We start from the raw sequence: 252228 nt of genomic DNA, 5'->3' as shown, positions 1-252228 counted from the left end.
GCCATTAGCAATTGCCCCTAGTATAGGTAGGTGGTAGGGAAATATAGGGACAGGTGGGGATGTGGTAGGAATATGGAATTAGTGTAGGATTAGTATAAATGGGTGGTTGATGGTCGGCACAGACTCGGTGGGCCGAAGGGCCTGTTTCAGTGCTGTATCTCTAAACTAAACTAAACTAAACTAAATCTCCAGGACCTGATGGTCTACATCCTAGGGCTCTAAAAGAGATTGCTACAGAGATAGTGGATGCGCTAGCTATGATTTTCCAAAACTCCTTAGATTCGGGAACGGTCCCATCAGATTGGACGTTGGCAAATGTTACACCATTTTTCAAGGAAGTAGGGAGAGACAAAACAGGGAATTACAGGCCAGTTAGCCTAACATCAGTCATTGGGAAAATGCTGGTATCTATTATTAAGGAAGTCTTAACAATGCACTTAGAAAAGCACAGTATGATTAGAACAAGTCAACATAGTTTTACTGAAGGGAAATCCTGTTTGACAAATTTATTAGAGCTTTTTGAGGATGTAACTAGTTGGGTAGATGAAGGGGAACCAGTAGATGTAGTATATCTGGATTTTCAAAAGGCATTCAACAAGGTGCCACACAAAAGGTTAATAGGCAAAATAAGGGCTCATGGAATTGGAGGTAATATGTTAGCATGGATAGGGGATTGATTAACAGACAGGAAGCAAAGAGTGGGCATAAACGGGACATTTTCAAGTTGTCAGGCAGTAAATAGTGGCATGCCGCAAGGATCAGTGCTGGGGCCTCAGCTATTTACAATCTATGTCAATGACTTAGATGAAGAGACAGAGAGTAATGTATCAAAGTTTGCTGATGATACAAAGGTAGGTGGAAAGGTCAGCTGTCGGGAGGACACAGAAAGGCTGCAAAGAGATATAGACAGGTTAAGTGAGTGGGCAACAGGATGGCAGATGGCGTATAAGGTAGAGAAGTGTGAAGTTATTCACTTTTCTTTTTTAGAAATACAGCACTGAAACAGGCCCTTAGGCCCACCGAGTCTGTGCCGACCATCAACCACCCATATATACTAATCCTACACTAATCCCATATTCCTACCACATCCCCACCTGTCCCTATATTTCCCTACCACCTACCTATCATCTTTGGTCATAAGAATTGAAAAGCAGAATATTTTTTAAAAGGTGTGCAACTTGTAAGTGTTGATGTTAAAGGAGACTTGGGTGTACTTGTACAAGGAATGCAGAAAGTTAACATGCAAGTACAGCAAGCAATTAGGAAGGCAAATGGCATGTTGACCTTTATTGCAAGGGGATTGGAGTACAGGAATAAGGAGGTATTGCTACAATTGTACAGGGTTTTGGTGAGACCACATCTGGAATACTGTGTGCATTTTTGGTCTCCACATTTAAGAAAGGATATACTTGCATTGGAGGTAGTGCAGCAAAGGTTCACTAGATTGATCCCTGGAATGAGGGGGTTGTCCTATGATGAGAGACTAAGTAAATTTGGTCTGTATTCTCTGGAGTTTAGAAGAATGAGAGGTGATCTCATTGAAACATATATGATTCTAAAGGAGCTGGATAGGGTAGACACTGAGAGATTATTTCCGCTGTTGGGGAATCTAAAACACGGGGGCACAATCTCAGGATAAGGGGCCGATCATTAAGGACTAAGGTGAGGAGAAATTACTTCACTCAAAGGGTTGTGAATCTTTTGAAATCTCTACCCCAGAGGATTGTGGATGCTCCATCATTGACTACATTTAAGGCTGGGATAGACAGATATTTAGTCTCTCAGGGAATCACAGGGTATGGCAAGCAGGCGGGAAAGTGGAGTTGAATCCTAAGATCAGCCATGATCATTTTGAATGGCAGAGCAGGCTCGATGGGCTGTATGGTCTACTCCTGCACTTATTTCTTGTTTTCTTGTGTTCATGTCATGTCCTGTCAGACTGTTAATCAGCCTGTGAATTTTTCCATTATTTCATATTATTCCCCAAGGGGAAGGGTGTGAAGACGTGAAATAATGATGATAGCTTTTACATCTCTCAGTCGCTGCCTTTCAGACCATGAGTTTCTCTGGTCTTTCCTCATAATGAAACGTTAACTCTGCTTCTCTTTCCACAGATGCTGTCAGATCTGCTGAGTGATTCCAGCATTTCTTGTTTTTGTTTCAGATTTCCAGCATCCGCAGTATTTTGCTTTTACTCTTTAAGATAGGTTTTACAAGGATTGGTTTCGCCTATGTGGCTTCAGGTTTCAGTCCTAGCTGGGCTGTACGATGGCCTTGATGATGGCCCCATTCTGAGGAGATGAGGGTGGTTCACACTCCATTGTAATGGAGGTTATTCGGAGACAAGAAGTCTGAGAAAGGGCTTGTCTCATTATTTTTGAGTATAGCTCACATCTTTGGCCTCCTTATCTCGAGAGACAATGGGTAAGCGCCAGGAGGTGGTCAGTGGTGTGTGGAGCAGCGCCTGGAGTGGCTATAAAGGCCAATTCTAGAGTGACAGGCTCTTCCACAGGTGCTGCAGAAAAATTTGTTTGTCGGGGCTGTTACACAGTTGGCCTCTATCTTTTTTCCTGCCAACTGCTAAGTCTCTTCGACTCGCCACACTTTATCCCCGCCTTTATGGCTGCCCGCCAGCTCTGGCGAACGCTGGCAACTGACTCCCACGACTTGTGATCAATGTCGCAGGACTTCATGTTGCATTTGCAGACGTCTTTAAAGCGGAGACATGGACGGCCGGTGGGTCTGATGCCAGTGGCGAGCTCGCTGTACAATGTGTCTTTGGGGATCCTGCCATCTTCCATGCGGCTCACATGACCAAGCCATCTCAAGCGCTGCTGACTCAGTAGTGTGTATAAGCTGGAATGTTGGCCGCCTCGAGGACTTCTGTGTTGGAGATACGGTCCTGCCACCTGATGCCAAGTATTCTCTGGAGGCAGCGAAGATGGAATGAATTAAGACGTCACTCTTGGCTGACATATGTTGTCCAGGCCTCGCTGCCATAGAGCAAGGTACTGAGGACACAGGCTTGATACACTCGGACTTTTGTGTTCCGTGTCAGTGCGCCATTTTCCCACACTCTTGGCCAGTCTGGACATAGCAGTGGAAGCCTTTCCCATGCACTTGTTGATTTCACATCTAGGTGTAATTATCTATCGCATTTCCATGCAGACAGGGCTTAATTGGTTTTCAGCGTTAATAGGCACAGATGTGGATTTGAATGCATATGGATTTGTGTCTTGTCCTCCATTTTGCTGACAGCACATGTGTCAGTCTTTTAAAAATTCCAATTTTAAGAACTCTTCAGTTTGGTTCTATATTTTCATCACTGCACTTCTCGTGAGTGTGACAGTCTGTTGACATCTTTCTCCTGACTAAGAAACTGATACTTATTTTGTAAGAGGTTTGAATGATTTATTATGTTGTAGCAAGAGGGCACAGCTCTTCCCCACTTCAGAGTGTGCTGTCAATTAAATCTGAGTAAATCATAGTTAATGATGTGCTCTCCAACCCTTTTGTATTTTACATGTGCCTCCAGAACTTCTTTATTTTTCTCCAGTGCTTCAGCACTACATGGCTCTTGTCATAAATAAAATATTTTGTTCTAATATTTGTGTTTCAGAATGGCTGGTGTTTACTATGTTGTATGGGAATGAATGTTTTTAAAAATGCAATTTTGAATCAGTAACTTTTTTTTTCAAATTACTGACCCTTTGTCCCATGGAGCACTTCCAGAGCTATGAGCTTGAACATTAAGATAGATGGTGGGTGGAGGGGGAAGGGAGTATCATTTGCAATGAAATGCATTTGCACACTCAGACAGGGGCTTTATGAGGCTGTCAGAAGAAACGTGGCAAATTGGTCCGCTGCTCTCACTAGGATAGTACTGGTGAGCTCTGGGAGCTATTTGCAGTCCCAGAAGCAGCTCACCAGTTGCGTACAAAACTATTTCTTGTAAAAAGTAGTAAGGATATAACATAGCCTTTTGACTTGTTAATGTTAATTTCATAACCAGCTTGTACTGCTGTATCAGAGTGATCTCTTAGAGAATAAGACAATAGATGCCAGGCAGACGGCAAAAAGAAATAATGGAAAGTTGAAGTGGGAGAAGTAGGGGTGGGTAAAGTGGGTAAGGGTCTTTAGGAATCTTTTGAAAACAGTAGGGTGATGATAAGATGGCATCAGGGAAAACAGAGCTTCAGAGGACAGTGTTATGGTGGCTGAAAGATACCACAAATATTGAAGCAAAGGGAGCAGGAAAGCGAGAAAGAGGAGCAGATGCCTGCTCCACAACTCAATACCTGGCTTCCCATGTGATATCGGACCCCCACCCCAGCTTTCAATATGTCTCCAAGTTATTATCATGCCCATAGTGTCCTTAAAGAATTAATTGACAAAGTTCTTCAAAAGCATGACTGGAGTAAATTTATTATAAGGCAGTCTGCTTAGGAATCAAAATGTTGGACAGATTACAGAAGACATTTCCTAGTCCTCAGTGTAGTAAGAAGCATAAATGCATCAGTTAGGAACTGAAGTCCTGTTATTTTATAAAAGAAACAGCCATAAAACAGGACTTCGGAGTGAAGGTGGACTGTAGGAATATGGGAAATATTTTCTCAGCCAAAGCAGTTGGGGCTGAATTGATTAATTCCTTCAAAAAGAATCTGGATAAATATTTAGTTGGTAATGAGATTGGAAGTTATGTGATAAATAAAGTGAGATGATATGCCACAGGACACAATGGTTTCCAAGATGTTGGGCCCAATGAGGGTAGAGTTCAATATTATTTCCCAAGGACAGCAGGCTCAGGAGATTGGAAATTGTAATATTATTCATTCCTTTGTTGCGTGAACTATTGTAAGATTCACAGGAATACAAGTAATATTCAAAGAATACATGGGTTTTTGTTATAGCATATATACACTCAGCTACTACAGGAGCACACCTACACACCTCTTACTCTGTCGGGCAACACCCCACAACTCTCTGGTCATGTGTGACATGACATCACTTCCTCCAGTGAATCTTCACTTACAGCCTCTTAAAGTGACCCCACAACAGAAATGTGAGGAAGAATTAATATTCTGTTGTTTTACTGAACTGTCTGGAGATCAGAGAGTATATATGCAGAACTTTCACGGAAGAGATTAAAAAGATGTGTAGGTTCTATGATAGCTTAGATTGTACAAGGAAGAAATACGCTGTTTCTCATTCTATGCTTTCATATGTTCTTACTAACATATGAAAGACTTTCCTCTTTAACCATGTTATATTGGTTAATGTGCTGTTTGTGACCAAGAACACTGTTGTCTTTAAAAATATATCCCCAAAATGCTATACTACCAAATAACAAGCACATGCCATTTATCATTTATTTCCTGTTACTACCGAGGCAGGAGGAGTGCACTGTTAATTTAGTCCCACTTCTCCACAGGTCACAACATTTTTTTAAAATTTTCCCACTTATTGAAACAGTTAATCAGATACACTATTTTCCCCAGTAAAGAACACACTAACCAGGTTTATTTGCTGAACAACAAAATTAATAGTTTATTATAAAACAAGTCTTATCTGGTAATAAAGTAAAATAATATCACACAGATCAAATTTTTTAAAAATCCAACATTAACATTAAATTTTAAAAATCCCATTTCTACCTTAACCAAATGTTAAAGTCCCTTTATATATACATTGGTTAACCAAAAAAATATAAAGGGATTTTTGGATCCGAACTCTGTTACAGACAAAAGCATTTGGGGTAACTACTTGCTCGTTTTTGAAAGAAACAACAGATGAGATATTTTGTTCCAAACTGGCATACAGTCTAACTTCCGAGTACATGTCGCCAGGTCACTAGAATCTTCCAGACCAGTTCTCTTCAGGCGACATTGAGAATCATCTTCAGCAGGCTTTCTTCAAATACAGGAAACATGATGAATCGACACAGTGGACTTCACAGGGTCTTTTAGGGAATTTCTGGGAAGCGAGCTGGGTTGTGGTCTTCTGTCCTTTTTTGACACTTCAGCACACACACACTGACTGACAACCAAAAAGCTTGTCAGTTTTTCTGCCTATCCCAGGTGCTCCACTACTATTGGGCTTGTCCAATCAAAGGAGTGCTTGTCACTTTTCTGCCCTTGTTACCAGGGTTTCCGCTCCATCTCCAATCCGAGCCATGTGACAACCAGCAACACTGTTGCCAATTCGGCTCCCTCAGTGTCCTCTTGATGGCTTCCTTTTTGGAAAAAAAACCTGGTCCAATATTTATTAAGCTTAACCATGAATTCCTTTAAAAATATTTTTTAACAAACAAGAATCTCTTACGTAACATTCCACATAATCCATCTATCTAAAAAAAGATTGCTCTGAAAATTAAATGAACTGTTCTAAGAAATAATTTTATTGTTCCACGGATCTTGGATTCAGGTGAGTCCTTGTTTTACTTCCAGTGAAAGAATTGAATCATTACTTTGGATGTGAAACACATGCCGCCAGAGGCAGTCTTCTTAATGGAACATGCATTCTCAATGTGTTTATAATTCAGTAAAATGGAAACACATTACCCAATTGGGTTGTAATTGAGGATGGATAATTTGATTCAAGTATGAGTCCTCAAATCATTTCCTGCAATGAAGCTACCCGATCACAAATACAACATATGGCCATTGTGCAACAACTTCTTCATTATTTTTGTCTAGTCACCCCCATTGTGCATTTTTGTTTCCAATTATGAAACATTGGGTTGTATTTTAACACCCAAAAATGGGTGGATTGGGGTCAGGTCAGAGGTTAAAATTTTTTAAATCTCCGACATGAACCCAACCCATCTCCAACCCGTCCACTTCCAGGTTTAATGGAGGCTGGACAAGGGGCAGACGACCAACCTACTTCCAGGAGGTGGGTTGTCAATTTAAATATTTTAATGAGGTTGGCAGCCTCAGATTTAACCTGTTTTACAGGTACTTCTGGGATCTGTTGGGTTTCCCAGGCATCAGAAAACTGGCAGCTCAAGTGAGGTGAGAGCAGCTTTGGGGAGAAGGTAAGTGTCTTTACAGCACTCCTTGTGGGCCAAGAGGTGCAAGAGCACTTCCTTCTGACTTCCAAAGCTCTTGCGCATCAGACAACCCCTCCAAAAAAAGACCTCTGGGGTTGTGGATCGGACCCCTATTTTCATCTGTGATTTTAGACAATGCATTTAGGCAGTTTATTAGACCATAGAGGGCATCAGAGACAAACCCAAAACTGTCCTTTCCTGATGTCCACACACATGCTTCTTTCAGCTGGCATAATTGATAGTCATCAGGAATAAGATTATGATTTATTTCTTACCTTTCCCTGGTCCAGAAATGCTGAGGCGAGATTGTAGAACTCCTCTTACTACCTGGTTGCAATCAGTTAACTCAGCAGGGAATGGAGAGTTAATATGTGATCCTTCAGGCTCATATGTGTCTATTATACATTGAATAATTGAATAGTGGGTTTACCAACTAAGCTGAAGAATTGCCTCTTTTTGCCTCACAATCTAGTATGCATGAGCTGAGGAATAGATCCAAGTCCAGTTTCAGAACCTGTAAAATGAATCCGATTTATCAGAATTTCATGTATGCACATGTACAATGTTGATTACACATTTGCTGCGGTGTATTTCTGTGTCAAAGGTTACATTGCAAACTGACCAACAATTACTACCCTGGTGACATTGGCTATATTGTTGTACCAAAGCAAATTCCCATTCTAGGGCTTGCAAAATTGTAATTCTAACTGTTATTTATATTCAACTGCATTTGTTAGGTTTAAAATTTAACTATCAAATACACATGACATTGACAATTGTAATATGTGGACTTTTATCAAATGAAAGGGTTTTTTTGCCTCACAACCTTGTATGTATTATATAATTGTACATTTTACTAAATGTGCATTTTACTAAATGTGCTTTATAAAATTGTACTTCACTCCAATTTATTTCAAATATATTAAAATCAAATCCTATTTTAAACTTATTTGCCATAAACGTTATCATTGTTTCAATGTTATTTTAATGTTCCTTCACCATTAAAAAGGGATTAAACTATAAAGACAAGCATCTGCATGCTTCCTACCATGCTGCTGATTTGATGGTTCCCATTACTGAATTTAAAAAGAATCTGTCTGCATTAATGTTCATTAAAATAAAGAGATGCTTCTCTGTATCTGAACCACCCACACAACGTGGGTCCTGCACACACAAAAAAAAATCTTTCTGCATTGAAACACATTATCAGAAATCACTGGGGCACTGTAAGATTTGGTAATGTTTCAAATGTTATTGCCTATGAAAACCTTCATTTCTGTTAATCTGTACACTGTTCAATCCATGAAATTAAAACATGAAACAACAGAAATACACAGTAGATCCAGCAGTGCCTAGAAAGAGAAAAGACAAATTAATGCTTCCGATGTAGACCCTTTGTCAGAATGACTGTAATTCATTTTGTGCTTCATTTAATTCAGAATTTTATGAATTTAGATATATATTAAATGACAGTTATAAAGTAGAAAGCAAGAGACCTCAGGTGTATTACCAGCAGCCATCAATACTAGGACAATATATTATAAAAGTCATTTATTATATAAATCTGTAAATTTTACTCAAAAAATAAACTTTAAATAGCTCAGTCCCATCTCCCAAACTTATGATACAGATGAGAGGGTTGAATTGGAAGCCAACAGTGGGAGAGAGCTAATTTAAGATGTAGAGATGCAGTTAATTACTTCAATTCTCTCACAGTGCCAGGCTCGGTGTTATTATTTATTTTATTATTTAGAGATACAGCACTGAAACAGGCCCTTCGGCCCACCAAGTCTGTGCCGACCAACAACCACCCATTTATACTAATCCTACATTAATCCCATATTCTTTACCACATCCCCACCATTCTCCTACCACCTACCTACACCAGGGGCAATTTATAATGGCCAATTTACCTATCAACCTGCAAGTCTTTGGAGATGGGAGGAAACCGGAGCACCTGGCGGAAACCCACGCAGACACAGGGAGAACTTGCAAACTCTGCACAGGCAGTACCCAGAATTGAACCCGGGTCGCTGGAGCTGTGAGGCTGCAGTGTTAACCACTGCGCCACTGTGCCGCCACTGTTCCTTACAGTCAATTCCATTCTCTCCGCACGATGTCAACAGTGTTCCCTGTTTAAACAAAAATATTAAACAAACTGTACAGACAGCAAAAGGATTTTAACCATAATTCTTTTCAACTACTTTGGTCTCAATGTTCTGATTGTTTGGAGCATAGGAACATAGGAGCAGGAGTAGGCCATTCAGCCCATCAAGTCTGCCCCGCCATTCTATACGATCATGGCTGATCATCCACTTCAATGCCTTTTCCCACACTACCCTCATATCCCTTTATATCATTGGTATTTAGAAATCTGTCAATTTCTTCTTTAAACATACTCAATGACGATGCTTCCACAGCCCTCTGGGGTAGAGAATTCCAAAGATTCACAACCCTCTGAGTAAAGAAATTTCTTCTCATCTCTGTCCTAAGTGGCTTCCCCCTTATTTTGAAATTGTGTCCCCTGGTTCTAGACTCCCAACCAGGGGAAACATCTTACCTTCACCTACCCTGTCTAGCCCTTTAAGTGTTTTGTAGGTTTCAATGAGATCACCTCTCATTCTTCAAAACGCTAGAGAATACAGGCCCAGTTTCCCCAATCTGATGAACCTTTGTTGCACTCCCTCTATGGTAATAATATCCTTCCTACGGTTAGGGGAGCAAAACTGCACACAGTACTCCAGGTGCGGTCTAACTAAGATTCTGTACAATATAGCAAGACTTCACTACTCCTGTACTCAAATCCTCTTGCAATGAAAGCTGATGTATCATTTGCCTTCTTAATTGATTGCTGCACCTGCATGTTAACTTTCAGTGGCTTATTGACAAGGACACCCACGTCCCTTTGTACATCTACACTTTCTAATCTCTTACCATTTAAGAAATATTCTGCATATCTATTCCTCCTACCAAAGTGGATAATCTCACATTTTTCCACATTATATTCCATCTGCCACATTCTTGCCCATTCACTAAGTCTTTCCAAATCCCCTTGAAGCCGCTTTGCATCTTCCTCAGAACAAACATTTCCACCTAGTTTTTGTCATCCGTGAACTTGGAAATATTACATTTGATCCCCACATCCAAATCATTGATATATATTGTGAACAGCTGGAGCCCAAGCACTGTTCCCTGCGGCACCCCACGAGTCACAGCCTGCCAATGCGAGAATGACCTGTTTATTCCTACTTTCTGTTTTCTGCCTGTTAACCAATCCTTAATCCATGCCAGTATATTACCTCTTATCCCATGTGCTTTAATTTTGCTAACCAACCAACCTGGCTTGGTAAGGCATAAACCTGACAGATCTGTTTGAGGAGGGTTTGAGTTTGAGACACAGACAACATCTGTTTGAGTTTCACCTGAACATGCTCGAAATGAGGAAGGGTATAAGATATACCCATCCTAGCTAAACTGCAACCATGCAGGTGATGAAACATGGCCTGAATTCTCCTCCTGTTGCCAGGTCCTAATGTCCACCAATGTGAGACTACAAATAATTTGGCACAATTTCAACAACAATTTGTATTTATATAGCACCTATAATGTAGTAAAACCTCCCAAGGTGCATCACAGAAGCATTATAAAATTAAATTTGACATCAAGCCATATAAGTAAATATTAGGGCAGATGACCAAAAACTTGGTCAAAAAGGTAAATTTTAAGGAAGGTCTTGAAGGAAGAAAGAAAGGAAGAGAAGAGCAGAGATTTGGGAAGGGAATTCCAGAGCTTAGGGCCTAGGTAGCTGAAAGCACAGCCGCCAATGGCGGAACGATTAAAATCAGAAATGCGCAAGAGGCCAGAATTGGAGGAGCACAGAGATCTCAGAGGATTATGAGGCTGGAGGAGATTACAGAGATGGGTTGGAGGGGGGGTGGGGGGGGGTGGTGGTGGCGGTGGTTGGGGGAGATGGTGGGGGTGCGGGAAAGCCATGGAGGGATTTGAATACAAGGGTGAAAATTTTAAAATCAAGGCATTACTTAACCGGAGCCAATGTAGGTCAACAAGCACAGCTGTGATGGGTGAATGGGATTTGGTATGAGTTAGGAGACAGACAGATGAGTTTTAAATGGCCTCAAGGTTAAAAAGGATAAAACGTGGGAGGCCAGCCAGGTGTACATGGTAACAAAGGCATGGATGAGGGTTTCAGCAGCAGAATAATTGTGTCGGGGGCAGAGTCGAATGATGTAATGGAGGTGGAAATAGGTGGTCTTAATGATGGTGCAGATGTGTGATAGGAAGTTTATCTCAGGGTCAAGTATAACAACAAGGTTGTGAACAGTCTGGTTCAGCCTCAGACAGTTGCCAGGGAAAGGGATGGAGTCGGTGGTTAGGGAACCAACTTTATGGCAGGGACTCAAGGCAATGACTTTGGTCTTCCCAATATTTAGTTGGAGGAAATTTTTGCTCATTTAGTACTGGATGTCTAACAAGCAGGCTGACAACTTAGACACAGTGGTGAAGTCAGGAGAGGTGGTGGTGAGGTAGAGCTGGGTGTCATCAGTGTATTTGAGGCAACTGACGCTGTGTTTTCAGATGATGTTGGCAAGGGGCAGCATGTAGATGATAAATAGGAGGAGGCCAAGGATAGATCCTTAAGGGACACTGGAGATAACGGTGCGGGAGAGGGAAAATATGCCATTGCAGGTGTTTCTCTGGCTATGATTAGATAAGATGGGATGCAGAGTGGAGGTACAGTTGGGGGTGATGCGCAGTCAAAGATAGGAGAGAAACTAAGTCAGTCTGGAAGGCAGAGAAAATATAGACCTGTTAGGGCACAAGCGAATAACACAAGGTTGGATTGCATCTATTTTAACGCTATGGTTTCTTACAAGTAAGGCAGATGAATTGAGGGCATTGATTAACACATGGGAATATGATATTATTGCTATCACAGAGACATGGTTGAGGGAAGGGCAGTAAGGAGGGATGATATCTTCGAAGGTTCCTCAAATGAGGCCATATGGGTAGAACTTAAAAACAAAAAGGGGAAAATCACTTTGCTGGGAGTGTACTACAGGCCTCCAAACAGTCAGGGAGAGGTAGTGGAGCAGATATGTAGGCAAATCTCAGAGAGGCGTAAAAATAATAAGATAATAATAGTAGGGGATTTCAACTTCCCCAATATTAATTGGGATAATCTTAGTGCAAAAGGCTTAAAGGGGGTCGAATTCTTAAAGTGCATCCAGGAGAACTTTTTGAGCCATCACATAGAAAGTCCTACAAGAGAAGGGGCTGTACTGGACCTAATCTTAGGTAATGAAGCCGGACAAGTGATGAAGTGTCAGTGGGGGAGCATTTCGGGGATAGTGTCCATAACTCTGTAAGATTTAAGGTTATGGAAAAGGACAAAGATGGACCGGAAATAAAGGTGCCGAATTGGAGGAAGGCTGATTTCAATATGATAAAACAGGATCTGTCCAAAGTCGACTGGAAGCAGCTACTTGTAGGAAAGTCATTCAAAAAGGAAACAGTGAGAGTTCAGGGCCAACATGTTCCCATAAAAGTGAAGGGTAGAACCAATAAGTCCAAGGAACCCTGGATGACAAGAGATATAGAGGACTGGATAAGGAAAAAAAAGGAGGCTTAAGGAGGTATGATGTGTAAGTTCACAGATGACATGAAAATTGGTGGTGTCGTAAATAGTGAGGAAGATAGCCTTAGATTACAGGACGATATAGATGGGCTGATAAGATGGGCAGAGCAGTGGCAAATGGAATTTAATTCTGAGAAGTGTGAGGTGATGCATTTTGGGAGGAATAACAAGGCAAGGGAATATACAATGGATGGTAGGACCTAGGAATTACAAAGGGTCAGAGGGACCTTGGTGTACTTGTCCATAGATCACTGAAGGCAGCAGCACAGGTAGATAAGGTGGTTAGGAAGGCATATGGGATACTTGCCTTTATTAGCCGAGGCATAGAATATAAGAGCAGGGAAGTTATGATGGAGCTGTGTAAAACGCTAGTTCGGCCATAGCCATTCTATAGGAAGGATGTGATTGCACTGGAGAGGGCGCAGAGGAGATTCACTAGGATGTTGCCTGGGCGGAGCATTTCAGCTATGAAGAGAGACTGGATATGCTAATGTTGTTTTCCTTAGAGCAGAGAAGGCTGAAGGGGTCATGATTGAGGTATACAAAATTATGAGGGGCATAGATAGGGTAGATTGGAAGAAACTTTTTCCCTTAGCGGAGGTGTCAATAGCCAGGGGGCATAGATTTAAGGTAAGGGGCAGAAGGTTTAGCGGCAATTTGAGGTAAATTTTTTTCACCCAGAGGGTGGTTGGAATCTGGAACACACCGCCTGAAGGGGTGGTAGAGGCAGGATCCCTCACAACATTTAAGAAGTATTTAGATCAGCACTTGAAATGCCACAGCATACGAGGCTACGGGCCAAGTGCTGGAAAATGGGATTAGTATAGATAGCTTGATGGCCGGCGTGGACACGGTGGGCTGAAGGGCCTGTTTCTGTGCTGTATAACTCTATGACTCTACGACTCTAAGAAAGGAACCAGGTGAAGGCAGTCTCACTCAGCTGGATGACAGTGGAGAGGCATTGGAGGATGATGATGTTTTCAGTGTGTCAAAGACTCTAGGCAGGTCAAGAAGGACAAAGAGAGATAATTTCCATTTGTCACAGTTGCATAGAACATCATTTGTGACTTTGATAAGAGTCCTTTCAGCACTGTGACAAGAGCAGAAACCTGATCGGAGAGATTCAAACATGAAGGTCTGAGAAAGATGGGCATGGATTTGGGAGGTGACAGCATTTTCACAGACTTTGTAGAGGAAGGGAAATTGGAGATAGGGTGGTAAGTTGCAAGGACGGCAGGATCAAGGATTGTTTTTTTTGAGGAGATGAATGACGCTAGCAGATTGAAGGAAAGGGGAATAGAGCCTGAGGAGAGGGAACCAATAACAATATCAGCTAACGTTATCCAGGGAGGGAAATTGGATGGTCAGCAATTTAGTGGGATTAGGGTCTCATGGATAAGATGAGCTTGGAGAGGCACGACTGGTGATAGGAGAGAAACTAGAGAAAGATGCGAGTTCAGCATTAGGGTGTGGAGAACTTTAGGGGAAGTTTGGCCCAGTCGGCTAGGGGAACAGAGGGATGCGGCAGAGGCAGCTGATTGGTCTCAAAAAGACAAAAAGGTGCATGAGTTTCTTGCACTTATTGTTGGAGGTGAGGTGGAAAACACAGGGGAGAGGGATTCGAGAAGAGTGTTTGCAGTACAGGAAAGAAGTTGGGGGTTATCTTTGCATTTCAGGTGATCCTTGAATAGTGTGCTGTTTCAGCAGACAAGAGCAGGATCCAATAGTGATTTATGTGCTCCAGCCAGATTGTGCAGTGAATGACTAAATCAGTTGTCCAACATAACCATTCAAGTCTGTGCCCTTGGACTTAAAGGAGCAGAGATGAGGGCCATACCGGGGGAATGGCCAGGGTGAGAGGGAGCAATGGTTTTAATGGTGTTACATATGGAAAGGAACTTATAAAGAAAAGCAGACACCAAGGTGACCATAGCAAACGTTTAATGACATCATCACACATAGGAACACATTACACTGCTTCCCCCTTTTAATTTTTTTTATAAACTATTTACAAGTGCACTAACTATACAACTTCAACAACAGAAAGTCTGTGAGAAGATGTACACTTTTTCTTTCAAAGATTAATCAAGTCGAACAACTTGAATACAAAGTCTTCCTGATTTTCTCACAGGTTTTGGCATAGAGTCAGGTTTTGGACTGTCTGGTTTCAGTTCAGGACTGACAGAAGATCTTATTTCTTTTCCTGAAACTGGTACTTCATGTTGTATGATCGCTTTAAGGGTGATGTCCCTTTAAAAACTCAGTATGCTAATGAGCTAAGCACCAGGATGTAGTCATATGACTAGAAACCAACCACCCTGGACAAAGGTTCTGTGTATAGTTTGTTCCATGTTGTATGTATTAGTTTTAGCTGTTAAGAAACCTTCTAGGAATCTTCAAGAAATTGGAATCCACATACTGCATTGTGTTGCTTAAGATAACACAAAAAAACACATGACATGGAAGCAATGGTGGGATACAGTAGTGACTGTTTGAAGATCACAGGTGAAGCAGCAAACAAGATTTAAAAACAGTACCAAAAGTTAGAAGTCCCGTAGTACAGAAATCTTACTCCACAAATTGTGAGTCTATTTGACCTGGGCAAATCCGAGCAAGCAGCCAGCTGAGTCGGGAGTCCCACACTGAACAAATAAAAAACATGCCAAAATTCAAACAATGAAAAGCAAACAGCGGGCTGTAATTGGGACCAGCGCTAAGTCAATAGAACAAGTTTTAAAACAAATTTTAAGTCACAAATAGAAAAGTCATAATAAGTACAGTGCTGAAGGCACACACAGACCTGAACAAAGTGAAATATAAAGCAGAAAGCACAGGAGATACACTGCTGGAGGCACATACGGAGTAAGTTTATAGTAACAGGATTACTGAAACATCTTTGCATATCCATAGTGTCAAAAAGGCAAAAGAACCGCAGAAGGATGGATATCAAATTTCCCAGCATGAACTGGAAGGCCATTGATATCCTATCCATGTTCAAACTTTTTAAACAAAGAATGCCATTATGCTTCATAGACCAAGCTGTTGCAGAACCAGGGAAGCAGGCTGTGAAAATACTGAAAGCAGTCGGAAATGAGGGGTTATACAGAATCAATACCTCTGGTCTATCTGAAGAGGACCAGAAAGATCCCGCAAAGATATGGAAAGTGCTAGAAGATCAGCTTCGGGTAAGAGTGAATTTTAGAATTTATCGCCTGGAATTGATGTCCTACAGGCAACAGCCACAGGAATAATAGATCAATTTGTCAGTAGATGCCATAGTAAGGGCAATAAATGTGAGTTTTCAGAAACTGAGCTGTCGAAGCGTATAATGGAGCTGATGATTGTCTCAATACCATTGAAGCATTTCAAAAAGATCTCTTGGGAAAAAAGGAAAGATCACAGCATTGATGCGCTGCTAGAAGATGGCAGGAAATACAAAACCACTGTAGCTGTACAACAGCGTCTGCAAATACTAAGTGCAGCTGACAGTATCGGCACAGTAACCAGGTTACAAAAAGCAAGTAAGCTGTGTGGTAAGTGTGGTATGTCCCAACCACCGCAAAGTTCAAGGCCTGCAATGCAAAAGGACACAGGGCCTGCCAATGCAAGAAATCTGGCTCCAAAGATGCAGCCAGAAGTCACAATAGGATACAAACAAACAGAAGACAGGCACAGCAACATGGCAACAGCAGCAAGGAGAGTGCCAGAGATCTGCGTAAAAACAAGCCAACACTAAGTCCAGAGCAAAAGAGACCTGAGACTAGACTCAGAGTGGACAGAATCTCAGCCAGAAGACGAGCAGGCATTTCACATTGTGAACCTGACATATTGTGTTGATGAAGTCAAACAACTGGAAGCTTTTGCTACTATTAATAACATGTGCCCAAAGAAAGTTGGCAAACATACACTCAGGATTAAGATTGACACCGGAGCTAGTGTAAATATCATACCAATCTGAATCCTGAAGGATATGTACCGAGGTCATTGGAAATTAATGATACAATCGACAACTGCAAAGTTAACTACATACAATGGGTCACCATCCCTTGCAGTGGCACACTAACAATGCAATTGTAGCTATGGCAAGTTGGCATGGAAAACACAAATATTTTACCTGGTATACATGAGTGGACCAGCAGTGGCAGGACTACCAGCGTGTTCAGACCTCAACATCGTGACTGTCCACGAGATCACCAAGGTATCCATTGTAGCAGAAGAGACCAAGTGTACCCACATTGAGGCACTCCAGGATTTACAACAAATGTACCAGGATAGGTTCAACGCCATAGGAGATTTCAAAGGCGATGCCATACTGCACATCAGAGAGGATGCACTTCCTCTGTCCAGCCCCCTGATGTCTGAGATTGAATCACAGTACTTCCAGGATCTCAGTAGCTCTGGGTTGGAGAGTATCAGCCCCTTCTCAGAGACACACGACCAATAGAATGAAGATCCAAATTCAGATAATGTAAGTTCTTTGTCAACACACAGTGTTTCTTCAGGCTCTAGTGACTCAGAAGAAGAGATTGATATTGTAACCAATGAGAAGCAAAGGCTGGCTTTAGGGAGCATTGCCAAAGGGAAATCTCCAAGGACCAGAACCCGCTCACAGACTCTGGCCAGCATCAAATGGTGCAGTGTGGAAATCCAGCACCAGCTCTCTAGGGGCGGCACAGTGGCGCAGTGGTTAGCACTGCAGCCTCACAGCTCCAGGGACCCGGGTTCAATTTTGGGTACTGCCTGTGTGGAGTTTGCAAGTTCTCCCTGTGACCGTGTGGGTTTTTGCCGGGTGCTCCAGTTTCCTCCCACAGCCAAAGACTTGCAGGTAATAGGTAAATTGGCCATTGTAAATTGCCCCTAGTGTAGGTAGGTGGTAGGGAATATGGGATTACTGTAGGGTTAGTATAAATGGGTGGTTATTGGTCGGCACAGACTCGGTGGGCCGAAGGGCCTGTTTCAGTGCTGTATCTCTAAATAAAAAATAGAGAACCGCCAGTACCAAAACGAGCCAGAACAGACAGGTACTTCCATGAGGCCAAGTACTGCTACCCCAACAAGTCCACGACATTGAACCCAGGCCCTCAGGCGCAGAGGATGAGGAAAGGCGAAGAACACACATGTCCCAGAGAGGCAGAGGCTCTTCGAGATGAGGTGCCCAAACTTCCCAAGAATGACAAGGCCTCAAAAGTGGTCATCCTGAGAAAACAAGAGAGTATGTTAGCAGGCTGAAGGCAGAGCAACAGAAACTGAATGCAGAGAGGGAGAAACTTCAGAAAAAACAGTAACAGCTTAGATGCAAATTCTCCGAGATGCAGGAGGCACTGCTCAAAAAACAAGGGAGAGTGAAGAAGCTGCATGGCCAACATGCAGGAGTGGAACTACCTCAACTACACCTAGGACAAAAGGTCAGGATCATACACTCCACAATGAGAACATGGTTACCCGCAGAGGTATCCAAAGTATGCAGTGAGCCTCGGTCTTACGAGGTTAGAACATCTAATGGAGCAGTGTTGAGGAGGAACCGAAGCCAATTAAGAGAAGTGTGCAATACTCCAATTGCGCCCAGTGGACTCGAAAGAACACACTCCAATGATGAGGTTGTGACGGGAAAACAACCAACACAGTGACAACAGGTCTGCAAACCAAAAACAGCCAAGGGTGAAATCCATATCCACAGAAGGTTATACCATAACAAGATCTGGAAGAGTTGTCGAACCACCAAAATCATATATGGACTCTTAAGCTTCTGCACTCGTAAATTTCACAATTCCTATCTTTATACTTGTAAATTTTGTAATTTCTATCCCTGTATAACTAATTTTGATGTTATCCAATTTTATATGTTTTTACTTGTAACGTTCACCAACACTTTCTTCCAGAGCAGACATCACCACATGGTATCATGGCACCACCCAAGGTATGGATATTGGCACTAACTAGACCTGGTCATCATGAGGAGGCCTGATCTGTCCAGTGTTCTCCACACCCACACCTACCATAGCGCAGACTGTGACATCGACCACTCTCTTGTCAGCAACAAAGATGCACCCCTGAAAGTTCCACAGCTGCAAACACGACAGCCCACCACGCATCAACATCCCTTGCATTCTATATAATTATATTTGCATATTTCAACCAGGGAATTAGAAAGTGTGGATTTGGCAAAAAATCTAAATTATTTTACTGTTATTCTACAATTTGGATCCGGTAAAAGAAAATGTGAATTAACAACAAGCTATATCGGTTTTGGAAATGCACAAATTAATGACTGACAATACCTGTAACAACTTATGTAAAGGGTACACCGTCACCATGTCAAAACAATTAGCCATAGACTTACTGCTATCTAACCCATTGTGGATGAATATGACAGTTTGACACTAACATTGATTGTTAATACTGTATGGGCAAGAAGAAAACTGGGAAGGAAAAGCAGGCGGAGGTTAGGAAGATACCGTGCTGCATTTTCAATCCACTGAGTATTTTTAGTAACATGTTTGTTAAAATAATTATTTCTGGTACAGTAACAATTTTTATTTACATAGCACCTCTAATGTGGAAAAAAAAGTCCCAAATAAGGAGGGGTGACCAAAGGTTTGGTCAAAGGAGGAAGGTAGAGAGACAGGGGGTTTTAAAGAGGGATTTCCAGAGTATGGGGCAGCTGATGGCATGGCCAGTAATGGTGGGATAATAAGAGGGGGACTGCACAAGAGGCCAAAGTCAGAGGAATGGAAAGTTTGGAAGTTGGATAATAGCAGAGAACTGTACATTTTTGTCTTATGAAGAAAATAGGAAGAAATCTTTGACAATGAGGGAACTTGTAAGCATGTGGGAGAGAAAAAAACAGGTGTGATATGACTTTACTTCGTAAGATGACAGGTATCATATAACCATAAACTAACAAGGAAATCACCACTTTTATGGCCAAAAAGGAGGGAAAATAATTATAAAACAAAGTGAAAAAAGCAACCTAAACCAGTGGATTGTTTTAATGCAGAGCTTACTTGTAAGCTCATTACTTTAATTTGTAGAACAATTCCAGTTAGATACCATGATGGCCAATCAATCCAAGGTGTAATAACTTTGCAGGTATGCTAAAGTGCATTTACCATAATGCAAGAATAACATTTAATTGCATGTAGTTTATTTGTTTGCAATTTACTTTCTGAAGACAATTGGTACTGTTGTATTTATGCCTGAAGAAACGTTTGAGTGAATGGATGTCATCTGAATTTGGAGTATCTGCCATGTACAATTCCATAGCCCCAGGTTTCCGCTCCAATTAGTTGACAAAATGTCAAAGAGAATTATATGTACTTTATTCAAAAAATAATTTCTTGATATATGTGTGCCAAAAATAGACTTTTGTTCTGCAATATGTGCATGTCTTCCTTATGTATCATTTTAAACTAAGATGTACCCCAAGCACTCTACTGAAAATCTGCAATGGCTGCTTGGGGCAATTTGACAGCTTCAGACCTCAGTAAGTTTTGACCCAGAATTAAGGATTGGCTTTTCAGACAAGACTCTGTTTTCAACCGGTGTACCCACAATGTTAGCAAAGGTCGAATGTCCTAATGCCTGCAAATTAACTGCTAAATGCAGACAGCCCTTTGTTCCCATCATTACCAAGCAATTAAAGATTTATTGCAAGGTGTGGTTTAGGGTTGGTAGCATTGTCACAAGACAAGTCACCAGTACTGGGTGGATAAGTAATGTAACCAAACTGAGTATCAATGGATTTGCTTGAATTTCAAAAAAAAGTATAAAATATAGAGGGGGTGATTTTAGTCTCTCTATTGCTCCACCTTTTGGTGGAAACAGAGTAGTAACAAGACTGAAATTGCTAAACATGATTCTCTGTCATCTACTTGCCCAAAATGTCCATGCTAGAGGCTCAGAAAAAGGGGAACAAATGCTTTTGGAAGCAGGAGGAGCATGATTACTCTTCCCATGCCTCCGCGAATATCCTCATAACTGTTACATTGTTTTCCTTAGCTCTTCCCTGAATTGCTCTGGCCCTTCCTTTCAATGATCTTCTGCTAGTTTGCCTGCATGGATGGGCTGTTGGATTTCCTGGCCCTTCCCGATCAGGGAGCTGTGTATCAATACTTGTTTGCACTGGCAGCTTGCTGTGTTCATTTAAATGAGGCCTAACTATAAAAATGGATGTGATGGGCTGAATGGCCTCCTCTGCGCCGTAAATGACTCTAAATGACCCTTGCAAGCTCCATTTAGTATACATTGGGGTCACTGTGCCCACCAATTCTCTGATGCTCCACATCAAAATCACTCCCAATTTAGGTTTCAGTGCTCTTTAGTTAAATTGAAAGCATTGATTCCTGTGAACACGTGTGACTCACATATTCTATGTACAACATTACCTCCTTAAAGACGACTGATTGAATACCAAGGATAAAGGAAGCTCATCTGCTTTGTTCAAAAGAACAGTCACGTCCCAAGGGACTGCAAAAAAGACAACTTTTGAAAAGTGCATATTAAGCTTTTGTAGCTTATTCCTGTCCTCATTATTATTATGCTGTTATGTATTTTGCTTATGTCTTTCGGCTTCTGTGTATTATTTTATCTGCAAATAAATCTGTTTAATAGTTTTAATGCACAATATAATGGTCCTGCGGCATGACAGTTTCAGATTCCTGATGTGGTAGAACATATAAAATTCTTAGAGGGCTTGACAGGGTCGATGCTGAGAGCCTGCTTCCCCTGACTGAGGAGTCTAATCTCAAGATAAAGAGTCAGTCTTTTAGGACTGAGATGAGTAGAACTTTCTTCAATTAGAGAACTGTCTTTGGAATTCTCCACCCCAGAGAACTGTGGATGCTCAGTCATTCAGTATATTCAAGAATGAAATCAACAGATTTTTAGACACTAAGAAATGAAGGCATATGGGGATAGGACGGGAAAGTGCAGTTGAGGTAAAAGATCAGTCACAATCTTATTGAATAGTGGAGCAGGCTCAAGGGGCGGTATGACCTACTCCTATATCTTATGCAATAGGCACTCAATGTATTCTTTTGTAAGCAATTTGCCATGATTGAAGTTAATTGTTAGATCTTTTACAGATAATATTCTGAGACAAAATTAATTGTCACTTGGAAAAATAGGTGCCAATAAATGAGAGCCGGCATGTATTTTTAAAGGCAAATCACATTTGACTAACAATTGTTTTTTTTAATGAAGAGGGTTGATGAGGGTAGTAGGGCTGATGTTGTGAACATGGACTTTTAAAAGATGTTGGATGAAGCACCATATCCACACTTGTTACCAAAATTGATGCCCATGGGATTAAAGGGGCAGTGGCTGTGTAGATACTAAATTGACTCAGGATCAGAAAGCAGAGTAGTGGAGAATGGTTGTTTTTTCAGACTGGAGGACGGTCTAACATGATGTCCCCCCATGGACCACTGCTCCTTTTGCTATATATAAATGACCTGGAATTGGGAATACAGGACATAATTTCAAGCTTTGCAGATGATACAAAACTCAGAAATCTAGCAAACAGCGAAGAGGACAGTAATTGATTTCAGGAGGCCACAGACAGACTGGTGAAATGGGAAGACACGTGGCAGATGAAATTTAATGAAGTGTGAATTGATGAATTTTGATAGAAAGAAAGGAGAGGCAATATAAACAAATGGTACAATTTTAAATAGGGTACAGGAGCAAATCTTTGAAGTTGGCAAATTGAGAAGGCTGTTAAAATAGGCATTACTGGCTTTATAAAAAGGGCATAGCATACAAAAGCAAGGAAGTTATGCTAAACTTTTATTAATCACTGGGTAGACTCCAGCTAGAGTATTGTGTTCAATTCTGGGAATCACACTTTAGGAAGGATATCAAGGGTTATCAAAGGTGCAAAGGAAATTTACTGAATGGTACCCAGGCTATGGGACTTCAGTTCAAAATTATTAAGGGTTTTGATAGAATAAAGTGGCAGAAGGAGCAGAAACCTAAGGACACTGATTTAAGGTAATTGGCAAAGGAACCTGAAGTGAGATGAAATTTTTTTTTTAATGTACTGAATTATGATCTGGAATGCACTGCCTAAAAAGATGGTGGAAGCATATTCAATAACTTTCAAAAGCAAATTGGATAAATAGTTGAAGAACAATTTGCAGGGCTATGGAGAAAGAGCAGGTGTGGGACTAATAGATAAAACTTTGCTGGGACAGGAACAACGGGCAGAATGACCTGCTTCTGTGCTGTACCATTCTATGATTGTATGATAATGTGCTTATATATTGCTTTATCTGACATGAGGAAACAGTGTGTATCTGCCTGATGTCTTCACTGAACACTGCAGTAGTGATGTCAGTTGGTACATTCCAATTGATTTTCTATGGACAGATATATTATATGATTTGCACATATTTAATCATAACTGGCACCAATCAGCATGTCTCTGGCCACATCATCCTAGGAATAGAAACAGGAGTTTAAGTACAAACAATGCGGCATGATATCTTTACAAGTGAATAGCGGAGACAGGCAACCAGAAGCCGATATCTTAATGTATGATGCATCTTAATTTTTCAGCCACTTGCGTAGCCAACACAGAAAAACTGTACTGTCATGTGTAGGATGAGAAAGGGAATGTGTGTCATAGACTGTACAACAGCTGTGGTACTGTGCATTTAAATCTTACGAAAATTAATAGGGAATCATATGATTTTTCACACCATGAATGCAGTGCATTAATCTCCCCCCTTTCAAAAGTGTATTAAAGGACAATTAATTGTCAGGATCTGGACAAAAACTACAGTCATTTTCATTTCCTACTACACAGCTGCAAGCTATGCTTTCAGTGCACCATTCTCACTGTATTTAATGGAGAAGGATAAACATAAGAACATAAGAAATAGAAGCAGAAGTAGCCTTTGGACCATCAAATCTAGTCCACCATTCGTTAAGATCATGAATTATCCTCTACCTCAGCTACACCTTCTTACATCATCCCCATATCCCTTGATTTCCTTTGTATCCAAAAATGTATCAATCGCAGCCTTGAATATACTCAACAACTGAGCATCCACAGTCTCTGCGGGAGAGAATTCCAAAGGTTCACAATCCTTTGAGCAAAGAAATCTCTCAACTCAGTCCTAAATGACTGATCCTTTATTCTGTGTGAAGAACAATAAAGGGATGCCGAGGATAGCAGATGGCACCAAAGCGAAACTGGCCACATTGGCCAATATTAACACTGCTATCTACAGGTTAAACACAGTGACCTAGAGTTTTCACGAGGGGTGTAATTGGGAAAATGTTTTCAAAATGTGCTAGAAATTGTGCCAGTTTTGCCGAGTGTTGTATGTTGGTTTGGTATGCTGCCACCTTACTTAGTGTCGCTGATTGAGATACTTCAGTCTGGTTTAGTTAGGACACTGACATTTATATGAGAACTATATACATCTTCACACTAGTCTGTGTGACTCCACCAAAAGCCACGCTGCAACCAGCTTCAAGTCTCTCACATGATCTCTTACATCATCATGGTAGGAGGTATTCTTTACACACACTCAAGATTAACCCTTTGAGACCTTTACACTGCATCTCCCCCCAAGTCTTTATCCAAATATATATTTACATACATTCACTTTTTATTTACAGACTACCCATCTCCCCCAAGTCTCTGACTGCATAGTTTCAATCTGTCAGGAGGCTTCACAACTCTCCCTGATCTTGTTGTCGTCAGATGTCGAAGATTGGTAATCTTTCTCTGAACTCTTGTCTCTTGACTTGGATGGCCTTCATTGAGGTTTGTAGTATCCTGAGTTTTCTGAATTTTCGGCTCAAATGTATGACCGATTGACTTTTTTTAGGAAAGGAATAAGATTCCTTCTATTTCTTCCTATAGTACCTTCTGAAGTTCTTAGTATATAAGATCGCTGTTGATTCTCCTCTCTCTGGAGAATAACTCCTTCTCTGTTTTGATCCCGTACCCATACCTTTTGCCCTTCTAACAACTTCGGTAGGTTCCTGGTACGGAGTTTCCTGTTATAATTATGAGTTTGTTTCTTCCTGCAAGACTTTTCTCTGTCTTTAACTCTCTGATTACCCTCGATTTGTATCCCTGGTAGTAATTTCTTAGGTAAAATTGGAAGTTGGGTTTTAAGTTTTCTTCCCATTAACATCTCCAATGGCGCTAATCTGCATAACAACTGAGTAGTTCTGTAATTCAGAAGTGTTGATTGGAATTCCTGATTCTTCTTTCACAGTGCTTTAATAGTTCTGACAGCTTGCTCAGCTTCTCCATTGGATTGTGTATACCTAGGGGAACTTATATGCATAAATCCACTTATTTCCGCAAAGGTTTTGAAGTACTCATTTGCAAATTGTGGTCCATTGTCGGACACTATCTGATCAGGTATACCATGAGTTGTAAAGATTTCCTGTAATACTGGAATGACTCCTTCAGTTGTGGTTGTGTACATACGTTCAACCTCAATCCATTTTAAAAACTAACCTACTACAATTAGACAAGAGTTTCCATCGAAGATGAATAGATCCATCACCATCCGTTCCAATGGTCTGTTTGGGAATTGAGTTGAGATAAGAGGTTCTCTTTGACCCTTTTTTGTGAATTGCACACACGTGACAATTTGAAACCATTTCTTCAATATCCTTTGATATTCTTGGCCACCACACGGATGTCTGAGCCTGTGTTCGACACTTAGTTATGCCCAGATGACCTTGGTGTATTTTCTCCAAGATCTCTACCCAGAGTGGCTCTAGAATCTCCCATCATATATCAGCAAATCATCCACTATGGTAAAATGTCTTCTGTGTTCAAAGAATATTTTCATCCTCTTACCACAAGGACTCCGTTGTGGACAACCTTGCTTGCAATATTGGCACACATTAATGCACTCTTCATCTTGCATCTGCACCTGATTAATTTGTTGGCGTTTATTTGAACTTGCCGGCCATTGTGATGCAGTGAACTGTGAGTAGGACTCAAATTCGTCAATGAAGTTGACATCCTGTTGATTAGGACGGTTGACCGTCACTGTGGACAATGCATCTGCTGTCATTTGTTGCTTGCCCTGTACGTATACTGTATCATATGTGAATCTCATGAGCCTCAACCAGACTTACTGGATCCGCAGTGGCATCCTAGTGAGTTCCTTTTCATTGTGTAAGGAAACTAGGGGTTTGTGGTTTATCTCTATGACAACCTTTAAGCCTATAATGCAGTCCGAAAACTTCTCAAGCACAGATGACTGCGAGAGCTTCTTTCTCTATCATGGCGTATCTCGTCTCCATGTTGAACAATGTTCATGACGCATAATAAACAGGTCTTCGACTACCATCTGGCTGTTCTTGGAAAAGGACTGCCCCATCCCCGTAGAGGAGGCATCTGCCGCAATTGTTGTTGCAAGTGATGGACTATAATGAGCTAAGACATCCGTCAAAATCAGCATCTCCTTGAACCTTTGAAATGCTTGTTGTTGATGTGCATCCCAGCACCATGCTTGAGCTTTTCTTAACAGTTGTCATAAAGGTTCAGTAAATTGTGCTAAATTAGGTAGGAATTTTGCCAACTGATTCACCATGCCAAGAAACCGTTGAGGATCACGAATCGAAGTGGGAAGTGGAAATTCGGTAATGGCTCTCGTCTTTTGCGGATCTGCCATTAAGCCGTTACTGCTGTCAATGTGTCCTAAAAAAATGAATGGATGCTTTTGAAAATTCGTTTCTCATTGAGTGTTAGGCCATCATCCTGCAGATGTTTTTAAACTGCCCTAATCTTTAGGTTATGTACACCTATGGACTCTCCATGAATTAAAATGTCATCTATATGGCATATTACACCTTCAAGGCCCTGTAGAATATTTGAAATAGTTCTCCAGAATATTTCCAGTGTTGACGTGATATCAAATGGTAGACAGTTAAAACAAAATCTTCCAAAGGGATTAGTGAAGGCCATCAATAACACTGACTTCTTATAGAATGGAACTTGTCAAAAGCCACTATTCGTGCCAAGTTTTGTGAACACTGAACTTTTGGATAACTTTGCCAAACTTTCAACCACTGAGGACATCAGATGGACTTCTCGTGCCACAGCCTTATTAAGGTAAGTATACACAAATGCGAAGATCACCGTTAGGTTTAGGAATTGGAACCATTCCCAAACACCACACTGTAGGTTCAGTAACAGGAGAAATGACTTCCTTCCTGGTCATGTCTTCTAGTTGATGTTGGACTTGTTTCATTAATGGGGTGGAATCTTCTGAGGCATAAAAAGACATACTGGTTTAGTATCTTTCGCAATGTAATACTAGTTTCGGTCTTCAGTCTCCCTAGACCAGTAAACAATTATTGAAATTCCTCTTGGAAGTAACTCCTGGATTCTCATTGCTTAACTTCTTCTATTTTCTTTATAAGATAAAGGTCAACACAAGCTCTTCGACTTAAATGAGAGAACTCTTGGTTCTTTAGGACAAACAAAGTTTATAATATTTACTTTCCCTTGCACTGGAGTGCTGCCTGTAGCTTCCCCCTTACTTTGAGTTCAACCCCTCCTGGGCCATCTAATTAGGTTTCTGCCGGTTGCAGAAAATGTGTTGATAACCATGGCTCTTTGTCTGATAAGACCATTGCACTTGCTCTGGTGTCGACTTTAAAATTAGTGATATATCCTTATATCTGCAGACCAAAATGCCTGATGAGGATCATTGATCTCTCCAAGAAGATGTATTCGTTGCTCTTCTGAAAAAGGTTGTTTAATTTAGTTGACCACTCTTTTCTTGAATGATTTTTCTTTTGCACGTGTGAGAGTAGATATTGTCTGACACATTTTACCAAAATGCCCTATCTTCTTAGAGAAGCATTCTGCTTTGTTTGCAGGACACTGTTCACAATTGTGGTTACTTTTGGCACCACATTGCTGGTAGGGTTTAATGGCGTTCTTCACTTCTTGCCCCCACACACCACTACCCCCCCCCCTCCCCCACTGTCCCCCAAGCTGTACCTTTATTCCTGGTGCATCTTCCATAGCCCTCTGGTTAAGGAAATGTACAGTTGCTGGAGGTTTCCTGAACCAAGGTCATTTTTCACCTCCCAGGACTGATCTGTTGTTTTTCCTGACCTTTGCTTGTCTCACCAGCTGAATAGCTTTGTCCAGGATTAGGTCTTCTTTAGACTGCAATAGATCTGATAGGGACTCATCAGCAATGCAACAACAATACAATCCCTTATCAATTCTGCTTTAAGGTCTCTGTATTCACATCCCTCTGCGAGCCTTTATAGGTCATTGATGAAATAATCAACTGTTTTGCCAACTTTGTGGAACCTTCTGTTGAACCTTGCTCTTTTAAAAATCTTATTGCTCTGCAAATTAAAATAAGAATCAAAAGCTTTTAAAACTTCTTCGAATTTGGCAGATGTTTCGTTAATACCTTGTCTTGAAATTATATCACCAGCTACAGCCCCAGTTGAATATAATAAAGTGTTAACTTGTTCTGCCTCAGACTGGCTGTCCAATTGAGAAGCTATTCTGTATCTGAGGGACCTTTTATGCCAGAGTGACCAATTTTGGGTTTTATTTCATCCTTCCGTGTCTCCAAATCTCTCTGGAATTGAGAATCTAATCTCCATTGCTTCAATGAGTTTTACTTTTATTTTTGTGTTTTTCCCTCCAGTAGCAGAAGTTTTCCATGCTTTTTCTCAACTCTGTGCTGCTTCCCGCTATGGCCAGTGCAGCTTTCAAAATCTTGCCACTAGACTAAGGATTCTCTTTCCTTATTTTCAACTCCATTATATAGCGTTACCGCTATCTCTTTTAACTCTGTTCTCATACAGAATCAAGTATTTGCAGCCTCATTGCTTGATTTTTTTTCCCTCTGGATGCCACCTGTAATGGCACCGACCTTGGATCAGACCTTCACGACGGACTTTCCCGGTGCTGCCTGCCTAGTACCATTATGGACAGATTTTTTTTTACCCTCCTTCAGGGTCGCTCACCAGATCCTCGACTTTGCTTGGTTCTCCAACTTGAAGCCTGCGCTCACATGACCGTACTTCTACCACCAATTCCCCCACTCTCCGTGTCTGCAGCTTTTCTACAGCCTCCTCAAGTCCTGCAGTTTTGTCCTTCTTCTTCAGGACAGTTTCTTTAACTTCTTTCAAATTCTTCCGAATGTAGACTGGAAGGAATCCTAGTTAGTCTTGATCTTACCGTTGATCACCATATTGTATGTTAGTTTGATACACTGCCACCATACTTAGTCTAGCTGATTGAGATACTTCAGTCTGGGTTAGTTAGAACACTGATATTTATTATATTAGAACTATATACATATTCACACCAGTCTATGACTCCACCAAAAGCCACGCTGCATTCAGCTTCAATTCTCTCTCACATGATCTCTTACATCATCATGGTATGAGGTATTTACATATTCTCAAGATTAACCCTTTCAGACCCTTAGACTATGCTGAGATGAAGTTATGCCCAAGTTTCCACTCAAATCATTTGCATACGCTCAAACTCAAAATCAAAATTTCCAATGAATCAGCACAATTGAGCTGTGTTATCGATCATAACTGATTATTGCCTGGAACATGGCCAATGAAGTTTCAAGATTATTGAATTAAACTAATTTAACCTGAAAAATTGTTCAAATAATTGCAGCTTAAAAAACAGGCCAATCAATGGTTTCAATTGATTGCTGGTCACAGGTCTAATGTCTCACTGAACTTGATCTCATTTAAACTGACTTTAAAGTAATTGTGGCATCAGTATGAGAAAGACATGTGTGAGGCTTCATTTGACTGTTGGTCACAGTAATTGAAGGTCATTAACAATGGATTATTAAAACCATGCATGCTTGTGAACCCAAAATTTTGAGCGCAATGTGGTGAAACTCCCCGAACAGCCGCAATCGGTGGAAACTTGCTATGCCAAACTGGGGGCTCGGCCAGTTTTGTGGGCGGGAATTGCCTCGGGCAAATTGACGTTTGAACCAGTGTAAAAGATTGCGGAAGCTCGAGCGTCACTGATTATGGGCCTAACTCACTTGTGTTTTCAATTCCACAATCTTTTGTGCTATTTCAGTTCATTCCGCCCAGATTGCACTTTTATTTGGGCGGAAACTCCAGGCTGCCAAGTTGCAGCCTTTGCTGCCATCAGTCACTTCCCAGTTTACGTCTGATTCTACTAGATGTAGAGTGAAGATGCCTCTGCTATTCCACAAGCAAGCGCCCCCTCTAGTGTCAGGCCCATTGCAGTCAGCTGCAGTACAATCGTAGCTATTTGGTGCTGTTATCCTGAGAAGCTTCCTCTAGATGACAACTAAATAGGCCTTTGTATGCCGTACATTTTAAAAACAAAATGAATCTACTGAGTGTTTAAAAATACAAGCAGAACACTCATTTTAGTAAATGGAGGCCAATTTTGTCCTGAAGTCAAACAAAATCTGAGCTGATTATAAATCACCTGAAAGGTACATTATATATGATCCCACAAAACAGTAACATTTTCCTCTTCTTGATCGCTGTTCAGACCCCTGCAGGAACGTATGACCATGAGGAAAGGATCAGGCTTGGGATTGATGCCCATTCTCATATAACAGCTCATTGATACTCAAAGAGCAATTTCTCTTCCCAGTTGGTGGGTAAAGAACAGGGAAGCAGTTAAAATGGGATGGCTCCATTTCCTGTTGCTCCCATGATTCCTCCTTTTACCATCACTGGCTCTGGTGGCAGATGAGGCTCCCGCTGGAATTGAACAAGAGCCTCATTAATAAATACACATTGGAGTCAGGTGATGCACTCGAGAAGCCAGCAAAGCCCTCTACGGTAAGTTGAGAAAAACTTGGTGCGAGCAATAGGTGCAGGACTGCTCCTTTAGCCCCCACAAAGAAAATCAGGGCCTCCGCTGGTCTATGATCCATCCCTTCTCCCCCCATGAAAATCCTAGCAGGGGAGAGACCAGGATCTGTGGGCTTTAATCCTGCAGATGCTGTTTTTGGGGGTTTCAGTGCTGTTTCTATGGCTTTTCGCCCTTTGGGATTGGAGATCTACCATGGTTGTTGCTTTCCTGTTGGTTGGGGTTTTAGTGCCTGTCCCAGGAAGGCTTCAAGCAAAGAATGGCTGCAACCAACACCAGAGCTCCAGGCTAGGGGGTGCACAACACTGTTAGTGTGGTGGTGAAAGATAGCGAAGGAGGTGCATCCATCAACTGCGCCTTTTTCATTAAGAAAATCCTGATCGAATGCTGTGGATTCCAAACTGTGGACATCTCATGCCTGCAGGACTTCCCGAGCAATGGCTATTTCGATGTGATGCTCAAGAATGTGGCGGGATGCATCAAGTTCCTGAAGGTGATCGAGGAGAGAGGAAACCAGGTGCCACTGTCGATCCTTATGGTGGAGCCGCTCTTCATGCTGCCGTTGCAATGGAACTAGGTGGTGACAATTCACCTCTATCATCCCCATGTTCCTGTCGTGGAAGTGCTCACTTTCCTTGCCAGGTACGTCGAGGTGGCCGGGAGCAGCACCGAGGTCAAGGACCTGCTTAGGATTTGGACCAGCAAGTGGCAGATCAAGATCACCTTGAAGATGGATACCAATGGAGCCATCATCCATCCTCCCTCCAGCTTCGCTATCGGGAGAAGTTGAGGCTTCTTGGCCTACACGGAGAAGCCCAGAGTTTGTCGGACCTGTGGCAAATCTGGTCATGTGATGGCCAACTGCAGCACAGTTGTCTGCTAGAACTGCAAACAGGAAGGCCATCAGACCAAGGACTGTAAGCAGAGTAAGTGCTGCAACCTGTGTGGTGGGACAAGCCATCGCTACAAGACCTGCCCCAAGCACTGCCTCAGTTACACACAGGCGGCAAGGTCCAAGGAAAGGCCGGGAGAAGGAACAGTGAACGTGCCTCGTGCTGCAAAGGAGACCAGCAACCCTCCCCGCAGTGAGGAAAATCCATCTTAGAAGGAGAGGAAAGGGGAGGCAGCTGCAACTAGTGACCCAACACCTACCCCGTGCCCAGAAACTCCCCTGAACACAAAGAATCCATGGAGGAGGAGGCAGCAGTGGGACAACCGGATGAGTGGCAAGTAGTCAAAGAAGCCGCCCAAATAAAAAGGACTAGCTCACCACCCAAACCAGTGGCAAGAGAAGGCTACTGTCTGAGACGGACGACGGCAGCTGCTCCCCATCGGACGAGGAAGGGCCGGAAAGGCAGCACATGCAAAAGAAGCGACAGAATGCAAAGGAGCTGGAAGAGAAAGCCCCCCAGCTCTGTGGCACTGGAAGCAGTGATGGGCCCAGCACACCCCAACCCCAAAGTGCTGAACCCAGTGAGATGCCCAGTACACCCCAGCTCCAGGACACAGAGTAGTGAAGTGTCCAGTGCACTCTGGCTCTGGGAAGCCAGGAGTAGTAACGTCCTCGAGGAGGAACAGAGGGGAAAGACACCACCAGCAGAGGACAGTCCAAACCTTGCTGCCTACAAGAGCACCCCGATGTCACCCCAGCGGAACAAACTCCCTGCGAATGACCAGAAGGGTTTTCTGAGCCCAACGTATGTGCAACAACTTGTGCACACTATGGGTATGCAGGAACATACCCAAGGACTAGGACTAGTAAGGACACCTGGTATGGTAAGCAACATCTAGTTTTAAATGGGTATAAAGATTGCTTCCATTAACGTGCATAGCATTAAATCCGCTACGCGATGTGTTTCAACCTTGGGCTACCTTGCCAAGGTCAAAGCCAACCTATTGTTTCTGCAGGTGTGTGGGATATCGCACCTCAGCACTTACAGGCAATGGTTGTGATGGTGGTCCCACGGGCCATCGATCTGGTCAGGAGGAAATGATTCCCGTTCTTCTGGCTTGGGTATTCTGCTGTGGGGAGGCAACTTCACCATCTCTGAAGTTAAGGAGGTGGTGGGTGGTCACCTGCTCATTGCAGACGTAATGTACAACAATGCTCAGCTCCAGTTAACCAACGTGTACACCCCTGTTCAATACAGCGAGCGGCTGGCCATCCTCCAGCAGCTCCCACTGCTGCTGCTAATGTCCACGTTAGTCATTCTAGGCGGTGACGTCAACTGCATCATTGATGCAGCTGGATGTTCCGGCAGTGACGACAGCAAACTGGACGCTATGTCCAGATTCCTAATGGAAACAGTAAAAGATGCCAAGCTGCACGACATCTTCAGCAAACCTGCAGATGGAGCGCAGCATAGATGCATACAGTCAAGACCGGACGGGTCTGTCCGTTCCAGGATTGACTTCCTGTTTGTACCCTATGCTTTCATGGTCAGATCCACCAACACCAAGCCAGTGTTCTTCTCTGACCACTGCCTCTTACTGGCCGACTGTCACTTACAGGACAACCAGCGGGACTGTCACTTACAGGATAACCAGCGGGTTGGCGGGGGGACACGGAAGCTGAACATAAAGCTGCTGACCGCACAGAATATTGAGGAACTCAAAAAGGATTACAAAGGTTGGAGAACTGTGAAACCCCTCTGAGTCTCGGGTGCACTGGTGGGAGGCGATCAAGGCGAACATCAAGAGGTTCTTTATCCTCAAAGATGTGCAGAAGGTGAGAGAGAGACTGAAGGAAATGTCCCAACTCCAGAAAAGAATGCAGAATCTGTTCCGGCCGCAGTCGATAGGGGTCGAGGTCAAGGAGGATCGCCAAGAGGTAAAGAGCCTTGCTCTTTGCCATAGAAGCCTCCAAGATCATCTTCCGGTGCAGAGTCCGCTCTGTTGAGCAGAATGAGACATGCTTGCGTTTATTCTTCCAAAAGGTACACACAGAGAGCTCTGTGATCAGCAGCCTGAAGGAAGAGGACTGCTCGGTAACATGATCACAGATGACATACTAAGGATTAACAAATCCTTTTATGCTGGGCTGTACAACGTCAAGCCCACGGACAGCGTGGCTTCCCAGTCCTTCCTGTCATCTATCACGGAGGTCTTAGATGACAGTACGCAGGAGAGTCTGGACAAAGCGTTAACTCTGGACAAGCTGACAAAGGCGTCAGGTCCTTCGAGATGAGTAAAACTCCTGGAAGCGACGGCTTACCGGTTGAGTTGTATTTGACTCTGTGGGACTGGATTGGCCCAGCCCTGCTGGAAGTGTACGAGGGTATGCTTCCAGCCGGCAGCATGTCAGAATCCATGAGGAAAGGCATCAGCACCCTCATCTACAAGCGGAAGGGGAAGAGGGCGAAATCGGCAGCACATCACACTGCTTAATGTAGACTACAAGATTCTGTCCAAAGTCATCGCCAGTCGGGTCAAGTCTGCTCTGGAGTTGGTGATTCACCCTGACCAGGCCTGCACCGTACCCTGCAGGAAGATCTCGGATAGCCTCGCACTACTCAGGGATACGATCGCCCATGTACGGGACAGGGGGGTGGACACTTGCCTCATCAGCTTGGACCAGAAGGCGGCTTTTGACAAAATATCACACGCATACATGATGGACGTGCTCTCCAAAATGGGGTTTGGGGAGGGAATCCGCAATTGGATCCAACTGCTCTACACAAACATCAGTAGCGTAGTCTCAATCAATGTGTGGGAATCAGAAAGTTTCCTGATCAAATCTGGAGTCAGACAGGGCTGTCCTCGCTCCCCTGTCTTGTTTGTTTGCTGTATCGAGCCTTTTGCTGACTCCATTAGGAAGGATGCAGGCATAAGAGGGGTGAGAATCCCAGGCAGCAGAGGTACTCGGGTCAAAGCCCCCCTGTATATGGATGACATCGCCGTCTTCTGCTCGGATCTGCTGTCCGTTTGCAGACTGATGAGCATCTGCGACCAGTTCAAACTGGCCTTGGGAGCCAAAGTAAATCGCGGAAAGAGTGAGGCCATGTTCTTTGGGAACTGGGCTGACCGATCCTTTGTCCCCTTTACCATCAGGTCAGATTACCTGAAGGTGCTGGGGATATGGTTTCAGAGGGGCTGGGGCATGCGCCAAAACCTGAAAGGAGCGAGTAGCCATGGTAAACCATAAACTGAACATATGGGAGTAGTGTTCTCTCTCCATTTGGGATAAGAACCTGGTCATCAGGTGTGAGGCGCTCACGTTGTTACTGTACATGGCGCTTGTCTGGCCCATACCCCACTCCTGTGCCGTGGCGGTTACCTGAGCCATCTTCCGCTTTATCTGGAGATCCAAAGTGGACCACGTCCAGAGGGATACCATGTTGAAACCTCTGAATAAAGGGGGGAAAAATGTACCCAATATTGACCTCCCCCTGATGGCCACCTTCATGTGTGGCTGCATCAAACTATATGTAGAACCACAGTACGCAAACACCAAGTGTCACTACGTGCTGAAGTTCTATCTGTCCCTGGTGTTGTGAAGGATGGGCCTGGCCACATTGCCGCGGAACACTCCATCCAGTTGGACCGTGCCATACCACCTATCCTTCGTGGAAAAGTTGATGCAGAAAAACACCTTTGACCACTAATGCATCAGGCAATGGTCTGCACAGAATGTCCTCAAGGCCCTACGGGAAAAGGAGATGGTTGATCCTGTCAGATGGTTCCCTGAGCAGACTGCCAAAGTCATTTGGCAGAATGCATCACCAGAACTTTCAAACAGGCACTAAGACGTAGCTTGGCTGGTGGTGAGAAGGGCCCTCCCTGTCAGATCCTTCCTGCACACCTGGAATCTCACCACCCTCCGCACACTGCCCTCGAGGTGGCTGTGGTGGGGAAGAGGCTGTTGCCCACCTCCTTTTGGAATGTGCCTTTGCAAAGCAGGTGTGCAAAGAGATGCAGTGTTTTTTGTCGCGGTTCATCCCGAGCAGCTCGGTAACACAGGAGTCTGTGCTCTACGGTCTGTTCCCAGGGATGTACGACGAGATAAACATCAACTGCTCTGGAGGACCATTAACCTGGTGAAACGCTCTTTGTTCTTCCCAAAACTTGCTGGTCTTCCAGTGCAAAGAGTTGTCCACGACCGAGTGTTGCAGACTGGCACATTCCAAGGTCCAGGACTATGTGCTGAGGGATGCACTAAAGCTTGGGGCAGATGCCGCAAAGGCTCAATGGGGAAAGGCCATGGTGTAAGGTCCTCCCGCCATAGTGAAATGAGGGGCTGGAACCTGTGTAAAGCCCCTCAGGCTATTTGCGCTAAATATGATTTTGCTGTGTAATGCAAATGTACATTGCATGTAAAATGGAATGGAAGGGTTCTGAAGCAACTCACGTTCTGTGTTGACGAAAACTGATTTCTTTTGCACTTTCTAGAATGTCAACTTGGAACTGTTCTGTAATTTTTTTTTTTACAGCTTTTTATGAATAAAGTATATTTTTGGAAAAAAAAGTCCCGCAACATCCTTCCTCCTGGACTTACTTGTACTTCCAGTAGCTTTCTCTCAGGACTGGCAGCCTGCAGGTGGCCACACCCATCCCCCACCTCCCCAAACTGGTCAGTTTTCGTATTCTGCTCAAAATGGTATATCGTTAGAAATTATTGGAAAGCCCTTAAAATGTGGGCATCACTGACAAGGCTAGCATTCACATCTAGTAGGCCACTTCAGAGTGCAGTTAAGAGTTAACCACATTGGTGTGAAACTGGAGCCACATACAGATCAGGTAAGGATGGCATGTTTTCTTTCCTAAAACACATCAATGAACTAGTTGGATTTTTAGGACAATCTGATACTTGTGTGGTCACTTTTACTGATACCATATTTTTCTTTTAAAAACTAAACTCAAACTTTTAAATTGCCATGGTGAGATCAGAACTTAACGTTCTCTAAATTATCAAGGACTGTTGCAACCAAAAGGGATGGGAATTACATCTAACCTCTTACAGCTGCAGTAATTCCTGGTAACTGCCTCGCATAGAAAATTCAAAGTGGGTAACTTGTGGCAGCCTGTTATATTTCACAGAACGAACACATTTTTAAAAACTAAGCATTTATTAAACCACATTTACACGAGCTGCTGAGCAGATGTTTGTACTACAGAACAATCCCAATAAATGCCAAAAAAGACTCATTTATGTGGTTCATGGTATAAATTTGAATATTGTGGGATGGGAAGGTACAATCTTTTGATGTGTTTGGATCAGATGTACATTTCTTTCAATTCTGTGTGCCAGCTTTCATTAGCCTAATATGACTTTATATGGTGCAATATTAAATGAAATTTGGAAGCCCTTGCGTGAATCCTAGACAACCATCAGAACAGCCCTCTCTCGTATCTTTCTCTTTCTTTTCCTCTCTTTGAATCGCTCAGTTGCATCAGCAAAAAAGGTCACATCTTCTTTAGCTTCTATCTCCCGTTGTAAAAACTGTAGTCCAGCCATATTGAAACCAATGACATCCTGTTACAGAAGAGAAATAGTACAGAAACACAGTGAAGAGAGAATCTCAAATATATTCATAAAATATCCATGCTATTGTCAATTTTCTTCAATAAGTGGAACTAGTGATGAATTTCCAATTTTTTTCAATGCCTTGCAGCATATTCTAAAAACATAATATATGCATTAGACCAAGTGCATCATCACTTGTGTGATTGAACCTGCAATCCAAAAGGTGCAATGCAACAATATGCAGGTGTATTACCCTTACGCCATAAGTAAAATATTAGTTTTAGGATGTCCCTCTACAAAGTCTAAGCAACAAATGAAAACTATAGTTTTGTAAGCAACAGGATAATATTCCGAACAGAATCGGTTCCAGAATTCCAAATATTCAATGTCCTCTCTTTCCTCAGCTATCTCTTTAAGGCCCATTTGGTGTCAAATGGAAGTCCTGTCATTAACTTGCTTTTCAGGCATTGAAAATATTCTGAGCGCCTTCTTCCTCAGAACTCATGAGCCCAGAATATATATATTTTTAAATATGCTCCATTGGTCAGTCCTGGGTGGTCTAACCCAAGCATTTGATATCTTCTTCCTGCAGCTACTTGGTCTGTTTCCTGCAAGTTTATTTTATACTGTGCTTCATCTTTTCCTCATTTGTTGTGTTGCTCAATTTTAAATACTTCGGTTTTGCCTGAGCACCAACTCTTTCTGCAGTAAATCCTAAATGGTCTCGGAAGGAATGCACTTCTGTGTTTCCCCTCTCTTTAACTTGACGGTATGAATAATCGAATAAGTTACTATCTATAATAATGTTCACAAAACACTAGCCTAGTACGTGAATGATTAAGATGCCCCTTTCACAGTCCAAAATGTACCAATAATACTTATTCAGGATTTTTAATACATCGTTCACAACAATGCCATGCTTCTGTAGACTTATTAAAAATACTTAGTTAAAATAATTAAACAGTTTTGTTAAAAATGTATTAAGATTGTTTATTTGTAACACTTTCAAACTTGACATAATCACCAAGTGAAACAAATCCTTCCAGGAGCATAATGTGACTTCTTTATGACACTTTCCAACATAAGATTGTTCAAAGTTCCTCATGAATAGAAAATATTATTGAAAATGCCTCTATAACATTGCATGCTTTTATAATGAGTTTTCTGCATGGCTCCTAAAAACAGCCCGATAAAAAAGGTTCCTGTTAAAAACATCTCATTATACCTTTGTTCTTATGTGAAATTAGTATTACCATTGTAGAACTTGTTAGTTTTCTTTAGGGACGTCTTCGCCATCAGCAGGTTCATTGCTACTCCCTTACTTTGCAGATGCTCATTAACCTCTTAAAGACGTCTGCAAACGTGACATGAAATCCTGTGACATTGATCACAAGTCGTGGGAGTCAGTTGCCAGCGTTCGCCAGAGCTGGCGGACAGCCATAAAGGCGGGGCTAAAGTGTGGCGAGTCGAAGAGACTTAGCAGTTGGCGGGAAAAAAGACAGAGGCGCAAGGGAAGAGCCAACTGTGTAACAGCCCCGACAATCAAATTTTTCTGCAGCACCTGCGGAAGAGCCTGTCACTCTAGAATTGGCCTTTATAGCCACTCCAGGCGCTGCTCCACACACCACTGACCTCCTCCAGGCGCTTACCCATTGTCTCTCGAGATAAGGAGGCCAAAGAACAAAAAAATAGCTACTGAAAAATAGCAACCTTACCTTCATTTCATTGATCTTTCCTATTGTGTTTTTTTTCAGACTGTCAATAACTGTAAGGAGCATCTGATTACTTGTGATCTGTCCAAAATGAATCCTGATTTAAAAAAAGTAGAATTACACTGTCAATTACAATTTGTACTGCTTATGACCAGTTTTATTTTTATACCCCGTTTCAAAGTTTTGCACCAAAAGAACAGTCAACCTGCTTCCAGGTTCCTGTCAATAATAGGAATGGTCGAAGGTGACTCATTCTGATTTTCGTTTCCTCCTTCATTGGGGAGAAGTAGACAACCTCCACTCTACTTCTCAATGACATGACTGAGATTACAAAATTCCTGTGGCAAAGTTTTTTTTAAAAATTCTTTCATGGGATGTGGACGTGGCTGGCAAGGCCAGCATTTGCTGCCCATCCCTAATTGCCCTTGACAACTGAGTGCCTTGCTAGGCTATTTCAGAGGGCAATTAAGAGTTAACCACATTGCTGTGGGTCTGGAGCCACATGTAGTCACATTTCCTCCCCTAAAGGACATAAGAGAACCAGATGGGTTTTTACGACAATTGTTGATAGTTTCGTGACACCATTACTGAGACTAGCTTTCAATTCCAGATTTTACTAATTAATTGAATTGAAATCCCATCAGCTGCCATGGTGGGATTCAAACCTGTGTCCCCAGGGCATTAAGCCTGGGCCTCTGGATTACTAGTTCAGTGGCATTACCACTACACCAATGTCACCTACACAACTGTCGAAGAAGAAAGTTAATTTGGCCTAACAGTCAGTACCTTAGCTCCAGCCTCAAAATGTTATCTTTAACTGACTAGTATCAATTTTTCTACATTGTACATCTCTTATTTTTGCACCCCTCTCTGACCATGGCTGCCAATCGCTGACAAGTTATGGGCAGGAGTCACACCCACTACAAGCAATGGTTGAAATTGTGCATACTTATTTCATTTACAAATATTATAGCCAGAGATTTTTCCACCTCAGCCATCTCCACTAAATTCAAATCTAGTTTCAGAGATAAAAGGATAGCATTCTCCACCTTGTAATTGAATTTGTATGCCCATCCTGGATGTAGTTTTGAATCTGATAACCAAACCTAGATTAAGGGTTGGATTGAGTCATACAACACAGAAACAGGCCCTCTGGCCCATCATGTCTGTGCCGGCCATCAAACACCTAACTATTCTAATCCCATCTTCCAGCACTTGACCCGTAGCCTTGTATTTTGCGGTATTTCAAGTGCTCATCTAAACACTTCTTAAATGTTGTGAGGGTTCCTGCCTCTACCACCCCTTCAGGCAGTGCGTTCCAGATTCCAACCACCCTCTGGGTGAAAATATTTTCCCTCAAATCCCCTCTAAACTTCCTGCCCCTTACCTTAAATCTATGCCCTCTGGTTATTGACCCCCTCCGCTAAGGCAAAAAGTTTCTTCCTATCTAACCTATCAATGCCCCTCATAATTTTGGATTGAATAATAAGTAAACTCTGTCTCTGGAAGAAGAAAATTGCTTGCACCAATAATAACTCCTCATTGAAAGACAATTCAACAACACGTGTTATTCAAGCCAATCCATTCCTTTTACCTGCTAAAAGAGTCTAAAGGAACAAAGTGATTAACTTCTGATAGTGGGAGAAAGGGAATCAAAATGTTTTTGTCTGAATACCTACCTCAGTAGAAAGAAAAGGCAGCGGCAAATGAGTTCAACCTCTAGAGAAAGTTGAATGTACTCATTAAATAGAGTAAGCAGGTCGGGAATGTAGGAAAATGGTAGAACGAGTAAGGATTCCTCCATCTCACTAGAAAAGACCCAAGACAAATAAGTGATCAAAAATTTTTCACATTTCAAATTGCAAGTGTGCACAATTCAAAATGTATTTCCTATTTTTCCTTAATTTTATGATGATCCAGTCTCCATTAGTTCAATGTACTCGTGAATATTTACTAACATAGTCATTTCCTTGATACTAGAATGTTTAAGTATCCACTATAAAAATAAATCTCCGGAAAAGGACTAAAGTGGACCATAATCATCATATATGGGTCCTAAATGTTCAATAAAATAAACCAACAAATCTCCCAGTCCAGTAGCAGTTTTACAAGTTCAAGTCTATAATGAATAATAATTCACTCTAGGGCAGTAAGCTATATCACAGTAATTCAATTGCTAAGCCAACAGAGAGAGAAAACCATCTGGGGTGACAGAGTGTGGAGTTGAGGCACCTCCTGCTATTGTGTTGCATTTGGGACTAGAATTTCTCTGGATTTGGCTGGTCAAGAACAGAACATGCTGATTTGTTATCCTTCATCCCTACCAGAAAAGAAATATACTCACTACAAACTTTTAACAGGATCAATTAAAAAAAGTCTACTTGTAGCACAAACTGGGATACGACCACATGTGTACTGGATTTGGAGCAAGGAATTGAAATAACTCAATGAACATTAGGTATCCTGCAGTTTTGGGTTATGGAAGCAGTGACAGTACTGGCTATATACTGTTCAGACTAAATTAAAGAAAATCGAACTTGCAATTATATTGGGGTTTTTATGAAGTCAGAATATCCCAAAGTGTATCACAATCAATGGGACAAGTGACCAGGTAATATGTTTTATGTAATATTGATTGAGGGATAAATATTGGCCAGGACACCAGCAGAACTCCTCGGAGTGCCATAGGATCTTTTACATTCACTTGAGAAGGCAGGTAAGCCTTCAGTGTAATGTCTCATCCAAAGGATAGCACCTCTGACAATGTAGTTCTCCCTCAGTACTGCACTGGAGTTTTAGTCTAACTTACGCGCTCAGGTATCTGGCATGGAACTTGAACACACAAACTTCTGAGTCAGAGGCAAACGTTTATCTGCTTCAGAAGTTTGTAGGTTTTAATTTGCTACAAATGTGAATGTCCATATTAAATTATTACTCACCTTGATTTGACTTTTCGAATAATATCCAACACATAACGGGACGGCTGAGAAAAATGTAAGAAATTACTTAAATACTAAAACCAGCCAACACATAAAATTATTCACTATAACACCAACTGAGTTCTACCTGCTTCAAGCATTGTAATTGAATTGGCTTTTTTTTTACATGAGTAATTTAAATTGCTTTAAAATTACTTTTCCCATTGGCAAAGACAACATAAACAACAAAGTAATTTGGAACTGACCATTTCCTTTCAGGCCTTAACAACTGCTACAGCCTTGAAACAAATTATTTTGGTAAAGTAGTACTGATTCAAATATGCAAAGTAAAGAAAATATCCTTTCCTAAAAATTGGGGTAACAAGAACTATATCTGGAGTACACTTGAACCAGCTATAGTAGTACCTTGATGTAATATTCCCCCAAAGAGGTATAAAAATGAATGTAAAAAATACTTTAAAAAAGTAACAAAACAAAATGCTAACCATAAGGCATTCACAAGCACCTATCTTTTAAGAGAGATTGCAGTCAGTGCTAAGAGCTTTCCAGCCCCATCTGCCAGATTATAACAATTTGGGCTCAGAAATCTGCGCTCCCCACCCTCCTCAACCCCCTTTTCCAGAGGGTGAACCCAATGCATGCCTGCAAAGGGCAGTGCAAATGACACGCCAATGAGGGAAATGCAGCCTCTGCTGGCAATTTCTGTCACTTGCTCAGTTTAACTGATGGCTGTAGCAGGTGCCTGTTAGACCCCAGTGTGCAACATTCAATGGTTACAGTGGCCACCTCGAAGGAATAATTGGCATGGGGTCTCAGCGCATAATCATGCAGAGACTCCAGCTGCATCATGCAAACCTTGGGGAGAAAAATGTTTTCAGACTATGCTGCTTCTTCCTCCTGCTGCAGCAGACACCTGACTTCTGAAAAAGGGGCAGACTGAGACATGGTGGAGTGTATCCTTGGGCATATCTCCATCCCTGTTCACCTCAGGTTAGGGGATATTCTGCCCCCTCAAAGCTGCTACCTGCCCCAAAATTGAAAAGCCTTTTATTGACTATATTCTGATCTTGCATGAAAATTAAGTCTACAAAATAACTCAAATTCATGATGTAGACTGTTAAAAAGCACAGTGTTTACAACTGGAGCAAAAATGATAATTAACCAGGAAGAAGTAGAACTACTTACTGAGATGTTTCCATATACGGCCAGTATAGGGTTAGTAGGTGGTGGCAGCTGGGAAAAAAAGATTATACAATGTTATTTTCCATGTATTACAAACATAACCAATGCTAACAAGCTGACCTAATCCAAATCCAATTGTCAAATCTGATGATCAGCGGTCAGCTGTCAGGCCAAAGCATTCAGTGAGAACTGCAAGGCTGCTAAACTAGGGATATTATATTCTTCAGTAACATAATACAAGGAGAGATTATCATTCCCGATCTCGGATAAAGTTCCAATGAAGGGTTATACCTGAAAAGTTAACTCTTTCCTTTTTTTGTAAATACTGCCTAACCTGCTGAGCGTTTCCCGCATTTTCTGTTTTTTTTTCAGATTTCCTGTATCTGCAGGGTTTTTTATTCCCTATCTCTGATTTGAGGAAGTCATCACACATATTGTCCTGTACATAAATTATACTTAATTTCCATTAAGCTTCACCAAAAGCTATCCTAGGAAAAATCTGTATAATCCATTTCTTGAAAATGAAGGCACTGTATCCCTTTTACACCACTGGATGCACAAAATCATCCAATGATTCACTTTAAGGAAAAGAATTAAAATGCTGAAAATTTGAAATAAGAGCAGTGAAATGCTGGAAGTGACCAGGAGGCCAGACAAGTCTGCCAAGAGGAAAACAAAATAATGTAGAAATTTTGGGTGTGGACTCTTCATCAGAACTGGAGCCTAAGAATATCTAGTTCAGTTTGAAAATAAACCAGAGGGAGATAAGGGGGCGGTGAAGAAGTAGCAGATAAACCAGAGAGAGATTGTTGATGCACTGAATGACCTGCTTAATAGAAATCTTTTATATCATCTAATCGTTTATCAGTGAGGTGATGAAAAGAAACTGAAGGAAAAAAATTATATGCAAATAGTTAATTGGGAGAAAAGACATAGCACAGTGCCACACAAAACCTGACAAAATGTGTTTTTGTACTTTTTCGATCTTGCATTTGAAAATGTCCCTCTGTTGCTAACATTTCTGCCCAGTTAATGTGGGCCAGTTCCCCTTTCAACTTGCTGAATTTTGCCATTTTCCAGTCCAGCACTCATCCTTTTTTCTTACATTGAACATAGCAATGTCCTGGTCACTATTTCCTAATAGTCCTCCTACTCTCACATTAGCTATTTTGCTCCACTTCATTTCACAAAATTAAAGACAAGTGTAGCTCCATTAAAAAAAATGCAAGTTATTGTTTAAAATTGAGGATGAGACAGAAGATCTGATAAACCCTATAACACCATTACATGGCAACAGGGGGAATGTCTACTTAGATTCAAGCTATCTAACTATAGAACTGTATTTTTGGTTCTAAGTGGTTGATAGGATATCCAAATCCAACTGTCAAATCAGATGATCAGCAGTCAGCTGTCAGGCCAAAGTGTTCAGGAAACCAAGAGAGGTGGGTACTGCTTAGGCAGAAAGGAGAGCATGAGGGTGCTTCGAAATGGAGGGATCCTTGGTAGCTTGCATAAAATTTCAAAAATGAGGAGGGACAAAGCCAGTGGGCCCATCAGAGTGGAGGAGAAACCCCTCAGGAAGATTTGTTTGGACCGTGAGTGTGGCCTTTCCTACCTGTGCCTCCATCATTGGGCTATGGAGCCTAGTGGCCACCCAGCCAGCCACCAGGAGGCCGTCGCCACAGAATTGCCGGAGCTTGGCACTGAGTGGGAATCCGCTCTGATGCCTGGAAAATCCCGCAGAGTCCTACTTGTCCCCCTCATTAGGCCCTTAATTGATCAATATTGGCTGCCAGGTGGGTAGCTGCTGCCATTGTTCAATCTCCTCCAGCAAGATCACCCAGAGGCAGGAACATATTGGCCTGCAGACCCACTGCCCTAATGTCCAAATTTGCTCCCGGTCCTGCTTTCATACCCACCTCCGTGAGACCAGGAAGATTCCACCCTATACGTATATTCCAGAATGGCTATTCACTGAGCTGGTGGACATGCACGCTACATTTCTTTGGCAAATAGTTGTCCTAGTAAGGAATTATGTAATCACTATATGAACAAAGTCCAACCTTTTTGCCTGCAAGTTTACAAGCATGTCTGTATTCCTCTAGTTTCTTGGTCTCTTCCCTGTACAGTTCAATGGCTTCCATGATACGCTCAGCCTGCGAAGAACAGAAAACAACTGAATACAGTGGGGCTCACAGTTCTCATTTTAGAAGGTACAAGAATATTAAGTCAATTTTGTAATACATTATTCTGTTCTACACACTTACAGCTTTAACTGTTTCTATAGTCTTCTTCCCAGCTAAGCCTGCTTCCCCGTCTTTCTCTCCAGGAACCTGTAAAGTGAAAGATAATTTCAGTGAAAACTCCTTTGTTGTATTCTTTCATAAACAATAGGTTGACAGGCCCTACAATTGCTATCCAGACCTCAGTCAGATAAGTGGATAACAGACTGAAAAAGTGGTGAAATGGCATGAATCTTCCAGCGAAAGAAAAGGCTTTCATATACACCTTGAATTTAATTCTGCAATTCTAGTTATGGAACATAAGGTTTCAGAGAAGCAATATAAAAATCTTCCACTTGTATTTAACAGTTAACACAGTCACCAAGTTCAGTAAACCATCAGGACAGCACTTCCAAGAATCAAATCCAGTAAGCAGGATGGACATCCATCAGAGTTCACCTGTTAGTATCATTTTGTTCAAAGTTGTTAGCCAGACTTCCAATGTAATATTGTAAAAAAACAGGTACTTCATAATAAGTCACACATATAAAATCTATCAAAAGAATTATGTAGTACTGATTGATCTCCCATGATGTTGCATGTAGCCTTCAGGTAATATAGGGTTTCAAGCAGGGGATAACTGGACTGGGGTACAGAAACAGAGATTTTAACATATTGTAGATGGAAAAGCTCACAGATTTGCTTCAACTCTGACAATGCAACTGACTGCGATTTCCATTCGAATATTATAAAAAGGCGCATTATGAGACTGAAATAAAAGCAAAATACTGTGGCAGCATCTGTGGAGAGAGAAGCAGAGTTAACGTTTCAAGTCTGTGACCTTTCATCAGTTCTGAAATGTTAACTCTGTTTCTCTCTCCACAAATGCTGCCAGACTTGCTGAGTATTTCCAGCACTTCATTTTTATTTATTTATTATACATTATGAGACTGCATCATTTGTAAGACACTCACCACTGGTTCATCACCTTTTGCCACACTCTCTTCAAATTCTGTTTCCCTTTGCTGTGGGAAAAAGAGTTTAAGAGTTAATTTGCGCAATGCAAAAATTCTAGACCAAATGACATGCTCAATACACAAATGGCAGCTCAATTTTCCATATAGCTAGCAGAGAAATCTTGATGGGTCTGTCTTAAGTTTTAGAATAGTTATTGCAGTATACTTAGGGCCAGATCGCCATCTTCCTACTCCTACAGTGTTGGGTGGGACTTTCACCACAGTTTCAATCTTGCCAGTATTCCAGCTCAGTTTCCTGCTCCTCACATAGAATTGCATTGCATATATGGCACAGAAACAGGCTATTCAGCCCAACCAGTCCATGCTGGTATTTATGCTCCACTCAAGCCTCCTCTTGTCTTTCCTCAGCTATATCTATCATCATAACCCCCTATTCCTTCTCCCCCATATGCTTGTCTAGCTTTCCCTTACATGCATCTATACTATTCATTTCAACCAATTTCTGTGGTAGCGAGTTACACATTCTCACCACTCTTTGGGTAAAGAAGTTTCTTCTGAATTCCTTTGATTTCTTAGTGACTATCTTATATTGATGGCCTCTAGTTATCTTCTCTCCCACAAATGGAAACATTCTCTCTGTATCCATTCCATCAAAACCTTTCATAAAGTCCTCCACCAGGTCACAGCACAGCTTTTATTCCAAGAGAAAAGAGACCCAGCCTGTTCATCCTTTCCTGAAATGTATAGTCTCACAGTTCTGCTATCATCTTTGTAAATCCTCTCTGCAACCTTCTCCAGTGCCTCTATATCCTTTTCATAATATGGCAACCAGAACTGCATGCAGTGCTCTTAAGTATAGTCTAACCAAGGTTCGATACAGGTTTAGCATAACTTCCCTATTTTTCAATTCTGTCCCTCTAGCAATGAACCCTAGCATCTGGTTTGCTTTTTATGGCCTTGCTAATCTGTGGGCAACTTTCAGAGATTCCTCGTGTTCCTCTGCCCCACCTAGATTCACACCTTCCAAGTAATAGGTGACCTCCCTATTCTTCCTACTAAAATGTACAACCTCACATTTATCTGTGCTGATTTGCCAATAATTTTGCACATTCTGCAAGTTTATTAATGTCCTCCTGTAATTTGTTGCAGTCCTCCTCGGTATTGACTATCCACCCCACATCACCCCCCAAAAAAATTTGATGTAATTTGCAAATTTAGAAATCATGCTTTTGTTTCTAAAGTTCAAATGGTTAATGTAACTTGTGAACTGCAGTAGTGGTCCCAGCACTGATCCTTGCAGAACACCACTTTCCACCTTGTGCCACTGTGAATATTACCCTTTACTCCCACTCTCTGCTTTGACTTGAGGCCAGCTAGCAATCCACCCCTGACTCCACATTCTCTGGTCTTATTCTTGGACCATTATGGGGGCACCTTATCGAAGGCCTTTTGAAAATCCAGATATATTACATCTACTGCATAACCATTGTCTACTCTGTTACCTCCTTAAAAAATTCAATGAGGTTGGTCAAGCAAGCTTTTCCCTTTTGAAATCCATGCTATTTATTAGTATACCTTTCTTTTCTATATGTTCTTCAGTTTTCTTCAATTAGTAGGATTTCCTTATTTTTCCTAGTACCGATGTTAAGCTATATTTCCCTAGGCATGTTCTGTCCACCTTCTTAAATACAGGAATTATGTTAGCTATCCACCTTTCCTCTGGCACTATACCTTTTTCTAACAAATTATTAAATGTGTGTTGCAATGCATCTGCTATTTCTTCCCTAGATTCTTTTAAAATGATTTGTTACAGCCACGTGGTGTGATGTGGGTGGTTCCCACTGTTGAAATCCGCACCTGACCGCAGCAAACACCCCTTGGTGTTTAATTTTTCAAATAAACAGACAGCGACAGGTTTTCTTGTAGGTTAAAAAAAAAACAATTGTTTATTGATCAATGCGCCTTATCCTGAAATTGTTGCAACTGCATCCATAGAGTCACAGAGTCATAGAGTTATACAGCACAGAAACAGGCCCTTCGGCCCATCGTGTCCGTGCCAGCCATCAAGCACCTAACTATTCTAATCCCATTTTCCAGCACTTGGCCCGTAGCCATGTATGCTATGGCGTTTCAAGTGCTCATCGAAATACTTCTTACGCATTTGCTCGCACACGTGCATGCATGCACGCAAACACACAAGAAGAAACAGACAGAGAAGGAAAAAAGGAAGGTGGCTTTCAGTTGGGAGAAAAGTTACAGAAAACATGTTAAATTCTCTTGGGAATCAAGTTCTAGATGAATGCAGGCCTGAGACGATTGTAGATTTCTCTCTTGATTGAAGGCTCTGTTGAAGCCAGTGGATTACTTCTAGCTCTCACTGCTGTATAATGTAGATGTCAGATTTTTTCACTAGGGCATGTGCTTTCTGGCTTGCTGGAAATGCAAGCTGTTTGATGTTGCTCTATCCTGCGTGAGTCTCTCTCTCTCCGGCTTTTTTTAAAAAGAAAAGCTGCTATCTCTCACCTTCTGTGAGGAGACACTCTGGTTTCTTCTCTGTGGTGATTGCACAATGTCTCAAGACGTGGCTACTTCACACCTCCTTTGTTTCAGAAGAAGACACTCAATTCTGGAATGTTTTTGGATAGGTGTAAGATGGCTTCCATTAACCTTTTGGCTTTGAAGATGTGCCCTTTGACTTGTCAGACAGTTTGAATACACAAAAGGCCAATCCCCTTTTCTTTGGTGGCCATTTTGGGCCATTGTTTACTTTTTAAAATAAAGGTTCATTTTTTAAAAACAAAGTCCATTTTTCGTAACTCTTCAGAGTTAGTCCACGATTGTTGTACCATCGCACTTCCAGTGTGGATGCAGTCCATCTGGGCAGGGGTTTTATCCTCTGAGTTTGATTAGTTTATTCCATTTTTTATTCTAAATGCACTTATCTCATTGGTCATCTCATCGTTCAATGTCATGTCTACCTGCTCTACCTCCCAAGTAAATACCGAAGCAAAATGATCATTTAATATTTCTGCCATCTATCGTTACCTGCAGTATTATCCTGTCTATCCCTTAATGGACCTATTCCCATCCCAGCCTTTTTTTAATTGATGTGCTTGTGAAATATTTTACTATTTTGTTTTATGTTCCTTGATAATTTAATTTCATAGTTCCTAGTTGCCTTCTCTCCTAATCACTTTGTATTCTCTATCAAGCACTCCTCTGCGATCTATGTACTTAATGTATGCCTCTTTCCTAACCCTCAGTTGTTCCCTTATTTTTTCATTCATCCATGGAGTTCACTAGTGTTTAGTTTGTTTGTTCCTTTTAGTGGAATATATTTTTCCTGCACTCTGTTGAACACCATTTTAAATGTTTGCTGTTGTTCTACATCGTTGTTTGCCAATATTGTTGCCCATTTTATTTTCTCAAGTTCAATTCTCAGCCCCTCAAAATCATCTTTTCTCCAATTTATTAACCTGCTTTTTGTAATACTTATGTCCTTATCTATTATCTTCTTAAAGTATGGTCACTATTGCCTAGATGATCCCCTTTTTCTCTTATCTGTTCTGGGTCATTCCCCATTACTAGATCCAATAGCAAATCTTCCCTTGTTGGGCTTTTTACATCTTGAATTAGAAAGGAGTCCTGTACACTTTGTAGGAACTCCATTATCTTATCCCCTTTATCTACCTCTTCTGTCCAATTAATATTGGGGTAGTTAAAATCCCCCATGATTATTATTCTGTGTCTTTTTCCTCAATTCCCTAACATGTCTGCACATTTTTTCCTTCATTTCCCTTCCACTGTTAGGTGGTCTGTAAACTACACCTATTAGTGTCATTGATCCTTTGTTATCTTTTATCTCTATCTATATGGATTCTCTTTTGTCTTGCTGATAGCCGTGACCCTATTTTCTATTGCCATTGTTATCCCACGTACAGCTCAACCACCTCCCCTTTTTCCCTCGTTATCTGTTCTAAATATTGTCATGTCCCCACCTGCCAAGAATGCGGCGCATTAATTTCGCCACATGGACATTAAACTTCAAATTTTTTCTTGGAAGAAGAGTAGGCCTAATACAAGGAATTGCCAGGCATGGCCGGAAGGACATTTTTTTCATTGTAGCAGACACTGCTTGGAACAAAGGACCAGTTCCTGCTCCTAATACACAGAAAAGACTTGGTCAAACCAGTTCGGTCACGTGACCACCCTGCTGGCCAACCTGGGGAGCTTTAAATTGGAGAAACAGTGTTTGAAGACAGAAAGCTCTTGGCTCCTGGACTGAAGCAGACCTCCTCTCCTCCTATATGCTCTCATCTCTTTCTCACCAGCTTCAGAAATCCACTGAAGACACATGAACCCCAAGAGAGAAAGGTCTCCTCCAGTGAACAAGGTTGAAGAAGAATACTGGGCCCCAACGAAAAGCAAGAATTACCTACAAGCAAGGACTCTACAGTGAGCTCGAAGAACCGTAACAAACTCTTCAGATACTGCCTCAAACCTCTCCACTATATCTTTCTTCTGCTCTTTTCTGTCTCTATTTGCATGTATTGCATATGCATGCTAGTGTGGGCGCGTCGTGTATCCGTAGGCATCAACAGAATTAGAGTTTAAGTTTAAGTTTTAATAAATTTCACTTTTCTTCTTTAAACCTAAGAAAGCCTGTTTGTGCTTATTTCTTTGCCTTATAATTGGAAAGCGGTGAACAAGGATTCACCAAGGGGGAGCTAAAAACACTGTGTGTTTAAAATACAACCCTGTTACAGTAAGACCAGGTGAAGGCTGAAAGGGACCCCTAGACACCTTACTCACCTTGTCGTAACAATATGTTATACCCTGCAATGTTTAATTCTTAGTCCTGATTTTTCTGCAGCTATGTCTTAGTAATCCCTACTATGTCACATTCTTCCCAATACACAATTGCCTCCAGCTCCCCTGTTTTATTAAGGACACTGTGTGCATTGCTGTACAGACATTTTAACTCATTTCTAATAGGATTTCCTCTCACTACGTTCAACCATCTATCTAGACTCATGTTCTATAACACTATTTATTCCCTTGCCATTAATATTCTCCCTTACTTTATTCTTTCCTTTGCTGTCCTTCCCTGTTGTGTTTACATTTAGGCTGCTGACATTTCTTGTAGATCCCTCCCCCCATATTACGACACTAAAGCCTTTGCCACCTCATTATTTAGTCAACGACACCCAACTCTACCTCACAAGAACCTCTCTCAACCCCTCCACTGTCTGATTTGTCATGATACTTGCCTGACTTTCAGTACTGGATCAGCATATATTTTCTCCGGTTAAATAGTGGGAAGATCAAAGCCATTGTCTTTGGTACCTGCCACAAACTCTTAACCTAGCCACTGATGCCACCCCTCTCCCTGGCAACTATCTTGATGCTGAACCCGACTGTTCGCAACGTTGGTATCATATTTGACCCTAAGATGATCTTCTGACCACATTTCCCTTCCATCACGAAGAGCGCCCACTTCCACTCCACCCTAGCTCACTCATCTGCTGCTGAAATGCTCATCCATGCTTTTGTTACCTCTGGACTCGACTATTCCAATGTTCTCTTGACTGACCTCCCACCTTGCACCCTCCGTAAACATAAGCTCATCCAAAACTCTGCTGCCTGCATCCGAACTCGCACCAAGTCCCATTCATCCATCACCTGTGCTCTCTGACTTATATTGGCTCTTTTTAGATTAGATTAGATTAGAGATACAGCACTGAAACAGGCCCTTCGGCCCACCGAGTCTGTGCCGAACATCAACCACCCATTTATACTAATCCTACACTAATCCCATATTCCTACCACATCCCCACCTGTCCCTATATTTCTCTACCACCTACCTATACTAGTGACAATTTATAATGGCCAATTTACTTATCAACCTGCAAGTCTTTTGGCTTGGGGGAGGAAACCGGAGCACCCGGAGAAAACCCACGCAGACACAGGGAGAACTTGCAAACTCCACACAGGCAGTACCCGGAATCGAACCAGGGTCCCTGGAGCTGTGAGGCTGCGGTGCTAACCACTGCGCCACTGTGCCGCCCTTGTGCGGCTCTTGGTTCGGTAATTCCTTGATTTTAAAATTCTCATCCTTGCTTTGAAATCGCTCCATGGCTTCACCTCACCCTGCGTTTCCCCTACCCCACCTCTGTACTCTCCTCAGCCCTAGAACCCTCCAATATGTCAACACTCCTCTAATTCTGGCCCCTTCTGCATCCCTGATTTGAATCCTTCCACCATTGGCAGTGACATCTTCAGCTGCCTAGGCCCTATAGCTCTGGAATTTCCTCCCTAAACCTCTCTACCACTCTCTTCTCTTTTAAGACATTATTGAAAGCCTATCTCTCTGACCAAGCTTTTGGTCACCTGTTTTAATATCTCATGATGTGGCTCAGTGCCAAATTTTGCTTGATAACACTCTTGTGAAGTGCTTTGGGACTAAGTCAATGGTTTTCTATAAATGCAGTGGTTCAAGAAGGCAGCTCATCACCACCTTCTCAAGGGCAATTAGGGATGGGCAATAAATACTGGTCTAGTCAGTGACGCCCACATCCCATGAAATAATTTTTAAAAGTTGTTGTTTTATGAACCTGTTCCCAAACGGAATGGCGCTGAAACATGGATGAACTGAATTTGAGCAGTCTCAAGACAGATTCTCAATTGCACAAGTTCACAGACAACAAACGACACTTCCATCCCATTAGCCTGGCTATATCTGAATCCAGGTTCCAGAGATTAATGGCTAATGGTTTCTCCATTGCACATCCAAATTTTTCTTGAGAATTAGGTAGCTTGAGAATACACTTGTACCCACATGGTCTGCCATTAATCTGATCCTTCACAGACCTATTTATATTAAATCACAATAGCTTGCTTCTTCTTCTAACAACAGTAAAAGAGACATTACCATTTCTCTCTCTTCCTCCAGGATGATTGGCTCTCTTGTTCGCTCCCACAGCCGTAGAGACCTATCATGAGAGGAAGAAACTATGTGATGTCCATTAGGGCTGATGGCCAGACACCAGACCTCTCCATGATGTCCCTGTGTGAACAAAAAAATAGTAGCCAAACCTGAGCAGGCAGGTTTTACAAATCTACAAAAGATGTGAAAAGCAGTTATAAGTTGTAAACAATTGCCAGGAGTATACACATCTAAAGAGGCAGATAGTATATTGTATAAACTAATTCATGTGAAAACAGCATTATTGTAAATATAGTTTGATGTTTTAGACCTCCTTAATTAGGTTTGTACTAGTCAGATTCTAGGGAAGCAGTTCAACATTAAAAGGTTGACATTTACAATTACAATATTAAGGTCCTGGACTGTAGAACTTTTCACCCAAGTAAAACAATTACTTTATGATATCAGAAACTTCCACAGAATGGAATATAGAAAACTTTGGCTCTAAAGCTGGTGGGCAGTCTAATTATTAGTGAAGAACTTTCAAAACAATCTTATAATTTCAGTGAGTTATTTCTAAAATCCATATATTAGAAAGTCATTTTCTTTAAGTTTACAGTTTTCAGCATTTCCATCCTTTAAGGATGTCATTGTTGTCTCATGGCTTTACTTCTTCTTTGAATTGGGTCACTCCTTTCAATGCTCTTATCACTCAAAGCAAATTCTGTTGGAATAGCCCTTATTTTCAACATTACCCTTCCCCTTTAAGGTGAGCCACTCCACTTCTACAAAATATTCTGCAAACTGGTTCATTCAAAACCGAATAAACTCACATTAAGTTATTTTCCTTTTGCAAATGTTTATGTTTTTTCCTTTTGCCATCTTCCTCTCTTCACTCTCCCAAGCCTGTGCTGATACTGGTCTGCAAACAACTAAAAGTGTAAGAGGTCCTATTGATATCCCCTTTGGCCCTGTGGGAGATGCCTGGTCTCCAGTAGTATCTTTCCATGACAATGAGCGAGATCAAGGCGGACCCTCGAGGGGACAAGCACCGGCAAGCGGGAGTTCCAGCAGCTTAAAAGAGGTTGCAAGAGGCCTGGGAAAGAGTGAGACCGAGGCAGACCTGCGAGGGGACAAGCACCAGCGAGCGGGAGTCCCAGCGGCTGAAAACAGGCTGCAAGAGGCCTGGGAAGGAGTGAGACCGAGGCAGACCTGCGAGGGGACAAGCACCAGCGAGCGGGAGTCCCAGCGGCTGAAAACAGGCTGCAAGAGGCCTGGGAAGGAGTGAGACCGAGGCGGACCAGCAAGGGGATCAACATATAGATTGGGCAAACCAAATTAGCAATAATACTGTAGAGGAGGAATTCCTGGAGTGCGTACATGATGGTTTTTTGGACCAATACATTGAGGAATCAACTAGAGAACAGGCCATCCTAGACTGGGTATTGTGTAATGAGAAAGGATTAGTTAACAATATTGTTGTGCAGGGTCCCTTGGGGAAAAGCGACCATAAAATGATAGAATTCTTCATTAAGATGGAGAATGAGAAAGTTGATTCCGAGACTAGGGTCCTGAATCTAAATAAAGGAAACTATGAAGGTATGAGGCGCAAGTTGGCTATGATAGATTGGGGAACGTTACTTAAAGGGTTGACAGTGGATAGGCAATGGCTAGCATTTAAAGAGCGCATGGATGAATTACAACAATTGTTCATTCCTGTCTGGTACAAAAATAAAACAGGAAGGGTGGCTCAACCGTGGCTTACAAAAGAAATTAGGGATGGTATTAGATCCAAGGAGGAGAAATATAAAATGGCCAGAACAAGCAGCAAACCTGAGGATTGGGAGCAGTTAGAATTCAGCAAAGGAGGACAAAGGGATTGATTAAGAAGGGGAAAATAGAGTATGAGAGTAAGCTTGAAGAGAACATAAAAACTGACTGTAAAAGCTTCTATAGATATGTGAAGAGAAAAAGATTAGTGAAGACAAATGTGGGTCCCTTACAGTCAGAAATGGGGGAATTTATAATGGGGAACAAAGAAATGGCAGACCAATTAATTTGGTTCTGTCTTCACAAAGGAGGTCACAAATTACCTCCCAGAAATGTTGGGGAACATAGGGTCTAGTGAGAAGGAGGAACTGTATGAAATCAGTATTAATAGGGAAATGGTGTTAGGGAAATTGATGGGATTGAATGCCGATAAATCCCAAGGGCCTGATAATCCACATCCCAGAGTACTTAAGGAAGTGGCCCTAGAAATAGTAGAAATAATAGCTGGTAATTTTTCAAAATTCAATAGACTCTGGAACAGTTCCAATAGTTTGGAGGGTAGCTAATGTAAGCCCACTATTTAAAAAAGGTAGAGAGAAAACAGGCCGGTTAGCCTGACATCAGTAGTGGGGAAATGCTAGAGTCCATTATAAAAGATGTAATAGCAGAGCATTTGGAAAATAGTGACAGGATCGGACAAAGTCAACATGGATTTACGAAAGGGAAATCATGCTTGACAAATATATTGGAATTTTTTGAGGATGCAACTAGTAGACTAGATAAGGGAGAACCAGTGGATGTGGTGTATTTGGACTTTCATAAGGCTTTGGATAAGGTCCCACATTAGAGATTGGCGTGCAAAATTAAAGCAGTGGGATTGAGGGTAAGGTACTGACATGGATAGAAAACTGGTTGGCAGACAGAAAACAAAGAGTAGGAATAAACGGGTCTTTTTCCGAGTGGCAGGCAGTGACTAGTGGGGTACCACAGGGATCAGTGCTAGGACCCCAGCCATTCACAATATATATTAATGATATAGATGAGGGAATTAAATGTAATATATCCAAAGCTGGGTGGGTGTGTGAGCAGTGAGGAGGATGCAGAGAAGCTCTTGTGTGATTTGGACAGGTTGAGTGAGTGGGCAAATACATGGCAGATGCAGTATAATGTGGATAAATGTGAGGTTATCCACTTTGGTGGCAAAAACAGAAAGGCAGATTATTATCTGAATGACGACAGATTGGGAAAGGGGGAGGTGCAGCGAGACCTGGATGTCCTTGTGCACCAGAAAGCATGCAGGTGCAGCAGGCAGTTAGAAAGGCAAATGGTATGTTGGCCTTCATAGCGAGAGGATTCGAGTACAGGAGCAGGGATGTCTTGTTGCAATTATACAAGGCCTTGGTGAGACCGCACCTTGAGTATTGTGCGCAGTTTTGGTCTCCTTATCTGAGGAAGGATCTTCTTGCTATGGAGGGAGTGCAGCGAAGGTTCACCAGACTGATTCCTGGGATGTCAGGACTGACATATGAAGAGAGATTGGGTTGACTAGGCTTGTATTCACTAGAGTAGAGAAGAATGAGAGGGGATCTCATAGAAACCTACAAAATTCTAACAGGACTGGACAGACTACATACAGGAAGGATGTTCCTGATGGCGGGGGAGTCCAAGACCAGGGGTCACAGTCTAAGGATAAGGGGTAAGCCATTTAGGACTGAAATGAGGAGAGATTTCTTCACCCAGAGAGTGGTGAACCTGTGGAATTCTTTACCACGGAAAGCAGTTGAGGCCAAATCATTAAATATATTCAAGAAAGAGTTAGATATAGTTTTTAGGGCTAAAGGGATCAAGGGATATGGGGAGAAAGCAGGAACCGGGTAGTGAGTTTGGATGATCAGCCATGATCGTATTGAATGGTGGAGCAGGCTTGAAGGGCCGAATGGCCTACTCCTGCTCCTATTTTTTCTATAAAGCCAAGACTGGCAAATATTGTAACGTTATGACGTGATGATCTGTTATCCCAACCCCAAGCCTCATTCAAATCAGAAAAATTATTTTTAAAATGTAAAATAAAACACTTTAAAACATTTGCTGTATAATAAGAACAACAGGCCAGTTCGTAGGATTACAAGACAGGTAGGTTTTAAGGAGCAAAGATGGCAATAGACTAAGTGCAAATTTACAGCCTTTCCATTACATTAGTGACAAACATCTCGGATATTGAGGATGCAATGTCATTGAATAGAAGAGTGAATAACAATACTGCATATCTGATGGGTGCAACCAGTTTAACAGGAAAACAGAAGTTTGATCAATGCTCCAAAATGAATGAATATAGAAAAATGACTAAAATAGGTAGATTTTAATGTGTTTTATACTGCAGTTTACCTGTTAACTATTTTGTTACTTGATAACTAGCTTTCAAAGCAAGAATTTCTCTTCTTGCTGTAGTCATTTAAATGGTGATGGTACTCTGTGTAATTATTAGAACAAATATATAGAAAAGGTACAACCACCATTCATAGATGGAAAACAACTTAACTCCCACGTGAAGATCAAACTCTTGACTGTTTGTATAGGCTAATGTTTCATTAGCTGAAGATATACTCACTTCCAGTGTCTGAATGTGCTCAAACTTGTCAGCATCCCATTGTTTCATCTTTCGATCTTTCCCAGCGGTAAAGAAGAGGTGAGTTTTTGGTACAAATTTCAAATACATTACACTGCAGGGAAACAAGCCGGAAAAAGAAATCATCAGGTTCTCGATTTTGCTAAGAAATTGTCTTTTTTTTAGCAGTGATCTTGAATTTACCTATATTTATTTTGTACATGTAATATTAAAATTGTACATATGACTGCAGAGTTCTGCAAGTGCTGTGTTTAATGTGTGCTGACTACATGAGGGCTAAGATCACATGCTTGATACAAACCAGATTCAGAGAATAAATTCCATAAAATGCACAAGGAAGCCATCTTACTGCTTTGGATCAGATATGTTGTCTTTAAAGCTCTTTTACACAGCTTTATGCATATTTTGCTACACTTCTTAACCTATGTTGCATTAATTTTTTATCATCTCTTCTTCTAGTCCTAGTGTCGCCCTCATCACCTATTCCTGCTTTTCCTCCCTGTGTCCCTTTTGTCACCTGATTACACTCTATCCCACAGTGTACAAAAAGAAAGCAACTTCAACAATAACTTGTATTTATATAGCAGCTTTAACTGATAAAACGTTCTAAGGTGCTTCACAGGAGTGTTACAAAGCAAAATTTGATGCCAAGCCACATAAACACATATTCGGGCAGACGACCAAAAGTTTGGTCAAAAAGGTAGGTTTTAAGGAGCATCTTAAAGAGGAAAGACAGGTAGAGAGGAAGAGAGATTTAGGAAAGGTATACCAGAGTATAGGGCCTTGGCAGTTAAAGACATGGCCACCAATTAAAATTGGGGTAGTCAAGATGCCAGAATTAGAGCAGCATGGATATCTGAGATAAAAGCAAAATACTGTGGATGCTGGAAATCTGAAATAAAAGCAAGAAATGCTGGAACCACTCAGCAGGTCTGGCAGCATCTGTGGAAAGAGAAGCAGAGTTAACATTTCGGGTCAGTGACCCTTCTTCGGAATCTGAGAGTTGTGGAGCTGGAGGAGATTAGAGAGATAAGGAGCAACGAGGCCATGAAGGAATTTAAAACAAGGATGAGAATGTTAAAAATTGAGCTGTTGTTTAACCGGGAACCAATATAAGTCAGCGAGCACAGTGGTGATGGTGAATGAAACTTGGTGCTATTAAGGACACAGGCTCTAGAGCTTTGGATAACCTTGAGTTTACAGAGGGTAGAATGTGGGAGGCCAGTCAGGACTGCATTGGAATAGTCAAGCTGAAAGGTAACAAAGGCATGGATGAGTGATTCAGCCGCAAATGAGCTGAGGCAGAGCTGGAATTGGGCCATGTCATGGAGGTGGAAATAGGATGTCTTAGTGATGATGCGGATATATGGTCAGAAGCTCATCTCTGGCACAAATATGACACCAAGGTTGCGAAGATTCTAGTTCAGCCTGAGACAGTTGCAAGGAAGAGGGATGGAGTCAGTGGCTAGGGAACGGAGTTTGTGGCGGGGACCGAAGACAGTGGCTTTGGTCTTCCCAATATTTAATTGGAGGAAATTAAAACATACTCCTGTTGTATATTAAATGCATTTCAATTCTAAAATGCGTACCACTTTTTCGACAAGTATATTCTATTTTTAAAATAAATGTGCCACATTTGCATGTTAAACATGATTCAATTATTAATGGGTTCCAATTGTACGTTAAGTACAATCCAGCTGTATATTAAATGCATTCCAGTTCTATATGTTCATTGCAAATTAAACATGGACCAGTTCATTAACTATGTTCCAATTGTCTTTCAACACACTCCTTCAAACTGAAATTTTAAAAATCGTGTTATTCAACATGTTCACAGTAGACTGATTATTCTCCCTTTACTTCCCCCTAAACTCCACTGCAGAATTAGCTCCATTACATCTCTAACTTTGTCCTTTTGGTCCCGTTCTGAACTTGTAACATTTTCAGCTGAAATTTAAATTTGTAACCATTTTAAAAGTTAAAGCAACTGAAACCATTTAAGTATTCATTCACACTGAAAGTTTAAACAACTTCTAGTAGAACTCTAAAATTTCAATTCCAGTAATTATAACCATTTGAAACATTCCAAACAGTCCTTTCTTTATATCCTATTCAGCACTTTTAATTCCTCAGGTCTCCTGTACTATCAAGTATTTCTTTTGATGCTTTTTATCATACATTTCCCAGTACTCATAAATTTAAAAGATATTCTTTTACAAAATGTTCTGAAATCTTTTTACACAAATGGATTAATAACTTTTATTGGAATATTTATCATACAATTTACTTTTACCAGATATCAATTCTAGCATTTCATCCTCTTCACCTCACCAAACATCATCTACTTCTCCATAATACACAATCAGAAACAAAATAGCAAGGCTAATGTAGAGTAACCCCAACTGCTGCCCAACAAATGTAGATCTAAGCTTAGCCTGAAAAGAGTAATACCAACACAACACTTAATTTCTCTATTGCAAATAAGCTGTGCACCACATTTCACAATGTCCACAACATGGGTACAAATGATATCCATTCAAACGACAACACTGACAACAATGCGCCCATTGTAACAATCATGTCCAGGGTTTGAATTTAATCCAAAGTTATGAATTTTGAAATTGTTGTCTTTATACTGAGTATCACATGAATGAGCTGGCACAAGACTTTGACACAATTTCCCACCACAATCTGGTGCAGCAACAATCATAACGGTTACCAAAATCATTCTTTTAGATGCGACTTCAGTTGGTTTTTGAGACAATTAGCTGCTGTTCCTCCCACGATCCCATGAAGGTGATATTGGCAGCCGTGCACTTATATCTATTGGAAGATTAAAACGTACCTGTCATCATGAGCAAAGAGAGACTTGTGACAGTCACCGAATTCCAATCCCCAAATCTTCACGTTCCTGTCAGCTGAACCAGTTGCTATCAGAGTGCTGTCCTACAAATATTAAAAATAACTGTGATATGAAAACAAAGCAGCAAAGATTATGAGAAGAATCGAGAAATAGAAAATGTTCATATCGATAAAGAAATTGGTTGGCAATCTTCTCAAATCATTGAGCTAAACCAAGAAGATGCCTTCCATCAAAAACACAAGGAATTAGGGGGCCAGGTCAATTACATCTGTCTCAAACAATAAATGCCAAGCCCATTATTATATATACACTTACAGATAAGGTGACCCACATATAAGATGTCAATAGAGTTTTCTAACTCTTTTATGTTTTATGATTTTCAATGGCAGAAGCTCATCTTCAGACAGCATGAGATTCAAATTCCCTGCGTTCTGGAGAGCTGTCCTATCCATCGTTCACTATACGCCTCCCAGTATAGGAAATTCCACTGCACAAGACTGGCATTGTAGAAAATGGAGTAAGAGACAGGTGGAGTAGGAGACGGATGAAGCAGAACAAAATACACAGCTGCTCTTGGAGGTGTGCAAATATTGTGTATAGAAAGCTCCTCCCCCAGATACACTTTCCTTCTTTATTGGGACACTTAATAAAAATTACTGCTTGAAGAGAATGCAGGTCAAACAGTTAGGCTGCAGTACTGTGGCTCAATCTCTGATCTGCACTCCCTTCAAGATCAATCCCTGCTGGGGTCACAAAATAACAAATTTACCCCAACGTCTCCAGTAGACTTGATAAATAAATGGAGATGCGACATTTGCCCAATGATGCTCACATATACTTGCTATCCCTTTATTTTGCAACATACACTAATATTTAACAGATAGCACAAAGATGCACAAACTTACATAACAGATATCCATACAGAGCACAGGTAGCTTGTGTCCATAAAGAGACAGGAAAAACTGCAGAGATAAAATAAAAAGAATAAATAGTATAACTGGCTATCTTTTTAGATCTTATTATATACTTTTTTTTTTAACCATGAGTGTGAAAGACTAATCTAAAAAAAAGTGAGGTTACATAAGTTTAAAATTTTCTGCACCAAGCAACTGGAAACATTTACAAACATTTTCCAACGCTGCCTGGTTTCTGCAGCATTTGAGCCACATCTAAAACAACACAATAAATTTGATTTTTTATTTTTCTTCAACCATAGAATCTACACAGTTTATTTATCATCCCATATTGTGCTATTATTTCTGATCAGATCTGCATCATGTATTTACACAATAACATTTTGAGCAACCCACAGTATGGAATACTGACCTGCTTCTCAGGATTTAAAGGCTTTAGATAATTCCAAATTTGTCACTGATGCAGAGATTTATTTAGGACACATTTACACTGCAAGTTTAGTAGTGGTGCAAAGTGTTTTTGATTTTGCAGTGACACGAAACTCCTGGATTAGGTGTCAAAGCCCAAATTGACTCTGAATTGAAGTGGAGTGACACTACCTTCTCCAGAGTCTCAGCTTGCCTTGTTCCATGGTAGGCTGGGCTCTGAATCTGTAGGTCATATTACATAAGGGTGATATGCTTCCTTTCCTAAAAGGACATTAGTGAACCAATTGGATTTTTCTGACAAACCAGAAGCTTTCATGTTTATTATTTTTATGTTAGTTTTCAAATTACCAAATTTACTGAATTTGATTCACAATTTTTCATGATAGGATTTGAACTTACAGTTTGTTAATCTGGTATAATAACTAATGTGCTGCCATACCCACTTATCTTTCTGTAATAACACAAAATAAAGAACAGGTCACGCTATCCCAGATCAGGGAATTACCTCATCTTTAGATTAGAGATACAGCACTGAAACAGGCCCTTCGGCCCACCGAGTCTGTGCCTTCTTTGGAGGAAGCAATTGTGGAAGCAGATTCAATCGTAACTTTCAAAAAGAATTGAATAAATACTTAAGGAAAACATTTACAGGTCTAATGGGAAAGAGCACAGGACTGGGACCAATTGAATAGTTCTACCACAGTGGGTTAAATGGCCTCTTTCTGTATCATGTATCATAGTACGGGGGGAAGCACTGGGTTAAAAAAAACATTTTGCTTCAAAGTACATTTAAAAAATAAATACTGCCCCTCAAAATAGCTGTCTGATCTTAAACATTTGCCTGTTTCAGAGAAGCAGGTTACAACCTTTGTTTAGCATGGGAAGACTTCTTTTCCAGATGCATTTCAAGAGGTTTACATGAGTCCCTATAGCAATCTTTTACCTTCAGTGTGTCCGTGTAGAATACCTTAACAGTACAATCGAGTAATGATACTGCTAGCAGCCTCTGATTAGGGCTGTAACATACAGACAGGATGTCTTCATCCAGCTGCAGAGTGCGAATATGATTCAAAGAGAGTCTACAATTAAGGAGAAACAGAACATAGGTTAAAATCAGTCAGTCCAAACATTATATGCATATCAATTATATGGGAAAACAGTGGGAAAACTTGGGCTATTCAGCCTTGTAGGCCCTGAAAAGTTGGTAAGTAACGCTTTATACCCAGCATGCTCTAAGGCAGCTAAAGATAAGCGCAGAACTTGCTGAAGTAAGCTAACAGTCGAAGCTTGTGGTTAGGATGCTTGTGACCATTAGACTATAGAGTGTTGAACAAGAATAGATAAAAGAGGAACAGATATAGGGGAACAAATGGTGGTTATTATAAACAAGTCTGGACTTCTGTCCAGGTAGCTAAATGGCATATGCTTGCCAAAGATGAGATAATGCTTGAAGATTTGTGCAAAACAAGATCATGTGAGTCATGGGTTGTGCAAGGAGCCTTCAAAGAATATATAAGGGTTAACACTTGAGGGTATTCTCGACGAGAACCCGGGAACAACTCTCGAAGGCAGGACCCTGAGTCTGGAGGCTCAGTGATCAACCGTGACAAGAGACTGATCACTCTGTTGACGGGTAGTATCTTGTACAAGAAGTGATATTTGTACTTATTTGGTGTCTAAATAAAACTGTTGTAAGCATTTGTATGCTTTAAGTGATTTTAGTACTAATAAAGTGCAGTTATACGAGACTTTGATTTTAGTGTATCTTTGTTTGTCACGTCAGTTGATACCCTACAGAGAAAAAGGGTCAACAGCCTCAAAAGGAAACAGTTGAGAAAGAAGTATTTCTAATAGTAAATGGGATGGAGACAGTAGATTTAGAACACTTCTTCAAACTAAACCATGACAGCAGAACAAGGAAGCACAGGTTCAAATTACCAAAAGTAAAATTTAGGAATGGTGTCAGGACATTCTTCACACACTGGGACCAACATGTAAAATAAACATCAGGATAGGGTAATGGAGTTTAAAAACCCACAATCCTTGAAGGAACTGATAGTTTTGTGGGTAGACTGTTGGGTTGTAGTTTTATATTTTTGGCCTCTCCCGTTTTTTCTCTTCTCCCTTTCCCCTCACTTGGCCCTGCTACTTTTCATCTCTCCCTTTATCAAGTCCTTTGCTTCTTCTAATTCCTACCCTAACTTATCACTGGTCTACAGTTTTTGTTTTCTCCTGCTGCTGCCACAGTCTTGAACCACCAACCCTTCTGCTTGAACACACATTATCCTCCATGCCTCTTCTGCTATTGTTTGACTGGCTCACGACATGCTTCAGACCAGTCCGAATTCACTGCTGTCTAATCTTCACTAAAGCTCTCCCTCCATATAAACTATCCTACCCATATTCAAGGCAACTCTCAATCTCGTCATCTCCTGTGGTCTCTCTACTCCCACAGACTTGCTCATCAACAGAGCCATCTAAGATCGTTTACTTGGATTCCTCAACACTCTCATCCACCTGGACTCTTCCAATCCCACTTACTGCATCGATGCCTGGTAAAAACTCTACCCCAAGTCACTTACAAGTGCATTCTTTAACTTCCAAATGCCTAGCTTGTCCAGCCATTTGCTATAGTATCGCAGTAACAGTTAACTTGTTCAGTTAATCCCTCAACTTCATCTTTGATGCCCTCTTCCCCAGTAAAAAAAAACTTTTACTGTCTTACTGTTACTCTTGGTACAGCCCCCATCTTTGCTTCCTCAAGTACAAGAACCGCAAGCCTAAAAGCACCCAGCATTGACAAAGCACTGCAACACCAGATCCGGTTCAACCACATCCAGTTCTAACTGGCCTCACCCAGAGCTGATTTTCTGTAGCCTTACCCCTCCATCTCCTCTTCCACTCATTAGTCTGTTCATGATTTTGCTGTTTCCAGACTCAAGTTAATCCAATGCTCTCTTGGCCAGTCTCTCATCCTCCACTTTCCATAAACTACAGCTAATGCAAAACTCTGCAGCCTATATCCTATCCCATACCAAGTCCTGCTTACACATTATCCCTATCCTCTCTGAAATACATTAACTCTCAGACTGCCAATACCACCAATTTACAATTCTCATCCTTGTTTAAATTCCTCCATGGCCTAAGCTTTCTTTACCTGTGTAACCTTCTCCAACTCCATTCTTACTACATTCCCCCAACCCCCCCAAAATTTCCATTCCTCTTGCTCCAAACTCTTTTATTACACCCCCTTCCTTTTCCTCAGCACTAGAGATTGTGTTTCGAGTCAATGAATTCCCTCCCAAAATCCCTCCCCCTCTCCACTTTCTTTTCTTCCTAAAAACCCACTTCTTTGGCCAAACTTTTGGTCACCCCTCCTGATGAGTCTTTCCTTGGCTCAGTGCTCATTTTTTCATGCCTCTATGAAGCACTGTGGGATTTTTTCCCGTGCTAATGGTGCTATATAAATGCAAGTTTTTGTCGTTAAGTAGGATAAGTATATGCTAATAGGCAATCTGACTGCAAGTGGCATCGTAGTCGAGCTGATCCTATCTTCGCCCAATATCTACACACACACTTTCATAAATTATCAATCACACATTTCTGGTCATAAATAAGCTAATAATGATGCTTTGTATTATTCTAGTCCAGTATTGCCACAGTAGCGATCACAAGAACATAAGATCTAGGAGCAGGAGTAGGCAATTCAGCCCCTTGAGCCTGCTCCGCCATTCAATGCGATCATGGCTGATTTCATGTCGGCCTCAACTCCACTTTCCTGCCCATTCTCCATAACCCTTCAATCCATTACTAATTAAAAATCTGTCTATCTCCTCTTTAAATTTACTCAATGTCGCGGCATCCGCCACACTCTGGGGTAGTGAATTCTACAGACTCACGACCCTTTGAGTGAAGTAATTTCTCCTCATCTCTGTTTTAAATCTGCTACCCCTTATCCTAAAACTATGACCTCTCATTCTAGATTGCCCCACCAGAGGAAGCATCTTCTCTACGTCTACTTTGTCAATCCCCTTAATCATCTTATATACCTCAATTAGATCTCCTCTCATTCTTCTAAACTCTAGACAGTAAAGGCCTAAACTGCTCAATGTCTCTTCATAAGACAAACCCCTCATCTCTGGAATCAATCTAGTGAACTTCCTCTGAACTACCTCCAATGCCGACATCCCTCCTCAAGTAAGGGGACCAAAGCTGTACACAATACCCCAGGTGCGGTCTCACTAATGCCTTGTACAGTTGCAGCAACACTACCCTACTTTTATCCTCTATTCCTTTAGCAATAAATGCCAAAATTCCACTTGCCTTCCTTATTACCTGCTGCACCTGCATACTAGTTTTCTGCAATTCATGCATGAGGACACCCTTTTACCTCTGCACCGAAGCACTCTGAAGTTTCTCTTCATTTAGATAATAATTTGCCTTTCTATTCTTCCAACCAAAATGGATAACCTCACATTTAGCAACGTTAAACTCTGTCTGCCAAATTTTGGCCCATTCACCTAACCTATCCATATCCATTTGTAAATTTCTTATTTCTTTATTGCAACATACTATCCCACCTATTGTAGTGTCATCTGTAAATTTGGCTATAGTACCTCCTATCCCTGCATCCAAGTCATTTATAAAGATTGTAAATAGTTGGGACCCGAGGACCGAACCCTGTGGCACCCCACTGGTTACTTCTTGCCAACGAGAAAAGAACCCATTTATCCTGACTCTCTGTATTCTGTTGGTTAGTCAATCCTCTATCCAAGCTAATAAATTGCCCCTAACCCCATGTGATCTTACCTTTTGTGCGGCACCTTATCAAATGCCTTCTAGAAGTCCAGATATACGACATCTACAGGATCCTCATCATCCACTTTACTTGTTACATCTTTGAAGAACTCTAGCAAATTATTCAAACACCATTTACCCTTCATAAAACCATGCTGATTCATATGAATTGCGTTTTGACTTTCTAAATGTCCTGTTATTACTTCCTTAATAATGGATTCTAACAATTTCCCAACGACAGATGTTAAACTAACTAGTCTATAGTTTCCTACTTTCTGCCTCCCTCCCTTTTTGAATAAGGGCATTATATTAGCATTTTTCCAATCCACTGGAACTTTCCTCGCATCCAGGGAATTTTGGAATATTATAACCAATGGATCCACTATCTCCGCTGCCACTTCCTTTAAGACCTAGGATGTAGGCCATCAGGCCCTGGGGACCTGTCTGCCTTCAATCCCAATAGTTTGCTCAGTACTTTTTCCCTAGTGATGATGATTGTTCTAAGTTCCTCCCTTTTCATAACCTCCTTTATAACCTGTTACTATTGGGATGGTGTCCTCCAACTTGAAAACTGAGGCAAAATACTGATTTAGTGTCTCCGCCATTTCTGTGTTCCCCACTATTAACTCCCCAGTCACATCCTCCAAGAGGCCAACATTCACTTTAGCTACTCTCTTCCCTTTTATATACTTATAGAAACTTTTGCTATCTGTTTTTATATTTTGCACTAGTTTTCTTTCATAATTTACCTTTGCTCTTTTTAATTACTTTTTTAGTTACCCTTTGTTCATCTTTAAAAGTTTCCTAATCTTCCAGCCTGCCACTGGCCTTTGCAATATGGTATGCCTTAGTTTTTGTCTTTATGTTATCCTTAACTTCCTTGCTTAGCCATGGATGTTTTTTCTCCCTCTTACAATCTTTCTTCCTCTCTGGAATATATTTTAGTCGGAAGGATTTAAATATCTCCTTAAACATCTGCTTAAACAAGTGGAAACTCTGGCTGATTTTCCTGTCCTTAAACTAAGAGTGCTGAGATCAGTAACTCAGCACAGACTGATGGTCAGATCTGAGCCCTTCCTGGATGGCTTGGCTACTCAGTGCTTAGCTATCATGGGAGCCCAATCAGCCATTAGCTCTTATTTGCTGCTAAATTAAGCAGCTTGATTTATTTTTTCCCTCATTGCTCACCTTGTCTGGGCAGAATTTTCATCGTTCACCAACTCAAATTCCCAAAATTTCACCATCTTGTCAGCACTTCCAGTAACAAAACCACGCTAGAACAAAGAAGGTTGAACATTTAGAAACGTTCATAAAATATTTGTTAAGGGATTGGGTGGTTCAATGGATAACATTGTCTTTTCACTTGAGATTTCAATTTCAATTTAACCCAGAGATGATGACGGTTTCTTCTTTTGATTAACATATTTTGCATTTACTGGGAGGAGATGGGGAAAGATGAGATGAAATACCTCACCATCATAATTTATTTTCCTAATGCTTCTGAAAAACAATTTATTAAAAATCAGTTTCCAAGGCACTGCAGTATTATTGGATACCTGTTTGAAATTGAAAAAGTTAAAATGTTATGGGAAAGGGGACGGGAAGATGGACTTTTTAAAAATATATTCATTCATGGAATGTGGGCATTATTACCCATCTTAATTGATCTTGAGAAGGTGGTGGTGAGCCACCTTTTTGACCTGCTGCAGTCCAAGTAGTGAAGGTTGTTACTGCCATTTGCATACTACTGTTTTTGACTTGTACCAGTAGTGCTGAGACCCTCAAAACTATCTAACATGGTCTGACTGCATTTACTCAGGTAGCAGCTAGCTTTAGTGCTCCCTCCTCACACAGAATATGACACACTGACATATTAAATTATACATTAGCTCCTCTGATGTAAGGTTAAGATAATTCCTGCACTTAAAAACCATATCCAATTTTACACATATCCTTACCTGCTGACAAAAGAGTAGCCTCATTTTCAACAGGCTAATTTTTAAATAGTACATTTACTAGATTATGGCTCTGTGGGTGAGTAATTACAGCTTGCATGTATGGATCACAAGGAAATTTGAGTAAGGGTAATGCAAGGGTAATTTTCATACCTCACTTAAAAATAAATTATACAGCTAAAATCTTGCAGAATGCATTACCTGGTCTGGTGCCAGTGAAATGGACCACACTGCTCCATCATGGGCATCAAATGTTTCCAACAAATTTCCAGAAGCTAAATCAAAGAGCTGTAGCTTTCCAGACTAGAGAGAAAAAGCAGTAAACTTGACGAGTTTAAATATAATCTAATTCAGCTGTGTGCTAATAGTCAGAGCTGTAACCCACATAGACTAATGTCTTTTATTTTCGATCATGAAGAAACATCTGTTGATGATTAAAGACCTTTTCAGAGTTGTGTTTTTTAAAAAACATTAAACACTTAAATTTTCTCTCTCTCTTTCACTGACCAACTCATTTACAATCAGAAAGTTGATCAGGTCCTCACACATATATGTACGAATTCCCTAGTTCAATAAGCTCCTAGAGGATTCAATGGAGGCATTTACATAAACTCAAGTTAAATTCAATCTGGAACTAATTGAAGCAACATTCCCTTCACAAACAGAAATGTATTAAATTCAGTGGAACAGAGATTCAGGTTACCATTTTTAACATGCTTGATACATGAGGGAAGGACAAAATTTCACTTCAATAGGAGTCTTCTCTTTGTCTGAGAACAACCAACGACAACCAAGTAATGTAACATTTCTAAGCAACAGCGACTAGTTTTGTGGAGATTTTCAATGCATTGTTACTTGCATTTGCATCAGACTGGAATGCCCAGAAAATGAGATTACGAGTGTGCCCCCTTGCTTTAATTCTATTCACAGTCAAGAACTAAAATGATTAGACTCATTTTCAAAATGAAGATGACCTATTTAAAAGGTCAGAAATTGGGACTGCCAAGATTAGCGATGACATGAACTGTGATTTATACTCACTATACACATTTTCTTTCTGCTGCCACTGTGTACTTCAAATACGGAAAAGCTGGTTCTAAGCAGCAGATATTAATGTCATTCTCATGTGGGCAATTAAAGAGCATCTGTATTGGATCTCATTTGATGACCCACTTGGTAAATGCACTGCTCAGTGTTTCAGAGCAATACAAACCCAGATCATAATGCTCTTGGAGTTATACCCCAGTATGAGTTGATGCCTGCAGAAGGGGAATTTTTTTTTTAAAGGCTTCCTTATAGTCAAGATTGTGTATCCAATTTATTCTAATTCGTCACAATAGGTGATATATTGCTGTGTAATGCCCAATTATCTTAGAGACTGTTCAAATTAACTAACTTTGAATTGGAAATGCTGTCACAACAGCAGCTCTAAAGTTTTGCAAACAGAAGCCTTAGTTCCTTACCTTAGTTCCCAAGATAATTTGTCTATCCCCAGGAACAAAGAGAGAGCAGAGAGAGTATTCACAAGCCATGGTCCTGATACACTGCAGAGTAGACCTGTGGATTAGCAAAACACAACTCTCAGGGTCTACTCGACAAACAGTGCACATCTTTTATGTGTATAGAACTAATTTACTACTTGAAGTATGCACTTCAAAATTGTGCTAAAACAGAGTACTTTCAATCAAAAAGGTCATCTAGACTAGGACAAAGAAACCACAGGAATTGAATCTACATATATGCAAGGATGCTATTAGCAAATCTACACATTTGCTGCCTCATAAAAGTTGACACACTTTTAATGAAAATCCTAAAGTTACCATTACACAGCTGCTAGTGGCAGACATGTAATAGCACTATGCATTCTGGTTGATTGCACATAAGGGACTGGATTATATTTTCCCGCCACCTTTGGGGGACGGTGGGTGAAAAAAAATAGTTTCAATATTTAAAGTCAGGTCCCATCACTGAGCGACGGTGGCGGAGTGTGGGGCCGCCACAGAGCCTTGCTGCCGCCTGGAAGATCGGGCCTGGCAATCCCGGCGTCGGGCTCCATGGCATGCCGCTGCGATCTTACAGCGCCACCAGCACCCCACCCCCCCCAACACAGCCCGACATCAGGAGCTCAACAAAATTCAGTCCAAGAAATTTTTACTATACGAGTGCCATGCTACTCAACTATTTCCTGAAACTGCAGGAATGCATAAAATGACATTCCCACCTATTAGTCACGATTAAGGTTACCTATATCGACATTTGATACTCAGTTCAGCACTGAATTATCCTTTCTCTTAGGTTATTTGATCTCCTGTGGCATTGCTCACGTGAAGTCAAGAACAAAGGGCTGATTTTAACCCAGCACAGCTTTTCAGCGGGCAGGGCAAGTGCAGAACATGGAAGTTTCAGGCCCCGAATATTTTAACTGCCTGGCCTAATTTAAACACCACTGGTTAACTTCCCACCCAGAAAGGTGGTGAAGTTGGAGGAGGGGGCTGTTGGGAAATGGTGGGTGAAGGACAAACAGCTGTTGCTGACAGGCGAAGATCAGATCAGGCCGGTATCTAAGCAAGTAGCACGGGAGGCCACAACTTTCCTTATGGGGCCTGGAGAAGCACTCCTGCTTGTCCTGGTCACGCAAAGGTCATTTTTTGACTTACCTGAAGGCCCTCTTCGTCATTCTCACCAGCTTCCCATTTGCTTTAGCCTGGTGGGAAAGCCATGGCACCTTCCCTGCTCAGAATGCTATTAGGTCCTTTTGACATAATAGGACTGCGATTTGCATGAATGAACACACTCCATCTATCCTGCATGCTGGCCCCTTCACATTGCCTAAAATCAAACCATGAGCAGGACAATAGCAGACAAGGTAATACAACAGTGGAGCAGCCCAGAGGGCAAGAAATTATAAGTGCTTTTAGTATTTAAAAATGTAAAAGGACAGCAAGGCTTAAAACTTAGCAATGTTCAGGGAAATAGTCACTTTTATTTATTTAGAGATACAGCACTGAAACAGGCCCTTCGGCCCACCAAGTCTGTGCCGACCAACAACCACCCATTTATACTAACCCTGCAGTAATCCCATATTCCCTACTACCTACCTACACTAGGGGCAATTTACAATGGCCAATTTACCTATCACCTGCAAGTCTTTGGCAGGAAACCGGAGCACCCGGCGAAAACCCACGCGGTCACAGGGAGAACTTGCAAACTCCGCACAGGCAGTACCCAGAATCGTACCTGGGTCCCTGGAGCTGTGAGGCTGCTGTGCTAACCACTGTGCCACTGTGCTGTGACTTAACAAAGTCTTTTAGACAAAGCATACTATTTTGTCCTTAAGACCCTGTCTGGCCTCAGAGTACTGTGTCCACTTTTGGTCTCCTCACAGGGTGGGTGATATTAAGGCTTTAAAAAGGATGCAGAGGGAAATCACAAGATTCATTTCCAGTTTAAAGCAGCTTAGGTCCAAAATAGGCCCAAAGAGCTGGGTCTCCATATTTTAGAGAAACTTAGGCTTAGAGGTAATGTGAACAAGGTATACAAGATGATGAAGGGAATAGATTATGTTTGTCATGAGACTTTTTCAATTGAATGGGTTAGGGATGTTCAGGAGTCATAATCGTAAATCATGCCAGGCCAAAACTAGGATAGATGTCCCTTCGAGGGAATAGTGGACCTCTACAGCAGGCTGCAGATGTGTGCAGTGAACACTGATTCTCTGAATTCCTTCAAGCAAGAGCTGGACCTGTTTCTAGATGGGGTGGAGATTAACTCATACAAAAGTTAGGTACTATATAACATCAATCAGGGACACAGTGATCTCCTGGACTAGTGTTGATCACCTAAAGGGGTCAGAGAGGAACTTCCTAGTTTCTTTTCCCCTTAATTGGCTTGGGCTTTTAACCTCTCCCAGCAGATTACATGCCATGCGGGTCGGGTGGGGAGTGTATATATTGTAATCTAACGAATGGTGTGCCACAGGGATCAGTGGTGAGGCCTGAATTTTTTACAATTTACATTATTGACTTGGATGAAGGGACTGAAGGTATGGTTGCTAAATTTGCTGATGACACAAAGATAGGTAGGAAAGTAACTTGTGAAGAGGACATAAGGAGGCTACAAAGGGATATAGATAAGTTAAATGAGTGGGCAAAGATCTGGCAAATGGAGTATAATGTGGGAAAATGTGAAATTGTTCATTTTGGCAGGAAGAATAAAGAAGAAGCATATTATCTAAATGGTGAGAGATTGCAGAGCTCTGAGATGCAGAGGGATCTGGGTGTCCTAGTGCATGAATCCCAAAAGGTTAGTATGCAGGTACAGCAAGTAATTAGGAAAGTGTTATGAAAGTGCTTCTTTTAAAAACAATTTTTTGAGGATTCATATTTTAGAATCACGGACATTGGTTTATTTGGGAAAACTAAAAAGACACCATGGATTTATTTTTTTTACAAGTTCACTGAAAGTACACTGAGATGTTGTGTTTGAAAACAATCATTATTGGATATCACATGCCTTAAGATAAATAAACAACAGAAACCTTTGTGACTTGGGGGAGATGTTTACAGTGAAGTGATATGTTACAAATTATGAGGGTCAGGAGTGGGTTTTGCATCTGAGATGTTGTTTCTGTTCTATTCTATTGGGGTGTGGACTGTTGTTGACAGCATTGGAGATCAATCTGCCAACAGAGAAGCACCCAGCTTGCCTCCTTCCTCCTGTCTCTGTAAAACGCTGCTTATTGAGTGTGTGGGAGCTAAAACCCCTGATGCTGCCTTTCTCTGAGGAGCTCCTGGAAAGCCTGCCAGTTTAACTCTCGACGCCGTCTGCAAAGAACTGCTCCAGAAAAGATCCCAGTGGGCCATCTACATGTACTTGGACTGCATGCCATTTTTTGGACACAACATATATCATCTGTTTTTCAATAATTAACAAGTATTTGGCCAAAGTACTTTTTTTCGTTTTTTTTAAATAAAGGATCTCTGCAGAGGGAATTTCATTTTTTATGTAACCTGTGTGTGTGTATGTGCGCACATGCGGGTTGGGTATTTAAAAAGGGAACATTCAAATTTCAATTAGTATGTTAATGCTTTGCTTCTTTACGGGAAAAGCCTTGTTTTATAATAAATTGATAATTTTGTTGTTTATTAAAGAAACCTGGTTGGTCTATTTTATTCTGGGATAAAGAGTAGAGTATATGATTAACCGTATCGGTAACAGGGTAAACATTTAAATATACGTTGTGACCTGTGGAGAAGTGGAACCAGAAAAGACAGTGCACTCCTCCTGCTTCGGTTGTAACAAAAGCTAATATAATGTTATCATTTATTGCGAGGGGAATTGAATACAAAGGTAGGGAGGTTATGCTTCAGTTATACAGGGCATTGGTGAGACTGCATCTGGAGTACTGTGTACAGTATTGTTCTCCTTATTTAAGGAAGGATGTAAATGCATCGGAAGCAGTTCAGAGAAGGTTTACTAGACGAACACCTGGAATGGGCGAACATACATACAAATTAGGAGTAGGCGAGTTGCCTTACAAGGAAAGGTTGGACAGGCTGGGCTTGTATCCACTGGAGTTTAGAACAGTAAGAGGTGATTCGATTGAAACATACAAGATCCTGAGGGGTCTTGACAGGGTGGATGTGGAAAGGATGTTTCCTCTGTGGAAGAATCTAGAACTAGGAGTCACTGTTTAAAAATAAGGGATCACCCATTTAAGACAGAGTTGAGGAGAAATGTTGTCTCTCAGAGGGTCGTGAGTCTTTGGAACGCTTTTCCTCAAAAGTCAGTGGAAGCAGAGTCTTTGAATATTTTTAAGACAGAGGTAGATAGATTCTTGATAAGCTAGGGGATGAAAGGTTATCGGGGGTAGGTGGGAATGTGGAGTTGACGTTACAATCAGATCAGCCATGAATGGCTTGTTGAATGGTGGAGCAGGCTCAAGGGGCTGAGTGGCCTACTCCTGCTCCTAATTCGTATGTTCGTATGCGCAAGAAATTGCAGTTCTATGGGATAGCCTAGATGCAGCCTATAGTAAGGAATGGAAGGACTACCTGAATCCTGAAGATGGAAAATGTAAAACTATTAAGAGATCAAATGAATAATTTGAAAATTTAAAACCAGATCAAATCTTCAATTGAAAAGTTGAAAATGAAGGATAACAGTAATTTACCCCCCAAAAAATCACTGTGAGAAAACCAAGGTGACAGCCAATCTGCTAGACAGTTCAGTCATTCTTGACTGCGTTTGCTCCTTTTTGCTAACAAGTTTACATAGGTAAAATCCACATTGAATGCTGACATAAGAATTTAAAATGGACAAAGAAGTGGCAACGTGAAGTCAAGTGACAGAGACACGAAGCGCGTGTAGTTGCAAGATTATATCACACACACACACACACACACACACACACACACACACACACACACACACACACACACACACACACTTTCAAACCTGTTCCATATTTTGACCGTCTCAGCCGAAGCAGACAGTACTGCAATGTTGTCAGAACTGAAGGCGAGGGTTCTTGCATCTGTCCTGTGACCTGCAATTGTTATTCTGGCCATCTTTGTGCACTCTGGCATTTTCACTGTTAAGTTCAGGCTGTAAGCCTCAACAGTGTTGTTTTGCAGCAGCATCACAACCTTTAGCTCCCCATTTGGGACTAAAAGAAAATTGAATGATCTACAAAAAAAAGTGAATCAGGATCAAAAGGTCAAAGTTGCAATAAGTTATAATTTAAGGTTGAACACACTAAGCTAGAATTCATTCATGTTAGTCGAGTGATGTGTATAAATTCAAGATTAAAATACATCCCTAAAGCTGGAGGCAATAAAGACCGTTCAGCAAAACTCAATTTTATTCCTAGCTTGAGACAATAGAGCTATAACAGTGAGTTGCCAAACTTTGTGTAAAAAAGAACTATTTATCTGAATTTTTACTTAATTTTTGAAAAATGCAACCCAATCTCTGTGAATGGGTGCTTTCTTAGCACTGACTAGAGAGTTCCGTTTAATGGCTTGAATAAATTATATCACAGGTAATTCTTTCTCTTTGGTTGGCCACACAATTAAGTCTCACCTGATTTTTCCTGAGGCTTTGATATTTGTGACTCTCTCAATCTCATCCTTTAGAGTTTTTTCCACTGCAGGCTCCAAGCCAATGTCAGATTCCCCTGACTCAGCCTTGCGCCTGTTAAATAATCCACAACAATATATTCCATTTTAGTAAATACAGTAAAACAAAATAAATTAATTCCATGTGCAAAGCATTCCTATTTACTATAGTCAGGATTAATGAGAGCACAGATGCCTTTTTTTCAGACCACAATTTCAACTCAGGATCATTAGAGGTCAAATTCCTCTATCCTCCCATTTCTATAATGACATTCACAGATTCGCTTTAATACCTTTACTTACCTGAATACTAGTGTTTAGCCCAATTTTCATTATACAAGCAAACAGATGTTAGATATAAACAGTAGATTCCGACAGCACATGGTTCAATGAGCCATGGTGCTCCACTATGGAGTGATGGTACATAATTTCACACCTTCACTACCACTTCTCCAAACATTTAGACCTTAATTTTAGGCTGATCATAAGGAGGAAAGTACCAGGAAGCACTGGAAAGGAAACAAACATTGATTCGCAGGTCAGCTTAGAGGTTTTTGGGAAGGAAAGACCAACAATACCAGATGGACAGAGTAACAGAATGAATAAAGTGTGCCATTATGATTGAGACTGATTTGTGAAGAAGTAGATGCAGTACCCTATTTTTCCCAGATGTCTGTAGTGTATCCCATCACTTTTCTCCATTACTAGATTTAGAAAGTAACGGGCTAATACATTGTAATTAATCAGTAGTTCACGACTGCCTATTTCCACCTCCATAACACTGTCAGACTCTGTCCCTGTCTCAGCTCATCTGCTGCTGAATCCTCATCCGTGCCTTTGTTACCTCTAGACTCGACTATTCCAACCCATTCCAGGCCAGCCTCCCAAATTATACCCTCCGTAAACTTGAGGTCATCCAAAACTCTGCTGCCCATGTCCTAACTTGCATCAAATCTTGTTCACCCATCATACCTGTGCTCGTTGACCTACATTGGCTCCGAGTTAAGAAGCACCTTGATTTTAAAATTCTTAAATTCCTCCATGGCCTCACCCCACCCTATTTCTATAACCTCCTCGAGCCTGACAACCCTCTGAGATCTCTGTGCTCCTCTAATTCTGGCCTCTTGAGCATTCCTAATTTTAATAGCTCCACCTTTGGAGCCATGCCTTCAACTGCCAAGACCCAAAGTTCTGCAGTTTCCTTCCTAAACCTCTCAACCTCTCTATCCTACTTTAAGATGCTCCTTAACCCAGCCTTTCTTAATAAGCTTTTGGTCATCTACCCTAATATCGCATTCAGTGGCTCGGTGTCAAATTTTGTCTTATATCACTCCTGTGAAGCACCTTGGGACGTTTCACTACATTAAAAGTGTTATATAAATATATGTTGTTGTTTTGGCCATTACTATAAATACAAGGAATGCGTGTAATGTCAATGCTCTGTTTGCAACTTAGCTACAATCTTAAAGGAGCTTTTGATCAGTGAATATCAAGGGGTAGAAATATAACTGTTACACTCCCCAGCCCACATTGTTTTCACCCATTATCTTTAGTGTGGAGAAAATTGTGGCCTGCTCGGCGCAGAAACAAAATTTCTATTCCCTAACTTAGACGTAAACAGAAACTCATCCAACATCATTTTCCATCTGCTGCCCTGTATTTACTCATATGAACTTGTTGATTTTTTAGAAATTAATATATTGAGCAACTCTAAGCAGCTGAACATATTTTCTATTAACACATATTTATGATGTCTACCCATTATGAAGTGTTTTAAATTTAAATGAAGCTTTAAAAATAAATAAAATAGCTGCCCTGTGTATTACAGGCACATAGATGGCGGTATTGCACAGTGGCATAATTTTCTTTGGACTACCAATGTCATGACAGTGCTATAACAGCGACAGGATTCGAGTACAGGAGCAGGGATGTCTTGCTGCAATTATACAGGGCCTTGGTGAGGCCATAATTGGAATATTGTGTGCAGTTTTGGTCTCCTTATCTGAGGAAGGATGTTCTTGCTATAGAGAGAGTGCAGCGAAGGTTTACCAGACTGATTCCTGGGATGATGGGTCTGATGTATGAGGAGAGATTGAGTCAGTTAGGATTATATTCACTGGAGTTCAGAAGAGTGAGGGGGGATCTCATAGAAACCTATAAAATTCTAACAGGACTTGACAGGGTAGATGGAGTCCAGAACCAGGGGTCATAGTCTAAGGATACAGGGTAAACCCTTCAGGACTGAGATGAGGAGAAATTTCTTCACCCAGAGAGTGGTGAGCCTGTGGAATTCACTACCACAGAAAGCAGTTGAGGCCAAAACATTGTATGTTTTCAAGAAGGAGTTATATATAGCTCTTGGGTCTAAAGGGATCAAAGGATATGGGACGAAAGCGGGAACTGGTTACTGAGTTGGATGATCAGCCATAATCATAATGAGTAATGGAGCAGGCTCTAAGGGCCGAATGGCCTACTTGCGGGAACAGAATTTTCGAGAACAGAATAATATGAGGACATTTAAGGTGAAATAATTAATCAATCAAGTACTACTAATAAACTAACTTCGGAGCTGCAGGGAGGGACAGCTTATCAGAAATGACTTCATAGCTTCAGGGCTGCACAGACAGCTTATCAGAAGGAGTAGACTAACAAGAGAAAACTAACAGGACAACTGTAAGCTGCTTCATAATAGCCTATTGTATAGCAATCAGCCTAACGTTCCAAGGAGATAGAGGAATAAGAAACTGCTTGAGGAGAGGGTGACAAGGCAGTACCCCAATCAGGCCCTGACACCAAGAAACTACAAAGTTTGTAAACCAATTGGGAACATAAAGGGGGTGTCACTGATGCATATGAAGAACTATAAGAAAGGCTTGTTTTCCCTGCTCAAGCAGGAGGAGACAAGGGAGAGAAAAGGAGAGAAGAGCCCAGGTGTTGTTGCTGCTTGCTTTGCTGATGATGTAACCAAGAAGTACTGCAATAAAGTTTCTTAAAGCTACAGTCGGACTTCGTCTTTCTTTGTGTAACTAATGGGATCCAACACTACTCCTGGTCCTATTTTCTATGTTTCTTTTTTTAAAGTTTTTTTTGAGGACTCATGTATTTTAGAATTATGGACATTGTTTTATTTGGGAAAACTGAAAAGGATTCCATGGATTTTTTTTTCACTGGAGTCATTGAAATGACACAGAGGTCTTGTTTGAAAACAACATTTACTGGAAGTCACCTGTCTTCAGATAAATACCCAGCAGGGGCTTTTTGACTTGGGGGAGATGTTTACTGAGAAGTGACAGGTCAGGATTTACAGCGGTCAGTAGGCTTGACTCTTGAGATATTGTCTTTGGTTTAACTTTGGACAGTATGTTGGGGTGTGGACATTTTGAAAGCAGTTGGAGAAAACCAGCCAAGAGAACAGTCACCATCAGCACCCTCTTCCATCTCTGAGAACTTCCTGAGAATTGTGTAAGAAATAGAGAAACTGATGCTGCATTTCTCCTGAAAAGCCTGCCAGAAACCTCTGTTGTTGCATTTCTGGAGAGCCTGCCAAACTGATCTTCAACGTCACCTGAAAAGAACTGTTCTAGAAAGAGCCCAGTGACAGCTGTCTATGCGTATTTGGGATGCCAAACCAAAAAGGGACAAGTGACATCTTTCCATATCTCCTCTTCCTTTCTTCAAGAATTAGCAAGTATTTGGCCAAAGTATTCTTTTTTGACTTTTTTGTAACAGAGCTCTAAAGAAAAAAATCTCTATTTTTGCAGTTAACCGGTGTGTGGGTGTGAGGGGCTAAGGTAAAAGGGAACTTTCATATTTCGCTCTGTGTGTTATTGCTTTGCTTTGTTACTGGTTATGTCTTGATGATAATTTTGTTACTTATTAAAGAAACCTGGTTAGTATATTTTTTCTGGGATAGGGAGTAGAATATATGATTGACATTATAGGTAACTGGGTAAACATTAAAATATATGTTGTGCCTTTTGGAGAAGTGGAAATAGAAAAGACAGTGCACTCCTCCCATCTTGGTCATAACAGTAAACACAAGGAATTTGTTGTATTTGAGAAGTTGTGACAAAATATCTGGCTGATGTAATTGTAGTTAACCTTTCATAAAAATACTTCTTAAAAAAGAAAACCAGGCAATACAATAAAAGACAAAGAACTATGCTTTGATATATGTTTTTCACATTATAATTGATTTATTTGCAATTATTTTTTATTGAATTGTTTATCTTGAACATTTATTTGAAATGATCTGACTTCTGAGAGCCTTGAAAGGAGTGGGGAGAAGCCTGGAACAGGGGAGCCTAAACTTTCCTTAAGGGGCCAGATTGAGCACAAGGAAAGCAATAACAGCTTGCCTTAAATGGTCTCTTTTGGTCCAAGATCCTCTTCCCTCTGCTTTACCTGATGGGAAAGCTTTAACAGCTTTCCTAATCAAGCCAGAGTTAAAACTGTAGTCGGGGCTCAATGGTGTCATCAGACCCAAGTCTATTAAAATCACCCTTACAGCATCTGCAGTTCTTCCTGAAGCAGGTAACAACACTGAAACTGCCTCCCTATAAACCTCAGCCTCCACATTCTTCAGTCACTGCCAGGTGAATGCAGGTGGGTCTATAGAGGCAATGAGTACATAACGGCGGACTTAACTGTCCAGCTTTGGTACTAACTGGCACTTTTTCTCTGCTCCTGCTTCTCCACTAAGTCAATTACAAAAGAAGCAATGAAAGGAACCTTTAGTGTAATAAACTTCCATTGAAATTCAGTGAAACAGAAGTTCCTTACAGAATCCAGACAGGTAGGAATCTAGCCCAGCTACCACATTGCAGAATAAAATGTATGAGCTTCTCCCTTGACCAGCAATTATCCAGGAAACAAGCAGAACAAGGATAATGCACACCTTAGGTGCAAAAGTATATAATGCCTTAAACTCTTAGGCAGTTATTTCAGGCCAGACAGAAACTGGCTGGAATTGTGTATTTCATTCAACTCTCCATATTCCTGGCCACTATTGCACATTTGCTGCCAATATGAATGTCTGTATCGCCCCCAGTTACTAGTTCAAGTAACAATAAATTTCTTTTGTTATAAATGTGTCCGAGAGAGTAGCTAACAAAAGTATTTTTAGATTTTAATGCCACTTTCCTAGCAATGCTTACTGACAAAAAAAAACTTGAAAAATTATCAAAAGTGGTTTGGCTGATTTATGTTTTAAGTTGTATGAAAGCAAACATAAAATACCTATACAGAGCTATTTGGGAGTCCTCCAAATACAGTGTGGCAGCAGAACATTAGGGAGTCTGCCAAGAACTGAATGTTCCTTACTGCTTCACTTTAAAACACTACAATTTACTTGATGACGATTCTGTCACCATTTCGTGTGTTGTTGCTTCATAAACATTACCACTATATTTCCTCTATATTCTAGTGCTGGAATGCAGTTTTTCGATTTTACTTTCTGGCCTTGCTTGTTAGTCCTGAAAGTGGCAACTGGGGCATGTTTCCATGGAGAGTAGTGACTCTCTAAGTGCTTTGGCTGTGTGCCTAAACAGCGAGTGCTTTTCAAGCCATCAGCACCAACACAGCCAAACTTGACATGATTTGTCAACTTTCCATGCACACTTCTAGAAGGTGTTGTACAACAGTGATCAGGGGTAGGCATCCTGGCCAACCTTGTCTCTCCTGAACTCAGAATCACTGAGATCAACTGTAGTTACTTATCCAGAATCTGGGGAATTAGCTCATTTAGCATATGCCAAGAATCAAACCCAAAACCTCTTGATTCAGCGCCACACCATACAGTGTACTTAGCCATGAGACACTAGTTGAGAAATGGGAAAGATTTCACACTGGACACTTAAAAAAAAAGATTTTTCAAAACACCAGTCTCAAATTAGAATAATGTGCTGGAAGTCACAAGAAAAAAATTCTCTAATTCCTGTTAGTCAACTTTTCTGCCTACAGTATCCCTCAAAGCCAAATAAGTTTATAAATAGAGCAGACCAAAATGTAGTGTCTAGTGCAGTTAAAGTTCCAGCTCAACATTATAGACCGTATTAACTCACAAGATAGCTCTGGATGTGAAAGATCACAAGGCCAATCTTAGCTCATCCATTCAGAAAGAAGCTACAATTCCCCAATTAGCATGCAAGTGATTACAGGTTTTATGCCTCCACATTTCCCTGAACTCCACTCCAAATGCTGACCACCCTTTGTATGAAGAACTTCCTGACATACGTTCTAACATTGTCATTTTCCACTTTTAACCTAAACTCCCTTTTCCTATTGTTAGGGCTTAATTTGATGCAACATTCCAGAGTTACCTAATTTGTAGGCTTTGCTATTGTAAAGGCTGTTATGAAGCACCCTATAAGATGCCTCTTTCCTTGACTGATAAGCCCAAGTTTTCAAGCCTTTCATAAGCTCTCAGGGTCAATCTTGTTTTCTCTTCTGCTCCACCTCAAAGGCTCGAATGTTTGCCTTGTGAACCTGTGACAAAACTGGATAAGGTACTTGAGATGCAGTCTGAACACAGCAATGTGCAATTTAAGCATGACTTCCACATGCACTCTACTGTTTTGATGATGTAGTCAAAGATGCTACTCGCTTTGTTCCAGTGATGGTACATGTTAAGTAATCAACTTAACTAACCTGCTACGTTAATGTTGTTAATCTGTTAATTGTGTATCAATTGTTTGATTATATGCAGGTGGAGTGTGTTAATTGGGGCTTGAACACATATAAGCAGGCAAAAAGACTGGTGAAGGGTTTAAGTGAGGAGCCACATGTTTGTAATCCTTTTACTCTGCACAATAAATATGAAACTGAGTAAAGATGGGCTTGAGCATGATCCTTCCATAACAAGCTTTCTGGAGTTTAACATGGTAGCAGAGGATAGTTGCCTAAAGCTAAAGGTTGGAAATTAGGAATTTTTTTTTTTACATAGAAAACTAAAATTTCATGGGCTACTGTGGAATATGTGGCAGAAAGCAAGTGTAAGTTGTCAGGGTAAGATTACCTTCCGATGTTCTGAGTCTGAACCTTATGAACAGTGGAAGAATGAAGTGGATATGTGGACGCGGATTGCATCTCTACCAAAGAGGAAACAAGGTATGGCACTGACACTTCCTACCAAAAGTAAAATCAGATGTAAAGTGTTTTGTGAACTGGATGCTCATCAGTTGGATACTGAAGGGTTGGATCTTCTGTTAGAATTCTTGGATGAAGTCGACAAGAAAGATGACCTATTGAATGCATTTGAGGCATGGTCAGACTTTGACAGATTTCAGAAAACAGATGGTTATTCAATGGAGGAATATGGCTGCGTTTGCTGACACTGGCACATGCGCAAATACCGCCTGTTCCACTAAACCCTCACAGTCGGCAACGTTCAGGCAGCTGCCAGGACTAAAAATAGTGCTGCTCAAATAATCACACAAAGGCAACGTAAACCCATGGCAGCATACAATGGCGAGAGAGAGCGGGCGGTCGAGAGAGAGAGAGCGGTCCAGAGAGAGAGAGCGGGCGGGGGGCGGTCCAGAGAGAGAGCAGGCGGGGGGAGGGGGGGTCCAGAGAGAGAGAGAGAGCGGGCGGGGCGGCGGTCCAGAGAGAGCAGACGGTGGGGGGGGGGGGAGGGGGCCGGAGAGAGTAGGCGAGGCGGGGTGGGGGGGGGGGGGGGGCAGAGGGCGCGGAGAGAAAACGGGCGGGAGTGGGGGATGAGGAGAGTGCACCCACCGCCACCACCAAAGTCTTCGGCTGCTCTCTTGCCGCTTCCCCGCGTTACATGATGATATCATCTGCGCATGCGACAACCAGTCCTGGCAATGCGGAACGCAGCGCACACGCAGAGTGCAGGAGACCATTTGCGCATGTGTGCAATTTGGCGCAGTCTGATGACATCAGCAGCTGGCCACGTTGTCAAGAATCACTTTGGAGGAATAGATCATGGACTTTAACAGACTGTATTATAAAACAGAGGGTAATAGGGAATAAAAGGGCCCTGGTAAGATAATCGGTCATGATGGTAAGACAGTAGTTATCAAGCACGGAAATCAAACTGTTAAGGTTCATTCCTCACAATTGATTACAAAATCTCAGAATCTGAGCAGTTGATGGAGGGAAATGATGTACCTTGTACTTCAAATGCGCATGTGTTTTGTGATGAATGTCCCAAGGAACAGAATGAGGTAGATCAAGATTTGGATAATGTGAGGGATCATGAAACCCAAGAAAGAGCTATTGCATTCAAAGGACCATTGCCCCAAGTAGGTACTCGGGTAACATAGTCCAGAGAGGACTAAAAGATGGAGGGATGCAACAATTGTGGGATGTTCAGGAAAATCTACAGGCAAGTTTAAATATTAGTTAAATGTTCAAGATGATGGCCAAGAAGCAAGGTTCATGGACTGGCAAAATGGGCTGAAAGAGTGGAGGATAAGAATGCACAGTGCAAGTACTAATAGTGGGTCTGGAAGTGACTCTTGCATGAAGAAGCAATCACTTACTGGAGAAAGAGTCTCTGATAAAGCGTGAGGGAGATCTTCTAGCAGTCGTCCCAAAAAACATGAAAGTGCTATTCGAGGCCGTAGTTTGAGCAGATTTCACAATAAACAAAGGCTAAAGAGCAGTCTCGGAATAGAACTAGAACTAGAAACAGAAGTCCTCATGACTGTGAAGTTTTAGTGGCTGCCAATAAACTTGAGGATAAGAAGAAGCAAAACATAAGGAATTAGAAAGCTGGAGAGCGTTTGGAGTTTATTCTGAGGTACCAGATAGGGGATAGCCAGCCCTGTCACATAGATGGATTTGTACTGAAAAAGTCCTTCCCGATGAAACTTATAAGGCTAAAGCGAGGCTCATTGCAAGGGGTTTTGAAGAGTGACTGGGGGATACCGATGTTAGAGTGGACTCTCCTACAGCTGGAAAAGTAATTTTGAAAATCTTTCTTTTTCGGTCTTTTGGCCACATCTTCATGGGAGTGTAGACCCATTGACATAAAAGCTACAGTTCTGCAGGGTGATACTTTTCAGAGAGAAGTGTTTCTGAAACCACCCAGAGAAGCATCAGATGCAGAAGGAAAACTATGGAAACTGAACAAATGGATCTATGGCCTTACTGATGCTTCCAGGGTGTGGTATTTCTCCGAGATCTGTTTTGTTGAAAATTGGTTGTGTTCAACTAAAAGCAGATCCTGTAATGTTTTATTGGTATCAAAGGGAAACTTTCAGGCATCTTCATGATGCATGTAGATGATTGCTTATGGAGTGGTACTGTGGATTTTGAGAAATATGTTAAGATTTGCTAGTGCTCTTCGGGGGGGTTTAAACTAATTCAGCAGGGGAATGGGAACCTAAATTGTAGTTCCAGTGTACAGGATGTTGAGAGTAGTGAGGTCAGGGATAAGGTTACAAGGACGCAAGAGGGCACTGGCAAGCAAGAACTTGGTTTAAAGTGTGTCTACTTCAACGCCAGGAGCATCCGGAATAAGGTGGGTGAGCTTGCAGCATGGGTTGGTACCTGGGATCTCGATGTAGTGGCCATTTCGGAGACATGGGTAGAGCAGGGGCAGGAATGGATGTTGCAGGTTCCGGGATTTAGATGTTTCAGTAAGAACAGAGAAGATGGTAAAAGAGGAGGGGGTGTGGCATTTTTAATCAAGGAGAGTATTACAGCGGCAGAAAGGACGTTTGAGGACTCGTCCACTGAGGTAGTATGGGCCGAGGTTAGAAACAGGAGAGGAGAGGTCACCCTGTTGGGAGTCTTCTATAGACCTCCGAATAGTTCCAGAGATGTAGAGGAAAGGATAGCGAAGATGATTCTCGACAGGGGCGAGAGTAACAGGGTAGTTGTTATGGGGGACTTTAACTTTCCAAATATTGACTGGAAATACTATAGTTCGAGTACTTTAGATGGGTCAGTTTTTGTCCAGTGTGTGCAGGAGGGTTTTCTGACACAGTATGTAGACAGGCCAACCAGGGGCGATGCCACATTGGATTTGGTACTGGGTAATGAACCCAGCCAGGTGTTAGATTTAGATGTAGGTGAGCACTTTGGTGATAGTGATCACAATTCGGTTAGGTTTACCTTAGCGATGGGCAGGGACAGGTATATACCGCAGGGCAAGAATTATAGCTGGGGGAAAGGAAATTATGATGCGATTAGGCAAGATTTAGGATGCGTAGGATGGGGAAGGAAACTGCAGGGGATGGGCACAATCGAAATGTGGAGCTTATTCAAGGAGCAGCTACTGCGTGTCCTTGATAAGTATGTACCTGTCAGGCAGGGAGGAAGTTGTCGAGCGAGGGAGCCGTGGTTTACCAAAGAAGTTGAAGCGCTTGTCAAGAGGAAGAAGGCGGCTTATGTTAGGATGAGACGTGAAGGCTCAGTTAGGGCGCTTGAGAGTTACAAACTAGCCAGGAAGGATCTAAAGGGAGAGCTAAGAAGAGCAAGGAGAGGACACGAGAAGTCATTGGCGGATAGGATCAAGGAAAACCCTAAGGCTTTCTATAGGTATATCAGGAATAAAAGAATGACTAGAGTTAGATTAGGGCCAATCAAGGATAGTAGTGGGAAGTTCTGTGTGGAATTAGAGGAGATAGGGAAGCGTTAAATGAATATTTTTCGTCAGTATTTACAGTAGAGAAAGAAAATGTTGTCGAGGAGAATACTGAGATTCAGACTACTAGGCTAGATGGGATTGAGGTTCACAAGGAGGAGGTGTTAGCAATTTTGGAAAGTGTGAAAATAGATAAGTCCCCTGGGCCAGATGGGATTTATCCTAGGATTCTCTGGGAAGCCAGGGAGGAGATTGCAGAGCCTTTGTCCTTGATCTTTATGTCGTCATTGTCGACAGGAATAGTGCCGGAAGACTGGAGGATAGCAAATGTTGTCCCCTTGTTCAAGAAGGGGAGTAGAGACAGCCCTGGTAATTATAGACCTGTGAGCCTTACTTCGGTTGTGGGTAAATTGTTGGAAAAGGTTATGAGACAGGATTTATAATCATCTTGAAAAGAATAAGTTCATTAGCGATAGTCAGCACGGTTTTGTGAAGGGTAGGTCGTGCCTCACAAACCTTATTGAGTTTTTCGAGAAGGTGACCAAACAGGTGGATGAGGGTAAAGTAGTGGATGTGGTGTATATGGATTTCAGTAAGGCGTTTGATAAGGTTCCCCACGGTAGGCTATTGCAGAAAATACGGAAGTATGGGGTTGAAGGTGATTTAGAGCTTTGGATCAGAAATTGGCTAGCTGAAAGAAGACAGAGGGTGGTGGTTGATGGCAAATGTTCATCCTGGAGTTTAGTTACTAGTGGTGTATCGCAAGGATCTGTTTTGGGGCCACTGCTGTTTGTCATTTTTATAAATGACCTGGAAGAGGGTGTAGAAGGGTGGGTTAGTAAATTTGCGGATGACACGAAGGTCGGTGGAGTTGTGGATAGTGCCGAAGGATGTTGTAGGGTACAGAGGGACATAGATAAGCTGCAGAGCTGGGCTGAGAGATGGCAAATGGAGTTTAATGCGGAAAAGTGTGAGGTGATTCACTTTGGAAGGAGTAACAGGAATGCAGAGTACTGGGCTAATGGGAAGATTCTTGGTAGTGTAGATGAACAGAGAGATCTTGGTGTCCAGGTACATAAATCCCTGAAAGTTGCTACCCAGGTTAATAGGGCTGTTAAGAAGGCATATGGTGTGTTAGCTTTTATTAGTAGGAGGATCGAGTTTCGGAGCCACGAGGTCATGCTGCAGCTGTACAAAACTCTGGTGAGACCGCACCTGGAGTATTGCATGCAGTTCTGGTCACCGCATTATAGGAAGGATGTGGAAGCTTTGGAAAGGGTGCAGAGGAGATTTACTAGGATGTTGCCTGGTATGGAGGGAAGGTCTTACGAGGAAAGGCTGAGGGACTTGAGGTTGTTTTCGTTGGAGAGAAGGAGGAGGAGAGGTGACTTAATAGAGACATATAAGATAATCAGAGGGTTAGATAGGGTGGATAGTGAGAGTCTTTTTCCTCGGATGGTGATGGCAAACATGAGGGGACATAGCTTCAAGTTGAGGGGTGATAGATATAGGACAGATGTTAGAGGTAGTTTCTTTACTCAGAGTAGTAGGGGCGTGGAACGCCCTGCCTGCAACAGTAGTAGACTCTCCAACTTTAAGGGCATTTAAGTGGTCATTGGATAGACATAGGGATGAAAATGGAATAGTGTAGGTCAGATGGTTTCACAGGTCGGCGCAACATCGAGGGCCGAAGGGCCTGTACTGCGCTGTAATGTTCTAATTCTAATTAGGGCAGAATTTAAGATTGGGAGTTAGGCTTGTGGGGCCTTTAAATATATTGGCTTAGATATTAAGCAGACTAAGTCTGGAATAACTTTAAATCAACAATCCTATTTAGAGAGTGTTACTCCCATCTTGGTTAATCATGTAAGGTTATCACAAAAAGATGATGTATCTAAAGCAGAGACTGAGCAATTGCAAAGCTTGATTGGTCAATTAAACTGGTTGTGCTCTCAGACTAGGCCTGATGCTAGTTTTTGATGTGCTGGAGTTGAGCACGATGATGAAACATCTGAAAGTTAAGAATGTTTTAAGGGCAAATAAAACAGTAAGAAACTAAATCTGGAGAAATTAACATGAAGCTAATTTTTTTTATTGATGCTTCACACACTAATCTTGCTGATGAGTATTCGGGTGCAGCTGGTTTCATAATATTTCTGATGGGTGAAAATGGGAAATGTTGTCCTTTTAGCTTGGGAGGCTAAGAAAATAAAACAGGTCATTAAAAACACTTTAGCTGCAGAAACACTGGGGGCTGAATTTTACCAGCCCCTCGATGCTGCAGGTTGCGGTCTGGTAAAATGCTGCGGGGAGAGGCTCGCCTCGACCTGCGACGTCAAAGAGCCCGCTGCATATTACCGGCAGGACCTTGGTGCGGTCCCCCCCACCCGCTGCACAGCGGCGGCACAATTAGCATATGGTAAACAGTACTTACCTTTGCTGATTATGCAGCCCACTGTCTCTCCATGGACAGTTCCTGATTTTTCGATGAACGGTGGCCGTCACGTGCCATCCCGTTCACGACTGGAAAAGCCAGTGGGTCCACAGAGGCAAAAGGTTTCGCGGCAGAAGGTAAGTTTCTTTTCGGGGGTCTCATTCTGCATATTTAGAGGGAGGGAGGCATTACAGGGGTTTCACTCTGCATTCTTAAAGGAAGGAGGGAGGGGGCATACACAGGGGTCTCACACTGCATTCTTAAAGGGAAGGGGTCTGAGATTATTGGTGGGAAAGCTCTGCTGGCATTAAGGGAGGTACTGTGTACCATCTCTCTGTTAAGAGTGTATGCTCTGTGTTTGTTTGTTTGTTTGTGTTTGTGAGGGAGCAATGGCACACTAGGCACCCTATGTGCGGGGAGGGTGCCAGAAAGGGCAGGAGCATTAAGCGTATGGATGGTGGGAGCAATCGATTCAGCTGGTAAGATCTTGATGTGGTCATGCTGTGCCACTCAGTGTTGGCCAAGATGGGCAATGCCATGCCATGCCACATAGTTGATCCAGGAAAGCAGCTGATGAACCTGTCAACACCAATCCCCGCCCTGTTCGGAACCTTCGAATACATGAAGGGATCAACTTTATTTTATCACATGGAAATAGGTATGGCTCATCCTACATTGTGTGATCCTCTGCTCCTGAGGATCCGTATGTGCCAGAAGCAATATCAACAGACAGGTGTGAGCCACGAAAAGGCCCCCGGTCGTAAGCAGAATTCCCCAAGGGGAGCTTGCCATTACGTTTTCTGTGCATCTACAGGCCCCACATGACATGCCATCGGATGTCAGAACACCAGTGTCAGAAGCGATTGCGCCTTTAGAGAGGGTGGTGACACGTCTCTGTGTCCTGCTCAAGGATGACTGCAGCCCATGGGCTCCGGTGGACATCCCATCCCTTTGTTCCTCATAGTGGCAGCAGTTCTCAAGCCTGATGCCTCTGCAGCCTAATAGGGGCCCACCAGAGACCTTTGTGGGGTCACACAGTGAGCAGTACACCGCTGCATCAGGGAGGTCACCAATGCCCTGCACCGGAAGGTCAGTGAGAATGTCCACTTCAGGACAGACTCTCACAGCCAGGCCCAGAGGGCCATTGGTTCCGGCACCATTGCCGGAGAACCACAGGTTGTAATGTTCATAGACTGCACTCATGTGGCCATCAGGCCTCCTGCCAGGCTACCACCTGCAGACGTCACCATTAAAGGTGCCCTCTCAATCTAGGATCACCGCAGATGCTTGCTGCGAATGTGTGACCATTTCTCAGGCACCTGGGTCTTGCATCAGTCCCGGCTGCCACCGATGTTCACTAAGCTGGCTCAGACGGAGGTGTGGTTTTTGGAGATAAGGGCTATCCTTTGCAGACATGGCTCCTGACACCAGTGAGAGACCCCACCACTGTTGAAGAAGAGAGATACAATGCCAGCCACTGAGCTACAAGAGCCACCATTGAACAGGAGATCGGCATGCTGAAAGAGAGCCTCCAATTACAGGCCAGCTACCCAACCTGGACCCAACAACATGTGTCTGGTTTGGCCCATCTTCAGGCTTCGGCTTTCTGGCTGGGGTCGGGTCGGGCCGAGTACAAGTAGAGTCGGGTCGGGCCAGACACGCAGGGTCAGTGCTGTGCCGGTACGTATTAAAAATAAACTTACCTGAGCTGAGAGTCTGGGATGAAACTGAGTCTGCGCAGTGAGCGAGTGACGTCACCATGACGTGATCATGCATCTGCGGCAGCTTCACGGAGGTTCCGAGTCGGGAGGTAAGTAAACGGATGGCCGGGTCAGGTCAAGTCGGGGCAGGCTCAGGTCAAGTCAGGCTTGGGGCAAAAGCGTAGGGACTCTGGCCGGGATGGGCTCGGGCCCACGGTGGTTCAGTCGGGTTCGGGTCCGGTTCGTTTTCCTGACATAAAGTAGGCCTCTACCTCCAAAGCCTGTATGGATAGGGTGATGCCCTGTACAACGGGCCGAAAAGGCCAGCTCCTTTCTTTGCTGCTCTGCACAACTACACACTCAATTGGGACCAGGCCTGACATGATGAGGACAGACATCAACAGGATTCCTCCTCGGACTATGAGGATGCTGAGGACCTACAACATGAAAAACGCATGGGAGGGCAGATGGCACCCAGGCTCTGACACACAGGGCTAGCAGTGAGCTAGGGGCGTACAGAAGTGGCTTATCAGACAAAGGCTGTCTGCTCCATAGGAGCCGACATGAGCTCTGCAAGCCACACATCACACTCCCGCACCTGCTGTGCACCAGTCCACATCTGCAGCATCCCTGTGTAAACCATTAGTGGCTCAGTCAGCTGCTGCCTCTGCCTATGTTACTGCATCCATGGAGATACTCATGAGTAATGGTGGCATGGCAATGATATTGCATACGTTGGCTCTCCTGAAAGCCAACGGTGCAAAGAGATGTGACTTTGGCGCTACATGCTGGCACACATCATTCACACAGAGAAATGGATACACATGTTGGCGAGGAACATTTGGTGAAAGACATATTTATATTGCTGTGATACCCGTGCATTTCCAAACCTCTAATACCTTTTTATGGTCTATTTAAGTCTCACGTCCTGGAATGTGCAAATTTACAATTATTCACCCAGGTGTGGCACGCCTACAAAAAGGAATGTTACACTTGAGTGGGAAGATGATTCCAACTTCACAGGACACTGGGACACAGCAGGGTAAGTATGTGGCGGCAAAGCAGAAAGGGCTGGGGTCACTCAGCAGGTCAGGCAGCATCTGTGGAGGGAGAAGCAGAGTTAACTTTTAGGTCTGTGAACTTAGACAAGTTAACTCTGCTTCTCTCTCCACAGATGCTGCCTGAACTGCTGGATGTCTGCAGTGCTTTTTGCTTTGCTGCCAGATTGACAGCAGCCCCACTCTTCAGCAGTCAGGTAAGTATTCGTCGACAGCTGTCAAGAAGCAGGTGCTGTGGCGCTTAACTTTTGCACAACTGTCAAAAACTCTCGCCGTGCCGTATGTCCCACTTCTCCCCACATAATATTGTGTGGGGGGGGCGACGCGCAGCCTCTATGGAAATCATATTAATCGCGGGGGCTCGGTGGCAGCTGGCGAATGCGGGTGTGCTGCCGCGTTCAAAGGGCACCACCGCAGAGTGTGGCGCCCCAATAAAATTCAGCCCCGAGTCTTGTGGAAGTAATGGATATGGGATTCTATTAGTCAAATATTTTGGATGAAATTCTGAACAAGGGACATACTGAAGATCGGATGCCCATTGAATGTTATGTGGATAATCGTTCTTTGTGGGACAATGTACACTCTACAAAAAGTGTGAGTAAGAAAAGACTACGTATTGACCTTGCTGGATTGAAACAAATGCTGAAGAGAAAGGAAATCTGAAAATTTATATAGGTAGGTGCAAGTCATCAGCTATCCAATTATTTCACAAAAAGAAATGCCAGTACAATGAAATTATTAGGGGTACTAGAGGAGGGGTGTCTCTCAATGTATTACTTTGTACCAATCTGGAATTTACTTTGATTTTATTTTGAAATGTTGTCTGAGCATGTTAATCCACGTTGTATTATAAAAAAAGGAAAGGAATCTGTTAATTGTGAATCAGTTGTTCGATTATATGCAGGTGGAGGGTGTTAACTGTGGTCTGACTTGGGCACTTGTAAGCAGACACTTACTGAGACTGGCGAAGGGTCTGAGTGAGGAGCTACATGTTTGTAATCCTTTTACACTGTGCATTAAATGTGAAACTGAGAAAAGATAGGCTCCAGCATTATCCTTCCATTACAAGCTTTCTGAAGTTTAACAGATGTGATTATTTGTGCTACTCACAAAATTTCACTTTCAAACATTGGTCCTAACATTTCAACTTTTCCAACAAAGCTTATCCCAGATAGTACAACTAAAAACAAGGAGCTTGTGACATGACATATCTCTCACTCTTCAATTGTGGAACATGAGCAGGAAAACTAAATAAACCATTCTCTTTGCCAATATAAGTGTAGATCTAACATAAATATTTATGGTGCCTGAATTCTAATTGTTCTTAACACTACAACTGAGAGCATCAGAATGAGCTATCGATGAAGCTGCAAGTAATAACTTCTGTTTTACTTGATGCAAGCACCCACTGTAAGACATCAGCTCACACACTTTAAAGAAATACCCTCCTGTGAGATGTTTGAATTTAGATGAAGCAGCTTACTCGAGATTTGTTAGTGGGGGGAAAATTCCAACAAAAGAGACTTTCCCTCGAACGTTATTCGTGGAGTCAAATCAAATATACTTTCACTCACTTTGCCTTTTTCTTTGCTTTCTTTTGTTTCTTTACCATCTTTTTATTCACTTCCTCTTCACTTAGGATCTTAAAAACTTCAAGAACACCATCTGTGCCCTGAAAAGCAATTGTAAAACACAGGATGAACACATGTTGTTAACAAGACAGTTTTGCACTGCAAGCCCAGTTTTACTCCATTTAAGATTTAGCATGATCGATAAAATTAGAAATTTGTAATTATCTTTTAACCTAATTTACGGTCAACTCTCCCTTCTGTAAAAACAATTAGTCCTCCGTGAAATGACTACCAAGATGATTCAAATCTTTGTAACTGCAGTTTAAAGGGTTATTTTATGACAATTTTGATTATTTAAAGGAGTGATATGTGTAAGAGTTGTGGTTAATATTTAAATTCAATGAAGAATATATTTATTCTACAGTCACAATGGACTATTGTCCAATTAGGTTCTCTGGATGTGTATATTTTATTTTAGTCTACTTATCGAATAAGCATGCATCTATATATTAAATTCAGACTGGGGGCATTCCTATTTCAACCTTTATGGAGAAATCATAATCGTATTCACATCGCATTGCAACACCTGTTACATCTATAGGTGACACTTAAGATTTTAAATGTTAGATGTTTCAAAAATCACTGAAAATGCTTTCTGAAAAAAAAATCACAATTTCTAATTGTTACGGACAGGTGAAAAATGATAGGGATGGTTCCCCCTTTTTCATCTCGAGTGACTGAAGACAGCATTTTTTTTTTAAAGAAGTATTTTTTAACCCGAGTGCTTTAATTGTCAAGAACAGACAAATTGCAGGTTTTATCATAAGTTTAAAAGAAAATGTTTATTATACAACACCTGAAATATATGCAAAACCCACTGTCAAAATCATACAGATATACACACACATGAAAATATAGAGATTATAAAGATAACATGCATTATATCTGATTTAAGAGAGTCCTCTGTTGAACTTGCTTTTCCCCAGGGTGAAGGCTTGAAACTGTGCAGGCCTGTAATCTTTTCCCTTGTTCACTGAAGAACATCTTGGGAGGTTCAGAAAGACAGATGACCTGCTGCAGATTGCTCCTGTTATTTTATTTAGAGATACAGCACTGAAACAGGCCCTTCGGCCCACCGAGTCCGTGCCGACCAAGAACTACCCATTTATACTAACCCTACAGTAAGCCCATATTCCCTACCACCTACCTACACTAGGGGCAATTTACAATGGCCAATTTACCTATCACCTGCAAGTCTTTGGCGGTGGGAGGAAACCGGAGCACCCGGCGAAAACCCACGCGGTCACAGGGAGAACTTGCAAACTCCGTGCAGGCAGTACCCAGAATTGAACCCGGGTCCCTGGAGCTGTGAGGCTGCGGTGCTAACCACTGCGCCGCCCTTATATTCCAGCCAAAAGTCAACGGTGAAGTCCTGGTATGATTTCTCAAGTAGGGAGTTCAAGGCCAACTCCAGTCACTGCCTACATGTTGTTCAAAACTGGGAATCTTAGGCAGGGTCTCTTCTCTTTGATGTTATACGTGGATTTCCTTTGCCCAGAATATGCCTTTATTAAAACTGCTTATCAGAACCCTAGTTTGTGTCATGGGGCTACAACTTCTCTTTCCATTGTTCTCATAGTTTCTGATGGCGAGGCTGTTGTTATACAATGGAGTCCGGCTGTCATTCACCCTCATCTCACCTTGATAAAGTAAGGCTTTTCACACCCATTCTTTGGAATTTGAGTATGGAGTTGAAAAAGTCTGCAACAGTATTGTTACCCCAATCAGTTGGAGAGAAGCAAACACTACTACACACAGGGTCATTTGCATTTTAATAATTTCTCAGGAATGTGTCCAGAAAGGTTATTTGTATTTTAATGACTTCTCCAAGACTTTTCCAGACATGAATATTAGCTGAGTTCTTGTAGTTTTATGTCTACCGGCAGGAAAGGAAAGGTCACCTGACCTCTTACTCCATTTTATTTACAAAAAAAGCATCTGTTTCAGATTTACTTCTTAAGTCCATTTTAGAGTTCATAAGTTCAAATTGCGTGGCCGTGGCATAATGTCCAAAAATGAGTTCAAACAAAATTGTAACAAAAAATAACAAGGACATAATTACATTCATTAATTGAATTGTCTTGTGTATTTTAATATAGTCATTAAAATCTTTACAAAACCCTGGCCTTTGAGCTGATATTTGTTCCTAGCTCTGTAATGCTGAGTGCTCAATTTCAATTGTATAGTGTACCTAACTTACCACAATGTGTCAGCCATCAGCTGTATTGAAAGAATATTTCTCGAGTATCTAGCAGCTTCTGCCCAGTAGTTTGCCTTCAAATAATTTTGAAAAACAGGAGGACGAATTTCAAAGACATTTTTGAATAGTTTTTAAAGAGGCAATGCGTGAGAGATAGGAAGAAATGACAGTGTTCTGATTACATGTGTGCTGTTATTTTTCTGTTCTATAAGCTTCAGAAAGATTATTGAGTTGAGGGGAGAGACAGAGCAAGAGAGAGTATGCGTGAGTGAGAGAGTGAGTTTTTCATCTGGCAAATGTTTAGTCTTTAAAAAAAAAAAGAATTTTTTTTAAAAAGTTGAATTTTGAAGCCAATGAATTATCTACACCTGTGAACAGAAAAAGACGCAAAGGCTGACAGTCTTTTCTCATTCTTTCGATTTAAAAAAAATAAGCAAACAAAATCCCTTTGAAGGAAACTGAAAAGGGGGTGGGGGGGGGGAAAAAGGTAAGAGGGAAACCAGCTTAAGGTGAGGGCTTTGCACTACCTACCCTTGGAGAGAGCAAGTGGGAGTGATGGGTGAGGTAGATAGTGGATTAAGGGTGAGGTGTGTGGCAGCAGAGAGATGGGGACACAATGATATGAAGTTGAGTGGGTGATTTAAAGGGAAAGAAGTAATGGGAGCGAGAGGTTGGCAGGAAGGGTGTGCGGCAGGGGAGATGAATGGGTAAAGGGACATGATGCACTTTAGGTTTATTTTCAGTTACTGTTTGAGAGTCATCTAATTTCACACAGCTGATTAAGAACAATGAGCTGTTTAATAACTAAAATCTGAATCTCGTAAGGGTTCTTGATCAGAATCTTTCCTGAGCCCTACTACTGATATAGAAAGAAATACTTGCATTTATATAGCACTTTTCATATCATTGGGATATCTCAAAGCACTTCAAAACCAACTTATTACTTTTTGAAATGTAGTTATTACTATTTTTGTAGGCAAAGGCTGTAGTCAATTTGTGCAAATAATGGTGATGTTGGTTGATCTAGGACTTATTTCAGAATTCTTTAATCAGATGTGTGGTAAATTTGAGCACTTAGGTTCCTGTATGCAAGTTTAGCCTGACACTACTCATAAAAAGATGTCAAACAATATGTAAAATAATTTGCCAAAGTAAATCAACAGATTACTTTAAATAGTTTGGGCCTAGCTCCTGGGCACATTTATAAACATAATGATACTTACATGACAGGCAACAATTTTGTTACTGAGATCTGTTGCTAAGGAAACAACACGATCTCTGCCCTCCCGAAATACAGAGCCGATCTTCCAACAGGTCAGTAGACCCTGTAAAGAAAATAGAAAAAGATTACAATCATAACTAGCTTTTAACTAGGAGCTACACTAGTATAATATGTCTCAGCTAATCACTCAATCAAAATGGATCTTGGCACAGCTCCACAAAAAGTAACCAATTGGCCTTTCACCGACCACTTACATTTCAAATTGCTATTTATTTCAGCATTTCTAATGTTTTTTTTCAATCAACTTCAATTTTACCCATGATTTTTTCTTTTTTTTTCTCAAAAGAGTTTCTCATTCCCATATCCTAATCTTCAGAAAGCAATGGCTGGATCACATACTTCTCCATAATTTGATCGCTGAATTCCCCACCATCAGTATCCTGGTGGTTACCATTGACCAGAAACTTAACTGGACCAGCCACATATACACTGACTACAAGAGCAGGTCAAAGGCTAGGAATTTTAACTCACCTCCTGACTCTCATACCCTGGCCACCACCTACAAGGCAAAAGTCAGGAGTGTGATGGAATATTCGCCAGTCGCCTGGAAAAGTGCAGCTCCAACAACATTCAAGAAGCTCGACATCATCCAGGACTTACTGGCACCCCATCCACCACCTTAAACATTCACTCTCTCCATTACTGACACATGATGGCAGTAGTGTGCTTTATCTACAAGATACACTGCAGCAACTTGCAAAGGCGCCTCAACAGCACCTCCCAAACTAGCTGCCTCTACCACCTAGAGGCCAACCATAACAGATGCATGGGAACACCATCACCTGCAAGTTCCCTCTAAATCACACCATCCTGACAATGGAAATATAATTTCTGTTCCTTCCCTATGGTTGGGTCAAAAACCTGGAACTCCCTCCTTAACAACACTGTTTTTGTACCTGCACCACATGAACTGCACTGGTTTAAGGCAGCAGCTCATCACCACCTTCTCAAGGGCAATTACGGATGGGCAATAAATGCTGGCCTAGCCATCCCATGAACAAATAAAAATAAAAATATGCTTGCTAGTTCAGATGAAGGTTGAAGGAGTTAAACTATTTGTTCTACTCAAGCTTGTATAAGATTGCAATGCAGGCTGTATTTTAAGAATATAAGCAATTCTGTTCAAACTAAGGATGTGATTACTAAGGAACAGAAGACTACAGTTACAGAAGTAAGATTCACCGCTTCTGGATTTTCATTCAGTTCCTCTTCAGTTACTTCAGTGTTTTCTAAAGGACTCTTTGTCTTTTTCATATCTGGTTCTCCAGCTTCTTTCTGCTGAAAAATAATCACAACACAGGATATGTATAAGGTAAATAAAGTCTGCTTGCTTTCTGTTTTTGGGCACAGACAACTTGTCAAAGATAAACCTGACTGGCCATTTCAGAATTAATGCAGTCTCAACTGTGTCTCACAGAAGAAATCTGAAGAAGAATTTTCTTCCTTGCAAAATCAATACCACCAGTCCAGGAGCAGCATAGCCTGTCCTTACTCAAGTTCCCGAATTGCCATACCCCAGCAAACTGACTTCAAGATCCTTATCTTCATTTTGGGGTCCATCCAAGGCCTTGCTCCAAATTTCCTCAGTGATCTTAAGGGAAATTCATGCATCCTCCAGACCTTTGATGGTCCTTGTTCTTTTCTCTCTCCATTAGTGGCTACTTTCAGCCATTATATCTCTGCCCTCTGCTACTGCCTCCTTCAAATAACTCTGCTTTTCTACCACACTCCCATTCAAAAGCTTCCTAAATACTGTCCTTGAAGAAAACAAATTTAAGAAATTCACAGAAGTATACTTCTTAAACTTTAATCACTTTAATTCTCTTTATTTATTCTTCCTTAAACAAAGGGGAACAAATACAGCAGTGAGAATAGCTGTTGCAGTCTTGATAGTTTGTGTTTTTACATTATATTTCAATCCCTCCTGCTCAGTGTTTTCCAGCATCCTGTAAAGCACTTCCTGTACATGGGAAGCGCTACAGAAATGTATGTTGAGTTGAAATTTTCCATAAACACTGGTATGAACAGCCTATCTATAGCAACCAGCTAAAGACAGTCCCATCAACAAGTAGAATAACCAAATATTTTTACACCAAATCATTTACACTTTGAAATGCATCCTGAATGAGGCCATTATGCACAGATGCCGCTGTAATAATCCAGATGGGACTTTGCTGGAAGTAGAATTTAAGCGTACCATAAATGCAACACGTTGAATTTTTCCAAGGAGCTTTCTAAATCCTTTAAAAGGGGAAATGCAAATATCACCCAATCTGTCTCTAAAGACAATAGAGAATTTAAACCTCTTTATTTGTATACCATTAAGTCAACGACTGTGCTGATTTTCTTCCGACGGGAAAATTGGGACTGTATTTGCACTCAAATGATGCAGTCTGTAATAATTATTTTATTTCAAAAATTTCATGTTTAAGTTATCAAAAGATCAAACAGAACTGATAAAATTTTCACATCAGTTGATGAGAAACAGATATTTATAGTACAGGTTGCATCATTCGGCTGATGACATTAAACCTCTTGAGGGTTACTTTTAATCTCTGGGCTCAGACAGCCAACAAAACACAAACTTCAATACTGCAGTTTACATCATCCAAACCCTTTATTATTAAGCTTCATGTAGCCTCAGGATTGTGGCAATATTATTCAACAGTGGCTTCTCAATCCTCAGTTTAACTGTTGGACTGCAGTGCCATCTATAGCAGACAGACAGATTATCTCAGATTAAAAGTAGAGACAAGGGGTGACATTTGCAAGGCAATGACTATAAATTAGAGGGAATCAATAAACAGAGATGGTGCCAATAGACTGAAAACAAGCTACCATGGATCTCATTTATAGTAAGAGTTTCAAAGTAGATGCAGATCTTACTTCAATACCTGGCAAAATAATGAGGAATTGATCATCAAGAGTAAACAGGAGGATTGTATGTAAAATAACAGAAGTACAGAGCAACATGGACTCAGAAGGGAGAGATCCTACTGGAGGAACCTCTTTGACCTTTTGAGGAAGTGATATTACAAAAGGATAGTGTAACTAGACTTCCAAAAAGAATTCAGAGTTTCACATGAGAGGCTACAAATTAAGCTCAAATCTGTATGATTCAGGGTAAACTTTGGAAATGAATGAGAGATTGGAAAGGGAAAAGCACTGGATACTTGTTACACCAGTTATGTGATGAGGTTGGGGGAAGGAAAAGAGTGCTAAATTAGTGCCTAAGAATTTGTATTGGATCTACTACTGTTTTTAATTTACAGTAATGACTTTGATTCAGAAACCCAATGCATTGGTCAGATGTGAAGATGATACCAAACCAGGAGGGTGTGTTGCTTCTCAACAAACTGTCAGTTGGCAAAACAAGAGCAGATAAAATTTAATACAGACAAGAGTAAAGTACTGCACTTATGCAGAAAAACGGGTAACATACTTCATGGAAAATGTTAAAATATTTAAGAGAGGAACTGAAAGAGATCTAGACATCGAATTAGACTCCGCATATCAAATCATTGAAAACAGGGCCACAATCAACAAAGCAAATAGTAGTCAAGTCAAAGGAAGTCATGCCCCAACTATTACATTTTCTACTCAGACCACACCTTGAGTACTGTAGATACTTTTGATCAGAGGCACAGAAGAGAAATTCAAGCCCTGAAGGCAGCACAAGGAAGTGCCACAAAGTTGATTTGTAGTGCTAAAGGTCTGAGTTATGAGAAGACACTGGAAAAACTTTTACTTTTCAGCCTTGAGAAGTAACTTTATAGATATTAAACTGTGTGGAAAAGGTAAATCCAGAATAATACTTCAGACGGGGGACATAGGTCCAAACTAATAAAAGGCAAATTGAGGACTAATGTCAAAATGTTGTTCTTACGAATAGTGATCAATACAGGAAATTGCCATCCAGCTGAAGTAAGGTGGGCAAAAATCCTGGATCATTTGAAGAAAGAAAAATTAAATGTAGTAATGGGAAAATTGTAGGCCCTTTCTAGAATGACAAACTGAGATGGGCTGAATGTCCTTTACCCATACAAATTAATCTTGCTATATCAATTATCCAGAACATGTAGTGTTACATGTGACGGTATTCTTCTATAATAGGAGTGCGTAATATATTTATATTTAATAGCAACATAATTCACAGATGAAACAAAATAAGTATCAAATAGACCAGTTACAATTGATATTTTTGTCTGTGAATTGTATCAATTTTTTACCTCATCCAGATAATGGATGTCCCACACCCTCAGTTCGCTGTCGGATGATCCAGTCATTATTCTCTTTTCATCTGCAAACAGCACAAAACCCCACACCTACAGCAAATATAGAAAGCAACAGAATAACTATATTTAACAGTTTATTTAACAGAAAATGAAAATATTCTATCCTGGTTCAAACAATCTGCAAGTGGTACAGAATTACATTTGAATTTAAGGAAATAATTTACAATATTTGTCAAGCAGTCACATATATTCAATGAAGGACATAATCTGAAATAAAAACACAAAATGCAAGAAATAATCAGGTCAGGCAGTAGAGAAACAGGATTAACGTTTCAGGTTCATCAGAACTGGAAAAAGTTAGATGTAAAAAATTTTAAGAAAGCACAGAAGCAGGGAAAGTGGTGGGAAGAAGAAAAGGAAAGGTCTATGATACGGTGGAAGGCATAAGAACATACGAATTAGGAGCAGGAGTAGGCCACTCAGCCCCTCGAGCCTGCTCTGCTATTCATTAAGATCATGGCTGATCTGATTGTAACTCAACTCAACATTCCTACCTACCCCCAATAACCTTTCACCCCCTTGCTTATCAAGAATCTATCTACCCCAGCCTTAAAAATATTCAAAGACTCTGCTCCCACTGCCTTTTGAGGAAGAGAGTTCCAAAGACTCACAACCCTCAAAGAACAAATTTCTCATCTCTGCCTTAAATGGGCGACCCCTTATTTTTAAACAGTGACCCCTAGTTCTAAATTCTCCCACAAGGGGAAACATCCTTTCCACGTCCACACTGTCAAGACCCCTCAGAATCTTATGTTTCAATCAAGTTGCCTCTTGCTCTTCTAAACTCCAGCGGATACAAGCCTAGCTTGTCCAACCTTTCCTCATAAGTCTACCTGCCCATTCCAGGTATTAGTCTAGTAAACCTTCTCTGAACTGCTTCCAATGCATTTATATCCTTCCTTAAATAAGACGACCAATATTGTACACAGTACTCCAGATGTGGTCTCACCAATGCCCTGCATAACTGAAGCATAACCTCCCTACTTTTATATTCAATTCTCCTCGCAATAAATGATGACATTCAATTAGCTTTCCTAATTACTTTGCTGTACCTGCATACAAACCTTTTGTGATTCATGCACGAGGACACCCAGATCCCTCTGCATCTCCGAGCTCTGCAATCTCTCACCATTTAGATAATATGCTGCTTTTTTATACTTCCTGCCAAAATGGACAATTTCACATTTTCCCACAATATACTCCATTTGCCAGATCTTTGCCCACTCACTTAACCTATCTATATCCCTTTGTAGACTCCTTATGTCCTCTTCACAATTTACTTTCCTACGTATCTTTGTGTCATCAGCAAATTTAGCAACCATACCTTTGGTCCCTTTATCCAATTCATTTATATAAATTGTAAAAGGTTAAGGCCCCAGCACTGATCCCTGTGGCACACCACTCATTATATCTTGCCAACCAGAAAATGACCCATTTATGCGTACTCTCCGTTTCCTGTTAGCTAGCCAATCTTCTATCCATGCCAAAATATTACCTGCTACACCATGAGCTTTTATTTTCCACAATAATCTTTGATGTTGCATCTTAACAAATGCCTTCTGGAAATCAAAGTACAGTACATCCATTGGTTCCCCATTATCCACAGTGCATGTTACTTCAAAGAAATCCAATAGGGAAATCATATTTAACCAATCACAAAACCATGTTGTCTCTGTCTGATTACCTTAAATTTTTCTAAGTGTCCTGCTATAACATCTTTAATAATAGCTTCTAATGTTTTCCCTAGGACAGATGTTAAGCTAACTGGCCTGTAGTTTCCTGCTTTCTGTCTCCCTCTCTTTTTTTTTAATAAAGATGTTACATTCACTATTTTCCAATCTAATGAAACCTTTCCTGAATCTAGGGAATTTTGGAAAATCAAAACCAACGCATCAACTATCTTGCTAGCCACTTCTTTCAAGACCCTAGGATGTAGTCCATCAGGACCTGTGGAATTGTCAGCCCGCAGCTCCAACAATTTGCTCAGTACCACTTCCCTGGTGATTGTAATTTTCTTGAGTTCCTCCCTCCCTTCCATTTCCTGATTTACAGCTATTTCTGGGATGTTACTTCTATCCTCTGTGGTGAAGACCCTTGCAAAATACCTGTTCAATTCATCTGCCATCATATTTTCCCTTATTAATTCCCCAGACTCACTTTCTATAGGACCAACATTCACTTTGTTAACTCTTTTTTAAAATATCTATAGAAACTCTTACTATCTGTCTACATTTCTTGCCAGCTTTCTCCCGTACTCTTAATTTTTCCCTCCTTCTTAACCTTTGACATTCTTTGCTTTTTATATTCTGTCCAATCTTCTGACCTGCCACTCATCCTTGCACTCATATGCTTTTTCTTTAAGTTTGATACTATCTTTAACTTTTTTAGTTAACCACAGATGCTGGGTCCTCCCCTTGGAATTTTTCTTTTTCATTGGAATGTAACTATTCTGTGTATTCTGAAATATCCCCTTAAATGTCTGTCACTGCATCTCTATTGACCTATCCCATAACCTACTTTGCCAGTTCACTTTTGCTAGCTTTGCTTTCATGCCCTCATAATTGCCCTTATTTAAGTTTAAAATACTAATCATCAGAACCAGTTCCGAAGAAGGATCACTGACCCGAAACGTTAACTCTGCTTCTCTTTCCACAGATGCTGCCAGACCTGCTGAGTGGTTCCAGCATTTCTTGTTTTTATTTCAGATTTCCAGCATCTGCAGTATTTTGCTTTTACATTAATTAATTAATCAATCCTATCTCCTAAAGCAGGAGAGATTAATTGACAAAAGGGACAATGAACAGCAAAAGGTAACAAGTAAAGAAACAAAAGACAACTCCAGAGGAGGTGTAAATGGGACAGCAGAACAATTACCAACAGTTGCTGTTCTTTTTTTAAAAAAAAAAAAATGGGAGCAGAAAGTATGACCCCAAATTGTTGAACTCAGTGTTGGGTCTGGAAGACTGTAAAGTACCTAAGTGAAAGATGAGGTGCTATTTCTCGAACTTATGTTGAGCTTCATTAGGACAGTATAGCAGGCTGAGGACAGAGAGCTCAGAGTGGGAGTGGGGCAGGCGAGAAATGACATCCGCAGTATTCTGCTTTTATAAAACCATAACCTGAATGTGCCGGAATTTGTACATCATCCCAACTTCTTGTTGTTGAAGAGACTGAAGAAAGCAACATGACCCGGCTTCAATTCTGGGTACTGCCTGTGCAGAGTTTGCAAGTTCTCCCTGTGACTGCGTGGGTTTTCGCCGGGTGCTCCGGTTTCCTCCCACCGCCAAAGACTTGCAGGTTGATAGGTAAATTGGCCATTATAAATTGCCCCTAGTATAGGTAGGTGGTAGGGAAATTGAGGGAAGGGGGGGGGGATGTGTTAGGAATATGGGATTAATGTTCTTTTGGGCCTCCTTATCTCGAGAGACAATGGATACGCACCTGGAGGTGGTCAGTGGTTTGTGAAGCAGCGCCTGGAGTGGCTATAAAGGCCAATTCTAGAGTGACCGGCTTTTCCACAGGTGCTGCAGAGAGATTTGTTTGTCGGGGCTGTTGCACAGTTGGCTCTCCCCTTGCGCCTCTGTCTTTTTTCCTGCCAACTACTGCCCGCCATAATTTAATGTAGGATTAGTATAAATGGGTGGTTGATGGTCGGCACAGACCTGGTGGGCCAAAGGGCCTGTTTCAGTGCTGTATCTCAAAATAAAAATAAAATAAAAAAACAAGTGCTGATTTAAAACACTCCTAATTGAAATAAATACAGGAATTGCACATTTCACTTCACTTTTTACTGGATGAGAGGGCTACACCAGCATACATTACAATAATCTATGAGACCACTGAGATAATCTCTCCTTGAAGGCAAACTCAAAAGGAGGCAGTATAACCTGTTCAGACATCCAAGTAATTGTCAAATCTATTGCAAGACCCATAATGACAGCAATACCAAGGTGCCTGTAACAAACAGAAATGATTAAAACAATGTTGCTGACCTCGCTGCGATGACCAACCATGGTCTGGAAGCAATGCTGCGTATCCAAGTCCCACCACTTAACAAATGTGTCCTTGGAGCTGAAAGAAAAACAGAAAGAAATACAGGTGAAAACTACAATGGTGTAGAATAATTAATTGACTGTAGTACCGGGATTTTCAGTCAGCCACTGATATGATCCAAATTTGACACTCACTACCTCACTTTACATTGTATTAGCACAACAGCATCAAAATTTCCTCTGCTCATCTATCGTTTTAGTCTTTATAATACAACCAGGTAAAATAAAGGAAAATTCCATTCAATCCACCTATCTTGTCCTTGTCATTTCAATCTAGACAAGATCTGCTTGGACTATCTTAATCCCTCAAATTTTTCTTATGCTACACACCATTCCCTGGTCAATACTTTTTTTATTCTTTCATGGGATGTGAGTATCGCTGGCAATACCAGTATTTGTTACCCATCCCTAATTGCCCTTAAGTTGATACAATGTTTCATGCAATAATGGTAACATGTTACTCAAGAATCTTCAAATTAATGAGCACAAATACACCAAGAGGAAAGCTACAATCTGTTGGAGGATTTCCCCTTTCCATCAATGTAGTAAACTGCCATCAATTTGCAGAAACGATACTTCAGTGAGCGAGTGGCCAATCTAAGGAGCAAACTTCCCAAGGAGATGGTGAAACAGGTTAGCACTGATTCATTAAAATACAAATGAGATCGATTTTCTTTTCAAAAAGTAACATTTTGGGATACAGTATGCAACTGTAATTTGAGACATAACATGTGTTAAGTGAGGCAAGCTTCTGAGGAAAAAGGTGGCTTCACTACTCTGGTTTTTCTCCTGTTATATTGGAGTCTGTTGTCGACTAATTGATATCATGGATTGCTATGATTAGTCAACAACTCTGTTGACTACTGTATCCTGCGACTACCAAGACGGTAGAAGGCAAACCAGAAAGACCTTGACTTTTCTTTGTCTAGTGATTCTTGTGTTAAAGCCTGAAGCATCGAATTTCCAGCTTCACCCACCTCCACTGCAACCTTTCCCATTTCTTTTTTATCAATATTATTATGGCTAGTGTTCTTGTGAACATTCCTTTTCTTTGCATCCTCACTGTTTAAATTAAGACTCATTCCATAGCCTATGAATTCAAAATAATGAAATTCCATACCTCACTGTCTTTTTTTGTTACAACCTTCAAGTTTTTAAAAACACAAGCTTAGCTCTGTCAATCACTTTGTTTTATCTTGCTTTTATTCTCTTTCCGTCCTTGCTGGTGTGCCATAGGATGTTGGTCCACCAAAATAATTTCTCAATTTAAAAGGAAAAGGTGGCGCGGTGGTTAGCACCGCAGCCTCACAGCTCCAGCGACCCGGGTTTGATTCTGGGTACTGCCTGTGCAGAGTTTGCAAGTTCTCCCTGTGACCGCGTGGGTTTTCGCCGGGTGCTCCGGTTTCCTCCCACGGCCAAAGACTTGCAGGTTGACAGGTAAATTGGTCATTATAAATTGCCCCAAGTATAGGTAGGTGGTAGGGGAATTGAGGGAAGGTGGGGATGTGGTAGGAATATGGGATTAATATAGGATTAGTATAAATGGGTGGTTGATGGTTGGCACAGACTCGGTGGGCTGAAGGGCCTGTTTCAGTGCTGTATCTCTAAATAAATAAAAGTTTATGTCTCTTTCTCTCCATATTACCTTGAGACCAGAAAATTCCTGCCTTTGAGAAACACAGCATGTGTAATGGCATCTTTGTGTCCTTTCAGTCTGTATAATCCACTCTCATTGATAACATCCCAGATGATGATTTCTGTGTCCTGAGAGATAAAAAATGCAGAGGCTTCCCTTCAATCGAGTCACTTTCAATGATGATTTGATTAACACTAAAGCAGCTTCAACACATGCAACAAAACTACATGTTGAGATCAAAGGGTTCACATTTAACAAACCTGCATGTGGATTGCAGAAAATATCAAACTAACGTCCCACAAATTGGCATGCAACAAGTGCATGTCAGGCTGGATTTTCCTTGTTGTTTGGGGATAAAGGATTGCTCGGACCGAGAGCACAACACCTGCGCAATGGAGCCTCACCCAAGTTTCCTCTGCGCACTACAGTCAGGCAGTTTTTTATGCCTAATTTAAGCAAGAGGAATATTCACCCCCTCATTATCATCCTGTAGTCTATTACAACAATGTAATGTTGCATGAACCACCACATTTTGTCACAGAAACAAAATGCTTGCAGTCATCTTGGAGTGAAGGTGATACTGGAGGAAACAGCACTCCAGCCTATGGTAGAGTATGCCCAACCATGTTTAACAGTCACTCAGTGCAAAATCTCATCAGCTCATCTTTCAATTGAATAAAAACACATATTCCTTGCCTCCAAAATAAAGTGTGAAAAGAGTATACCTTACCTTTGACCCCGAAACTAGTCGTGCTCCAAGGCTATCATAGCTGAGAATTGTCACTGATGCTTTGTGTCCATTAAAGGTGACATTACTCTCCCCAGTCAGGATATTGAAGATACGTATTGACCCGTCTTCATATCCAACCGCCAGGTGATGGCCATCAGGGGCGGCGCACAAGTAGGTTACCTCATGTTTAATGCCCTGAAGAATCAATATCTGTGGATACAATGCACATCAGAATGTTAAAATAAAACATATCATTTCAATCCTTCTCTGAAGTAACCTTTTGTAAACTCAAGCAAACAGAATTTGTACAAAGACCCAAATAACATCCTTTTCCTTGTAGCTGACAGTAGTTTGGCACTACAAGTAATCACTCAGTTTGATCACATACATGCACAAAAACACCCTGGAAGCTGGTGGGTTTAAACTAACCTTTTCTCCTTTTCGAATATCCCAAATAAACACATGCTCGCAGGCAGCAACTGCCACGTACCGACCTCTCTCTCCTCGCAGCTGTACAAAAGTAATGTTTGCTTTTTGACTTGCAATTACTCCAAAAACTGCACTGGCAATGTAGCGTAGATACTGCTTTGTCAGGCCCATGGCAAGGGGCTAAGCTTAGCACAGCAGTAAAAAGATCTGATGAAATAAAAACAAACAGAACATTAATGAAACTCAATACTTCGGTAACATCTGAGTTTTCCAACTAACAGCAAAGGAAATTGTGGTAACTATATAGCTGAGAAATAAATGCAATTGGATGACTAATGTAACCTTGGCCTTTCACCATTTGTTAACTTTTCATCTTTCTCTCAGCCACACAACTCGTCCAATAGCCATGGTGTTCTCCAGTCAAATGTTACCTGCCACTTGTCAGCCTGGATGTTGTCTACATCCAACTATCGCTGAGCTCCACTATTAGAGGAGCTGGGAATGCAGCAGACCACGCTAGTCATCATGGTACAGGACCATTTCAAACTATAATAATGCAGAGATGGTGATTAAATGAAAGAGTTGAAAATGATTAGGTAGAGTATATTGTACCGAGGGACTTTAACAACAGCACCAAGGGCTGTGATGATTGACTTCAAACAACTCTTGACTGTTTTCCTCTCTGTCAGATATAGCTCCAGCCACAAAAACCTGTACAAAAAGACATGTACTGAAGTGAGACCTACTCATCCCACAGACCTATCAACAATCATAAACTGTTAGCTCCTTGGTCCACATGATGACTCTTCATCAATAGCATCTGAGCTCTAAGTGGAAGGAGAGCACCAACTGTGAGACACATGGTGTTCCCATTCCCTCGTTTCTTCCCCAACTCCCCATTCCCTCGTTTCTTCCCCCCCAACTCCCCATTCCCTCGTTTCTTCCCCCCCAACTCCCCATTCCCTCGTTTCTTCCCCCCTCAACTCCCCATTCCCTCGTTTCTTCCTCCCCCAACTCCCCATTCCCTCGTTTCTTCCCCCCCAACTCCCCATTCCCTCGTTTCTTCCCCCCTCAACTCCCCATTCCCTCGTTTCTTCCTCCAACTCCCCATTCCCTCGTTTCTTCCCCCCCAACTCCCCATTCCCTCGTTTCTTCCCCCCCAACTTCCCATTCCCTCGTTTCTTCCCCCCCCAACTCCCCATTCCCTCGTTTCACCCCGCCCCCAATATTCCCCTCCACTCCCCATGCCCTCTTATTTCCCCCCTCCACTCCCCATGCCCTCTTATTTCCCCCCTCCACTCCCCATGCCCTCTTATTTCCCCCCTCCACTCCCCATGCCCTCTTATTCCCCCCCTCCACTCCCCATGCCCTCTTATTCCCCCCTCCACTCCCCATGCCCTCTTATTCCCCCCCTCCACTCCCCATGCCCTCTTATTCCCCCCCTCCACTCCCCATGCCCTCTTATTCCCCCCCTCCACTCCCCATGCCCTCTTATTTCCCCCCTCCACTCCCCATGCCCTCTTGTTTCCCCCCTCCACTCCCCATGCCCTCTTGTTTCCCCCCTCCACTCCCCATGCCCTCTTGTTTCCCCCCTCCACTCCCCATGCCCTCTTGTTCCCCCCCTCCACTCCCCATGCCCTCTTGTTCCCCCCTCCACTCCCCATGCCCTCTTGTTCCCCCCCTCCACTCCCATGCCCTCTTATTTCCCCCCCTCCACTCCCCATGCCCTCTTATTTCCCCCCCCTCCACTCCCCATGCCCTCTTATTTCCCCCCCTCCACTCCCCATGCCCTCTTATTTCCCCCCCCTCCACTCCCCATGCCCTCTTATTTCCCCCCTCCACTCCCCATGCCCTTATTCCCCCCCTCCACTCCCCATGCCCTCTTATTCCCCCCTCCACTCACCATACCCTCTTATTCCCCCCCACCCATACCCTCTTATTCCTCCCCCCCCCATACCCTCTTATTCCTCCCCCCCCCATACCCTCTTATTCCTCCCCCCCATACCCTCTTATTCCTCCCCCCCCATACCCTCTTATTCCTCCCCCCCCCATACCCTCTTATTCCTCCCCCCCCCATACCCTCTTATTCCTCCCCCCCCCCATACCCTCTTATTCCTCCCCCCCCCCATACCCTCTTATTCCTCCCCCCCCCCATACCCTCTTATTCCCTCCCCCCCCCCCCATACCCTCTTATTCCCTCCCCCCCCCCCCATACCCTCTTATTCCCTCCCCCCCCCCCCATACCCTCTTATTCCCTCCCCCCCCCCCCATACCCTCTTATTCCCTCCCCCCCCCCATACCCTCTTATTCCCTCCCCCCCCCCATACCCTCTTATTCCCCCCCCCCATACCCTCTTATTCACCCCCCCATACCCTCTTATTCCCTCCCCCCCCCCATACCCTCTTATTCCCTCCCCCCCCCCATACCCTCTTATTCCCTCCCCCCCCCATACCCTCTTATTCCCTCCCCCCCCCCCCCATACCCTCTTATTCCCTCCCCCCCCCCCATACCCTCTTATTCCCTCCCCCCCCCCCCCATACCCTCTTATTCCCTCCCCCCCCCCCCCCCATACCCTCTTATTCCCTCCCCCCCCCCCATACCCTCTTATTCCCTCCCCCCCCCCCATACCCTCTTATTCCCTCCCCCCCCCCCATACCCTCTTATTCCCTCCCCCCCCCCCATACCCTCTTATTCCCTCCCCCCCCCCATACCCTCTTATTCCCCCATCTCCAGATCTCCCTATTTCCCTACCTCACGCCGCTGCTGCTGCCTTTGGTCTCCAGGGCTTCGCGGAAACAGATGCAGCAGGCTCGATCACTCGATGATAGAGTCAGTGAGTAGTTGTCCTACTGTTTTGTTTCTCAGTCTATTCCTGGTCGATGTACGTTATTGATATAATCAGCTCCATACATTTAAACAGATTTTGTAATTTTATCTTTCTGGATCACAGTGTATTTGCAGTACCTTAGCTCCACATATAAAAATAGATGAAAGTTTCTGATTTTAAATGCTTAATTCCTGAAAAGTTATTATCTTCAAACTATTTATACACGTCAGTGATTCGTATTTACCTAATCCCTCCAGAGAGTACATCCCACAAAATATTACCGATTAATGTGGTTCAAATGAGAATGTACAGATTAACCTAAAACAATTATCACATTTGTAACACAAAAACAAAATACTGCGGATGCTGGAAATCTGAAATTATTCCAGCATTTCCTATTTTTCTGTCTCACGTGTAAAATTATTAATCAATTAATTCCATCCTTGTAAAAATGCGAAGATTATGCAATTTTTGTCGTAAAAGATTAATTGTACCACTGAAAAGCGGTAGTACAAATGTCTAGTATGAAGAATTTAATGCGTTGCTCTTCCAGAACAAATTCTGTTACACCGATATATTAAGGCATAAAAATAAAACAAGCTAATATATTCCAGCATCACTGATGTGTGGATGATCCAACAATAATAAATGCGGAGACAGCTTTCAGCTGCAGACTAATCGATGCACGAGGTGCTAGCTGCTCCTCTGATCGAGTCTGAACAAGAATGCAGGCCCCGCCCCCCCCCTCCGCCGAGAGGAAGTGACGTATTCGAGCTGGTGGCCCCTTCCGGCTGCGGTGGCTGAGCGAGTTCGTTATGGGGTTTTGAGTTCATCCAGATCCGGGAGCTGGAGTCCGTTTCATCCGATTGGACAGGGTCGGGGGAGCCAGAGGTGATTGCCGCCAGTGGTCGAGGACGCTCCCCGAATCGCCGCCTGCAACTGAGAGGGGGAGTGGTGGTGACTCGGTTCCCCCGCGGGTGGAGGGGCCGCAGCCGACGGTGACCGGGCCTGAGTGGACTCCTCGCCGCTTTCATTGCCCCCGGAGTCTGTCAAACTTCCCCTGAGCAGGTGCACTCAGCGCTGGATCGTCTTTGGGGGGCGGGGGGTGGAATACAGCTTGAAGCTTTGAAACGGGCTCTCCTTCCTCGCTGGAAAGTGGCCTTGCTTCTTCTCTGTCCGGTGTTTGCGATATGGATCCTCTGGGAGCCCGTTCTTCTATCGTGGACATTCAGACTCTACCCTGTTGGGCTAATAGTTCAGAGAAGGTGGAGACTGGAATCAGTAATGAGGTGTATCCAGACAGTTCCATCTCTTCACCTTTCCCTTACAGGAAAGATATTAACAACAAAGTTATTTTATGGTACGTACTGCGGATTTCTGCTTTACATCCACACCAAACGGTGTCGCAAGGGACTTAACGGATTCTGTTCAACATAAGTCTCGCAGATTTTAATATTTTTAGTGCTTGTAACCAGCATTCGTGTACTCTCAATTTTTTCCTCGTCTGAAAGTGTTCACTGTTGGAATTAAATTTGTTCGATCCTGGTAACTCTTCAGATACATTCTTCTATATAAAACAAAGTGATGGAAATACTCAGCAGCTCAGGCAGTATCTGTGAAGAGAGTTAACGTTTCAGGTCGATGACCTTTCATGAGAACTGTTCATGAGTTCTGATGAAAGGTCATCGACCTGAAACGTTAATTATTTTTTCCTCCACAGATACTGCCTGAGTTGCTGAGTACTTCCAGCACTTTTTATTTTAGATTTCCAGCATGCACAGTATTTTGCATTTATTCTGACTATACTTGACTCCTTGTGCCATATACACAAGACACTGGATAACACTGGGGGAATGGGAGCTCCCTTTTTCTGAATCTGGAAGCCCCGGACGGTTGCACCATCTCTCAAGCGTGTTAAATTATTGATTCATTTGAGTTATCATAGAATGATTGCAGCACAGAAGGAGGCCATTCGGCCCATCATGTATGCTGGTTCATTGCAAGAGCTATAGTATATATGGCATCTTGTAATACTGCAAATAAACACTGGTGTCCAAATGTTCATTATAATTCTGTATGACAAGGTGCTATTATTTTGACTTGAAACATCTCACCCTTGCTTTTTCAGTCCCTTGTGCTGCCACATTTAGTTTCTGCATTACTGCTGATAAAGCTTTTTCAAATGATAGGCATTTGACAGGCAGTTTCTGCTGTTGTCTCTGTTGCAGATAATGGAGCAATAAAAGATGTTGCAAGTCTAATAATTTGTTCCATTGTCTCTTCCTCTTTCTCACTTCTGTACTTGTACCCCACCCCACCATATAGCAGTTTACTGCCTAGCACTCCTCCATCTTGTAGGGTCAAAAATTGGCAGTTAAAATCTGTTAATTTCATTCATTTGGAGCTTGGGTTTAAGCTTCAATCTGTTGGTTCTGTCTGTATTGTTCCTGGACCGTTACTTGAGCTGATATGAATGGTTCTTTTTCTCAGGCATTGATTTCCCCTCCCTTTCAAAACAGCCATCATGACACTTTCCACAAATTTACTCTCAACTCCCTCTGCCCTTGTAAACTATTTTACAAGTCTTTGAATATGTTGTTACCTTCCAAATCAGTGCTCCTGTGTCCTGCAGCTACCCATTTTGAGTCTGTGGGTTTCCATCCTTCCCACAGCATTAACCAAGGTCATAAATGATATTCTGTAAGTATCCTGATCCCTTCTCAGCAATGTTAACCACTTTGCAGCCTTTGGCACGATCAGCGGTTTCATTTGTAATGGCCCTTGTAGTCAAAGAGCACTCATTGTCAGGGCTGGCATTTGAATGGTGGCTACTTAAATGGAAGAGAAACCGTTGATGCCCATGGTGTCTTGCCCTAACAAAAAGTTAATGGCTGGCCCAGATTTTGCAGCAGTAATGACAGCAAAACTGGGGCTTCACCATCATTACTTCACTGAAACTGACAGCAACTGTGGGAATCTGTACACGCACAAAATCACACGTAAATCAATAAGTTGCTATCAGTGAGTCTACGCTCCTTCAGTGGGTGTGATGTTGAGGACCCTCCCAGAGTGCATTCCCTTATCAATCGCTGAATTGGTGAAAACTTGTACTTTTACGCTGTTGGTCTTGCAGTAAAAACTCTTGAAAAAAGTACACCTTGTTGAATGAGGTATAAATGCGTTTTTAATGGTATACGAAGTTCATAATTATCTTCACTGACCCTGAAATACTAACTTTATATTTGTGGCATGTCCAATTTCTCCATTATGATTAAAAAGCTCCATGTATTTTTTAAATCAAGTTTGTTTATTTTAGCTTCTATCTTAATCCAATCATAATTATTTATTTTGCTATCTGAAAATTTAAAAGTGAAGGATAAAGTACTTTTAACTTCCTGGTTTGCTGGCTGTGAGAATACTTCAAGTTGATTGGCTGCTTACCCTCCTTATTGGCATCACTGCTGCTGGATGCTTGGAGATCCCCTTGACCTGGTGTCACATTTAAACTGCCATTCGTGAAGAGGAAAACCACGTCACAGAGATCACTAGATCTTTTGTGGATAGCTTTCTTCGAGGTTGGCGGCGAGTGTCATTGCTTCACGCTGATTACAAAATCCAGCCCAATGCCTCCAGAACATGGGAAAATTGACAGTGGGAGTAAGAATAAAGATGTATAAAATCAGATCTTTAAAATAGTCTGGTCTTTATATTATAATAGTTAGAAGTCTTAAAAATTTCCCATTTTTGAAATTCACTTTGGTGTGTATGAATGGTAGAAAGTCCTACATAGTGCATAATGCTGCAGCAGGTGCTTTACTTCTTGTAGTTTCCAGCTGGTGTGCCCATTGTTCTTGTTTACTGACAACATTTTTGGTAGTGTGGGCAGTTCAGTCTGACATTACGTGAAAAATAGCTAAAATGCAAGCCGTCCAATACATATATGCAGTTCAATGCACAAATGATGATGGTTAACCATCTCAGATAGCTATTACTTCATCTGATGCCCAAAGAACAAATAGAGGTAAACCAACTTAAGTGTATCACATTCCTACATTTAAATTGTGTAACCAATTTCTGTGTGATTGGTTGCAAACATAATCCCAGCAAAATAGTAAAAATTTGATTTGAGAATTTTCTATTTCCACTCAGGCCTTGTCACAGGTCTATCTTTGATTTTTTTCTTACCTTTCCTTCCTGGACTTCTCTATCTTAGTCTCTAGCTTTCCACAGATCTCTATTATTAACTTAGTGTCTCCTACAACTGCCTGGATTATACTTCTCAATAGCTTAGTTTCTCTATCTCCTTTGGATTTGCTGTAGAGTCATAGAGTGATACAGCACTGAAACAGGCCCTTCGGCCCACCGAGTCTGTGCCGACCATCAACCACCCATTTAGCACCGCAGCCTCACAACTCCAGAGACCCGGGTTCAATTCTGGGTACTGCCTGTGCAGAGTTTGCAGGTTCTCCCTGTGACCGTGTGGGTTTTCGCCGGGTGCTCCGGTTTCCTCCCAAAGCCAAAGACTTGCAGGTTGATAGGGAAATTGGCGATTACAAATTGCCCCTAGTGTAGGTAGGTGGTAGGGACTATGGGATTACTGCAGGGTTAGTATAAATGGGTGGTTGTTGGTCGGCACAGACTAGGTGGGCCGAAGGGCCTGTTTCAGTGCTGTATCTCTAAATAAATAAATATACTAATCCTACATTAATCCCATAGTCCCTACCACATCCCCACAATTCTCCTACCACCTACCTACACTAGGGGCAATTTACAATGGCCAATTTACCTATCAGCCTGCAAGTCTTTGGCTGTGGGAGGAAACCGGAGCACCCAGTGGAAACCCACGTGGCCACAGGGAGAACTTACAAACTCCACACAGGCAGTACCCAGAACCGAAACTGGGCCGCTGGAGCTGTGAGGCTGCGGTGCTAACCGCTGTGCCACTCAGTTGTAATGATTCCGCTTTCCACACCAGAGCCTCAGCTGGAGTTTCCCTACCATGCTGATCAGTGGGTCCCATGATCATGTCTTGGATTCTTGTTCTCACCCCCATTTTCTCTACAGCATGGTTGCCCATGTCCCTGCATCCACCTCATCAGCTTCTGCTTTTACCAGGCTATCTTTTGCCATTTCTGCCACCTGCAATGATTCTATCATCAATCACATCTTCCTTTCCCTTCCCCCCCCCCCCCACGCACCACCCCCCCTCCCCCAAACCTCTTGCAGGACTGCACACAGCCCAGATACCCTTTTTTACATTTCCACTATCCTCCCTTCCAGATTCCTTTCCTGTTCAATAGCAACTGATGTCATCCGGTCATTTACCTCTTTTGACTTTTCAGGCCACAAACACTCCTTCCACGTGAGACAGCAACGTGCATGTTCTTTTTCTAATCTTGTATATTTGCTTCTGGTTTGGTCTCCAAACACTTTGCTGAAATCCTCCATTCTGTCTTGAAGTATGATCCTGTCCTACCTGTGGCTTTAATGCCCTCTCCCATTTGTACTCAGACTGCCGCATCCTTGGCCGCCTATGCAATTCAACCAGACTTGGTACAAGTGACATTTTTTTTATTCATTCATGGGATGTGGGCATCTCTGGCTAGGCCAGCATTTATTGCCCGTCCCTAATTGCCTTTGAGAAGGTGATGGTGAGCTGCCTTCTTGAAACACTGAAGTCCATGTGAAGTAGGTACATCCACAGTGCTGTTAGGAAAAGAGTTCCAGGATTTTGACCCAGCGACAGTGAAGGAACAGCGATCTAGTTCCAAGTCAGGATGGTGTGTGACTTGGGGGAGAACTTGCAGGTTGTGGTGTTTCCATGCATCTACTGCCCTTGTCCTTCTAGTTGGTAGAGGTCGCAGGTTTGGCAGGTGCTGTCTAAGGAGCCTTGGTGTGTTGCTGCAGTCCATCTTGCAGAAGGTACATACTGTTGCCACTGCATCGGTGGTGGTGGGAGTGAATGTTTGTGGATGGGGTGCCAATCAAGTGGGCTGCTTTGTCCTGGATGGTGGCAAGCTTCTTGAGTGTTGTTGGTGCTGCACCCATCCAGGCAAGTGGAGAGTATTTCATCACACTCCTGACCTGTGCCTTGTAGATGGTGGACAGGCTTTGGGGAATCAGGAGGTGAGTTACTCGCCACAGGATTCCTAGCCTCTGACCTCCTCTTGTAGCCACGGTATTTATATGGCTACTCCAGTTCAGTTTCTGGTCAATGGTAACCCCTAAGATAGTAGTGGGGGGATTCAACGATCGTAATACCGATGAATGTCATGGGGAGATGGTTAGATTCTCTCTTGTTGGAAATGGTCATTGCCTGGCACTTGTGTGGCGTGACTGTTACTTGCCACTTACCAGCCCAAGCTGGATATTGTCCAGGTCTTGCTGCATTTCTACACGGACTGCTTCAGTATCTGAGCAGTCGCGACTGGTGCTGAACATTGTGCAATCATCAGCGAACATCCCCACTTCTGACCTAATGATTGAAGGAAGGTCATTGAAGAAGCAACTGAAGATGATTGGGCCTAGGACACTACTCTGAGGAACTCTGCAGTGATGTCCTGAAGCTGAGATGATTGACCTCCAACAACCACAACATCTTCCTTTGTGTTAGCTATGACTCCAACCAGTGGAGAGTTTTTCCCCTGATTCCCATTGACTTCAGTTTTGCTAGGGCTCCTTGATGCCACACTCGATCAAATGCTGCCTTGATGTCAAGGGCAGTCACTCTCACCTCACCTCTTAAATTCAGCTCTTTTGTCCATGTTTGACCCAAGGCTGTAATGATGTCAGGAGCTGAGTGGCCGTGACGGAACCCAAACTGAGCGTCAGTGAGCAGGTTATTGCTAAGCAAGTGCCGCTTGATAGCACTTGATGATACCTTCCATCATTTTACTGATGATTGTGAGTAGACTGATGGGGCGGTAATTGGCCAGGTTATACTTGTTCTGCTCTTTGTGTACAGGATATACCTGGGCAATTTTCCACATTGCTGTGTAAATGCCAGTGTTATAGCTCTACTGGGACAGCTTGGTTAGGGGCGCAGCAAGTTCTGGAGCACAGGTCTTCAGTACTATTGCCGGAATTTTGTTAGGGCCCATAGCCTTTGCATTATCCAGTGCCGTCTGTTGTTTCTTGTTATCTGGAGTGAATTGAATCGGCTGAAGTCTGGCATCTGTGATGCTGGGGACTTCAGGAAGAGGCCGAGATGGATCATCAACTCGGCATTTCTGGCTGAAGATTGTTGCACATGCTTCATCTTTATCTTTTGCACTGATGTGCTGGGCTCCCCCATCATTGAGGATGGGGATATTTGTGGAGCCACCTCCTCCAGTTAGTTGTTTAATTGTCCACCACCATTCATGGCTGGATGTGGCAGGACTGCAGATCTTGCGTCTGATCTGTTGGCTATGGGATCGCTTAGCTCTGTATATCGCGTGCTGCTTATGGTGTTTGGCGCGCAAGTAGTCCTGTGTTGTAGCTTCCCAAGGTTGACACCTCATTTTGAGGTATGCCTGGTGCTGCTCCTGGCATGCCCTCCTGCACTCTTCTTTGAGCCAGGGTTGGTGGTCGAGCTTGATGGTAATGGTAGAGTGGGGGATATGCCGGGCCATGAGGTTACAGATTGTGGTTGAGTAGAATTCTGCTGCTGCTGTTGGCTCACAACACCTCATGGATGCCCAGTTTTGCATTGCTAGATTTGTTTAAAATCTATCCCATTTAGCATGATGGTAGTGCCACACAACACGACAGCGAGTATCCTCAGTATGAAGGTGGGACTTCATCTCCACAAGGGCTAAGCGGTGGTCACTGCTACCAATACTGTCGTGGACAGATGCATCTGCGGCTGGCAGATTGGTGAGGATGAGGTCAAGTATGTTTTTCCCTCTTGTTGGTTCCCTCACTACTGCCGCATACCCAGTCTAGCAGCTATGTTCTTTAGGATTCGGCCAGCTCGGTCAGTAGTGTTGCTATCGAGCCAGTCTTGGTAATGGACATTTAAGTCCCCCAACCAGAGTACATTCTGCACCCATGCCACCCTCAGTGCTTCCTCCAAGGGGTGTTCAACATGGAGGGATACTGCCTCATCAGCTGAGGGAGGGTGGTAGGTGATAATCAGTAGGAGGTTTCCTTGTCCATGTTTGACCTGATGCCATGAGACTTCATGGGGTCAGGAGTCGATGTTGAGGACTCCCAGGGCAACTCCCTCCCGACTGTATACCACTAAGTCACCACCTCTGCTGGGTCTGTCCTGCCGGTGGGACAGGACATATCCGGGGATGGTGATGCCAGTATCTGGGACATTGTAAGGTATGATTCCGTGAGTATGACTATGTCAGGCTGTTGCTTGACTAGTCTGTGGGACAGCTCTCCCAACTTTGGCACAAGCCCCCAGATGTTAGTAAGGAGGACTTTGCAGGGTTGACAGGGCTGGGTTTGTTATCGTTTCTGGACAGGAACAGTATTTCATTCTTCTGGGCTCTCTGCAGTCCTTAGTTTGCATGTTTAACTGCACCCCACTGTTTCCTTTACAACAGGGGAATTGGCGATTTGGATGGGCTGGTTGATGGCAGGAGAGGCAGTTTGTCCTTTCAAGTGCAGATCCTTCGTCCAAACACAATGCGAAGAACAGGAAGAGTATGAAATGTCTGCAAGTTGTTTATTTCCCCCTCTTTTGAGAATTACTTGACTTGTTGCATTTTGCTGGCCTTTTCCATTACAATTTTAGACAGCTACTTTTTCTTTGTATTTCTTCACATTTTACTGTATGTGTCTCTTCACTCTCAATTATCTGCATATTTAAATTTCTTTCTGTTGTGTCATTAATCATGTGCATATGACCAAAGTTCCCTCTAATTATTTTTTGTACTCAGCTTGTTTGTTGCACTGTGCAGTCTCTGCCATTGCTGTGCGGTCCCACATGTGCACATCTTAAAGGGAACATTGGTTGTATGTGGCTTGTTCCATTGCGCAATATGTTCTGGATTGCACACCAATGCAGCTTAGAGGCAACGTTGAATGTGACTACAGTTTGCAGGTCATTCAATCTATTAACTACCCCTCTGTGATTGGGAAATCTGTTGTTTCTCCTGGCTTCCTTATTTCCTCTTTTTAAATCTTACGAAATGCTTGCTTGTCTTTGCTTTCATTTCTGATGGGCTCCATCTGTAAAGCTGTTTTTCTTTACAGATGCAAACTGGCTGCATGTTTCCAACTTTGTTTTCATTTCAAATTTCTAGCATTTGCAGTCTTATCTGAACCTGATGACTGCATGCTTAAATCATAAAAGCGATATAAAAAGCTCCTTTTTATTGAACAAACTGCAGTAAAACTAAAATTGACAAAAGATTTATTTGAACTCTCTAGTTATTTCAGCACCCTAGGTCTGTGTAGTGCTATTAAATTATCTAAATAATTGCGGCAAGAAGTGACACCAAATGAGGACTTACTTTTGTAGTAAAGCATACTGGTATTGTGATTATGCATGAGCTGAATCTAGATCAGTGCTTTTATCCTGGAGACAATTGACGGATGGAAAAATCCATTTTTAAGGCAGAGGTAGATAAATTCTTGATGAGTAAGGGGATGAAAGGTTACTGGGAGTAGGTGGGAATGTGGAGTTGAGGTTACAATCAGATCAGAATGGCAGAGCAGGCCTGAGGGGCCAAGTGGCCTACTCCTGCTCCTCATTCTTATGTTTGTATGTATTGGTAAGCTGTTGCCAGTACACAAGATTCATGTGTTAAGGGCAGATGGTATTGCCTCTGTATAAAAGCAGTGTTAGATCAGTTGCTGTGTTGAATTTGAACAAATTTAGATGAAATTATCTGTATTTTTTTTCATTTAAATACATTGGCGTTTTCAGCTGCCTTTGCACTGATGGGGTTGCACTGATGGGGTCTTTTAAGTGTTAAGATATCTTCATTGCTATTCAGTGATTTACCTCTTGCATGCAAAAGTAAAAAAGCTGTGTATCCTGATCATAAGTTTGAATGACTGAACAGAGTTTGACTATAATGAGAAATTATGGTGTACAAATGATTACATGTGGCTTTCTAAATATAACTCTACATCCGTACCATTATGCTGCTTGAGAAATGAGCAATGTTTTGATTGTGGGGTGAAATTATTTTTTAAAAAATCATGTTCGTAGGAATGTTTTTAAACACTTGCATAATTGTAGCAAGTTACAGCATAGGACCAGGCCATCTGGGACTTTAAGTTGGAGCCAGTAATTTTCTCCACAAAAGCAGCATGATCCAATCTCATTCATTTATTCACTTCTCACCCTTTTTAGTATTCCTCTTTCAAGCAACTTTCTAATTCTTTTATAAGAATCTATGGACACTGTAGCAAGATGGTTTGTGGCAGAGAATTACATATTCTAACCATCCTCGCGAAAGATAATTTTTCTGAACCCTTTAAATCTGTTTTTTTTTTTTATAAAATTGTATCCCCTTGTTGCAATCTTGCTGACCATAGGAAAAGATTGCTCTATTTACCTGCAGACCTCAATCAGGTTACTTCTAAAACTTTTTGTGTTCTAATGAAAAAACAGCCCTAGCTTCTTGGGCCTCACTTCACAACCATAATCTATGATCCCTGGTAGAATCCTACTAAACCTATGCTGCATCACTTCCATTACATTTTTCCTTCCTATAATGGAGTGCCCAAAAGAATATCCAGTATTCCAATTGCAGACTAACCTAAGGATTTGTGCACGTTACCTCCTTACTTTTGTATTCTATTACTCCAGATACAAAACCATGGATTCTATTTGCCTTTTTGTAGCATTTACTTTTACTATTCCTTATTTGCATTTTTTTATCACTGAATTGCATCTGCCACCTATCTACCCAACCTGCTAGTTTTATCTGTGACCTTCTGCATTCACAATTTTTCAACCCACCCTGAATTTAGTGTCATTAGCAAATATAAATATTGCTCTCTGTTAATAAGTCCAGGTGATTAATAAAAGAATATAGCTAATAACTGAAGCACAGACACAGACTCTTGTGAGCAAGTAGTTCTGTTCTGAGGAACTTCTTTTACTTCTTGCCCTTCAATTGTCTCTGTATCCATGTGGCTGCATTTCCCTTCCCTCCAAATACGGCAACAAAAACTTGCATTTAACCTAGAAAAACATCCCAAGGCACTGGAGTAGTGTTGTATCCATTTTAATCAAGTATAACTTTTCTGGCAAGGCAGTTGAACTCAATTTAGGATTCAACTGAATTGATTTAGTTTATTTATCAAATAGTATTCTAGCAGCATGTTCTATAAATGCAACCCTCTGTCATTTGTGATTATGCCTACTTTTTATTTTGTAAATGGTTTCATACATGGTTACTTGTTCACTTTCTGTGGTTATATAAATAGCCCTGTTTCACCTGGACCCGGCAAGAATTTGGCAGTGAATTAAAATGGCATGGTATGCTGTTTTTACTGTCATTTGAGAGGTGGAGAAAGCTTTGTACATTAACAAACTCTGCCTCTGTTTCTGTCCTCTTGTGTTCCTCCTTCCTCTTGTGCCACTATTGATGGAAGTGCCCAGATCCCATTGTTTGGTATTCCCTCCTTAAACGTCTCCACTTCCCTACCCTCTTTTGACTATTTTAAAACCCACTTCTTTGACTCCAATTTTGGTCATTTCTCCAAGCATCTTGTTTGTTTTTTTAAAAAATTTGTTTATGGGATGTGAGCATTGCTGTCAAGGCCAGCATTAGTTGACCTTGAGAAGGTGATGGTGAGCCACCCTCTTGAACTGCTGCCATCCATGTGGTGTAGGTACACCCACAGTGCTGTTGGGAAGGGAGTTCCAGGATTTTGACCCAGTGATGAAGGAGCAGCGATGTAGTTCAAAGTCAGGATGGTGTGACTTGGAGGGGAACTTGCAGGTGATAGTGTTCCCATGCGTCTGCTGCCCTTGTCCTTCTAGGTGGCAGAGGTTGTGAGGTCGTGGCAGTGGGTTTGAAAGGTGCTGCAGAAGGAGGCTTGGCAAGTTGCTGCTGGGCATTTTGTAGATGGTACACACTGCTGCCACTGGGCACTAATAGTAGAGAGAGTGAATGTTGAAGGTGGTGGATGGGGTGCCAATCAAGTGGGCTGCTTTGTCTTGGATGGTGTTGAACTGATTGAGTGTTGTTGGAGCTGCACTCATCCAGGCAAGTGGATAGTATTCCATCACGCTCCTGACTTGTGCCTTTATAGATGGTGGACAGTCTTTGGGGAGTCAGGAGGTGAGTTATTTGCCACAGAATTCCCAGCCTTTGACTTACTCTTTTAGCCACAGTATTTATGAGGCTGGTCCAGTTCAGTTTCTGGTCAATAGTAACCCCCAGGGTGTTGATAGTGGGAGATTGAGTGATGGTAATGCCATTGAATGTCGAGGGCAGAGATGGTTAGGTTCTCTCTTATTGGAGATGGTTATTGTCTGGCACTTGTGTAGTATGAATGTTACTTGCCACTTATCAACCCAAGTTTGAATGTTGCCCAGGCTTTGCTGCATGCAGGCAGGAACTGCTTCAGTATCTGAGGAGTGAGTTGTGAATGGTACTGAACACTGTGCAATCATAACTGAACATTCCCACTTCTGACCTTATTTTGGAGGAGAGGCCATTGATAAAGTAGCTGAAGCAGGTTGGGCCCTGAGGAACTACTGCAGCGATGTCCTGGGGCTGAGATGTTTAGCCTCCAACAACCACAACCATCTTCCTTTATGCAAGGTATTATTACGATCGAGGCGGGAGAAGTACACCGCTTATTCTAGTTCCACTCCTCCACGTGTCACAACATATATTTAAATTTTTTCCCACTTACTGATACGGTCAATTATTGGCTCTATTTTTATCCCAGATTGAAACACACCAACCAGGATTCTTTAATAAACAACAAAATTATCAGTTGATCATAAAGGAAGTCTTAACCGAAAATGAAGTAAAATATACATACACAAATTGAAATATTAAAACGCCTTATTTATCTTGGCCCCTCTCTCGCGCGCGCGCTCTCTCACTCTCGCGCGCTCATATATGCTGGGAAAATAAATGTGATTTTTGTTTAGCAGCGTTGCAAAGACAACAGAAAGAAAGCCACTTAGGCTGTGTGCCCTTGCGTTTTGCTTTGGAATCCCAAATGCGTATAGATGGCTGTCACTGGGACCTTCCCAGAACAGTTCTTTCCAGGTGATGTTGAAGATCAGTTTGAGTAGGCTTTTCAAGAAATGCAGCTACAGAGGTTTCAGATAGGTCTTACAGCAATAATGCAGCAAGGGTTTCAGTTCTGACACATTTGATATGCAGGGTTTCTTCAAATACAGGAGGAAATTAGAAGCTGATACTCTGTATGCAGGATTTCTTTGAGAGAGAGCTGGGTCTTCTTTGGCAGGCAAAAACAACTGTCTTTTTGTCACAATTCAATGAAACTAAATACATTTCAGAAGTCAAGCCTCCTAAATCTTATAAATCTTGACCTGTCACTTCCTTGTTGGGTGATTAACCACAGACAGATACCTTCCAGTAAAACTTGTTTACAAGCCAAATTCAGAAACCTTCTGGTGATTTAAAAAAAAACACGAAGTTCAGCATCTCTTCAAGTTACCAGATGAATCACTGTCCATAATTCAACTATAAGTCCTTAAAACATATTTTACAAAAAAAAATATAGAAACACTCTTGTATGACTCAATTCATTGGAAAGTTTCCCCTGATTCCCCATTGACTTCAATTTTGCTCAGACTGCATGATGCCATGCTCAGTCAACTGCTGTCTTGATATTAAGGGCGGCCACTCGCACCTCACCTCTGAAATTCAGAAAGAAACTTTTCCTTTCTCGCACTTTATAAAATGTTCACTTATGTGCTTTTGACGCATTAGATAGGCCCATGTGATGCATCACAAGGAAAAAGAGGAACCAAATTCCAGCCTTTCTGTGGGGGTGGGTGGGTGGTTGGTGGATTGAAAACATGATTGAATAGCTTGATTTTCACCAGGGTTTTAAAGAACATGAGGTAGAGTGAGAGAGATGGAGAAGCAGAAGTGTTTGAAACAAAGACCTAACAGCGGAAGGCCCTGGTAGCAAAAGTGGAGTTGATGGAAGGAAAGTTGCAATGAATATCTGAGTCTGAGGACTGATGAACAGGGGACATAAGACTGGAGAAGGTTGGAACTGGACTGTGGATTGAAGTTTCTTATAGATAGAGGATTTTAAATATGATGCATTGGGAACGAGGGGGTCTAATTTGGCAAGGATGGTCTAATGGGCAGTCAGAACTCAGAACAGGATGCACTCTGGTCAATCTTAGACAAATGGAGTTTGGGAGACAAGCGAGTAGGATCTCGGAGCACCTCTAAATGCTCCTAAAGACTGGATCAGGACTTTTGCAGCACCTGAACAAACAATCAGGAAAGGAAATAGAGTTGATTGGAATTGCTTTTATCTTTTTGGTCTGCTAACGTAAGGTGAAAAAGGAAATAAATTACTGGTGAGTGGCCAGGTGAGCTGGAGCAGTATAAATTTGATGGCTCCAATACAACAGAAGGCAGAAATTTCAAATGCTGAGCAGTGATTTTTGGGTCCTACGCTCAGTATGAATATACCAAGTCAAAAGTAGGGTTCAAGTTCCTGTGTTTAGAACTGTGAGTTGGAATGGAATTTATGATGTGGTATATCAGAATGGTAGGATGTTGGTTTTGCCTACAATGCCCCAAAAAGTGAGTTTTGGTCTCTCCCAGTAAAGTAGCAGGCACATCAACCAGGTACTGTTCTGTGATGAAGCATGCCACTATTAAGGAGGAGAAGTATTAAATATTAGTTGGTAAAAGAACCAGAGAGTTTATGATTTTTATGTCCATAGTTTCAAACTGCCAATAACTACAAACTAGTTTAAGTTGAATATAGTGTGAGATCCCAGTTTGGTAACTTAAAAGAATTTATCGAGAGGACCAAAATGGAGTAATATGACTGGATATAAGCTTGGCTCCTAGAGCTTGGTTCTCACAATACATACGATTGATATTTTCTCGGGAATAAATTCACATGCTGTTTAGTTGTCCTAAAATTATTTGTTATTCAGAAATGGGAATGCAGGGAGTACTGTTGCTGAACTGAAAACAGTTGGTATAGGTCTGTTATTTTCTACTGTTGCATGCCTTTCGTCAGGAGATTAATGTATTTTGTATTCGGATTTTAATTTAAACTGGGCTAATTTAAGTTAAATTGTAATTGTTTCACAGGGCCAGTTTCTTCTTTCCTTGCCTAATTATAGTCTGCTGTCTGGCAGTAGCCTGCCCTTTGTTAGAGAGCTCTACTACTTAAACAGATCAGAAGAAACAGTGGTTTCTGTGGGACACCATTCTGAAAATTAAGTGATGCTGCTGTTGGTCTTTACAGTAATATAGCTGGCTTCACTAATCTGGCACTGCATGTTCATGCAATCAAAAATAATCAACAATCATCCCTGTGTTATCTGCACTCCTATTGTTGAATTTTTCATCAGCCACAAGCTGGACTTCCAATTTTAGTCTTATGAAACTGTTAATTCTCAGAGCAAAGATCAAAGTTAATCTTATTGAAGGTTTGCAGATACTTTCTAACCACAGCAGATGTGTTGAAAAGCAGAGTTTTACTATATTAACTGAAATCTTCAGGTTGACAGCAGCCTGTTGTCTTTACTGGCTGAGTTTCCAACTCAGTGCTGCTTCCAGTTCAACATTGAAAAAAATGAAAGCAATCATTATTGGCCTCTGCAAATAAAGTCTGCTCCCTTGCCAGTGCTTTTCCATTTTCAACTCTGTTTCCCACCACCACCCTCTTTCTCTCCCCCCCCCCCCCCCCCCCGCCACATGTCCCTCTCCAAACAATAAACGACTTGAACTACATCTTTGCATCCTGTCCAGATCTCGTATCCCCTCCTTACAAAGACCACTTTATTTAACATAAGTTGACTTTCTGGCCCCTTCTTGCCCCCGCCACTCCACTTCTCCATGTTGTAAGTTGTAGATCTTTATAAATTCCCCCATGAACTCTTCGCACGCATTATCGCTGTCCCACAGCGTTATCTCTGGAGCCACCTAATGACCTATCCTTTATCCCTTCCTCTTTCTTAGCTCCATGCTGGCACTTGACCACCTCAACCAACACTTGGGGTCAGGTTCAACATGTACATAGCGACGGCTCCTGACTCCTGACGGCTAGCTCTATCCCTTAATCACCTCTCTTGACCCTTGCTCTGCATTTTTGGTGACAGCTAGTCCTGGATGAGTTGTAATTTTCATTAGACAGATATTCGGAAGGCTAGAGCCTGCATCCTTGGTTCCTTAGACACACATTGTACCCTCTCCACTTATTCCATTCCCCTCCTCAGCTGCTGCTCAGGTTGAACCAGACTGTTGGCAATTTTTTTTTAAATTCATTCATTCATTCATGGAATATGGGCGTTGCTGGCTAGGCCAGCATTTATTGCCTATCCCTAATTGCCCTTGAGAAGATGGTGGTGAGCTGCCTTCTTGAACCGTTGCAGTCCATGTGGAGTAGGTACACCCACAGTGCTGTTAGGAAGGGAGTTCCAGGATTTTGGCCCACCAACAGTGAAGGAATGGTGATCTAGTTCCGAGTCAGGATGGTGTGTGGCTTGGGGAACTTGCAGGCAATGGTGCTCCCATGCATCTGCTGCCCTTGTCCTTCTAGGTGGTAGAAGTCGTGAGTTTGGAAGGTGCTGTTTAGTTTAGTTTAGTTTAGAGATGCAGCACTGAAACAGGCCCTTCGGCCCACCGAGTCTGTGCGTGCTGTCAAAGGAGCCTTGGTGTATTGTTGCAGTGCATTTTGTAGATGGTGTACACTGCTGCCACTGCATCGGTGGTGGTGGGAGTGAATGTTTGTGGGTGGGCTGCTTTGTCCTGGATGGTATCGAACTTCTTGAGTGCTGTTGGAGCTGCACCCATCCAGGCAAGTGGAGAGTATTTCATCACAGTCCTAATTGTGCCTTGTGGATGGTGGACAGGCTTTGGGGAGTCAGGAGCCGAGTTACTCACGGCAGGATTCCTAACTTCTGATCTGCTCTTGTAGACGTGGTGTTTATATGGCTACTCCAGTTCAGTTTCTGGTCAGTGGTAACCCCCAGGATGTTGAGAGTGGGGGGATTCAGCGATCGTAATGCCATTAAATGTCAAGGGGAGATGGTTAGATTCTCTCTCGTTGGAGATGGTCATTGCCTGGCACTTGTGTGGCGCGAATGTTACTTGCCACTTATCAGCCCAAGCTTAGATATTGTCCAGGTCTTGCTGCATTTCTACACAGATTGCTTCAGTATCTGAGCAGTCGCGAATGGTGCTCAACATTCTGCAATCATCAGCAAACATCCCCACTTCTGACCTTATGATTGGAGGAAGGTTATTGATGCAGCAGCTGAAGATGGTTGGGTCTAGGACACTGCCCTGAGGAACTCCTGCAGTGATGTTCTGGAGCTGAGGTGATTGACCTCCAACAACGACAGCCATCTTCCTTTGCGCTAGGTACGACTTGAGCTGAGATTCTGCCCCCAAATGCTGTCTATCACAAAGACTGCATACTTCCATCTCTGTAACCCAGCCTGTCTTGCCACTGCCTCAGCTCATTTGCTGCTCAAATCCTTAGCCATGCCTTTGTATCCTCCATACTCGACTATTCAAGTGCTCTCCTGGCTTCTCCCCCATTTGCCACCTTTCATAAATTTCAACCCTCATCTAAAACTCTGCTGCCCATTATTCTGTACTGCACAAAGTCGTCTTTATCCATGCTTGCTGACCTGCATTGGCTCTTGGTTTCTGATATGCCTCAAATTTAAACTTTGCATCCACGTGGTTAAATCCCTTGATGACCTCGCTGCTCCCTATCGGTAACCTTCTCCAGCCCTACAACCCTCTGAGAGCTCTGAATTCCATTTGTGTCCCTCTCCATGCTCCTTTACCCCACCATTAGCAGCAGTGTCTTCAACTATCTCGGCTTTGAGGTCTGGAATTCCTTTCTCCCTCTCTTCTTTCAAGAGCCTCTTAAAATATATTTCTCTCAATGCTTTCAGTCACTCCTCCTACTATCTTGTCCTTTGGCTTGGTGCAGTTTTGTTGCCTGATTACCCATTTGTGATGTACCAATGTTAAAGGTGCTATCTAACTTAAAGTTGTTGTACCTCTCCAATCATCCCCATTCCAAATATGCCAAATATTCTGTTCCTCTTACTTTGGACATTCGTGCATCCACCACTTTTATTTGCACCACTTTGGTCGCTGCAACTTCAGTATCTTGGGTTCTAATTTGGAATTCTGTTCCAACCCCTTTTATCACTCTCCCTCAAAAGTCTTCTCAACATTCATTCCTTCAAGCATGCTTTTGACTACCTCTCTTAATTTCTTCCTCTCTGGCTCAGCAGCTGTTTTCCTTATGCCTTGAGATATTTTTACATTTAAGGTTCTATATAACTCAAAGTTGTTTGCAATCTTGTGGTCTGTTGGGATTCTTATTTTTCTGATACCAAGCAACATGATGTCGACTTAAATTTGTCACAATCTATGTATGCTGATATACCTTTTGTAAATGCATTTGAATGCACTATAGTATGATAAGAATAGTGTCCAATTGTTAATATTGTGTGCTTTTTTTAGGAAGGGGGATGTAGTCTTGCTAAACTGCACAGCCATTGTGAACACAAGTAATGAAACACTATCAGACAAGAATGCTATTAGTGAAAGTATCCACTTGCATGCAGGACCAGAACTTAGGGATGAATTACAGAAATTGAAAGGTAAGATCCAATGTCCTTTTACCACTATTGCCTCAAAAGTCTTAATATTCATTTCTTCAAGCAAGCTTTGACCACCTCTCAAGAAACTAAAGGTGCAACTGCAAAGGGATTACTGAGACCCAGAATTAATCCTGAACCTGAGTAATTGGATTTTGTTTCCCAACAAATGTATCCCATCTTTTCAGAAGTATTTTATCTCTTATCCAGTTTAGTGCTCAGTATGCAATTGCTTTTTTGCTTAAAAAGTTACTTACTCATTTCATTTTTCTAATTACTTAATTAGCCTAAAGCCTTGAGAACATTAGTGAGTTTTGAAACCATGTTAGATTTTTCAAAGTTTCATAATTGAGCCATTTTTCCTCCACAAAGTAACAAGATACATACAGATGCCAAAAGCCATTTGATCCACTTTGGCCCATCCATTTAGGGAAAATCTTCTGCTTTCTGTGACCTTTATTGTAGTATTCTTTTGTTAAATGATTCCAAGGTTTTTATCTCCATTATCCTAATCTTATGCTGATTCCATTCCAAATGTTCATCAGTCATTGCAGCAGAAGAATTTCCTGGTATCAATCCTAAATTTGTCATTCATCAGATTGAACCTTGTAACTCTCTCGACATACAGTAAGTTTATTTTGTAGTGTTCTAGATTTACATCTTCTACATTGTTTATTATCTTGTATACCTTTAATGTCCCATCTAAACTACTTTCTTTCAGCGTGAAAGCCCAAGTTTCTCCAAATTCCTTCGTAAATGTTTCTTTCACAGCTCAGTTCTGTGACACCAAGGATCAGCTTCATGACTCTTCTGCAGTAGCTCGAGGGTTTGAATGTTTTCTCTTCTGTCTCCATGGCCAAAACTGGGCACAGTACTTATGATGTAGTCTGACTAGTTTCTACACTTTCATGATATCCTCTGTCTTGCACCCAATCAATTTATTGTAAGATGGCCACATAATCAGTTAAGGCTGAATCAACAAATTGTGTTTGTTTGCTTTTAACTTTCTGCCATTATGCCACACTCTCCTCAAAATGGTTGAGTCCTGGAAGGAGGGGTGTAAGCAGCAAAGTAAAAATTTTATATATTGTTTCAAGTACTACTTTCCCATGCTCACTGGTATACACATGTCTAGAGGTGTTGGGGCATGCTCCCCAGAATTTGAAGTTTTACTTTAAAAATGATGCATTCTGGTCACTTTTACCTGACAATTTCACAGTTGAGGGTGTTGAATCTATTCTTAAAACAAAAAAAATGCAACATTGGATTTTTCTATGTTCAGCTCAGCCTGACCATTGTTTCTTCAAAGTCTCTTAATGATCCCTCCCTCTTTCCCTCTCTTGCCTAAATCACAATCATACTTAACGTCTTTGATGCCCTCGTGCAGCTCCAACTTGAAGGTCCTGCTTTATTCAGAGATCAGACTCTGCTGAAGATGAGACTTTCTGATTTATTACTTGACTAGGAATTTGCACTTGCAGCACAATGGTAGGTCCTGGAATGAAGCAGCAGTCAGTTCCAGTAACATGCATGCCAATCTAGAATAGAAGTATAGGTTGACCAACAGTTTTAAATTTTAAAAAATTCCAGAACCTCAAAATAAAAAAAAAAAATGCCAATTCAAAAATATCCCTAAATGCAGAAAATCTATTAAACTGAGTCCAGTGTGGGCAGAGGTGTGTCACAACTTGTGCAAGGCACAATAATATGAGCAGCATCAAAGATTATAGTGTCACTTGTAAAAGATATTTTGCTTCCTACTCGGACCATATTTTTTTCTGCCTCTATCCACTACCTAACCTCAGTTTCTGACTGGGACTGGCTATGTTGAGCTAGCTCTGATTTGTTTCTGCTGATTTCCCATCCTGCTCCAGATGTTGCTGAATGATCTCTGATTTATTGCTAAGTGCTTGTTTCCTTTAGCTGCTGATTCTGCTCTGCTCAACTCATCCTTCAGACTAGTTCCATTGCCTTTTGCTACCTTAGGTTAGATTGGCTCCTCCTGCTACTTCCAGTCTTAACACTATTTGCTGCCCAACAGCAATTCCTCAGACCAGCTCTCAATCTGCACTGATTCTATGGATTTACCCTTCACCCTCCACCAGCTCCCTGGAAATTGGATTGTGTGTGCTCCAAGCTGAGTCCATGCTGTGTACATTCAACTTCACCCCATCATGGCACCTGAAGATGTTAACTTTGGACTGTTTCATATTGTCTCCTTCCTATTCTGTGTCTGTATGTCTCTCATAACCTATGCCAAGCCTGCATAACCTGGATTCCCTTTGTGTGTATTTGGCTGCTGCTCTAGAATATTGCCCCTTACATTTTTTTCCACTTAGCCCTCAAAAGGCCCTTTCCTGTCACCCAGCTATATTGCCTGTCTTTTCTCCTCTCTAGGGTACTATGCTTCCCCTTCTCCATCCATATTCCACCCCATCATTACTTTGCCTTCCTATTCTTCTTCTGTTATCCCAGGAATGAATTGTCTTTGAGGTAAGTTCATGGCCATATGTCAAAGATATTGAGGTATCTGTTGCTACCTCAGAAGCCGCTTCTCCCCAGCCCCCTTTCTTCGCCCCCCCCCCCCCCCCCCGCCCCCCAACCAGACTTACCCAGCGACTCCACGGGGTGAATTACACCAACCTTCTTTCCCTCTTGCTCACCCTACCCATCATTGTACTCTTGGGTTCTGGTAGATTAATAACATTGCTTCTTTGCATTTCCTTCCAGAATGCCCATTCACTTGCAAATGAGGCCCTTACTTTCCTCAATTTTATTGTGGATGATTATATTTATATTTTGAGTTTGTCTATTACTGAAGGCTCCCTGTCTCTGTATCTCTTCTACAACTTGCCCGACCCAAGTTGCTGTGGTCATCAATCAAGTTAGAACTTTATCTTTCCTCCTACTCCTCTGGCACCTTCTCCTTCAAGCATCTCACTCTGCCTCAGCGCTAACACCTCTCCTTTCAAATTCTAATTTTCTACCATTCCACCTCCCCACCCTGACTTCCTGTCTTAGATATTTTTCTTTCCTCCCTCAGCCTCTTTGCTGAGTGGCTGCTCATCTTATGGAATTTCATCTAATGCTCCCCCTTTCCCTTTCGTCTGAATTCATTGCTCAGCTGTCCTCCCTAAACTCTCCCTCTATATAAATACTCACACCATTATTCATTTCATGATCATTCCCTTGGACCCCTCTACTCCTGTGATCTTGATCACTAAGGCTATCTCTGACTGATTCCTTGAATTCTTCACTGCCCACATCTCACCTACCAGCATTCTTTTGTGTTTGCTTGTGGTTGGGGTCTCAAAATAAATAAACTAATTTTCACCAATAGCTGAGAATATACATCACCTGTGTCATCTAATGCATGAAAGGTTGTTAAAAGTCAAGTTTGCTGATGCCTTCTGGTCGTGTTAATGATCACTGCATAAGCTCTTATGTTTCTATAATCTGAAATACAGAACCACTTTTATTTTAAGGTTGCCGCACAGGGGAAGCGAAAATGACCAAAGGCTTTAATTTGGCTGCAAGATTTATTATCCACACAGTAGGACCACGATACAATGCGAAGTACAGAACTGCTGCTGAGAGCTCCTTGTATAGCTGCTACAGAAGCGTACTTCTATTGGCCAGGTAAAAAGTCTTGCATGATACTTGGTTTCATAGCTACAGAAGCAGAGAAAAAAGGAAGGTAGTCTCATAGTTGTCATGCAAGATCTTTGTTTCATTTCCCTTTATTGGTCAGCAGCATATGAGCATGGGCTGAATTTTCTATTTTTCTGGAAACCTACTCAGAACTAAAGGATTTTTTTCATTTCCTGGGAAGCATCTATTTGAAATAGATACCAAAATAAATCAGTAAAACTTCTAAAGCAGTGTTTTGAGCCTTCTTTATTTTGCTTCTGATTTCAAAGGGACTTTCTCTCAATTCCAGAATTCAGTTGTTGCCATGAGTTCCATGTGCTCTCCAAATGTTGATGTGGGCTGATGCGCGACTTAATTGTTTTCATTCTATCTCGAGATTTTTTTTTTTAAACTGTCCCAGGAAAGGACAGCAGAATGATTTAATGGGTGTGGAGGTCCTGAAATTCATGTGCAAAGGCTGACTGTTATTCAAAATCAATGCTTTGATATCAAAGTGAACTAGGCAAGGACAAGGATATACAGTAGAAATGTACACCTGCTCTGAAATGTGTTCCAGATAAAATATTGCGGGAGTCCATTATTCTAAGAGTCGGACTGGGTTTACAATGTAGTATTGTACGCTGTCTTATAACAGTATTGCCCTGTTTTATATACGTTCAAAGTGAAATTGGCCCTACACATTCTGCAAATGATGGAAGGGGAAAGTGTTGAACCATTCTGATTTGTTTCTTTTGACCTGTTGTAGGGAGCATTCAATGTCCTCAATAGGACTGCCTGTCATCAATACACCAAAAAGAGGCTACCCTTTGGAAGATGCTACCAACATTGCTCTGAGTATGTGTTGCTTGTTGTATGTGATAACTTTGTGATGAGGATATTGAGAGAAACCTTTCAGTCCTTTTGCCATTTTCAAAGTAATGCCTGCTTTCTGCCATACAATCTCGATTTTAAAAAATAGCCCTGGAAATGAATGCAGGAAAGTTTTAATCAAACCGGCAAACCTCTTGATTGTAGTCAGTGCACCAATTGTACATACTACAGTAGTCTTTCAAATTACAGACCTTCATTTGGATCTCAGTGGCTTCAGATCACCAAGAGTCACAAGGATTGCCATTGCTGTATTAGCATTTTGTCACATTACGAGGTCCAAATCTACTTAGGATGTGGGACTTAGGAGCAGGGATAGGCCATTTGGCCCTTCAAGCCTGCTCCGTCGTTTGATAAGATAATAGCTGATCTGATTGTGGTCTCAACTCCACTTTCCTGTCTGCTCCCCATAACCCTTGCCTACTGTCTTTCAAAAATCTATCTAACTCAGCCTTGAATACATTCAATGACCCAGCCTCCAATGCTTTCTGGGGAAGAAAATTCCACAGACTGACGACCATTTGAGGAAAAAAATTCTTCTCATCTCCTGCATAAAAGGGGGACCTCTTATTCTTAAACTGTGTCCCCTAGTTCTAGTCTCCCCCACAAGAGGAAACATCCCCCCGGTATCCACCCTATCAAGTCCCCTCAGGATCTTATATATTTCAATCAGATCACCTCTCATTCTTCTAAACTCCAATGGGAATAGGCCCAACCTATTCAACCTTTCTTCATAAGGTGAGCTCTTCGTCCCCAGAGTTAGTCGCGTGAACTTTCTCTGAACTGCTTCTAATGTAATTATATCCTTTTACAAAAAAGTAGACCAAAAAGATGTGGTCTCACCTGTACAGCTGCAGTAAAACTTTCCTACTTTTGTACCCGATTCCCCTTGCAATAAATGGCAACATTCCATTTGCCTTCCTAATCACTTGCCGTACTTATGTACTAACCTTTTGTGATTCATGTACCGGGGGACACTCGGATCCCTCCGAGCCACCAAGTTCTGCAATGTCTCTCCATTTAATTAGTATACAGCTTTTCTGTTCTTCCTGCCAAAGTGGACAAGTTCACACTTTCCCACATTATATTCCATCTGCCAAATTTTTGTCCACTCACTTAACCTATCTATATTCTTTTGTAGACTCTTTACATCATCTTGACAACTTACTTTCTTTCCTATCTTGGTGTCATAGGCAAATTTAACTACCATACATTCGGTCCCTTCATTCAAGTCATTGTTATGAATTGTAAATAGTTGAGGCCCCAGTACTGATCCCTGTGGCACTCCACTAGTTACAGCTTGCCAACCCGAAAAAACCCCATTTAAACCCACTCTCTGCTTCCTGTTGGCTAACCAGTCCTTTTATCTGTGCTAATATGTTACCCCCTACACCCTGTGCTCTTATCTTGTGTAGTAACCTTTGATGTGGCTCCTTATCAAATGCCTTTTGGAAATCTAGGTATAGCACATCTACAGGTTCCCCTTATCCTCCTTGCTTATTACTTCCTCAAAGAACTCTAATAAATTAGTTAAACACAATTTCCCTTTCACAAAACCATGTTGACTCTGTATGATAATAAAAGCAAAATACTGCGGATGCTGGAAATCTGAAACAAAAACAAGAAATGCTGGATTCACTCAGCAGGTCTGGCAGCATCTGTGGAAAGAGAAGCAGAGTTAACGTTTCGGGTCAGTGACCCTTCTTCGGAACTGACAAATATTAGAAAAGTCACAGATTATAAACAAGTGAGGTGGGGGTTGGGCAAGAGATAACAAAGGAGAAGGTGCAGATTGGACCAGGCCACATAGCTGACCAAAAGGTCACGGAGCAAAGGCAAACAATATGTTAATGGTGTGTTGAAAGACAAAGCATTAGTACAGATTAGGTGTGAATATACTGAATATTGAACATCAAGTGCAAACCTGAAGAAAAACAACCTGAAAAAAACAGTGGGTAAGCAAACTGAACAATATTGAAAGACAAAGCATTAGTACAGATTAGGTGTGAATATACTGAATATTGAACATCAGCAAGTGCAAACCCTGTATCTCTGACACTTCCCTTCCCTTCCTCGACTTCTCTGTCTCCATCTCTGGGGATAGGTTGTCTACCAATATCCATTATAAGCCCACTGACTCCCACAGCTACCTCGACTACACTTCTTCACACCCTACCTCCTGTAAGGACTCCATTCCATTCTCCCAGTTTCTCCGTCTCTGACGCATCTGCTCTGATGATGCTACCTTCCATGACGGTGCTTCTGATATGACCTCCTTTTTCCTCAACCGAGGATTTCCCCCCACTGTGGTTGACAGGGCCCTCAACCGTGTCCGACCCATTCCCCGCACCTCTACCCTCACCCCTTCCCCTCCCTCCCAGAACCGTGACAGGGTTCCCCTTGTCCTCACTTTTCATCCCACCAGCCTCCATATCCAAAGGATCATCCTCCGCCATTTTTGCCACCTCCAGCGTGATGCCACTACCAGTCGCATCTTCCCCTCCCTTCCCCTGTCAGCAGTCCGAAGGGATCGTTCCCTCCGCGACACCCTGGTCCACTCCTCCATTACCCCCACCACCTCGTCCCCGTCCCAGGGCACCTTCCCTTGCAATCGCAGGAGGTGTAATACCTGCCCATTTACCTCCTCTCTCCTCACTATCCCAGGCCCCAAACACTCCTTTCAGGTGAAGCAGCGATTTACTTGTACTTCTTTCAATGTAGTGTACTGTATTCGCTGCTCACAGTGTGGTCTCCTTTACATTGGGGAGACCAAGCGCAGACTGGGTGACCGCTTTGCGGAACATCTCCGCTCAGTCCGCAAGCAGGACCCTGAGCTTCCGGTTGCTTGCCATTTCAACACTCCCCCCTGCTCTCATGCTCACATCTCTGTCCTGGGATTGCTGCAGTGTTCCCGTGAACATCAACGCAAGCTCGAGGAACAGCATCTCATCTACCGATTAGGCACACTACAGCCTGCCGGACTGAACATTGAGTTCAATAATTTCAGAGCATGACAGCCCCCCACTTTACTTTCATTTTTAGTCATTTTTAGTTATTTTTTCTTCCTTTTTTTTTTGCATTCCTTTTTACATTTTTTACAATCTTTTTTTGCATTTATTTCATTTCATCTTAGTTTGTTCAGTTTGCTTACCCACTGTTTTTTTCAGGTTGTTTTTCTTCAGGTTTGCACTTGCTGATGTTCAATATTCAGTATATTCACACCTAATCTGTACTAATGCTTTGTCTTTCAACACACCATTAACATATTGTTTGCCTTTGCTCCGTGACCTTTTGGTCAGCTATGTGGCCTGGTCCAATCTGCACCTTCTCCTTTGTTATCTCTTGCCCAACCCCCACCTCACTTGTTTATAATCTGTGACTTTTCTAATATTTGTCAGTTCCGAAGAAGGGTCACTGACCCGAAACGTTAACTCTGCTTCTCTTTCCACAGATGCTGCCAGACCTGCTGAGTGAATCCAGCATTTCTTGTTTTTGACTCTGTATGATCCCATTATGATTTTCTAAATAGCCTGCTATAACCTCTTTACTAATGGATTCTAATAATTTCCCTATGACATGTTAGGCTAACTGGCCTACAGTGTCCTGCTTTCTGTCTCCCTCCTTTCTTGAATAAAGATGCTACATATGAAAATTGTATTGATTTAAAGATTTTCAAAAATTTTTAGTGATCTTATTAATTTGTGATTTCTTTAACAAATTAACTTTTATGCTTGCAGATTGCCCATTTTTAGTGTCACTCAGGTCATTCTATAAAATATCTCCCTCCCACTCACCATTCCCATCTGTTTTTCATAAAAGCTGCAGAACCATGGAATTTCAGAAAATTCGAAAAGATTCTGAACTTTGTTAGATTGATAAGGACCTTTCCTTCATTACTATTATAAAGACATTGAAGGAAGGCCTTGGTGAAGGTACAAAGGAGGCTAATTTGGATGATACTAGGGATGAGGGACTTCAGTTATGCGGTGAGATTGCAGAAGTTGGGATTGTTTGCCTTGAAGCAGAGAATTTTAAGGCAAGACCTAATAGAAGTGTTCAGAATTTTAAGGGGTTTTGATAGAGCAAGTAGAGCGAAACTGTTTCCTCTGGTCAGTAATCAGAGATCATGGATTTAAATTCACTGGCAAAAGAACTAGAGGGAAATGTTTTCTCACAGAGGATGGCTAAGATCTAAAATGTACTACCCCGAACGGGGGGTGGAAGCAGAATCCATAGGAACTTTCAAAAGGAATTTGGACATATACTTGAAATGGGACCAATTTGCAGGGGTATGGGGAAAAAGCTGGTGTGTAAGACTAAATTGGATAGCTCTTTCAAAGAGCTGGCACAGGCACAACAAGCTGAATGGTCTCCCTCTGTGCGATAAGATTCTATAAATGGCAACTCCCTAACCCTTTTTAAACAAATATATATTTTTAAATAGTAATATTGCTATTGCGGGTTCAGCAATCCTTTACAGTTCGCCAAGTAGCATGAGGAAGCTAATAAATATATATGGTTGAAATTGCAAAATTGCTGAAGGTGTTTGTAGTAACTATTGATAAATGTCTCTTGTTAATGTCCGTTTTCCTGTGTACTGTTCAAATTGTAAAATAGTCTACTCCTAATGACTGCCATTTTTGCACTAAAATTCAAATTATCCAATAATTCAAATTAAGCAAAATAAATGACTGTGAATTTAGTGCTTAAAAATAGATAAAATTAAAAATAGACAGTATTTCAGTGTAGATTAAGACTCGTGTTATAAATACAATCCAATATTTTAATATATTTATCTTTAGTTTGAACCCCTGATTAATTGCCTACACAAGCAAAATCTGACACTTTTTGATCACACTGTTCGCAGACGAGCTATAAAATTTAGAGGGAGGCAAAATTAATACCTTCTGTTTTTTCCCTCCTAAGGAAGGTGGATATCCATTAAAAGTTTATAATCTGCATAATTGTTTCCTATATTTTAATCTTCAGGAACGGTTAGACGATTTTTGGAGAAACATGGAGACACTATTGAGACTGTTGTTTTTGCAGTTACAGATCTAGAAGAGGTAAATGATCCATTATTTTAGTTGAGGTCTTAAACTTTATATGTTGAAGCTTAAGCAAATGGAATATCTTCAGTCATTGTTTCTGGGTGGGATTTTTCAGTGTTGGAGGGGCTATTTATTTAAAGTGACTGTCATTTACTTGTGCTGATATGTACAGAAAGACTGTTGATGAACATCTGTTATTGTCAAAGCAACAAAGTAAACATTGGTGCTGGCAGAGGCAGTGTTGGCTTACAACTCAACAGCACTTCCTCCTGCATTTATTTGCTGCTTATGATCGCTTTTGTTTTGGCCATGGTTTATGCCAGCCCTATACAAGCAGTGAAGAAGTTTCATTTCAGCTGGCCTTTATGGACTGTCCCTATCACTAGGTGAGGTAATGGGCTCTGCCAAAATGTCAGTAGGCTTTAAAGTACACTAAGGATTTTCAAACAAGTGTAGAACATGTGTGCAATTTCTATGGCATCTACGCTGAGGCCATATTGCAGGATAATGTCCTGAATGGGTTTTGCAACGTAAATTTATTAAAGATGGTAAAACCTTATAATTTTCTTCTGCATGTCATAACCATCTTGGTTATACAATAAAGATTCTTCTAAGTCTTTAACAATGCTTTCACATATTTTAGATGAGAGAAATGTAAAGAAAATTGCACATCACTGCAATAGAAGGCAATTTATGTTGTGGTTGGAATTAAAAATTGCTATCTTGTTAGAGAATTATCTTAAGAATAACTCAACGCCAATTAGTTGAAAATTCCAAACTTTTATTTGAAAGAGAGCCTACTAATATAGTGGCTGGCCATTCTAGTGGGACCACGAACACATAACTTTTCCTTACTGAGCCTCGGCTCCCCACACCAACATAAAGAAACTGTTTTAGCATGCCTTGGAAGAACAAGAATTTTGTGATCCCAATCATAAGGGCAGCTACTACAGAGTAAACTTGTTTTGTTTCTAATCGAGGTATTGGGAGGAGGTACCTTGGAGTATTTGTTCAAGGCACATTTGTTATGGGTGCAGATTAAATTGAGGTTTATTTATGATGGATCCATGCTATACCTAACCTTTGACTATTTTGTCCAAACAGCATGCGTCCTTTCTTCAATGCTAACATACCTTGCTTTAGAACACAAATATTCATAAACTGAAGAAGAAAAGGGGAGTAATAGCTCTTGACGTAAAAGACTATGGAATGTTGTACTTTTGTATTTTAGCATCTCTATCAACACTGCCTTGTAATTGCATATTTATTGTTACAATCCTGTAAGATACCAGTAACTTTTAAAAAGAAGTTTGAACTCCCAATTATTACTGGAAGAGTTATGCCACAAGATTTTACGTTTTAAACACAAAAATTACTGCACAAGAGTTAAACAAAATAAACACTACTAATATAGTACTGCAATTTGAACTCTCATACTTTAAACTCTAAATCTCAGCAGAACATTCAGTTTGACTTTTACTTTCACCACAAGAGTTCCCCTATACTTTACAGGACCTTGGCAGTTTATTCACTTCTCCTGGGACGAATCTAAAGTGTATCGCAGCTCTTGGGAATTCAGTTCGATTTTCCTTAGTTTCTCAGCCATGTTCCGAGCTATGAAATCTCCTGGGAATTCTCCCTCTAGCATCCAGCTTGCAACTCTCCAGCTCTCTTTCAACACCTCACAAATCTGGTTTTCCCAGCATGAGCCTGGGCCTTAGTTAAATCAGAAATACCCCTGGTTCCTGATGTCCTTCCTGCTCCTGAGTCCAGCTGCTTTCAAAACCAATTGCTTTCCAAAAACCAACTGACTTTCTGTGAGCCAGCACAGAGATAAAACCACCTGATCAACAAGCATCCTCCTGTATCATCTATCTCCATAGCCATATGGTACACATCCCAGATTGCAACTCCAACTCCAAAACATCTCTTTGCTTTCTGATGCCCACATGAATAATTGATATTGCTAACAATGACAAATCAGTTCCTTCCAGGCTTTCTGGCTACAGTTCCCCAACTCTCTAACTTTGTCCTGTAAGTACACATGGAAGGATGGAAAGAACTTCGAAATAAAATTTCTTGGGAGGTCCTGCAACCTTTTTAAATTCTGGAATTTCAATTATCTTACAGCTACGTATTTAATTTTCCCAAAAATAAAAATGCCCTCTCAAATATTAATACAAACCATGAACTGGATGATCGTCACATCATATACTTAGTTTAATTTAGTTTAGAGATACAGCACTGAAACAGGCCCTTCGGCCCACCGAGTCTGTGCCGACCATCAACCACCCATTTATGCTAATCCTACACTAATTCCATATTCCTACCACATCCCCACCTGACCCTATATTTCCCTACCACCTACCTATACTAGGGGCAATTTATAATGGCCAATTAACCTATCAACCTGCAAGTCTTTGGCATGTGGGAGGAAACCGGAGCACCCGGAGGAAACCCACGCAGACACAGGGAGAACTTGCAAACTCCACACAGGCAGTACCCAGAATTGAACCTGGGTCGCTGGAGCTGTGAGGCTGCAGTGCTAACCACTGCGTCACTGTGTATGTTGTACTGTAAGTCGTCATTTTCTCCCACCAAAACAAGCTTGTAAAATGTTAGTTGTGATCAGCAGTACACATCTTTGTTCCAATATGATGTAATCATAATGTAATGGTGAAGACTCAATATTTCCTAAAACCACAGGTAGAACTACAGGGTTTAAATTAGTGCAGTATTAAATTTCAGTGATATTGAAAGAAGATAAAGGTCAGAATATACTACCAGACAAGGTTGTAGGGAAAAACTTATAAGGATTATTCAAGGTGCATTTGGATGCGAGGCTGTGGGACTTGGCGCTCAAGTCTAGTTTGATGGCATAGGCCATTCTTGTGTATCTTTTTCCAGTAGTATTTCAAAAGAAGCAGAAGCGGTTGCAGGTTAAACTTCTTCCTTGGGGGGGGAAAAAAAACTCCAGCTTTAACAATTGATATAACTTCCCACAGGCTACATATACAAAGTTGATGCCTCTTTATTTTCCACGATCCTTGGTGGAAGAGAGGAGGTGTCTGCCAATTCTCCCTGCTGATGTAGGGAATGCTGAAGGAGAGCCAGTCGTTGCAGAACGTAAAATCCGAATATTGGACAAACCAGGCATTCCACATTGTGAGTGTTACTACATATTTTTTCCAAGACTTCTTTTGAGGCAGTAATATCCTTGTTTAAGGGCAGGTGCTTAGGTATTGTACTTTATCCTACTGGATGATCAGAAAAGGCAGTTGCTTCTTTAGGCTGGCTCAGAAGGTATTTTATTAAACCCTAATCTTCAGGGTTCCACCCCCCCCAAACCAGGTTAATCATGCTGTGCTGGACTCTACCTGGTGAAGTACTCTTGCATCCTCTATTACATTGTGGCTCTTAGCTAGAAAAGTGACTTTTTTAAATGATAAAATATTAGTGTTTTGTTTCCTTCCCTTCCCCTGCCAAGGAACATAATATTTGAGTCTCGGCTTCAAATGTTGCCTCAGTGTAGAACACTGTTTTCTTAATTTTCTTTTTGTTTTGTTACGACCCAGTGAGAAAGGGATCCAGGGTTCTCTTTCAGCCTTCACCTGATCTTGCCATAACTGGGTTTAATTTGAAACCGTGTTTTTTAGCTCCCCCTTGGTGAATCCTTGTTCACCGCTTTCCAATTATAAGGCAAAGAAATGAGCACAAACCGGTCGTCTTAGGTTTAAAGAAGAAAGATTAAAATTTATTAAACTTAAACTCTAATTCGGTTGACGCCGAGGGATACATGATGCTCCCACGCTAGCATACGTATGCGATACACATGCAAATAGAGACAGAAAAGAGCAGAAGAAAAAATTAAAGTGAAAAGTTTGAGGCAATATCTGAAGAGTTTTTGTTACAGTTCTTCGAGCTCACTGTAGAGTCCTTGATTGTAGGTAGTTCTTGCTTTTCATTGGGGCCCAGTATTATTCTTAAACCTTGTTCGCTGTAGGAGACTTTCCTCTCTTGGGGTTCATGTGTCTTCAGTGGATTCAGAGGCTTCTGAGAAAACGATGGTAGCAGACAGGAGAGATCATCAGTCCAGGAGCAAACAGACACTCTCAATTCAAACTGTTAGTACAATTCAGAAAACCCCAGGTTGCCAAGCAGGTTAGTCATGTGACTAACTGGTCTGACCACGTCTTGGATTTTATCACCTTAGCAGATTTTGAAATGCTCCTCTTACACACAATACCTGGTGATCAAGGTCTGTTGTGGGTTGAATGTTTTTTTAAAATTCATTCATGTGATGTGGGCGTCACTGGCCCATCCCTAATTGCCCTTGTGAAGGTGGTGGTGAGCTGCCTTCTTGAACCGCTGCAGTCCATTTGGGGTAGGTATACCCACAGTGCTGTTAGGAAGAGAGTTCCAGGATTCTGACCCAGTGACAGTGAAGGAACGGTGATATAGTTCCAAGTCAGGATGGTGTGTGACTTGGATGGGAACTTTCAGGTGGTGGTGCTCCCATGTATTTGCTGCCCTTGTCCTTCTAGTTGGTAGAGGTCGCGGGTTTGGAAGCTGCTGTCTAAGGAGCCTTGGTGCATTGCTGCAGTGCATCTTGTAGATGGTACACACTGCTGCCACTGTGCGTCGGTGGTGAAGGGAGTGAATGTTTGTAGATGGGGTGCCAATCAAGTGGGCTGCTTTGTCCTGGATTGTGTCGAGCTTCTTGAGTGTTGTTGGAGCTGCACCCATCCAGGCAAGTGGAGAGTATTCCATCACACTCCTGACTTGTGCTTTGTAGATGGTGGACAGGCTTTGGGGAGTCAGGAGGTGAGTTACTCGCATCAGGATTCCTAGCCTCTGACCTGCTCTTGTAGCCACGGTATTTATATGGCTACTCCAGTTCAGTTTCTGGTCAATGGTAGCCCCCCTAGGATGTTGATAGTGGGGGATTCAGCAATGGTAATGCCGTTGAATGTCAAGGGGAGATGGTTAGATTCTCTCTTGTTGGAGATGGTTGTTGCCTGGCACTTGTGTGGCATGAATGTTACTTGCCACTTATCAGCCCAAGCCTGGATATTGTCCAGGTCTTGCTGCATTTCTACGCAGACTGCTTCAGTATCTCAGGAGTCAGGAGCTGAACATTGTGCAATCATCAGCGAACATCCCCACTTCTAACCTTATGATTGAAGGAAGGTCATTGATGAAGCAGCTGAAGATGGTTGGCCTGAGGACACTACCCTGAGGAACTCCTGCAGTGATGTCCTGGATCTCCAATGATTAACCTCCAACAACCACAAGCATCTTCCTTTGGGCTAGATATGATTCCAGCCAGCGGAGGGTTTTCCCCCTGATTCCCATTGACTTCAGTTTTGCTAGGGCTCCTTGATGCCATACTCGGTCAAATGCTGCCTTGATGTCAAGGGCAGTCACTCTCACCTCACCTCTTGAGTTCAGCCCTTTTGTCCATGTTTGAACCAAGGCTGTAATGAGGTCAGGAGCTGAGTGGCCCTGGCGGAACCCAAACTGAGCGTCACTGAGCAGGTTATTGCTAAGCAAGTGCCGCTTGATGGCACTGTTGATGACACCTTCCATCACTTTACTGATGATTGAGAGTAGGCTGATAGGGCGGTAATTGGCCAGGTTGGACTTGTCCTGCTTTTTGTGTACAGGACATACCTGGGCAGTTTTCCACATTGCAGGATAGATGCCAATGTTGTAGCTGTACTGGAACAGCTTGGCTAAGGGCGCGGCAAGTTCTGGAGCACAGGTATTCAGTACTATTGCTGGAATGTTGTCAGGGCACATAGGTTTTGCAGTATCCAGTGCCTTCAGTCGTTGCTTGATGTCACGCGAAGTGAATCGAATTGGCTGAAGTCTGGCATCTGTGATGCTGGGGACTTCAGGAGGAGGCCGAGATGGATCATCAACTCGGCACTTCTGGCTGAAGATTGTTGCAAATGTTTCAGCCTTATCTTCCGCACTGATGTGCTGGGCTCCCCCATCATTGAGGATGGGGATATTTGTGGAGCCACCTCCTCCAGTTAGTTGTTTAATTGTCCACCACCGTTCATGGCTGGATGTGGTAGGACTGCAGAGCTTAGGACTGATCCGTTGGTTATGGGATCGCTTAGCTCTGTCTATCGCATGCTGCTTACGCAGTTTGGCATGGAAGTAGTCCTGTGTTGTAGCTTCACCAGGTTGACACCTCATTTTGAGGTATGCCTGGTGCTGCTCCTGGCATGCCCTCCTGCACTCTTCATTGAACCAGGGTTGGTCTCCTGGCTTGATGGTAATGGTAGAGTGGGGGATATGCCGGGCCATGAAGTTACAGATTGTGGTTGAGTAGAATTCTGCTGCTGCTGATGGCCCACAGCGCCTCATACATGCCTAGTTTTGCATTGCTAGATCTTTTCAAAATCTATCCCATTTAGCATGGTGATAGTGCCACACAACACGATGGACGGTATCCTCAATGTGAAGGCGGGACTTCGTCTCCACAAGGACTGTGCGGTGGTCACTCCTACCAATACGGTCATGGACAGAAGCATCTGTGGCAGGCAGATTGGTGAGGACGAGGTCAAGCATGTTTTTCCCTCGTGTTGGTTCCCCAACCACCTGCCGCAGACCCAGTCGAGCAGCTATGTCCTTTAGGACTCGGCCAGCTCGGTCAGTAGTGGTGCTACCGAGCCACTCTTGGTGATGGACATTGAAGTCCCCCACCCAGAGTACATTTTGTGCCCCTGCCACCCTCAGTGCTTCCTCCATGTGGTGTTCAACATGGAGGAGTACTGAGTCATCAGCTGAGGGAGGGCGGTAGGTGGTAATCAGTAGGAGGTTACCTAGCCCATGTTTGACCTGATGCCATGAGACTTCATGGGGTCCGGAGTCGATGTTGAGGACTCCCAGGGCAACTCCCTTCCTACTGTATACCACTGTGCCAGCACCTCTGGTGGGTCTGTCCTGCCGGTGGGACAGGACATACCCAGGGATGGTGATGGTAGTGTCTGGGACATTGTCTGTGAGGTATGATTCTGTGAGTATGACTGTCAGGCTGTTGCTTGACTAGTCTGTGGGACAGCTCTCCCAACTTTGGCACAAGCCCCCAGATGTTAGTAAGGAGGACTTTGCAGGGTCGACAGGGCTGGGTTTGCCGTTGTCGTTTCCGGTGCCGAGGTCGATGCCGGGTGGTACGTCCGGTTTCATTCCTTTTTATTGACTTTGTAGTGGTTAGGTACAACTGAGCGGCTTGCTAGGCCATTTCAGAGGGCATTTAAGAGTTAACCACATTGCTGTGGGTCTGGAGTCGCAGACTCCAGACGGGATGTCGGAATGGTCCTTTGTCCTTCCAATCACCGTCTGTTAATATGCAAATGTATTTTCCAGCCACAGCTGATCTGGTTAATAAGTCCTTTCTTCACTCCAGTAACAGTTTAAGGTCAATGTTCATGACAAAGTTAATGTGCCTTATTCTTGGCAGGTAGGGGTCTATCATGACCGTTTGCTTTGATTTGGTCAATTAATTAAAGGGACGTTTAAGCGGCTAAAAGTCATGTATTGCTGAAGTGTCCAAGGAAGATTGGCAAACTCTGTATAAGCCAGAAATATAGATGTTGTTTGGAACCCAGTCCTTAAACCTAGTTGGATACGCAAGAGGTATCTTATTTAGTTAGCATTTAATATTTATAGTAGGAATCTAGCACTAGGGACCATATAGTTATAACCATTTAGTAAGGATTCAATAAGTATTTATTAATCTTAAATTAATTTATTAATTAGTGCTAGAAATGTCAGTTAGAGGGGTGAAGTGCTTCACCTGTGAGATGTGGGAGGTCCGTGACGCTTCCAGCGTTCCGGACGACTACATCTGCCGGAAGTGTACCCAGTTGCAGCTCCTCACAGACCGCATGGATCGTTTGGAGCGGCAACTGCATGCACTTAGGAGCATGCAGGTGGCAGAGCGCGTCATAGACAGGAGTTTTAGAGTAGTGGTTACACCCAAGGTGCAGGCAGATAGATGGGTGACCGCTAGAAGGGGCAGGCAGTTAGTGCAGGAATCCCCTGTGGCTATCCCCCTCTCTAACAAGTATACCGTTTTGGATACTGTTGGGGGGGATGGCCTATCAGGGGAAAACAGCAGCAGCCAGAGCAGTGGCACCATGGCTGGCACTGTTGTTCAGGGAGGGACAAAGCGCAGAAGAGCAATAGTTATAGGGAACTCTATAGTCAGGGTCACAGATCGGCACTTCTGTGGACGTGAAAGAGACTCCAGGATGGTATGTTGCCTCCCTGGTGCCAGGGTCAAGGATGTCTCTGAGCAGACAGGGGGCATTCTGAAGGGGGAGGGTGAACAGCCAGACATGGTACACATCGGTACCAATGACATAGTCAGGAAGAGTGACTAGGTCCTGCAGGGGGAGTTTAGGGAGTTAAGTAGAAAGTTGAAATACAGAACCTCTAGGATTGTAATCTCGGGATTACTCCATGTGCCACGTGCCAGTGAGGCTAGAAATAGGAAGATAGTGCCGCTAAACACGTGTAGAAGGGAGGGTTTCAGATATCTGGACCATTGGGATCTCTGCAGGGACAGATGGGACCTGTACAAGAAGGACGGGTTGCATCTAAACTGGAGGGGCACAAATATCCTGGCTGCGAGGTTTGCTAGCGTTACTCGGGAGGGTTTAAACTAGTGCGGCGGGGGGTGGGAACCAGAGCAGTAGGGCAGCAAGTGAAATAAATGAGGGGGGACTAGTAAATAAGGCCAGTAAGACTAAGGGGAAGAGCAGGCAGGGAGATGTTGTGGAACACAGCGGGACTGGTGGTCTGAAGTGCATTTGTTTCAATGCGAGAAGTATAACAGGTAAGGCAGATGAACTTAGAGCTTGGATTAGTACTTGGGACTATGATGTTGTTGCTATTACAGAGACTTGGTTGAGGGAAGGATAGGATTGGCAGATAAATGTTCCAGGATTTAGAAGCTTCAGGCGGGATAGAGAGGGATGTAAAAGGGGTGGGGGAGTTGCATTACTAGTTAAGGAGAATATCACAGCTGTACTGCGGAAGGACACCTCGGAGGGGTCGTGCAGTGAGGCAATATGGGTGGAGCTCAGGAATAGGAAGGGTGCAGTCACGATGTTGGGGGTTTTCTCCAGGCCTCCCAACAGCCAGCAGGAGGTAGAGGAGCAGGTATGTAGACAGATTTTGGAAAGATGTGAAGGTAACAGGGTTGTAGTGGTGGGTGATTTTAACTTCCCCTATATTGACTGGGACACTCACTTAGTGCGAGGGGCTTAGATGGGGCAGAATTTGTAAGAAGCATCCAGGAGGGCTTCTTGAAACAATATGTAGATAGTCCAACTAGGGATGGGGCCGTACTGGACCTGGTATTGGGGAATGAGCCCAGCCAGGTGGTCGAAGTTTCAGTCGGGGAGCATTTCGGTAACAGTGACCATAATTCCGTAAGTTTTAAGGTACTTGTGGATAAGGATAAGAGTAGTCCTCGGGTGAAGATGCTAAATTGGGGGAAGGCTAATTATAACAATATTAGGCAGGAACTGAAGAATTTAGATTGGGGGCAGCTGTTAGAGGGTAAATCAACATCTGACATGTGGGAGTCTTTCAAACGTCAGTTGATTAGAATCCAGGGCCAGCATGCTCCTGTGAGGAAGAAGGATAAGTTTGGCAAGTTTCAGGAACCTTGGATAACGCGGGATATTGTGAGCCTAGTCAAAAAGAAAAATGAAGCATTCGTAAGGGCTGGAAGGCTAGGAACAGATGAATCCCTTGAGGAATATAAAGACAGTAGGAAGGAACTTAAGCAAGGAGTCAGGAGGGCTAAAAGGGGTCATGAAAAGTCATTGGCAAACAGGATTAAGGATCATCCCAAGGCTTTTTATGCATATATAAAGAGCAAGAGGGTAACTAGGGAAAGGGTTGGCCCGCTCAAGGACAGAGAAGGGAATATATGTGTGGAGCCAGAGGAAATGGGCGAGGTACTAAATGAGTACTTTGCATCAGTATTCACTAAAGAGAAGGACTTGGTGGATGATGAGCTTTGGGAAGGGAGTGCAGATAGTCTCCGTCATCTCATTATCAAAAAGGAGGAGGTGTTGGGTGTCTTACAAAGCATTAAGGTAGATAAGTCCCCAGGGCCTGATGGGATCTACCCCAGAATACTAAGGGAGGCAAGGGAAGAAATTGCTGGGGCCTTGACAGAAATCTTTGCATGTTCATTGGCTACAGGTGAGGTCCCAGAGGACTGGAGAATAGCCAATGTTGTGCCTTTGTTTAAGAAGGGTGGCAAGGATAATCCAGGAAATTATAGGCTGGTGAGCCTTACGTCAGTGGTAGGGAAACTACTAGAGAGGATTATTCGGGACAGGATTTACTCCCATTTGGAAACAAACGAACTTATTAGCGAGAGACAGCATGGTTTTGTGAAGGGGAGGTCGTGTCTTACAAATTTGATTGAGTTTTTTGAGGAAGTGACGAAGATGATTGATGAAGGAAGGGCAGTGGATGTTATCTATATGGACTTCAGTTAAGCCTTTGACAAGGTCCCGCATGGCAGACTGGTACAAAAGGTGAAGTCACACGGGATCAGAGGTGCTTTTCTGAATGGAGGGATGTGACTAGTGGTGTTCCGCAGGGATCAGTGCTGGGACCTTTGCTGTTTGTAGTATATATAAATGATTTGGAGGAAAATGTAGCTGGTCTGATTAGTAAGTTTGCGGACGACACAAAGGTTGGTGGAGTTGCAGACAGTGATGAGGATTGTCAGAGGATACAGCAGGATATAGATTGATTGGAGACTTGGGCGGAGAAATGGCAGATGGAGTTTAATCCGGACAAATGTGAGGTAATGCATTTTGGAAGATCTAATGGAGGTGGGAAGTATACAGTAAATGGCAGAACCCTTAGGAGTATTGACAGGCAGAGAGATCTGGGCGTACAGGTCCACAGGTTCCAAAGTGGCAACGCAGGTGGATAAGGTAGTCAAGAAGGCATACGGCATGCTTGCCTTCATCGGTCGGGGCATAGCGTATAAAAATTGGCAAGCCATGCTGCAGCTGTACAGAACTTTAGTTAGGCCACACTTAGAATATTGCGTGCAATTCTGGTCGTCACACTACCAGAAGGACGTGGAGGCTTTGGAGAGGGTACAGAAGAGGTTTACCAGGATGTTGCCTGGTCTGGAGGGCATTAGCTATGAGGAGAGGTTGGATAAACTCTGTTTTCACTGCAACGACGGAGGTGGAGGGGTGACATGATAGAGGTTTACAAAGTTATGAGAGGCATGGACAGAGTGGATAGTCAGAAGCTTTTTCTCAGGGTGGAAGAGTCAGTTACTGGGGGACATAGGTTTAAGGTGAGAGGGGCAAAGTTTAGAGGAGATGTGCGAGGCAAGCTCTTTACACAGAGGGTGGTGAGTGCCTGGAACCTGCTGCCGGGGGAGGTGGTGGAAGCAGGTACGATAATGACGTTTAAGAGGCATCTTGACAAATACATGAATAGGATAGGAATAGAGGGATACGGACCCAGGAAGTGCAGAAGGTTTTAGTTTAGGCAGGCATCAAGATTGGCACAGGCTTGGAGGGCCGAATGGCCTGTTCCTGTGCTGTCCTGTTCTTTTTCTTTGTATCAAAGGCTTTGCATCTGATTTGATTGATGATCCCTCCCTCTGGAAATAAGATTACCTGCAAGCTATCTGCATTGGCATAGATGAAGCAATAAGATGAAATAGTAAGAGAAGACCTATTTAACAACAGCAATTTACCTTTATATAGTGCCTTTAATGTAGTAAAACATTCGAAAGGGCTTCACAGAATAATAACCTACACCCAACCCCTTCCCCATCACCCCACCTGTACCCTGCGGCTGGCCCTTCACCTCCTCTGTCCTGTCCACCTAGCACCTCCCCTGTCCGTTGTAGGGAGAGAATTCCAGACTTTGGGGCCTAGTAGCTGAAGGCACAGCCGCCATTGGTAGAGTTATGAAACATCAGGGAAAGACAGACGGAAAGTCCTTTCTTCCCCGAGGGTTATCTATGCTACAATCTGTGACAGAAGCAGCTGTTGTACAAATTAACGTTGCAGATTCTATTGAAGACAGTGTTCTTTGCTTCTGCAGATCTAGCTGAGAAATCATTTCAAGATTTCATTCAAATAATCATCTATGTTGGGTACACTGAACTGGAAGGAATGGGGAAATTCAGTGCTTGGTTATATAATCTTTGTACACAGCTTTTCCACACATCCTAAGCCCCTTTTATGATGCTGGCAATTACTAAATCCTTCAAAAAGACATGGTTTTGAAATTACTGGTTCACCAGTTCTAAGATCTCTGTGCTGTATCTCAGATATTTGAGGTTCAGGTTGGGTCGAAAGTTTAAATTTAGCTTTGAAACGTCACTGTGATTACGCCTGGGCGTTGCTTAAAGTTAAGCTAATGTCTATTTTACACTTTTGCTTCATAGCAACCATGTGACCATGCAAGAAGTTATCTGATTGTATGACTTTTGTGAAGGTCTTTATCTATCTTTTCTCACAATTTATGGTTATGTGTTGATGTTGGCCTAAAGTGGGTGGTTCAGTTACAAAAGCTAGAGCATTTGGCATCTGTTCCCTTGGTTTCTGAAAGAAATAAGCTTCATCTTCAATGAGTTGGCTTGCTATATTCAAAACTGCTAATAACTTTTTTTGATGGTTTGATAGGCTGCCTTGTAGCATATACTGATTTGGCCACCTTAAGCTGCTCACTGAGCAGGGAGTGTCACTTCTAATTTCTTCCTCATCTGCTCTGCCCCTCTCATTCCTTTCTACCTTTCTATAACAGTACAGTTTAGATTGCAAATTCAGCAGCATGGTAGTTAAATCTGTGACCCACCACTCTGTTGTGCTGATCTGCTCTTTTAAAATTCTTCTGGAATATGTGAGCAAATGCTAAGGAGTTCATTACTTGATCTGTTAGTTGTTGCTGTTGCTAATGTGACTGATCAGATTTTGTGAAGCAGTGCCAAAAATTCTAGCTGTATGAGTGAAAATTGTTGACTTTGAGAGCTGCTGTTGCCTTAAGGAATGTTGCTTCATTTATCATTATTGTAGATGAAGATGAATCTGATGAGGAGCACCTTGAGCTTGAGTACATTGGGATGCATGCATTTGCTAAGATGGAAGGAGATATCGATAAACAGAGGCGGCTGATTCTTCAAGGGCAAATGTCTGAAGCAGCAGTTCAAAAAGCCCATCAGAGAAAGTGAGTTGGGATTGTGTGTGTGTATGTGTATATAATGTAATACGTGAAAAAAAATACTTTTCTGTATACTGTCAATTAAGCAGTGACTATTCCATATTCTTCTTTCCTGATATCAGTTGATTTGAATATATACCTATATACAGCATAGTACCCCCTGCAAAAGGTTGTCAAACAAATATCTACCACTCGCACACAACAGTCTCACCACGCTGAAAGTCATTGCCATACACAATTCTGTGATGTTTCAGATTTTCATGCCAGAAAATGTGCCATAGATAATGGACTTCATGCTTTCACCGTCCGATTCATGTTTTTTTAAAACTAACCACAAACTGTTTTTTGATATTTCTTGTGCAATTCATTTTGTCTGCTGGGGAGAAAAAGCAAGCATCTTTTTGACAGCTGAGGTTCAGAGCTTCACAAGGGGAGTTGAAGCATGAATCAGCATTAGTCTGAGCCATTTCACTGACTTCATTCTCATAGGCCTTTCTATGGCACATTTGTCTCATCAGTGCTAGTTTTCTCATTACTGGCTTGTTAGCATAATTAGCCCCTTTGTTACTTTATTTGGGATTGCACTGCATTTATGATAGGTTCCAAGGATCCATATTACAAAATCATGTTTACTAACCATATGTCATATTTCTATTGTTTTCTAAATATTATTCACAGGATAATACTTTTTCCTTTTAGCTATAACCGTTGGCTGTGCAGAGCTCGAGCAGATGACTTGTCGGGTGTTGCTTCATTAAAAGCATTATATCAGACTGGTAAGTGAGTGATTTAAGACTTTAAACAAGAAAAGCCAAGTGTGCCAAACTGGTTATTCCTAACAGACCTTCTATAGTTTGTTATAACATGGAGGGATTTGTCCAGTTATGCTACAAGAAGGTACAGAAGAAAATGAGTCAGAAACTTAGAGGCTTAATTTGCACTTGCTCACACACTCCCCTCTTATTCCCAAATCCTCCTCCTCCATCCCCTTCCATGCACTTGCTTTTTTCCCCCTTCCAGCCGCCTTTTTCCCCCTCTTCCCAGAATGGCGACGAGGTGATTAGATTTTGTTTTTGTTTTTTTAAAAAGTATGAGGTGGCTCAGGTGTCAGTAGGGAAAACATTTAGGGGACTGAAAGTATCATAAGGTTAAGGTTGGCTATGGAAAAGAACAAAGAATAATTACTTGGGGGAGGGCCAACTTCAATGGGGTGAGAACAGATCTGGCCCAAAATAATTGGAATCAAAGATTGGCAGGCAAAACTGTAACAGAACAATGGGCTGCCTTTAAAGAGGCGATAGTTCGGGTACAGTCAAGGTACATACAAAAGATAGGGCAAACAAATCCAGAGCTCCCTGGATGATAGAGAATAAGATGAAGCAGAAAGAGGATGCAAATGGCAGATGGCAGGTAGATAATATAACTGAAAACCAAGCTCAATAGAGAAAGTTCAGAGGGTAGGTGAAAAAACAGAGAAGCAAATAAAGAGTGGCAGCTAATGTAGAAGGGAATGCAAAAGTCTTTTACAGGCATATAAATCGTAAAAGGGTGTTAAAAAGAAGAGTGGGGCCAATTTGGGACCTAGAGGGGATTTATGCATGGAGGCAGGGGGCATGGCTGAGGTACTAAATGTGTACTTTGCATTTGTCTTACTAAGGAAGAAGATACTGCCCAAGTCATGGTGAAAGAGGTGGTAGTTGAGACAATGAATGGGCTAAAAATTGATCGAAAGAAGGTATTAGAAAGGCTGGTTGTACTTAAAGTTGAAAAGTGACCAGGACCTAATGGGATGCATCTGAGGATATGAGGGAAGTAGGGGTGGAAATTGCAGAGACACTGGCCATAATTTTCCATTCCTCCTTAGATACAGGCGTGGTGCCAGAAGTTTGGAGAATTGTAAATGTTAATTCAAAAAAGGACGTAAGGACAAGCAACTACAGGCCAGTCAGTTTAACCTCAGTGGTGTGAAAGTTTTTAGAAACGATAATTCGGGACAAAATTAACAGTCAGATGTATAAGTGTGGTTTAATTAAGGAAAGCTAACATGGGTTTGTTGAGGGCAAATCATGTTTAACAAATTTGAGTATTTTGATGAGATAACAGGGTGGTTGAGGGTAATGCAGTTCATGTGGTGTACATGGACTTCCAAAAGGCATTTGATAAAGTGCCATATACGCGCATAGGAATTAGGAGCAGGAGTAGGCCACTCGGCCCTTCGAACTTGTTCCGACATTCAGTAAGTTCATGGCTGAACTGATTGCTCCACATTTCCACCTACCCCAGATAACCTTCCACCTCCTTGCTTATCAAGAATCTATCTACCACTGCCTTAAAAATATTCCCAGACTCTACTTCCACCGCCTTTTTCAGGAAGAGAATTCCAGACTCACGACCCTCAGAGAAAACATTTCTCCTCATCTCTGTCTTAAATGGGCGACCCCTTATTTTTAAACAGTGACCCTTGGTTCTAGATTCTCCCACAAGGGGAAACATCCTTTCCACATCCATCCTGTCAAGACCCCTCTGGATCTTATATGTTTCAATCAAGTCGCCTCTTACTCTTCTAAACTCCAGTGGATACAAGCCCAGCCTGTCCAATCTTTCCTCATGAGACAGCCTGCCTATTCCAGGTATTAGTCTAGTAAACCTTCTCTGTACTGCCTCCAATGTATTTATATCCTTCCTTAAATAAGGAGACCAGTACTGTACACAGTACTCCAGATGTGGTCTCACCAGTGCCCTGTATAACTGAAGCATAACTTCCCTACTTTTGTATTCCGTTCCCCTCGCGATAAACAATAACATTCTATTAGCTTTCCTAATTACTTGCTGTACCTGTATACTAACCTTTTGCAATTCATGCGCTAGGACACCCGGATTCCTCTACGTCTCAAAGCTCTGTAATCTCTCACCATTTAGATAATATGCTTTTTTATTATTCCTGCCAAAGAGGACAATTTCACACTTTCCCACATTGTACTCCACTTGCCAGGTCTTGACCCACTCACTTAACCTATTTATGTCCCTTTGTAGCCACATTATGTCCTCTTCACAAGTTACTTTCCTATCTATCTTTGAGTCATCAGCAAATTTAGCAACCATACCTTCGGTCCCTTCATCTAAGTCATTTACGTAAATTGTAAAAAGTTGAGGCCCCAGCACAGATCCCTGTGGCACACCACTCGTTACATCTTGCCAACCAGAAAATTACCCATTTACTCTCTGTTTCCTGTTAGCTAGCCAATCTTCTATCCATGCCGATATGTTATCCCCTACACCATGAATTTTTATTTTCTGCAGTAACCTTTGATGTGGCACTTTATCAAATGCCATCTGGAAATCTAAGTACAATACATCCACTGGCTCCCCTTTATCCACAGCACATGTAACTCCCTCAAAGAACTCCAATAAATTGATTAAACATGATTTCCCTTTCACAAAACCATGTTGACTCTGCCTGATTACCTTGAATTTTTCTAAATGCCTTGCTATAACGGCTTTAATAATAGCTTTTAACATTTTCCCTAAGATAGATGTTAAGCTAACTGGCCTGTAGTTTCCTGCTTTCTGTCTCCCTCCCTTTTTGAATAAAGGAGTTGCATTCGCTATTTTCCCATCTAACGGAACCTTCCCTGAATCGAGGGAATTTTGGAAAATTAAAACTAATGCATCAACTATCTCACTAGCCACTTCTTTTAACATGACAGCTTGTGAGCAAAGTTAGAGTTCATGGAATAAAAGGGACAGTAGCAGGATGGATACGAAATTGGCTGAGTGACAGGAAATAGAGAATAATAGTGAACGATTATTTTTCAAACTGGAGCAAGGTTTATAGTGGGGTTCCCCTGGGGTCGATGTTAGGCCCCTTGCTTTTCTTGATCTGTATTAATGACCTAAACTTGGATGTACAGCACACAATTTCAAAATTTGCAGATGACACAAATCTTGGAAATATTGTGAACTGGCAGGAGGATAATAGACTTCAAGAGGGCATAGACAGGCCTGTGGAATGGGCAGACAAGGGGCAGATGAAATTTAATGCAGAGAATTGTGAAGTGATTCATTTTGGTAGGAAAAGCGTCCAGCTACAATATAAATGGATATAGGGAGTTAGGATGTAAATGAAAATGTAGGACCTCAAAGGTAGTAATCTCAGGATTACTACCAGTGCAACATGCTAGCAAGAACAGAAATAGTAAGATATATCAAATTAATACGTGGCTGGAGCAATGGTGTAGGGGGAGGGGATTCAAATTCCTGGGACATTGGGACCGGTTCTGGGGAAGGTGGGACCAATACAAGCTGGACGAGTTGCATCTGGGCAGGACCGGGACAAGTTTCCTCGGAGGTTTGTTTGCTAGTGCTGTCGGGGAGAGTTTAAACTCGAATGGCAAGGGGATGGGAATCTGAGCAGGGAGACGAGGATAGAAATGAAAGACAAAAAGATAAGAAGCAAAAGTGGAAGGCAGAGAAAACAAGGGCGAGAAACAAATGGGGCCATAGTGCAAAATAAAGCTAACATGACTAACCATGTTTAAAAAAACAAGTCTAAAGGCATTGTGTCTTAATGCGCACAGCATTCGCAATATGATAGATGAATTAACAGTGCAAATAGATATAAACAGTTATGATATAATTACGATTATAGAGATATGGCTGCAGGGGACCAAGGATGGGAACTGAACATCCAGGGGTATTCAATATTTAGGAAGGACAGGCAAAAAGGTGAAGGAAGTGGGATAACGTTGTTAGTAAAGGAGGAAATCAATGCAATAGTGAGGAAGGATATTGGCTCGGAAAATCACGATGTGGAATTTGTATGGGTGGAGCTAAGAAACACCAAGGGGCAGAAAACGGTGGGGGTTGTCTATAGGCCCCCAAACAGTAGTGGAGATGTAAAGGATTGCATTAAACAGGAAATTAGAGACACATGCAGTAAGGGTACAACTGTAATCATGGGTGATTTTAATCTACATATAGATTGCTCAAACCAAATTAGCAATAATACTGTGGTGGAGAATTTCCTGGAGTGTGTACGTGACGGTTTTTTAGACCAGTACATTGAGGAACCAACTAGAGAACAGGCTATCCTAGACTGGGTATTGTGTAATGAGAAAGGATTAATTAACAATCTTGTTGTGCGGGGTCCCTTGGGGAGGAGCGACCATAACATGATAGATGGAGAGTGAAGTCGTTTAATCCGGAACTAGGGCCCTGAATCTAAATAAAGGAAACTACGAAGGTATGAGGCACGAGTTGACTATGGTAGATTGGGGAACTTTACTAAAAGGGTTGACGGTGGATAGGCAATGGATAATATTTAAAGAACGCGTGCATGAATTACAACAATTATTATTCCTGTCTGGTGCAAAAATAAAACCGGAAAGGTGGCTCAACCGTGGCTTACCGAAGAAATTAGGGATAGTATTAGATCCAAAGAGGAGGCATATACAGTTGCCAGACAAAGCAGCAAGTCTGAGGATTGGGAGCAGTTTAGAATTCAGCAAAGGAGGACAAAGCGGTTGATTAAGCGGGGGAAAATAGAGTATGAGAGTAAACTTGCAGAGACCATAAAAACTGACTAAAAGCTTCTGTAAATATGTGAAGAGAAAAAGATTAGTGAAGACAAATGTAGGTCCCTTACTGTCAGAAACGGGGAAAATTATAATGGGGAACAAAGAAATGGCAGAACAATTAAACACATACTTTGGTTTGTCTTCACACAGGACACAAATAACCTCCCAGAAATTTTAGGGAACCAAGGGTCTAATCGGAGGGAGGAACTGAAGGAAATAAGTATTAGTAAAAAAAAAAAAGTGCTAGGGAAATTAATGGGGTTAAAGGTTGACAAATTCCCAGGGCCTAATAATTTACATCCCAGAGTACTAAAGGAAGTGGCCCTGGAAATAGTGGATGCATTGGTGGTCATCTTCCAAAATTCTGTAGACTCCGGAGCAGTTCCTACAGATTGGAAGGTGGCAAATTTAAAGCCACTATTTAAAAAAGGAGGGAGAGAAAAAACAGGGAATTACAGACCAGTTAGCCTTACATCAGTTGTGGGGAAAATGCTAGAGTCTATTATAAAGGATGTGATAGCAGAACACCTGGAAAGCATAAACAGGTTTGGACAAAGTCAGCATGGGTTTACGAAAGGGAAATCATGCTTAACAAATCTACTGGACTTTTTTGAGGATGTAACTAGTAGAATAGATAAGGGCGAACCAGTGGATGTGGTGTATTTGGATTTTCAGAAAGCTTTTGATAACATCCCACATAAGAGGTTAATGTGCAAAAATAAAGCATATGGGATTGGGGGTAATATACTGCCATGGACTGAGAATTGGTTGACAGACAGGAACCAGAGAGTAGGAATAAACGGGTCTTTTTCCGATGGCAGGCAGTGACTAGTGGGATACCGCAGGGATCAGTGCTTGGGCCCCAGCTATTCACAATATATATAAATGACTTGGGTGAGGGAACTAAATGTAACATTTCCAAGTTTACAGACAACACAAAGCTGGGGGGGAATGCAAGCTGTGAGGAAGATGCAAAGAGGCTTCAGTGTGATTTGGACAAGTTGGGTGAGTGGGCAAATGCATGGCAGATGCAGTATAACGTGGATAAATGTGAGATTATCCACTTTGGTTGTAAAAACAGAAAGGCAGATTATTATCTGAATGATGATAAATTGGGAAAGGGAGAGGTGCAACGAAACCTGGGTGTCCTTGTACACCAGTCACTGAAAGCAAGCATTCAGGGGGGTGCAGCAAAGCAGTTAGGAAGGCGAATGGTATGTTGGCCTTCATTGCAAGTGGATTTGAGTACAGGAGCAAGGATGTCTTACTGCAGTTATACAGGGCCTTGGTGAGATCACATCTGGAGTATTGTGTGCAGTTTTAGTCTCCTTATCTGAGGAAGGATGTTCTTGCCATGGAGGAAGTGCAGAGAAGATTTACTAGGCTGATTCCTGGGATGGCAGGATTGGCATATGAGGAGAGATTGAGTCGATTAGGTCTATATTCACTAGAGTTTAGAAGAATGAGAGGGGATCTCATAGAAACATATAAAATTCTAACAGGACTAGACAGGCTAGATGCAGGGAGGATATTCCCGATGGCTGGGGAGTCCAGAACCAGGAATCGCAGTCTCAGGATACGGGGTATGCCATTTAGAACCGAGATGAGGAGGAGAGGTGACTTAATAGAGACATATACGATAATCAGAGGGTTAGATAGGGTGGATAGTGAGAGTCTTTTTCCTCGGATGGTGATGGTAAACACGAGGGGACATAGCTTTAAGTTGAGGGGTGATAGATATAGGACAGATGTCAGAGGTAGTTTCTTTACTCAGAGAGTAGTAGGGGCGTGGAATGCCCTGCCTGCAGCAGTAGTAGACTCGCCAACTTTAAGGGCATTTAAGTGGTCATTGGATAGACATATGGATGAAAATGGAATAGTGTAGGTCAGATGGTTTCACAGGTCGGCGCAACATCGAGGGCCGAAGGGCCTGTACTGCGCTGTAATGTTCTAATTCTAAAAAAAAAAAAATTTCTTCACTCCGAGGTCGGTGAACCTGTGGAATTCTCTACTGCAAAAGGCATTGGAGGCCAAGTCATTAAATATATTCAAGAAGGAGATAGATATATTAATGCCAAAGGGTTCAAGGGATATGGGGAGAAAGTGGTAACAGGGTACTGAATTAGATTATCAGCCATGCTCTTTTTTTTAATAGCGGAGCACGCCTGTAGGGCCAAATGGCTTACTCCTCCTATTTTCTATGTTTCTATAAAATAAAGAATACAATTCAAAAGGGGGTGCAGGAGCAGAGGGACCTGGGGTTATATGTGCATAAATCATTGAAGGTGAAGGGCAGGTTGAGAGAGTGGTGGATAAAGCATATGGGATCCTGAGATTTATAAATGGGGGTATAGAGTACAAAAACAAGGAAGTTTTAGTAAACCTGTATAAAACCCTGTTTCCACCTCAACTCGGGTATTGTGTCCAGTTCTGGGTACCACACTTTAGGAAGGATGTGAAGCCATGAGAGAGGATACAGAAAAGATTAATGAGAATGGTTCCAGGGATGAAGAACTTCAGTTACATGGATAGATTGGAGAAGCTGGGGCAGTTCATCTTGAAAATGAGAAGGTTCAGAGGGAATTTGATAGAGGTGTTCAAAATCATGAAGAGTCTGGGCAAAGTAGATAGGGAGAAACTGTTCCCATTGGTGAAAGGATCAAGAACCAGAGGACACCGATTTAAGGTGATTGGCAAAAGAAGTAATGGCGACATGAGGAAAATCTTTTACACAGTGAGTGGTTAGGATCTGGAATGCATGTGCCTGAGAGCGTAGAGGAGGCAGATTCAATCATGGCTTTGAAAAATTGTTTAATTATCTTGAAATAAAAAATTGCAGGGCTATGGGGAAAATGTGAGGGAGTGGGACTAGGTGAGTTGCTCTTGCAGAGAGCTGGCACAGGCCTGATGGGCTGAATGGTTTCCTCTGTACTGTAACCATTCTATGATTCTTGTTGCTTCCCACAGTGGCATGACTGAGGTCAGGAACTTGGCTGATCCCAGTTCTCTACTGCAGTCAGAGTAGAAAAATCAGTGAAAAGGAAAGGATTTAGTCTTAGCAAAGAGTATTTAGAGAACCACTGAATTCTGCCATAGGGAAATTAACTTATTCTGGGTTTTAAAATCTTTCAGATCCTGTTTCCTTGCTATTTTGTGGTGTGGGTAGTTCTTTGTAGTCAAGATGACGGTGTTTTCCTCTCCAAAGTGGACATATTGATTTTGCATAGTTTACAGACCATAATGGTAGTAATCCAACTACAGGTAAAACTAGCTTTGAGTTGAGACTGATTTATTCCCAGAAAATCAGATTGCATGTATTTTTGTGTTTAGTTTTTTCTCCAGCTTTTTCTTTCTCTGCATGTTTTCTGAAGTTAGAGATGCAAGCTGCATCTCTAGGTTTTCCTAGTCCTAGGAGTCGTTCATACTTGCCTAAGGGCCATTCTTCCAGTGTGAGTCTGAACAGAGGTATGTTGGATTTGGGCTTGGTTTTTCTATCCAAACCCCCAATTCTATCCTGTTGTTTTCCAGCAGGGTTCACTGGACAACTTTGAGAAGCAAGAACTCCAGTTTTCATACCCCTACCCCCAGCACCCCCAACCTCACCACTGACTCCAATGCTCTCAAAATAGCCTGTGACAATGGGAGAGTAAACTGTAGTTTGCAATTTAAGCTGTTGATTTACATCTTCATCCAGACTTGTGTGATTTTCTATAATGTGAAGTTTGTTGCAACGTATACATTACTCTTCCTCACTTACTAGAAAAACTAATGTCTTTTACATAAAAAGTGAATTTTAACCATTCTCCAGCCATATTGTGTCATTTATAATTGTGCTTTTTTAAAAGAAAAAGCTGGAAGTGCGCAGCAGGCCAGTCATCTGTGAAGAGAAAAGACAGGTTAAGTTGTTGGGTTTAAAATCATGGATCATAGAATGGTTACAGCACAGAAAGGAGGCCATTCAGTCCATTTATGTCCATGCCAGCTCTCTAAGAACAACACAGCTAGTTCCACTCCCCTGCCTTTTCTCCATAGCCCTACAAATCTTTTCTTTTCAGATAATTATCCAATTCCCTTCTGAAAGCCACAATTGAATCTGTCACCACCACACTCTCAGACAGTGCATTCCAGATCCTAACCATTTGCTGTTTTTTAAAAAAAAAAGTTTCTCCTTGTCACCTCAAATCAGTGTCCTCTGGTTCTCGACCATTCGGCAATGGGAACAGTTTCTCCCTATCTACTCTGTCCAGACCAAATATGGTTTTGAACACTTCCATCAAAGCTCCTCTCAACCTTCTCTTCTCGAAGAAGAACAGCCCCAGCTTTGTCAATTTATCCATGTTATTGAAGTCTCTCATCCCCAGAACCGTTCTGCATTCTCTCCAATGCCTTCACATACTTCCTAAAGTGTGGTGCCGAAAATTGGACACAATACTCCAGTTGAGGCAGAACCAATGTTAGAGCCGTAGAAAAGTTACAGCACAGAAAGAGGCCATTCAGCCGATCGTATCAGCACCGGCTGAAAAAAACTAGCTGCCCAATCTAATCCTACCTTTTCTGGATCTGGTCCGTAACCTTGCTGGTTACAGCACTTCAGGTGCAGGTACCGTTTAAATGAGTTGAGGGTTTCTGTCTCCACCACTGATCTGGGTAGCAAATTCCAGACACCCACCACCCTCTGGGTGAAAAAGCTTTTCCTCATGTCCCCTCTAATCCTTCTACCAATCACCTTAAATCTGTGCCCCCTTGTAAATTGACCGCTCCGCTAGGGAAAGCAGGTCCTTCCTGTCTACTCTATCTAGGCCCCTCATAATTTTCTCCACCTCAATTAAGTCACCTTTCAGTCTCCTCTGTTCTAAGGAAAACAACCCTAGCCTATCCAATCTTTCCTCAGAGCTGCAACTTTCAAGCCCTGGCGACATTCTTGTAAATCTCCTCTGTACTCTCTCCAGAGCAATTATGTCCTTCCTGTAATTTATTTTATTTATTTAGAGATACAGCACTGAAACGGGCCCTTCGGCCCACCGAGTCTATGCCGACCAACAACCACCCATTTAATACTAATCCTACATTAATCCCTTATTCCCTATCACATCCCTACCATTCTCCTACCACCTACCAACACTAGGGGCAATTTACAATGGCCAATTTACCTATCAACCTGCAAGTCTTAGGCTGTGGGAGGAAACCAGAGCACCCGGCGGAAACCCACGCGGTCACAGGGAGAACTTGCAAACTCCCCACAGGCAGTACCCACAACCAAACCCGGGTCACTGGAGCTATGAGGCTGCAGTGCTAACCACTGCGCCACTGTGCCGCCCGTAATGTGACCAGAACTGTACGCAATACTCCAACTGTGACCTAACCAGTGTTTTATACAGTCCAGCATTACATCCCTGCTTTTGTATTCTATACCTCAACCAATAAAGGAACGCATTTCATATGTCTTCACTTTATCTACCTGTCCTGCCACCTTCAGGGACCTGTGGACGTGCACTCCAAGGTCTCTCACTTCCTCTACTGCTCTCAATATCCTCCTGTTTATTGTGTATTCCCTTGCTTTGTTTGCCCTCCCCAAATGCATTACCTCACACTTCTCTGGATTGAATTCCATTTGCCACTTTTCCGCCCACTCAACCAAACGATTGATATCATTCTGGAGTCTACAGCTATCCTCTTCACCATCAACTACGCAGCCAATTTTTGTGTCATCTGCAAATTTCCCAATCGTGCCTCCCAAATCGTTAATATATACCGCAAACAGCAAGGGACCCAACACTGAACCCTGTGGAATGCCATTGGAAGCAGTTTTCCATCTGCAAAAACGTCAGTCAACCATTACCCTTTGGTTCCTAGTCACTGAGCCACTTTTGGATCCAACTTGCTACATTCCTCCGAATCCCACGGGCTTTTACTTTTCTGACCAGTCTGCCATGTGGGACCTTGTCAAATGCCTTGCTAAAATCCATGTATACAACATCCACTGCACTACCCTCATCAATCCTCCTTGTTGCTTCCTCAAAAAATTAAATTTTGTTAGTAAGACATGACCTTCCCTTAACAAATCCTTGCTGATTATCCCTGATTAATCCATGCTTTTCTAAGTGACAATTCATCCTATCTCTCAGAATTGATTCTAATAATTTGTCCACCACTGAGGTCAGACTGACTGGCTTATAATCATTTGGCCTATCCCTCAATCCCTTTTTAAACAATGGTACAGAGTTCTCAGACCTCCAATCCTCTGGTATCTCACCTGTATCTAGTGAAGATTTGAAAATGAGCCCCAGAGCATCCGTTATTTATCCACTTTCAAGGATGTCTGACCCTCGAGTACTTCCTCTCATTATGCTAGTTCTATCTAATTTCACACTCCTCTTTAACTACAATGTCTGCATCATCCCTCTCCTTTGTGAAGACGGAGACAAAGTATTCATTAAGAATCTTGCCTACATCTTCTGCATCCATGCATGTTACCTTGTACATCTCTGATAAGCCCTACCCTTTCCTTAGTTATCCTCTTGCTCTTAATGTACTGGTAAAACATCTTTGGGTTTTCCTTGATTTTACCTGCCAATAATTTTTCATGTCATCTCTTTGCTTTCCTAATTTCCTTTTTACTTCATCTCTGCACTTTCTATACTCCTCAAGGCTTTCCAGGATATTAAGTTTTTTTGAGACTGTCATAAGCTTACTTTCTTCTGCTTTATCTTGTTTATGTTTATGTTTAGAGATACAGCACTGAAACTGGCCCTTCAGCCCACCGAGTCTGTGCCGACCATCAACCACCCATTTATACTAATCCTACACTAATCCCATATTCCTACCACATCCCCACCTGTCCCTATATTTCCCTACCACCTACCTATACTAGGGGAAATTTATAATGGCCAATTTACCCACCAACCTGCAAGTCTTTTGGCTTGTGGGAGGAAACCGGAGCACCCGGACGAAACCCACGCAGACACAGGGAGAACTTGCAAACTCCACACAGGCAGTACCCAGAATTGAACCCGGGTCGCTGGAGCTGTGAGGCTGCAGTGCTAACCACTGCGCCACTGTGCCGCCCTGTATGCTTCTAGATAACCAGGGAGCTCTAGATTTAGCAGTACCATCCTTTTTCTTTGTGGGGATATGTCAACACTGTGCCCATAGAATCTCGCTTTTGAATGCCTCCCACTGGTTTTGCCACTGATTTCCCTTCAAGTAGCTGTATCCAGTCCACTTTTGCCAGATTGTCTCTCCATTTCGTAAAATTTGTCTTCCCAACCCCCCCTCCCCCCCCCAATTTAGAACTTTTACTCCTGTTCTATCTTTGTCCTTTTCCATAATAATGCTAAAGCTATCTGTATTATGGTCACTATCTCCAAAATGGTCACCCACTGCTACTTCATCCACTTGCCCAGCTTCATTTCCAAAGACTAAATCTAGAAATTGCACCCACTCTCGTTGGGCTTGTTACCTGCTGGCTAAAAAAGTTCTCTTGAATGCAGTTCAAGAATTTTGTACTGTCTGTGCCCTTCACACTGTATCCCAGTTGATATTGGGGTAATTGAAATCCCCAACTATTAGTGCCCTATTGTTTTTGCACTCAGAAATTTGCCTACATATTTGTTGTTCTATCTCTCTCTCATTATTTGGGGGTCTTAGTACATTCCTAGTAGCTAACCCTTTTTTATTACTGAACTCAACCCATATGGCCTCATTTGATGATTCATTTAGCATATCATCCCTCCTCACACCTGTAATTGATTCTTTCACTAATAATGCTACACCCCCACCTTTTTATTCCCTTCTCCATCCTGTATCTGAGGATTGGAAGATTATGGCCAGTGCCTCTGCAATTTCCACCCTTCGGTATCTTCGGATGCATCTGATCTGGTCCTGGTGACTTATCAATTTTAAGTACAGACAGCCTTTCTAATGCCTCCTTTTGATCAATTTTTAGCCCATCCAGTGTCTCAACAACCTCCTCTTTCACTAGGACTTTGGCAACATCATCTTCCTTGGTAAAGGCAGAGGCAAAGTACTCATTTAGCACCTCAGCCATTCCCTCTGCCTTTGCGTAAATCCCTTTTTTGGTCCCTAATCAGCCCTACTCTTTTATCATCCTTTTAGTATTTACATGCCTATAGAAGTCTTTTGGGTTCCCTTTTATGTTGGCTGCCAATATATTCTTGTATTTTCTCTCTTTGCTGCTCTTATTTTTCACTTCCCTTCTTAACTTTCTTTATTCAGCCTGGTTCTCACTTGTATTATCAACCTGACATCTGTCATAAGCAATAATAGTAAGCAATAACAATTCCGAAGAAGGGTCACTGGCCCGAAATGTTAACTCCTGCTTCTCTTTCCACAGATGCTGCAAGATCTGCTGAGTATTTCCAGCATTTCTTGTTTTTATTTCAGATTTCCAGCATCCGCAATATTTTGCTTTTATATCTGTCATAAGCACCTTTTTTCTACTACTTACTCACTCTCTTTCGTCATCCAAGGTCCTCTGGCTTTGTTTGTCCTATTTTTCACCCTCATAGGAATGTATCTCTACTGTACCTGAACTATCTCCTCTTTAAAGGCAGCCCATTGTTTGACAGTTTTGCCTGCTAATCTGTTGTTCCAGTTTACCTGGGCCAGATCTGTTCTCAGCCCATGGAAATTGGCCCTCCCCCAATTATTTTTACTTTGGATTGCTACTTATCCTTTTCCATAGCTAACCTAAACCTTATACTATGATCACTGTCCCCTAAATGTTCCTCTGTTGACACTTGATCCACTTGTCCCACCTTCCCCAGAACCAGATACAGCAATGCCTCATTCCTCAGCGGACTGGGAATATATTGATATAGAAAATTCTCCTGAACACGCTCTAGAAACTCTTGCCCCTCTCTGCCTTTTACACTATTACTATTCCAGCCTATATTAGGATAATTAAAGGCCCCCATTATAACTACTCTATAGTTTTTGCACCTCTCTGTAATTTCCTTACAATTTTTTCTCTCTATATCTTTCCCAATAATTGGTGGCTATAAAATACACCCAGTAGTATAACAGTACCTCTATTGTTTCTTAGCTGTAATCAAATAGATTCTATCCTTGACCCTTAAGACATCATCTCTCTACAACACTGGAATATTATCCTTAATACTGCCACCCCCCTCCTTTCTTTCCTCCCCATCTTTCCAGAACACCTTTAATCCAGGGATATTTAATAGCCAGTCCTGTCCTTTTTTTTAAACTAAGTCTCCGTTATCACCAGAGCATCCTATTCCAACGTGGCTATCTGTGCCTACAACTCACCAGCTTCTATTCACCACACTCAGTGCGTTCACATACATGCACAGTCAACCCAATTTAGGATTTATTACATTCACTCTTACTCTGATCCCATCTAATACCTTACAGTTTTGTACCCTAGTGCTGTCTCTCCCAATTCTTTGTGCACCTTGTTTCTGCCTTCTAATGTTACCTCCTGGTTCCCATCCCTTGCTAAGTTAGTATAAACCTCCCCAACAGCAGAAGCAAACTGCTCCGCAAGGACATTAGTCCCGGCTCTGTTTTGGTGCCACCCATCGGCCTGTGCAAATCCTGTCTCCCCTAGAATCAGTCCCAATTTCCCAGGAATGGAAAGTCCTCCCTCTTGCACCATCTCTCCAGCATTTATCTTCTCTGACCTCCTATTTCTGCCTGGCACAGGGAGTAATCCGGGGATTACTACCTTTGAGGTCCTGCTTGCTATTTCCTTTCCTAGCTCCCTAAAATCTGCTGGCAGGACCTCATCCTCCTTACAACCTATGTCGTTGGCACTGATATGGACCACGACTGCTGGCTGTTCACCCTCCCCTCAGAGTGCTCTGCAACCACTCAGTGACATCCTTGACCCTGGCACCAGGGAGGCAACCATCCTGGATTCACGTCTGCAGCCACCGAAATGTCTGTCTGTTCCTCTAACAATAGAATCTCCTATAACTATTTCTTTCCCAATCTTCCTCTTGCCCACCCCCCCCCCCCTCCCCACTCTGTAGAACTGAGCCAGCCATGGTGCTGTGGATTTGGCTTGGGCTGCACGCCCAAAAGAACCATTGCACTCATCAGTATTCAGAACTGAGTACTGATTGGAGGGCAAAATGCACTCGGGACTCCTGCACTACTTATCTGGTCCTCTTTGACCGACAGGCGGTCACCCATTCCCTTTCAGCCTGCAAACCCTTAAAGCTGCCGGGTGACCACATCCAGACAAGCTATCCATGTAGCTGTCAGCCTCGCGGATGCACCACAGTGTGCCAGCTGCTCTTCAAGCTCCAAAACCTGAAACTTGAGCTCCTCCAGCTGACGCCACTTCCTGCACATGTAGTTGTCTGGGACGCAAGTGGTTTAAACCCTTTCTGAGAGAGAGTTTTGCACCTAAAATGTCGACCTTTTTCCCTTTTCCGATATTGATCAACCTGCTAAGTCTTAACAGCATTTTCTGTTTCATGTTTTCAGCATTTGCAATTTTATTTCATTTTAAGTATAGTTCTGTTACTTGGTTTCAAAGTGGAAAACCTACTCTAACAAATAGCATATTAGTGATTTGTATTTGTTGCAGGATATGATAAATATGGTCGTACAGTGGTGGTGATAGTGGGACGGAATATTCCTGTAACACTAATAGACCCAGATAAGGTGAGATTTACAGAAAATTTTACAACTATTGACTGTTCTTTTAAAATAAAAGAACAAATCTATTGTCTTGTTGCATTATCACCAAAATATCAAGTTTCACAATGGTTGGACACTTAACACCATTTCTTCCCCTTCCTCCTAAAGAAATGTTTAGCGAGCTCCTTTAGAGAATGGAAATGCTGAAAACATAGCTAGTTCCAGACCTCTACAAACATCTGATTCAACAGCTCGATAACTTAAAAGGTTTTGTGAGCTTTCCTTAAACTTCAGAATGATTCCTTAAATATTCCAGCTATAAAAATAGCTATGCTGCAAGATGTGTATACATATCTGTAAATGCAAGCTTACCACTGCATTATTTTGAACCTATTTTGCAGTGGACCCTTCTTACTGTACTTCCTAGGTAAGGACTGTTTCAACAGACTACCTCAAAATATCAATCTCCTCTTCTCTATCAATAACTATTGCACAACATCATGTCATGAAGCTAAATATTTTATTTCCTTGTAGAACTAGAGTGTATTTATCCTTTATTCTTCTACCCCATCCTCAAAAAAAAAGGAATGTTGTGTTTGTTGCATACTGTTCCCAGGCTTGGTTGGATAGTTGACCTCCAAACTTCTCATTAGTATAGTGCTACATTTAGAAATGTTTGTGCAGAATACACTAGAGAGCTACTGTCCTCATTTTTTTAAAAAGGAAGCATCGCTTCCAAAAATGCTGGCATTAGATGGTTTATTTTCTTGTTATATTGCAACAGAACTAACCTATTGGAATGTCAACAAATACAGAAAAATGTGGAATTTAGAATTTCAAGACACTGTTGTCATGACACAGACAAAAATCTGATGATTCACTTATCCCCAAGGATCCCTTCTCTGAACCTAGTTTGAAAACCCTTGTGTTCGGATATGCATGAATTACCCCATTCAACACTACTTCTTGATCCGGCTGAGATTAGTAACTTGCTGTCAGTGAAATCATGAGAGTGGCTCCATTTTATCATCTAGTTGTTCAATCTGTTGCTAAATTGAACTTCAAGTACTTGCTACTCAGCTCTTCAACTCAGTTTCCTCGTGGGGAGAAATTTAACCCAAAAAATGAGCTGGTTTGGGTCAGGTTCTGGGGAAGGGATCAATCAGATTCCCGACCCAAAACTGCCTCCAGTCTGCCAATTCCAGCTTTGACTGAAGCAGGAAGGTAGGCAAGCGACCAACACACTCTAAGGAGGCGGACTAGTGCTTTCAACGTTATGATGAGACTGTAAGCCTCATCGTTGTTCAGCTTTTTGAATTTAACTGTGGATGGCCAGGTTTCCTGGCAGCTACATACAGGCGAGGGCATTCAGATCCAGGAGGTGAGTGCCTTTACACCTACCTCCTGGATCCAGCATGCCTGCATGAGCAGCCCCTGCAATCAGGCAGCCAACTCCACCTCCGATTCCATCACTCCCCCAGGGCCACAGAAGCAGAGAATCCCAACTTCTGGGTTCCCCTGTGTCCTTCCAGCTGCCCCTGCCCCCACAGCTCTGGGCGGGTCAGTTAAGTTAAAAATCCAGACTCTTGTCTCTCCTCCACTTTCATTTCATACATCACCACTTAAATCTGTTTTTAAATTCGCTGCTTTAAAGACACAAAGAAAAAATGGTATAGTTTTTGAAGAGTCAAAAGCAGTGAAAATAAATGTGGTTGATTGATAAAATGTATGTTGTAATTATTTGCTAATGTTTTTAGGCTCTGCTGTATTTTATTCATATTATGGACCACATTGCTGCAAGAGAGTTCGTCATGGTGTATTTTCATACTCTGACCAGTGACCACAATCATCCTGACTCAGAATTCATCAAGAAATTGTATGACATAGTTGATGTAAAGTAAGTTCATGCCCATTTTGCGCATTTACCTAGTTCACCTAATCGAGATTATCGCACAGAAAGAAGATATTTGCCCCATCCTGCCTGTACTTGTCAACTATCTCTTCATATTGGAACTCCAATCGCATTTCTCTGATTTTCCAGGTTTCCTGATTTCGAATAACACACTAAATGAAAAGATGTTGAACAGCTTTTGTTTGTTTGTTTAATTAAAAAAAAGTGCCCAAAACACATTAATGGGCAAAATACTTTTTTTGGGGAGGAAGAAAGAGGCAAGTTTTAAGGGTGTAAAGACAGGAGAAGGAAGTGGCGAATCAGATGAGTTTAGCCCAATTTCAGTGCGTAGGACCTAAACAGCTGATGATACGGCCACTAACGGTGGGGAAATGTTTGGGTAATGCACAAGAGGCCGAGGCAAAGAAACAGAGTTCTGGGAAGAATGCAAGCCCGAAGGATGATAGAGATGGGGATGCCATGCTGCAAGGCCATGAAGGGATTTGAACTGGAGGCATCGGGGAACCAGGAGTCAATATAGCTCAGCAAGCACAGGTGATAGGTGAGCATGATTTGATGTGGGATAGGATACTGGCAGCAGCATTTTGGATGAGTTGAAGCTGACAGAGGATGTATGTCTGGACAGGAGAGTCTTGGGATATTCGCATCTGGAGTTAACCAAGACATAGATGATGGTTTCAGCAGCATTTGGGCTGAGATAGGGATGACGGCAAGCAACATTATGGAAGCCAAAGTAGATATTCTTTAATATGACACTGAAGTTATAAACAGTCAGACAGTGGCTGAAGAGGGGGAACCGATTAAGTGATGAGGGTATAGAGTCTGTGAGAGGCTGAAGATGATGGCCTCAGTCTTCCCAATGTTTAGCAGAAGAAAATTATGACACTTCCAAGACTGGATGTCGGACTAGCAGTCTGACAACGTACATTGGAGTGGAGGGGTGAAGCGAGGTGATGGAGAAGTAGAGCCTGGGGTCATTAGCATACTCCAAGTTCATGGATGATATCCCAAGAGGAAGAGGAGGAGGGACCCAGGATGGTTACATGGGAACTCTGAAGGTAATGAGGCAGGAAGGGAAACCATTTCTGGAGATGTGCTATGTTTGGCTAGGTAAGAGTAGAACCAAACAAGTGCAATCCCTTTGAACTGGACGACAGAAAGGTATTGGAGGCGAATGGTGTGATCAACCATGCCAAAAGCTGAAGAGTGCACCATGGTCACAGTTGCAGATGAAGCATTTTGACTTTCATTTGGGTCTTTTCAGTACTGTGCCAGGAGTGGAAACTTCATTAAAGAGATTCAAAGATGGTGCTGTGTGATAGACAGACATGGACTTGGAAGGTGACATGTTCAAGGACTTTGTAGAGGAAAGAGTTTGGAGGGTAGTAGATTAAAGGTGTAGAATAGAACTAACAAATGTGACATAAATATGTCATTTAAATTTAGGTTTACGAGAATGGGGCCAGGGATGAGGAACTTCAGTTACATGGATAGATTGGAGAAGCTGGAGCTGTTCTCTTTAGCGAAGAGAAGGTTGAGAGGAGGTGTTCAACTCCTGAGGAGTCTGGACAGAGTAGATAGAGAAACTGTTCCTATTGGTTGATGGGTTTTACAACCAGAGGAAACCGATTTAAGATAAATAGCAAAGGAACCAAAGGCGACATGAAAAATTGTTTTATGCTGCGAGTCATTAGGATCTGGAATGCACTGCCTGAGAATGTGGTGGAGGTACCAAGGCTCCTCAGACAGCACCTTCCAAACCCTCGACCTCTACCACCTAGAAGGACAATGGCAGCAGATGCGTGGGAGCACCATCACCTGCAAGTTCCCCTCCAAGCCACACACCATCCTGACTTGGAACTATATCGCCATTCCTTCACCCTAACGCCACTGTGGGTTTACCTAACCCACATGAACTGCAGTGGTTCACGAAGGCAGCTCACCACCACCTTCTCAAGGGCAATTAGGGATGGGCAATAAATGCTGTCCCAGCCAGCGACGCCCACATTCCATGAACTAATAATTTAAAAAAAGCACATTCAATCATCTCTTTCAAAAGAGAATTGGATAATTTTCTGAAATTTGCAGGGCTACGAGGAAAGGGCAGGGTATTGGGACTAGTTAAGTTGCTCTTGCAGAGAGCCAGCATAGACACATGGGGTTGAATGGTCTCTAATGCTGTAACCATTCTATAATTCTATGAAATTAAACATAATTCACTTTTATAGATTTTTTTTTTATTAATTGGAGATGCAGAAACACTAGTAGTTGTCTCAAAATAGTTAACCAGTTTGTGTAATTTTTGACTTTGCAGGTATGACTATTCAGGTATTTGATTTACAGAATTATGCTCTCTGTCCTTTTAACATCTGCTAATTTTTTTGGCAGAGTCATCAAAGGGAAAAGATAAAACACATGGTTTAGCAGTGACGTTTTTTTTTAATCTGCAGAAGCCGTTTACAATGAAACAAAATGTATACTAGTATTTATAGTTGTAGACCAGAAATATAGGTAGTGACACACAAGCAAAATACTGTAGATGCTGGAAATCTGAAATAAAAACAGAAAATGCTGGAAATAATCAGCAGATCTGATAGCATCTGTGGATCAAGAAATAGAGTTAATGTTTCAGGTCGATGACCCTTCATCAGAAATGACTGCAGGTAGTTGCAAGATCAGATTCAATCAATGAAATTTCCACACTCTAAGTTATTAACAATTGTACTATCAAATAATTTCATTTAAAATGTATCCAGTGATGTCCAATAAAATCAGTTTAAGGGAATCATCTTAGTTTTCAGAATTGAAATTAATGTGTTCCAATATCCTATAATATTTTCTCCTATGAGGGAACCTGCACTTCATTCTCTGATCACCCCCCACCCCGATCGCCATCAAATACAATTAAATTTAATTCAAATACAGTCCTGTTTCAAATTCTGTGCTGATGCCCAATGCACTGGTTAATACGATTCCAAACCCTTACCTTTATTTGTTTGTCACTAACTGGGCTTATTTTTGTATTTGTCTTTTTGCACTCATTGTTCGACTTCACAGGCAATGCCAGACTTCCTGACTTGTTCTTCATTTTCTCACTTGACCAACTGCAGTCACAGACCACTGGTAATTAACAAACTAACCTTACTGTACAAACGCAAAACTTTAAAACAATCTTGCAGTTCTGTCTGTGGCCTCTTGCACTCTTCTGATTTTGCAATGGAGAGTCCGTATAGTTACCTACATAAGTTAAATGATTAGAATTAGTTTTTGCTTAATTGAATCAGCTGGTTAAGAAAATTGAAATGGCATCAAGTCATTCAACTTAGATGAAATTCAATGGTTTGAGCAATGATTTCCTAGAAATTCATCTTTTTTTATATAAAATGTAATCAGTTTTTTGTAAATGCATCATTCGCTTTGGTTTATAATGTGTGTCATGGAGGCAGAGAGAGATGCATGGTAGAATGACAGTTGACATTTCTAAGTCCTGTCTGCAATGAGTTTAATTAGTTCTTCAGTGCACCAGATGACCTGTCTTGTAGAAGAAACTGGCCAGGTCACCCTGTGTGATAAAACTGTGACCACTACTAATTGGTACAGAGAAAAATTGATGCTTTTTATGGCAAGGTCCACAACAAAAACTGTTTCATATGTGTTAAATAAGGCAACCTTCAAAGGGAGCAATGATGTAGGGGGTAATGGTGGTGGAAGTTCTTGATGTGAAATGTTTCCCTGTTATTTTCTTCAGGTACAAGAAAAACATGAAGGCGTTTTACTTTGTACATCCAACATTTCGGTCTAAGGTATGGGTTTTGTGTAATGAACTTGCTGGTGATATACTTATGGCAGATCAGGGAATATCTATGATAGAATCCAAAATTAGGGAAGTGAATTTTCAAAATAAGCAGTAGTGTAGTATTATTTACTGCATTTCTTTTGCAGGACATCAGTTTTAATATACATTGCACTGTTGACAGAAGCCTCAAGCTTCATTGCTTGTTTCTTCATTGATAACTCTTAGACATTTCAAACATGCGTACATTGTATTTAAGACTTATATTTCTGAGGTTCTGCAGTAGTTGGATCAAGTTCAGTTGCCCTTGAGAAGGTGGTGGTGAGCTGCCTTCTTGAACCACTGCTGTCTATCTGGTGTAGGTGCAACCACAGTGTTGTTCAGAAGGGAGTTCCAGGTTTTTGACACAGCGATACAGATCTAAGTCAGGATGATGTGTGACTTGTGGGGAAACTTGCAAGTGGTGGTGTTTGAATGCAGCTGCTGCCCTTGTCCTTCTAGGTGCTAGAGGTCGTGGGTTTGGAAGGTGCTGTGGAAGGAGGCTTGGCAAGTTGCTGCAGTGCATCTTGTATATAGTACACACTGCTGTTACTGTGCACCAGTGGTGGAGGGAGTGAATGTTTAAGGTGGTAGATGGAATGACGATGAAGCAGACTGTTCTGTCCTGGATGGTGTCAAGCTTCTTGAATATTGTTGGAGCTGCACTCATCCAGGCAAGTGGAGAGTATTCCATCACACTCCTGACTTGTGGAATGTAGATGGTGGACAGGTTTTGGGAAGTCAGGAGGGGAGTTACTCACTGCAGAATTCCCAGCCTCTGACCTGCTCTTTTAGCCAAAGTATTTATATGGCTGGTCCAGTTCAGTTTCTGGTCATTTGTAACCCCCAGATGTTGATGGTAGGGGATTCAGAGATGGTAATGCCATTGAATGTCAAAGGGAGATGGTTCAATTCTCTTTTGTTGGAGTTGATCATTGCCTGGCACTTGTGTGGCATGTATGTTACTTGCCACTTATCAGCTCAAGACTGAATGTTGTTTAGGTCTTGCTGCATATGGGCATGGACTGTTTCAGTTTCTGAGGAGTTGTGAATGGTGCTGAATATTGTGCAATCATCAGTGAACATCTCCAGTTCTGACTTCATGATGGAGGGGAGATCATTGATGAAGCAGCTGAAGATGGTTGGGCCTAAAACACTACTTGGAGGAACTCTTGCAGCGATGTTCTAGGACTTGGATATTTGGCCTCCAGTAGCCACAGCCATCTTCCTTTGTACTAACTATGTCTCCAACCAGTGGAAAGTTTTCCCCTTGATTTCCATTGACTTCAATTTTGCTAGGGCTCCTGGAAATTACCCTCAGTCAAATGCTTCCTTGTTGTCAACGACAGTCACTCTCGCCTCATCTCTTAAGTTCAGCTCTTTGTCCATGTTTGGATCAAGGCTAAATTGAGGTCAGGAGCCGAATGGCCCTGGTGGAACCCAAACAGAGCATCACTGAGCAGGTTATTGCTGTGGAAATGCCACTTGATAGCACCGTCGACGACACCTCCCATAACTTTGCTGATGATCAAGAGTAGACTGATGGGGCGGTAATTGGCCAGTTTGGATTTGTCCTGCTTTTTGTAGACAGGACATACCTGGGCAATTTTCTACGTTGTCTGATAGATGCCAGTGTTGTAGCTGTACTGGAACAGCTCGGTTAGGGGCGCAGCTATTTCTGAAGCGCAAGTCTTCAGTACTACTGCCGGGATGTTGTCCTGGCCTTTACTGTATCCATTGCTTTCAGCAGTTTCTTGATCTCGCGTGGAGTGAATGGGATTGGCTGAAGACTACTGGCATCTGTGATGCTGGGGATCTTAGGAGGAGGCAGAGATGGATCATCCACTCGGCACTTCTGGCTGATGATGGTTGCAAATAGAAAACATAGAACATAGAAAAATACAGCACAGAACAGGCCCTTCGGCCCACGATGTTGTGCCGATCCTTTGTCCTCTGTCAAGGACAATTTAATCTATACCCCATCATTCTCCTTTATCCATATACCTATCTAAAAGCCGTTTGAAAGTCCCTAAAGTTTCTGACTCAACAACTTCCCCAGGCAAGGCATTCCATGCCCCGACCACTCTCTGGGTAAAGAACCTTCCCCTGACATCCCCCTTATATCTCCCACCCTTCACCTTAAATTTATGACCCCTTGTAACGCTTTGCTCCACCCGGGGAAAAAGTTTCTGACTGTCTACCCTATCTATTCCCCTGATCATCTTATAAACCTCTATCATGTCACCCCTCATCCTTCTCCGTTCTAATGAGAAGAGGCCTAGAATGTTCAGCCTTTCCTCGTAAGACTTATTCTCCATTCCAGGCAACATCCTGGTAAATCTCCTCTGCACCCTCTCCAAGGCTTCCACATCCTTCCTAAAATGAGGCGACCAGAACTGCACACAGTACTCCAAATGAGGCCTTACCAAGGTCCTGTACAGCTGCATCATCACCTCACGGCTCTTAAATTCAATCCCTCTGCTAATGAACGCTAACACCCCATATGCCTTCTTCACAGCCCTATCCACTTGAGTTGCAACTTTCAACGATCTATGCACATAGACCCCAAGGTCTCTCTGCTCCTCCACATGCCCAAGAACCCTACCGTTAACCCAGTATTTTGCATTCGTGTTTGTCCTTCCAAAATGGACGACCTCACACTTTTCAGGGTTAAACTCCATCTGCCACTTTTCAGCCCAGCACTGCAACCTATCCAAGTCCCTTTGCAGACGACAATAGCCCTCCTCGGTATCCACAACTCCACCAACCTTTGTATCATCTGCAAATTTACTGACCCACCCTTCGACTTCCTCATCCAAGTCGTTAATAAAAATCACAAACAGGAGAGGACCCAGAACTGATCCCTGTGGCACGCCACTGGTAACTGGGCTCCAGGCTGAGTATTTACCATCTAAGACCACTCTCTGCCTTCTATCAGTTAGCCAATTCTTAATCCAACTGGCCACATTCCCCACTATCCCATGCCTCCTGACTTTCTCCATAAGTCTACCATGGGGGACCTTATCAAATGCCTTACTAAAATCCATGTACACCACATCCACTGGTTTACCCTCATCCACTTGCTTGGTCACCTGCTCAAAGAATTCAATCAGGCTTGTGAGGCAAGACCTACCCCTCACAAAACCGTGCTGACTGTCCCGAATCAAGCAGTGTCTTTCCAGATGCTCAGAAATCCTATCCCTCAGCACCTTTTCCATCAACTTGCCTACCACCGAAGTAAGACTAACTGGCCTGTAATTCCCAGGGTTGTTCCTATTCCCTTTCTTGAACAGGGGCACAACATTTGCCACCCTCCAATCACCTGGTACCACCCCCGTCAACAGAGAAGATGAAAAGATCATTGCCAGCGGCTCTGCAATTTCATCCCTTGCTTCCCATAACATCCTTGGATATACCCCGTCAGGCCCGGGAGACTTGTCTATCTTCAAGTTATTCAAAAACCCCAACACATCTTCCCTCCTAACGAGCACTTCCTCGAGCTTACCAGTCTGTTTCACACCGTCCTCTTCAGTAATACACCCCTTCTCATTCGTAAATACCGAAGAGAAGTACTCATTCAAAACCTCACTTATCTCTTCCGGCTCAACACACAGTCTCCCGCTATTGTCCTTGACCGGACCTACGGTCCCCCTAGTCATCCTCATATTTCTGACATATGCGTAAAAGGCCTTGGGGTTTTCTTTTATCCTACCCGCCAAGCATTTTTCATGCCCTCTCTTAGCTCTCCTAATCCCTTTCTTCAGATCCTTCCTGGCCATCTTGTATCCCTCCAGAGCTATGCCTGTGCCCTTTTTCCTCAACCTTATATACGCATCCTTCTTCTTCCTAACAAGACTCTCAACCTCTCTTGTCAACCACGGTTCCCTCACATGACCATCCCTTCCCTGTCTGACAGGGACATGCTTATCAATGGCCCCTACTATCTGCTCCTTGAAAAAGTTCCACATTTCGACCGTGCCCTTCCCTGCCAGCATATGCTCCCAACTTATGCTCCTCAGTTCCTGCCTGACAGCATCATATCTACCCTTCCCCCAATTGTAAACCTTGCCCTGTTGCACATACCTATCCCTCTCCATTACCACAGTGAATGCTACAGAATTGTGATCACTATCTCCAAAGTGCTCGCCCACCAACAGCTCTATCACTTGCCCTGGTTCATTACCTAGTACCAAATCCAATATTGCCTCCCCTCTGGTCGGGCAGTCTACATACTGAGTCAGAAAAGCTTCCTGGACATACTGCACAAACACTACCCCATCCAAACTATTCGATCTAAAGAGTTGCCAATCAATATTTGGGAAGTTGAAATCCCCCATAATTACTACCCTGTGACTTCTGCTCCTTTCCAAAATCTGTTTCCCAATCTGCTCTTCCACCTCCCTGCTGCTATTGGGGGGCCGATAGAAAACTCCCATCAAGGTGACTGCTCCTTTCCTGTTCCTGACCTCAACCCACAGTGCCTCAGTCGGCAGATCCTCCTCGAAAATTCTTTCAGCAGTTGTTACACTATTTCTAACTAACAATGCCACCCCCCCACCTCTTTTACCACCATTCCTAATCTTATGAAAACATCTATAACCAGGTACCTCCAAGAACCATTCCTCCCCCTCACCTATCCACGTTTCAGTGATGGCCACAACATCGTAGTCCCAAGTGCCCATCCACGCCTTCAATTCACTCACCTTATTCCTGATGCTTCTTGCGTTGAAGTACACGCACTTCAACCCTTCTCCGTGCCCATCTGTCCTCTGCGACAGTGCTACCTTCCCCAATACCTCACTACACTCTTTGTCTTTCTGAGTGGACCCACTGGTCCCTGGACTACAAGTCCGGTTCCCATCCCCCTCCCAAACTAGTTTAAACCCTCCCGAACAGTACTAGCAAACCTCCCTCCCAGGATATTGGTGCCCCTCTGGTTCAGATGCAGCCCGTCCTGTTTGAACAGGTCCCATCTTCCCCAGAATGCAGTCCAATTATCCAAGAACTGGAAGCCCTCTCTCCTACACCATTCCTGCAGCCACGTGTTCAGCTGTGCTCTCTCCCTATTCCTAGCCTCACTATCACTATCAAATGCTTCAGCCTTGTCTTTTGCACTGACCTGCTGGGCTTCCCCATCATCGAAGATGGGGATTTTTTTTTTTCAGAGCCTCCTCCCCCGTTCAATTGTTTAATTATCCACCACCATCCACAACTGGATCTGATCCATTGGTTCTTGGATTGCTTAGCTCTGTGAATCGCATGCTGCTTCCACTATTTAGCATAGCACGCATGTGGTCCTGTGTTGCAGCTTCACCGGGTTGGCACCTAATTTTTAGATATGCCTGGTGCTGCTTCGGCATGCTTTCCTGCACTCCTCATTAAACTAGGGTTGTTCCCCTGGCTTGATAGGAATGGTAGACTGAGAGTTATGCCAGGCCATAAGGTTACAGATTGTGGTTGAATACAATTCTGCTGATGGTCCACAGTGCCTCGTGGATGCCCAGTTTTGAGCTGCTAGATCTATTCTGAATCTATCTCGTTCAGCACAGTGGTAGTGCCACACAACACTATGGATGGTATCCTCAGTGCGGAGTTGGGCCTTCACAAAGACTATGTGGTGGTCACTCCTATCAATGCTGTCATGAACAGATGCATTTGCGACAGTTAGATTGGTGAGGGTGAGGTCAGGCAGGTTTTTCCCTCTTGGTTTCCTCACCACCTGCCGCTGACCCAGTCTGGTAGCTATGTCCTTCAGGGTTCAGCCAGCTCAGTCAGTAGCGGTGCTACTGAGCCACTCCTGGTGATGGGCATTGAAGTCCCCAACCCAGAGTATATCTGCCCTTGTAACTCTCCATGCTTCTTCCAAGTGGTGTTCAACATGGAGGAGTACTGATTCATCAGCTGAGGGAGGGTGATGGGTGGTAATCAGGAGGTTTCCTTGCCTATGTTTGATCTGATGCCATCAGACTTCATGGGGTTCAAAGTCAATGTTGAGGACTCCCAGGGCATTTCCCTCCCGACTGTATACCACTGTGCTGCCACCTCTGGGATTTTCCTGTCGGTGGAACAGCATATACCCAGGGATGGTGATGGAGGACTGTGGGACATTGGCTGTAAGGTTTGATTTGGTGAGTATGACTGTCAGGCTGGTGTTTGACTAGTCTGGGCAGGGTGTACCATTGTTGTTTTCGGTGCTTAGGTCAATGCTGGGTGGTTCGTCCAGTTTGGTACAACTGAGTGGCTTTCCAGGCCATTTCAGAGGGCAGTTAAGAGGGCCTTTCTGTGGGACTGGAGCCACATGTAGGCCAGACCAGGTAAGGATGGCAGATTTCCTTCACTAAATGACATTTGTGAATCAGCTGCGTTTTAATGACAATCCAATAGTTTCATGGTCACCATTACTGAGACTAGCTTTTAATACCATAGTAGGTTTTGAACTCATGTCCCCAGAACATTAGTCAGGACTACTGGATTACTCGTCCAGTAACATTACAATTACCCTACCTTCCCGGCTGAGAAACAGATGCTAAAGCTAGCTTTTTAGCCAATTGAAAGTCTAAACATTAGAAATTTACGGGATCAATAAAATGAGGTAAATCTCTGCGTTTAAAAAAAAATGGAAAAGACTACTGAGTAGCAAGTACAGTTTATAACACCTAGAAGATAATTGTTCCAAGACAATTAATAGAGAAATAACTTTTAATGAAAAATTGCTAATTTATCTTGTTTCCACTGCCCTCCTTGTGGGAGAATCTAGAACTAGGGGGTCACTGTTTAAAAATAAGGGGTCACCCATTTAAGACAGAGATGAGAAATTTTTTTCTCTGAGGGTCGTGAGGCTTTGGAATTCTCTTCCTCAAAAGGTGGTGGAAGCAGAGTCTATAAATATTTGTAAGGCAGAGGTAGATAGATTCCTGAAAAGCAAGGGCGTGAAGAGTTATCGATTGAGGCAGCATTATGGAGTTGAGCTTACAATCAGATCAGCCATGATCTTATTGATTGGCAGAGCAGGCTCGAAGGGCCGAATGACCTATTCTTGCTCCTAATTCATATGTTTGTAACTGTTTGCACTGTACACCACTTTCAAATGTTTTAAGGTTCCAGTGGAATGTTGCAGAATAAAATTAATATCAGAATGATGCCATTTCAATCTGTGATCAGTCTAAATGCTAATCTGACTGAAGTAAAACATTAAAAAAAAATTCTGGAGATTTCAAACTCATGGCTCATTTTCTATTATGTTCCTGCTTACCTAGGTGATGACCTGGATGTTCACAACCTTTTCTGTCTCTGGGTTAAAGGACAAAGTTCATCATGTTGAGACCCTCCCTCAGTTGTTTACGCTCATTTCCCCAGAGCAGATTGACATTCCGCCCTTTGTACTGGAGTACGATGCTAGGGTAAATCAACAGATTACTCTGTCCTATTACTTTTTTAAAACATTTTACTTGGAAAAAGTGGTATTGTATTTTCATCTAAAATGCCAATGATTAAATTTGTTTTTTGTGACTATTCAGTTCCTTTTCTCAATTTGAAAATCAGTAGTCCAATTCCAAATCCTTTAGCATTTGTTTTTTCCGATTATGATCAGTTTGGTAATCTCAATTTAGATAGGGAACTTCTTTGTGCTATATAGGAGATGTCTAAGAAGAACTGGTCCATGTTGGTGGGGAATAAAAGGTTTCACGTCCAATGTGAATAAAACCTGACTGGAGTGATGCACTATATCTACATTTGAAGTGATTCACAGTCCCTTGTGTTGAGAATAAATGCAGGTTGCCTGCTACCAAATGTGTGACAGTCCTTCTGCAAGCCAACCTGCAGGTGCCTGCCACATTATTACTTCATCCACTTCTTACCCTAGTCTGTACCAAGTGCCTCCTTGTCAGAAACTAGGCATATGACGATAATTACTCACTTTTCATCACTCTGTAGTGGCTTAAACTGGCAAATGATCAAGGGAGGGCATATGAGAAACTGGATGAGTCAAGTTCCTGAACTTCAGTGTAAGGGAGCTAAATTTGCATTACCAATTAAAAAGAAAACATCCTGGATTAATAAATGTCTCTACTTTAGTTCGCTTGCATGCCCAGTACAGTGACTGTTACAAAACACCACACCTCTCTTTCTCTTTGTCCCAACCCTAGTCTTAATGAGAGAATAAATAATGCTATTATCTAACTTGAATTTATCTGAGAACAAATCAGTCCAATTTTGGTTGAGGAAGCAACTCTGACTTAGTCTCTCTGGCGGGAGTCCCATTGGTCACTGTAAAAAGTTCCAAAGTTGCCACTGATGCTTCTGACTCCAGGTCACGTTAATAAGGTTTGAATAAGATTTGCTGTTCAGTATTAATCTATAAACTCACAATTAGACAAATCATAGTGAACATCATGATATTGCTGCTTCTGAATTACCAGTTTTAAGTAAAACTAATTTAAAAAAAAAATGATTGAATAGAATTAAGGCCGCATTTGCTGACAACGCTGCCGCTAGGTAGCGCTGCTGTGGCACATGCGCAAATGCAGCATGTGCCACAAAAACATCACAGTCTGCGACTTTAGGCAGCTGCCAGGACTAAAGATGGCGCTGCTCAAATAATCACATGGAGGCAACCTAACGAACACATGGCAGCACACAATGGCCGGAGTGAGAGAGGCGGGGGGTGGGCGGGGAGCGGAGCGGCTGACGAGTGGGCGAGCGAACGGGCCGGTGACGGAAGGGAGCGGAGCGGCCGGAGACAGCAGGGGGAGGGAGGAGGAGTGCATTTTTCTGCGCATGCGCCATGAACTTACAACAGCAAAAGACGCACCGGCCAGTCCCTGCACCCGGCGACACCAAAGTCTTCGGCAGCTCGCTCTCTACGGCCTCTCACTTCTGGCCCTCACCATCCAGCTGTTCCCTCCAGCTACAGATCCCCCATCCAGCCGCTTTCTCCCCTGCTTCTCAACTGTACTTCAGGCATTGCAGCTGGCTAGTCCCTGCCTTTTGCATCCCCCTCTTCAGGAACTTCTGAATTTAACTCCCTCCCACTACACCCCCTCCCCCTCTGCCTCCCCCCCCCTCTGCCTTCCCCCCCATCTTCCACTCTGGCCGTTATTTGAGTTTTAGTGCTCAGTCTCTTCTTGCTGAATGTTCCCCAAGTGCTTGACCGCTTTGGATGCCCTCTCTGCTTGACAGGCAGCAGCTGGCAATTGCGGAGTCTCAAGGCTCTGCATGGTTGTTTCAAGGGTGGATGGGGAAACAGGTGGCTGTGTGGCACATGCAGTGCCCCAGACAATGGAAATGTTTTCAGAGCAACTTACAACAGGGACTGGAGCACATGTAGTGCCCCAGACAATGGAATTGTTTTCAGAGCAACTTACTTTGGAGCAATCTCCTCTTTCTGATAAAAATGAAGCAGACTGAAATCTTCAAAACGACTAAATAATTGTGATAAAATGCGAGAAAATGCCCAACAAAACCTCTCCTTCCACTTTCAGAAACTCGCGCCGAAGGTTGACGCATGCGTGAATGTCCGAAGGTTGACGTATGCGTGAATACCCGTTGGCGTTGCATAAAACGCATGCGCAGAGGCCGACCAGGCACGTTGCCCAAAGATGCACACGTCACGCGATGACATCATCGGCGCATGCGCTGACCAGTCCTGGCAAGCCGGAACGCAGTGCATGCGCAGAGAGCAGGAGACCGTCTGCGCATGTGCTCACCGCGGCGCAGCCTGATGACGTCAGTGGCGGCCAGCGTTGTCAGGAATCACTTTGTAGAATTAAACCATTGTCAGAAGTTAGCCTTGAATTCATAGAATCAGAACAACTGGTTTGCAGTGACCATATGCCATCCAGTTTTTTAGTCCACGGTATTTTGGGACTTTTACAACTATTTTGGTGATAGCAGTCTGTCCTTTTGAATTGGAGTCATTCATTTATGGTGACGAGATTAGTCCAATTTCTGCTGTTGGAGTTGCATTCTGTCCAGATTTCCTACTTAAGCTGCATTTCTTTGCTCATGTTTCCAGGGAATAAATTAAGTAATAATCGTTGCAATTTTCCAAATACGGACTGGCTTTCTCACGTCTAGTAGTAGAAACCAATAATGCCAAGATAATTTTTTTCTAAATTCTTTCTTGGGTTGTGGGTATCATTCGTAAGGCTGACTTACCTTACTTATTTAACCTTAACTTTACTTGCCTAACCTTAGTTGCCCTGAAATAATGGTTTGATACTGAGTGGCTTGTTCGGCTACATCAAAGGCCATTTAAGAGTCAACCACATACAGGCGAAAGCAGTGTGGATGGTAGATTTCATTCCTTAAAGGACATTAGGGCTGAGCTTTTATGATGATCCAACAGCTTCATGGTCGCTTTACTGATAACTGCTTTTTATTTCCATAGTATCTTTTAATCTGATTTCAGATTCGGAATGCTGGTGTAGGAATTGAATGCCTGTGTTCTCGTTTATTACTTGGACTCTAGAATACTAGTTCAGTAACACAACCATGACACTACCATACCCTAACCTAAGACTAACTGGGTTAAGCTTGATGTTCCTAGAAAGCCTAGATCTTTCTGAATTATTTTGAGTGTATCTATCCCTAAAGCTGGTGTGTGACATCAAGCAGTCACTGCCTGGTCTGGCTATTTGCCTGAAGGAAAATAGTGGATTGAAAAATGAACTGCTTGTGCAGAATATGAACTGGTGATTAAACAACAGCATGATAAATGTTGGCTTAAAAATCTTGATGGAAAAAGAAGTATTCTTTTTTATGAAAAAATGCTTCTAGAGGCTTTTCTAGGAAATGTGAAAATCCTAGACTTTTTATTAAAATTAAAGTGGACAGAAAAAACCTTGCAAATGGAAGAATCTATCTTACTGTAATTTTGTGACTTTTTACCACAAAACTATGGAAATTACTATGGAGAGTTTGTCTAGTTGGTTTGTCAAATGGTGTGACTGGGACTTTAGCAATAAGCTTTCTGAATGAGTAGGAACTACATGCTTAATTATTATAACAACAGTAGGAGTATTTTGGCAATATGTGTCCTGTGATGGTGTGCTAAGAGAAAGGTCTGTTGAGCACTGTCTTCTCTTTCTAAAGGATTTGGGGTGGTAAAAGAAAACGTATCTAAATTGGAAGAAATTGAAATGATCATCTCCCTACATTTTGTTCACAGGTTAATGGACCTTACCAGTATTCGTGCCCCTCTTCTCCTGACCTCTGAAGAACCAGCATGCCATTGGTTTCTCGATCCAGCTGTTTATCAGAAACTGGATGTTCTGAATGAATAAATGTTCATATTCAGGAGGCCTTTTTCCCTCAGATTTTTTGAAATGTTTTTAGAGTAGCAATCATTATTGTATGAGACAAAATGCAAAGGACAGCAACCTTTGTATTTGGGATGCAAAGGTTTTACAGTGCATTCCTATTTTCATTTAAAATGATGTCTAAGATCATAATTAATGGGTTCTTGATTTATTAATCCACTGACTAAAACCTGTAAGTGAAATCTAGCTCAAAATCATGGAAATTCCTGTAAGCGGTATGGGTTAACACTGTTCTTAAAGGTAACACCCTGAATTTGCAGTTGTTACTTTACAAAAGTTCTTCAGTGCCTGATGTAAACTGAAGTATAATAATGCTTTGGTGCAAAGAACATTTTTGTTCAGTGTGGGATGAATAATATAATTTTGACAGTTCATTCAGGATTTCAGGATGTAGAACATTTTTACAAATTCATTTTTAGTAATGACCATTATGTGTCAATACTTGATGTTTGCTGTTATTTGTGGGCTTTTGTAAAACCTAAACTTCAGACTGTGCATGAAGGAATACTCAGGCAAAATTGAAGTGAGCTGATCTGTAACGTGTAAAAACTCTTGTATGCTCAGTTTCTACCCAAACAATTGAAGTTGAAGCGAATGTGCTGCAAAATTAATGTTAGCAGTTGTCTAGCACTCCAACTTCAATTAAGTAAAGTCAACCTCCATATGCTGCCCTTACTCACTGAAGGTTCATGTCTAACTGCAGGTAAGCAGTTAGACACATAGGAGAATTGCAGTTACTTTGCCTTTGTTGGGAAGCGTAATCCAAAGGCACTTATTCAGCTTTGAGCAACATATTAATGCATTGGGTAAACGAAACACAAGACTTCAATCAAAAGATCCTCAACGGGGATTAACTTCAGGCAATCACGTTTTTGATGCTGTTTATAAAAGTTGTTTCATCAGTAGGAAAGCCTCATGTTATTTCAGTCATTCCTGTTCAAAATAGTTGGATCAGTTGTGCAATAGTCTTTATTTCATGGGTGAATGCTAGTAGGTTTTTACATTTTGTTATGGATCATATTTCCCAGATGGAATTCCTAATTGAAATTGCATTGAATAATTTTACTTTGCAGCAAAATTATCATTAGTTCTCATATAATCATTGCTTTTATTGTACTGATTTTGAAAGTCTATCAAGATAATTACTATTTTTTAATCCTATTTAATAGTGATAAGCTTTCAAATTTACATTTTATAGATTGTTGAACTGTAGTTGCAGTGTCTCCAGTTCGATACAATGCAGAATATTTTTTGTTCACATTATAATGCCACAGTTTAAACCTTTTATTCAGAACATTCAGAGCTTAGGGGGAATTTAAAAAGTCTTCAAGTACTTTTTCTTTACATGTTATGGCCACTAAACATCAAATCAAGATGTGCTGCACAGTTATTACATTTCAAATGCTTAATGTAATTTTCATGTGTCTAGTTAGATGCTCTATGCCAGGTTTAAATCCAGTCCCGACTGGTAGGATGAAAGTCCACTGTACCACATTTTCGGGTGACTTAACTGGTAGGAACTTACTGCACAAAAATTAATTAGGCACTTGTATTGGTACTTAATTGCCTACTACACCCAGATTATTTGCTGTTGTGCAAATGTTACACTGATACAATAGGAGATTTATTTGAAATTAGGGTTAGGGTAATTGTTTATGTGACGGGGCAAATGTTTTTATTTGATAGAAGTATTCTAAAACTCAAATAATGGCCGGAATGGTGACATAAAATGGAGCGGGAGATTCCGGGAGGCCTTCCCAGCCCGCTCCTGCCTCTGCCCCACTTTACGTGCGCCGCAGGGGGGTGAGAAACTGGCCACCCGCCCAGGCCAATCGAAGCCCTGAAGTGGCCACTTAACGGCCTTCGCCCGCCTCCATGGGTATTTTACCCGTGGCAAGCGGGCATCCGGTAAACGTGAAAGACCGCCTTGCAATACCTGGCGGCCTTCCAGTGCACCCCGGGGTGGGGGTGGGGAGCCTGACAATTGGGCACAGGGTGCCCGATTGAGGGCTGTCTCCGCTTCCCCAATCACCCCCAGGACCCGAGATGACCCCCCCCCCCCTCCCCCAAACGACCACCCTTGCCTTGCCGGCAGCGACTAATCTGCCCGGCGAGGCAAACCAAACTTACCTCGGTCCCAGCTCCATGTCCTCGGCTGGACTGCAGTCCAAGCAGTGGCCACCACTCCCAGTGGCACTGCTGGGACTAAGAGCTGCCAGCCCGATGATTGGCCAGCAGCTTATTGAGGTAGAACTTCCTCCCTCAAGCGGGTGGAAATCCTTTCTCTGAACAATTAAAGCCCGGGGACCCGTAAAATGCGGGTTGGATCCCCGGGCTGGGCGGATGCGGGTTCGCCATTGAATTTTATGTCGGTGGCCAACTCCTGTCCACCCATCGTAAAGTCCAGCCCAATATCTTACTGTGTTAAATTGTATTGTAAAGGTTTTTTCACTTTCCTTATTTCTTCCCATTCAAGACAGCTCAATTTTATCCTCTCCGTATTGTAAATATTCTTTGTTTACACTACAGCTACAAGTGCATATACAAAGTCAATGCACCACAGTTAAGAGCATTTTAGAAATGTTTCATATATTGAATATTTCAACTTTAGACACTTTATTATAATACAGTTTCCATTAGATTCTTGTTTTCGCATGTACATTTTATGAGCTTAAAACTTCAGATAGACTATTATGGGATTGAGCCGTTTTAATGAAATGGAGGTAATTGTGGCAGTTCTGCTGGATTGGAGGATGAATTATTTATTTACTCGGAGCTCATGATTCATTGCTTTCACCCAAGAACATAAACCACGCCAATAGAATATATAGTTTTGCATGATGAAGGGTATTAGCTTTTCCATTGAGTGGACTCCTCCTGTTGTTCTCGCCAAGAGTTAATAAAATGAATTATGTGTTGACTTTGATGTCAAAGAGCACTTATATTTGAATTTGTAATTGTCAGAGTTGTAATGCAGAGATGTTGCCAATTTTACAAAGGATTGTGGCATTTGGCTAAAAGCTTGAAAGGTACAAATGATGTATGAGCATATTTTTTGAGGTATTGTACAATTTGAGCACGATTCTTGTTTTTCAAAAATTAAATCCTAGTAGTTCAGGGGACCTAGAGGTTATAAAATGTATTTGTTTTAGTTTTCCCTATTTTAAGAGGAGCCAGATCTTTCCTTAATACAAGAAAAATATGCACCAAGGTTTTTTTTTATTAGGAGTGAGCTGCAAAAAATGGAGAAATTCTGAAAGATGTATATTTGCTTATTTACACTCTCAATGCACAATCTTACAAACAAAAATAAGCTATACAAAACTCAATTAATATGTATATAAACTAAATTCACCCTTGCATCTTTTAATTCAGTAGCCAATCTTCACACTAATAGTTAATTATTGTCTACCTTTGCCCAAATTTACACTATGTTCTTATTTTTCATTGAATTATGTGGTTGCATCACTGGTGAAATATATCACAACACTGAAGTAGAGTCCTGCCTTATTGTTACGACCCGGTGAGAAAGGGGTTTTGGGTTCCCTCTCAGCCTTCACAGTTTAATTTTAAACCTTTTTTACACTTTTTTAGCTTCCCCCTTAGTGAATCCTTGTTCACTAACTTCCAATTATAAGGCAAAGAAACTAGTCAAACAGGTTTTCTTAGATTTAAAGAAAAAAGATTGAACTTTATTGAACTTAAACTCTAATTCAGTTAATGCCTCCTGATACACGACCCACCCATGCTAGCATGCATGCGCGATACATGCAAATAGAGATAAAATAAAGTGGAAAATTTGAGGCAATATCTGAAGATGGTTTTGGTTACTGTTCTTCGAGCTGGCTGTAGAGTTCTTGATTGTAGGTAGGTCTTGCTTTTCATTGGGGCCCAATATTATTCTTAAACCTTGTTTGATGTAGGAGATTTCTTTCTCTTGGGGTCCAGAGGTTTGAGAGAAAGAGATGGGAGCAGACAGGAGAGGACTTTTCACTCCAGGAGCAAACAGTCTTTCTCAGTTCAAACTCTCTGCAATTCAGAAAACCCCAGGTTGCCAAGCAGGTTAGTCATGTGACTAGTTGGTCTGACCAGGTCTGTGGATTCTCTTGTCTTAGCCGACCTTGGAATGTCTTTTCTTACGCACAATACTTGGTGATCAGAATCCGTTGTGGGTTAAGTTGGAGCAGGGAATAGCCCCTTTGTCCCTCCAAGCACTGTCTGTTAGTATGCAAATGTTTTTTCTAGCCACAGCTAATCTGTTTAACAAGTAATTTCCTCGCTCTAGCAACAATTTAAAATCGATGTTAATACGAAATTAATATGCCTCATTCTTGGCAGCTAGGGGGTCTGCATGACACTTGTGCATTAAGTGAGGGGGACCAAAACTTTTAAGGTAATTGGAACCCTGTTTTTCAATTGCTTGACAAGAGTTTCCAGCATCAAAAATGTTTCTATGGAATAGCACTTTTTTTTTAGAAGAGGGGAGGAGAGAAGAATCTCCACTGGGAATGGTGAGTCATGGGGGGTGGAGGGGTGGAAGGGTGGGGGGGGGGGGGCGGGGAGAGGTCAAATTTTAAATGCTGAAAGCATAGACTGGCATTACTGATCTTTCATTCACTGAGACTTCAAACGCTATGCAAATTATTTTGAGTGGCATGCCATCAGCAGTGTAATGTGCAGCTTGTATAAAAGGCAGAAAATTTTGTGTTTAAATTGCAGTCTTCTGTCACAAGTTAAACATAATTGCAAGTATCATAAAACAACTGACCTGCGGCAGCAAAATTGTAAGAATGTTCACTGCCATGCAAATTATGCAATATAAGTGCTGCATGAATTTTAAACTGTTGTGCGTTAAGATTCAGATAGTAAATTCTCCTTCACTGGTCTTAATTTGACATTTTGATTATTGCTTTACAATGGGAAAAGTATTCCTTTAGTATTAGCAAAACTAGTACTTCTATTTCCCCTCCTATTATACTTGGAAACATCTTGCTTCCTTCTCCAGCTTTTTTGGCAAGTGAGAGGGGAGGACCATCATGCCCAACAATATGGAAAAGAGCTGATCCAACTGCTTATACCTAGTCAGTTGTTCTTTGTGCCAAATAGCTTTGGATTCTCAATCTCAATGGTGTGTGCCATGTGGCTAACAATATTGCTGCCAAGTCGTTTTATATATGCAAAGGTCAAGCATAGTTCTGAGAGATTCATCTTAAACACACAAAATTCGTCTTTTTATCTTTTACTTAAATGTCATGCTTGTAGCTAATCCTTACACGAATCCAGCTCATGGCTCCCCACATTTGTTAATATACACTTTTTAAAAAAAAAATTGTTCTTGGGATGTGAGCATCACTGGAATGAATAAAAAAAACTTAGCATTTGTGTTTAAAACTGGTTTCACTTTATTTGCACATAGCTTTTATTTGGGTGAGCACCAATGTGTTTATCCTGAAATTTGTGTTAAGAACTGCCCTTATTTGGGCAGGAAAGTTTTATTTTGTGTTAAATAAAAAAAATTACCAATCAAGTGAAAACCTTGACTACTTTTTTTTAATGGTTTAAGTGTAGATATGTGCTCAGTTGCTTAACTTCAGTTATTCAATTACTACTCTGAATTGGGTTTGAATGCCCTTTCTTTAAAAAAAAATACATTTCGAAAATTGAATCTGGATTTTCAAAAGCTAAAATGCTAACCTAAAATCACTCTAGATGTTGGATGAATCGATAGGAATTCATTTTTTTTTAACAAGCCCTATATTTTAAAAGAAAGTCTAACAAAATTGATTGAATTTTTTGAGGTGGTGACTAGATGTGTAAATGAGGGCAAGGCGGTTGATGGACTTCAGTAAGGCTTTGGATAAGGTATAGCATAGGAGATTGGTTAAGAAGGTAAGAGCCCATGGGATCCAGGGCAATTTGGCAAATTGGATCCAAAATTGGCTTAGTGGAAGGAGACGGAGGGTGATGGTCGAAGGTTGTTTTTGCAAATGGAAGCCTGTGACCAGTGGTGTACTGCAAGGATTGATGCTGGGACTCTTGCTGTTTGTAGTGTACATTAATGATTTAGATGTGAATATAGGAGGTATGATCAGTAAGGTCGCAGATGACACAAAAATTGTTGTCGTAAAAGTGAGAAGGAAAGCCTTAGATTACAGGACGATATAGATGGGCTGATAAGACGGGTGGAGCAGTGGCAAATGGAATTTAATCCTGAGAAGTGTGAGGTGATGCATTTTGGGAGGACTAACAAGGCAAGGGAATATACAATGGATGGTAGGACCCTAGGAAGTACAGATGGTCAGAGGGATCTTGGTGTACGTATCCATAGATCACTGAAGGCAGCAGCACAGTTAGATAAGGTGGTTAGGAAGGCATATGGGATACTTGCCTTTATTAGCTGAGCAGGGAGGTTATGATGGAGCTGTATAAAACGCTAGTTGGGCCACAGCTGGAGTACTGTGTACAGTTGTGGTCACTGCATTATAGGAAGGATGTGATTGCACTGGAGAGGATTCGGAGGAGATTCACCAGGATGCTGCCTGGCTGGAGCATTTCAGTTGTGAAGAGAGACTGGATAGGCTAGGGTTGTTTTCCTTGGAGCAGAGAAGGCTAAGGGGGGACCTGATTGAGGTATACAAAATTATGAGGGGCATTGATAGGTTAGATAGGAAGAAACTTTTTCCCTTAGTGGAGGTGTCAATAACCAGGGGGCATAGATTTAAGTTAAGGGGCAGGAGGTTTAGAGGGGATTTGAGGAAAATCTTTTCACCCAGAGGGTGGTTGGAATCTGGAACACACTACCTGAAGAGGCAGGAACCCTCACAACATTTAAGAAATATTTAGATGAGCACTTGAAACGCCATAGCATACAAGGCTACGGGCCAAGTGCTGGAAAATGGGATTAGAATAGATAGGTGCTTGATGGCCGGCACAGACACGATGGGCCGTAGGGCCTCTTTCTGTGCTGTATAACTATGACTAGCTGGCGAAACGATAGGCCCTATGGACCAGAATAAAACCTGCACGTTATTTTTCTGGCCAAAATAAAATTCAGGCAATCTGATAAATAAATGCAAAGTACTGTGGATGCAGGAAATCGGAAATAAAACCAAAGTGCTGGAAATACACAGCAGGTCTGGCAATATCTGTGAAGATGGTCCTGATGAATGGTCACAAACCTGAAATGTTCACTCTTAGCAATTTATTTGATTCCAATGACATCACCATGGGTCATGTGCCAAATTAATCCAAATGATTTTGCTAATCTATGCATTTTAAAAGGAGATAGCAGAGGCATTGCTACGCTTATTCAATAATTCATTAGAAAAAGGTGTGCCAGAGGACTGGTGGATAGCTAAAGTATTGCCTATAGTTAAGAAGGGGGATAGAATGTGTCCAGGGAATTATAGTTCAGTCAGCTTAACAGTGGTAGTAGGGAGAATAATGCAATCTACTAAAAGAATAGAACATCTTGAAATGAAAAGTGTAATAATAGTGTGGATTTCAAAAGGGAAAATCTTGTTTGACCAATCTTACTGAAGTTTTTGATGGGTAACAGAATAGACAATGGTAATGTAGCAGATGTAGTTTATCCGGATTTTCAAAAGGCCTTGATAAGGTGCCCCATAATAAACTAATGAATAAGGTCAGATAATGTGCAGTCAAGGGACAAGTGGCAGAATAGAATGCTACCTGGCTTCAAGACAGAAAGCAGAGTGTGGGTGTAACTATTCACAGTGGCAGAAGTTGGGCAGTGGTGTTCCACAAGGATCAGTGCTGGGACTACGGTTGTTCACAATTTACATTAACAATTTGGACTTTGAAATCAAAAACACAATTTCTAAATCTGTGAATGACATCAAATTGGGGTGGGGAGGATGTGGTGTGAGGCAATAGTCAATACTGAGGAGAGCTGCAACAAATTACAGGAGGACGTAAAGAAACTTGCGGAATGGGCAAATGAAGTTCAGAACAGATAAATGTGAATACGTTTTTGGTGGAAGGTGCAAGTCTAGGTGGGGCAGAGGCACAAATGGAGCTCGGAGTTCAAATAAACCAATCATTAAAAGTAGCACCAAAGGTTAGTGAGGATTGAAAAGTAGAGAAGTTATGCTAAATGTGTATTGAACCTTAGACCATACTTAAGAGTAATCCATACAGTTCTGATCACCATGTTATGAAAAGGATATAGACTTACTGGAGAGAATACCAGAAATATGAGACTACACATTTCAGGAAAGGATGAACAGGCTGCGTCTCTTTACTCTCGAAAAAAAGCAGGCTGAGGGGTGACCTGATAGCGGTCTTTAAAATTATGAAAGGTTTAGATAGCGTGGCTATAAAGAGAAGGTTTCCACTTGCGGGCAAGAGCATAACTAGAGATCATCAATATAAGATAGTCATCAAGAAATCCAATAGGGAAGTCCGAAGAAACTTCTTTACCAAAAGAGTGGTGCGAATGTGGACATCATTATTACAGGGAGTGGATGAAGCGAATAGTATAGATGCATTTAAGGGGAAGCTAGACAAGCATATGAAAGAGAAAGGTATGGAGGTTATGTTGATGCATTTAGATGAGGAAAGATGGGAGGAGGCTCAAATGGAGCATAAACACTGGCGTAGACTAGTAAGGGCACATAGCCTGTTTCTATGCCATATGTGCTATGTAACCTCCCTCCTCCAGCACTCCATTCTCCTGATGAAGGTATTCATTGGGTGATCAGTTTACAAAAGTTTTCCACAACTGTTTAATAACATTGCATTCATAAGTATTTGTACTACATATACCTGTATTCCATGATTCCGCAGAATCACTTTCTGCAACCAAGAATCATAAGTTCATACAACATCATGAATTCATGTAGTACCTTTAACATAGAAACACATCCCCAGGTGCTACACAGGAGTTTTACCAACCTAAATCTAACACTGAACGACACAAGTATATATTAGGGCAAAGTGCCAAGTTTTAAGAAGTGTCTTAAAGGAGGGAAGAGAAGTGGAGATGTTTAGAGAGGGAATTCTGGAGCTTAGGACCTTGGCAGCTGAAAGCAAGGCCAACAATGCTGAAACGATTAAAATCAGGGATGGTGAAGAAGCCAGAATTGGAGGAGCGTAGTTGCACGGTGGGTTGCAGGAGATTACAAAGATAAAGAGGGGTGAGGCCATGGAGGGATTGGGAAACAAAGAAGAGAATTTTAAAATTGAGGTGTTGCTTAACCAGGAACCAGGACAGGGGTGATAGGTGAACAGGATTTTGTGCCAGTTAAGTCGCAGGCAAGATAGCAGGGTAGAATGTGGGAGGCTGGCCAGGAGTGTGTTGGAATAGTCACGTCTAAAGGTAATGAAGGCGTTCATGGGCATTCAGCAGTAGCTGAGCTGAATGAGGCCCGGAGGCAGGTGATCTTATGAAGGTGGAAATAGGCAGTTTAAGTGATGGCACGGATGAAACTGGAGGAAGTTGCAAGCTCTTGGCTCAGGCAAGAGGGAACCATACAGGAAATTAAGTCCGGTAGGCTAATGGAAGGGAGCAAAATGGCAGTGGCAGTTGAATGGATGGTCTCGATCTTAGTGACAAAGTCCACAAGCTCCTCACACTGGGGCTGAATTTTATTAGCGCATCGCACTGCATGGCAGTGCGCTTTGAACTCAGCTGCCTTCCGATACGGAAGTGCCGCCGCTGAGCCCCCGTGATATTTTGTACGGGGGCTCATTTAAATTCCGTCCCCAGCAATGGCGTCTGGCACCACCGCGCAGGTGCTGGCGCCATTTTTAAAGGGCTTCAGGCCCTTCAGACTTATTAAAATTTTTAAAGGGAAATAATGCTGAAAAGTAAAGATCAACATTTGCTCACATTTTCAATTCCCTCTCCCACACACCCAATGAATAACAAATATGTAAATTGCCCTCTCCCTCCAGAAAAACTTTTTTCAGGTCTCAAACTTCCTCCCCACCTCCCAACCTTCTTTACCTATGACCCTAAACCTCTTCCCACCATCCCCACAGCCAATAACAAGTGTTTTTCCTGCCCCCCCCCCACACCCCCTCCCCCGCCCTGATCATTTTAGTCCTCCCCCCTCCCCACCAGTGTCTCACCTTGGAACTCCGAACAGAATTCCAAAGGCACACGAGGAGCAGCTGGCAGGATTAAAACTGGCGTGGAAAGGCTGCCGGGACCAGGTAATTTTATTTGCATTTTGTTTTAATTAATATTAATATGAAATTAAGGCCCCGCCGCTTAGTGATGGGGGTGGGGCGGGTGGGGGCCGCACCAAGGCCTCACTGCTGCCGGTAACATGCGGCGGGGTCTTCTCGGCGTCGGGGGTCATGGCTCCCACAAGTTTTTTACGGGCCCCCCTGCCACGACCCCCCACATCAAAGTGCTAGTAAAAGTCAGCCCTTATTGTCAGAGGTGAGGGTGGAGGAGGCAGTGGAAGGTTCTTTTCAGAAGAAGGTTTGTGGTGAAGAGGAGAAACTGGGGGTTATCATTGCATTCCTGAGTAATCTTTGAAGCATAACCTGAAAATGATTTTTGCAGTCCAGTCAAATCTGGTGATGGATGGTTAAACCAGTTGTCTACCAAAGACATTGAAATCTGCATCTCATGAATTTAAGAAAGCAGAGATGAGGGGTATACTGGGGAAATGAGAGAGTTTTGTTGGCGACTAGGGAATCGAAGGTAGTGGAGAGAATGTGATTTAGCAAGTTGGTAGCTGCAGCAATGTTATGGTGAATTTTGGGCTAAAGTCCGGATAGTTGTGTATTTTAAAGTGCAGTGGTAAATAACTTGAAGGAGAGTTTTTTCAGGGTAAACACAGAGAAGTGGGATTGGGAGGGGGCAGGAGAATATGGATAGAGAGTAATACAAGGAAATAATCAGAAATTATACTATCAGTGATGGAATGAGACCATGTGAGGTGACAACATCGAGTGGGTGGCCGTCAAAATGAATAGAAGTATTTACAAGAAGAAAGGGATTAGAGAGAGAGAGACAGAAAGAAAGCAAGAAGAGTTGGGATGGAGGCTGAAATCACCAAGGACGAGAAGTCACTCAGTACGGAGTGTTACAGCCACGTGGTGCAATGTGGGTGGTTCCCACTGTTCAACTCCCCATCTGACCGCAGTAAGTGTTTTGTTATTAGGGTTTAACCAAGGTTCGATACAGGTTTAGAATAACTTCCCTACTTTTCAATTTTATCGCTCTAGAAATAAAGCCTTGTGCCTGGTTTTCTTTTTTGTTTCAATGGCCTTGATAACCTGTGGTGCAACTTTAAGGGATTGGTGTATTTGTACTCCGAGATCCCTTTGTTTTTCTACTCCACCTTGACTCACACCTTCCAAGTAATAAGTGACCTCTGTAACCTCCCTACCAAAATGTACTACATCATATTTATCTGTCTTGAACTTCATTTGCCAACTATTTTCCCATTCTGCAAGTTTATTTATGTCCTCCTGTAATTTTTGCAGTCCTCCTCAGTCATGACTATCTCCCCACCCCACCCCACCCCACCCCCTGCCCCAATTTGGTGAATGGTGAACAGCAGTGATCCCAGCAGTGATCCTTGTGGAACACCACTTCCCACCTTCTGCCATTCTGAATAACTACTCTTTACTCCCACTCTCTGCTTTCTGTCTTGAAGCCAGCTAGCAATCCATTCTGCTATTTGTTCCGTGAGTCTGCATTCTCTGACCTTATTCATTAGTCCATTTATTGCCCATTCCTAACTGTCTTTGGGAAGGTGATGGTGAGCTGCCTTTTTGAGCCACTGTAGTCTGTGGTGAAGGTACGCTCACAGTGCTGCTAGGTAGGGAGTTCTAGGATTTTCACCCCGTGACAATAAAGGAACAGTGATATATTTCCAAGTCGGCGTGGTGTGTGACTTGGAGGGGAACTTGCAGATGGTTGTGGTCCCATGTGCTTGCATTTCTTTATTTTCTAAGTGGTGGAAGCTATGGGTTTGGAAGCTGCTGTTGAAGAAGTCTTGGCAAGATGCTTGTAGTGGTAAATGGAGTGCCAATCAAGCAGGCGGTTTTGTCCTGGATGTTGTTTATCTTCTTGAGTGTTGTTGGAGCTGCACTCATCCAGGCCAGTGGAGAGTATTCCATCACACTCCTGACTTATGCCTAGTAGAAGGTGAAAAGGATTTTGGGAGTCAGAATGTGAGCCAATCGCCACAGAATGCCGAGTTTCTGAACTCCTCTTTTAGCCTCAGTATTTATTTGGCTGGTACAGTTATGTTTCTGGTCAATGATAACCCCCAAGATGTTGATAGTTGGAAATTCAGTGAAGATAATGCTGCTGAATATTAATTGGAGATGGTTAGACTCTCTCTTGTTGGAGATAGTCATTGCTTGGCACTTGTGTGGCATGAATGTTAATTTCCACTTAGCAGCTCAAGCCTGAATATTGTCCAAGTCCTGCTGCATGTGGGCACAGACTGCTTCATTATCTGAGGATTTGCAAATGGAACTGAACATTTTGCAATCATCAATGAATATCACCACTTCTGACCTGAAGATGGCAGGAAGGCCATTGATGAAGCTGCTGAAGATGGGTTAACATAAGAAATTTCCCTGTGGAATCTTGTAGCGATGTCCTGGGGCTGAGATAATTAGCATCCAAAGACCACAACCATCTTCCTTTGTGCTAAGTAAGACTCCAGGCAGTGGAGAGCTTTCCCCCAATTCCCATTGACTTCAGTTTTACTAGGGTTCATTGGTGCCACACTCAGTCAAATGCTGCCTTAATGGCAAGGGGGCAGTCACTCTCTCCTCACCTCTGAAATTCAGCTCTTTTGTCCATGTTTTGACCAAGGCTGTGATGAGTTTTGGAGCCAAATGGTTCTGGATGGAAACCAAGCTAAGCATTGGTGAGCAGGTATTGGCGCATAAGTGCTGCTTGATAGCACTGTCGAAAACACCATCCATTGCTTTGATGATGATTATATATGCTATTCGAAGCCCTGGTTCAACCACACCTGCACTACTGTTAGCAGTTCTGGACACCACCTTGGAGGGAGTGCAACGTAGATTTACGAGACTGACAGCTGGACTTCAAAGTTTGAGCTATGAGGAGAAATTAAACAAACTCGGGTTGTATTCCCTGGAATTTTGAAGGTTAAGGGGAGAAATTATTTTCACTAGTTGGGGGGTCTATGGCTGGGGGCATTGTTAAAAAATTAGATCAAGGCCTTTCAGGAGTGAAATTAGGAAACATTTCTTCACACAAAGGGTGGTAGAACTTTATTCCGCAAACAGCAATTGATGTTACATCAATTGTTAATTTTAAAACTGAGATTCATAGATTTTTATTAGCCAAAGGTATTATGGGATATGGGGCAAAGGTGGGTATATGGAGTTAGGTCACAGATCAGCCATGATCTCATTGAATGATAGAACAGGCTCGAGGGGCTATATGGCCTACTCCTATTCCTATGTTCCAATGATTGAGAGTAGACTGATGCGGTGGTAATTGGCTGGATTAGATTTGTCCTGTTTTTTGTGGACAGGACATACCTGGGCAATTTTCCACTTTGTCAGATAGATATGAATGTTGTAGCTGTACTGGAACAAATTAGATAAGAGCATGGCTCACTCTGGAGCACAAGCCTTCAGCACTACAGCTGGGATGTTGTCAGGGCCCATAGCCTTTGCTGTATCCAATGCATTCAGCCGTTTCATGATAGTGTCACAAAAGGTTTTATTTTTGCACTCAAATCTTGGACTTCTTTGTGTTTCAAAAAAAATTAAAGAAGGAATTTGCTCAGTGAGGGACATCTGCAAGGAAGTTCAGAACAAAGAGTTGAACTTTATGGGTGTTTTGAAAGAAAGTTAAACTTGTTAAAGGACATGAAAGTCAACAGTTTCAAGGAAATGAAAGGGGATTGATCTTTCTTCAGTGTGGCTTGAGTGACAAGGGGGAAACAATGTGTCTAGACATGTGACCATGTTCAGGAAAGTGTTTATTTCACTTTAGATCCTTAAGAGCCTGTGAAATGGACAAAGAGCAGGCATTTGAAATATTTTCTTGATCTGCCTGTAACCAGAGAGAAAAGACCCAGAAAAGTTCTATCTTTCTCTCTGTAAAGGAGACTCGCATCTCTTGAAAAGGAATCCTACATTTGAAAGGTAGCAGATTCCTGTTGCCTCCAGTCTCTGAAGAATTTCTACACCCAGTGAGATTCCTGCTGCCTCCTGTATTCTAACAAAATCCTGAAATCTAAAGAATTCATCTACTGCTAGACTGCTGCTTTAAAACCCAAGCAGACCTGTTGGTACATCCCTGATGGAAGACCTTTGTGATGCCTGCTGCAGTTAAATTGTCGTGAACACCTACCTATCACAGACTGTTCATAAACCTCACCTGGAGAGACTTTGAGTGGCATCCGGCTATTCGACTCTGGGACACCTCACCATACTGAAAACATCCTACCAGAACCAGAACTCAATTATTTTTTATTATTAATTTTATTCCTAAGAAACAGTTATAATCCAAAAAACCCTTTTGAAACTGGTTAACCGTTTCTTTTTTGAATGTATTTGTGTGTGCATGAGGGTTAAGGGAATAAGGGTTTTTTTGTTTTATAGATTTATCTCATTAGTAGTTAAGACCTAGTATTTCTTTTCTAATAAATAGTTAATGTTGTTATTGTTTAAAGAAACCTGGTTTGGTGTGCTTTATTCTGGGGGAAAAATACATTGTTTAATTTGGCTAGTCTTCGGTTGGTGGGAAACTTTATTTGATATGCTATGACCTTTGGAGTAGTGGGACCGAATTAACAGTGCATTACTCCCACCTTGGTCATAACTATAGCATGCGGTGTGAATCAAAGTTGCTAAAGATTAGCATCTGTGATGTTGAGGACCTCAGGCGGATGCTGAAATGGATCATCTGCTCAGCACTTCTGTCTGAAGATGGTTGTAGATTTCAGCCTTATCATTTGCACTCAAATGTTCGGCTCCATCATCATGTTTATGGAACCTTCTCTTCCTGTTAGTTGCTTAATTGTCCTGATTAGCTTTGATCTAATCAGTTGGTTGTGGGATCACTTAGCTCTGTCTATAGTATGCTGTTTCCACTGTTTAGCCCTGGGTTGTAACTTCACAAGGTTTGCACTTCATTTTTGGGTATTCCTGGTATTGCTTTGGCATGCTCTTCTACACTCTTCATTGAATCAGTGTTAATCCCTTGGCTTCATGGTAGAGAGGGGGATATGCTGGGCCATGAAGTTACAGATTGTGGTTGAATACGGTTCTGCTGCTGTTGATGTCCCACAGCTCTTCATGGATGCCCAGTTTTGAATTGAACAACAAAGAACAGTACAGCACAGGAACAGGCCATTCAGCTCTCCAAGCCTGCGCCGATCTTGATGCCTGCCTAAACTAAAACCTTCTGCACTTCCGGGGACCATATCCCTCTATTCCCATCCTATTCATGTATTTGTCAAGATGCCTCTTAAACGTCGCTATTGTACCTGCTTCCACCACCTCCCCCGGCAACAAGTTCCAGGCACTCACCACCCTCTGTGTAAAGAACTTGCCTCGCACATCCCCTCTAAACTTTGCTCCTCTCACCTTAAACCTATGTCGCCTAGTAACTGACTCTTCCACCCTGGGAAAAAGCTACTGACTATCCACTCTGTCCATTCCATTCATAACTTTGTAAACCTCTATCATGTCGCCCCTCCACCTCCGTCGTTCCAGTGAAAACAATCCGTGTTTATCCAACCTCTCCTCATAGCTAATGCCCTCCAGACCAGGCAACATCCTGGTAAGCCTCTTCTGTACCCTCTCCAAAGCCTCCACGTCCTTCTGGTAGTGTGGCGACCAGAATTGCACGCAATATTCTAAGTGTGGCCTAACTAAAGTTCTGTACAGCTGCAGCATGATTTGCCAATTTTTATACTCTATGCCCCGACCGATGAAGGCAAGCATGCCGTATGCCTTCTTGACTACCTTATCCACCTGCGTTGCCACTTTCAGTGACCTATGGACCTGTACGCCCAGATCTCTCTGCCTGTCAATACTCCTAAGGGTTCTGCCATTTACTGTATACTTCCCACCTGCATTAGACCTTCCAAAATGCATTACCTCACATTTGTCCGGATTAAACTCCATCTGCCATTTCTCCGCCCAAGTCTCCAACCGATCTATATCCTGCTGTATCCTTTGACAATCCTCAACACTATCTGCAACTCCACCAACCTTTGTCAACCACAAACCTACTAATCAGACCAGCTACATTTTCCTCCAAATCATTTATATATACTACAAACAGCAAAGGTCCCAGCACTGATCCCTACGGAACACCACTAGTCACATCCCTTCATTCAGAAAAACACCCTTCCACTGCTACCCTCTGTCTTCTATGACTGAGCCAGTTCTGTATCCATCTTGCCAGCTCACCTCTGATCCCGTGTGACTTCACCTTTTGTACCAGTATGCCACGGTTGACCTTGTCAAAGGCTTTACTGAAGTCCATATAGATAACATCCACTGCCCTTCCTTCATCAATCATCAATTGCTAGATCTGTTCTGAGTTCATCCCATTTAGTACAGTGGTAATGCCATACAACACGATGGAGGGTGTCATCAGTGTGAAGATGGGAATTTGTCTCCACAAGAACTGTGTGGTGGTCACTCCTAACAATACTGTCATGGATAGATGCATCAGTGACATGTAGATTGGTGAGGACAAGGTCAAGTAGTTTTTTATCTCGTGTTGTTCTCTCACCATCGGCTGCAGACCAGCTCAGTAGTGGTAGAGGAAGCACACTTGGTGATGGACATTGAAGTTCCCCCACCCAGAGTACATTTTGTGCCCTTGCCACCCTCAGTGCTTCTTCCATGGTATTCAATATGGTGGGGTATGATGACTCATCAGGGTGGTAGGAGGTAATCAGCAGGAAGTTTCCTTGCCCATGTGTGATCTGATGCCATGAGACTAACATTGACTGGCCTACTCCTGTTCCTAATCCATCAGCTTTCATGGTTATGTTGTTATGGTATCAGCCTGCAAACCACCAGATTTAAGTAATTCAATTTCCCTGTGTGTGACACGGTGTTTGTGAGTGCTGTACCCCACGTGTGTTACAGAATCTCTGTTACAAGGTTGTTTTTGTAAAAATATTTTTTCATTTAGAATCAGTTTTTAGTCATCCTGTGTTGCCCTCTTTAAAAACATTCATTTCTTTTCAGGAAAATAAGCCCATTTCTAATCACTCCCACCCTCACCAAAACTCTGCAAATAGGTCAAATGTTTCAAAACTGATTTACAGACACTGAAAGAAGTAGCAATTCTAATATGACTTTAAAGAGGGAAAATGGAAGGAAGTGGTAAAGAACTGAAGAAAATGCGACACAGCAAACTCGAACGGGACAACTTTTATAATATGACATTGAGAAAAGAAGGAAAATTTCAGCTCCAACATAGAAAGAGGCAGAGTGAGAAAGCTGATTTTAGAAAATAAAAGATAACTGCAATGTGCATCATTTACTATCCAGTTTGAGGGCAGATAACCTGAGTGGCCAATGTCATTTGAAAGTTGTCTGTGTCATATAATTACATTATGTTAAAAATGCACCTTTGTAAACAGGTAAGAAATTTGGCTTAGACATAAATTGGTTAGTCTGGAGTACAATCTTACTAAGCATTTTATAACTGAATAATACATGCAGTAACAACCGCTCAACTTTTTGCAGAAAAGCTTTTTGTTGATAATTATCTTGTCAGAGCTCAATCAAAATTGACAGTGATAGACTGAGAAATAGACATAAGTAAATTTAAGAGAATCATGTTATTGGAGCAACTGAAGGGCGCTCTTTATTTGTAATTGCATTTATCTCATTCTGTCAGACGCTATGGTGAGTAAATGACATTTTGTCCATGAGGGATTCTGTTGTTTCTGTATTTTGGAATCCAGGACTTAGTTTAACAGCCTGTCAAGATGTCTTGGCTACCTACCGTTAGTCTCTCTGTCCCTGTCCCACTCTGCTTTTCTGTTTTACATGACTCTTCTGAAGTACTATCTGCTCCATCCTATAAAATTCTCCTGATTTGGAGATCATTGCCCTTTTGTTAGTTGCCCTGTCTTCAGACACATATTACAAACAGGTGGAGAAATTGCACAAACTTTGACCAGCATGGGTTCAATTATCTCGTGACAATAGGAGTGTGAGAAATGGTCTGTCTTCCTATTGCTGATTTTTCTACTGCCTCACCTCAATAACCACAATAACAATCCTCTCCTTGAGTTTAATGGTTTATTGGACGAATTTGCACTCTGGACACAGTGTGAATTCACAGAGGTCATCCAATAAGGTGCATCTACCACCCAATGACATAGTGTGGCTAGCTCTATCCTGTCAACAAAATTAATTCGCATTGGCATTGCATACTATTTTGCTTGCTAGCTAGCTAATATAGTTGTTCTGCTCTCCATTGATGTTTGTCTGTTTGGCTACTTTATTTATTGGGAGAAATGTGTTTTAAATCGGACTGTGTTTTGATGGCATTAGATTGGCTATAGACTTTATATACAGATTAATTGCCCCATGTCCGTGGCTGAGTCAATAATTTCGTCAAATGTCCGTTGTGCAACATGTCGGTGCCTATCCCTGACAAGGAAGCCAAGGCGTTGAAGAGAATACTGAACGAATGGCTGCACCAAATCATCGCCTCTGCTGTGACATTTCGTGCTGGAATTGCTGCTGTTTGCTTGTATTGACAGCAGAGGGGGTGGTGTCACCAGCCTCAGACCGACAGGCTGGCTTTCAGCCCACAGGTCTGACGAATCTGTCTCCATGGAGATAAGTTTACGTACGGATCACGGAGAGGTTTGGCGCTGTGATCCCATTTATACAGACTGTGTCGGAGAGACAGATCACATTTATAGGTGGACGAGAAGCGTACAGACTGAAAAAGATCCTCACAAGTTACTCAACAAGGACTTCACGTGGGACTGAACCCAGGACGCTTTAAATTCTAATTCTAAACATTATGTTTTATTTCACTTACAAAGCTTTGGCTGTGACTTTCTGAACACCAAAAGGTCTGGTCAGCAATTCCATTGCACTATTTGCAGGGGTGAGTAACACCGCAGAGCCAGTTTGTGAGCCGTGTGTAAGCTGTCACATTTCACTGCAGGCAGCGCCACCATTAATACGCTGAATCAGCAAATACTATTTTTAAACAGTGTCAGATAGATACTAACACCTAATTTATACATAGACAGCTTGTATCTATATATAATGGATATACTTAAATAAGGTAATGTTAATTAACAACTTCTAGTAGAACTGCTAGCTATATTCTCTATTGCCTTGCACTTTGGAAAGTAGGTGTTTCTTCTTAAAGGTGTTAGCACCTATTTCAATTTGACAAAATTAATAGAAAATGGTCCTAAACTAAAATATAATTATCTTATAAGTGTATAAGTCATGACTTTCGGAAAAGGAAATTGAGATAAAATAGAACTATCATTCAGTTGCAGCCCCCTGTCACCACTTTTTGTACAATTCGAATAGATTTCGTGAATAGTAAAGATTATCGGTACCGTATCCACTGAACCTGTTAACAGGCTATAATCCAACTGAAAGGTTTTTTTTTCCTGTAAGACATGTTTATTAAACCGTAATATGTAAAGTGATACTAATAGTTGTAAAACTTACTTGCGTACGAAGTAGTTTGAAAGAGTATTTTGCAGCGATGTGAAGCAGCACGCTCTTAAAAAAACTCTAAGCAAATGACACTATAGAGGCGTTATAATTGCATGGATACATACATTACAGGCATAAGAGCGAACGCCGTTCATTAACACTTGAATACCGCTTTTAAAAATTAATGATGTGCAAATTGATTTCTGGTGATAGATTTATCTACAAAATGTTAACAACACAGCGGAATAAAGAACACGTCTGGGGTCTGTTTCTGAGACAGTACGGTGAGCTGCTAGCAAAACAAGTCCTTACTAAAATAGTGCATGATGTGGGTGATATGATTCTTGTAAGAAGGTCATAAGGGAACTTGAGCTTATGTGTACACGAGAACTTAGTTGAGTATTTAAGGACCAAAAGATTTTTCTTCAAAGAGTAGACAATATTAATTAAAAACTCAACACGAAAAGGGGAAATAGCAACTCTTTGGTTCTACATTTTGATAGAGATTATTGTGAATGATGCATATATTCGAGGAACTGTCACTCACTGATTAACGTCTGTTTCCCACACGTGCTCCTTAAAACTACTTCCCTGTAAAAAAAATAAGTGAAATCCACGTATGTTTACGTCACAGTAAAAAAACAAAGAAAATTGAAATCTTCAGTCACATCAAAGACGCTACTGTGGTCTTGGTAATTCTTTGAAACACACGGAGACTGAATGTACTTTGGTGGGATCTGTGTGTACAGTATTAAATGTAAAAACATATTAAAAAGGAAAGGTCCTTTACAAATCTGATTAGCAAAGCAAGAACATTTTGTAACAGCAGATGGACTTTGACGACTAAAACTTAAAATCTTGAAATCGAGGAGGCTGAGCGCAGCCTGGTGGGGATAGAAAGTAATACATAAAACATCACATACTTGCTCGTTAGGTACGAGGAACAGTGCACAACCAACAGTGCTCCACTTTAAGTTTTACATAATACTTCAGCTAGCCCCGAACTCACATCAACAGGTAATTTAAAAAATGACATGGGAGAAAACCGTTGACAGTCGCTGAACTGTTTTATAATAGACATCTCGTGACATTTAAGACATTTGTAGATTTGAGATAAAAACAAAGTTAGCTTACTATACTAGAGGAACCAACCTTTATATGCATTTAGGAATTCAAAAAAATCGCAAGATAATTATTGATAAGGAAGGCTACTTGGCCTATCATAATTCATCTGAAGAGATTCTAATGCCGTCTAATTGTTTCTTAGATGGTTTGAGGTATTGCGTTCGTTACTGTTTCTGGAGTTGTATTCCACATATTGATCAATAACAACAAGATCAGTCTTTGTATGAATAAGAATTTCCTGATATCACACATAAAATTGCATTTAATAATTTGTACTTGTGTCTCTTAGTTCTACACCTACAGTTTAATGTAAAGTGATTTTGTGGGTTACCTTTTTTATATATCCTTAACACCCTTCCAAGTTTCTCCAATCTTTTAGAACTCAGATCCCTGGCACTAGGGCTCAGACTTAGGCTCTGCTCTGCACTGTCTCTGGTGCCTGATTGTGTCTCCGTCAGATCTGAATGCAAAATACTAAAGATGGGGTTTAAATAGAGCGCAGGGCAGTTTGATGCTCTGACTTATGTCCTATAGCATATTGTTTGTTGTCCTGCATTGGTTGGACTTGTTTAGTGCAGCCACAAAGACCCTCAATACTCTTTCAGTTTTATCCTTAGATATTTGGATATCTTTCAAGACAAGATTATGTGTGCCATCGAGTTAATCTTCACACGTGTCCGTCCTGCTTTACACTTGGCTGCATTAAATTTTATGGGTCATTATTCTGCCCACGTAGGTATCTTGCCCAGTTCATTCTGTAATTTCTAAACAGCCTCCTCCAATTTCACAGCCCTTCTTAGTTTGGTACCATTTGAAAATTTGCATTGTATATCTGAATTCAGGTTCCTTGTGTAAATTAGAAGCAGTCGTGGTTTTCACACCCATCCCTGAAGCATTACCACTACAACGTTCTCATCCGTCAGCTCAGCAGCAATGTTGGGGTCGAATCAGTTCACACCCTTGTTGGCAGACCTGGCTGCTTCAGTCATCTGTAGTCCTGAAGCACACCACATTCAATAACATAACTAACTCCTCCACCCTGCACTCCTTGTTTCTTACTCTTCAGCCAGTCTCTGGGCCATTCCCAAGGTATACCTCATATCCTCATAGTTTTGAGTTCATTTTTTAACCTTCTCTAGCGAAACTTATCAAAAGCCTTTTGGAAGTCCAGGTCACAGGGTTTACCAGAGTCCATGTGGGCTGTCACTTCTCAAAAGAAGTGAAAAAGGCAGGATCTTTCCCTTCCAAACCTATGTTGATTGCAAACTGATTCTTACATTCAATCAAATCCATTATTTATATTTCCAACTGACTTTCTTGAATCCAATCTAAAATTGGCAGAATAAATTGAGGGCTCGAGCGGTAGGGAGTATTTTCTTTAAATAAATAAACTGTGATTTGCACTGCAGTTGGCTGGGTTCTACACTACGTCTGACCAATTGAGGTGCTTGAACTTATTTCTAGGTATTTCGAATCCAAGCTCGCAGCAGGTTCCATTTTCTCTCCATTCCGGTTGTATGATACACACAGCATTGGGGTTCTTCGAGGACAACGTTAACGGCAACAAAAACAAGAAATGCTGGATTCACTCAGCAGGTCTGGCAGCATCTGTGGAAAGAGAAGCAGAGTTAACGTTTCGGGTCAGTGACCCTTCTTCGGAACTGACAAATATTAGAAAAGTCACAGATTATAAACAAGTGAGGTGGGGGTTGGGCAAGAGATAACAAAGGAGAAGGTGCAGATTGGACCAGGCCACATAGTTAACGGCAATTGTGGATAAATCCCTCATTTTGTTTCCTTTTTGTACAAGCGTTGGAGTGAGGAGAACAAAAGGTCGGCTGCACAAGCCCGAGCCACTCTCGGGCTCCGTTTTGCCACTATCTAACTCACCGCTTGCTTTTTTCCCCCGTCAGATTCTCTCCTTTCTATAAGATCTGTCTGTTATTTTGGAACTGAAGGATTTCGAAAGTACTTTACACATGTTCTATTGAATATTGAAACATCAATCCTTTAGTTCATCCGGATCAAGACATGAAGTTAAGGATGAGTTCCTTAATTTTTCTCTTGCCCTCCCCCCCCCCCCTCAACAAAGCTGACCACATAGCTTTTTATGACATGGCCTTGCACCATAGGACATGTTGTTTAAAAGCTATTTGCTATATCTCAGCAGTCTAGTGTACAGAACTGTCTCTTGGTCCCCGGATATCCGGGCTAAGTCATTAAATTACAGAATGAGTAATGTAACACTTGGCATTTTGAGTCGAGCTTAATTATTGTGCTTTCCGGATTGGAACTAAAGTTTCATTTAAGAAAAAAAAACTGCCCGTCTGAAACTGTTCCAATATATTATAAACTGTAACTGCGTAAGGTATTCAAAAATGCAAATACATTTAATGTCATCGATACATTAAAATAATATCAGAAGAAATAACGTAAATAGATTTGTATATTTACAAAATATTCTTCGTGATCAGTGAAAATCAATGCATTCTCAGTCATCAGTGTTTTTACTTAAGTAAGTTACGTAATTACAAATTACAAATCATTATACTGTAGCTATTGCCTCTCTTCCCATGGGTTGCCAACATTGTCCCAGAGTCACGAGGAATTAAAAACGATTCTCCCAGTCACCATGGGAGAAAAATAATAGCAACGTTAAAAAAAATTGTGTGTATTTTCATTTTCCTTGAACACTTTTGTTCATTATAAAAGTATTGGAGATTGAAGTGGTTGCTTGACTGACAGTCAACAATCATCCAATTGGGTAACAAAAACTCTGTTCACATTCCAAGTGTTGTGGGAAGGCAATGCGCTGCAAGGATGGTCATGTCGGGCAACCAATGGCAGAAGCATACAACGGGACGGTTGGAGGCAAGAGGTCATGTGATGAAACTTTCCAGAATACATCCAGAGTTGGCAACCCTCCCACCTCTCACACACACACGTATTCCTGAACTCCATCAAAATGAAAAAGAAATTGTTTGTATTGCCACATCAGTCTCCTGCTAACAAGTCTTCACCAGTGTATCAGAATTGAGGCAGGAATACCTTCACATTGTGGTATGAAACCATCTGGGAAATTTTATGTTCTCCCCTGTGGCGGGTTTGGAGGCGGGGAGAGTGTGTAATTGGGTGGGATGGTGGCGGGGGGATCCCGTCACCTTCCCACCTCTGCGGAAATTAAGTCCAGGGTGGGAAAGCCCGTTCATAAGCATTGCCAACATTGTCCCAGAGTCACCAGGAATAAAAAATTCCCTTAAGTAGGCAACAATCCCCAATTAAGGTACCCATCCCGCCACCGCCGCAATTAGCCAAGTGATGGGCATGCCTGGTGCTGCATGAGGAGCACGGCAAGAAAAACTATGTGGGTTGCTAGCTCTGGGGTTGGGGGGGAGGGGGTGGGTTGGGGGGTGCGTGGAGCCCCTCGTTAAATGCACTTAGTGTCTGAACGAGGGACCCGGCATCAGGAATGGCTGGGCCCGCTGAGAGCCACCCCTTGCCCTTGCTGCCGACCCTGTTACATCCCCTCCCCTGCGATCTACACCCTGTGAGACCCCTCCAGCCCTGACCTACCTGTGGCCTGGGTCCAGCACCGCTCCTGGGCCTTAGGTAGGTGCTCCACCAGCAGCAATCATGGCTTCCACAGTGCCACTGCTCAGTTAAAGAGCTGCTGGCCTCTGATTGGCCAACAGCTCTCACAGAACAGGACTTCTGTGGAGGTCCCACCACTGCCCAGTTAAGAGCCTAACTGGCACTTCATTCGGCGGGTCTCCCACAGAAGGGGCAACGAGGGTTCTCGGCGGCGCTTTTGCTGGAGGTCGAGACCCCTTTGCCCAACTAAATCCCACCCCATGTTTCACAGTTAGATATTATCATAATTTTGTAAAGATATAAACAATGTAAGAATCTGAAGGCAAATAAGTTGTGCAGTGGCATTCAGCCACACTGTATCATAAAGTAGTAGGATTACTGCATGATGTCTCCAGATAGCAAGTTTTCAATTGCACCCTTGCTGTTTGGGAGAGATACTGAGCAGAGGTGAGATAACTTTTTTTTATTTATTCATGGGTTTGCTGGCTAGGCCAGCATTTATTGCCCAAACCTAGTTGCCCATGAGAAGGTGGTGGTGAGCTGCCTTCTTAAACCGCTGCAGTCCATGAGGGGTAGGTATACCAATAGTGCTGTTAGGAAGGGAGTTCTAGCATTTTGACCCAACGACAGTGAAGGAACGGAGATATAGTTCCAAGTCAGGATGGTGTGTGGTGTACATCTGCCGCCCTTGTCCTTCTAGTTGGTAGAGGTCGCAGGTTTGGAAGGTGCTCTCTAAGGTGCCTTGGTGCATTGCTGCAGTGTACCTTGTAGATGGTACACACTGTTGCCACTGTGTAGGTGGCGGAAGAAGTAAATGTTTGTGGATGGGGTGCCAATCAAGCGGGCTGCTTTGTCCTGGATGGTGTCGAGCTTCTTGAGTGTTGTTGGAGCTGCACCCATTCAGGCAAGTGGAGAGTATTCCATCACACTCCTGACTTGTTCCTTGTAGATGGTGGACAGGCTTTGGGGAAGTCAGGAGGTGCCGCAGGATTCTTAGCCTCTGACCTGCTCTTGTAGTCATGCTATTTATATGGCCATCCCAGTTCAGTTTCTGGATGTTGATAGTGGGGGATTCAGTGATCGTAATACCATTGACTATCAAGGGGAGATGGTTAGATTCTCTCATGTTTGAGATAATTATTGCCTGGCACTTGTGTGGCACAAATATTACTTGCCACTTATCAGTCCAAGCCTGGATATTGTCCAGATCTTGCTGCATTTCTACACGGATGGCTTCAGTACCTGAGGAGTCACGAATGATGCTGAACATTGTGCAATCATCAGTGAACATCCCCACTTCTGACCTTATGATTGAAGTAAGGTCATTGATGAAGCAGCTGAAGATGGTTGGGTCCAGGACACTACCCTGAGGAACTCCTACAGTGATGTCCAGGAGCTGAGATAATTGACATCCAACGACCACAACCATCTGACTTTATGCTGGGTATGACTCCAACCAGCCGAGAGTTTTCTCCCTGATTCCCATTGACTACAGTTTTGCTAAGGCTCCTTGATGCCATACTCGGTCAAATGCTGCCTTGATGTCAAGGGCAGTCACTTTCACCGCACCTCTTAAGTTCAGTTCTTTTGTCCATGTTTGAACCAAGGCTATAATGAGAGTCAGGAGCTGAGTGGCCCTAGCGGAACCCAAACTGAGCATCACTGAGCAGGTTATTGCCAAGCAAGTGTCGCTTGATAGCACTGTTGATGACACCTTCCATCACTTTACTGATGATAGAGCGTCGACTGATGGGGCGGTAATTGGCCGGGTTGGATTTGTCCTGCTTTTTGTGTACAGGACATACCTGGGCAATTTTCCACATTGCTGGGTAGATGCCAGTGTTGTAGCTGTACTAGAACAGCTAGGGGCGTGGTAAGTTCTGGAGCACTGGTCATCAGTACTATTGCCAGAATGTTGTCAGGGCCCATAGCTTTTGCAGTATCCAGTGCCGTCAGTCATTTCTTGATATCATGTGGAGTGAATCGAATTGGCTGAAAACTGGCATCTGTGATGCTGGGGACTTCAGGAGGAGGCCGAGATGGATTATCCATTTGGCACTTCTGACTGAAGAGTGTTGCAAATGCTTCAGCCTTATCTTTTGCACTAATAATTATTTTATCTGTTGTACTGATGTGCTGGGCTCCCCCCTCATTGAGGATGAGGATATTTGTGGAGCCACCACCTCCAGTTAGTTGTTTAATTGTCCACCAGCATTCATGACTGGATGTGGCAGGAGCTTAGATCTGATCTGATCTGTTGGCTGTGGGATTGCTTAGCTCTGTTGCATGCTGCTTATGCTGTTTGGCACGCAAGTAGTCCTGTGTTGTAGCTTCACCAGGCTGACACCTCATTTTGAGGTATGCCTGGTGCTGTTCCTGGCATGCCCTCCTGCACTATTCATTGAACCAGGGTTGATCCCCTGGCTTGATGGCAATGGTAGAGTGTGGGATATACGAACATACGAATTAGGAGCAGGAGTAGGCCGCTCAGCCTTTCGAGCCAGCTCCGTTATTTAATAAGCTCATGGCTGAACTGATTACTCCACATTTCCACCTATCCCTGATAACCTTCCACTCCCTTGCTTATAAAGTATCTATCTACCTCTGCCATACCGGGCCATGAGGTTACAGATTGTGGTTGAGTACAATTCTGCTGCTGCTGATGGCCCACATGGATGCCCAGTTTTCCATTTCTAGATCTGTTCAAAATCTATCCCATTTAGCACAGTAGTAGTGCCACACAACGTGATGTTGAGTATCCTCAATGTGCAGACGGGTCTTTGTCTCCACAAGGACTGTGGGGTGGTCGCTCCTAGCACTACAATCAAGGAACCAGAAGCTGATAGTTTATAAGTAGGATTGGTCAGAGGCCCAGGAAAAATTGATTTGTCTGCTTTCCACAAGTCAGCAGCTTAACAAAAACTGACTTTTAAAACCTCATTTATCAATGTACTTTTTAACTGTATAAGTATATTTTATATATATTTCATATTCAGCTGAAATAATCACTATCTTCCAGCTACTTAAACTATTTCTTTCATTATTTTATGAATCTTAATTATACCATCTTTCAATCTTCATTTTGGCATTGTTACAGACAGGTAGAAGTTGATAGGGATGGGTTCCCCTCTTTCGCCTGTCAACTGACCGAAGATAGTGGCCGGAATTTTATGGCCCCCCAACGAGTAGGCTGGTAGTGGTGGCAGGCAGGGGCAGGGTGCGTAAAATTGAGTGAATGATGGGGGAGGCCTTTCCCGACCCCCTCCTGGCCCGCTGGAATTTTACACAGGGCGGCGGTGGAGAGAAATGGCCTGCCCGCCCCAGGCTAATCAAGGCCCTTAAGGGGCCAATTAACTGCCAGTTAAGGGCCACCTCCCGGACAGCAAAGGCCCCAAGAACCCTGCCTGGTTAAACCAGGTGGCCTTCTTGTGCGCTGCGGTGGGGAGGGGCCCTCCTGATCGGGCACCCTGTGTCCCACGAAGAGCCGCCCCAACCACCCCAATGCAGAACACCCCCTCCTGCCCTCCAACCGACACCCCCCACCCTCTTACTCTCCAGGGTCCGGCCATTTGTCCCCGGCAAGGCCCTAAAAACTTACCTGAGTTCCGGGGCTGTCATTCCTGTTGCCGCCGATGGCTGGGTGTAGTCCCAGCAGTGGCCACAGCTCCCGGTGGCGCTACTGGGACTAATAGCTGCTGGCCTGCTGATTGGCCGGCAGCTCCATTAGGTGGAACGTCCTGCCTCAAGGTGGTGGAAATCCCGCCCAAGACCAATTAAGGGACTGGGCGCAAAAAATCTTGGCCTGGCTCCCCAGGCCTGGCAGAGACAGGCTCGCCACTGACTTTTCAGCCGGTGGGTGGGGCCTTCCACCCAACGTAAAATACCAGCCATTGTTGCGTTGAAATTTTTTTTTTATCCTGAGTGTTTTAATGATCAACAAACAGAGAAATGACAGGTTTTCTCATAAGTTTGAAAGAAAGATAATAGTTTATTATACAACACCCAAAAATGTACGAAACATCACCACTGTCACAAGCATACAGATACACACACACGCACACACACACGAAAAGCTAGAGATTAAAAGATGCATTTAGGTCTGATGGTTTAAATGTGTCCTCTGTTTAACTTACTTTTGTCTGCGGTGAAGACTTGGAATGGTGCAGGCCTGTATTCTTTTCCCTTGCTCACTGAAGTCTGCAATGCCATTGTTAACGCAATTCATTGGAGAGAAGTAGCCATTAACACAGAATTTAGATTTTAATGCCTTCTCCAAGGCTTGTCCAGACATGAAGGTTGGCTCAGGTTTCTAGCAGTTTCCATGTGTATTAGCAGTACAGGATCAAGTCATCTGACCTCTCGACTCCATTTTATTTTTGGGAGGTTTAGGAAGACAGATGCGCTGCTGCAGACTGCTTTTGTTATATTCTAGCCAAAGGTCAATGGCGAAGTCCTGGTATGATTTCTCAGGTGGGAAATTCAAGGCCAAACTCCAGGAACCGTCCACATGTAGTTCAAAGCTGGTAATCTTAGGCAGGGTCCTGTCCCTTCAATGGCAGAGATGGTTCGCTCTCTCTTCTGTTCTTGCTTTGTCTGCCCAGAATGTATCTTCTTAAAAATCCCTATCAGAAACCTGGTTTCTGTCATTTGACCAGAGTTTCTGTCTCATTGTTCTCATAAATGGTGTCTGATGGTGAGGCCATTGTTAGACAATGGGGTCTGGGTGTCACTCATCTTCATTCCACCTTGATAAAGTGGAATTTTTTCACACCCATTCTGTTTAATTTGAATTTGGAGTCACCAAGTCTGCAATGCTATTGTTAACGCAATTCATTGGAGAGAAGTAGCCATTAACACAGAATGGATTGTTTACATTTTAATGCCTTCTCCAAGATTTGATAAGAAAAGAAATTTGTCCAGACATGAAGATTGGCTCAGGGTTCTTGCAGTTTCCATGTGTATTAACAGTACAGGATAAAGTCACCTGACCTCTTGACTCCATTTTGTTTTGTGGGAAAAGTGTTTGTTTTCCAGTTTGGGTTTAGTTCATAGTTTCTCCTTGCATGTGTGTGACAACATTCACACTAATCCTAATTATTTCAGTTTATCCTATGTAAAGTCTTGAAGTGTTTTGTTGCTTTTTCTCTACTCTTTCAAATGCAACACTGGTGTTTTGTAGGCATTGCGAATATATTTTAAATATATCACAATTCTATTGTATTTTAATAAATCAAGGACAGTGCATAATTATGTAGTGTCTTTAGAATCAAGAAAATATCCTCAGGCACTCCATAAATAAGCATAAGAACATGTATGCTGTGCCAAGCGGAAGAGACTGGGTGGGTCAGCAAAAGGTTGGTCAAGGAATTGCATGTTGCGAATTATATTAAAAGTGGAGAAGGAGGTGGATATATTGAGAAAAGGAGTTCCAATAGTGTCAAGGTGGCTGAAGGCTCTGCAAAATGGTAGGGCAAATGGAGGGAGGGGTGCACAGGAGGTCAGAGAGAAGTGCAGTGTATAGAACAGAATAATAGGATTGGAGTAAATTGCAGAAATATGATGGGGCAAGGCCACAGAGGGACTTACAGATGAAGACAAGACTTGAAATTTGGCAGGTAGGAAGCCATTGTGTCAGTAATGATAGGATGGGCATATGGGACCTAGTGTGTGACATGTACCAGAATTTTGATCAAGTTTGAGTTTATGGTGCATAAGGGATGAACATAAGAAATAAAAGGAGTAGGCTATATGGCCTTTTACCCAGCTCCACCATTCAGTAAGATCATGGCTCATCCTGTGCCTCATCCCCACTTTCCTGCCCTATCCCCATATCCCTTGATTCCCTTGAAAGGTTGGTACAGAAAGTATTAGAAGCAAAATACTGCAGATGCTGGAAATCTGAAATAAAAACAGAAAGCACTGGAAATATTCAGCAGGTCCGGCAGCATCTGTGGAGAGAGAAACAGAGTTAATGGGCTGAATTTTATAGAGCCCTCGACGTTGGGAACAATGGCGGGGGAGGACATGAAGATCACTACGGATGAGGCCTGCCACGGACCCCGGTGCTTGCGGGGCCCGGCCCGATCTCAATGGAGGCGGAGAGGCCTTGTGGTGGCCCCCACCCGCCCCCGCCGCTTGGTGACCAGACCATGATTTTCATATGTAAATAAATTAACCTACCTGAATTAATGAGCGGGGTCAAACTTTTCGGATTGGTCGAGGGAGTGATGGGAAGGGATAAAGGACAAAGGTTGTGAACTTTGGGAGGGGTGGCGGGGGAAGGTCATATATTCTAGGTAAGTATTCCAGGGGGGAAAGGGCAGGAATGATGTGTAATGCTATTGGGGGGATGGGAGAGGGGCTGGAAAAGTTTATAAAATTATTTACAATAACATGTACTGCACTTTATCTTTAAAAATGTAAATTGTAATTTAGGGCTCTAAGCCCTTTAAAAATGGTGCCAGCGCCCGCGCATTGGCGCCGGACGCCACGTCGTCAGGGTGGGGTGGGGCTGCCCCGGCCATGCTAATGAGCTGCCGCATTTGGAATTGCGGTGGCTCCGCGACGTGGGCCCTGTGTGTGGGGGCCACCTATTTCGGCAGCGGGCCTATAGAATGCAGCCCAATGTTTCAGGTCCATGACCTTTCATCAGAACATAGGAAGGTGTTGGAATAGTTAAATCTATAGTAAAAAAAAGGGATGCATAAGGATTTCAGCAGCATCAGGGCAGGTAGGATGGGTATTAGGCAGTGTTGAAGGGGTGGAAGTAAGTGGTCTTAGTGATGGATAAAGGTATAGGATTTAAAGCTCAGCTCATGGTCAACCAGACTACCAAGGTTGTGAATGATCTGGTCCAGCTTGACAGGGGAAGGGAATCGATTCAGTGGCAGTGCTGGGATTGAGATAATACTTCTGGCTACTATTTGATCTACAACTTAAAAAGTTTTAGCACATTCAGGTATTTGTATTAAATTTCAGGTGTCTAGCATTTGTTTCAAGGAATCGAAGTGGAGAAAAGGATAGTATAGCAATAATATATTGTCTACAAATTTATTTAACCTGATTTGTCAATGTGGTTATTATCAAAAAGAATTTAATAAATGTGAAATTGACATCTAACAGCAAACATTAATAACAGGTTTTATTTTTCGTAAAGTGATAAAAACTTAAATTGAATCCTTATGATCCTTTTATGTTGTCTAAATGGAAGGTCAACTGCTCTTTCAACATTTGACAATATGTTTAGATCTAATGCTGCTTTTGGCATTTACTTTTCTAATGCTAATCAGTATCCTTGACACCGAGATGCTCCATTTCAAAGTGGGTGTTCACCACAGAATAGAATTACACATAATTTTGTAATACATTTGCAGTTTCACTTTGATAGGCTACAGGATAATTGACATGGGAAATAAAAATAATTACATACTGGTGGACAGAAAAGATTTCATGGCCCTATTCGAAGAAGAGCAAAGAGTTTTCACAGTCTCTGGGCTGACATTTTTCCCTCAATCAATACCACCAAAAAAAATTTAACTGGTCAATCATCTCATTTGCCTTTTTTGGGACCTTGCTATGTACAAATGGGATGCCACATATACCTACCTAACAATGACTGCATGTCAAAAGTAATTAACTAGTTTTTTGTGTCATCAGCAAATCTAGAATTTCTCCTTTTAATCCCTTCATTTAGGTCATTTTTGTGGATTATAAAAAGTGGAGGTATAAGGATTGAATCCAGATTGAAGAAAGGTGTGACCAGCCACAAGTTATAAGCACACACTCACATAAAGGTATGTGATCATGAAATATATATGTAAGCATCCGCCTTTCAGATGAGATGTTAAACTGAAGCCCCGTTTACTCTCTCAAGGGATGTAAAAGATCCTATGGCACTATTTGAGGAAAGGCAGGAATGCTCTTCTGATATCTTGGCCAACATTTATCTTTCAACCAAAACCTAAAACAGAAGATCTGGTCATTTATTTCATTGCTGTTTGTGGGACCTTACTGTGCATAAGTTGGCTGTGGAGTTTCCTACATTGCAGAAGTGAGTTTACTTCAAAAGTAAAAGGAATCATAGAAATGTAAGTGTTTCTTTTGTCTTCTTTATTTGTAACCACTTCTATCAGGAGTCCCATGGTGCACACTAAATCTACTTTTTCATTGCTGTTGCGTTCTCAGCAGAGTAATTAAGTGTACCTGTCTCCATGCGACTGGTGCAAATGGATGCCAGCATGTAGTGCATGCAACTGGCCACACAACTACAGTCAAATCAAAGTGTTAGCATACATACGAACATACGGATTAGGAGCAGGAGTAGGCCACTCGGCCCCTTGAGCCTTCTCCACCATTCAACAAGATCATGGCTGATCTGATTGGAACCTCAACTCCACATTTCCGCCTACCCCCGATAACCTTTCACCCCCTTGATCAAGAATCTATCTACCTCAGCCTTAAAAATAGTCAAAGACTATTGAGGAAGAGAGTTTCAAAGCCACACGACCCTCTGTATGAAAAACATTTCTCCTCATCTCTGTCTTAAATGGGCCACCCCTTATTTTTAAACTGTAACCCCTAGTTCTGGATTCTCCCACAAGAGGAAACATCCTTTCCACATCCACCCTGTCAAGACCCTTCAGGATCTTATATGTTTCAGTCAAGTGGCCTCTTACTCTTCTAAACTCCAGCGGACACAAGCCTAGCCTGTCCAATCCTTCCTCATAGGACAACACACCCATTCCAGGTATTAGTCTAGTGAACCTTCTCTGAACTGCTTCCTTAAATAAGGAGACCAGTACTGTACACAGTACTCCAGATGTGGTCTCACCATTGCCCTTTACAATTGAAGCATAACCTCCCTACTTTTGTATTCAATTCCCCTCGCAATAAACGATAACATTCTATTAACTTTCCTAATTACTTGCTGTATCTGCATACAAACCTTTTGTGATTCATGCACTAGGACACCAAGATCCCTCTGCATCTCAGAGCTCTGCAATCTCTCACTATTTAGATAATATGCTTCTTTTTTATTCTTCCTGCCAAAGTGGACAATTTTCCCATATTATACTTCATTTGCCAGATCTTTTCCCACTCACTTAACCTATCTATATCCTTTCGTAGCCTCCTTATGTCTTCTTCATAACTTACTTTCCTCCCTATCTTGTGTCACTCGCAAATTTAGCAACCATACCTTCAGTGCCTTCATCTAAGGCATTTATACAAATTGTAAAAAGTTGAGGCCCAAGCCCTGATCCCTGTGGCACACCACTCATTACATCTTGCTGACCAGAAAATGACCCATTTCTGCTTACATTCTGTTTCCTGTTGGATAGACAATCTTCTATCCATGCCAAAATGTTACCTCCTACACCATGAGCTTTTATTTTCCACAATAACCTTTGATGTGGCACCTTATCAAACGCCTTCAGTACATCTACCAGTTCCCCTTTATCCACAGCACATGTTACATCTTCAAAGAACTCCAATAAATTGATTAGACATGATTTCCCTTTCACAAAACCATGTTGACTCTGTCTAATTACCTTGAATTTTTCTAAGTGACCTGCTATAACTTCTTTAATAATAGCTTCTAACATTTTCTCTATGATAGATGTTAAGCTAACTGGCCTGTAGTTTCCTGCTTTCTGTCTCCCTCCCTTTTTGAATAAAGGAGTTACATTCGCTATTTTTCCAATCTAATGGAACCTTCCCTGAATCTAGGGAATTTTGGAAAAATAAAAGCAATGCATAAACTATTCACTACCCACTTCTTTTAAGACCCTTGGATGAAGTCTATCAGGACCCGGGGACTTGTCAGCCCACAGCTCCAACAATTCGCTCAGTACCACTTCCCTGGTGATTATAATTTGCTTGTGTTCCTCCCTCCCTTCCATTTCAACAAACAAAAAGCAAAGAACAAAGAACAGTACAGCACAGGAACAGGCCATTCGGCCCTCCAAGCCTGCACCGATCTTGATGCCTGCCTAAACTAAAACCTTCTGCACTTCTGGGGTCCGTATCGCTCTATTCACATCCTATTCATGTATTTGTCAAGATGCCTCTTAAACGTCATTATCGTACCTGCTTCCACCACTTCCCCCGGCAGCAGGTTCCAGGCAATCACCGCCCTCTGTGTAAAGAACTTGCCTCGCACATCCCCTCTAAACTTTGCCCCTCTCACCTTAAACCTGTGTCCCCTAGTAACTGACTCTTCCACCCTGGGAAAAAGCTTCTGACTATCCACTCTGTCCATGCGGCTCATAACTTTGTAAACCTGTATCATGTCGCCCCTCCACCTCCGTCGTTCCAGTGAAAACAATCCGAGTTTATCCAACCTCTCCTCATAGCTAATGTCCTCCAGACCAGGCAACATCCTGGTAAACCTCTTCTGTACCCTCTCCAAAGCCTCCACGTCCTTCTGGTAGTGTGGCGACCTGAATTGCACACAATATTCTAAGTGTGGCCTAACTGAAGTTCTGTACAGCTGCAGCATGACTTGCCAATTTTTACACTCTATGCCCTGACCGATGAAGGCAAGCATGCCGTATGCCTTCTTGACGACCTTATCCACCTGTGTTGCCACTTTCAGTGACCTGTGGACCTGTACGCCCAGATCTCTCTGCCTGTCAATACTCCCAAGGGTTCTGCCATTTACTGTATACTTCCCACCTGCATTAGACCTTCCAAAATGCATTACCTCACATTTGTCCAGATTAAACTCCATCTGCCATTTCTCCGCCCAAGTCTCCAACCGATCTATATCCTGCTGTATCCTCTGACAATCCTCATCACTGTCCGCAACTCCACCAACCTTTGTGTCATCCGCAAACTTACTAATCAGACTAGCTACATTTTCCTCCAAATCATTTATATATACTACAAACAGCAAAGGTCCCAGCACTGATCCCTGCGGAACACCACTAGTCACATCCCTCCATTCAGAAAAACACCCTTCCACTGCTACCCTCTGTCTTCTATGACCAAGCCAGTTCTGTATCCATCTTGCCAGCTCCCCTCTGATCCCGTGTGACTTCACCTTTTGTACCTTTCTGCCATGAGGGACCTTTTCAAAGGCTTTACTGAAGTCCATATAGATAACATCCACTGCCCTTCCTTCATCAATCATCTACGTCACTTCCTCAAAAAACTCAATCAAATTAGTGAGACACGACCTCCCCTTCACAAAACCATGCTGCCTCTTGCTAATAAGTCCATTTGTTTCCAAATGGGAGTAAATCCTGTCCCGAATAATCCTCTCTAATAATTTCCTTACCACTGACGTAAGGCTCACCGGCCTATAATTTCCTGGATTATCCTTGCTACCCTTCTTAAACAAAGGAACAACATTGGCTATTCTCCAGTCCTCTGGGACCTCACCTGTAGCCAATGAGGATGCAAAGATTTCTGTCAAGGCCCCAGCAATTTCTTCCCTTGCCTCCCTCAGTATTCTGGGGTAGATCCCATCAGGCCCTGGGGACTTATCTACCTTAATGCTTTCCCTTTAGTCCATCCACTCACAAAATCAGTGTGTTACTTTTTTTGGTAAACGAAACAAGAAAGGACAGTTTGTATCAATTGAGACTTCAATTTGAATCAAATTCATATTTTTTCTCTCGTCTTGTCTTTTTCCCTTCCAAGTTTTTTCCCTCCTCTTTCTTCCGAAATACATTGTCACCTCGAGGGATCCCTCACCCGAGAGCTATTATTCCTGTTTAATAGGTATTTTACATTTGGCGCTTCTGTAGTTCAGCAGCAGATCAGGGTGGTAATGACCTGGAACTTGCTGCCCACAAGGGTGGTGGAAATAGAAACAATCAATGACTTCAAGAGGAAACTGGATAGCTGCTTGAAGGAAATACTAGCAGGGCTACGGGGCTCGAGCGGGGGAGTAGGATTGACTGAATAGTTCCGTGGAGAGCCGGCATGGACTCTTTGGGCCAAATAGCCCCTTCTGTGCCATAAATAACTCTATGACTCTGTGTGCTAACTCCTTGGATTTACATGGCCAAAAATGAGCTCTATTATCCCTAAAAAAAAATTTAAAAGATGACTTTTATGTATATTTAGTATTTCTAATAATCATAATGCCGAGGAAAACAAAAGTTTTTCAAAATATATATGAGTACTGCCATAGATTTTTTAAATGTTCTCAGGATTTGGGCAATGCTGGAAGGGCAAGGTTACATTTATTGTCCTGAGCAGATGGTGGGTTTTCTACTAGTGATTGTTTGTGCAACTGTGGAGCTTAACTAGGCCGCTTCACTGAGCATTAAGAACCAACGGTGTAGTAGTGCTAGGTTCCTTTCCTGAAGGACATTAGTGAGACAGTGGGTTTTTAATAATCATCCAGAAGTCTTTATGGGTCATTTGTTCTGGTGCCAGCTTGCAAATGACCAGAGATGTTTAATTTAATTTCACAAACTTTGGTGGGATTGAATTTATGCCCTCTGAGGGTGCTAGTCCAATACCATAACCACTTCACTATCATACCCATGTATATACTTAGTATATGCCAGCTCATTCCTGCTTATTGAAAAAAGATAGAGGTAGATGACAATATGAAATTTATAACTGAATTGAAATTGTGGGTCAAAACAGATTTTAAGTCTAAATATGACTAACTACACTCTAGAATGCTTAACATATAAAACTGTGTTAAACCTACATTAAAAAAATGAACACGCATCTTCTATTAATTTCAGTAGGAGCTTATTCAGTTCTATATGGAAATCATAGAATTTTCATACAGGAAAAGAATTTGGACCTCGAGAGGATATATGTTGGATAATAGTAAACCAGACTTGCACTGATTGCATTGCTCACTGGTGCTACATAATTGTGAGTTATGTCGAATGTAACATAGTGTTTTATGTTAATGTTTCCTGACATATATTTATATGCAAACTTAAAGAACATAATGAAATAAAGTATACGAGAGCCATAGAGAGAAACAGAAACAGATAGGCAGAATAGATGATGAACAGAATGGCTAAGCAAGAGAGACAGGAAGAAGTGAAGAGATTGTTGCAGAAAGAGAGACACAAATTTGTTTCTTACTTTTCTCGATGAGCAAAGTCACTGGAAATCAATTAACGTAATCCAAAAATGTATTGATTTAGTAAATAATCTCATGAACTATGTGATTTAATAAATAGCTTAAAAAGTGAGACTAACTCATGACTTACAAAGTTGTGAGTGCGTTATGGTCAGCTGCACAAGCGCAATGATTTATATTACACTAATATCTATGACATATTTCATCTATAGCACATGCAAGTATCTTACAAAAAGTGGAAAAAATATAATCAGTGTTTTTGTAGCTGATGAAATCAGTTGAAACTGGTTTATGATGTCACTGTGATGTCATAGCCGTGGAAATATTTTTATTCCTCCTGTTAACTTTCTTTCTGAGTATTATAACCAGGGAAAGTTTAATCATCCAGGGTATGGAGTTGCCATCTTTTTAAGATGTGTAAGAGCTAAGCAGTGCCTCAATGGCCCCAATTCTCACTTTTACAAGCAGTAATGTAATCATTTATTGAAACAGGTCAGTTTGAGATCTATTCTTCCCTAGTAATTGCCAGAGATTAGCCAGTGTAATTTGTTTTTAAATACTATTTAAAGTATCCTATTGTTAGAAATATGGGGCAGCAATCTTGGAAAAAATGTATATATATATATAAATCTGAAGGATGTAACCAAAGCATTTTATTACATTGTTCATGAATGACTGTGGCATGTTGATAGGAAGTGGGTAGTAAGAGGTGGGATGGGGCTTATTAGGGACAAAGAAGGTGATATATGCTTAAAGGTGCAGGGCAAGGCTAGAATAATTTATAAGTACTTTATATTGGTGTTTACTAAGTAAGAGGATGCTGACAAAGTATCGGTAGAAGTGGAAATGGGAGATGTAATTGATTGGTAAAAATTGATAGGCAGAATGTACTGGAAAGGCTGGCTTTGCTTTGAGTGGATAAGTGCCTGGCTTACATCCGAGGTTACTAAAGGAAGTGGAAGTAAAGATAGCAGAAAGACTTGCTATAATCTTCCAATCCTTACGAGATGTAGGGGAGGTGCCAGAGGATTGGAAAGTGGCATATGTGACACCCTTGTTCAAGAAAGGTTGTAAGGACATGCCTCAAAACTACAGACCGATCAGTTTAACATCACTGGTGGTTAAGTTTTCAGAAAGAATAATCAGGGAAAAAATCAACAGGCATTTGGACAGGTTTCAGTTAATTAAGGAGAACCACCACAGATTTGTAAAAGGCAGATCATGCTTGATTAATCTACTTAGATTTTTTGATGAAGTAACAGAGAAGGTTGATGAAGAGAATGCAATGGATATTGTTTATATGGATTTTAAGAAAGTGTTGGACAAAGTACCACATAAAAGGCTGGTTAACAAAATTGATGCTCATGGAGTAGGAGGGTCAGTTTCAGCTTGGATAAAAAATTGGCTTCAGGACAGAAAACAGCAAGTTGTGGTAAATGGTTGTTTTTCAGTCTGGAGGATGGGAGACAGTGGTATTACCCAAGGAGCACTGCTAGAACAACTGATATTTATATAAATGATTGGATATTGGAATACAAAGTAAAATTTCAAAATTTGCCAATGTTGCCAAACTTGGTGGTGTGGCAAACAGTGAGGATGATACCAATCAACTGCAACAGTACATAGATAGGCAAGCAGAATGGGCATACAAGTGGCAGATAGAATTTAATACAGCTAAGCGTGAGATGGTGCATTTTAGCAGAAGGACTGGGGAGAGGCAATATTGGCCTAATGGCACAGTTTTAAAGAGTGTGTAAGGACAGGAGATCCTGGGGGTTCATGTGCATAGTTCTTTGAAAGTGGCAGGACATATTGAGAGTGTAGTTAACAATGCATATTGGATCTTGGGCATCATAAATGTGGGAATTAAATACAAAAGCAAGGAAGTTATGCTGATTCTTTATAAAGCTCTGATTAAGTCACAACTAGACTATTGTGCCCAGTTCTAGTCACCACACTTTAGGAAGGATGTGAAGGTCAAAGAAAGAACAAAGAACAAAGATAATTACAGCACAGGAACAGGCCCTTCGGCCCTCCAAGCCTGCGCCGATCCAGATCCTCTCTCTAAACATGTCGCCTATTTTCTAAGGTTCTGTATCTCTTTTCTTCCTGCCCATTCATGTATCTGTCTAGATACATCTTAAAAGACTCCATCGTGCCCGCGTCTACCACCTCCGCTGGCAACGCGTTCCAGGTGCCCACCACCCTCTGCGTAAAGAACTTTCCACGCATGTCCCCCCTAAACTTTTCCCCTTTCACTTTGAACTCGTGTCCTCTAGTAATTGAAACCCCCACTCTGGGAAAAAGCCTCTTGCTGTCCACCCTGTCTATACCTCTCATGATTTTGTACACCTCAATCAGGGACCCCCTCAACCTCCGTCTTTCTAATGAAAATAATCCTAATCTACTCAACCTCTCTTCATAGCTAGCGCCCTCCATACCAGGCAACATCCTGGTGAACCTCCTCTGCACCCTCTCCAAAGCATCCACATCCTTTTGATAATGTGGCGACCAGAACTGTACGCAGTATTCCAAATGTGGCCGAACCAAAGTCCTATACAACTGTAACATGACCTGCCAACTCTTGTACTCAATGCCCCGTCCGATGAAGGAAAGCATGCCGTATGCCTTCTTGACCACTCTACACCTCCTTGAGAGGGTGCAGAGGAGATTTACCAGATTAGGGTGGAGAAGCTGGGGTTGTGTTCCTTGGAGCAAGGGAGGTTGAAGAGAGGTCTGATAGAGGTGTACAAGATTATGACAGGTTTAGATAAGGTAGACAAAGAAAAGCTGTTCCCATAGCTGATGGTACAAGGACTAGGGGCCACAGATTTAAGGTTTTGGGCAAAAGATGCTGGGGGGATTTGAGCAACAACTTTTTTATGCAGCCAGTGGTAATGACCTGGAACTTGCTGCCTAGGAGGATGATGGAAGAGGAGATGATCAATGATTTTAAAAGGAAATTGGATGTGCACTTGAAGGTAATAAACTTGCAGGGAAACAGGACTGACTGGATTGCTGTACATGGACTTGATGAGCCGAATGTTCTCATTCTGTTCTGTAATGACTCTATGAGCAAGATTTTATCTTGCTGTTAGAAATGGGAATGGAGGTGGCGGGGGCACACAAAATGGCATGGGATGGTGTCAGGTGGCGTGCCAACTAATGGCCACTTAAGGACAGCCTCCTGCCTCTGCTCCCATTTTAATGAAGTTGGAGCAGCCTCCTGCCACGTGGAGACACTGCCAGGTGAGACCTGGCGGCCTCCTAGCGGGCTCATGGCAGTGATCCCTCCTCTGGGGGCAATCCATTTCCCACGGAGGGCTCCCGAACAGCTATAGCAACCCATGTGGCAAGACCCTCCCCCGCCCTCACCAGACAAATCCTTCTACCCCCTAGCTGGGGCCTGACTGACTGGCGCCGGCGACTCCGAGCCCACTCACCTGCGCCCAGGGTCACCTCCATCTTTACCACTGAAGGCCTCCTGCGGTACCAGCAGAGACCACTGATTCCAATGGCGGAGCTGCTGACCTTCTGATTGGCTGGCAGCTCTGGAGGCGGGAGTTTGTCCCTTAAAGGGATGGCGTCCCCGATGGCGGGCAGGTAATTAGATAAAATCTGGCCCTATGACTCTTCACCTGGAGTAACTGAGCCATACAGAAGAGGTCCAAGTTTAATTGCTAGTCTTTGCTAAATCGGCTGATCCTCACAGGTTTGAGAATAGGGAATGTTACATTTTAAAAACTTGCCTGGGTTTCTGTTCCTGATTACTAAAGGATTCCTGCTGAAAATATGTGTGCATGGATGTTGGTTGAGAATACAATTGGCTTTGGCTATGATGCCCTCATGATTGAATAGCCTGTTGACACTCAAAGTTTACAAATAAATAAACTTACTTCAGCGAGGTACTGGAGAATGACTAACGATGATGGAATCATTCTCCAGCAAAGAGTCAATATCTTCAGGAGATGAGGAGATAAATAACCAAATAAAAACTGTAAGCTTAATTTGCTTCTATTTTATATTGCTTTCTCCATCCCTCCAAAAAAAAGGATCATTTGGTATCATGCGATTTTTTTCAGTCAAGAGTACAACCTTGTTTTTCCCTTTCCGATTTGTTAAGTGTTAGCTTGCCTCATTGGGAGCTCAACCATTTTTGAATCAGAAAGTCATGGGCCAGAATTTTACGAGGATGGAGTGGCCCTGTCCACTGCTGGAAAGCCATGGGCGAGCCCACCTCCACCAGCCCTGGAAGCCACGACCGTATTTTGCATGGCTCTGACAATTAACTGACTGCAGTCCTGGCATTTGTGCCACTGAGGTAGGATGTTTCACCTCCAAGAACTGTGCGTCAATCACAGGGCTGTCAGCTCTTCAGTCACAACAGCGCTACCAGAAGTGGTGGCCACTGCTGGGACTGCAGCAGTCCGCCGACCCAGCCAGCAATGGAGCCGGAAAAAAGATGAATGGAGTTAGGGCTCACTGGGACCAATCATCTGGGCCCTGGCAAGGTGTGGTGTGGCGGGTGGGGAGGGAGGTCGATCACGAGGGCAAGGAAGTTTGTCCAGCGGGTGTGGCCCATGCTGTTGTGGGGGGGCCCTCTGTGGGTGGCAAAGTGCCCATCCGCCACTAGTAAAATATTTGCACATTCTTCTTTTTTATATAACAGTCTAATTCTCTTTTGAATGTTTCAATTGAACCTGCCTCCACCACACTCTCAGGAAGTTCATTCCAGACCTTAACCACTCGCTGCGTGAAAAAGCTTTTCCTCATGTTGCTTTTGCTTCTTTTACCAATTGCTTTAAATCTGTGCCCTCTTGTTCTCGATTCTTTCACAAATGGGAACAGTTTTTCTCTATCTACTCTGTCCAGACCCCTCATTATTTTGAATACCTCTATCAAATCTCCTCTCAGCCTTCTCTTCCCCAAGGAAAACAGTCCCAACTTCTCCAATCTATCTTCATAACTGAAGTTCCTAATCTCTGGAATCATTCTCATGAATCTTTTCTGCTCCCTCTCTAACGCCTTCACATCCGTCCTAAAGTGCGGCTCCTAGAACTAGATGCAATACTTCAGCTGAGGCCGGACTAGTGTATTATACAAGTTCAACATAACCTTAAATACTGAGCAGGTCAGGCAGCATCTGTGGGAGGAAACATTTTCTGTTTTTGTTTCGGATTTCCAGAATCCACAGTATTTTGCTTTTGTACCACTGAAAACAGATCTTCTTTTCATTTATCTCATTGTGATTCGTAGGAAATTGATGTGTGCAAATTGACAGACGCATTTTCCTTCAAGGTAGTGGGTAGTGACTACACATTAAATAATTAATTGATTGTGAAGTACTTTGGAACATTCTGAGGATGTGAAAGGTGCTTATAGTTTATTTCATTCTTATTAAGCTATGTAGCTTAAACAGTTGTGGAGGCATCTTTCTTGAACTAGTGTTTCACGTTCATGCTATCTCATGGAGCTCTTACTGCTGAAACCTGCTGAACCTCATGACATTTGAGTCTAGAATGAATCTAGTACAAGGCAGCTTCAGGACTTGAGCCTCTAAATATTTAGCATGTAAAGCTGACTTATTACTGACTGTCTCCATTTCACATTACAGTGGAGTCAGATAAAGTGAACTTCCATTTGTGCAATAATAAAAATAGCCAGTATCCCAAATAATTTATCATAGACTAAAAGACATGGCTTGGCCATGTGAGCCGCTTGGAAGATGGCAGGATCCCCAAGGACACATTGCACAGCGAGCTCGTCACTGGTATCAGACCCACCGGCCGTCCGTGTCTCCGCTTTAAAGACATCTGCAAAAGCAACATGAAGTCCTGTGACATTGATCACAACTCGTGGGAGTTAGTTGCCAGTGATCGCCAGAGCTGGCGGACAGCCATAAAGGCGGGGCTAAAGAGTGGTGAGTCGAAGAGACTTAGCAGTTGGCAGGAAAAAAGACAGAAGCACAAGGAGAGAGTCAACTGTGTAACAGCCCCGACAACCAATTTTATCTGCAGCGCCTGTGGAAGAGTCTGTCACTCTAGAATTGGCCTTTATAGCCACTACAGGCGCTGCTCCACAAACCACTGACCACCTCTAGACGCTTACCCATTATCTCTTGAGACAAGGAGGCCAAAGAAGAAGAAGACTAAAAGAGACAATTTTCCTTTTATATTGAAGATAGTACCTATTTATAATTCAATTTCTGAGAGAATTGACTTTTGTTCATTTCATAATTACCAGTATTAACTGTCCATTGCAGTAGTAGCGCTCTTGCCGTTAAATAAAATGTCAGGGGTTCAGGTCCCACTCTAGGATTTGAGCACATAATCCAGGCTGACACTTCAGTACAGTACTGAGGGATGGGACATTAAACCGAGACTTCATCTGCCCTCTCAGTGGATGTAAAAATCTCATGGCACTATTCAAAGAGTGGGTGAGTTCTCCTGGTGTTCTGGCCAAGATTTTCTCTCAAAAAAATCACTTAAAAATACATTATAAGTGGTCACATATCTCATTGCTGTTTGTTGGCTCTTGCTGTTGCATGTCCCCACAACAGTGACTACACTTCAAAAATCCCATTAGCTGTCAAGCACTTCGGGGCATTTTTGAGTCGTGAAAAATGTTATATAAATGAAAATCCTTCCCTCTGAATGAGGTTCATATTTCTCGTCAATCAGAAATAGGTTTGCCAAAATATATATTTTATAAATTATGTTGTCTCTAAAAATGCACATTAATTCATTTTAATATATTTCTATAACAACCTAGATAATTATGCTTGCCTTAGATAATAGTTAAATGAGTAGTGGAATGTGCCTCATAGATTAATGGAAATTGATGTGACTAGTAAAAGTACTTAATCTTTATCTGGCCACCGTGCAATGTACATCAACTGCTTATATGCAGCTACTGCTGCAAGTTATTGGCAGAGGGAATCACATCGTGACTATGCTCTGGTACATACTTGGACATGTACACCCTGTTGAATTACACATTTTAATTTTGACTGGCCTGGTATTGCATCCATTTGGCATATATTTTGTGGAAAACAATTTGCGCAGTACAAGTACTACAGTAGATCCAATTGATATCAGGCAGAGGAGAGACGAATTGGCTATCTGTGGGGAAAAAGGTAAATTCCTTTCAGAACATCAAAACATTTAAAAGGAGAATTAGGCTCTCTGTCTCTTACCATCTTTCAGAAAAAGCACGTGTGATTTGGATAGAAGAATACAGAGAAATGTTAGGCAGGACCCTGATTTGCTTAGCAGAGAACAAGCCTGATATATATCTGTAATCTTTTAGCACCTGTGTTGTATCACATAGGGAATCACTTTCGAACCAAGCCTCATATGTTTTGTCATAGGTAAATTAATTCATATTCCATGTTTGTTATGGGAAAGCAGTGTTAGAGGGCCACAATGTCTGTTCTATCAGAAATAGCAGTCATAAAAGGTAGCAATTAATTCTCATTTTGCTGAACACCATAAATATGAATGATAACGAGGAAGACTTTCAATATTTTACTGGTCAAGTAGAATGCTAAAATTCTTTAGTTCAAGCTTAAGTGGCAGTTCAATGTCTGTGTCATGGAATGGTAGATAATATGCACTCATGATGGTGGTGTGACCTCAACAGGACCCTGCAAGCAAAGATCATGTGGCCAAAAGAGGGCACTGTTCCCCAAATAGGGGTTTCTTCTCACCTCAGTCTGTGTAAACAGGTTAACGTGGGATTAACAGTGAACACGTGGCTGCTTCTTCCTCTTGGCAGGAAATTATATATTTTTTTTCATAACTGATAAGGAGACACTGGATTGCCCCAGTAGCATCAACTGAATACTAGTTTTTTTTTTAAATGTGGCCCTTTTTATGGGGTACAACTACAAAATAACAACCATAAACAAAGGAACAAAGAAAATTTATAAAAGTAAATTGGAAATGTTGCTTCCATTGTTCACTAAGCATTCCAGTCCTTGCTATGCCCACCAGTTGCAGAAGGCCTCAAGTGTACATGCTCCCTCTTTGGGGTCACTTGGGTGCTGACAAGACTGCGGACATGAGGCAGGCAGGACTATGCCCACCACCCACCTCCCCCATCCTAACTAGGTCCACCAAATTGCCTCCCCCTCTTCTCTGCACTGGGTAGCCAAAGTGTTGGACTGAGATGGAGTCAGATGTTGAGGAGCAGACCCCTCAAATGACTGAACAGGGGCTGCAATCTCTCACTCTCAACAAAAATATGAAATACAGGCTCACACAAGTTACAAGTGGTGTAATGGTATATAGATTAATATCAAAAGAACAAAAGGGGGAAAACTTTGTAGAAATATATTAAAAAGAATGTGCTTTTTTAGAGGCAACATAATTGGCAAACCTGTTTCTGATTAACAGGAAATATGAACCTTACAATATTTTTGTTGGAAATCACTTGATATATTTCAATGCCATTTATAGTATTTCCTAGTTTATTGGTAAATAAAATATTTATGAATCACTGTTTCACGATAAATAAAGCGAGTTGAAGTTATATAACAACCTAACTAATTACGCTTGCCTGAGAAAACAGTTAAATGCTATCCTAAAACTAAAGGCTCTCAGTTACCTCACCTACCTCTATTAAAGAAAAGCCTCCCAATAACACATGAACTGGCAATCAATCAGGAGGGCCGGCTCGGATTAATCCCGATTAACTGGATCCTTTGCAAAGAAATAGTGCGAACAAAGAACTAAAGCGCGTTAATAATGTTTAGTCCAGGACACAAAAAGTGCAATTTAACCAAAGCAGAGTGACTTTTTCTTGGAGATGGGTCTTGGCCCTTGCTAATATGTGCTGCAGGTGTGTTTGTGGGGTGGAGAGGCACAGCTATGTTTGTTTGTGAAGGGGTCTGAAATCTATAAATTGCAGAAGGGAGGGCTGGAAGGTACTTACTCGATCATGGAATTTGTTGTGTTTGGCTGGAAATGTGGGTGCCTCTCGCATTTCGGTTCTAATTTTCTGTCGTTGTAGTTAAATAGACCGTTGTAAAATGTATGAGATTGTAGTGCTTTCTCATATGCCCAGACCACCAGGATGTTCTGTTTTTGTAAAATATGCCTTCAATTCAGTTGTCTTGCTGTTAGTTGGCAAGTGTTACTTTGCCATCTAACTAGGTAATAAGGTAATCTAACTGTTTAAATTTTTAAAGGAGCTAAAGCAATAGTTTGCATTATCAGTTTAATCACTTGGTGTTTGAATTATTTGAGGGATAAATGTTGTAAAAGGGGGTGTCTCATTTCCCCACCCCTTTCCCAAAAAACGATTCAACTAATTGTTCCCTGGAGAGTAAAATTTATAGTTAATTAGTTTAAAATATTTATTTGTTTCATGTGAATCTCAAAGTTCAAATATGTTTGTAGCTGAAAATAACTAAGTTTTAATTAACAGTAATATCAGTGCCATTATATTTTACTTCAAATTTCAAGGGTGATCAGATATACTTATTTTTTAAATAAAAGATTAAAATGAATTCAATTCTAATATTTCTGTATGGTATACTTTATGAAACTGTATTATAAATGTTACTTTGCACTCCAACTTTCTGGTGAATAGCAAACATCTAAGTGATCCTATGAGGGTGCATTGGTTTAGTAATGTAGGCAGTATAGCCTAAGAGCTCTGTTAAACTTTGAGTCTGAGTAGAACTAGCAATCAAGAATTTTTTAATTATCTCTATCTATCTCTTTATTTCCATCTATCTGGAATTTGAGGTTTCCAACATCACTTTGGGGTGTAAAGTATGTTGAGTCCCTTTCTTCATGCTTATAACATCAAAGCTAATGAGGGTGGATGGAGCTGTTGGATATCAATCAACAAGAAAATATTTGAATCATTTATTACTTGCTTGAATGTGCCCCACTATTTCAAAAGACATGCTTGTTGCTGCGAAATCTTGTGTCTAAGCTAGTTTAAGAATGTGAAAGTTGTGTTGAATATAAAATCTATATGTTGACCATCTGAAATATTTTTGATAGGTGCTAAAATTAATGTAGAGGCATGTATTGTATAATTATGCAAATATCAGGTTTTGCAGAACTAGTAATTGGTATTAAAGATTTAATTCAATGTAGTAAGGTTTTGTAAAGTGTAGTTTGTCTTGTTAATCCTCTTCAGATATGAAAATTGTGGCATGGGATTGGAAGACTAGGGTGGTGCAGTGTTTAGTACCGCAGCCTCACAGCTCCAGGGCCCGGAGTTCAATTCTGGGTACTGCCTGTGCGGAGTTTGCAAGTTCTCCCTGTGACCGTGTGGGTTTTCGCTGGATGCTCCAGTTTCTTCCCACAGCCAAAGACTTGCAGGTGATAAGTAAATTGGCCATTGTAAATTGCCCCTAGTGTAGGTAGGTGGTAGGGAATATGGGATTACTGTAGGGTTAGTATAAATGGGTGGTTGTTGGTCAGCACAGACTCGGTGGGCCGAAGGGCCTGTTTCAGTGCTGTATCTCTAAATATAAGTAACATCATAACCCTGTTCAGGAAGGAATTCAATTAATTTATTTACTATTTATTGTGGGCTAACTTTTAATCGATAATTCAACATCACATTATTCCATGCATTGTTAAGTGCTTACTAATATAAAACCACCAGAATAGGTTGTTAAAGGCAAGTAATGCTTGTTAGATTTGAATTTTTTGTCTGTTACTGGATAGGTAAAATGGTGGAGTTGATATGGATTTTTCAGAAGGTGTTCTATAACATTGCACAATAAACTTGTTAGAAAGATTCACGTGTATGGTATGAGGAATGAAGCTACTTGATTAGTAAAGTGGATGATAGGAAGCGAAGAGTTAGAGTTTAAAAACAAAGTGCTAGAAATACCCAGCAGGTCTGGCGGCATCTGTGGAGAGGGAGAAACCGAGTTAACATTTCAGGTCTGTGACCTTCAGTCAGAACTGAAGAGTTAGTTAATGATATTAAGATTGGTAAAGGATTAGAATTGGTGTTCCTGGTTTCCACAATTCATTTAGTTTTTGTTCCAGGAGTGTATGTAGACGACTGCATAAGGAACAATCTCTCAGTTTGTTGAGAACGCAATAGGGGGTTTGGCAAACAGTAAAAAAGACTATTAAAGGCTTGAAAAGGACAAAGACAGGGTAGCAGAGGCATTTGGGTAATGTGGGTAAGCTTGAGTTAATTCATTTAGAGCAAAATGAATTATGTGGGTATACAGTTAATGGAAAGATGCTGAATGATGTAGATGAACCACATCTCAAACTGCACACAGTATTGGTCTCCTTATTTAAGGAAGGATGTGAATGCGTTGGAAGCAGTTCAGAGAAGGTTTACTAGATTGATATCTGGAATGAACAGATTGACTTATGAGGAAAGGTTGGACAGACTGGGCTTTTTTTCACTGGAGTTTAGAAGAGTGAGGGGTGACTTGATTGAAGTATATAAGATCCTGAATGGTCTTGACAAGGTGGATGTGGAAAAGATGTTTCCTCTTGTGAGGGAGACCAGAACTAGGGCATGGTTTTAAAATTGGGGGTTGACCTTTTTAGGACAGAGATGGAGAAATTTTTTCTGTGGGTTGAGATTTTGGAACACTCTGCCTCGGAAGGTGGTGGAGGTAGGGTCATTGAATAATTTTAAGGTGGAGGTAGATAGATTCTTGTTAGGCAAAGGAATCGGGTAGATGGGAATGTGGAATTCGAAACGCAAACAGATCAGCCATGATCTTATTGAATGGTGGAGCAGGCTAGAGGGGTCGATTGGTCTACTACTTCTAATTCGTAGGTTTGTATATTTGTATGACCCAGGGCTCAAATCCATAATTCTATGAAATTGGGAGTGAGGGTAGATGGATCTTTTTTTTTAAAAAAAGGGGGTTTTTGGTTTTATAAAGAGATGAGTACAATAGAAAATAAATAATTTTCTATATAGCTGTGGTTAGACCATAGCTGGAATATGTTTTACCATTTTAAGAATACCATTATGAAAAGAGCACACCATAAAGGCATACCAGGATAGGATGATAGAGATGGAAACAAAATAATGATGAAGGATTTGTCATGCATGAACTGTTTTCACTGAAGCAGAGAAAGCAAGCATGAGACTCAGAATTTTTTAAAAATGTAAGCTTTTGGCAGGATGTTGAGGGGTCATCAATTTAAAATTTCTCATGCAGTGGGGTTAGAGTTGTTCTGAACATTTTTTTGAGATCCTCATTGAGGTTGTTTAGAGTCTGTTGAACAAAATGTCTTCATACGTGCCATGTCCTCATCTTGTCTGAAGGAGTGGTTGCTGCAATCGATTAGGTTTCTATGACCTATGGCTGTAAAAGAACTATTGTCAAGGTGCCCTGACATGAATTCGAGTGGCCTTATTGGTTATTTACTGTGTCCATACTGCACTGTGTAATAAATTAACTTTACTTTGTAAACAAGTGAATCAGCTGAGTTGGCACCTAAGTATTCTGGCTCCAGTAACTGCTACTTGTTTGATCTTGGTACAGTGATCTTGCCGAAAAACTCATTTTTTTTTTTTGTAAAGTCATAATGGGTTATTATACTGTTGGAATATGCCAAAAGTAAGTTTCCACCTGTTGTATAATATAATGCAAAAAAGGTTTGTTATTAATGGGCAGTAAGTACAAAAGTGAACTTTTTGTATGAAAACTTTCAACCCCTTCAACCTCTAATTTCAGACTTGATGCAGAGCAAACTGCTTAGAAATTTTAATCCTTTTTATTCTTCAGAGGTGTATATTTGGGACTTTTACCCTGGGTGTATTTATTACTGTTTAGTGACAATCTTTCATAAGAGGTTCTAATAATGTGTAAAAGTTGGTGTGCTGTAATATATTTTTATTTTCTTTCCAGCTGATTGAAGTCCAAAGACACAATATGGCAGAAAGTAAGGCCACTAGTGTGCTGAGCTGGGATCAAGTGAGCAGTTTGAATGATGTCCTTACTGAAGTGGTCCTTATTCACGGCCGTGGAAACTTTCCAACATTAGAGGTCAGACTCAAAGATGTGGTTAAGACTGTAAGGACCAGGCTCTTTGAAAGTGGAATTCTAGTACGGGATATCCGTCTTAACGGGTCAGCAGCCAGCCATGTCCTAGTAAAGAATAATGGCTTAAACTACAAAGATTTGGACTTAATTTTTGGGGTTGATCTACCAGGGGAAACTGAATTCCAGTTGGTAAAAGATGTGGTGTTGGGTTGTTTGTTGGAATTTCTTCCAGAAGGAGTCAACAAGGAAAGAATCACACCCCTTACGCTCAAGGAGGTCTATGTGCAAAAAATGGTGAAAGTTTGCACAGATACAGACCGTTGGAGCTTGATTTCTCTCTCCAACAATAATGGGAAGAATGTGGAATTGAAATTTGTGGACTCTCTCCGTCGACAGTTTGAGTTCAGTGTTGATTCCTTCCAGATCATCTTGGATTCTCTCTTATTTTATTACGATTGCTCTGAGAACCCAATGAGTGAACATTTTCACCCAACAGTAATTGGGGAAAGTGTATATGGGGACTTTGAGGAAGCGTTAGGCCACCTCAGGAATACACTAATTGCAACCAAGACTCCAGAGGAAATCAGAGGAGGAGGACTGTTGAAATACTGCAATCTTCTGGTTAGAGAATTCAAACCAGCCAGTGAAGAAGTAATCAAATCCTTAGAGCGGTATATGTGCTCCCGTTTCTTTATTGATTTCCCAGACATCACTGAACAACAGAGAAAACTGGAAGTCTACCTCCAGAACCACTTCATTGGGGAGGAGAAAAGCAAATACGATTACCTGATGATCTTGAGAAATGTTGTGAATGAGAGCACTGTTTGTTTGATGGGACATGAAAGACGCCAAACTCTCAACCTAATAAGCCTCTTAGCCCTCAGGGTGCTGGCAGAGCAGAACATCATCCCCAATGTCACCAATGTCACTTGCTATTACCAGCCTGCTCCATATGTCAGTGATGCAAATTTTAGCAACTACTATGTAGCACATACTGCCACCTCATACCAACAATCGTATCCTACCTGGCTTCCCTGCAACTAATCAGTAATGCTATGTTCACAGTTGACTTGTGTGCAATTGATGCAGCTCAGCTCACCTTAATGGCTTCTTTCATTCACATTAGCTGAGAAGGGAGAAAACCCTTTGGCTGTTGTACATGTTGCATGTATTAAACTGCAATGAGAATACAAGAATAATATGCACACATTAATTTTTGCTATAGGAAAGATCCAAATAAAGTCACTGATGGGTGGAACATAAATTTAGGAAGGGCGACTCATCACTAGCAAGAGTCCTGATAGTACACTGTGTCATAGTGTTCTGGAAATGTAACTTTCACTTTCTGTAAAGGGATATCCATCATCCTTGCACTGTGTACTAGGAGCTAATTTGTTAATCTTTAGAGCAAAAATGCAAATAGTTCACAAAATAATTCAGCATTAAAGAAAGAAAAACAGGTCCTAATAGTGATAGTTACAAACTAAATGTAGGGGATAAGCAGTGGTTACTCGGTAGTTTTCTTTTTGAATGTTAGATCACAAACTTAGAAATTTGTAGTTTATAGCTCACATTTCAGTTCAAATGGTAAGTAATTCCTCTAGTGACTCATGGGTGGGAGGCGGGGGGAGGACAGGGAGGGTGAGTGGGTGGTGGTGGTGGGTGGGGAGGTGTGAGAATTGGTGTGCTTATGCTATAAAGTTGCAAAGCTCCAGTGCACAACTGCAAACCAGATTGTTTAGGTAGGCAGGCTATATTATGGTTGGCTCATCATTTGCATGTAACCACAATGAGCCAAGAGTATACTAAGAAATGAGAATGAGTATTCTGAAAATTTCTACCTCCTGAATAAAAACAATTGACATTTGGAAAGTTTGAGGATAAATAAAATGTAAGTTCTTTGTTGCAAAAATATTTTAGAAGGAAAAATTCAGAAATATTTCCTTTATTTTGTACAAACTCAAATCCTGCTCAGAAAATTGAGTTGAGAGAGATCTTTAAAAAAAAAAATTAGGTATGCTCTCTCTCTCAATTTAGTTCATGTTAATGAATTCAGTATAGCCTCCTCTAGAGTGAGCTGCAATGTTGAATTATTTTGGTGCAGAAAATTGTGAATTTTGCTTCTGTACCATAATGGTGGAGTATAAATAATAGCCTTTTTGTGGCTGCATGCATCAGCCTTTTAATCTAACCTATATTCCCAGGCAATGGAAGTTTCAGTATGCTGGAATCGTTGCACTCTTTTAGCCCAGTAAAGCTGGGTTTTAAAGGTATGAGTCTAATAGGTGGCAAATCTTAATCTGTGGGCTTTACCACACCAGTGAGTATACTGGAGTAAGAATAGATAGAAATGTAAATTGAACTTTTTGGATTCTAAGTCAGCCAGTGTGTGGCGTGCTGGCTGTAAAAAGTGTAGTTCATGGTATAAAAGAAATGTGGATTTTGTGGAGTTCTAGGTGCAGAAAAATTTTTGTAAGCATTTTTACTGTAATGCTGAGCTGTTCCATAAATCTAGCAAATTGTTGAGTGGCAAATGGTCTTTTTTGATGGATTTGGATGACTTCAGATACTAAAGTAAACTGAAGAAAGGGTGTGGCTTGATGAAATTTGATCCACATTTTGCTCCGGACCAGATTTGTGTCCTTCTCGGTCATTTTGATTTTGAGTACAATTTGTGAATTGTTAGCACTCAACTGTTGGAACAGAATTAAGAACATTTCCTGAACCCCTCAAACAGGCTTGGAAAGCAATTGAGTTTGAGCCTGATAGTTGTAAGCTGACCCATTAATATCCTATTTGATTTAAATACTGCAGGAGAATAAAGGCAAGTAGGAAGGGTGTAAATTGAATATATTCACTAGAATTAATGAAATACACAAAATAACTAAATTATCTCAACTTAGCACATTAGAATGAATGTTAGCACCAGAAAAATGAGGAATTATGCAGTAATTCCATTCATCAAATGAAAAAAACACAGTGTACTATTGGTGAGGCCTTGTCCTTTTGAGACTTTATTATACCTTTTGTGTTAATGAATGCCGTCAGTGCAGGATGAGTACTGGTCCAGCACACATTCCAGTTCAGTGTGAACATAGTATTGCTGTACTTTAAGTGTAGGGGCAATTGAAAATTTTAACTTTAATAAACTCTATACTGAATTTCAAAACACCAGCTCTGGAATATATGGAACTGAAAATAGCAGACTTTAACTTTGCAAATGTAAAGGGTTTGCATATATTTTTGATCTTTATTATCTCCACTTATTGAGTACTTGCATATGATTTCATTACAGAATAGTGGGGAAGGTGAGGAATAAATCTTTTTATATTTAAAAATACTAGCTAGCATGGGCAGTTCAGATAAGAGCCTTAGATTAAATTGCAAAATTAATTGAAGTGCATTGTACAATACCTTATTACAACAGATGAGTTCAGCAGCGAGTCCTGATTAGAATTGTGTGCTTGAAAGGAAACCTGCTGCCCAGTATGTCTAAAAACTGATTGATTTATGCAAGGAAAATCGAGCAATCTGAGTTGTAAATTATACTTTTGATCTTTTCTATTGCACTGGGAAACTCTCTATTATAGTGTTGACTTCTGTTGCAGTGTGACTCTTTTACAGACAGTGTCAACCTTCTGATATCTTTGCACAATTCAATGAGATTGTTTATAGTCTGGATGGTGTTAATGAACTGTTCAACAATGGATTAGGGCATCACAGCTGCATCTGGTCCTGTCCTCTCATTGACACCCAAATAGGTATTTTTCTGGGAGCGTCACTAGGTAGTGACCTGAAATGGGAATGTTGACTTTCTAAGCTGGGGGAAAAAAAAACTGAGGCCAGCTGATGAGGTGCTAACACAGCACAGACAGTCAATAAAATCTAGGACATTCCTGATCTCTCTGGCTTGTCATCTTCTCACATGGTGAATTTACCCATTGAAGCAACAGGGAAGCCTAGAGGGTAATTTTATATGGTTCTGTTTTTTTTTCAGGGAACTGCAAGTGTGCTTAGTCTTGAGGGTGCTTGCTGCTGCACATTAATATTCCAAAATGTGGCTAAATCAATACTCTAAAGTAATGTTTAGTTCAGGATTGTGTAGATACTGGGTGTGTATGATGCATTGGAATTCTCTTGTTAATGTATGTTTTTGTACCCTGAAACTGGTTACTTTCCTGTTGACTAGGGGCAGGAGGAAAAAGAAAGTAAGCAACTAATCTTGACCATTTCCTTTTCTGTTTTTGGGGTGCAATGATAAAGTATGAAGATGATTGGGACTGAGACTTTTACTCCTGCGAGAATTAAAACTATTTTTATTTTCAGATTTATTCAGCTGTTACTGGCAGTGTTTATATATGAAAAATAAATTTTTGTTTCCAGATTGTGCTGCTGTACATGCTTTGTACAAACCAGAGCACCTGTAGACCTTTGGTCCCTATTTGACAATAAAGACTAACCAATAAAAGGTCAACTCAACTGAATGTTTTTTTTTAAACTAATTTGTTGATTGTCCTTATTTCTGTCCTACAAAAAATTGAAACGTCTGATGTCTGTGCCAGATCATGCAAACTGCATGGTGTGTGGAAAGGATCATTGAATTGCAGCACAAGTTTGCTTACATTTATTCAGTATGTCATACACAATTATATCTCTAGTAATTTTACTTTATTCCCAAAGCTTCATAAGTGTGTGAAGGGTGCTGTGAATTTTTAACCATGTAGATTTACCTTCAGCCATCTACCTACCTTTTTTGATCAACTTCCCTAATGTCATCTCCTTTTGGCTGGGTGTCAGTTTTTGTCTGCTTACTCTCCTGTGAAGCACCTTGATGCTAAAGGCATAGTATAAATGCAAGTTGTCTAATATGTGGATGCATAGGAAAGTTGAAGCCAATTGTCCTGGATTTAAAAAAAAAAAATTGGATTTTAATTACAGCTTGATCATGGTTTTTATTGAATGCAGTTTAAGGTTCATTCACTCTCTGTAGAGCATTCTGTTATAGGTCAATATAGAAGTAAATGTAAGTTATTGGACTGATCTTCAGCAATGTGGTGCTGGTGTCAGGTTGGTCATTAGAGGAATGTGTTGAATAGATCTGACATGTATAAAAAATCTCTAAGTTAGATTTTTCCCTTTTTTAAAATGTTGGATCAGGAGGGCAACATTTTTAATGTAGTGCAGTCCATTATTTTTTTAAATAAAGAAACTGAAGGGATCCCTCTTTGTATAAAAGGCCTAGAGTTACAACTAAGTTTGGTGAGGGTCACAATGGGTTAACACTTGTCCTCTCAATAACCTTCAGTCTTTGGTTTGAATACAGTCCACACTGGGGCAGCAAGCACCTTCTATAATTTTGCTTGTGTGCAAGCACAGTGACCCCTAACTTCATCTGCAATTTCAGTCTGATGGGGTTTGCACTGAGGTTTGGTATCCTGGCAAATATACAACATAACCAGACTAATTCTTAACCTCTTCATTCTGACTCATCCCTAGTTGGGTCTACTATCCAGTTGAGGTCTGAGTGCATGATGCCAAATTTAGCACACCCAGCTGTTCAAGTTCAGAGTGTGTTTGAATTCACCTCAAGCAGGATACCCCCAAGCTACAGAGTAAATTAGCATTTTCTTGCTAAATCATTAAAGACAGACAGCAGGTCATGCACAATTATGACTAATTAGTCATAGACTAATTAATTGTTTGCAGCCTGTATCCGAAATTGCATCAAGTCTGGTTTACCCATCACCCCTGTGTTCAGTGACCAAAATTGGCCCCTGGTCCAGAAATGCCTTTTTACAATTTGATCCTTGTTTTCAAATCAATCCATAGCCTCACCTTCACCTCTAACCTCCAGCCTTACAAACTTTCAATATCTGTGCTCATTTAATTCTGGCCTCTTGTCCATCTGATTTTAATCACTTCACAAGTGGTGGTCATGACTTAGCTGCCCAGGTCCTTAGCTCAGGAATTCCCTCCCTAAACCTCTGACTCCCACTCCCTTTTTATATAAGATGTACCTTTTTTAAAAAAAAACTAAGGTTTTGGCTGCCTTTCTAATATCTCCTTATGTAGTTCTGGTCAAATTTTGATTGACAACTTTATAATGCCTCTGATGCAGTAAAATGCTGGAAGACACTGTCTGTGACCTTTCATCAGAACTGGGAAAAATTAGAAATGTAATGGGCTTTGAGCAAGTGAAAGGTTGGGGGGGCGGTGGTGGTGGTGGTGGGTGCGGAGGGGAAAGAACCAAAAGGAAGGTGTGTGATCGGGCAGAAGGCAGCAGAACAAAAGGAAAAGGGAGTGCCAATTGTTGTAGTAAAAGACAAAGCAGTAGTCTAGAGGGAGTGTTAATGGCAGAATAATGAACAGCTCTGTCCAAAAGCAATGATAAACCAGTTTAAGACAGGCACATGGTTAAATAATAAAATGAAACAAAATAAGTTCAAATTGCAGTCATGCTCTGAAATTGCTGAACTCAGAGTCCAGAAGGCAAAAGAGTGCCTAATCAGATGATGAGCTGTTGCTCAAGCTTACATTGAGGTTCTTTGGAACACTGTAGCAGGCCAAGGGCAGAAATGTGGGCATGAGAGCAGGGTGGCAAACTAAAATAAGTGACTGGAAGCTTGAGGTTATGCTTGTGTACTGAGCAGACGTCTTCGTGATGATGTGGATGTGTGGGTGGAATCTCATCCCATTCCAATATGACAGCAAAGTTGCAAATCATTTGGTTTTGCCTCCATTGCCAGGGCAAAGAATGGAGTTAATGGCTAAGGAACAGAGTTTGTGATGGGGACTGAAGATTATGGATTTGGTTTTCCCAACAATTAGTTGAAGGAAATTTCTGCTCATCCAGTACTGGGTGTTGTACAAGTCGTCTGACAATTTTTAGAGACAGTCAAGGGGTTGAGAGGTTGTGGTAAGGTAGAGCTGGGTGCTGTCAGTTGACATGTGGAAACTGCCACTGTTTTTGGATGATTCCGGAGGGGCAAATGAGAAAGAAGACAGGGCCAAGATAGGTCTTTGAGGGGCAAGGAAGAATTTGAGGCATGTAGAGGTCCTGCCCTGTCTGAGATGCAGTCCAGCTGAAAATCCAGGCCCAGATATCTAACTCCCACTGGTAAGATTATCACCTTTTTATATATTCAGATTTGAAACTGGGAAGGGATTTCATTTTTAATGAATGGAAGGTCAAAAAGCCACTTATTTATGGTTTTCACAGAATGAGAGTTGTCAAATTCAATCCACAGCACCAGTTTTTATTTTTACTCAAAAGTATTTAATAAAAATCTAGGTCAACTTCAGTGGACCTGATTCCAACCCCAACATGGCATGAACACCTTTTTATAAAGCAGTGGATCTTCTCACTCGTGAGCAATATCTCCGGAGATCTAGTAATGCAGTTTTTTTTTAATATACCATGTTTCTTACAACTATGGGAGTCTAATCAAACTGTTTCTTGAAAATTGAAGCAAACTAATCTTTCAGAAATTTTAAAATTAATTGGTTCCTTTAAAGATTTTTAAACAAGAGAACCAATGTTTTTATATCCTGAAATAGTTGTTGGGGATTGAATATTTTGGGCAACATAATTTTGAGGGGAGCTTGAGGCATGTAGCTACATTATTCTGCCACTTTATGAATCATTGGTGCTGCTGCACTTGGAATACTGGTCGCTGCAATGCAAAGACAATATTGTATCCATTGAAGAGATACAAGAATGATTGAGGAAATGGAGGAATTGGATTGAGATTATGTAAATTAGGCATTCCTCACTGGGACAGAAAGTTGATGTGATTATTTTAAGATTCTAAAGAGACTAGATAATATAAACCATGACCAGCTGTTTAATCATGTCTAGGTTTGTGCTAGCCAGATACAGTAGAGTTGGGATGATGTATTTTTTAAAGTGTGATTATATTCTGCAGTGTCCCCATTGACTTTTGCCTGGATTTAATGACCCTTTCTGACGTGGTAGAAGTAGTGTCTGCTCCCCTCCTGCCATCAACATTTAAATGAGGGCATACTAATGTGGACTGTGACATTATGTGCACGAGTTTTGCCATTATCCTTAGTAACTGTCACAAAGCATCTAATTGGCAGTTTGTTCAGTTTTATCTTCCATCTTTTTTTTGTTTATTTAGTGAGTTCCTGAAGCTTTCTTAACAGCTGATAGATTTGCAGTGCTGGTTATTCTGACAGCTGCAACTATCTTCTCATTTCTATTTCCCAAACATCCCCAATCCACTAATCCTGGTTGGATGAAGCCTAAGAGACTGCAGAAGAAAATTAGTATTTTGTTGAACTAGATGGATTAGGAGCAGTCTACTCAAGCAAAGCTTCTCCTGAATACTACCCATCTGTTCTTGAAAGGAAACATGACCTATACCCCTCCCCACCTCCATTCATAAAACAAGGTTGATCTTTGTCAACGTCGTTACTTTAATCTGTTGTACTTAATACTCTTGTTAATGGCTTGTTTGGGGTAGCATTTGCAATGATGCCAGTGTACCAACCATCTCGGCATTTAAAAGTGAGTATACATACTGCCATCAAATTTTGTAGGGGGGAAAATTCACAATCACGTGTGATACTATGCTAAGAGTCATAGAGAGATACAGCACTGAAACAGCCCTTTGGCCCAATGAGTCCATGCCAACCATCAACCACCCATCCATACCAATCCTACATTAATCCCATTTTCCCTCACATCCCCACCTTCCCTCAATTCTCCTAACACCTACCTATACTAGGGGCAATTTTTTTTACAATGGCCAATTTACCTATCAACCTGCACATCTTTGGCATGTGGGAGGAAACCTATGGTTGCAAGGAAATGTGAAAATGGGTGCTACATCCTAAGGCTTACTAAGCCTTCAGTGTAATGTAGTACCACAGGCTTCTGGGAAGCTACAATTAAGCCCTCTGACCTGTTCTTGTGAAATTGTCTATTTTTCCATTGCAGTAGGTAGGGTGGTGGAGTTGGTAGCAACAGCCAAAGTTAACTGTCTTTATCTGAATGTTGACCGTACGAAGGATACCTGCCCTCCTCCCCTTAGTGAATGCTAATTGGGGGCACAAATGCAGTGGGAACTCTCATTATTTTAAATACACTGACCCTCAAAATTGTTATTGTATCAATAGGCATATTCAAAATTCTCCCTTACTTCCACCAGTGCAGTGCCATATTGCAAAAAAAGACAGCCAGAGTTTTTTCTGTTATATGCAGAACTACCTGATTATGACTTTAGAAAAGGAGTATAATGAGGCTTTGGTTCAGAGCTGTCATCTCCTGCATGAGAATCTTGGCATCATGTGTACCACTGTCAATGGCTGTCAGTCAGAATGGCCATCAATTTTCATAGAAAAGCACTGGGCAGGATGACAGTGGCGGGCAGTTCTGTTTACAGGTATATTGAGGTAATGGATGTACTAATCAGCAGCACCAACAAATCTACTCCTTTTTATCACTGGCTGTCAGCAACAATATGTGAGACATGAAAATTTAAGAAGTGCTTGCTTTCCTGTACTCCAGAAGGTCATAGCCTCCAATTGTATATGGATGTAATTTTTGTTCGGACAATACAGATTGTGGTTCAACATGAGAAATTTTTATCACTTTGGAAAGACAGGATAGAGTAGTTAGAAGACTGTTATTAGTAGATGAGGGGGCTATAGATAAGATATAAATGTAAGAGATTTACAGCAGAGAACGAGAGCCACCTTTAGAATTGTGAGGCTGTGGAATTCACCTCCAGGATAAGTCGTCGAGGCAGTATTCAAGATTAGATTGGATAGTTGTATAAAAGTAAAGGAGATAAGAGTATAAAAATAGGGCTAATGAGCATGATTAGGACTGTTGCTTATGTAGAGGGTAAATGGGCTGGTTGGACTGAACAGCCTGTTTCTGTATTGTAACTCCGATGAATGTATATGGAAGAACTTGTATTTGTATAGCACCTTTTTGTGAGCTCAGGAGTTCCTAATGCACTTTTCAGCCAATTAAGTACTTTTGACATATTAGTCACTGTTTAATGTAGGAGCATATGGCAGCCAATTTGCACACAGCTGGTCCCAAAAATGATCAGAATTTTTTAGTGATACTAGTTGAGGGATAAATGTTTCAGAACACTAGAGCCAACACCACTTTGAAAAGCGCTATGACATCTATTATGTCTGCCGAAGGCAAATGGGGCCTCTGTTAACATCTCATTTCAAGGTCAGTATTCCACCAGTGCAGTCCTCCTTCAATATTGTACTGAAAGGTCAGTCTAGATTATGTGTGATGTGATCCCACAACCTTCTGATTCTGAGCTGAGTACTATCACTGAGTCACGGCTGACACTATGGGCTGAATTTGCACCCCCTTTCTTCCCCTTTTTCACCCCCACCCCAAAACAAGGGCCTCTGTTTCCAGCAAACATACCTGTGCTGCTACCAATAAGCAGCAGTGCTGGGAGGAGGATGAGACAGGAATCTGACTCTCCTCCTAATCAAGACTGTTTAAAATAAGAACAAAGTACTGCAGTTGCTGGAACTCTGAAATGAGAACAGAAAGTGCTGCAAATATTCAGCACATGCTCTGAAATTATTGAACTCAATAGTGAGTCTAGAAAGCTATTAGAGTGCCTACTTCAAAGATGAAGTGTTGTTCCTCCAGCTTGTGTTGATGTTCACTGGAACATTGCAGCAGGCCAAGAACAGAAACGTGGGCATGAGAACAAGGTGGTATATTAAAATGGCAAGCAACTGGAAGCTCGGGATCATGCTTGCAGACTGAGCAAAGGTGTTCCACAAAGTGGTCACCCAATCTGCATTTGGCCTCCCCAATGTGGAGGAGACTGCATTGTGAGCAGCGAATGTAGTATACTAAATTGAATATACAAGTAAATTGCTGCTTCATCTGGAAGGAGTGTTTGGAGCCTTGGATAGTGAGGAGAGAGGAGGTAAAAGGGCAGCTATTACCCCTGACACTTTCCCATACAATCGCAGGAGGTGCAACGGTGGAGTGGAACAGGATGTCGCGGAGCAAACAATCCCTTCAGAATGCTGATGGGAGGGGAAGATGCATTTAGTGGTGGCATCACGCTGGAAGTGATGGAAATGACTAAGTGTCATCAAAGAACAGGACAGCACAGGAACAGGCCATTCGGCCCTCCAAGCCTGCACCGATCTTGATGCCTGCCTAAACTAAAACCTTCTGCACTGCCGGGGTCCGTATCCCTCTATTCCCATCCTATTCATGTATTTGTCAAGATGCCTCTTAAACGTCTTTATGGTACCTGCTTCCACCACCTCCCCCAGCAACAAGTTTCAGGCACTCACCACCCTCTGTGTAAAGAACTTGCCTCGCACATCCCCTCTAAACTTTGCCCCTCTCACCTTAAACCTATGTCCCCATCCTTTTAGATGTGGAGGCTGGTGGGGTGGAAAGTGAAGAGAAGAGAAACCCTGTCGCAGTTCTGGGAGGGAGGGGAAGGGATGAGGGCAGAAGTGCGGGAAATGGGTCAGACACGGTTGAGGGGCCCTGGCAACCATGGTGTGGGGGAATCCTTGGTTGAGGAAAAAGGAAGCATATCAGGGGCTGTTGTGGAAGGTTGCATCAGCAGAACAGATGTTTTGGAGACGGAGAAACTGGGAGAATGGAATGGAATCCTTTACAGGAGGCAGGGTGTGAGGAGTGTAGTCAAGGCAGCCATGAGAGTTGGTGGGCTTCTAATAAATACTAGTGGACAGCCTATCCCCAGAGATGGAGACAAAGAAGTTGAAGGAGAGAAGGAAATGTTGGCGATGGACCATGTGAATATGAGAAAAGGGTGGAAATTGGAAGCAAAGTTGAGGTTTTCCAGTTCGGAGCGAGAGCAGGAAGAGGTACCGATATAATCAAAGTACTGGAAAAGTAGTTGGGGGAGGGGTCCTGAGTAGGACTGGAACAAGGAATGTTCAACACACTCCATAAAAAGATGGATATAACTAGGAACCATGCAGATATCCATAGAAACAACTTTTTATTTGAAGGAAGAGAGTGGAGTTGAAGGGGAAGTTGCTCCTTGTAAGAACAAGGTCAGCCAGGCAGAGGAGGGTGGTGGTGGATGGGCATTGTTTGGGCCTCTGTTCAAGGAAGAAGCGGAGAGTCCTCAGAACTTCCTGGTAGGGGATGGAGGTATAAAGAGATTGGACCTCCATAGTGGAGGAGGTGGATAGGGCTAGGAAACTGGAAATTGTTGAAATGATGTAGGGCATCAGAAGAGTCACTGATGTAGGTGGGAAGAGACTGGACCAGTGGAGAAAAAATAGAATCAAGATTGGAGGAAATGAGGTCAGTGGGGCAGGAACAGGCTGAAACAATAGGTTTACCGGGACAGTCCTGTTTGTGGATTTTGGGAAGAAGATAGAAGCGGGCTGTTCAGGGTTGCAGGACTGAGGTGGGAAGTTGTAGATGGAAGATCTCCAGAGGAGATGAGGTCAGCGATAGTCCTGGAGACAGTGGCTTGATGTTCGGTGGGGGGGTCATGGTCGAGGAGGAAGTGGGAAGAAGTATCTGAGAATTGGTGCTCGGCCTCTGCAAGGTAGAGGTCGGTACGCCAGACAACAGCAGCACCACTCTTGTCGGTAGGTTTGATTATAATGTCAGGATTAGAGCTGAGAGAACTGAGTGCAGCAAGCTCAGAGGAAGAGCGATTAGAGTGAGTGAGGGGAGCAGAGAAATTAAGACGGCCGCTGTCACACTGACCGTTTTCAATGACAAGATCAAGAGTGGGTAAGGGATCAGACAGGGATCCAGGTGGAGGGAGAATGCTGGAGGTGGGTGAATGGGCCCACTGGTCCTGACTAAAGAAATGAGCCCGTCGGCGAAGACGATGGAATAAAAGCTCAACATCATGTTGAGCGCGAAATTCATCGAGGTGGGGGCATAAAGGTATAGATCTGAGTCCTTTTGCTAAGTATACATCGTTCAGCATCAGAGGGGAAGATCAGAGGGTATTGTAAATACACGGCAAGAGATGAGATTAGGAGAAGGGATGGGGTTAGAGGGAAGTGAAGGAAGAAAAATCTGGAGGGGCGTTGGTACCTACAAGTTGCTGGATCTTGAGTTCCTTAACACCTGAAATGAAGAGAAAACATTTTTTGTTAATGTGTGGGATAAGGCGAAGGATGAAGTGAAACTGCAGAGCAGGACAGCTTTGAGATGGGGTGAGTTGGTGCTGCTGGAGAGAGGTCAAGTGTATATGCCAGCACATGGCACTAAGTGTGGATCTCGGGATGCAGTGAGAACTGCAGTCTGAGGAACGTTATATGTCTCGGAGATACTTGTAAGCCTGGGTGGATTCAAAACGTGAAGGAATGAGTTGGAGCTGGAGACAGTCGCTGAGGAAGGAAATGTGGCTGTTAAAACAAGTTTTAGCAGAAACCTATTGAACAGGAGGGAAATGGAAAGCAGTGAGGTGAGCAAGGTAAAAGAGATAAATGGAAATCCTGTCAGAGAAGAGCAGAACATCTCCAAGGTAAGCATTCCTGGAAGAGAAGTAGCAGTGAATTAAACACTAAAATAAGAGCCCCTTTATGTTTTGTTCGTTTTTTTTTAATATATATTTTAAATTTTTTTTTAACCAAGTGCTAGTCTTAAACTTATTTTTCATGTTTTTGCTCTCGTACTTGGATTATCTCGTATTTAGAACTCCATTTGTGTTCTGTTCCGTGACATTGCGTCATTTAATATCTTTCCCCAACACCCCCCCCCCCCCCCCACAACTGTCTTATCACAGTCCTTCTTTCTTGATCTTTCCCCCACCCCCCACCCTTTCACTTTCTCAAAGACTGTTACATTTCCAACTTTTGCCATGATCTAATTGAATGGTGGAACAGCCTGGAGGGCTTAATGGCCTACTCCTGTTACTATGCTACAGTAAGGGGAAAGGTGTCACCACCTGCGAGCAAGTTTCAGTTAAAGCTAGGATGTTAATATCATATACATTAATATTGTGGGTGGCAAGGTCTTGCTCATGAGTGAACAAACATCATGGAGTGAAAAGCAGAGAGGAGAAATGATGGTTGATCTGCTAGCAGGGGCCTGGGGCATTGGCGAATGGGATGGGAAGGAGGTTGCAGTCTGGTGTCGTGACGTTGCTTTTGGATTTTACCAGCCGTGAGGGCGGCCTTCTGAGACTGATGCGGCGGGACAGCCGATAAGGTATTTTAAAATACAATTAACTTGAATATTGCAGCGCATTTCCAATTTTATCAATGGTGCATGGGAACCACTGGGCTTCAGAGCCCCACCCAGTTGAAGCAGACAGCAAGGGGGCGAGAGTTCAGTGCTGCCTCTGTCAGTCAGCTAGCCATCTGGAGAGCCAATGTGCAGTGGAAGGGAGGGCGGTGAATGGAGGGCATTACTAGATAATGGCAGAAGGCAAGTAAAGGTGTCAGTACTGAGGGGGCATGCTGCAAGTGTCACAGCGGGGCAGTGGTAGTTGCTCCCAAGGGACTAGCCAGGGAAAGGCGTGGGGATAGGTCAGCTGGACAGAGCGAGCATGACTAGGAAGGAGCCCACATACCATGAGTCTTTATGGTCTTCATGAGGAGGAGAGCAGCTCAGAGGATGGGAGGACCAGACACTGGTGGGGGCACATCAGTAACAGCAAGATGGTCAGACTCCAGAGAAGGGCTCGGAGGGGTGCACCATCTGTCTCCTGCGCAATAAAGGGCTTCTCTCCAGCGGACAGTCTACCATACTATCTCCAGATGTCCGAGCAGCCGTATCAGCCCAGGCAGAGGCTCTCCAGGGAGGTAGTCACCAATCTTTGTGCCCTGCTACAGGATGAGCTGAGACCCACAGGAGATGGTGGACACCTAATGCCAGTGGCTCTGAAGATCACTGTGGCCCTCAACTTCTATAACTCCTGGTTCTTTCCAGGGATCTACTGGGGACACATGTGGGATCTCCCAGTCTGTGGCTCATCGTTGTATCAAGGAGGTGACCAATGCCCTCTTCAAAAGGGCCAGCGACTATGTGCGCTACCGAACCAACCCAGACTGTCTGGCGAAGAGATCTATTGGCTTCTGGGCCACTGTTGGACTCCCCCAGGTGCAAGGTATCAACTGCATGCATGTGGCCATCAAGGCTCCCACAGATCAGCCAGCAGCCTTCATCAACAGAAAGGTTTTCCATTCCATCAATGTCCAATCAGTCTGCGACCATCAAAAGCAGACCCTTCAGGTATATGCAGGGTACCTGGGAAGTAGTCATGATGCATACATTCTTCGCCATTCCCAGGTGCCGGAGCTGTTCCGCACCCCCATTCACCCCCCCCCCCCAACCCCCACACCACTGCATGCCTTCAGGGATGGATTCTCAGGGACAAGGGCTACCCATTCAAGACATGGCTGCTCACGCCTGTGAGGAACCCACAAACTGCAGTAGAGGAGAGGTACAGTACCAACCACAGCCATCAAGTAGGCCATTGGTCTGCTGACTGAGATTCAGGTAGCTAGATCACTCCAGTGGAGAACTTCAATATGTTCCAGTGAGGGTCTTGTGTATCATGGTGGCCTGTTGTGCTCTGCACAACCTTGTGTTGCAGAGAGGGGAGGCATTGAATAATGAGGACATCATTGATCGCCACTCCTCATCCGATGAGAAGGATGTGGAAGAGATTGCTGAGCAAGCAGCACAAGATGAGGAACCCCTTGAACCAGAGGCAAGGGCAAATGAGAAACACACAAGGGAGGCTCTTAATGATCTCGTACACCACCGTTTCTTGTGACCTTATGCCCTTTTACAATCAGTGCAATAAAGGGTCACCTTTATGTGGACCTGCTGTTGTCTCCTTCACCTCTCACTCATCACCCAGTGCCCCGTTCACAGCGCGCACTGGCCAAGCTGTGGAGCTGACCAGATGTAGCTTAGTCCATCACTAGCAGCCTTACAAGGAAGCAAGGCTGTAGATGAGGTCTAACAAGGCAGTAAGAATTGAAATGATGACTAACAGTAGTGAGTCAAACATTTATTGAGCAGCACAACAGAAGCAAGCCTGCACATGTACAAAATCTAAACCGTGAACACCAAGTGCAGCTAGGTGATTTTAACTCTCTTACATCTGTTCCTATTAGTGCTCCCCCTGCACTTGCAGCTCACGTAGAGGCAGGCAGCTGATTGGGCTGCCCCCTGGCTTGGGATGACCTTGGTGGCTGTCCTCTGGCTACCTGAGGCCTGGAGGGCTCCAGCAGGCTGAGGGTGCAGGATTCTCCTCTGTCATCGCAGCTACTGGAGGTGCTGGGGTCATTGGCACAGGGGCTGAGGAGCCCTGCCCACATTCTGAGTGCCCTGAGAGGAGCCCCCAGAGCAGGAGGCAGTTGCTCCTCCTCCCTTGCAAGGCACACTTGTGCCTCCCTTCTAACTTGAGAAGGATGAGGGCTTGGTGGAGACTCCAGGCACCTCATCCCCCTCTCGCCTTGACTCTGCTGCATAGAGCTCATGAACAAGGTGATGACATGCAGGTCTGTGCACATCTCTGCCATCCACTGAGTGGTCTGCTGGAGCTGACTCTCCATGAGGGTCTCCAACCTCTCGATGGAGCAAGCCACATGTGCACACTCCTGAGACATGGCACCACTCATGGTCAGGATGCACTCCTACATCATCTGTGTGTAGGTCCACGTAGCCTCTGGCA

The 252228-nt window shown here is 42.2% G+C and overlaps 3 protein-coding genes across 12 annotated transcripts; 2 read left to right on the top strand and 1 right to left on the bottom strand.

Moving 5' to 3' along the window:
• Positions 1-36604: 36604 nt before the first annotated feature.
• On the bottom strand, positions 36605-111003 carry wdr3 (WD repeat domain 3). Of its 5 annotated transcripts, XM_068040749.1 has the most exons (28): positions 110201-111003; positions 108062-108160; positions 107450-107656; positions 107021-107230; positions 106300-106418; positions 104595-104673; positions 100537-100632; positions 97490-97585; positions 96249-96350; positions 92769-92866; positions 75416-75526; positions 74789-75019; positions 69796-69889; positions 68534-68635; positions 67566-67651; positions 62524-62659; positions 61143-61199; positions 60220-60320; positions 57357-57468; positions 52985-53119; positions 46051-46101; positions 45122-45187; positions 44918-45010; positions 42858-42905; positions 41673-41716; positions 40413-40541; positions 38737-38830; positions 36605-37030 (listed from the first exon to the last, which is right to left on the bottom strand). In XM_068040749.1, exons 3-28 carry the CDS (start codon positions 107618-107620, stop codon positions 36875-36877), a joined length of 2817 nt encoding a protein of 938 aa, XP_067896850.1. In that variant the 5' UTR covers positions 107621-107656; positions 108062-108160; positions 110201-111003; the 3' UTR covers positions 36605-36874. The 5 variants fall into 5 exon arrangements, with proteins under 5 accessions (XP_067896850.1, XP_067896849.1, XP_067896854.1 ...); XM_068040748.1 differs by lacking the exon at positions 108062-108160; XM_068040753.1 differs by lacking the exon at positions 108062-108160 and having other exon boundaries at positions 97490-97582.
• Positions 111004-111041: 38 nt separating this feature from the next.
• On the top strand, positions 111042-189652 carry gdap2 (ganglioside induced differentiation associated protein 2). 2 transcript variants are annotated; one of them, XM_068040754.1, is made up of 14 exons: positions 111471-111636; positions 118814-118922; positions 128912-129051; positions 132534-132687; positions 133445-133533; positions 138556-138632; positions 141623-141782; positions 151715-151865; positions 152559-152635; positions 168015-168091; positions 169825-169964; positions 173728-173782; positions 181068-181211; positions 184982-189652. In XM_068040754.1, the coding sequence occupies exons 1-14, from the start codon at positions 111561-111563 to the stop codon at positions 185027-185029; spliced, it is 1497 nt and encodes a 498-aa protein (XP_067896855.1). In that variant the 5' UTR covers positions 111471-111560; the 3' UTR covers positions 185030-189652. The 2 variants fall into 2 exon arrangements, with proteins under 2 accessions (XP_067896856.1, XP_067896855.1); XM_068040755.1 differs by lacking the exon at positions 118814-118922 and having other exon boundaries at positions 111042-111636.
• A 14115-nt stretch (positions 189653-203767) lies between these two features.
• Positions 203768-240040, top strand: tent5c (terminal nucleotidyltransferase 5C). Of its 5 annotated transcripts, XM_068040744.1 has the most exons (3): positions 203963-204216; positions 217198-217297; positions 235427-240040. In XM_068040744.1, exon 3 carries the CDS (start codon positions 235451-235453, stop codon positions 236603-236605), a length of 1155 nt encoding a protein of 384 aa, XP_067896845.1. In that variant the 5' UTR covers positions 203963-204216; positions 217198-217297; positions 235427-235450; the 3' UTR covers positions 236606-240040. The 5 variants fall into 5 exon arrangements, 4 of the variants coding, with proteins under 4 accessions (XP_067896846.1, XP_067896845.1, XP_067896848.1 ...); XR_010975839.1 differs by lacking the exons at positions 217198-217297; positions 235427-240040 and adding an exon at positions 207378-208608 and having other exon boundaries at positions 203768-204216; XM_068040745.1 differs by lacking the exon at positions 217198-217297 and having other exon boundaries at positions 203962-204216.
• Positions 240041-252228: the final 12188 nt, after the last annotated feature.

This window comes from Heterodontus francisci, chromosome 10, assembly GCF_036365525.1.
Source record: "Heterodontus francisci isolate sHetFra1 chromosome 10, sHetFra1.hap1, whole genome shotgun sequence".
In the NCBI taxonomy this organism is placed as follows: Eukaryota; Metazoa; Chordata; class Chondrichthyes; order Heterodontiformes; family Heterodontidae; genus Heterodontus; species Heterodontus francisci.
The sequence above is the reverse complement of the archived record's forward strand: the minus strand, read 5'-3'. Positions and strand labels throughout refer to the sequence as shown.

Excerpts from the sequence above, each read along its gene's own strand:
- tent5c (XM_068040745.1), top strand. The coding sequence starts at position 235,451 with ATGGCAGAAAGTAAGGCCACTAGTGTGCTGAGCTGGGATCAAGTGAGC.
- wdr3 (XM_068040749.1), bottom strand. The coding sequence starts at position 107,620 with ATGGGCCTGACAAAGCAGTATCTACGCTACATTGCCAGTGCAGTTTTT. Across the intron at positions 57,469-60,219 it reads CTCTTTGCTCATGATGACAG|TGTAATGTATTTGAAATTTG; the intron begins GTACGTTTTAAT and ends GTTTCCCTGCAG. Across the intron at positions 42,906-44,917 it reads GTAAACTTGCAGGCAAAAAG|CTGCCACCACCTACTAACCC; the intron begins GTTGGACTTTGT and ends TTTTTTTCCCAG.
- gdap2 (XM_068040754.1), top strand. The coding sequence starts at position 111,561 with ATGAGGTGTATCCAGACAGTTCCATCTCTTCACCTTTCCCTTACAGGA. Across the intron at positions 118,923-128,911 it reads GAACAGGAAGAGTATGAAAT|GAAGGGGGATGTAGTCTTGC; the intron begins GTCTGCAAGTTG and ends TGCTTTTTTTAG. Across the intron at positions 138,633-141,622 it reads CAGTTACAGATCTAGAAGAG|GCTACATATACAAAGTTGAT; the intron begins GTAAATGATCCA and ends AACTTCCCACAG.